General features: G+C 38.0%; 5 protein-coding genes across 33 annotated transcripts in view; 3 read left to right on the top strand and 2 right to left on the bottom strand.

The window, feature by feature from the left end:
• RAPGEF6 (Rap guanine nucleotide exchange factor 6) overlaps positions 1 to 74947 on the top strand; it is a 179758-nt gene extending 104811 nt beyond the window's left edge. For 4 of the 11 annotated variants that reach the window (XM_081035325.1, XM_081035331.1, XM_081035327.1 and 1 more), the window contains 23 exons: positions 190 to 367; positions 6881 to 7017; positions 9637 to 9795; positions 10362 to 10514; positions 13180 to 13344; positions 15894 to 16001; positions 18095 to 18298; positions 20971 to 21079; positions 25729 to 25969; positions 32600 to 32757; positions 34722 to 34736; positions 37403 to 37643; positions 39372 to 39755; positions 47230 to 47441; positions 49732 to 49855; positions 52171 to 52194; positions 55492 to 55712; positions 61124 to 61315; positions 62893 to 63027; positions 68393 to 68621; positions 70200 to 70702; positions 72638 to 72952; positions 73601 to 74947. In XM_081035325.1, the coding sequence (XP_080891451.1) occupies positions 190 to 367; positions 6881 to 7017; positions 9637 to 9795; positions 10362 to 10514; positions 13180 to 13344; positions 15894 to 16001; positions 18095 to 18298; positions 20971 to 21079; positions 25729 to 25969; positions 32600 to 32757; positions 34722 to 34736; positions 37403 to 37643; positions 39372 to 39755; positions 47230 to 47441; positions 49732 to 49855; positions 52171 to 52194; positions 55492 to 55712; positions 61124 to 61315; positions 62893 to 63027; positions 68393 to 68621; positions 70200 to 70702; positions 72638 to 72952; positions 73601 to 73626 (4233 nt within the window). In that variant the 3' untranslated portion in view covers positions 73627 to 74947. The remainder of the gene's footprint in view (positions 1 to 189; positions 368 to 6880; positions 7018 to 9636; positions 9796 to 10361; positions 10515 to 13179; positions 13345 to 15893; positions 16002 to 18094; positions 18299 to 20970; positions 21080 to 25728; positions 25970 to 32599; positions 32758 to 34721; positions 34737 to 37402; positions 37644 to 39371; positions 39756 to 47229; positions 47442 to 49731; positions 49856 to 52170; positions 52195 to 55491; positions 55713 to 61123; positions 61316 to 62892; positions 63028 to 68392; positions 68622 to 70199; positions 70703 to 72637; positions 72953 to 73600) is intronic. The other 7 variants (XM_081035328.1, XM_081035326.1, XR_013992373.1 and 4 more) reach the window with 6 other exon arrangements.
• Positions 74948 to 96199: 21252 nt separating this feature from the next.
• Positions 96200 to 198468, bottom strand: CDC42SE2 (CDC42 small effector 2). Of its 6 annotated transcripts, none has more exons than XM_081035458.1 (6): positions 198370 to 198468; positions 157515 to 157598; positions 130669 to 131000; positions 102352 to 102453; positions 99205 to 99308; positions 96200 to 98589 (listed from the first exon to the last, which is right to left on the bottom strand). In XM_081035458.1, exons 3-5 carry the CDS (start codon positions 130720 to 130722, stop codon positions 99216 to 99218), a joined length of 249 nt encoding a protein of 82 aa, XP_080891584.1. In that variant the 5' UTR covers positions 130723 to 131000; positions 157515 to 157598; positions 198370 to 198468; the 3' UTR covers positions 96200 to 98589; positions 99205 to 99215. The 6 variants fall into 6 exon arrangements, with proteins under 6 accessions (XP_080891584.1, XP_080891582.1, XP_080891583.1 ...); XM_081035456.1 differs by lacking the exon at positions 198370 to 198468 and adding an exon at positions 186205 to 186341; XM_081035457.1 differs by lacking the exon at positions 198370 to 198468 and adding an exon at positions 185873 to 186260.
• On the top strand, positions 132942 to 133451 carry LOC308491612 (large ribosomal subunit protein eL21-like). The gene has a single exon (XM_081035455.1). The coding sequence runs from the start codon at positions 132966 to 132968 to the stop codon at positions 133446 to 133448; it is 483 nt and encodes a 160-aa protein (XP_080891581.1). The 5' UTR covers positions 132942 to 132965; the 3' UTR covers positions 133449 to 133451.
• LYRM7 (LYR motif containing 7) lies at positions 157515 to 246475 on the bottom strand. Of its 14 annotated transcripts, none has more exons than XR_013992379.1 (7): positions 246297 to 246400; positions 241770 to 241842; positions 240156 to 240226; positions 236288 to 236369; positions 218815 to 218973; positions 210755 to 210854; positions 157515 to 157598 (listed from the first exon to the last, which is right to left on the bottom strand). XR_013992379.1 is itself a non-coding variant. In XM_081035451.1 (6 exons), exons 1-6 carry the CDS (start codon positions 246312 to 246314, stop codon positions 210841 to 210843), a joined length of 417 nt encoding a protein of 138 aa, XP_080891577.1. In that variant the 5' UTR covers positions 246315 to 246400; the 3' UTR covers positions 206929 to 210840. The 14 variants fall into 14 exon arrangements, 9 of the variants coding, with proteins under 9 accessions (XP_080891577.1, XP_080891573.1, XP_080891574.1 ...); XR_013992381.1 differs by lacking the exon at positions 157515 to 157598 and adding an exon at positions 223326 to 223578 and having other exon boundaries at positions 206929 to 210854; XR_013992382.1 differs by lacking the exon at positions 157515 to 157598 and adding an exon at positions 223326 to 223578 and having other exon boundaries at positions 206934 to 210854; positions 218743 to 218973.
• Positions 246476 to 251237: 4762 nt separating this feature from the next.
• On the top strand, positions 251238 to 255058 carry HINT1 (histidine triad nucleotide binding protein 1). The gene is made up of 3 exons (XM_081035454.1): positions 251238 to 251477; positions 253461 to 253565; positions 254737 to 255058. Exons 1-3 carry the CDS (start codon positions 251367 to 251369, stop codon positions 254899 to 254901), a joined length of 381 nt encoding a protein of 126 aa, XP_080891580.1. The 5' UTR covers positions 251238 to 251366; the 3' UTR covers positions 254902 to 255058.
• Positions 255059 to 288358: the final 33300 nt, after the last annotated feature.

Here is a 288358-nt window from a genome sequence, read left to right as displayed (position 1 = left end):
TGGAATAATGAGTTTGTATTTTGGGCAGGGAGAAACCCTTTTTATAAATAAGTATCATTTTGCTTTTGATACAGTATACAGTATTGCCTGATTCTTTATAATGTTTGGTAGGGAGGGATGGTTTTGATTAGACTGTGAATATAATTTTTATAACATGAAATGATGAGTGACCAAGATTTCTTTTTGTAGGCCACAGAAAGCGAGGTAGGAGATGTAGATTTAACACGTCTTCCAGAAGGACCTGTTGATTCTGAAGATGAAGAAGAGGAAGACGAAGAGATTGATCGGACAGATCCACTGCAGGGGCGAGATCTTGTTCGAGAATGTCTTGAAAAGGAACCTGCAGACAAAACTGATGATGACATTGGTAAGAAATACCTCTGTTCACAGTAAAAAAAAAGTTTTTTTTTAATTTATTGGGGTGACAATTGTTAATGAAATTACATAATTTCAGGTGTACAATTCTGTATTACATCATCTATAAATCCCATTGTGTGTTCACCAGCCAGAGTCAGTTCTCCTTCCATCACCATATATTTGATCCCCTTTACCCTCATCTACCACCCCCATCCCCCGTCTACCTCCCCTTTTTTGGGTAGATACCCAGGAGAGGGATTGCTGGGTCATATGGTAATTCTATTCGTAATTTCTTGAGGAACCTCCACACTGCCTTCCATAGCGGCTGCACCAGTCTGCATTCCCACCAACGGTGTATGAGGGTTCCTTTTTCTCCACAGCCTCTCCAACACTTGTTACTATTTGTCTTGTTGATGATAGCCATTCTGACTGGGGTGAGGTGATATCTCATTGTGGTTTTTATTTGCATTTCTCTGATGATTAGTGATGTTGAGCATTTTTTCATATGTCTATTTGCCATTTGTATGTCCTCTTTGGAGAAATGTCTCTTCAGGTCCTCTGCCCATTTTTCAATTTGGGTTGTTTGTTTTTTGTTGTTGAGTTTCATGAGTTCCTTGTATATTTTGGATATTAGACCCTTATCGGAGGCACTGTTTGCAAAAGTCTTCTCCCATTCAGTGGTTGCCTCATTATTTTGTCGATGGTTTCTTTTGCTGTGCAGAAACTTTTAAGTTTCATATAGTCCCATTTGTTTATTTTAGCTTTTACTTCCATTGCCTTTGGAGTCAAATTCATAAAATGCTCTTTGAACCCAAAGTCCATAAGTTTGGTACCTATGTTTTCTTCTGTGCAGTTTATTGTGTCAGGTCTTATGCTTAAGTCTTTGATCCATTTTGAATTAATTTTGGTACATGGTGACAGATAACAGTCCAGTTTCATTCTTTTGCACGTGGCTATCCAATTCTCCCAGCACCATTTATTGAAGAGGCTGTCTATCCTCCATTGTATGTTTTTAGCTTCTTTGTCAAAAATTACCTGTCCATATTTATGTGGTTTTATTTCTGGGTTCTCAATTCTATTCCATTGGTCTATGTGTCTGTTTTTCTGCCAATACCATGCTGTTTTGATTATTGTAACCCTGTAGTACAAGCTAAAGTCAGGCAGTGTGATACCTCCAGCATTGTTCTTTTTTCTTAAGATTGCTTTGGCTATTCGGGGTCTTTTGTGATTCCAAACAAATCTGATGATTTTTTTGTTCTATTTCTTTAAAAAATGCCATTGGGATTTTGATGGGAATTGCATTAAATCTGTATATTGCTTTGGGTAATATGGCCATTTTAACTCTGTTGCTTCTTCCAATCCATGAGCATGGAATGTCTTTCCATTTCTTTGTGTCTTCTTCAGTTTCTTTCAAAAATGTCTTATAGTTTTCAGCATATAAATCCTTCACATCCTCGGTTAAGTTTATTCCTAGGTATTTTATTCTTTTTGCTGCAATTGCAAAGGGAATTGTATTTTGTATTTCTTTTTCTGAGATTTCATTATTAGTATATAGGAATGCAATGGACTTTTGTACATTGATTTTGTAGCCAGCAACTTTACTGTATTGGTTGATTGTTTCTAACAGCTTTTTGGTGGAGTCTTTAGGGTTTTCTACATATAGCATCATGGCATCTGCAAAGAGTGATATTTTAACTTCTTCATTCCCAATTTGGATGCCTTTTATTTCTTTCTCTTGCCTGATGGCTCTGGCAAGGACTTCTAACACTATGTTGAAAAGCAGAGGTGATAGGGGACAGCCCTGTCATGTTCCTGAAAGTAGAGCAAAGGGCTTCAGTTTTTCACCATTAATTATGAGATTAGCTGAGGGCTTGTCATAGATGGCCTTTATTATGTTAAGGTATTTTCCTTTTATACCTATTTTATTAAGTGTTTTAATCATAAATGGATGTTGTATCTTGTCAAATGCTTTTTCTGCATCAATTGATATAGTCATATGATTTTTGTCCTTTATTTTGTTTATGTGATGTATCACATCGATGGATTTGCAGATGTTGAAGCATCCTTGTGCCCCAGGGATGAACCCCACTTGGTCATGATGAATAAACTTTTTAATGCATTGTTGTATTCGATTTACTAAAATTTTGTTTTTGATTTTTGCATCAGTATTCATCAGAGATATAGGTCTGTAGTTTTCTTTTTTTGTGTTGTCCTTACCTGGTTTTGGTATCAGGGTAATGTTGGCCTCATAAAATGAGTTAGGGAGTACTGACTCTTCTTCAATTTTTTAGAAGAGTTTGAGCAGGATTGGTATTAGATCCTGTTTGAAGGTTTGGTAGAATTCACCAGTGAAGCCATCTGGTCCCGGACTTTTGCTTTTGGGAAGATTTTGGATTATTGATTCAATTTCTTTACTGGTGATCGATCTGTTTAGATTTTCCAGTTCTTCATGGTTCAGCCTTGGAAGGCTATATGTTTCTAAGAACTTGTCCATTTCTTCTAGGTTATTGAATTTGGTGGCATATATTCCTTCATAGTATTCTTGGATGATCCTTTGTATTTCTGTGGTGTCTGTGATAACTTCCCCTTTTTCATTTCTGATTTTGTTAATTAGTGTCTTCTCTCTTTTTATCATAGTGAGTCTAGCCAAGGGTTTGTCGATTTTATTAATTTTTTCAAAGAACCAGCTCTTTGTCACATTAATTTTTTCTATTGTCTTTTTGTTCTCTATTTCATTGAGCTCTGCTCTGATTTTTGTTATTTCCTTTCTTCTGCTGACCTTGGGTTTCACTTGTTTTTCTTTCTCTAGTTCTTTAAGGTGTAACATGAGGTTATTTATTTGGGATTTTTCTTGTTTCTTGAGATAGGCCTGTAATGATATAAATTTCCCTCTTAAAACTGCTTTGGCTACATCCCAAAAATTTTGGTAGGATGTATTTTCATCATTTGTCATTTGTTTCTATGTATCTTTTGATCTTTTCTCTAATTTCTTCTTTGACCCAGTTGTTCTTTAAAAGTATGTTGTTTAATCTCCATGTATTTGTGTTTTTTCCTGCTTTCTTTTTGCAGTTGATACCCAATTTCAAAGCCTTATGATCAGAGTATATGCTTGATATGATTTCAGTCTTCTTAAATTTGCTGAGACTGGTTTTATGTCCCAATATATGGTCTATCCTTGAGAATGTTCCATGTACACTCGAAAAGAATGTATATATAGTCTGATGTTTTAGGATGAAATGCTCTATATATGTCAGTGATGTCCATTTCATCTAATGTGTCATTTAGGGCTGCTATTTCGTTATTTATTTTCTGTTTGGATGATCTATCCATAGCTGTCAATGATGTATTTAAGTCCCCTAATATAATTGTGTTTTGGTCAATTTCTCCCTTTAGTTCTGTTAGTAGTTGCTTGGTATATTTCGGTGCTCCCTGATTGGGGGTATAAATATTGATGACTGTTGTGTCTTCTTGTTGTATAGTCCCCTTTACCATGATGAAATGTCCATCTTTGTCTCTTGTTATCTTTTTCACCCTGAAGTCTGTTTCATCTGATTTCATTATGGCTACACCTGATTTTCTCTGGGTACCATTTGGTTGGAGTGTCAATTTCCACCCTTTCACTTTCCAGCTTCTCACACAATGTGGGGGTTTCCCTGGGAGACAGGCCTCTCCTCTGTTAACAGTTCACCTGGGTCATAGGGCTCCACATCCCTGTCGGGGTGCCGAGAGCTTCTAAAGTTCCAAAGCTCTTTCTGCACCAGATTCAGAGCCCGTATGTTTCAGCAGTTCTGTTTACTCCTGCAGGGATCCGCCCAGATAGGTAGGGCCAGGGGCGGGGTGAGTTGTGAGAGGTGGCCCAGAGCAATGGCGGTGACCACCACCACATCTGGTGCTGCTTCCACAGCTCCCTCCCCTTTGCCGGAACTAGTTGGGCTGTGAATCTCTGTCTGCGGTCTAGAGTTCTCAGAACAGCAAATATCCTGTCCTTTTGATCTGACACTGCTACTTTATCGCTTCTAGCACCGGCCAGTTGGGGGTGGGGGACGGGGCGAGCTCTGGGAGGGTAGAGAGGGCGCGGCTAGTCTCAGTGCCTAAGGCTTCCGTTCTCTGCTCGGCAGTGAGGGCTTAAACCACCGTTTTCAGCTTTCTTCCCTCAGTCTTTGCTCCGAGGTCTCTGCCGTGAGCGTTGGGTTCAGCCGTGTTATATGCTGCCCCCTCAGCCCTGTGGGCCGTAAGCGGAGCCCTAGCAGTCCGAGTTCTTCCCTCTCCCGCAGCTGCGGTAGTTCTGGGATGCAGCGAGCTCGGAGCACTGAGCTAGGTCTGCGTCCTGTGCCCGCGCAGCTCCGTCCCCACACTTCTCCCTTCCCTCCTCCCCCGCTCGTGCGATTCACCCACCTTTAGGTGAATCCAGTAGTGGGCCTCTTGGTCTTGCCTGTCTGCTGTGCAGGGATTCCTTTGTGGAGTTATTGTTGTCCGATTACTTGTAAATTCCAGGGGAGCTTTACAGAGACTCACCTCACCCCGCCATTTTGATGACGTCTGTCACAGTAAAAATTTTATAGTTTAATTTATACATAGTTACTTGTTGAGGCATAATAAATTGTCCCCAATCATAGTGACTTTAAACAACACACATTTATTTTCTCCTACTTTTTGTGAGTCAGGAATTCAGGAGTTGCGTAGCTGAGTGGTTCTAGCTCAGTGTCCAGCTGAGTGGTTGTAGCTCAGTGTCTAGCTCAGAGGTTGTAATCAGAATTTTGGCAGCTGTGGAGGCTTCGCTGGGCTGAGCTGAAGACCTCCTTCCAAGGGGTCTCCTGACATGGCTTTTGGCACAAGGCCTCCGTTCCTCACCATGTGTGCCTCACCAGAGGCTGCTGACATGCCCTCACAGAGTGGCAGTGGTTTCCCCCAAAGCAGGTAGTGCGAGGGAGGACAAGGCAGACAGATGCCACAGTGTCATTTACCATCTGGTTTCATCGCTTCTTCCAAGTTCTGTTTGTCATGCGGAGCAACCCTCTTATGGTATAGGAGTAGACTGCACGAGGACGGAGACATCATGAGGCAGGGATCATTGGGGCCATCTTTGAGGCTGGCTGCCCCAGTTTGAGAGCTAGTTTGGAGGGTCTAGCCAGGGGCACAGCTCCTTGTATGTCCTTGACTGAGAACCGTCCTCCCCTGTCAGGGAAGATCGTCCTCCATAACCCAGCGCACAGCTTGGCGAGGGGATGCTCTTGGAGCTGAGGGGGCGGAGGGGGCACCCACCTCACCAGCCAGCTCAACTGAATCAACCCTGACAGTAAGGGGACAAGTGTCACAGCCGGATCACCCTCACATCCTGGCTGCACAAATTTATGAAACAAAAGCTTTGGTTCAGTTAAAGTGATTTTCCACTCCATGTCCATACGACATTTAAAACATAGTGTATCAGTGGCCAGTGGCCATGAATTAGCTTTTTAAAAAATTTTTGTTATCGAAAATTGTTATCTTTACTTCTCTAGCTTGAAAAAATATGTATATATATAATTTTTGGTTAAAACTGAATTTTCTTTTATGTAATTTCTTACAGAAGTAGTTACTGTACTTTGGGAGGCTGACTAATACTAAAGATCTAATGTTATCTTTAAGGACAAAGAATACTTAGTATTATATTGTTGCGATTCAATTAAGATTTTATCCTAGATTTTCCTTTTATAATAGTCATAATGCTGCTACTAATAATAATGATAATCTGCGTGAGTAAAGATCAATACATTTGAACATTTCTTGCCTCTCAAATCATCTATAATATAGTTAAGTAACCTTCAATTTAGATTTATGTTGTGAACCTTATCTGGACAGAAACTGAAAGTCCATTTTTAATAATAAAGAATTGTATACTGTATTATTTTCACAAAGCTTTTAAAAAATTGAAATATAATTAACTCACAGTTATCTGGGTAGATAGCACCATATAGTTGTTTCTGTTTCAGCCCTTTATTACTCGTGTATATATACCAGGGAATGGCCTAAGGCAGGCACTCAAACATTTGTTGGTTAAAGAGAGTTACTTTGTGATATTTTGACAAATCTTGAATTAGAATTCACATTTGTTATCTCTAATTAATTATTGACATTTGTTAATAACAATTTTTCATAAAAACTCTAGCCCAGTAAGAACTAGACGAAAGGATTTTTCCCTGATCTATTAGATCCTGGGACATCATTATACTCGAACCACTATGGAGTGGCATCTCAGGCCAGCAAGTCAGATAAACTGAATCTGTGCGGTTCCTGATTCTGTGTGGGTGGTTGTGAGTTCTGGTCTCTTCCAATATGCCTATATTTTCGTGTGAGTCTGAATATATCTGTTAACCAGATAACTGATTTTTTTAGCCAGCAGTCATCTTGTGCCTTGGTTTCTCCACTTCAGCAGGATAAATCCACAAGTTGATTAGGAAATTGGGCATTGGATTATAGATTTGTACTGTAGCTTTAAAGTGTAGTTCTTGATGGTCTCTGTACTACAATTTCTGTTTTTATATAGAACAATTACTGGAGTTTATGCACCAGCTCCCTGCTTTTGCAAACATGACCATGTCTGTAAGGAGAGAACTCTGCTCAGTGATGGTTTTTGAAGTGGTAGAGCAGGCAGGAGCTACTATTCTTGAAGACGGACAAGAGGTAAGTTAGCAAGTAAATGTTAAATAGTACTTAGTATGGGAGTGAGCTAATGTTTAGAATAATTTAATTTCCATGAAATTGTGTAAATCCTGGCTTAAAATGTGTACAGTTTTTTTTTAATAAGTGCCAAGTTTAGAATAGTTACAATTTCTTAAGGGTAAGTTTTTATTTTTGTTTTATGTACTTTGTCTTAATTTTGGTTTCCTAGCACACCTTGCACAGAATAAATGTTTAACAGATAATCATTGAACCGTATTTATTTTTACTTCTCAAATTAGTAAGACTTTTTTAAAAAAAAGTTGTAACTACTATTCTGGTGTTTTTGTCATTGTTATGTTTAAAATGTTTACCAAGTATTTACTCAGCTCTCCTTATCCCTTTTGTATATTATATATTTTTTAAAAAGAATGAGAGAAATGTGTTGATACCTGTGCCTCATAGCGGGCTATTGTCAGGCGAGGCATTTATGTAGCAAGTCTGTGTGCAGAAATGCTTGATGGCAACTTGTGACTCAGTAAAGGGCGAATGCAGAGGAATTGAAAGGTATTATTGCTGTTTGGAAGTACTTTGCTATTTTCTTATCAAACTGATAAAAAATAATGCTGGAATATCAGTGAGCATTGTTGTACCCTGCTGGTATTTGTGGAAAGTCATTTAGAAAATTTTAACATAGGCCTCGAAGTATTAATAGTTTCTAACTTATTCCACTTGTGAGGGTCTTTCCTCAGGACATGATATAAAACACAAAGAGTTATGCCAAAAGTTGTTGATTGCACCATATTTATAACAGTAAAAATTGGAAATGACCAAAATATAGTTCAGTTATAAGCAGTGGTTAACTTAATTATAACACAGCCACAGTATATAATATTAAGTAAATATTGAAGTTTTTAAAAAGTTTGACAGAAATTCTTTGAGGGCAAGGGTCTTATCTCTAGCTTTGTTTACATGCTTTCCCCCCATATCCTAGAAAATATCTGACACATAGGACATGCTCAAAAAACTAAAACTGGATGAACACATGAATACAGCATTAAGTTGTTTAAAGGCAGGATAGTCTAAATATTTCAACAATATAAAATGATATAAACACAGGTGAAAAATAATCTAAACTTTTAACACCAAGTGTGTAAACAGTGGGATTTTGAGGAACTTTCACTTTCTTTTCCACAAACTTTTGTAATCTTTTAATTTTCCATAGTTCTGTCAACAAAAATTTGTTTAGCTTTCATGTACATACCTACAATATGCCATTCATTTTATTGGGGGAGAAATTCCATCCAAAATTGTTGCCAGTGGCTATGAGTTAAGAGTGTACAGTGTGTAGCTTTTATTTTCTAAAATCACAGGTAGGGCATCTGTACGAATTTTAAATATATAAATAACAGTTTTGTATTAGAAGTTTTGTAGTTTATGGCAAAATCTGGTTCTGTTTTAGGCTAATAAGTACAGTCTGTCCCTGTGAAGGAATGTTTGTGGCTCATGTCAGTGTGTGAATGCATAGACAACTCGAAGTTTCTGGTATATATGTGATGTTTATCTTGAGCACTGCAGTCTCACCCCCAAGGGAATTCAGTGGGAGTGTTTATCGTGACTTTGTCCTCTGTTGGATTTTAAAGTTTTTTCCTGTAATTTATTTTCAGTACATAATTAAAAACTTGATGTATATATACATAGGTATATACATATATATATATTTTTAAATGCTATACTATAAATATTAGTACCTGTGCCAGGTACTAATGTAGACACAAGAGAGTATAATGGTGAAAAACCAGACACAGTCTCTGTCTCAAGTAATTTATATAATCCACAGATTCCACAATGAGTGTGTTTTATATTTGTAATAGCCAACAAAAGCACACTTCTGAACAAATATTTCTTATTTTTTGATTCTCCTTCAGAACTGATAATTCAGATTTCCCTTAAGTCACATGAAAACTATTGGAAGTTTACACGAATAGGAGAGATAGATGCTAAATTAGAATAAGTGGTCTTTCAGGGATACACAGTAGACCTTTAGATTATCTCTCTTTAGAGCATTAAATGCCTCTATATAAATAAAGGCAGTGTTTTCTTAGGATAAATTTTGGATGGTATTTATTAGATCTGCCTTACCATTCATGCTTTTCATAGTCTCTCCTAATTGACCACTAGCTGCCTTATCTTGAGCGCTTGCTATGTGCAAGGCACTGTTCTAAGCACGTAGTCTGTATTAACTCATTTACTTACCACAAAAGTTCTGCGGGAGGTGCTGTTACGCCCATTTTAGCGATAGAGAAAATGAAGCCCAGAGAGATTAAACAACTTGCCCAAAGACACTGGTCAATGTCAGGGTCTGGATTCAAATTCCAAGAGCTTGTGGTCTTAACCATTACATTATTTGTTCAATTTTGAAAGTCCCTGAATTCATTTGGTGACTAAAAGAAGAAAGAGAAAAATAAAATAGCCTTCATTGGTTTGCACAGACAGGCATGGGGTGTTACTGACAAGAGCATTTAGTAATGTAATCAGGTCTTTCTTTTTAAAATTATACAGATTCTATAAGTTGATTATTTTTCACAATTAACATAACTATCTTTTTTAAAAGATGCTTAAAACCTGTCTTTTTCTTTATAGCTTGACTCATGGTATGTAATTTTAAACGGCACTGTAGAAATCAGTCATTCAGATGGAAAAGTTGAAAATCTCTTCATGGGAAATAGTTTTGGAATTACTCCCACTCTGGATAAGCAGTACATGCATGGCGTTGTTAGGACTAAAGTAGATGATTGTCAGGTAAGTTTATCTCTTTGGTCACGTACTCTTGTTTGTTGATTTAAGGTGGCTGAGCCTGTTCTTCCTTCCTTAAAATAAAATAGTGTCATTTGAAAATTATGCGTTTCAAAAGTTCAGTCAATAAAGGAAACTAGATTTTATATCTGACTCTGTGAAATTGAACAAATTATAAACTCTTAAAAGAGAATATACCAAATAAATGTTGGTTTGTTAAATTTCTGTCTATTAGCCAGTTCATTCCCTATTTTTTTAAAATAAAGGAAAGAAATAGGAACTTCTGAGTTGTTTGTTTCTAACTTACTCCCGCTTCATGTTTCTTTGTGTAGTGTCAGTTTTGCGAGAAGCAGATTTTCACTTCTCTTTTTAGAGCAGAGTTCAAATTCAGAAACTTCTTAGGTCTCTTTGTGCGTGAATTTATTTCTCCTTGACTTTTGTTAAGGGTTAAAAAGATTGAATAAAAAGAACCGATGCCACTTGATTTCTTACCTTTCTGCTCTGCCTTGGTGCATGGTGATATATTTATGTACTATAGGTTTATTAATTGTCCCCATGTTGTTCTCGGACAGTTTGTTTGCATAGCCCAGCAGGATTACTGGAGAATTTTAAATCATGTGGAAAAAAATACCCATAAAGTTGAGGAAGAGGGAGAAATTGTTATGGTGCATGAGCACCGTGAACTAGATCGGAGCGGAACCAGGAAAGGACACATTGTAATCAAGGTGGGTGTTTTTACTTATTATTCTCCTCCCTAGTAGAATGAAGCTTTCATCTTGATTATCAGGCTTTGAATCACTTTTTCGGTAGTGCAAGATAATTCACTAACTTTGAAATATAAATAAATGTATTGGTTCTTTTGTCTTTTTCTAAGTTGGATTTTACACATTTTACTGATAAAGGTTGACTGTGCCATACCAGTATGGATAGGATATTATTTTAGAATATACTGGTCAAAGTTTTCCTTCATAAATTATTTTATAATCCATTGATAATGGGAATTAATTTCATCAGATAGCAATATTTAGAAACAAAACAGAAAATGAAAGACATAAGGAGTCCTAGATGAAAATGCAGAATGAGTGTTTACTGGATTTCTGTGACATGGAAATAGACATTAACTTCTCTGAACCACAGTTGTCTTATCTGAAGACAGGGATGATATGCCAAGGTTTTATTAGGGCTAAAAAGGGTAAATCAAAAGCATCAGCATGGTTTAGTCTGAATATCGATGATGTCCATATTGTTTTCCCTTCTCTCTAACTCCCCCTCTCCCCCACCCCTTGCCAACCACCCCTTGCCGACCACCCCTTTATACTTCTTTCTCTTTAAAGACCTCTAGTTGTAAATAGGGCAATTGTAGTTGTTAAGACAGGAAATGAACGATGACTGTTTCTCCTTTCAAGCTAGACTTGGTTGCAAAAATAAGTAAATTTTACTGTAAGGATGAGCATTCTCTTGTCACGCATTAATTTAATTATATTGGTGTGGGCTCGTGTATTATATTCCCTGATTACCATCAGTGTTTTTTCAATGGTCACTTTGTCCCAGATTTGGCCAGTGGGACCCTCTTAAGGCTGATTCCTGTATCCTTTTAACATGTCCCCATCCTTTTTTGAGAGCTTCCTTATCATCTGGCAAAAAAAAGGTGTTCCAGATTTGTCTTGTACTTTTCCTGTTCCAGCTTTGGAATCAGCCGTTTCTGCAGTGATCCTAGGATCCTTCTAGTGGAGAATAGCATTTGGAAACCAAGATCTGGGCACTCACTCTGTTCATTGCTACTGAGGTGTCAGTGCTCCTCGAGCATCCCCTCAGACAGATCGGGAAATATATGTGTGTATTAACAATAAATACATGCACACCTGTAACTGTGCATAGCTGTCCATTTATCTGTAACACTCGTGACTTCATACCAATACTCCCAATTCCAGTACTGTTCCAGAGTTTATTCTAACCTTTCCGTACTATATTTGTACCACTTTCTCCAATTCTTTTTATGCTCTGCATAGTTAGTTACTTGCCCATTGTAAACAAGTCTGTACCATGCCAGTGTAACCATGCCAGCTATCTCCTTCGCTAGCCAACTCTTCACACCGTATCTCCCAGCATCCCAGCTGTTGCATGCTGATGAACACCCTAGTGACACGCCTCTGCATGACTCATCTTTAAATAAAGTGTTAAATACATGGCCTAGTCTCCACAGCTTTCCTCAATATTTAGCCAACCTAGTCTCCACAGCTGTCCTGCCTTGGTGATTTCGCCAATCAGAATCATGCCCTTTCTTTAACATGCTGATGAGTTCTACCCTGACTTAGTTATACATGATCTAAGAACCAGATTTAAGTTCTGGCCTAAATGATACACCCAGTTTGGTACTTTTAGAATGTTTTGGAGGGCGGGAGCACATTAGGAATGATGTGTTCTATAAAGAGCCTTACTTCTGACTCCCTTCTGGAGAAATGATTTACATTACATTGTCAGAAGTGGGTACCTTTTTAAAAAAATAAATTTTTAGATAAGAACATTGCTAGTATTAGCAAATGTTTATTTACCATACAGTTATTCAGACCAATGAAATTGTTTGGATGAATGCAGCAAATTGGAATTTGAGGTTATGGGCAGCAGTTGGTTTTTATGTTTGGCACAACACCTGGTTTATTTCTATATTCTTTGTACCCTCTTTTGAAAAGGCTGCAAAGGTAATACATTTTAACACTGATTTTGAAGCTCAAAGATTAGCAGTAGGTAAAAGCTGTTTATATTCCTTTTTATAAATTTGGAGACAGGCAAGCCGTTAAAAATGAATTAAATGTAAAAACTATTTATAGAACTTCTGGTTCCTCTCAAAATGATGAACCAGCATGGAGAAACTATAGAAGAGGAAACTTCTATTCTGGAAAGTGACAACAATAAAACATGTTATCTTTGAACTGGTGTGTTCCTTATAGCCTGAGGCAGAAGAGAATTTGGAGTGATTAAATTTGAAGGAAAGTTTTTTTTGTATGTGTTTTTTTTTTTAAGTGTTACCTCTCCTTTCTGTTTTCTTGAGACAGTCATCATAACATCCCCCCATTGCAGTAGATTTGGAAGTAACAGTCCACACCAGGGGTAAATCAGTGAAGTTTAAAAGCCCTGCTCAGATGAAATACGAATGAAAACTGCTTTGGCTGAATAAATTTTTATTCCTCTGCTTTTTCTCTCTAAACCTCTGGGCGCTGATTGATTACAACCTATAGAGACTACCTACTCCCAGTGCTAAGGGTTTTCAAGGTAAAATTCTTCTCCTAGGATTTGTCTAAGGCATGGCTACACAGGAAAGTAATTAATAGGAATTCTTTGCTTTTGAGCTATTTGTTTATTTTCTAATCTTTTCTGTCCTTGTATTTTTAGGCGACACCTGAGCGTCTCATCATGCATTTAATAGAGGAGCATTCCATTGTGGACCCAACCTACATAGAAGATTTTCTGTTAACTTACAGGACGTTTCTTGAAAGTCCTTTGGATGTTGGCATCAAACTATTGGAATGGTTTAAAATTGACAGCTTAAGGGATAAGGTTGGTTTCATAAATGTAGAGGCATGAAAGTGATTTTAACCTTTAAATTTTATTCATAAAACCTTTTGCAATTGATAAATGTTTATTTTGTTAAGATTTAATTCACCTAAAAAATTAATGAGTCAGTATTGATGTATCTCAGTTACTTTTATGACAAAATAGCATATTAAAGGTAGATATGAGCCCTAAAAGACAAAAACTGAAATAAGCCTGTGGTGTAGCTATAAATTCAGAAATGATAGCAGCATGAGAGTATTTTTAACTTTATCAAAATACTTAGTTGTTTCTGGAGATCTATAAAACATTTATAAGTTAATAGTTTAGAAAGAATATTCGCCAAGTAAATTTTTTTCAAGAGGGTTTCTATTGTTTGTAAGTCCCCAAATAGAATATATTTTTCTTAATTTACAGACTTTATAGTCATTTGAAAACAATGGTTTTTTTAACCTGAATTTATATCTGCTGTGACTTACTTAAATCTACTTTTGAGTATTTTTTGCATTCAACATTATTTGCTATTTTGAATAAATTATTTTACTCTATTTCATGGGGTGTTTGTACATTTAATGGAAAGACTAGTGATACCTTGCAAATTGGTAGGATGTCAGTTTTTTTAAGAAAAATAAAAGTAGGGCCATAACTGCATAGTGTGTCTGAGTTGTATTTTAAAGGAAATGCGTTAGATGTAGCTGGACTGTGGATTTCTATTGTTTAGGAAACTCAAGTGTCCAAAACTACAAGCTTGTCTCCCTCCCCCACTCTCCCTGCTTTGCAATTATATACAGTTATTTTGGTGCTAAGGAAGTCAACGATGCTAAGAATGAACAGAAATGATTTAAAGACAACTAGCTGTTCATATGCAAAAGAATAAAGTTGGATCCTTACCTTACACCATATATAAAAAATTAACTCCAAATGGATCACAGACCTAAATATAAAATTCTTAGAATAAAAGAAGGGGTAAAAAAATCATGACCTTGGATTTGGCAGTGGTTTCTTAAATGTGATACCCTAAGCACAAGCATCAACTTCATCAATATTAAAACCTTTTCTACATCAAAGGACATTACCAAAACAGACAGGGCAACACATGGAATAGGAGAATATATTTCCAAATTCTATCCCTGATAAGGGTCTATCTAGAATATAAAAAGAACTCTTAGAACTCAGCAACAAAAAGATAACTATTTAAAAATGGACAGGGGACTTGAATAGACATTTTTCCAAAGAAGATACATAAATGGCTAGCAAACACGAAAAAGATTTAAATCATCATTAGTCACAGGGAAACGCAAACCAAAAACACAGTGAGATTCTGCTTCACACTCTCTAGGGTGGCTTTAAAAAAAAGGAAAGGAAATAAATGTTGTCAAGGATGTGGATGTGGAAAAAATGGAATTCCCGTACATTGCTGGTAGTAATGTAAAATGGTATAGCTGCTGTGGAAAATAGTTTGGTGGTTCTTCAAAAAGTTAAGCATAGATTTACTATATAACCCAGTAATTCTCCTAGGTATGTATATACCCAAAAGAACTTAATAAAGGTGTGCAAACAGACTGGTATACAAATAAATGTTCATAGTAGCACTGTTGACAATAGCCAAAAGGTTTTCAGAAATAATCCAAATGTTCATCAACTGTTGAATTGGTGAACAAAACGTGGTACGGCCATATTATTCAGCCATAAAAAGGAATGAAATACTGAATGAATGAAATCCTACATGCTGCAATTGTAGGAACCTTGAAAATGTTATACTAAGTGAAAGAAGCCAGACACAAAACGTCACATATTGTATGAAATAATCCAAAATAGGCAAATACCTACAGAAAAGCAAATTAGCGGCTGCTAGAGCCTGGAGAGAAGGCAAATGGGAGGTCGCTGCTTAAAGGGGATGGGCCGATGAAATGTTCTGGAACTAGTGTTAGTGGTGGTTGCACACCACTGTGAATGTGCTAAATGCCATTGAATTGTGCATTTAAAGTGATTTAAATGGTGGATTTTATGTGTATTCCACCACAGTTTTAAAAACATGACTTAAATACTTACATTTTAGCTAGACACATTATTCAAGGTAACTTTCATTTGTTAGTTTTTAATTTTCTGTTTATGGCACAAAGGAAACAAGTCATAACTTTGAAAATTAACGGTATTTATAAACAAAGGAAGTTTCAGATTTGTTTTTGTTATGATTTTGGTTAAACAAGTTTTGGACTGTAGACACACCTTTGACACGTTTGCCTGCCCTTTGGAGCTGGCATTTTAAGGTACTGTCTGAAATATACATCCCATGTACTTACTTAGCATACAGGCTTGTGTTTTCTCATTGAGGGCCCAGAGTCTTGGCTGCTTCTGTTACTTGTGTACGCAGGGAAACAAAAGCTCAAACGAAACCGTGTCTTTCTGTTAGAATGAACTTTCTGGGTGCCAGAAAGGGGGTAAGGGACTAGCTGTAAAATGCAATTCCCCCTCAGTTTTGGACATGCTTGGGAATCTATTTTGTGAAAGAATGCCTCTAATCACAATGTGCTGCCTCCTCCATGTTTCCACAGGTAACACGGATTGTATTATTGTGGGTAAATAATCATTTTAATGATTTTGAAGGCGATCCTGCTATGACTCGATTTCTGGAGGAATTTGAAAAAAATCTGGAAGATACAGTAAGGCTCAAAAGTATTTATCTTCTTTAGACTTTAGGGATTCCGCCTCGCCACCCCCAAGAGTAGCAATTCAGAACAGCTTTCTTCTGTATTTTGAATGTCTGTTCTGAGAACTTCCAAATCCGTATTTAATCTTCTGCTCATCCTCTGCCACTCCAACCCAAACAAATCATGCTTTTCCCTGACTCTTCTGTTTCTGTTTTAAGACTAATGATCATGTTACCTCCTAGTCCCCCAGGCTCATAAACTCTGGTGCACATGTGGGCCCCTCGCTTTGACTTCGCTGGCCAAGATGTCCAGTTGGTTGCTCAGTCAGCCAGGTCACTGATTTAGGCATCCACATATTTCCTATGCTTCTTTGAGCCATTTCTTCCTCACTCCCCAGTATGGGGCCTCATTTCCTTATGCCTGATCTGTTACAATAGCTGGCTGATTTTTGTTCTAGCCTCTTTTCCTTCTAGTCCATTCTCTGTGGCCAGAAGATTGTTTTTAAACCAGAAATGAGATCCATATTGCTCTCTTTTGTCAATAAACCAAAGTATTTCCTACCAAAGTAGTTCCTCACCCATACATTCAGGTCCCTCATGTACATTTTCAGCCTTTTTTCTGTGCATCCTGGATTATAGCCAACCAGGTGATTTTCTGTTGTTTGCCAGTTCTCTCAAGCTGGAATTCTCTTTTTCCAATCTGGCTGTTTGAAACTATGTAACCTTTAAGGCCTATTTTATATATCAGATCTGGATTAGACTTTGTAATTCTCCTTTCTGCCTATGATTTCATTTGTTCTACAACACCTAAGGTAATCCCCACAAGGTCCTCTTAACTTTCACAGTAGCTATTTAGGAATCCATTTTATTCTCCTTTTAGATATAAAACTGGACTGCAACTGGGTTGTCGCTTCAAGCAACTTGAAATTTTAGGAAATAAATAATGCAGCTCAAGAGTCAGATTTCCTAAATTAACATTCATACTCCACCACTTGGTAGATATGTGACCTTGGACAAGTTGCCCAACATTCTGTGCCTCATTTGTCTTACTTTATAGTTAGTCGTCACTAGTTTATTGGTGTTGTTAGGAAAATTTAATGAGCTAGTGAATGTAACAATCTGAGAACAAAACCTGGCATATAGCAAATCCTCAAGAATTACTGTTTTTACGCATAGAGTATAGGGATTGAGTTGCATAGAAGGAGGAAATTGGCAGATTTTTGTCCCCTTTCCTATTCCTTGGTTGCTGTAGCCAGTCTGCTCTGAGAAAGAACGGAATTGGGGAACTTGATTAAGAAGCCATAGAGACTCACCACCATCATGTGCTCTCCCAGTGCTGACTGCGTAGATAGATATTCAGAGGCTAATGGAAAATTGAAGCTGCCTTACAGTCATGGATGGTTTTCTCCCCAGTAAATCTGTCAGTCATCAAGTACTTATTGAATTATGTCTTATACTCCAACGTGTTACATAGGATCAGAACAGGTATCACTTTTGGTCCCTACCCTGAAATTACTTTAGACTCTTGTTAAGGACATGAGATTTGTACGTATTACACTATTTGAGAATTATTGAATATTAAACTGGCATTAGGATCTGGAAGTTACAGAGTATTACTAAGTTTAAGGAAGATCTAAAATAACACAGGAGTAACATTCCTGCAACAGGTGGAGACTTGAATGTGTCTTTGAATATTAGACAGTATTTGAAAAGATGGTTCAAGTCATTTAAGGTTTTAAATGAAAGTTTTAAAAGATTCTGGTTTTATATAAAAGCCAGGAGATAAGCAGTAGAGTATGTATTAGGGAAGGTTCAGGAAATGAGAAGTAATTTTTTTGTCATCCCTCTCTAAATGAGGCATCACTTTGAAATCTTTTCTAACCTGTGATTATCTGGAGGTTTTTAAAAGTCATACTAAGAGATACTCTTGAGAGTGCACTGGGGTGGAAGTTTTCCCTCTTCAGTGTTATTTACCCCTGCTAACGTGTTCTTCACTCTGTGTTTCAAATGTAGCTCAAATTCTAATAATTTTAGGTGATTTTTTTTTTAAGCCTGTAGGAATAGACACCTACATTTGTATACGTTTTACCCTTTTCTACTTCCTAGAAAATGAATGGTCACCTCCGGTTGCTGAATATTGCGTGTGCTGCAAAGGCAAAGTGGAGACAGGTGGTGCTGCAGAAGGCCTCCCGGGAGTCCCCGCTGCATTTCAGCCTTAATGGAGGGAGTGAGAAGGGATTTGGTATTTTTGTCGAAGGAGTAGAACCTGGTAGCAAAGCTGCTGATGCCGGACTGAAACGAGGTGATCAGGTAGGTAACTAACCAACTCCTTAAATGAAAGCCTTCTAAGTATTATGCCTGCTATTTTTTTCTCATCTGGTATTTCTTCAAGCAAGCGTGATCAATTTAAGGAAATACTGTTTTGAGCTTCTTTGTTAGACGTGGTATTTTAAAAATAGTTTATTTTAAAAATACATTTGTCTCATATCTATTACTTTTAATGCAAACTTTGGCCAGAAACAGCATGGTCGTCTGGGCACTATCAGTATGACCTTCTTTGAATGGTCCTGCCCATCGTCCAAGGATTAAGAAGCTGTTTACCTGGCAACTTCAGAACAATCCAGAAAGATCAATATGTAAGTTAGCACCCTTGCAAGCTTTGAAGGAGCAAACACTCACACCATAGCGCTCTAAAATGTGAATGGCCTACGATTACCATAAATAATGTTTTCAGCTTAGATAATGTTCGTGTGATAACAGAACCAGATCCCTAAGCAGAGTGGGCCAGGTTAAGGGACTAGAAAAAGGAGATACTGAGAGGAAGTTGGTAGGGATTTCGTCTCTCCTTACTGTCTTTAGGTAACTAGGGCATCGTATTACAAAATGTGATTACTGACAACCTTATTATTAAAAACTGCAACTCCTAGGCTCACATCAGTCCTATTACCACATTCTCCAGAGATGAAGTCTGCGTATCTGTATTTCTAACAACTTTCTCTAGATGATTCTCATGTACGCCAGAGTGTTTCCCAAGTCTAGCTGAATCACTTGGGAAGCTTACTTTTTCCCATTTAAAAATTGTTCACTCATTCATTTAGATTGTGACTTTATTTTATTTTTAACTGAACCATACTATTATTTTTTAAAATACTGAGGCATTCACATTAGAAAAAGTTCCACACTACAGAACAGTAGTTCTCAACCAGGGGTGATATTGCCCCCACCCCCACCCCCAGGAGACATTACGCAATGTCTGAAGATATTTTTAATTGTCATGCCTTGGAGATTAACTGGCATCCAGTAGATAGAGGCCAGGGATGCTGCTAATCAGCCTGCGCCCCCACCACAGCAGCACTCAGAGCAAGGAGCTCTCCGGCCCAAATACCGACAGTGAGAGGAGTTACAAAACTCAAATACAAAGTGGTAACAATCCCCATCTTGCCCTAAGGGAGCTTTTTAAAAATAGAGATTTCTGGGCCTTACCCCAGACTTATTAAGAATATCTAGTAGCTGAGATCCTGGAGTCAGTATTTTATTGTTCCCATATTTTATTGTAAGCACATTTAAGAATCTCATTCTTCACAGGAAAAAAAATTTCCAATGATTTTATTCCTGACAGGGGATAGAAATTTATCCTGCTTTTACTTCTTCAGTCCTCCCAGGCGTCATTGAAATTATCTTAGATTTTTAGATCTAGATTATTAAGTCATTTTTAACATTATATATCTTTTAAGATTACTTTTGACATTTGTGTTAAGTTTTACTAGTTTATTACTAACAATTATTGAGACATTTACACCTCCCTTGCTGATTTCATTGATCAGCTTCATTTCATCTGTGCCATATGTCCCCATTATTTTGATTCATCTCCGGTAGTCTTCTAGTACTTCTTTCAGAAAGGGCAAATGGATACGGTAGTTTTATGTGTTCCTGCATGTCTGATGCTTTTGTTCAGTGGAGTAGAAAATCCTTTGGGCACAGTTATTTTTCCCTCAGAACTTCAGAGTCACAGAAGAGTATCGCATCATCTTAGTGCTGTCCAAACCAACCTTGTTTTTTCTTTTTTTAGGGACCGTTGATCTCTAGCCCCACTTCCTGACCCCTACAGTGATGCTTGTATTTCTTGTTTTCTGTCCTTAGAATTGACAGTTCTCATCGGGATATATTTTAAATAATCTCTATTCTCTTTGCATGGTATTAGATGATACATTTCATATGTAAACTCAAGACTTTTTTCAACTCTGGGAATTTTACTTCTGTGATTTTTTTTTTTTCCCCTTCTGTTTTCCTGAAGTTTTGTTTCTCACTGTTTTTTATTTTCATCCTTCTGGAATCTTTGTGTCAGTCCCTGAGATCTGTCGTCTGTTTTGCTCATTATATTTCTCTCTCTATCCTTTTTCCTTGGAATTGGTATTTTTTAAATAAGCTTCCTGTGTGATCTGAGGTACTGCAAATTGGGAAGCCCTGCTGTAAAGGATCAGCAGTGTCACACGTAAGGGGAACCCATTGCAGTCAGCCTGTTGCTTTTAGACTGCCTGACTCAGTCAGTGGCTGGAAATGATAGTAGATATATTTAGAGTACCACTTTTAAATGAATTACTCTCTTTTAAATGCAATAAATTTGCATTTAGAATATTTCACTTAAAATATTTCACTATGCCTGTACATACACAGGCAATTATTTTTACAACCTGATCTGACATGATTAAAATTTTCCTTCATATATAAACCACCCTGTGTTATTTTTTAAATTTAATATGATTCCCAGAGGGAATGAACTTTGAAAAAAAATGTTTATAGTAGAGATATGGGGAAATAATAATTCAGGAAAAAAAGTGAAACAGTAATCCCACTTCTCTGACAGATAACCATTGTTCACATATGGGTGCATTTTTTTCAAGTTTTTACTATTAAACTTAAAGTTTCAGAAGTAACTAATATTGTTCATGTCTTAATTTGTATTTTCATGTACTTTTCTGAAGATAATGGAAGTAAATGGACAAAACTTTGAGAATATTACATTTGTGAAGGCCCTTGAAATTCTGAGGAATAACACTCATCTTGCACTTACTGTAAAGACCAACATTTTTGGTGAGTTTTGTTGTAAAAACAGCATTTTTTTTTATAATAGAAAAGAGAAAAGTCATTATAATGAAGGAGGATAGTAAAAACATAAACGTGTTTCTATCTTTGGTGTTGAGATATAGTTTTTTGCATTTAGTTACATACATTTTAAAAATCTTCTACAACTACATTCAGTTGTTTATAAAATGTCTACTGAGTTTTATGTACTGTATTTCGTTGGCAGATACTGAGTGAGACTTGGAATGACCTGAATGAAATTTAGAAGTCGCAATCAGGCTCTTTTCCCCCCTGCTAATGTGCAAATCAGCCTACTTCTCTTTTACTGTGTTTTCCCGAAAATAAGACCTAGCCAGGCAATCAGCTCTAATGCGTCTTTTGGAGCAAAAATTAATATAAGACCCAGTCTTATTTTACTATAAGACCGGGTCTAATATAATAATATAATATATAATAATATAATGTAATACTGGGTCTTATATTATTAATTTTTGCTCCAAAAGACGCATTAGAGCTGATTGTCTGGCTAGGTGTTATTTTCGGGGAAACACGGTAGCTAGCTAGCTTTTCGAAATAATAGTATGAATGCTAGATTAGCTGCTTCATGGAAATAAATTGAGTAAAACATTGAATTAAGCAGTAAATTACAGATTTTTAATAACAGCATGCTCTACCTTTTTGTAAAAATGTTGATTACTGTACCTACAGTATGTTTTGATCGTGTTTGTGTTTGAAAGAAGCAAGGACTGAGCTTATACTTTTAACTTCGTTTCCTATTTGTTTTTTTAAACATTTAGGAAAGACTGTAATTCGGTTTTATTAAATACCATAGGATTTTCTCTGAAATTCTGAGAACAATATAGCAATTGAAAACTATCAAAGAAGATTTGAGTCCCTAAGAAGTAGGGAGGGAAAAAAATCCTGTAGGTCATTTAGGTTACAATTTAAGAAAAGAGTTGAATTTAAAAGCTATACCCATGGAAAAGGAAGTATGCTCTATTTTTTTCTTCTTTGGCTCCTCCTTATACTGCACTTAGTCATAATGAAAAATGAAACATTTGGTATTTTTCCTCATTTTCACTTGAGTTCCTTTTACTGAATTACATTGTGTTTAATCCGGTAAATAACTGTCTATTGGCAGTTTTCTAATATTGTGTTAATTTAGTAGCAAATAAGTAAGCCTTCCCCGTTTTTCAGTTTCCTGGAATTTGGACTATTATCTAGAAACAGCGACTTTTGGATTAAACTAATAGGATTCTGATTTTGAAAAACACGAAGGCAAAGCTTGCTCTGTCACCTAGAGCAAATTAAGTCTCTCCAAGCGTCAGTGTCTCCAACTGTATTTCATAGGGTTCTTAGAAGGATCAAATACCTTTAGCTTTCTGTACCTGGACATAATAGTTACTAACTGGTATCAGATATGATGTATAAAAACACAGAACTAGCTTAACATGGACCTTGGGAGACAGAAAAGTTCTAGCTGAAGGATGCAGCATTACTAATGGATACATCTCATGGGAAACAGCAGCACTGCTTTTGGTCTTTGCTTTATTCCAGTTTTTATGCCAGTATTTGCAGCCATCAAAAGTTCTCTTTCCTCTAGTGGAGTCCTTCTACCTGATCCACACCTCATGTTTAGACTCAGCAAATGCCCCCAAAGAAAAAAACAGTTGGCACTATCTCCATTTATTCTCTTCCTGCTGTGAAATTTTAGTTCATCTATTTCTCTTGGCTTTCACAACTTTCTAACATCTTTTAAAATACCACCACTCAGATAATTTATTATTAGCATCTAAATTTTTTAATAAAAGTAATACCATGCATATGGTTTGAAAATTAAAACACTAAAGAAAGATGCATGATAGAACCATGCTGTGCACAGCATTCTGTACCTTTCCACATCAGTTCATACAGCTTTACTTGTATAATTGTTATTACATAGAATTCCATTGCGTTATTCTCATAATCTATTGAGCTGATGTGATACTGATGGATGTTGTAGGTTATTATCAGTTTTTGCTATTTACAAGGATGTAATAAAAATTCTTTGTACTTATGTTTTATGCTTATATAGACACACCTGTAAGATAAATTTCTCAAGATGGAGTTACTTATGACAATTACCAGAGTTTTACTTTCTAAAAGTTTTCCGCAGTCTGCGTTCTGCATTCATCAGTATATGAAAATGCCTCTCCAATGGGCATAATCGACTTTATAGTTACTCTTATACATTCTTTAATAATGAGGGAGGTTGAGCACCTTTTTTATGTGTTAATATTTTTTTTATAAACAATCTTTTTATTTGTCCATATTTATACTGAGTTACTCATTTTTTGATTTGAATGACCTATAAAAGACAGTATCTTTTTGTCTTAAGGGGGTTGTAAATATTTTCCCCCAATTTTTTGTCCTTTGACTTTCCTTCTTTGCGTTTTTTTGTTTGTGTGTGTGTAAACATACATACATATATGAGTGAGAAATTTTTAATCAAATGTGTTAAATTTTTATTGATTTTTGGGCACCTTCATTTCTGATCGATGTGTCTGATCTTGGCTGTTTAATGGTATTGTAATTACATTGGCCCACCATGCGTTCATTTTTGTCCTTGACTAATTTTTCTAAAGTTAACACAATCATTTTTATTAATCTATAAATCACAAGCTCCACAGATTTTTCCTTATAATTATATAAGAAAGTCCATCGAAGATACTTTGTACCCTGTCGCCTTACATACACACCACAGCCAGAGATATCTTCTGCCCATTCAGAGAACTGTTCTTCACAGAAAATTCAAACACCTTACCATAGCATTGTCAGACCGCTTCTCTCTCATCGTCTTCATTTTCTTGAACATTTACCGCAGAAACTTTGAACTTGACATTTCCTCTACCTGGAATCATTCCTCCTTCCCCTCCCTTTGCCTAGTTAAAATCTACTCACCTTACGTGGTGACTTAATTAAAGATTGCCTGCCATCTTAGTTTCTCTTGTTATGTTCTCTTTCTGACACGTATTTTTAGACTGACTGTATGTTCTCCAACAGGAAGACTCGTCAGACCTCTAGTATAGTGCCTGACATGTGTTCATAGGTCAGAAAATATTTTCTGAATGGATGTATATCTTGACTTTAGCTCAAAAAAGCATTTTACCTTTACAGCATGGCTTAAAATCAGGTGTAATTTTGAAAATAGATGCTGAAAGCAGTTTATTGTATTTTAATCCAACAGTGTTTTTGAAAGGTGACTTCTAAAGGTTTCCATTATTTTGAAGGCAGAAAATGTACAAGCTTTTCATAAGCTTGCGATATACTTTGGTGTAATGTGACATCATTCTGGTTGAAACTTTCAAAGGGGTTCAGTTTTCCAACTGAAAACCAAATTATTATGTTGCAACGTGTCAATTCTTAAGGCTTTGTCCATCTGAATCTTGTTAGTCCTTTGATGCTGTGGGAAACTATTGATTTATCCAAAAAAATAACTGGAAAAGATCACAGTTCTCTGTGGTTGGGGTTTCATTGGGCACATTTATATAATTTACAGCTTTTTTTCTATAAAGGTACAGATATAAAGGTAATACTGCTCACAGCTGCACCTACTGATTAACTGAAAGTCTACATCTCACGTGGCTGAAGACCTTCATGTTCAAGAATATACAGTCACCATTTTTCTTTCATTCAAACCCCCCGCAGGCACCATAGGTTTTTAGGAAAGTTACCTTCTACGTTAGCATTTATCTTTTTAGTGTTTTTTTTTTAGCTCTAGCAGTTGATCTGTCTTATTTTAGAACACACATTTAATATAACCAAAAAACTTTTTCATGACAATACTTAATGAAAAATAGGTGATACAGATTTTTCTAACTGGAAAATGAGCCTCTAATAGCTTCTAGATAGATAGTCTTACACCGATACATCTTTCTTTCACCTGATCTCAGGGGAAGTATAGCCCCTCTCACATGGTGAAAAATCAGATCTAGGTGAAGAGATTGCTAGACGGGCCCCCCACTGCACTTTCCCCCTCTTTAAGTATGAAGTAACTCACCAGGCTTAAAAAGGTGATAGAAAGCTATCTAACACTGATTGGTTGTTTACATAAGACCACTCTAATTAAGTGTTTAGTCCTTTACTTTACTGAGTGACAGTCTTGTGAATGTGACCTTAAGGAAATTGTCTTGTATTACCAAAGTTGGTACTGTTTACTTCTGGTAAAAACAGGTTGAACAGAGCTCTTCGCATTTTTTTAGTGGCTAAATTTTGCAAAACTTAGCCTGACTATAACATTTATATCTCATCTCAACTGATATGTATTATCATAAGGAATAACAAATAATAGAATCCAAATATCTGTCTCAACAAAATCTGAGTTGACTAGCAATTATATTGCTTATTACCTAAATAGGAACCCCTAGACTTTTCAGACATGCTGGCAGCCTGCCCACCTCCTTTCCATTTTCCCCAGTGATTTCTTTTTTTCAAATCACTCTTGGACAGCATCAGAAGTATAGTCATGTATAAAGGATGTGTATAAATTTCATAATGGTTAATGAATAAAACTGTGAAAGGCCAAGTGATAGTGAGTGACTGTGTTTACCCTCAAAATTTGTTGATATAAAAACTTGCTAATGTGAAGAAATAACAAGTTTGTTTATTTATTTCTGCAGTGTTCAAAGAGTTACTTAGTAGGACCGAACAAGAGAAATCTGGTGTTCCTCATATTCCCAAAATTGCTGAAAAAAAAAGTAATCGCCATTCAATCCAGGATGTACCAGGAGATATTGAACAGACGTCACAGGAAAAAGGAAATAAGAAAGTAAAAGCAAATACTGTTTCAGGTGGAAGAAACAAAATCAGGAAAATTTTGGATAAAACACGATTTAGTATTTTGCCTCCAAAACTATTTAGGTATGTAATGCCAGTCTCAGTCATGTGGACGTTTTCCTATTGACTGTAAAATGTTTATTTTGGGGAGGGGAAGTTGGGTCAGTTTTGTTTTTTATACAACTAACAAATCATAAAATCTACAAGCAATCCATAAATAAGAAAATAAATTCTGAATGTCTTCCCATCTTTTCCATTGACATTAACACTGTTAGATTGTGTATTCTTCCATTAGCCTTGTCTTGAATTTTAGAAAATACTGTCCATTTTATTCTTTTTTTTTTTTTTTTTTTGGTATGTTTTTGGTATAATTTCAATCCCTTGATCTACATATTGGGACACATTCACTGATCCTAGTTTTTTGTGTTTTAAATCATCTTGCTCTTATTGCACTGTTTAATTCCCTCTTGAATTCTAAAGCTGACTTTTTAAATCAGTTTCTATTTCCAAAATGAGATGTCACCAAAACTGAGTAATCTTTCAAGATTTTAAATATAAATTAAGGTCTATAAAATATGAAATCAATCCACTGAAGTGTCATTACTGGAAATGACTCTAGTATATGTTATATCTGTATATTTTACATTATTTACTTCCGTAAGCAATCACAAAAGTTCTAATCAAATACAATACCTAGCACATAGTAGGTTGGCATAATTAATCAGTGAAAGAAAGCATATTCAAACAAAACATATTCAAAGAAAATACTTATTTGGCTTCTGACAGTTCCTGGCACTGTGCCAGGTGATAATTTTAGCCCTGAAAAGTGACAGTCCCTACCTCTAAGGAATTTATATCAGGAGCCCTTTATTCTCCACACACTTATTATACATTAGGCACAATATCCAGAAATAGAAATATGGAAAGATAAGTCGAGTGTTTCTTGTCCTTCAAAAGTTGATTATCTAAAGGGGAAGGCAGGCAATTGGCGCAGTAGAGGGTGGTAAGTGTTTTGATAAATACAAAGGCAGGAACAAGCTTGGTAGGTTCGAGTAGACTATGTGTGCACACCAAAAGCTGAAAGGAGAGACAGGTTAGGGCTAGGTTATGAAGGACTTAGAATATTACGCCAAAGATACGGACTTCATCGTGTCAGAAAGGGGAGCAGGAAGGCATGTGACGTGATAGGGTTTGTTCTTTTAGGAACACCTCTCTCATTCACGTGTTAGTAGTTGGTGTTGAAGGTGGGACACGTGTGGCAGTATCAGCAAGGAGACTTACTAGGAGGCAGCTTAGAAATCGGCAAACGTCAGCTCTCATCTTTTGCATAAAGATCTTAAAAGATCTCCTGATTAGAAAACATTATTTTTGAGATCTATTTCCAGTCAGGGAAACAGATTTGCTCTTCACGTAATTGGGGGTTCACAGAGGATTGAAACATCCTGAGCTCTGTTTTTCATGTTACTCGTTTCTAGAAAGCTTATTATTTATTCCTTTCTAAGTGACTGCTCTTCTTGAGGGGAGTGGTTTATAAAAATTGTAACTTTAAAATAGCCAAATTCTTAAAATACTGTAGCAGCACAGAAGACACTCTGAGAAAAGGCTTGTTCTCACATGAGCATTGAGTAAGAAGAATATACACTGAAGAGATTGGGGACAGTTTTGGATGACCACCAGTCTGCATGGAGGGAAGGAAAAAGAATGGAGGATCAGAAGAGGAGTTCCTCAGTAAAGTCCTGAGTTATGTTTCCAGAATCCCTGGTGGGTTTGGGCTGGAATGTATTTATCTCCTTTAACTGCTTCTCATCTTGAACAGTGGCATAGTTATGACATGTGTCAGCAAAAAAGAGAGAACACTGGGATGGTAACTGGCTTTAGCTTGTTTGTTAGTGTCCCATTCCCGCCAGCTGTGGTCATGTTTCAGGTAGCTGAAGCAGTATGTCTTCTCCACAGCATCTCCTTCAGGAGTAGAAATTCTTCCTCTCCCGGGGTTCCTGGCAGAACATTTAGTCCTGTCCAAAATGTCCACACTTAGAAACGTCCCTGAGTTCAAATAGCCCATAACATTTATTTATACTTTTGGTTTACAGGATTAATATATAAAAAGGGCTGTCATGTTTTGTTACTCCAGTGACTTGTGGCTGTATAGCCGGTGCTAACACTTCTTGCTTCTGTAGCCTAGATAGGTTGGGGTTCAAATCTTACAGAAGATTGGGATTTGAATACCAAGGACCATTTGGCATGGGCCAGATACGCTCGTGGAAGTTTTTGACAGGACCAAATTTCAAGACCTTCTTGCGTGGACCAGAAGTCTCCGTGGATGTTTTGGGCAGGACCAAATGTCCGCTAATCCTTGGGTTCTATCCTTGGTCAGAGCAGAAGGCGTGGAACTTGAAGTGTCCAGGCGCAATCATTTGAATATTTACAGGCATTATTTGGTACCCAAAAAATGAAAGACATAGTGGAAACAGTTTTACTTAAATTCAGAATGGATTTTTTTTCCTGTTTATTAATCAACAAGCATTTATTAAGTCTTGTTTTGTGCCATCAGGAAGCTGTTGGCTCTGAATACAAACATGAATAAAATGCTGCCCTTCAGGAGTTCTTGTTAAGCTAGCTATCTCTTCTCAGCATGTTTGGACTAAGTAAAATGCTAATAATTTCAGCTATATAAATACCAAAAAAAATAGATTATTTTAGTAGAAATAGTGAAGTTTTTCTACTGGAGTCTGTTTTGCAGAGGGAACTGACTTGTCATTTTGTCTTTCAGAGTGGCCATTTTGCATTTTTGAGAATGCATGTCATATTTCTTGGTATTTAATGCTCACAAATGAATTCAGACAACCCCTTTTGCTACACACACACACACACAAAATCGCTGAGACTTCCATAGAAAAATAGGCAGAGAACATGAATCAGATGTTCTGTATCAATAATAATCAAAGATAGACAATTTAAAACAGGAAACTTTCATTAAAAATTGCCAAAGAGAATAGTTAGGGCCAAAATTAATAACGTAAGAGATATTAAGCTGAGATTGCTGTGGGAATGTAAAATGATGCAGCCTTCTAGAAAGCATTTGGACAGTTTTTTAGTAACAGCTTAAAAAATGTCCATAACTTTGATTCAGTAATTCCATTTCTAATAATAATTAAATGAAGATTTATGTACAGATGTTCTTAGGGACATTACCTATAATAAAAAAAAATTGGAAATCCCCTAAATGTTCAACTACAAGGGATTGTTTAAATAAGTTGTGCTATATATACTGCAAAAAAGACTAAAAAAAAATGTTTATTGTGGTTTTCTCTAAGGTGTGGTTTTATAGTTAATTTTTCTTTTCTTTCTTGCTTTTTTTGTGTAGCTTTTAAGTTCTTTACTTTGAATATGTTTTAATGAAAAACATTTTGATTAGTTTAATTCCACAGTTTCTGCACATCCCTTATGTGCCAGGACTCTTTGGAAGAGACTCTTGGTCTCTGCCCTTTGCAGCACTCACTTCTCTAAGAGTAGGGGATGAGTTGTAGAAATACTGTAAGAGTGTCTCCATCTGTGAGAGGAATAAGGAAAGTGAATGTAAGGAAGGAACAAACAGTTGAGATAAGAACAGATAACTCAAGGAAATTTGGTTCCTTGGATTCAGTTACCTGACATAATTTTAAAATGAAGGAATGCTCCTGAAAATTTAGAGTGAAAAACAAGTTACTGATTTTGAATAACATCTGTAAATAAAGACCCAGCAATGTGGTTTTTCTTGACCTGAGACTTTCACAATTCAGGAAATCTATTTTTTTAATCACTCAACATTTATTTTGTTTAATCACAGATTGCCTAAGTAATATTTTTATATTATTATAACAGTACCAGAAGCAGACTGCCTTATTTGCTTGTCAGAAATTATATTTTCTCCCCATTTCTTGTCAGCATACATTTTTTGTTTGCTTTTGATATTGGTGTTATTTTTTATTTGCATATTGATGATATTTACTCAGATATACTTTAAGTAAATTTAGTGTTGGGGAATTATTGAGGAATTTTTCAAAACTGTCTTGTTTCTGTTACTGCATCACCTTCTCAGGAGACTATTTTGGTAAGAAACGGCATAACTGTTTGCAAATAGGCTTTATCAGTTCAGCTTCCAAACAAGCATGGATATTTTGCCAATTAGATACTATTTCATTCATGTCATGGCATGGGTTGTACGTAACATTAGTATAGTTTTCATTTATACATGCTCACCTTGATTACCATGAGTTTGTAACCAGCTTTACATTATTATAACTGTATAGTGTCATATCTGTTACCTATTAAAAAGCAGAAGTAATATTAAATAAGATCAGTAAGAGAAGTAAGGACTTCAATATTTCATGTGCTTCTCTTAGTCTCTAAATTCTGACTTACTGCAGCTAATGCAGCCAATTTCTTTTCATAGAAAATTAAAACATTTTAACATTGTTAAAGTTGCTTCTACTTTGATTATTAATAGGATTTGACTACTCGTTCTAACAGTTTGTTTCCTTGGATTCAGCTACCTGACCCTCTGTGTCCAAAAATTGGCAGGTTTGTTTTAAAAAAAAAAACAACCATGAAAGATTGCCATATATACGTGTATATATACGTGTATATATATATATATACACGTATATATATATGTATATACGTATATACATGTATATACGTATATACATATATATATGTATGTTCCTACATAATTTAAATGGTCGCCAAATTACTTAAAGCTATAAATAATAGTGTCTGTGAAAGCCCCCTTCCTTTTTTATCTCTTATCTAATCTTAAAACATTTAGCTCTTATCTTTAGGAATACACATCTAATTATAAGGAGCCAATTTAGCATAAGCACAAAATTACTTATTAAATAAGGTAATTCCTTTGCCTCATCTGTCAGATCAGACTGTTTTCTCTCCCCAGGAAAGCATTTCTTATTTCTATAGTGCCTTTAAGTGTTGTACCACCCCGCCCATCTCTGTTTTTCAATATGAATTGCTTAAAATCCTTTCTAGGTTTATACCGTTTTATTTTAATTTTGGTAAAAATACTTCACTAATATTAAAAATAGTAATCCTATTTTCCTCTGTGCCAAAATGTTCACCTACATTACCTAATTTAATCTTAACAGTGGTCCTGGGGGGATAGATAGCATTATTCATATTTTTTTATGAGGAAAGAAAGGCGCCGAAATAAAGAAATTTCCCTGAGGTCACACAGCTAATAACAACCCAGGTCTATCTGACATAGCTTGCTCTTGAAACACTTACCTTCCATGTCTCTTCCATGTCTTCATGCTTTTTCCTGACTCCTCTGCTCTCTCTCTTGTCCTGGCTCCCTCTTGTCTGGCTGTTAACAGACCTTTAGCTGTTTATTGAACCATCCTCTACACTTCATCTTGCATAGTTTCCTAATCTGCCTAAATCCTATTTTTCACTCCCAACATATTCTAGATGTATCGCATATCACTCATTTTTAAGACAGACTTTAATCCATTCCATGATAATCCGTAAGTATTCTGTTCTACCTCTGTTTGTATATGGTATGTAGTAAGTACTGAGTAGAATGCTCCATTGAATAACATTTAGATGGGAATTAAGATTAACCTAAAGCATTGATTTTAATGTAAACGTAACCCTTAGAAATAAGTTGTAATATGATTTTGATGCTGATGGGAGGTGGTTTTTTTCCCCCATTGCTATTCTGTGTATGTATAGGACTGTTTTGCTTTTCCTATGTTTCATTGGACTTTTGGGGTTATCTAAAAGTATGTGACATTAAGTTTTTTTGTTTCTATTTTTTCTCTTAGATGGATTTAGAGTTACCTATGTAACACTTCTAACTATTTTAAAGGAAAAATATTTTATTTGCTTATATATGGCCATTTAATTGATACTTGTTTTTGAAACCTTTAAAGGGAATTAACGTTAGATGACTTGCTTTCTAACTCTGGTTTTGATGTTCTCATCTAGGAAATAGCCAAATAACTAGACTTGAGAGCTCACACAAGAAATCATGTGCCCTTATAATAAGCTTTAGAGACTGTCAGATTCTCTTTCTTCCATTTTTGTTTCTGGTCCTCCTTTTTCTTCTCATATTTGTCACGTTTTCGTTGTTTGTTGCTGTTCTCTGTGCCATCATCTTCCTGTTACCTTTTCTCTACACAGTTGATGGTTTGGGCAGTCTCAGATTGCTCACGTTTAAAGACCTTTCTTATTTTGTCACTTGAACCTGGCCCCATTGTTTTCTACAACCTGCCATATTTTGGTTTGGGTTTAGACCCAACTCCATCCTTTGCCTAGAAGGTAGCAGAGCTTTTCTGTTGAGAGAGAGAACCTTGCGGTGATATTGGCTGTGCATTGTTGGATACATGCATCACTGTCTACTGAAACTGCCTGATCTCGAGGGCTCCCTAAACATTCAGGTCCAATTTCTCTGTCAAACCCAGCAAAAACTAAATATGACTATTTCTCCGTGATGTAGTAGAATTACTTAAATGTACAAGTTAAGTTTTATTTGAGTGTAATTAGTAAAAAACATTTATTGCCATTATCATTATTACAGTTCCCTTTTTTAAAAAATTGCTATATTTTAATTTTTTAAATCACCACTTTGAATTCTGTTATGCCTTAGTGCTCAGAGAACAGAAGTGTTTCCTATTAAGAACCCTCAAGTACTTTAAAGTAATATCTGGCATTCTTTTGAAGTGATGGAGGCCTGAGCCAATCACAAGATGACAGCATTGTGGGAACAAGACACTGTAGGCATAGTTTGGCTATCATGCCGATTCCTGGGACACTGTCATCCAGCAGCCCGGATCTCCTGCAGCCTACCACCAGCATGTTGGATTTTTCCAATCCTTCAGGTGATTTGTTTGTGATTTTTACTGTTTTTCTGTTTGCTTGTTTGTTTTTATGTATGTAGCCATTTTGGTACCCAGTGGACAAGTAGATGATTAGGCCTTGTGCAACAAATACTAAATTTTCTTGCTGCTCTCTTTTCTAACCTCTAGATTATGACTTAATGTAAAAAGCTAAAGAGAAGATTGTCTTTGTCTAAACTGGAGTGGTACTTCCTCCAGTATGAAATAGAAGTACACAGAAAAGAGATTGCATTCAGGTGTCTTTTGGTAACCCCAGTCTGAGCAGTGGAATGAGAGCAGAGCTACTTTTTGGCCAAGAAACATGTTATCCAGGGTGTGGAAAAGAATAAGGTAGATTGTTCAAATCTAAGTGGCGTCACTTATTTTCCTCTGTGACGTATAGAAATGGGTTTAGTAATTTTCTAGCAACACTAATATTCCCCCCAACACCTGAAGCTAAAGTTGTTTTTTGTCATGCATTAATTAAAATACTATAACATCTTTTTCAAAGGTGTTCAAACTTTCAGTTCAGACATGAAGTTAATTTTTCTGCATCTATTGATACAGAGAGGCAGAAATTGTCATTTACCACTATAATCTAAAATTTCATTATGAGGAAGAAACATACTGACTTTGAAGAATTATTTATATACCCATCACTTGAAAAGATTTTAGCTGGCTTTCAATAGAAGACACAGTTGAAAACTGAAATATGTAATTGGGTCCAAGGAGAAGAGGGGAAAAATACCTCCACAAAGGTCGGTGTAGTTGTGATTCAGCTTCAGTTTTGATGCTGAGGTTCCTAGCAGCTAGTGTAAAGAGGGAAGAAAATTACATAAATCTCAGTATTAGAAAGGAGGAAATAGAAGTGTAGTAGTAAAATTTATGTTTTAGTACAGCAATGTAAATATAAAAATTGTAGGACATAACAGAAAAATACAGGTTAGTGAAAGTCGTTCTACACATTGTTTCTTCGTTTTTATTTTACTTGTCTCTTAACCACTCGAGAGAATACTAAACCCATTAATCTGTCCTTGACACACCTACTCTCTAGGTGACCACCAGTGTTCTTTCTAGAACAAAGATTTTAATGAATTGTTAGCTTAGAGATTTCTAGTGATTTCTGTATTAGTCAAGGTTCGGTCATGAGATAGAAACCACTCTAGATATTTGATCAGAAGTTAACAAAGCATTGTTACCTAGATATAAAGGAAACTACCTGAAAGGGTGAAGAAAGCAGGCAGTAAGGTATTACAGAGATGTAGGAAGACTACAAATTGGATGCAGCTTCTGGTACGTGAAAGAAATGCCACCACCAGGGTGAAGATGTGTTGCTGGGGTGATACAGGAGCAAAAGCCCACAAAGCAGCAAGTCTCTTCTTCCTCTAACCTTGCAGTCAGCCCCTGGTGCCCCTTTGTGGCAGAACCTAAGGCAAAGAAGAAATGTGGTTTGCAGAATCGCAGGCCATCACGACAGGCAGGGTGGATGTAGAGCCTAAAAACAACTTAATAACTGTTGGGGTCCAATTTTCACAGTATGATTATAAACCTGTTTTCTAGTTAGAGAACGTCAGTCTGCAAAACTTAGTATGCAGCCTGTGTCTGCAGCAGTATAAATGAACACATATAAAACACGTATTTAACTTACAAATTACATTTTTAATCCCCCAAATGTGCAACTTTATGGAAGGCCTTTTATGGTGCTACTTATATTTATGTTAAATAAAATATTCATTACCAATTAATTTTAAATTCAGCTCTTTATATACAACAGCACTGAATTTTAGATCAGCTGTGTACATCACATACATGTTGCAGTCCATGTGTGTCATCAACCGAGTTAGATTAGTAACTTGTTTAAAGTTCTTATTGTAATAGAAAATGGGTACAAAGCTACAGAACTGTTGAATAGTTTGCTTTTGATTGCTGACTTTTTTATGGTTTTGCTTTGTTTTTGCTGCCTACAGCTGTTGGTTTTTACTGTAAGTATCTTGAAGGCCTCTGGTTTCTATTACTTATGTTTGTGTGTAGTATTTTATTTTTTAAAAGTCAAATGATAAAGAAGTGAATGAAGTAGGAGGCAGAACTTTTCTATCCACCTAAAAGGTTGCCAGTGTAAACTGGCATGTATTCTTTCAGTCATTTTCTTTGAATATATATGTTTTTATACTTATAGCATCGTGCTATACTATAACTTGTGAAAAGTTTTTGGGAATTTTTGACCTAATATAAAATGAGGCATCAAAGAATTCAGTGTGTGTCTAAAAGGATTTTGAAATTTCGTATTTTTTTTTGTCCTGAGTCTGCATATGGAACTTTCACTAACTTTTTTATTTAATAGCACAAACCATGAAAAAAATATGTATTCTTTAGTATTCTTTAGTATTTAGTAAACTTCATATTCTTTCTACGCTGCAAGTCTGAGTTATTTTAACTGATTTTTAATTATAAAGAAGCATATAATTATAGTTTTAAAAAAATCAAACTGCAGAGAAAGGATAGAATATCAAAGTCTTCACTCCCCAGAATTAACAGTTGTTCATTTACTTGTATATCCTTCCAGAAATTTTAGTGCACATAAACTGTGTGTATCATTCCCTTCACCCCAAATGATATGCTATAGTTTTCTTCCACTTAGCCCATTTCACTTAGCAGTAAACTTTGAATATTTTTCTGTATCAGGATGTATCATTCTACCAAAATATTTTAAACAGCTGGTAGTATTCCATTTAACCAGTCTTCTTTTGGTGGACATTTACAGTGTTACCTAAACCTCCGTGTTTACATATCTTTACATATTTTATGATTCCATTATTATGTTTTGAATTCTGTTAAAAATCTGTGGAAATTTGTTTTTTCTCTTGTTATGTAAGAACCTATGAAATATTTATTTTGCCTCTTGGCTTGCAGACAAAATATTTATTATCTAGTTGTTCTTAATAAGATAGGTTTGCCAATCCTTGATCATGTATACCATTGTACCACTACCGTGTTTTCTTTGTGGTACTTTTCACTCTGTGGATTATATTATTTACTTGATCATTATCTGTCTTTCCTTGAACCACCACTTCCTTGAATACTACAGATCCCTGAGAACAGAGGTTTTGTTCATCTCATTTATTACTGTGTCTTCATCACTTGAACACTGTTGATACAAAGAGACACTCTATAAATATTTGTTCAGCAATTAACAATTTAAAGCAGAATGAATACTTTCAGTTGTTTTTGGTTTTTCACAGTCATCTTAAATACATAAAAATTCTCTCATTTGTAGTGTATCCTCAGCATCAATACATGCATCCTTCACATATCTCATTTTCAAACTTTACTCATGCAAGATTATAGTTAACATTCCAGAAATTTTGCCTTTGGGTTGAAAGTCCGCTATCTACCATGTTTCCCCCAAAATAAGACCTCGCCAGACAATCAGCTCTAATGCATCTTTTGGAGCAAAAATTAATATGTTGAAGATCTGGTCTTATATTAATTTTTGCTCCAAAAGACACATTAGAGCTGATTGTCCGGCTAGGTCTTATTTTCAGGGAAACATGGTAAGACTCTTTTTCTTGAACTCATTTACCTAGTATATAAAAATTTCATTAATGAAATAGGAATCATAAAACTAACCAGTGCTATACTCCTCAACGATTCTTTTTAAATGTCTGTTTTGCCCTTCCAGGATGATAATTTTATGTGTATTCTAGCTTCGTGCCTAAAATTTGAACTGATTAGATCATTTTCTTCCTGCTTCAACTTTATTCTAACCTCCTATTTACCGTTCACCTGATTAATTAATATTTGAGGATCTGCCACATGCCAAATATTATGTTTGGCATATGTGATTTTCTCCTACTAACATATTTGTAAAGAATATATATATATATATATATGTATGTATGTATGTATGTGTGTATATATATGTATGTATATATATATATATATGTATATAATACATGTAACAATTCTGAAATAGAAAAAGCGGTTTACACTGACACTGATATTAGTACAGAGAATTTTTTTCTCTGTCTCTCAAATGTTTTCCAAGGTGGCATTTTTATTACCTTGGCAAATTCATCAGGGTTTGGGTTATGGGATGCCTTTTGGATAACCTCATTTGTGGGTCTGACCTAGGTGCCCATTTATGATGCCTGAATCCCTCTTGTGTGACTATATGACAGTTGTCCGTCGCATGGGGAAAAATGACTTTACTAGAGTCTGATTTTTTTTAAACTCTGTTAGCAAGATACACAACTTTGTGTTCCTTCTCAGAAGATGGTACAGTATGTTATCAGCAAGACAATAGAAAGTGAATGTGTGCCTAGCATTAGTTAAGGGTTTGGATAATTTAAAATATTTAAAATGACATCAAAATGTTTAGAAATAAAAAAAATTGTGGCTTCCAGATTGTAAGTGTAGTATGACCCTAATTTTTACCTTTTTCTTTGTGTTTTTCTGTGAGCACCAGTTAGTGTTTTGTCATTTGAAAAGGTAGATACACTTATTTATCAATAAAGGCAGCAGTGATTTCTGTAAACCTCCTGAAACAGAAATGTGTAGTTCACTGTTTAGAGGGATCATTGTGTTTCACATTGCTTTTTGAAGAGAGTAATTTTCTTGAAAATAACAACACATTTTTATATTTATATAGATATTCCTGATCAAGTTATAAGAGTTTTCAAAGCTGATCAACAAAGTTGCTACATTATCATCAGTAAAGACACTACAGCTAAAGAAGTTGTCTGTCATGCTGTTCATGAATTTGGTTTGGCCGGCGCGTCCGACACATATTCTCTCTGTGAAGTTTCTGTTACTCCTGAGGGTGTCATAAAACAGAGACGACTTCCGGACCAATTCTCCAAATTAGCTGATAGAATTCAACTTAATGGAAGGTGAACATGCTTATTAGTGAATGTACTTATTTCTAGATGTGTGTTTATTTTCCCCTTCCGCCTCCCCCCTCCACTCTGTTAGACGTGTTTTTGAAGATTCCTTGTTAAAACAGATATTTTAAGTAGAAACATCATGTGTTAGGGCCTCTGAGTTTTCTCTAAAATTAAAGTAGGATTTCTCTTTTTTCAGCTTTTCTTATCCCCATTAGGGCTACCCAAAAGTCGGAAAAGGAATGGGAAAACAACTTTGTAAAACATTTTATCGCTCTGGCTAAAATAAGGTCTTAGAACCACTGATGTAGTCCAATTCCTGTTTTTTTACAGAGGAGGAAACTAAATGATACACATCTTTACACGTATCTGAGTATATATGTATTAATTTGTCAATTTGTTTTTAATATGACCAATATGTACTTTGGGCAAAATAATCCATAGTTTTCACAATTCTTTCTAAGTAGTTTTCTTTTTATGAATATGCGTGAAATTTTTTTTAATTTTTAAAAATGTGCTCTGAAAATTATTTGATCCACTAAAATGTTGGTGCAGTTGTACATTTGTTCTCTACTCTGTCCATCATGGTTGCTGTTAACAGAGAGAGGGTTAACTCTGCTTTGCTGAGTGTACGTAATGGTTAAGAGCATGAGACCCTGGAGCCAGACTGTCCAAGTTCTAATCCTAGCTCTGGCTGTGTGACCTTGGACAAGTTATTTAGTTTCTCTGTGCCTGAACTTACTCATAACTAGAATTGGATATTAGTAATAGAACATCCCTCATAGGAGTGTTAAAAGAATTAGATGAGTTAATAAACATAGCATACTCTATACATATTAGGTATAATTTTATTATCTATAGTATAAAGAGTCTCAACACTGATTTGTGGTATTCTCTTAGGCATGTGAGCAGTATAAAGGCAGAAGAAAAAGAGGTATATTTCCTTAACTGTAGAAAGTAGATGGACACAAATTTAGACTTAGATAAGTTATAATTAGAAAAGAATGAAGTAAAAGCTACGTGTGGTATATACTGTTACCTCTTTTCCCTGGCACGGACTCTATACAAGATACAAGTGCCATAGAATTGTTGATCTGAAAGGAAGAAAGGAAAACGAAGGTCTTTTTTATGGTTGCCGATCAAAGCCATTTGCTGGAATGAGGTTTTGTCTTTAACAAGGAAGAAATCATTAGTGGGAGCGTATCCCCTTCCTTAGGGGTTTTATTACTCTTCTCTTGGAAATTTAGAAATAAAGAAGGAAATGAGCACAGCAGCAACATCTGAATAGAGATATAAGCAGTCTGGGTTCAGGTGTTTATTCATGCTGCCCCTGAACACATACTTACATAGCCCCCCACCCCACCCCCATGTATCAGATGCCCTCAGCCCTCATCTGCAAGAGTGTACACACTATTGTTCACACAGCGTGAGTGGTTTCATAAAGTGACTGAGTTCAAAGCATGATCAGTGTTGCTTTTACTCTTTAACATATTGGATAACAACTGGCACAATAACAGAACAACTTCTTTAAAGTTTTCTCCTTTAAAATGTTAATTTTCAAAAAATAAATAAATATAAATAAATAAATGTTAATTTTTCCATTTCACCAGTAAGTGAATAGTTTGCTAACATTTTTGGCAAAGAGTTCTTAACAGTATAATGACATTTTGACAATAATAAAGAGGGAAAATGCTCTTACAAAATATGAAATCACTTATACAGTGTTTTTCCTCTCAGGTATTATTTAAAAAATAACATGGAAACAGAAACTTTATGTTCAGATGAAGATGCCCAGGAACTGGTTAAGGAAAGCCAGCTCTCCATGCTGCAGCTCAGCACCATTGAGCTGGCCACCCAGCTGTCCATGCGGGACTTTGATCTGTTTCGTAATATCGAGCCTACTGAATACATTGATGACCTTTTTAAGTTAGAGTCCAAAACAGGAAATACTCACTTGAAAGAGTTTGAGGACATTGTAAACCAAGAGACATTCTGGGTTGCCTCAGAGATTTTAACGGAATCAAATCAGCTTAAACGAATGAAGATTGTTAAGCATTTTATTAAAATTGCACTTCATTGTCGAGAATGTAAGAACTTCAATTCCATGTTTGCAATAATCAGGTAAGTTTGTACAAATATTTGTATATGGCTTTGTCATGATATTAGACATGAGACTGATTTTCTGCTAAGGTATTAAATGGCTAAGAGAAGAAAAATTCAATTAATATATTTTTATTAAAGTATTGTTAGATTTAATATATTTTCCACTCTGGTGAAACTAGCTTTTTCTCTCTTTGTTTCTTCCACCTTTCTGTTACTTAAACTTTGTTTTTGGTAAATATGAGTGATTGCCTTCCCATTTTCCTCCTTTCTCCCCTTTGATGGATTGTGCCCTTTGGATGTGTCCCCAGCAGCTGATCTTTGTCATCAGACTTCCGTACTGTGCATCTTGCAGTACCTTCCTCACTGTTATTTGACACTGAAAAATCACAGCATGGTGTCGATGCTTTAAAAATTGCTCTTTTGAAACAACAACAGTAATAGTTATGGCAGCCACTTGGTGAGCTCTTCCTGTTTCCTAGGCACTGTATGAGGTATCACTGGATGTGTTGTCCCTCAAGCGAGGTAGGTCATTAGAACCATACAAGTCCTTCAGAATTCCTAAGCCCAGGAATTGTGGATGGTTACGTGAGTTCCTAGGAATCTTTCTCCTTATCCCCTCTCATTGTGAGAAGCCTGTCCAGGTAATATATTTTCTGACCCTCCTCCAGGACATTGCTGATTAACAGGTTCCTCTTAAAGCAAGGGTCATTTTAAGGCCATTTGCATATATATAATATATATTTTATATATAATATATATAGTATGTATATATTATGTATATATATATATATATATACACACACACATATATGTATATACATATCTGCATAATTCCACCTTAACCAATTCTGTCTCCATACACTCCTCACAGAATTTAATTGTAATTGTTCCTAGTATTCACATGAAATAAAATTTGACGCTTTATAGGCACTGTTTAAATCATAAATCTGTCATGGTAGTAGGAAACTATGAAGTTAACCAGGGGCTGTAATTGAACTAGACGCTGTAAAAAGAGTATTGAATAGAGATGAACGGAGTGTTTAGAATCAACTGCACCTGCATTTGAATCTTGATTCTCTCATGTAGTAGCAGTGTGTCAATGGGAAATGAAGACCAGTTTTCTCACCTATAGAATGCAGGAATTATACCATCTACCTCTCAGTTTTTAACAGCTAAGTCTAAAAATGGGAACAGAGATGCCATGGTAAACACTTGGAAGGCTAGAAATGTAAACTATTTGTATGGGAAACATGGAGTAAAAATTTGAGAGTTGCAGATTCCATTTTGGAGTACTACATGAAGAAAATGGATTGACACCAAGAGAGATCTGTGGGAAAAGTGTGTAGAAAGAACATTGTAGAGAATTAAAAACCATACCCCAGTAACCATTCTTAATTTGGGGGTAAAGAAGAGAGTCCAGGCAAAGAGATAGGGTTTGATGCAAGAAATAGTAGAACAGCGCAATTATGAAGTGTCATTGAAGCTCAGAAAAGACAGGAGCCCCAAGATGCGTATAAATAAGAAAGGCCTAGGATTTGCTTAAAAGGCTTGGCTTTCATTCATTTTGTTATAAAGAACATTTTATTATACATATTTTCAATACTTCATGTAAAGTTAATTGCTTTGTATTCTTATATTTAATTAAAGAATATCAAAGAGCATAAAGGACATGTTAAATTTTCAGCAGAGATGACACAGGTCAGTCAGTCAGTTCTGCTCGGTATTAAATAGTGTATTTTAAGTTCTCTCTGTTTTTTCTTTAGCTAAACATATGTCAATTTTATCATTTCACAAAACCAGTTTTTAGTTTCATTGCTCTTTTCTGTTGTTTTTCTGCCCACTGTTTTATTTCTGCTCTGCTGTTTGTTACTTCCTTCTCCTAACTTTGGGCTAAGTTTCTTTTTCTAGTTCTTTGATGTGTAACGTTAGGTAATTTATTTGAGATATTTCTGTTTTGTCATACAGGTATTTATCACTATAAACTTCAGTCTTGGAGCTGTTTTTACAGCATCCCATAGTTTTTGTTATGTTGTATATCCATATTCCTTTGTTTAGAATTTTTTTTTTTTAATTATCTTTTGTTTGCTTTTTCGACATTGGTTGTTCAGGGTATGTTGTTTAATTTCCACATATTTATAGATTTTCCAGTTTTCCTCTTGTTGTTAAATCCTAGTTTCACAACATTGTAATTGGGGAAGATATTTGGTATGATTTCACACTTCTTAAATTTGTTGAGACTGGTTTTGTGGCTTATCTTATGATCTGACTTAGAGAATGTTCCGTGCATGCTTGAGAAGTGTTTTCTGCTGATAGTATGTCCTATATGTATTCATTTGGTCTAAAGTATGGTTGCAGTCCAAGGTTTTCTTGTTGATTTTCTGTCTGGATGATTGTTCATTGCTGAAAGTGGGGTATTGAAATCCCCTACTATTTTTGTATTGGCTGTTTCTTCCTTCAGATCTGTTAGTATTTGCTTAATATATTTAGACGCTCCACTGCTGGGTGCATATATATTTACAATTTTTGTGTCTTCATGATGGGTTGACATCTTTATTATTATATGACCTTTTTGTCTCTTGTTTCCATTGTTTGGCTTAAAGTCTGTTGTGTCTGATATAAGTATAGATACTCCAGCTCTCTTTTGGTTTCCCCTTGTGTTGAATATTTTTTCCCATCCCTTCACTTTGAGCCTATGTGTGTCCTTTAATCTGAAGTCAGTCTCTTAAGCAGCATATAGTTGGGTCTCGTTTTTTAATCTATCCAGTCATTCTTTACCTTTTGATTGGAGAACTCATTCATTTACATTTAGAGTAATTATCAACATGTAACGACTTACTCCTTCCATGTTATTTATTTATTTGTTTATTTTTCTGGCTGTTTTGTAATCCCTTTGTTCCTTTTTTACTTTTCTTGCTGTGTTCCTTTGTGGACTGGTGATATTTCGTGGTGGTATACTTCATCATGAAAAGACAGGGTTCTTTGGAAAAGACAATAATGCAGGGAAAATAGAAAGCAGCAGGAAAAGAGGAAGACCAAACATGAGATAGGTTGACTCCATAAAAGAAGCCGTAGGTTAAGTCTACAGGAGCTGAGCAGGGCTGTTGAGGACAGAATACTGTGGACGTCATTCATTCATAGGGTTGCCAGGGGTTAGAGCTCAACAACATGTAACACACATATGCTCTGATTCCCTTTTTCTTTTGTGAGCCTACTATAGGTTTTTGCTTTGTGGTTACCATGAGACTTATATACAACATTTTATAACAGTCTATTTTATGCTGATAACAATTCAATCACATACAAAACTCTACCCTTTTACTCCACCCTTTCATGTTTTTAATATCACAATTTGCCTTTTTATATTGTGTATCCATTAACAAATTACAGGAGCTATCATTGTTTTCTATACTCTTGTCTTTTGACCTTGATGCTCAAGTGGTTAACACACCATCATATTACAGTGTTGAGATTTTTCTGAATTTATGTATCTACCTTTATCAGAGTGTTGTATGTTTTCATGCAGGTCTAGTGCTGATTAATTCCCCCACCTTTTGTTTTTCAGGAAAGTCCACTTTCATTTCTCTAGGATAACTTTGCCAGATAGAGTATTCTTGATTGGCAATTTTTTTCTTTCAGCCCTTTGAATATATCATCCCACTCTCTCCCGGCCTATATGATTTCTGCTGAGAAATCTGCTGATAGCTTAGTGAGGGGTTCCTTTGTAGGTTACAGTCTTTTTTTCTCTTGGTGCCTTTAGAAATCTCTCTCTCTCTCTCTCTCTCTCTCTCTCTCTCTCTCTCTCTCTCTCTCTCTTTCTCGTTGATTTTTGAAAGCTTTATTATACTGTGTCTTGGAGAAAGTTGTTTTGGATTGAAATAATAGGGTGCTTTGTAAGCTTCATAAACTTGGATGTCCAGATCTCTTCTGGTTTGGGAAGTTCTTTGCCATATTTCTTTAAATAGGCTTTCTGCCCTCTTCTCCCTTTCTTCTCCTTCTGGAACTCTAGTGATTCAGATATTGGGTTTTGGTTTTTTTTTGTTTGTTTGTTTGTTTGTTTGGTAGTTTCTTATAGATTATGTAGGCTTTCTTTACTCTTTTTTATTCGTTTTTCTCTTCCTGTCCTCTGCCTTACTGATTCTTTCTTCTCTTTGTTGATGCTCTCTTATTACATTTTTCATTTCATTCATTGAATTTTTCAGCTCCACAATATTGGTTTGGTTCTTTTTGTGTGATTTCTGTATCTTTGTTAAATTTCTCATTTTGATTATGTATTATTTTCCTGATTTCATTAAATTGTCTTTCTGTGTTTTGTAGCTTATTGAGTTTCCTTAAAACAGTTATTTTGAAGTATTTGTCAGGTAAATCATAGATTTCCATGTCTTTGGGTTTGGTTACTAAAAAATTATTGTGAACTTATGGTGAAGTCATGTTTTCTTGATTTTTCATGTTGAGTTCTGCATTGCTTTTTTTTTTTTTCTGCATTTGAGGTAGCAGTCATTACCTCCAATTTCTGCTGTCTTCAGGATGAAAAAAAACACACCCTTTCATCAGCCTTGCTATGGATTCTGAAACTGAGCTGTTGTATGAGTACACTTCTTCCATGCTTTCTGCTCCTTCTTTTGGCAGAATTGTGAAGCTTGTATGTCTTCTCTAGATCCTACAATGCATCATATCAGTTGTTGATAGCTTCTCTTTTGTTTTTGTGAGGGTGGCCTACAGTTCAAGTTTGTGGTTTCTCCTTTGCCTGTGGACTCTGGCCTGTTTGCTGTGTGTGCTCCCTCTCTACCAGAGCTTGCTGTCAGGGAGCCAACAGCAGAGGTGGGGGGAGGTATGGGTTTGGTCCACAGTGCACTGCAGGTGCCCATGGGTCAGTTGGGGGAATCGATGGGTGAAGCTTTCCCCTTGTCTTCTGAGCAGGCTTTCTGTTGGAGTCTAGAGGCATTCAGGAGGGACTGTATCCCTCTAATGTCCTCCAGGAATCTTATATCTCACTCTCCTTATCTGATGCCTCCTACAAGTCATGGAGCTTTCACTTGAATGCTCTGGATGCTACAAGAGAGAAAAATGAGTGTCTTTGGCAGCACTCCACACAGCTAGGAAAACCAAGCATTCACTGCCCCTTCCCCTTGTGGGAGAAATCACAGGCCATCAAGTTTAGCCCTAAGCTGTGCCACCTTGCAGGGGGGCGATGATGCCAGTAAAGTCAAGCTATTCCTTTTACTCACTCCAGTGCATCCAAACGCTTATTTTGCTTTGTTTTGTTTTACTTCAACGGAATGCTTGAACTTCTCTGCAAACCTCGACTTCCACAGAGGCTCTCTTGTCTGTAAGTGACTGACCAAACTAGTGTTCTGAGGTGTTCCCAGCACAGCTGAGGAGCTGGAACCACGTCACAATCTCCTGTAGATTCCATAATCAATACCAAAGTCTGTCTGCCTGTTACCCGGTGCACCTGTGGGCGAGGCTCTTCCCAGCTCTCTTGGAGTATGGTGCTGCCCCACAGTGCCCACAGAGGCACTTCTGTTCGTAGATTAATGCCAACAAGAGATGTTGTGTACTGCCATGATGCTGACATTACTCTCTCCAGTCATCTCTTGGTTGAAGTTTGTCTTTTAGTCATTTTTTGAAGAAGGGCTTGTGGGAATTACATTTCCTGAGTATATTGTGTCTTTCTGTTGCCTTTGAACTTCAGTGACAGTTTGTCTGGCTTTAAAATTCTTGTCTCACATTTTATTTCTTGGAAACTTCATAGACATTGGCTCCACAACATTTTACATAATGGTTCAAGTTTCTGAGATTACTCCCAGATTCTTTCCTTATCTCTGAAGTCATTTATCTTTTACATGGGTGTTTCTCCATCTTTTTTAGTTTTACATCAGATTCTCTGGAAATATGGTACCTATTCAGTCTGTAGATTCAGTTCTTTTGTTTCTGGAAAGTTTACTTAAATTTTACCTTTGAATATTTTTTAGTTCCATTATTTTTGTTTCCTTCAAGGATACCAATTATACAGATTTTAGATCTCCTTTGTCTTCCATAGCATTTTCTTTCTCGTGATTTTCAACTCTGTCCATTTCCATTGAATTGCTTTTATTAATCCTTTCCTTCATGTCATTTCCACAACATTTTAGCAGTGTCCTTTTTTGTTTATGTAGGTTCTAATGTGGCCTTCACTTCTCCGTTGGTTTTATTTTGTCTTCCATTGTTTTCCCTGAACCTTCATAATCTTTTAAATCAACTTCTCTTATATTTTCCCTAAGCTCTTATCTCACTACATTAAGCTCATTATTTACTTTACTAACTCATTTGAAATCATGGGTGTGTCGTTGATTAGTCCTAGGTTTTTTTTAATTGTTGGCAACATTTTTCTGCTTTAGTTCCTTAATTAATTGTTTTTCCTTATAGCAGCTTATTATACAGATCCTGTGTTCATTCTTTGTTTTAAATGAAATGAGTTTTCTGTACCAACTGTCTGCAGGAGATCCACAGGGAGGGGAGCCAGGACAATGTTCCAGGCTAGCAGGAGTTGAGCTTTGTGGGAACTGTTTTACCCTGTACTTCTTTCCATAAAATGGAGATGGCAGGTTTAGGCTGCTTACAACCCAGAGTTTCTCCCTTCTCTCCTGTTTCACTGTTAAATGGCTCCTCACCAAGATGTTCTATCACTGTGTGTACTGTTTTCATCTTCCTTTCCCTGCCACTCTAAAGAACAGAGTCCAGCCCCACCTAATTCTATCAGCCTATAGACTCTGTTGTATTGTTCCAAACAGGGGATTGCTGTTCTGCCTTCAGGGTGAGTTACCTGCTTTGGAGAACTATGGATGGTAGTTTGGATGGTAGTACAGAGGTAAAGGGGTGGGGAGGAGTTGCAGCCTAATTGGCACGAATTATTTTTCAAGTTAGGACTTCTGAGCATGTTTAAAATCCTGTAAAAAAGAGGAGACGTTGATACATGGAGGCCCAGAGGACATGGTTAGAACCTAAGGATACAGAAGGTATCATAATCAGAGATGTGAGTGGACAGCATCTCAGAGAAGCGAGGCTGCCTCAGCCCCAGAACCTGCCTCGATTATTATGTAGCATTTATGTTCAGCATTACTTAAGCCACTCACAAACAGATAATGTCTCCATCAAGTTATTTTTAAGTAAAATAAACGAAAAACATTATGATACCCGAAGTTTGTTTGTTTTTTTTAGTTAAATGTCTATTTTATGGAATTATTATTTGTCACTTACATGCAAACTATAAAGTAAAGGCTGTAGGTATACAACTATAGGCCCAGTAATATAGTTCCTCTGAAAGAAGGTTTCCTCCTTTTTAAGATCAAGGAGTGCTTTTTATTTATTATTCCTTGGTTCTCCTCTATTTGAACACATTGCAATATGTCCCTGCTTCTTTTAGCTTTATTAGAGAAACCTGATGTATGCATGTTACTAATCCGAGTCCTCTCTTTCAAGGGTCCCTTTTTAATGTTTTTCTTATCTTTGGCAGTGGCTTGAACCTGGCATCTGTAGCCCGACTCAGAGGTACTTGGGAAAAGTTACCAAGCAAGTATGAGAAACACCTGCAAGATCTACAAGACCTCTTTGATCCATCTAGAAACATGGCAAAGTATAGAAATATTCTTAGTAGTCAAAGTATGCAGCCTCCAATTATCCCCCTCTTCCCCGTTGTCAAGAAAGATATGACATTTCTACATGAAGGTATTTAAAAGTTATTTGAAAATTAGCACGTTTAGCTTTAGCTAATTCTACAAAATTGTGATTCATTATATTTAATACATATTTTCACCCTAATGATTATATATCACTAAAATGATTATATATTACTAAAGCTGTACCCAGTTAAGTGCAGGAAGTGTGAAAATAGATTAAGGTAATTTGGGATTGGTTGCACCCCTAGCTGTCTGGCAGAAGCAAGTTTTAATTCTCTCTGGTTGAATGGAACATCATCTGAAACCTCAAATTATTTCTGTAATTTTTTATACACCACATCCATTTGGTCGGAAATAACCAGGGCCATCAGGAGAAAAGATAACATGATTAAAACGCAAAGGGAAAAAAAGACAACAGACAGGGACCCACAAAGGATCCTGATTGTGGAGTTACAGAGACTGAGAGCCACATGGGCCTGGGAACAAGCGAATTTGTGTTAAAAGACTTTAAAATAACTATTTTGAATATGTGCCAAGATAGAAGAAAAACAACACTGAGAACTTTGGCAGAGAACATGAAGATTAAAAAAATAAATGTAAATTGTGGAACTGAAAAAACACAATAACTGGATTAAGAACTCACTGATAAATTTAACGGTAAATTAGACATAGTTGAGAGAATTAATAAATTGGACAGTAGGTTGAAAATATCCAGAATGGTGAGACAAAAAGATGAGAAATACAGAAAAGAGTACGAGACAGTAGCGAACTGGTATCCCAGTCTACATTCCGTTCATTCTTCGTCCCAGGATATAGCCCTTCAGGATCCCAACCCAAAGTGTTGGAGGTTCACCTGAACTTAAGTTGTTTCCTCTACCCTCAGAAGTCAGGGTGCTGCTAGGTTTTTCAGCTCAGCATCCCCCTTTTCTGAAATTAGCAGATGTCCCGAGTCAGGCACTGGGAAATGCTAAACCTGCCCCAGATCTTCTTTCTTCTTTCAGAGCTTCACTGCCTTGATACATTTTTGATGCCCCCAAACATTTATTTTTTTCTATTTTTGTCCAAATTTTCTAGTATTTCTCAGCAGAAGGGTTTTCCAGATTACCTAGTCTTCAACTGTTCCCTCTTGCGCCCCCCCATTATCACTCCTTTTTCACATGGAGATACTATGATGCTCTGACGTACTCCCTCAAAATATGTTCATGTGACTTGAAAGTGTTTTTCATGATTATTTCGTTACTGGCTCGTGCTGGGACTCTGAACAATTCATATATCCCGTGTATAGGTGCTGTGAACTCTGACAAGGGGCCACCATGTGTGCCAGGCCCATGTGGCTCTCAGACTTGGCTTCAGGGACTTGGGGTTCCGCAGAGGCACCTCAGGGGCTGCCATGGGAGCTGAATGGGGTCATGCTGTTAAAGACAGGTGTGGAAGAAACCACACTGCACTAGACACATGGCCCTTTGAACATAAATTGTTTTGCCTTGTGGTTTGAACTGAGTAAGCCAGCAAATAGGCTAAGTCTGGTCTCCTACCTTCTCCTTAAAAGAAGACCATTTTGAAAGTCGTGTGAATGTTTTCTCAGAGAACTAAACAGAAACAAAAATTATGAAACCTTATGAACAAGAGAATTTGTGTGAAATGGTTATAGTCATGATTATAAACTCACATTCTGGGAGAGGGAAGGTGAGTGGCAGACTTGGAAACTGTTTACCCCTCTGAGACAGCCGCCTCGTAATTCTAATTAATTATTGCCATTTGGGAAAATATACCTACTATTTAATCACCCAGCTAACCCCTCCTTTTTTTCTTCAAGAGAAGTCAGAAATTCTTGTTTTCTTGGAATACATTCTACTTCCTAAATGTTGACAAGTCATTTACCAATTTTTTTAAGTATTGTAAATTAAAGAAAACATACCGGTTTAATTAAGCTCAAAGGTCATGCTTTGTGACCTCTGGCTAAAACCTAAGTTTTCGAGTGCTATACCCTGCTGCTCAAAAGAACAGATGCAGGTACCTGCCTGAGAGTGGCTGAGCACCTGGAGAATTGCATTTGAGGAGTGGCACATTTTACAGGTGTGCCTGTAGCATAATGAAATTGGTTTTAGATGCTATGCTGTTTTATCACTTTCCAGTATTCCTAAATCGTTACTTTCTAGGAATACAACTCCTCCCAATAGCTAATTCCCTGGGAGCCAGGTGGGACCATCAATGGGTTTATCTTAAAAGCTGAAGTGGCAGTTTGAGAAAGATGGGTCTTAATTTATAACCCCAAGAATAATAACTTGACTTCTGCTACCTTTATCCAATTTTGAAAATTAAAAACTTTTATTCCATAGGAAATGACTCCAAAGTAGATGGTTTAGTAAATTTTGAGAAGCTAAGAATGATTGCCAAGGAAATCCGTCAAGTTATTCGAATGACTTCTGCTAACATGGACCCAGCTATGATGTTCCGACAGAGGTATGGCCTCGAAGTGTGTGGAAGTGTTATAGAACGGCATCAGGAATGATGCAGTTAATTCCTGATTTCCTTTTATTGACCATCTGCCATTTGTCGCATGCTGTACAAAGTGCTTTAAACAGCCTCAGGGTAATCATTTATCACAGGAACCCTTAAAGATGGGTGATATTGGCCTTCCTTTTACATGAGGAAACTAGAAGCTCAGAGCAGTTAGGTGATATGGCCAGGATTACATAATTGGCTGAGATAAGAGCCCTAGTTCTGCATTGCTTTTGAGTACATAGATAGTTCTATATTGTTAGTTACTTAAAATATCAGCTAACTTACATGGAAGAAAATTGCTGATCTTCACTAAAGTTATCAGAGAGGACAAATGCTTTAATCTGGTTTCTAACCTAATTTCTATAGTATTAGGGTGTATATGTCTTTTATTTTTACTAGATATTTTTAAGTTCTATTTCAATTTAAGTCATACTTCTAAAATGTATTCTTTTTCTCAAGTCATAATACTGCTATTTATTTGTAAGTTCTTTAACAGAACTTAGTGCAAATTTTAACATGTTGCATCTTTAATAAAAAATGGTAAATATTATTATTCTATATTAACCTGATTTTCTAAGAATGCTTTTTAAAATTCATTTTTAATTATAATAATAAAGCCTGCCTCAAATTATATGAAACTTACAGAAAGTACGTTGGTAAATAAATATTAGGGATTTAATTTTTGGTCTGATTTTCTTCTGGGCCTATGTGTATAGCTTCAGTACATAAGAGCTTTAAAAATGAAATATTTACAGAGGCGGACACAATTCCTGTGGCTTAAAAAAATGTAGTCTACTAAGGAAACAGAAATACTGGTTCTTTAAAAATCGGTGATGGAATTTTTGTAACCAAACAGGATCTGTGTGTGTCAGAGTTGGTTTTTTGTTTTTTTATTTTGTTTAAATCACTGTTCAGGAGTCTTTGTTTTGTAAGTAGTTGATCTGATAGTTGCTCTAGTTTAGAGAGCCTCAAAGTATGGAGGAAGGGGTGTGTCAGACTTCCTGTTCTCTACCCATCCCCCTTCTTCCCCTGAGAAGCACCACATGTACAATGAGATAGATCGTTGCTGAACAGTGTGGAGGCAGAAAACAGTAAGAACCAGGGACCAAAGCAAACCCAGAGGAGGGTTTGTTTTCTTTGTTTTTTAAGTTTGTGTTCTTGTTGCATGTCCCTGTACAGGGGCCCTGCCACTCCCTGGCATCTCACATGGACCTTCATTTTCTCATGTGTATTAGCATGAAGGCATGAATTTGTGACCTGCTAGACCAGCAGGTCTAGTGCCAGCTATGCTTCAGAAATGAGCGAAGAATGGAAATACTGAGGAAGAAATTAATAAACTTGGCTGTTTTCTTGTGAATGAATGGCCTGGGCTAAGTAGAATACAGTATGGAAGAAAATAAAACATTTAGAGTTAGATTGGATTGAACTTTTTCTGAATCAGTTTTGTCAGCCAGTGTGCTAAAATGTGCCATCTTTCATTAAGAACATAATTGTTTTGTGGTGCACTTTATGTAGTGTGGACAAAGTAACCCCTTTAATTTTAACAGTAGTCAATTTGCTGGCTGAAAAACAATCTTGGGCCACCTGCACTGGAGCGCAGTGGGTGCGGGCCTGGGGTGCGCTGAGGCTGGGGGGGGAGGAGGTGGCAAAAATATGAATAAGTTAATAAGAATAAAAATAAAAAACAATATTTAGTCCAGTTGTACTATAAGGATATGTAGTATTGTAAAAATTTTTACATATCTTTAGTTACTTTTTAAGTTGAATTTGTTGGTCAAAATTTCTAGTAAAACACATTGTCAGAGAAATTTCTGCACTTAAAAATGAAATTATAAATCGTTCCTTGTAACTTCATCCTGTCACTTAAATAAGAAGTTCAAATATCCTTTCCAAAAAATGTTTAAAAGTTGTACTCCTTAATTTAAGGTTTCTTTCCCTAAACACTTTGAATTCACAATTTATAGTAAATAAATGTTTTTCCTTAAGCTTTTATTAACATAAGCCTCCAGATGAATTAGGCATTAAAAATATAATTTGTCTAAAGACATATTTTTAAAATATTGTAGGGTTTCTGGCCTTCAATGCCTATCATAATTCATTTTATTCCTCTACAGTCCACTAAAGTCATTTTACTATTAAGCTACCGTTTTTTTTCTAGTGAAATTTTTCTGTTCTATTCTGTCTCCATAGTTTTTCTGGCTCTCAACTGTTGTCTTTTTTCTGTGCTTTTCTATTCAAACACATGCTTCAATGTTTGTGGCTCTTGCTTACAGGAAGAAGAGGTGGCGGAGTCTGGGGTAAGTGTAGAGGTGAATGCAACTGGAATGGAGGTTGTGCAACTCTTAACATAGACTGCATCCTTTTCATTAATGCACGCACATAAAATAGCATGCGTTCTATTAACCCTGTCAGCCTACATTCCTGACAAATGCCTTTTGCTAACAAGGTGAAAGTAGTGATAGAACCAGCTTTTTTTTTCTTTGTGTTTTCCATTATTGATGTCCCATTAAGTCTGTTTTAGATTTAATGTAGCAGGGTCAGTTAAATGATGGTGGTGATAGAAAATACTTATTGTGTGCTTGCTATGTGCCATACACTGTTCTAAGCACTTTGTATGAATTATTTAACCTCCAAACCACCCTATAAAATAAACCCTGTTACTCCCGTGTTGTAGGTGGGGGAAGACAGAGTTGTCTAAATTCTTACATCTGACCGATGGTGGATCCAAACCTAGGTAGTTTGATTCCAGATCCCACACCATTTTCTTTTATTCAAATGCCATGTTTTATAAAAATATAAGTATGAAAATGGGTAAGAGGTTTGTTTATAAAGGTTACACTTTTCCATCAGTTTTCCAAAAAGAGGCAACCCTTATCTGAACTATATGATAAAATTGAGTTAGTAAATAATTGAAATAGGTGATTTCAATTCCTCAGATCCACTAATAAACGAAACTCTCAAAGCATTGATTGAATTTTAAATTTCTATTTTTAATTAAAGACTCCCATCTCTCTCTTAAAATTGTAATAAAATCAGAGACTGCCACCTTTTGTTGTCCAAATAGGTTCGTTCTATGCTTATACATCACTAGATATCTATGTAGAATCATAGAATGTTTAGGATCTTATAAATTATCTATATAATCCTTTGATTTTTTCTTTGATGAAGAAAGAGATGGTTTTTGTGACTGAAGGGATTGCCTAAGAAGAATTTTATTGCTTTAAAACTCTAGTGAATAATGGAGTTAGATACTTTTATTACATGTAAGGATTTTTTGTGAGCCACTTAATTTTAACTTGAGTCCTGTCTTATTTTTGGTCTTGTTTTCTACTGAAGCTTGGTGAACTTGAATTTCCTTTTTCCTCCCTTCTTGTTTGTGTCTCATGTGTTTTCTTCTATATTACACATTTATGTCTTGGTCTCTTCTGGTCCTTCTCACTGAAAATAGAAATTGATTCCTGGCATTACTATTACGAAGAAAAATACTTGGTCACTATATCTTAGTGGGAATTTGGGGTGTTTGAGTGACTTATAGAACACATTCTCCAATTATCAGCTTTAGGGTTGCACTGTACGATGCTAGAAGACATGAAGTATTTTCATTTTTACATCAAAGCGTTTTCTGTTTTAAAGTAGAAGACATTTTGTTGTCATTTATCACAGTGTTTTCATTTATTAGAAATTTTATATGTCTTAGATTTGTGGTGTGTCACTCTCTTTGAATATAAACTAAGATAAATTTATTAAATGTTTGTATTAATATTTGCTCCTAAATTTTGGGACTTGATTTTGCTGCATTTCTTTGAATCGAAGACATCAGTTATTGGACACACAATTATTTTAGGTACCACTAAATTATTTTAGGTATACTTGATGAAAGAGCTGTTAATGTAAACTTAGGTATACATTTTTATCAGATAACACCCTTTTGCATTCATAAAAAGGAAAACAAAAGCAAATTAAATTGGTTAGGTCTTTTAAAACTTCATATTCAGAATATGGATCTTCTAAATCACTTTTAGTTATTAGTTTCTGGGTTTCTCTTTTCCCAGACAGTATTGCCTGTGTGTCATCAAATGTGTTTGTAATGCAACACCTCTTAAAATTAGTAGTAAAAGTAGTAAAAGCTACTGATGCTGGGCTCTGAAGCTGGCTTTGCAAATACAGCTAGCGTCCTTTTCACTCCTGCTTTGGGACTGTTGTTGAGCTTGTCAGATTCACTGCCACCTTTATAACCATTTGGTTCCTGGAAGTTAAAAAGGTAATTCGTTGGATTTTCTTCCAAACTGTTCTGCAAGCTTTGAAGTTTCTGCATGTATAAGCAGTGACGACCACGTCATAATTTCTGCTTTACCAGTAGCAATTGAAAGTTGCCAGCAAATGTAAGACACTATTTCAGAGATCTTAAAGTTCTTTCTGAAAGGAAAAAAAATACCATAATACTTTTACAGCTTTGTTTCACTTAATTTACAATGAAAACATTAAGATTTTAGTATCTTTTAAACTGGGTATATGAGCACCTAAGAACAGATTGTTGTATGGCTGTGGTCAATATATTTAGAATGTTTTTGTGTAAGTATTAGGCTAACTTAGGAAATCCAAAGATACCTTTATTTTGAAGTGGCAACTGCCTTTAAAATAAAGATCATCTTAGAACCTTGTGTTTGGTAGCCTTGTTAGAAAGGACAAATAGCATTGCATTTCCTGTTTTCCTAGATGTAGTCACTGTAGAAGGGGGTTACCAAAAAGTAGAGTTGAGTGAAGCTCTAGCTTGTTTGAATTGTGGTTATTTCTGCCCAGCTTGCAGTTCCATCACATCAGAGACATTGCAGAAGGAAGGTCCAGGTCCCAGCTCCCCAGTCATAGCACCCACATATTACCTAACCATTCCATATGTGAGTGAAGCATTGAGTAGCTTTGTATTTCATTTCTGACTACATTGGGTTGAGTATAAATCCTGTTGTTTTTTTTTATTGGTGTTCTCTCTGAATTTTGGCCAAAATCTGGTTACTGGCAATGTTGGTCAGCATGCTGAGAGACTGGGCCTACTGTAGACAGGAACCGGTGATGGCCGTAGTGTGTCCAGTGGCCCAGGCAAGCAGAGATGCTCTAGAAATTTCCGTGCAGAAGAGCCTGGTGCAGAGGTCTGCTGAGGATGGACCTGGTCTGACTCGGGCTGTGACCATTTATTCAGAGTGGGGGTGGACCAGGGCCAGAGGAATGGTTTTACTTGTCACTATATCTTAGTAGGAATTTGGGGTGTTTGACTCCTGTAATATATTCATTGATTATCCACTTTAGGTCACACTAGATGATGCTAGCAGACATGGATTAACCTAGGCACAAACACAAGTCTGGTGGAATTTGTTGCTCAGGGGAGAATTCTTCTTTTGAATTCTGCACTGTGCCAAATCTTAAAACTTAGAACATTGCCATATGTGCCATATTACTTTGCATTAATGCTCTTCATCTTTTAACTCATTTACATCAGCATGCATTAGCATTAACAGAACAACATTCTTTTAATCTCCAACCTGCCACGCATACGTAATTCTCATCTTTACAGCCCCTTATTCTGATCTCCCATCTTACAGGTCATTGAGTCAAGGCAGCACCAACTCAAACATGCTGGATGTTCAGGGCGGTGCTCACAAAAAAAGGGCACGACGCAGCTCTCTGCTTAATGCTAAGAAGCTGTATGAGGATGCCCAGATGGCAAGGAAGGTGAAGCAGTATCTCTCCAGTCTGGACGTCGAGACAGATGAGGAGAAGTTCCAGATTATGTCATTGCAGTTGGAGCCTGCGTACGGGACCTGTGAGTACAGCTTTTCTTTTATGTGACACTAAGTAGCACAATAAAATAGAAATTGATTTTTCTAGTATTAGACTGAAGTTCCAAGAAAATTGTCACTCACCAAAGATTCTGACATAGCCCATGCACCATGTTCTATTAAGCAGATACTGAATCCCATCCATTCTTGAGGATTACTGATGCAAGAAATGGAGGGATAAGTAGTTCTTCTGTAAAAAGCATTATAAAGTCTTGTAAAACCTGGAGCTTTATACTGGAGCCCTTGTACTGGAGAACATTTTTACTTCCATCCCTAAATTAAGGGTTTGGAATTTGTTTTATCCCTGTGATCTTTCTACATTAAACCTGTCAAATTAGGAGAAACAGATAAAATAATGAAAGCTAATGAGAGCTTTCTGTATGTCGCAACCATGCTAAGCACTTTATAACAGTGTCATTTACTCCTCACAGTAACCTGTCTGTGAGGTTACAATACTGGGGTTGTATTCCAATGAGATAATGCACCAAAAAACTGCTAACACAAAGATGTTGTTACAGTGAAAAGAAATCCTACAGATACTGAAATACTAGAGAATACCTAGGCACACTCTTTCCTTCTCAATTTGAGGAATGGTATATGGCCATTAAAAATAATCAATGTATATAGACTTGGAAGGTGTCTGGGAAGTTTCCCCACCACATGTGGGCTATGAAGGATAGTGTCAGCCTCGGTGTGGGTGCCTGACAACTGCAGTGTACACCTGAAGCAGAAGCTGAATAATAATGAATGTCAACTATAATTTTATATATACAGATAGATACATATATATGTAGATGTATGTAGATATAGATATATGTATCTAGATATATATGTAGTCACAGGATGTGGAGTACAGCATAGGGAATAGAGTCAATGGAATTGTAAGCTATATACAATGTCAGAGGGGCAATAGATGGGAGGGGTTATCACTTTGTGAGGGGTATAAATGTCTATTACATTGTTTTGTACACCTGAAACTAATTTAAATAAAAGGATAGTGTCTGTCATGTAAAAATGGTACATCGAAACTAAAGACTGAAAAGGTGTGTAGAATCTTTAAAATTTATTCATGTTTTAAAGTTCAAAGCCGTATATATATTTAATTTATTAAAGTACTCTACTCTGCCTTAATGATCATCAAAATTATTTTTTCCTAAGTAAATCAACATTGTTTATCATCTTATGTTTATGGAACGCAGTTTATTATTCATGCTTTCATCTGATAAAAGGGTATTTGTCTGTTTTCTCTATCTGCTTTCCTTTGTTCGCTAAATCTGATTGGGGATATTCAAGAGCGTCGCAAACTCTTTTATGCTTTGCTCACTGTTAAAATTTTGAGGCCCCGAAAGATCCCATATGCCTGCCTTGCGTCCTCCCCTCCCCTACACACTCTTGCATAACCTTTGTTTTCTCACACCCACCTGAGACTTATTTTTTTCCTCATGACACTAAGTGGTGTCCTTCACTACATATTTAATATTCATTTAAAATGAAAAGACCTATGGGTCTTTTCTTTCTTAAACTGAGTTTTGCAAAAATTTAATCAGTGTATATTTCTTTAAATTGTTTCGAGAGTCTATTTGATTTCCATTGCATAATTGATTTTTAAATGTTTGAATAATGACTATCCCAAACCCAAATAATAGTTGATTGCTGAGCATTGTAGAATTTGGTTCTTCCTAGTAAGTCAGTATATATGTGGGCTTTGGCACTCATCTATGAACTCTTTCTTATATTTAAGGTAGTCTATTGATATTTTTCTTTATACTGTAGCAATAAGATGTCAGAGAATTGATTAGTATTGAAAGAAGGGGGAAATGTGTTTCATAGCTCTAACCAAAAGATGATGATATCTTGGATTCAGTTAGTTGGTGGGATACTACATTATTATTCCCCAGGAGTCTCTCTGTATTGACTTTCTGAAATGTTCTGTAATTCTTACCACTCAAAATGCTCTCATAATAAAAGCATAGGAGCGAACTATTGTAGCTGTGCTGGAGAAGGGTAAGTTTGCTAATTTTGCTTTTATCTTGGTGTTTTAAACATACACTGTGGAGTTCTGAGGTTGGACCTGCATTGAAACCATTCTGAAAAACTGAAGATTAAAAGTGCTACCTGAAGGAAGCAGGGTTTTTTGTTTGGACTACAGTATTGATTTTATGCAAAGGAGGCAGCGTCTTGTTTCTTAAATTAGAGTTCTCAGTTTTTAATTCTGACATTCATTTTCAAATATTCTAACCTGTCGCGCCCAGCCCAACATGGGCAGTGAGAGAACGAGAAGGGGCGGTGAAGGGTTAAGAAAGAAACAGAAATCAAGAAAGTTAGGAAACGGGGCCAAGGGTCTCACAGCCTCAAAGGACTGAGAGCCCCGAATCGGGCCGCTTGTGGCTTTTATGGATGCACACACGAGGAAGTAGCATTGTTGTCTCCACGGGCTGTGAATTTCAGAATTTCAAAGTGCAGAATACGTTATACTAGGCAACTGATTCGAACTAATCATCCTTGCCTGCAAGCAGCGGAACTGTAAGTCTTAGGATGTACCTCCCCAAGGGACAAAACCTTTATGCTGAAACGTACTGATATGAATAGACGGAGAACTGATGTTAACACATCACTGAATCTCTTCCCAAGCAGGTTGTGAGAAGGAATGCAGCCACAAAGGCAGAAGCTCTCCTTAGCTGGGGGCAGGTGGGGGTCTATGCCCACCTCTATCAACCCCTTGGTTTCTCCTGTTGGTCCTCACGCTGCTGCGCCTGGCTTAGGTCTCCCCCACCACCCCCCGTGGGGAATCTTACCTGTCATTGGCTGACCAGCCATCCCCTGGGGCCAAACAGGGCGACATAAGGTGTAAGCACAAAGGTGAAGCAAAGTCCCTGAAGGGATCCGTCTCACAGACTCTCCTTTCTTTAGGGGCGGGTACGAGGGGACAGACGGGGAGGCTGCTGCGTGACAACACTGACTATATCTCTGGTGTTCCTGTGTATGGCTGTTGAAATAATCATTCATTCAACAAATCCCTATGAAGCATCTGTTTTCTATGAGTCCCTGGACAAATAGGGAGATAGTAGTGAACATGAGTCTTTACTCTCGTGTTAGTCAGTCTGGTGGGGGAGCGACGTTAACTGATTAATCACACAGATAATTGTATTCTTACAAACAATTATCAGTTCTGTGAAGGAAAGCTAGAGGATGCCTTGGGAACGTAAAACACAAGGTCTGTGGGGTGTAAGGGAAGCTAACATCAGGCCACTGCTACATCATGCAGGACCTGTTAGGCCTTGTTTTAGGGATTTGGATCTTCATCCTGAGCGCAGTGGCAACTCATCTAAAGGTTTGCGTAGGGCACTTGGAGAAGGAAAGTGATACCAGGTTTTCACATATGAGAAGTCACGCAGATGTTGTATGAGAATGGTTTGAAGGTGCACTGGAAGTAATACAGTGAGGGGAGTATTTCAGTATAGAGAGAGGACATTAGTTCTGCCAGTCCCAGGTGCTTTGGGAGCTGTGGGCTTTGGTGCAGACATGGCCAAAGTCCAAGAAACATGCCACATACAGTCAGTCCCCAAAAATGGCATCAAGCAACCCTGATCACAAAGCTCCAAATCTCTTAAGGGGCTGGACCCTAGGTTCCTGAGGAACACGCAGCTTGTCAAGGAGCACACAGGAAGGGCCTGAAGAAGATGCAGGCGCACTCTACGTGGCCATTAGTGCACGGGCCGTGGCTGTCAAGGCCCGCGTAAGTCCAGGGAGGTCAAGCCCAAGATGCCAAAGGCCAGCCACCACAAGCTCAGTGCACTTACCCACGCTGCCCACCCCAAGCTCAGAAAACATGCTCTTGCCTGCATCACCAAGGGTCTCCGGCTCTGGCGGCCCAAGGCCGAGGCTGAAACCAACCCCCAGCTGCAGCTCAGCTCCCAAGGTTCCCAGGCCCACCGAAGTCCCGATTAGAAGTCTGTCTGCAGATGTGAAGACAGAAGGACTGCTGTGACCCCTGGCGGCCGTCTTTGTGGAGCTGGTGTCCTCCTGTGCTGTTCGTACAAATCTGAGCCAGGCTCTGTCCCACAAGAAAATAACAGTAATATAGATGAGAGGCTGTGAAATTGGCCTCGGGTGATGGTGGAGATGGAGCTAATGAAGTTAATGGATTCTAAAAGTATTCAGGAAGTAAAATCAACTTCTCCAAATATTTTAGAGCATTTTATGATACTATGTGAAGTTATTTTTTGGAAAATTAATCTTTTTTTAAAGGGTGGTTTTAATGCAACCATTTATTTGGAATTATTTTTTAAATTACAGTTGACAACAATATATTAGTTTCAGGTGTACAACATAGTGATAAGACATTTGTATACCTTATGAAGTGATCACCCCAATAAGTCCAGTACCCATTTGACACCATATGTAGTTATTGCAGTGTTACTGACTATATTCTCTATGCCATACTTTGCATCCCTGTGATTTTATGACTACCATTTTGTACTTCTTAATCCCTTCTCCTTTTTTACCTAGCCTCCCAACCCCCATCCCATCTGACAACTATCAAAATGTTCTCTGTATCTATGAGTTTGTTACTGTTGTGCTTATTTTGTTTTCTAGATTCACATATAAGCGAAATCACATGGTATTTGTCTTTCTCTGACTTATTTCACTTATCACAGTACCTTCTAGGTCCATCCGTGTTGTCGCAAATGGCAAGATTTGGTTCTTTTTTATAGCTGAGTAATATTCCATTGTATATATGTACCACATCTTCTTTACACATTTGTCTATCGATGGACACTTAGGTTGCTGCCATATCTTGGCTGTTGTAAATAATACTGCAGTGAAGATAGGGGTGCATATGTCTTTGTGAATTAGTTTTTGGTTTCTTCGAATAAAAACCCAGAAGTGGAATTGCTGGGTCATTCTTTGTCTCTTGTTATAGCCTTTGTTTTAAAATCTGTTTTGTCTGATACAAATATTGCTACCCCAGCCTTTTTGTTTGTTTACATTTTCATGAAATATCTTTTCTGTCCCTTTACTTTCAGTCCGTGTGTATCTTTCAATATGAAGTGGGTCTTCTATAGGCAGTACATATAAGGGTCTTGTTTTCTTATCCATTCAGCCACCCTTTGTCTTGTGATTGGAGCATTTAATCTGTTTATACTTAAGGAGCATTTAATCTATTAACATTTAAAGTAATTGTTGATGAGTATGTAGTTACTGCCATTTTGTTAATCATATATATTTTCTTCTTAAAAATGTCCCTTTAACATTTCTTGTGATATTGATTTGATGGTGATGAATTCCCGTAGCTTTTTCTTGTCTGGGATAATGCAACCATTTATCATTGTCAGTGGTGATAACTTTGCCTAACAAAGTGCAGAATTACTTGTTTCTTACTCTCTTCTTTTAGTGACCAAGAATATAACTGAGAAAAGATCAGCCAAGTTATCAGAAATGTCTCCAGTGCCTATGAGGTCAGCTGGCCAAACAGCTAAAGCCCATTTGCATCAGCCTCACAGAGTAAGCCAGGTGCTTCAAGTGCCAGCTGTTAATTTGCACCCCATCAGGAAGAAGGGACAAGCAAAAGACCCTGCCACATTGAGTGAGTATTTTCAGTTAATGTCACATTCATGTCATTGAAATTGCCAGGGCAGTTAGAATGAAAAATAATTACAAATGTAAATGCTTAGGAGATCAGCTACTGTAGTTTGTATGATATAATCATCACTCATGAATCAGAAAATGTTTCATTTTGCCTATAGATATTTGATAGCAGCATACATGTTTCAAACTGACATTGGAATATCCGTATCAACTGAAAACCAACAGCAGTACACATGAGTTCCAGTGGCATGCTGCAGTCAGAGGTGCATTGAATGCAACCTGTGCGGATGAAGTTATTTATTCTAAAAGGGAATAAATAATTCCCTGATAATTTCTCTATCACACAGAGAAATTATAAAATAGCAGGCTAAAGGAAAGTTGTCATGGGAGCTGTCGAGGAGATTTAAGCAAGGAAAGATTTTAGTCGGTTTATGTTGGAGAAGGACGATAGTAGGGAGGGCAGTGAGTCTGGAGAAAGATCCCGAATGGAAGGCTGATGGGGCAATTAACTGAAGTTGCTCAGAACCTGAACTAGTTTGGTGGCTGTGAGAATGAAAAGAGAATTGGATGTAAAGTTGGTGAAGCTGATAAATTTGCTAGTAGGAATGAGAAATGGGATGAGTCTAGCTCTGGTTTCTTACTTGAGGTGTCATCACCTGAGATGCAGTATTCCTTGTACCAGGTAGCCCTTCCCTCTTGTTGTAATATAGCTGTTATATCTATGCCAAATATATTTTATTAAAATAACTCTTAACTAAAAGTAGTGTGAGTATGCTGTGACTTAAATTTCTTTCAATATCAAAGGGCTGCTTATTACTATGCAGAATCCTTGTCAAGGTAGGGCTTACTTTACTGGTTGAGAACAGTGGCACTAGCTCTTTGACATTTCTGAGACAAGATGTGTATAAAAATGTCAGGATTGCTAAGTTTGATCTATGCTAAACAGAACCGGCCGTTGGGCAAGAGTAATAATGATAGAGCTTTGCAGGAATGTTTCCAGTGGACTCCATACTATTTTTCTCTGAATTCATGATTCTTTCTGTTGTCTACTTCTCTCCTGTAGTGTGAATTTAGTGCTCTTGAAAAGGGCTGGACTGGCAGCCCTGCAGCCTCTTCTGTGTACCCACAGCACAGATGCACCGCAGGTAGTGGCAGTGCCAGCGTCCCTACACTGCCGCTGCCACGTGCCTCGCCCTGACTTGGAGAGGCCACCTAGAGGGGAGGGAAGAGTTTGAATCCACACCTTCTCTGTTAAGACTTCCTACAAGTGTGTCAGTTGTGGGGGGCGCGACCCTCCTCAGACTGTTCAATCGGTTTCCCTTATGCCACAAAACAAACAAACAGAAAAGAACTGTTATAATCTGGTCTGTGCTGACTGGCTGGATTTGAACAGATAACCTAGAGGTGAGAATCTCTGTATGCCATCACCCAGTCATTTAGTCCCCGTTTGTCATCTACACATTTCAATTGACCACACTAGCCATTGTGCATCATGGCTTCAGTTATGTAGTAATTTAGGCAGCTACAGACATTTTAATTGTGAAGTGATGCTTATTTCTTTGATTTTATTTTTAGGTACAAGTTTACCTCAGAAAGTTTTAGGAACAAGTGAAGAAATAAGTGGTAAGAAACATGCAGAAGACACTATTTCTGTGGCATCATCCTTACATTCTAGTCCTCCTGCATCTCCTCAAGGTTCCCCTCGCAAAGGTAAGACCGAGCAGTTTCAGCCGGTTCTTGTTTTACCAAACAACTTTGTGACACATATTTTGTTTTTCAATCTGTAGTAATAATAGAAAGTGTGACGAAAAGCCTAACTCCTAATACTTTTTGAACTGTCATGTTTTGGATTGCATTATCCAGATGCCTTCCGGGTATCCTGCATCATGTAGCTAGGACACTGTTTTGAAAGTGTGGTCCTTCTTTACAGGACAAGCAGAGATAAGAATGAAGGCAGAAGTTGCAGTTGTTTGGTTCTGTGTAAATTCTTCATGCTACTCAAATTTCCAGTTGTTGAACATTTTTGTAAACTATTTGAAAATAAGAATTTCTACAAGAAATTGTTTTTAACCAACGACAAGATTTAAGAAAAGAAACAAATATTTAGATTGATGCATTCCTTTCTTTAATAATGGAGTGTTACCTTTTTATTAATCAAAATTTAAAATAACCTATACCCTTATGATTTTCACATTTATACTTACATAGAACCTCTTGAGGTAAAAAATCTGAAATCACTCTTGTTCGTTTACATTTACATGCTTTTGTAATTTAGCCTGAAGCTTTTCTTTTCACGTGGATGGCACGTGGTCAGAGGGAAGACAAGCTTATGAATTCCAGCAGGAAGGGAGCTGTCCTCAGCCCCCGTGTCCTAACTGTCCTCTCACTTTGGAGGGCGCTTGCTTATTTTTGCCACCGATGTGGCAGCAGTGAGGTACTGTGATGTCAGACCTGATTTGGATCCTGACTCTGTCCCATCCTGTAGCTGTGTTACTACAAGCAATTGATTTACAAGGTCAGGTTTCCTGTCTGTAAAGGGGGAGGGGGCAGGGGACACCCATTTTAGGGGCCTTATGAATTAAATGAAATCATATACATATATATGATTTCATAAAGCCTGATGCATGGTAAGTGTTTAGTAAATTACTGACCTGATCCTCGACCCCCTTCCCCCACATAGCTGAGACTGGGTAGAATTTTCATTCAGATTTTAGTAAGAAAGCTTTATAAAAATCAAATGAATAGTATACACAGCAGGTGTGTTTGTAAAGCACAAGTTTCTGATCCGTTGTACATGCTCATCATACGTGACTCTGTGAGGCACACAGATCCCTTCCATCTCCACTGCCTCATGGTCCTGTCCAGGGTATTCCTTATCACATTCTGAGGTGCGGGGTGGGGACTGGGAACAGTGCCCAGTCACACAGATTGTCCCGGGGAACCGTGCCTATATGCTCATGACGCGCTTCAGAAAACCATTGCGCCTCCCACCCCTTTGGGGACAGTTCAGAGGCCCCATTACAGACAAGGAAACCAACTGATTCAGATTTGGTGTTTTATGCCTGAGTGACTTGTGGGAAGAGGTATTAGGAACAGGAATTTCCCTGTTGCTCTTATTCCCAACAGAAAATCCATTCTCAGCCCTGGAACAGAGAAGCCTTTTCTCCCGTATGTCTGTGGCGTGTAGCCGACAACTGACCATGATGCTTATAGATTTGTGAGCCTGTCGTAGTCATATTGAGAAGTCTTAGAAATCTCTAGAAATTCTTTTCTTTAAAACTATTTCCAGTTGTTCTTACATATATTCTTTCAAAACCCCAACCGAATATTATATTTATTTCCATAAACATTTTTTCCAGTAGTCTGATTGAACAAAAATGTCACTAAACTAAGAGTGCGTTGTTAGGGGTCAGCCCGGTGGCTCGGGCAGTTAGAGCTCCATGCTCCTAACTCCGAAGGCTGCCCGGTCGATTCCCACATGGGCCAGTGGGCTCTCAACCACAAGGTTGCCAGTTCAGTTCCTCGAGTCCCGCAAGGGTTAGTGGGCTGTGCCCCCTGCAACTAGCAACGGCAACTGGACCTGGAGCTGAGCTGCGCCCTCCACAACTAAGATTGAAAGGACAACAACTTTACTTGGAAAAAAGTCCTGGAAGTACACACTGTTCCCCAGTAAAATCCTGTTCCCCTTCCCCAATAAAATCTTTTTTTTTTTTTTTTTTTTGAAAAGAGTGTGTTGTTAGGATCTTTTCCTAGTTCTTGCTAAACTTTGGAATTAGCTCTTTGTTTTCTAACAATTAAGAATATAAGCCTATTTTCATGTTTTTCACAAGGAGAATTTAAACAAGTAAGAACTTTTTTCTTTATATGTCATTTAAGTATAGTTGGTATACAAAGTGTATTACTTTTAGGTGTACAATATAGTGATCTGATGTTTATATACCTTAGAATGTGATCACCTAAGTCTAGTAGCCATTCGTCTCCATGCAAACTTATCACAATATTATTGACTGTGTTCCCCTTTACCTTTTCACCCATCCCCACACCCTAAACAAGTAAGTAAGAACTTTTAAGAAGTGAGAAGTCAAGAGGCCTTAATCTTTATCTTCCCCTGTGTGTGATGGAGGCAACCTCTCCACCTTGAAGATACAAGGGGATCAGAAATTGTGCTTTATAAATACATTTATTGTATATACTATTTATATGTCCTATCTGATTTTTACTAAGCTTTTTCTAAGTAGAACCTGCCTGAAAATTCACAGATACTTTTGAGAACTACTCTTGTTGTATTTTTTTGCTTATGATTTTACCAGCTTGGCTTCCTTTCAGCAGTTTTTTTTATTACCAGCTTGTTCTGATTGAGGTAATATTTCTCCTGTGTTCTGTCTCACAATGATTGCTATGTTTATGCTGCATCGTAGACTCTCCATGCATTCAAGTATATGTTGCTAGATTTCAGTTTTTCATATAATGTTAAGATATTAGAGTTTTTTCATAGTGAAATGTTATATAAACTAGGCTGATTGTGATTAATTGGACAGAAGTAATTGAGCATGACAGGGTTTTTGCATCTCTCCCTCCAGTTGGAAGTATCATATCTGATCACAGCATCCCGCTGCACCTCACAGGGTCTACCTCAGCCCCTCCCCGTGAGCCCAGCACCAACATCAGTGGCCACAGCTGCCCCAGCATAGGTGGGGTTTACTTGCAAAAGAAAATCCTTCAAATTACCAGGAGCACAGCCAACAGACCAGACAGAACCGAGAAGGCCACTGAGGAGAATAGAGACAGGACAAGTTCTGAGAACACAGCCAGAAAAAGAATGACATCCCCGTTTAGAAGATTTAGGGAAAGAACTCTTTCAAGGGAGAGACTAGTCAACAGCAAAAAAGAGGACTCAGATCACCGTCAAGCCACAGAAAGCTGTGAGAAAGTGAAGGGTGTTGGAAGCAACATCAAAGATGAGAAAGGGAGTGACATCTTCAATTCAAATAGCCGAGGCAACAGTAACACTTTAAACTGCTTCTATACGCGATTCAAGTCTAAAAGGAGGAAGACACTCTGATGAAGTTCCTTACTTAACTGTAGTGTTAATTTGTTTTTATTTATTCATGTAAATGTAGCTTAAGTTACTTGTCAAAGCTGAGGCAGAGAACTTCGTAAAATGCTGTTTATAAGTATTTTATGATTAGTGTTACGGGTCCTCCAGCAACAAAGTCCTATTGATTTATTAAAGTGCCTTGTTTTTATATCTGTTATTTTACTAATTAATGTTAGTAAAAGTTATATTCTTGTTTTGTAGTTGGCTTTATTTCCTACTGCTAGCAGCCGGGTCTGTGAATGAAATAAGTGGAAGAGGCTTTTTAGGAACCGGTATTTACGTTCACATTAAAACCCCCAGTAACGATCTGATCAGAACCTTTGCCTCAGAGAATTTTATCGCTACCTTATTACTGCACCTGCTTTACAAGCTGAAGGAAAAAGAAGTGTTTGGGAGGCAAGAAATTACATCTTGTCCACTTTTTAAATCATCTGCTTTTCATATATCTCTGATCAGAAGAGGAGGTAGTCTAACATAGCAGGTTTAAAATCATCTGGGAAACTTGTTAAAAAATACAACTACTGTGTCCCACCACAGACCTTGTAAATTTGAATTACCAGAAATGGGCCCAAGAATGTGTATTTTAATCAGCTTTCCAGCTGAGTGTTAGAATTGGTTGTATTTACAAAATATTGATCTAACAGACATAAGGATGAAATTATTTTTAAAACAGTAAGCAAGTCTGTCCTCTAAGATAAAAGAGCAATGGTATTTTTTCTGTTGAGAATTTTCAGATTTAATTCATTTTTAATTTATTTGCCACATCCATTTTCTTGGTTCTTTTGAAATTGACCAGTTAATTCCAGAAGGGCACTGAGAAATAGTAGTGACCCCAAGATCAGAGTACTGGGTTAGGAGTCAAGAGACGGACTTGTCTTGCACCTGGTCCCTTAGCTACATAGAAATCACACATTTTCTGGGTCTTAATTTGTCTCTCTGAAATAGTTCAACTACTTAATAAGGTTATTGTCCAACAAATTTTTTTCTTTAATGACTTGAGTTACATGTGAGTATAAGTCCTATATAGTTCTTTAGGTTTCTAGGGACTGAACCAAAAGGCATGTACCTATTGAACCACATTCTCCCAGTGAACAAGAAGATAATTGCTTCTATGTGGTCTCCTCCTTGTTGGGATTACTATGGCATTTTCTTTCATTTCTAGGCAAAAGAAGTTTGGTTACTTTTCTAACAATTACCAGTATCAGCTCACGTGCATTTAACTATTATGCTGCAGATTTGTTTTTGGATCCTTCCACATCACTCCACCTCCACCCCGTTATTCCAAAGATGCAAAAATCTCTCTGTAGCTATATCTCCTGTGCAGTACGTCATAGAACAATTTAAAACAGCTAACTGCTGGGTTGTTTTATGACACATTCTTATGTCAGTTCAGCTGTTTAATATTCTGCAAAGTTGGTGAAGAAAAACACTAGGTATAAGAGTAAATTCAAATTTAAAACCATTTATTTAAAAACACTAAAATAGTGGCTTTGAACTGGGGGCAAAACTTCTTAGGTGACATAAGCAGAATATCTGGGGTAAGTATATGTAGTTTAAAAAAGCAAAAGTATAATTCTTTCCCTTGAGTCCAACTCCCCTCTCCCACCCCTACCTTTACGTGGTATTTTGGACAATCAGGTCAGGCCATGAAATACTTAATGTTAATCAAAGTAGGAGAAATAGAGATAAAAAGAAGTTGAGAAATTCAAGATGTCTACTTTTTAATGTTTTGTAATATTCCTAATGCCTTCTTGTTTTATTAAATGGTTGTAGCTGTGTGAGAACCTGGGGCAGATAGACCTCAGATAGAATTTTGGGCTAGTTTTCTCAGTAATACTGGACTCTGACTTTTCTGGCTCTTAAATTTGGAGTTGAACTGGTGTGGGTGGTAAGTGAAAGGGAATGTCCTCTCCCTGATCGCAGACCCCCACCTGAGTCCTCGTGTCGTATGTTGATCACTTGTCTTCTCTCCCTCAGGTTACACACTGATACCATCAGCTAAATCTGACAACTTATCTGACTCCAGCCACAGTGAGATTTCTTCACGGTCCAGCATTGTGAGCAATTGTTCTGTGGACTCCATGTCTGCAGCTCTGCAGGACGACCGGTGTTCCTCCCAGGCTGTCACGGTCCCTGAACCCACCGGGGTACTGGAAAAGACAGAGCACTCCTCAGGGGCAGGAGACCAGAGTCAACTTGGCCCGGGGTAAACACCCTTAACTGTGTGCATACCACAAACCCCAGCTGAGTGGCTGCTGCAAGCATTGCTCCCCTGCTTGACCCTACACCCTATGGGGTAGTTGCAAGGGGATCTTTAAACAAACGTGAAGGCCAAGCATATATTCTCTACACTGAATATGCAAACACGTACTATTTTGAGAGATGTATGGCTGCTCATTTTTTAAGTTACTGAACTGATGAAACTATCACATGTTGTTTCGATGAGTAAGAACTGAAAGAGAAGTTGTTACTGATATGGGGGAGGTGGTTCTTGGTTCTGGCTGTTAGGTGAGAGATTGTTCAGAAAGATTGTGTAATGAGAAGTAGCTCCAGTGCTGTACACGTGTAGACAGGTGGGAGGGGAGGGCCACTCTTTGATCCAGTCTCTGAAAATACGATTTGGGGAGTAAGAATTACCAGCTAGCAAAATCAATTTTTTAAAAAATGTTAACTCTAAATTTCTTTGTAGAGTCGAGCAAAATGGAAATCTTTGAGAAAGCATTGAGAAAGTTGATTCCAAACTGATAAATATTGGCAAATCTGGTATACTTTTATATGAAAAGTGTAAGATACAGTAAAGTATTATCATATTTGTAAAATCTTCTAAACTAGGATTCTCTAGACCGGGGGCAGCAAACTTTTTCTATGGAACTTAGATAGAAAATATTTTAGGTCTTGCAGATCATGAGGTCTCGGTTGCAACTGCTCAACCTTGTTGTTTTGCCACAACAGCCTTAGGGAATATATAAACAAATGGACAAGTTGTGTCCCAATAAAACTTTATTTACAAAAACTGGCAGGGAGCTGGATTTGGCCACGGACTCTAGTTTGCTGATCCCTGCTTTATACTATAAATCAAGGGTTCGCAAACTTCTTTTTTAGGGGGCCAGAGTGCTGAAGGACTGGATAGTAAATTTTAGGCTTTTCAAGCTGCATATGATCTCTGTCTCAAATTATTGGGAGTATTTTGTTTTGTTTAAAACCTTTATAATGTGAAAACCATGCTTTGCTCCAGACCATACAAAATGAGGCTGTTGGCTAGAATTGGCCCTTGAGCCTTAGTCTGGGGACCCCTGCTATAAATGATAGAATTCATTTACTGGTAGGTAGTTGGGAAAGTTGATATTTAATTGGCATTGTACTAGGTACACTGAAAACTAGGCTAACCTCAGAGGTACATTCTAGTAATTGAGAATTCATAATTCTGCATGAATGGAGAGAATCTAGCATTATGTTTTACCAAGAATGAATATGTATACTTAATTTTATTCATTTCAAACCTGATCTTTCATTCTCGTTTAAAATCAATTCAGGAAAAATTCTGAAGAAACCTTGCTAAGTATTTGAGTTTCTTCAGTGTATGCTTTTAGCTAAGTATTAACATTAATGCCAATAGAAGTTTAGTCGTCATTGCTTATAGGGTCATTTTTTTTCCGACAAGGTTATTTTGGCATGAACACTTGTGATGCATGTTCTGTAGTCTCTTGCAGTACTTGCAGTGGACAGAAGAAAGTTTTTCCAGTGAATCAGTAAATGACTTTTAATTGTGTATCTTCAATTTTAGGTGGACATTCTCAAAGCCATCTCTAATCAAGAGTTTAGCTGTCGCATCATCTGTGAGCAATGAGGAGATTTCTCATGAGCACGTCATTATAGAAGCAGCTGATAGTGGTCGTGGAAGTTGGACTTCCTGTTCAAGCAGCTCCCATGACAACTTCCAAAGCCTTCCAAACCCAAAAGGCTGGGATTTTTTGAACTCGTACCGACATACCCATTTGGACGGCCCCATTGCCGAAGTCGAGCCCCCTGACTGTGAGCCCTACTCCTGCCCTAAAGGCTGCTCTAGAACTTGTGGTCCGTGCAAAGGCAGCCTGGAGACTGATCCGATGAGACAGAGTTGGGCCTCCTCCAGTTCTCTGTCTGACTCGTACGAACCAAACTACGGGACAGTTAAGCGGAGAGTGTTGGAGAGCGGCCCAGCCGAGTCATCCGAAGGTTCGGACGCCAAGGATGGAACTGACCCAGTTTACAAAACTGTTACTTCCAGTACAGAGGAGGGCTTGATTGGTAAGTTCTGGGGTCTTTGTTGTGTCTGTGGCATTTAGAGATTAAGTGGTAAAAAGTGGCATTGGGACATCGTAGTCTAGAATTTTATTCTTGAAAAAAATCCCTTCTCTCCAACTTTTTCCCTCTGCAAACAACCTATTTTCAAAAATTTCATGATTTCTCAAGGGCTTTGGGACAAGTATTTAAGCCCATTAAAATGAAAATACTGGTGTGAAGATACTAAGGGGACAGTTTGTTCGTTTTGTTTTGTTTTTGAGATCTTTTTGTTTTCATGGGGGCATGTTGCAGTAGTGATAAAGGGATTATTCTCTTTGTCACCTCATAAATTGTTTGGACCACAATTTCTGTGCACACATGGTAGAAACTTTGATGTTACTTTTAGGTAGTAAAGTAAGAAGAAATGGGTAAGGAAGGGCAAAGTATTTTTCCATATACTCTCCTGCAGCACATATTGGGTATGGATTCCACTCTAACCACACTCAGCTTTCTTGGTTATTCTTTTAGTATTTAAGCCATCAAAAACATTTTTCATTTCTTCCTTGAATTACATAAATACTTGGATTTTATAGCCCTTGCTTTTCTATTTATGTGGAATGACTACTTTATATCAGTGTTATCCTAATCAACTTTATAGAATATTCATGATGTCAGTTAAAATTACTAAAAATGTGAAAGACAGATGTGCTGATTTTTATAGCACGTCTATGGCACATTTGGTTTTTACTTGTCAGATTGCATTATGGAGTGGGTTTTTGGCTCATTCGGTTTTTCCAAGGATTTTTTATTAAAGATAACCACTGTATGGATTTATGAGCACGTGTGTGCAAGGATATAACTTTTTCTTGTTCATTTGGGAAAGTAGATTTTTTAAAAATCTTTTATTTCATTTCTAGATGACTGGGCAAATCACTTACATTCTTGATTCTTGTCTTACTTTTCTTGACAACCTGTCCATCCTCTCCTCATCCCATCTCCACAGATGGGATTGGAAATCCTTTCTGACCTTAATGCAAATTTTTCTGGTACAGTTCTAGAAATTTCAGTATGGACAAGCTTGATTCTCTAAATGGAGAATTAATAGAATTACTTAATGGTCCCTTTTAATTTATTCTCCTTGTATATAGGTAGTGTTGTGTTTAAAAGTCACATGATCAAGATATTCAGGGCCATTGTTCTGTAGGTCCTATAATTTGGTCTTAATCTCCTGGAACTTCCCTCTTTATCTAACCTATTTCTGATGCTTTTTGAAGCTTTACCTTAGTCCAGGGTTTACAGCCTCAGGGAAAAGAATTTAAGTCACCATTATTTTTAATGTCCACTGAAAATCAAAGAAACTTAATATGGATTTCCTAAAATCATTTCTTTCCTCTTCACTTAGTCACTGAGCAGAGGTTCTTAAAGGAGTTTTAAGAACTAACGTTCTTAAAGGAGTTAGCTCCTCTCTAGCAGGAAAGTTATGAACTGACAACTTAGTCCACCGAGGAGTGTCATACAGCAGGGGGTCATGTCTCAGGGAGAGGTCCTGTCAGGCCCAGAAGTTGTGTCCGTGAAAAATCCAGTCAATAGAGGATAGATCTTACGTGTTTCTGCCTCAGTCGTCCGGGGCAGATGTTCCTTGGGAGTTTCCCAGACGCTTGTGTGACGTGAGGGCTGAACTGCAGAATGAGGCTTTTCATCAGTGTCATCTCCTTTAACTCTGTCACATTCTGTTTAATGTTTATAAAACCTAGCGTAATTTATATATTTTAAAAACAAGTTTAAATATTAAGTTTATTAAGATTTTTTAATGTTATAAATCTACTGTCATTATATTCGAATATATTCATTTTGTCTGTTTTTACGTTCTATTTTGTCACTGTAATAAGTTTCAGTATGTTTTCTTTTTCATTTCTTATATTTTCCATTAACATTTGCACTGCTTATTTTCCATGCCAGTGTACTGTGTCACCTCACCCAAGAAGGAGGATAGGTATAGGGAACCACCGCCCACTCCTCCAGGATACATGGGGATTTCTTTAGCAGACCTAAAGGAAGGACCCCACCTCCACCTAAAACCTCCAGATTACAGTGTGGCAGTACAGAGGTCAAAGTTCATGCCTCATGGCCTCTCTAGACCGCCGCCAGCTTCTCTCGGGAACAGCCCCGTGGCCTGTGTTCCATCGAAGACTGTAACTCAGCCTCAGAGGCACCATTTGCAGCCGTCCCATCCCAAACTAGCAGATGTGACAGACGCAGATAGCGAAGCAGATGGTATGTTGACAAACTACTTTAATGGCTCTGAAATGAATTGCTGAACATGTTAAATGGTCTTTACGCTGGTATTTTACCTAATCAGTAATGTTTTCTTTAAATGCCTCCGAAATCTCTGTTTTAAAAAAATCCCTCAGTAAAATCCCTCAGTATGGTGGTGGAGAGAGCAGAGTGCTTGTTTCTGTGTGCAGTCCCCTTCTCCACCCCACCTGGGCTACTCCTGTACTTAATTGATAGCAGCTCAGTTTGATAGGATAATTTTGAGAGGAGGCATGTGACGTTAGTGGGGTCGTGTCTTCCATTAATGCATGGAAACTTGAAACTGCAGGCATCAAAATGCAAAATTATCTGAAATCATGCTATTAATATAGTTCCTCTTAGTAGCAAAACTCTTCATTGACTTCGCAGCTGTAGTTTGCTTTATTAAAAATAAATGGAATTTTGTTCTTTTATGAAATTCCAATTTACCGTCAGCTTTCAGTGTGATCAGAACTCATAAATGTCATAACAAGAAAACCTGGAACTGAATGGGATATTTGGGAGGGTATCTGTTGAAACTGACTAATTTTGTAAACAGATGACTAGATTGTTAGTTGATCTTCATTAATATGTTGATCTGCCACGTAATTGTGTGTTTATTATTCTCAGAAAATGAGCAGGTTTCAGCAGTTTAGCCTGTGGAGGACCACCTGACGTCTGTGGGAAGTCACACAGGACGAAGTGGGCAGGACCCCGCGTGACTGTGGGCCATCACCAGCCACCAGCCTGCCGCTGCTGCTGCCCCCGAGGTCTCGCTCTCGGTACTCAGCGCTGCGGTAGCCCTGCTCTGCTTCCTCTCACTCGTCCCTGCAGAGGCCTCGCTTTCTCCGCTGTGAATGTTGTACCTGGATACCAGTCTTCACTTTGCACACCATACCTGCCTTTGGACCACAGTTACTGGAACAAATCCAAACTCAGAGTCCTCCCGTGTATATCACTATAGATTTTCCTTTAACAAGTTATTTTTGAGGTAGTAGTGGCAGTAGTCTTTCCAAGCCGTTGCTTGGGCTAACGGACAAATTCAAAATGCCTGCCGTACCAAGGATATCCTTCTGTATTTGAGGAGTAACTTATTGGAAGTTGTGTGGTTTTGTTTGTATGTGGGAGCTCTTGTTTAGCCGGTGGTTATATTTGAGGCCGTAAAACTGTCTCTAGTCACACCAAACAGAAGTCATCTCTGCAGGACGACACACTTCATCTCTGCAAAAACATAACCACCTGGAGCACCTGTGCAGTAGAGGCCTTGGTAGGAGTGGATCGGAAGCCCTCTGCAGTCGAGGTGTTGGGAGGGAAATGTTTCCATCTGCTGGTCCCGACTTGGAAGGCCAGTGAAGCTGCCACAGGGGTTCTCAGTCCTTTGGGAAAGGAGGGGGCTATGGTGGGGTGGGGTTGGTAGCAACCCTAATTTCCAAAGAATGAAATTTTTAATGTTAAGTAACACGTGCGCCAATTCTTTCTGAAGTGAAGGTCGTACTACATCTAACTGTAACTAAAAGTATAAATCTAGTAAAGAATGGGTTCTAGAGAATAGAAACCCAAAAACGAAGATTTTTCTCGGTTCAAATATAGAGTTGTTTTTTTAAAGGAAATGTAATCATTGGTGGTGTAATCCTGAAGATGAATTTAGCTTTATGCAGTGTTCTGCTACCTCCCCTCCCCATCTAACAAGAATCAGACTGATCTTGATAAACCCTGCAGCTCCCAGCTGCCTGCAGTAAAGCTCATGAGCTCACCAAGGTATGTATTTGGTTAAAGATTTTGTGGGGGAAAGAGAGCAAGAATTATGAAAATGATTATCGCTTGGTTCTCAGTCTAGTCCTTGAGAGGAAGGAGATATATTTTGTAACAGCCTGTTAGGCATGGAACTCTTAGGTATTTAATTAAAGTCTCAGTGACTGTTGAGTGGACAAGCTAGACTTTTCACATTTTTACAAATTAAATATAATGTTTTCTATATCTTAAGTTTCAATTTTTTAATTTGTTTTTAGTGTAAAGGCAAGTGAGAGCTTAATAGACTTCTGTGATAACCAAAAAACAAAGCCGAAGCCATTAACGTGCACTACCCAGGTCCGCGTGGAGCCCAGATGGGTTTACTTCTGAGTCATTGGCCGTATGTAAATGTGTAGCATTTAGTTGATTCATGATGTACTTTTCAAGAATTGTCATTTTTTTACCAGCTATGTCGTCCTTCTCTCTGTCTTCCTGCCTATCCCCTTCATTTTAAAATCGTAAATGAGTTCCAAGAGGTAAATGGCAGTAATACATGTTTTCCATCAATGTGATTGCCTCTTCATTGGAGGAAAAATAGCATATCTGAAAAATTCCCCTGGGCAAAAAAAAAACAAAACACGTTAACCTGGAACTTAAGCCTTAGAAATGAGCCCCCTGTGTATTAGAATGAGACTAGTTGGCTCCATAGTTTCGTTGGTCCATTGGAATGGAAAATAGCCCGGATCAAAAATCCTGGTTTGAAAGTCACACTGTAGTGATTTGACCTATAAACAACGGTCCTCTGATCAGAAATTTTTCCTTTACTGATTTACACAATTTTGTTCTCATGTCCAAAGCCAAACAAAGTGAAAGAGATTATTGCTATAACCCATCTATTTATCAAGTTTGGGGTTTTATTTTCACCATTTTATATCCATTACCCCAGAAAAATGCTGTTTGCATAGTGTCTGTTTATTTAGTAGGTCTTTCAAACCAAATGGGAGCCTTACCCCCCTTTATCCTTAGTGGCATCAGTAATACCTTGCACAGAGAGTTGGAGGCTTGTGGTTTTGAACTTGCCACCTTGTAGCTGCCTTTGTTTCATCTAGCTTGAACTGTGAGTATTTGGATCAGCTGATCACATTGATCAGGAACTAAAGCCAAGTGCTTTGTAGTTTGATATGTACGTATCCCTTCGAAAATCATGGAGTTTTAATTTTTATATTAATTTTTATATTTTAATTTTTATATTTAGGGTGCATTCCTGCGTTCTCTGCCACATGACTAGAATAAGAGCAGCCTTAACCTTGATCCAATTCTAAATCCCCATTTGTTTTTGTTTGTATTTTATAAACGTATAACTTTAATGAAGAGACTGGTGCCCTCATCCCACCACAGCTCTCAATCTGTAGGACCATTGAAACAGTAAATGCTCGGTGCAAACTTTTGCTACATGAGTTTCAACAAAACTCTTCATAATGAAAGATTTGCAGAAATAGTAAATCTGATGTATATGTCCATAAAAGTTTATTGTAATTCATAGATCCTTACTTCCTCCAAGTGATTACTTTCGATACGATCTTTGGGGAGAAAAAGCCTTAAGTGGTTTTTCCTGAGGCTGATAAGTCACATTATGTGTCATCATCTGTATAACTTCCTCGAGAATCTCTGCAGGCTGGGACCCAGACAGTGATCATGGGGATTTCCAAAACTTAATTTCCATAAAGTGTTCTCTCCCCCACAGAAACAGAGGGAGAAAGAGTTTCCATGTATATTTAGAACTATGATTGTTATTCTGATATATTTTAAGTTTCCAAAAAATGTGATACTAAAGTAGATGTAACCCTTTAGAATTACCTTACAGGCTCGAACAAAGGGCGAAGTCTTCAGAAAGTGTCACGGGACATTTTCAAATTTAAACTGGAACCCCAGTTCATCTTTAGCTTTTGTTGTGCTTTTTTTAAGGCTTTTTTATTTTTGATACACAGAATGCAGCTGTACTCAGTCTTTTAAAATTGAAACGTGAGGTTATCAGCAAAAGACAAAAACAAAGCTGCAGAGTCGTAATAATCAAATAGCAATTATACTGCACAATTCAGTGATTGTAAAGTCTCCTGTAACAAGCAATGTTTGTCTCCTGTTTTTTGATACCTCTGAAACTTATGTCTTTTAGAAAGACAGTGCCTCTGTATGCTTTTTGTATTTTTACTGAGTGTAAATATTTGTTATATTTTTGGTTAAGAGAATGTAAAAGTACCGTTTATTGTTATCATATCTACTAATACATTGGTGAAATCAATAAAGAATCTACATTAACCTTCTCTGCACTTTATTGCAAATGTATGGCAGCAGATAATTATACCCTGCCACTCGAGAGGGACAGTGTGGGACTCACGTTGGTGTGTAGGCCTCACTTTGTAAATCTCCAGAGAAACTGGAATGGTCCAGTTTACGGTGCACTTTATAATGTCTGTAAAACACCTAGATATTGTGTGTTTGATTACAAACGCGGTGACAGTGCCTTAAACCCCACAGGGGCTGTTCTGAGTCTCAGACTGTCCCGGGCCGACTCATACGGGGACTCTGCAACACAGTGGGTGTCTCAGGCACCTGACCCACCTTGGGGCATCAGCGGAAGGGAACACAGAGGAGAAGATCCTGTGAAGACAGGCTGCAGTCACCAGTGAAGGATGCTCACAGCCACGCGACCTGAGGAGACGGGATCCTCCCCTAGGACCTCCCTCCAGAGGAGCCGAAGTGCCGCCTGCGAGCAGCCAGGTGTTGGGCTTCTGGCCTGTTCTGTCAAGTCCCCCAGTGGTTGGGAGTTGGTTACTGCAGCCCTAGGAACCAAATATGCGTTACTGTATTTGTTTGACGCTGAGGACTCAGAACCGGCAATTAAAGGATGTGGTGGTTGCGGGCACCCCACCTCTCACTACCTGCAGAAACATTTGATAAACAGAGGGAGAGACTGGCCCTTGCAGAGGCCCGCTCCAGCAGCTCAGCCGCCTGTCGGTTTTCCAGGTACGCACAGGAGGCGCGCCTGGCACCTGTCCGACTTGATGTTTTTCATTTTCTTCATTTCAGTCTGGTATGTCCTGGTATTTGATTTTAATTTGAATTTCCATAATGACTAATAACACGAAGCATCTTTTCAAATACATATCGGCCATTTGGATGCTGTTTTGTGAAACGTCTTTTTAGGTCTTTTATTGCTGGAATATTGAAATACAATTGTTTTATAGTCACCTGGTATTTAGCAATCTTGTCAATTTATTCTCAGTTTGTAGATTCTTTTGGATTTTTCTATATACTCTCCTCAGCTGCTCAAAATGACTTTTTTTTTTTTTTATTGCTAGTCATTCTGCATTTCATTTCCTGACTTACTGCACAGAAGAAAATATCGGAGAGTGCTGAATAGAATGGGCAGGGTGCAATTCTTTCTTTGTTCCTGATCTCGGGGAAGCTTTCAGATTTCACCAGTGAGCGTCATGATTGCTGTAGGATTTTTGTAGGTATTCTTTATGAATTTAAGGACGTTCCTCTTTACTTGTAGTTTGCTCAATGGACTTATGGTGTTGAATTTTGTCAAATGTGTTTCTTGAATCTATTGAGATGATAGAACTATTTTTCTTTTGTGATGTATAGGAGTTTTACATCTGTGTTTGAGAGATATAGTCTATAATTTCCCTTTCTTGTAACACCTTTGTTAGGTTTTGGTATTAATGTTAAACTGGATTCGTGGAATGAGCTGGAAATTGTTCCCTCTTTGCTCTCTGGAAGTTCATGAAAGATTGAACCCTAGCCACTTCCACCTCCCTGGGCTCCCACTTCTGTCTCTTCAGCTCTGGACCACTGCTGAGCTCTGCTTGGGTTTCCCCTCCTTCCCATCACGGCCTGGAAGTTTCCTCCAGGCAGAAGCGAGAGCAGTGGTAGGGCTCACCTCTTTGTTTCTTGTGCTCTCAAAGATTACTGTCCTTCAACGGGTGATGTCCAGTGACTGAAGTGGCCTTGTTTTATATATTTTGTCTAGTTTTTTAGTTCAGGCAGGAGGGTAAAGTACCAGTTGCTCCATCTTGACCAGAAACGGAAGTCCACGTATTAAATTGTAATACAACTCTTGTTAGTAAATAACAGAAGCAGACACACGCACTCTCCACCCCCCCAGAAAAAAAATCAGTAAGTATATAGAAAGTTGGAACGACGCAATTAACAAACTTAATGTAATGGCCCTGGATAGAACACTGAATCAACAACTGCAAAATTACATTAATTCCGGGCGGCCGGATTGCTCAGCTGGTTGGAGCGCAAGCTCTCAACAAGGTTGCCGGTTCAGTTCCCGCATGGGATGGTGGGCCCTGGAGAAACACTGTTCCCCAATATTCTCCAGTTAAAAAAATTACATTATTTCTAGGTGAACTTGGAGTATTTATCAAAGTTGACTATGAAGTTAAGCCATAAAGAAATTATTAGTAAATGACAGAGTTGAACTCTTACAGTAAGAGAAGGGTCTCTGCAGTAGAATTAAACTAGAAATTGGTAACAAAATTACAAAATTTGGAAGTTAAATGTACCTCCCAGTAACCCAGTGGAAAGTAGAAATTATTTTAAACTGAATGAAAATGAAAATATGAATATAAAAATCTTTTAGATGTGATTAAAACCATACTTAAAGAGAAGTTTATAGCCTTAAATGCATATATTAGAAAAGTAGAAAGGCTCAAAAGGAACTAGTTATACAATAAAGCAATTAGAATAACAGCAAATTCAGACAAATGGAATAGTAGAAATTAATGAAATACAACGTAAAAAAGGATTAACAAAGCAGTTAATGTTAAAAGACAAATTTGCTAAACTGATCAAGAAAAAAGAAAAATGGCAAAACTAACCAATGTTTGGAATGAAAAAGAATCATTATGATTATAGTCATTAAAGAGATAAGATACTTTGAATAACTAAAATGTAAGTGAAATAAATTCGTGGGAAAAACACAACTTAACCAAAGCTATACCAAGAAGTCTGTAGTCCTGTAATTGCTAAAAAAAGTTATATTGAATCTGTCATTTAAAAGCCTTCCCACAAAAAAATTAAAAGTCCTAAATGTCTTTACCTACAAGTTGTACCAAATACAGAAGAAATAATGTTGATCTTAACATAAAATCTAAGATCTTTAAAACAGTAAATGAAATGATTAATATATTTGACTATCTTAAAGACATGTTCATCAAAAAATACCATTTAAGAGACTAAAAGGCCATAGAGTTGGAAAATGTAATTTGTATACCCTTCAAAAGACAGGTAGCCAGAACATACAAAGTACTTGTATGCCAAAAGTAAAAGAACACCCAATAGAAAAATAGGTAAAAGACTTACAGAAGCACTTCATGAAAGGGGGAAATTATCCGGTAATGAAAAGGTGCTAATCTCATGAAAAACTGCACAGGTTAGGAATTGAAGATGGGGAAGTGTTAGGGGTGGTGGCAGATGATCATAGACAGAAAACGCGCTCCTTTGGAAGAAAAGAATAATGGGCTAAAAAGAAGTTGTAAAAGTCACAGTGCGGCCGCCAGATGGCGCCGTGCTACAATGTAACTTCCTGGGGTCTGTGTAAAAAGGTGAGAGCAAGGTACTTTCTTAGCCATCTTTCCAGACAAGTCTGCAGCCCACAGAACTATTTCAGGAGACTCCTCCTTCGCAGAGGTAATGAAACAAGCATTTCCAACCGGAAAATAGAGAATTTTAGAAAGATTCTATTTGGGTAATCTTTGAACATTAATGAATTGTCAATATAGATGCAACTATTTCCTAATACAGTGTTTGTACATTTGGACTTAGGATTTGGAATACTTAATCAGTTAGTCTTTTCCAGGCCTCCTAAGAGAAATCATCTGGAAAATACAAATCGCCCGACTTTGAACAATGAAAAGCAGGTATTAATGTAAGAACCAGTGAAACTTCTAATAGTCTACGCTGAACAAGAACACACTCCAAAGTCTCCTGGCAGCTGCTCATCTGTTTGACTACTGGTATTTTGGGTCTTTTTAACATTGGTAATTTTGGTGGGAATGTGTTGGTATTTTACTATGGTTTTAGTTTTCATTTCCCTGATTATTAGGGGGATCGAGCTCCTTTTAAACTAGAGAAATGTATTATTATTTTCCTTTAATGGTTAGTGCTTTTTTTCTGTGATGTTAAGTCTTTCCCTGTTCCAAGTTAATTAATATCTTTTATATACTTCAGTGTTTTGCTTTTCAAATTTAGCTCTAAAATATCTCTGAAATAGATTTCTGTGTATAGTGTGCAGAAGAGATCAGGTTTCATTCTCCCACCTACACATTGTTCCTGCACCATTTATTGAAAAGGTAAGTGCTTTGTTCTACTGCACTTCAGTACCATCTTTCCTGTCAGTCAACTATCCAGATATGTTTGAGTTTATTCTGGGTCTCTTGTTTTATTGGCCTATTTGTTCTCCCGTTCCCCAATACCATGTTGCCTCAGTTACTCTAGTATTATAACACACGTTGATATCTGGTAGAGAAAGTTCTCTGACCCTGTTCTTTTTCAAGAATATGTTTGTTATTCTTGTATTACTGCATTGCCAAGTAAATTTTACAACCAACTTACATATGCATACGTACACCACAATTACAATTTTGAATGGGATTTTCTTGAAATCATATAACAATTTGAAGGAAATTAACATCATCATAAAATTCAGTCTTCTGATCTTTGAATCCAGTATATTTCTCCACTTATTTAGCTTTCCTGTTGGTCTCACTGTTTTATTGTTTTGGTCTAACGGCTTTCATATTTTTCATATAAGGTTTATTCTTAAGTGTTTGATAGTTTTTTTATTTTTTCCCCCTGCTTTATTGAGGAAAATAAAATTGCATGTATTTGTGGTGTATATCTTAGTCCATTTGGGCTGCTTTAACAAAATAGTATGGAATGGGTGTTTATTGTAAACAACAGAAACTTATTTCTCACAGCTCTGAGTCCAAGATCAAGATGGCCACAGGGATTCAGTATCTGGTGAGGACCTGTTTCCTGGTTCATAGATGGTACCTTCGTTCTGTGAAGTGACGGGTCTCGGGGACCTCTCTTATAAGGGCACTAATCCCATTCCTGGGGCTCTACCCTCATGACCTCATCACCTCCCACGCACCCAACCTCCTAACTCTATCACCTACAAGGATTAGGATTTCAACGTGACATGAGGGGCGGGTAAGGGGGGCACACGACACAAACATTCAGTGTAAAACTATACAACTATACAGTGTGATAATTTAGTATATGTATACACAGTAAGATGGTTACCGTAATTAAGATAATTAACATTCATCACCTCACATAGTTAATATTTGTGTGTGTGGTGAGAACACTTAATACGAACTTGCAACAAATTTAAAGTACACAATACAGTATTATTAACCATAGTCACCACTCCAGAATTTATTCATCCCACATAACTGAATCTTTGTGCCTTTTGACCAACATCTCTCCATTTCCCCCACCCCTCACCCCTGACAACCACCAGATTCCACATATAAGTGACATTATGCAGTATTTGGCTTTCTGTGTCTGGCTTATTTCACTTAGCATAATGTCCTCCACATTCACCCATGTGGCCACAAATGGCTGCATTCCTTCATTGTTAAGACTGAGTCAATCATATTCCTCTGCACGCACATGTGTGTGCGTGCGCGTGCACCACATTTTCTTTCTCTGTTCATCTGTTAACACAGTTTGTCTCCAAATCCTGGCAATTAGGAATAATGCTGCGGTGAACATGTTACGTACAGATACTTCTTCAGCCAACAGTCAACGAGAAGCTGGAGCCTCATTCTACAAGGAAATGAATTCTGCCAACAACCTGAATGAGCTGCTTCCTAGTTAAGCCTCCAGGTTAAGCGCAGCCCAGCTGACACCTTGACGACAGCCTGTGAGACCCTCAGCAGAAGACCAGCCAAGCTGGGTCCAGACTCCGACCCACTAAATGGTGCTGTTTTAAGCTGTGGTTTGTGGTCATTTATATAGCGGTAGGTAACTAATAATCATTTATTAGCTGTATGACCTTGGGGAGGTTGTATATATTTCCTGTGCTTTAGGTCTCTGATCCCCAAAACAGGTTCCAACAACAACCTAGCTTATCTTTGTTGTTGCTGTGAGGATGAAGTGAGTTCACACACGATAATCCTTTGGCAGGGCCCAGCCACCTAGAAAGTGCTCGGTCACTGTGCTGTCCCTGCCTGAGTGGTTACACACGTTTTCTTTCTCACCCTCCCTCCCTCCCTCTTCACTCCTGTGTGGTTTCCTGCCTTAATTCTCCGTCACACCTCCTTTTCTAGAATTTCATTTCTTTGCCCCAGATAGTCTTCGCTAAAATCTTACCTTTACCTAATGATCATTTATCAGACACCCTCAACTATTTGAATAATCAAGATGCTCCAAAAACTAAAATAGATTCCATGTAGAAAATGTACTAAAGCTATATGCTTGATTTGTTGATGAAACTCAGAGCTTTCTTATTCCCTAAGTTAGAACACACCAGAAGTCAAAATTTAAAATGGTGAGTGGAAAACTAGAAGGAAGCATGTAGCCCTCATGTGATTAAGATCACCCGAGATGGAAGGGATCTGAAGACTGTCAAGGCAAAGAACTCAGGTGGGTTTGAGGCAGAGACAGGCTGCACTTGGGTCTCTGAAGGGATTGCTGAATAAATACAAGCATGTGTCCTCTAGAATTTCAGCTTCCGAAGTTGTTTATAATGACAGCATTGTCAACAACAGGGACTCAAGTCCCATCTCCTCCAGGAGAGCAGAGTGTGTATTTCATATTTTCATACTTGAAATATAGAATCTTAGAAATATATAATACTTCAAAAAAATTTAAGTTATATAATCTCTTGTTCAACAACAAAAAAACAGCCCACAATTTAAAAGTGGGCAAAGGACTTGAATGGACATTTCACCAAAGAAGATTCACGAATGACCAGTAAGCACAGGAAGAGGTTCTCAGTGTCACTAATCATGAGGGAAATGTGAATCAAAACCACGGTGAAATATAAGCTCACCCTCATTAGGATGGGTACTATAAAACAAAATTGCAAATGTTGGCAAGAATGTGAAGAAATTGGAATTCTGTGCACTGTTGATGGGAATGTAAAATGGTGCGACTGCCATGGAAAATAATATGGAGATTCCTCAGAAAACTAAAGGCACTGCCGTATGATCCAGCAATCCACCTTCTGGGTGTGCTTCCAAAAGAATGAGAGCAGAGTCTCAAAGACATACTTGTACACCCACATTCATGGCGGCATAGTCTCAACAGCCACGAGGTGGAAGCAACCCAGGGTCCATCAGTGGATGACTAGCTAAATAAAAGGTGGTCTGTCCATTCATGGAAATCAATTCAGCCTTAAAAAGGAAAGAAATTCTGACACAGGCTACAACATGGATGAACCTTGAGAACAGACATTATGCTCAATGAAATAAGTCAGTAAAGAAAGACAAGCACTGCATGATTCTGCTCACGTGCGGTGTCTGGAGAAGTCGCCTTCATAGCCACAAAAAGAACAGTAGTTTGCCAGGGGCTGGGGGCAGGGGAACGGGGCTCTGTTTAATGACACGAGAGTTTCAGTTTTGCCAGATGAAAGAGTTCTGGATATTGGTTGCACAACAGTGTGATTTTAACAGTGCTGAACTGTACACTTAAAAATGGTTAATGGTACATTTTATGTGCATTTTACCACAATCTTTTTTAATGTCAAAAACAACTCCAACCCAAGAAAGACTAACAAATGAAATATCTGTGGTGGGCTGCCACTGGAGAGGGGGGATAACCAATGGGCAGTGATGGAAGATGTCAAACGTTCAGGGCAGCTGTACATACCTAATAAAAACCCAAACGGTCTCTCCTGTGTCTCATCCCCGAAGTCCGCTGGGGACTAGATATCAAATTGCTCGTCAGCACTGAGCTTGCACCAAGGGCAGCACCTCACAGGGGGACTTGACCGAGGGTTTTAACTCCAGCTTGTCAAGCACTTCATTTCACTAAAGCCCTGAATCATGCTAAGGAGCTTTTAAAAAGCTTTAAAGCAGTTGTTTCTCTGTCATCACCAACGTTAGACATTTAAATCCTTTTGGAGCTCCTGGCTTCGAGAGGCACAGTAATACATGAGATGGGCCAACGAGCTCGTTCTGTTTCCAGAAGCACATGCAGGGGACAGGTGGTGGTGGGTTGTGATCTGGAGGTGTGCTGGGGACACAGGTGCTCAGGGTGGCAGGAGTTCTAGACTCACCTGGAACAGAACAGAAGCTCCTTTCTGGCTTCTGACCCCCAAAGCCAGCAAGCCCACTGTGGCCTTAACCTCAGGGTAGGTACTGCTGCTAGGTTGTTACAGGCATTTTGGGTTACTGCTTATTGGCCATGTTTTTTATTTCCCAATTAAAAAATATGTTTTGTACTAGTTTATCCCGAACCCTGTCCTGCCTACACCTTTTGGTTTGAAGAGTAGAGTGTCCTCCCAGGTCTCCAGGGCCTGGAATGCAGTGTTGGGTCTGGGCTCCTGGTGAGTGAAAGGTTGGTGGTTTCAGAGCCATCCAGGTGACAGGGAAGGAAAGCCGCGAGTCTGGCAGAGTGGCTGACAATCCTCTCTTCCACCCTGTTGTCTTCTCGTCTGTAAAGCTTGTCTCCTTTGCGATGAGTGCTGGTGGGCAGCTGACCAGTGTGGACTTAGCCCACTGTTCCTAACCCTGCCCTGCATTCTGCCCTACAAGCTTTCCTGCCTTTCCTCAGCTTAGAGCAACTTCCCCGGCCCCTTTTTTAAGGCAACAATTGTCCTTCCTCAATCATAGGGCTCCGGTGGGATTGTGAGTTACCGTAACCCGTCTCGTGTTTGTGTGCACATGACTGCAGCAGGGCCCTATGAGGCCTTCCTGGAACTCCTAGCATGTAGGTCAAGGCCAGTTCCTATATTTCCCCAGGACATTGCTTGTAAACTACAAGATTAGTATACCCAGTTATTAGCTGTTTGACCTTGAGCAAGTTACCGTCTGTAACCATCGGTTCCGTCATCTAGGAAATCGGGACAGTAAAAGACAGTAAGATGGTTGAGAGAGTGAGCAAAGCCCGTGAGTAAGACAACTGGTGTTTACTGTCTCCTGGTCCCCTGCCTCCAGGGCCCATCCCGCATGTAACCCCACAGCCAGGCCTTTCCCTCCGTTAGGCCAGGTCTGTAAAGTGCCTTTGGTGATCTGGAACTAACAAAGTCTAATGAATAAACCAATACTTGAACCTATACTGGAAGTTCTACCTTCTGTGTTTATTAAGATTGGAAAGCACCCCAATAAACTTTATTTATAAAAAAAAAAGATTGGAAAGAAAGTCGAGATGATCAATTTTGTTAGCATTTTTCCCACCTATTTCACCAAAAGCCTATGCTGCTGGTTTTACTGGTCCTTGTAAACCCTTCCTTTTATGAAACACCAAGGGTCAAACTTCTCCACTGAGTTCACACACTCCTGAGCAGAGAAAGGAGGGCACCAACATCGGGAAGGAAAAAGAACTGCCCTGCCTTCTAAAACCCAGGTCAAGAGAAGCTCCTTAGGAGCTCGTTTGATCCTCGTAGGACACGTGGAGTTTGCCACTCGCTGATTTCCTGGAATAACCAGCTGGGCTGCACTGGGTTTCCCCTTCCTGCGTGCCTGGCATGCTAGGAAAGCCCCATGTGCACATCATGGTTTTGTACATGGTTTTCACGTGAGATGCTATGTCAAGGTCTGTGACATTCTGTGTCTGAGGCATCCATTGAAAACATGAAATGGTTTTTCCCATAGCCATTCATGATTGATTTACCCCGTAATTTCTGAGGATGCTTGGGAAGCACTGCGCATTGTCTCCTGTGCGCCGCCTGGCAAACGAGGACCTTGTGTGGACCGCGGCCTGGGGGTCAGACACACTTCAGTCCCCAGGCGCCGGCAGCTGCTCAACAACCTGAGCTGCTCACACGACCTTTGTGCGTCTGGTTCTTGGGACAGCCATGTGCCCACCGTGGTACCTTTTGTTACAAGGTCATTTCAGCTGGCATTGCATGTTGGGCCCAGGTGGTCTCAGAGTTTCTCTCCATGTGCATTGAGAGAGGAATTCTAGAGAAAAGGATGCCAGTGATTGAGGCCTGAGTTGAGTTCTCAGCTGTATATCCGAGATCTCTGAGGAACAGTGCAGGGGTTAGTCTGGGACTGTCATACTCTTACTGTCTCCATTCCCTTTAGTTTTCCACTCTACTGTTGCCTTTGAATGAGTTCATCTGGCCTGTTCTTTAGCTGTGTCTCTATGAATTTGAATCTTTTAGATACATCATATAAGTGGGATCGTACAGTGTTTATGTTTTTGTGACTGGCTTGATTCACTCAGTATCTGTCCTCAAGGTCCATCTTTATTGTGGCATGTATCAGAATTCCTTTTTAAAGGATGACTAATCTATTGTATGTTTATGTGTCATTTTATGTTTCCATTTAGCTGCTGATGGACTCTGGGTTGCTTCCACCTCGTGGCTGCTGTGACTATGCCGCCATGTATGTGGGTGTACAAATCCGTCAGAAACTCTGCTCTCAAGTCGTTTGGAGACACACCCAGAAGTGGGATTGCTGGATCATATGGTAGTATTGTTTTTAATATTTTAAGGAGCCTTTATACTGTTTTGCACGGTAGTTACACCGTTTTTACGTCTCCACCAACAGTGCACAGAGTTCCAATTTCTCCACATCTTCACCAACACTTGTTTTTTCTGGTGTGTGTGGTTCTTTTTTGTCAGTATCCATCCTAATGGGTGAGAGGTGGTATCTCACTGTGGTTTGATTTGCATTTCCCTTGGGATTAGTGATATTGAGCATCTCTTCATGAGCTTATTTGTATCTTTGAAGAAATATCTATTCTAGTCCTTTGTCCATATTTTAATTGGGTTGTTTTTTGTTGTTAAGTTGTAGTTCGTTATATATTATGGATATAATCCCTTATCAGTTACATAATTTGCAAATGTATTCTCCCGTTCTGTAGGTTGTCCTTTCACTCTGTTGATTATTTTTTGATGCACAGAAGTTTTTAATTTTAATGTAGTCCATTTTATCTGTTTTTGCTTTTGTTGCCTGTGCTTTGGAGTGATCTACAAGAAATCAATGACAGATGAAATGTTTCCCCAATGTCTTCTTCTAAAAATTTTATGGTTTTAGGTCTTATACTTGTGTCTTTTGACTCATTTTATTTTTTGTATGTCACATCAGGTAAAGGTCTGCTATGGTCTGAATGTTTGTGTTCCCTCCCCATAACTGATATGTTACAATTCTAATGCCTTATGTGATGTTTTTAGTACATGGGGCTTAAGTCCTGAGTACAGATCCCTCGTGAATGGCGATGGTGCTCTTATCGAAGAGGTTTCATAGAGCCCTTGCCTCTCTCACCCTGTGAGGACACAGCAAGAAGGCACCAGCTTATGAACTAGGAAGAGGGCTCTCACCAGATGGCAGTCATGCTGGTACCTTGATCTTGGACTTTCCAGCCTCCAGAACTGTGAGAAATACACTTCTGTTACTTAAAAGTTGCCCAGTCTGTGGTATTTTGTTATAGCAGCACAAACAGACAAAGACAAGGTCCATCTTTTTGCTTTTGCATTTGGATATTCAATTTTCCTAGAACCATTTTTTGAAAAGACTGGCCTTAACCTTGGCATCTTTGTTGAAAATCATTTGACCATGCATGCGTAGAATTAATTTCCGGGTGCTCTCTTCTATTGCACTGGTCTGTATTTCTGTCTTTATGCCAGTACCACACTGTTCTAATTACTGTAGATTTATAGTAAGTTCTGAAATCAAGCATGATACTTCCAACTTTGTTCTTTTTCAAGAGTATTTTGGCCCTTCAGGGCCCCTGCGAGTCCAAATGAATGTTAGGATGGCTGTTTCTATTTCTGCAAAAAATGCCATTGGGATTTTGATAGAGATTGCGTTAAATCTGTAGATCACCGTGGATGATACTGACATCATAACAATGTCTATCAATTCACAAACAGAATGTCCTTCCATTTACTTGTCCTTAATTTCATTAACGTTTTGTAGTTTTCAGTGTACAAACAAGTCTTTTGCCTCCTTGGTTATATTTATTCCTATGTATTGTACTATTTTTGATGCTACTGTAAATGGAATTTTTAAATTTACTTTTCATATTGTTTTTAGTGTCTAGAAACACCTGATTTTTGTGTTGATTTTGTATCTTGCAGCCTTGCTGAATTCATTAGTTTCTGTGTATGTGTGTGTGTGCACGCGCATATGTAAAATCATTAAGGCTTTCACATATCAGATCATGTCTGTGAACAGATAACTTTACTTTTCCCCGTTCCATTTGGATGCATTCTTTTCTTGCCTAACTGTTATGGCCAGGATTCCCAGTGTTTTGTTAAATACACAGATGTGGTGAAAACAGGCATCATGTCTTATTCCTGATCTTAGAGGAAAAGCTTTTAGTCTTTCACCACTGAGTATGATGTTAGTTCTGGGCTTTTTATCGTTTTGTTGAGGTAGTTCCCTTGTATTCCTAGTTTGTTGAATGTGTTTATTGTGAAAGGGTGTTGAGTTTTGTCAGGTGCATTTTCTGTATCAATTGAGTTGATCATACAGCTTTTTTCCTCCCATCATACTGCAAATGTGGGGCATTATTAGGTTGGTGCAAAAGTAATTTCGGTTTTTGCAATTATTTCTAACTTTTAAACTGCAGTTACTCTTGCACCAACCTAATACATTGATTGATTTTCTTATGGTGAGCTATTCTTGCATTCCAGGAATAAATCCCAGTTGGTCACTACATATAATCCTCTATAATATGCAGTTGAATTGTTTGCTGAAATTTTGTTGAGGCTCCGCTCTTGCTGCTTTTACGATTCTCTCTGTCTTTGACTTTGAACAGTTTGATTATGTCTTGGTGTGGGTCTCTATCCTACTTGTTTTTTGAGCCTTTTGTATTTATAATTTCCATTTCTTTCCTTAAATTTGGTATGTTTACAGCCATTTAAAAAAAAAAAAGCTCTCTGCCCGCTTTCTCTACTACTTTTTGGTGCATATATTGGCCACTTAATGGCCTCTCGGCTCTGTTCACTTCATTGTTTTTCCTTCCTGCTCCTCTGACTCCGTAATTTCAAATGATCTGTCATCAAGTTCACTAACGCTCTCTCCTGCCTGATCAGGTCTGATGTTGAACCCCTGTAGTGAATTTTTCAATTCAGTTATTGTGTCTTTCAGCTCCAGAATCTGTTTGGTTCTCTTTAATAATGTCTACCTCTGTTGATATTCTCATTTTTTAAAAGTCATTTTCCTTGATTTTGTTGTCTCTCCATGATTTCATTTAGCTCACTAAGCATATTTAATACTATTGCATATTTAATACTGTTTTAAATTCTTTGTCAAGTCAGAGGTCTTTTGTTGAGATTGGTTTTTGGAGATTTTTTTGTTCTTTTAAGGAACCATAGCTTGTTTTTCCTTTGTATGTCTTGTGGTCTTTTGTTGAGATCTGGGCATTTGAAACAACGGTCCCCTCCCCCGGCCTTTACTGAGAGGCTTCCTGCAGGGGAAGCCCTTCACTAATCAGCCCCGCTTAAAGGCTCATTCATGATCCTCTCTGGGTCTGAACCTTTCCCGGCTCTGCATGTTCCCTGGGACTGCATGTGTGCAGTTCCCCACAAAGGGCAACTGCTTCGAAATGTCTTTATTTCCATAAGGTTCCCATTCCTGCATGTCCTCAGAAGACTTGAATCTGTGCTGTCCCTCTGCCTGTCATTTCTTACCTCCAGCATCCACACGTCTGCAGACCACCTGCACTTTCAACAAGCTGGGCACCCACGTGAGTCTTCAGTAGCCTCCAGCCTGGCTTCCAGATGATGCCAACATTCTCATCACCGCTCCGAGTCAGGCAAGACAAACCCACCAGCCATTTTGTGTGGCTTTTTCTTGTTTAGGCATTTGCTTGGTTGGTGCAGCTTATTAACTTGATTTCTGGAATTCTCACAAAGCTCTTTTGCTTGTTGTTGTTGATGATGGTGGTGGTATTATTATTAATTTGATGTTTCTGTCGGGGAATAAAGGCCTGGAGCTTCCTAGTCAGCTATATTGCTGAGGTCATCTCTAATATTTCTTGTTTAAAATGTTATTTTGTTTTATATTACCATTATGAAATTAGTAGTATAAAGAAAATGAAACCCAAGTAAGGTAGACTGGCATCATAAGAAAAATAAGTCTATATAGCTATTTGATTTTGAATTCTCTGAGAATTACCTCCTTAATTCTAAATGTACGCATTACTTTCATTGCTTGAATTGTACAAATCATTTTATACAGCAGAAGATGGGGCTTGTAATAGAGTTGTCTTTCCTTCCAGTTATGGTTATATTTTTACATTTAAGTTTCCACTTGTTATTTTTATAACTTTAAAGAATATATTTTTAACACACACATATATAGAGTACTTTGAATTCCCAGCATGTACATAGATTAGAAATTGATGTTCCTCCATTTCTTTTCTGTTATTACACTATTTTCTGAATTTTGTCAAGTTTTCAAATTTTACATTCTGTTCTGTGACTATAGTTCTTTAATGCTTTGATTTTTAAAAACTTGAATATGGTAATTTTGTACCTGTAATTCACTATACAACCAAAATGTTATTAACTCTTAAAGAAATACAATTATTCATCACTAAAACTGCCTGTCAAACAATTTTTTTCTTAAATTTCATTCAAATCATGTTATTTGTATGGCTGACCCTATTCTAGGAGCTGAAGGTACGTCCATCAGTCACCCAAAACCGGGTTGCGTCTTTGGACATGTTTTATGTTAATACCAGAACATCTAGAATTTTCTTTCCTTTTTGCTTGTTGACATTTAAAGCATTTAAATGTTTTGTCAGCAAAGTACTAAGATCTTCTCAGTTTCGATATCACCATTTCAGCATGGCTTTTTGTTTTTTCGGTTTTAAGATTTTACTGGGGAAGGGGTACAGGACTTTATTGGGGAACAATGTGTACTTCCAGGACTTTTTTCCAAGTCAAGTTGTTGTCTTTTCAATCCTAGTTGTGGAGGGTGCCGTTCAGGTTCAAGTTGTCCTTTCAGTCTTAGTTGTGGAGGGCGCAGCTCAGCTCCAGGTCCAGTTGTCATTGCTAGTTGCAGGGGGTGCAGCCCACCATCCCTTGCAGGAGTCGAGGAGTCGAACCGGCAACCTTGTGGTTGAGAGGATGCGCTCCAACCAACTGAGCCATCTGGCCACCTGGGCGGGACCTGAGCAGCAGCTCATTGACTTCATTCTAGTTGCGGAGGGCGCAGGTCGCTGGCCCACATGGGAATCAAACCGGCAGCCCCATTGCCCAGAGCTCACGCTCTAACCAACTGAGCCACCCGTCTGTCCCTCAGCGTGGTATTTTCAACTGCAGTTCCTCTTCCATGTCCCTGCCTGTTTGTCCAGAGCACTCATCATTTTCTAATCTTTTCTCAATTTACTCATTTGGCTTCCTGTCTGTGTCTGCATGCCCCACCACTAGGATGAAAGCTCCATGGAGGGCAGAGGAATTGTTCACTAAAAGTGGGCACATGGTGCTCAATAAAAAGTTTTTGAATGCATGAATCTTCTAGCTATTAAATGCTATCCATTTAATTATGCTTCTTGTAACCAATTTTCCTAAAATCTCATTGTTCTAATTTGGATACATTGCTTTCTAGGTTTGCTTCAGATCTAGAAATCCTGAGATTTAATTATATGACTAGATTTGTTCTACTTGTTCCTGCAAAGCATAATCTCAAGGTGTTTTCAGGAGGGTGTGTGGAAGTTTGTGATTCCCTGCCGGTCTGATCAGCTTCGTTTTGCAGTCTCACTGCATTGAGACTTCAGCTGTACATAGAATACTCGTTCAAAATGATTTCTCTGAGAAGTTTGAGGCAAGTGCTGTATTACATTCTACATCTCACTGTTGCTGCTGAGAAATCTGATAATCCTCAGAAGGAGGAGAAATAGTTGGAGAAATAATGTAATTTCCCAAAGCTGAATACGTGAGTCTTCAGAACAAAAGACTGAGGACTGTGAAGTGTGAGTATAAATGCAAAAGCAAGTTTTTGAAATTTCAAAACACAAATGACAGGTCATTCCTTTTTTATATTCTTTTCTCTCCAGAGCATCTCCCTTGCTTTCTTTAACAGCAAATTCCTGTTAATGACAGGTTGGCCCACAGGAATCCTCCATTTCCTTGAACTTCTCATCTCACGTGACTTAGTGATTTTTTTCCCCTAGTGTTTACCTGCCACATTAGTTTGCTTCCGGAACGTCCGGCTGGAAAGAGGGAGAACGGGCCGCTTGTGAGTGTCTGCGTTGCACTATAGCTGATCCTGATACGCTAGTGGCCTGCGCGCGTTGTACACAAGTAGGCGGTGGCTGCACGTACAGGGGACGATCCACGCGCTCGTCCCCATACCTCTGTGGTCTGAAAGTCTCACGCCCCCCAGAATCCCTGCTGAGATCCTAACGCCAAAGGTGACGGTATGAGGGGAGGCCTTCAGGTGTAGCTCTCACGAGTGGGATGAGTGCCTCATGAGGGTCTGGGAAGCTCCAGCCACCCCTACCACGTGAAGGTACGAGGTCTGTAACCCAGAAGGGGGCCCTCATCCCCCCATGCCAGAGCCCTGATCTTTGACTGCAGCCTCCAAAACTGTGAGAAATCTCTTTTTCTGTTGTTTATAAGCTACCCAGTCTGGGGTATTTTGTTATAACAGCCAGAATGGACTAAAACACTTTTTCCAAGATTAAGCATTATCTACAGACATTTGTGAAAAAATTTTAGGGGACAAAACTGATATTCTAGAAAACTGGGAAGAAGTTCAACTCAGAAATCATTCCATTTTGAAATTCTTAATCTGGGTGGCTCTGCCAAAAGCAGTCAGTAGTGAGTTTCACCTCTTCTTTGGGCTATTTCTGATAAAGCAACCCAGAAACAGCAACTGAAGTGTTTTCTGACACTGCCCAAGCACGCAGGTGCAGAGTGCCCCGTGCACACGGGCAGGTGGGCGGCCTGTGGGAGCTCACCGTCCAGAACTACCCTAGGGGTTGAGTGAAGGAGTCAGTCATGTTGAGAGGCAGACACACAGGCTGACTGTGTGTAGGTGACTGAAATTAAGAATAGTACAAAAAAGGTAAAGCTCTGAAGATTTTAAAGAAGTTACTGCATTTGCTACTCCTTTAGAGGAGCAAAACAAAACTAAAAACCTGTGCCTAGGAATCCTTTCTGGGCCCCCAAGGCAGGCTATCAGTGCATTTATCTGTCTGAAGCTACTGAACATGTGTGTGTGTTTCACTGAGTTGTAACGCTCTAGTGAACTCTGGAGCTTGGATTTACAAGAGAAAATTGGGGGTTAGAACCAGACATTGTCTTTACTGCCCTGCTCTTACCTTCCAATGAGACTAAAATCATCCTTTCTTCAAATACCAAGGTCATCAGTCTTTTAGCAACTGCTAAAAGGACCCAGATCAAACATTTGGATCCCCTTATTCAGGAAGTAGCTTTTCTAGTAAACCTTTATTTTTTCTTCTATGCATCAAAGACAGGCCAGATAAAAAACTTTTTAAGATGAGATTAAGAGGATAAGGGTAAAGGGTAAAGATCAAAAGGAGCCCAGAGGTTGCATGTATCTGGTTGAAAGCACTTAAACAAAACAAAACAAAACAAAAACATAGTCTTGGAAACAGAAAAACTAAAAGTTAAGGTGCCAAAATATAAAAAGACAGATTAACATGAGTCATTTATTAAGTTCCCTTGCTGGACCACTCTGGATGGAGACAATACATTGAAGGTAAAATTTCAACTGTTTTCTTTCCAGTCTGCTAAAAGCATATTTTAACAAGAGGCTATAGGGAGGTGGGGGGAGGGAGATGAGGGTAAAGGGGATCAAATATATGGTGATGGAAGGAGAACTGACTCTGGGTGGTGAACACACAATGGGATTTGTAGATGATGTAATACAGAATTGTACACCTGAAATTATGTAATTTGTCACCCCAATAAATTAAAAAAAAAAAGAGGCTATAATTCCTCCTTGTCTATACCATTTGTACGTTTTTGCATTTTCACAAGTTTTAACAAATTCCAGACCGTCCCTGACACTATAGATTTGTCCTACTTTTTGTGCTCATGAATAAGCCCTCCCTCATCCATTTTATGCATGTCCTTTAAAAACGTGCTCAAAATAGAGCTCCTGATATACAAACATCAGTTTCTTCAGGTACTTTGCTTCTTAACTGGGATGTCTTACTGGATTGTCAGTATTTTAGCCCAACAAAAAATTTCACATCTTGTTTGTTTTTTCAGTCAAGGAACTTCATCTTAACCCAATTTCTTTTTAGAGTCTTTGAACATAAGATGAGGACAAAAATTACCAAAACTTTGTGAAATATTCTTTGGTGATACTTTTCTCATTGATTTTTCTGTTTTAGAATGTTGTATAGCAGTTCTCATGATTCAGCCAAGCCTACCGGACCTCATCTCAGCATTTGACCCATCTAACAGGATGTATTGCGTGAGTACATACCATGTTTCCCCCAAAATAAGACCGGATTTTATATTTTTGCTCCAAAAGACACATTAGAATGTATTTTCAGGGGATGGCTTATTTTTCATGTACAATCTACATTTATTCAAATACAGTCATGTCATCTGGAACATTGTCATAACGTACTAAATGTGTCCATCTGGCTGACCATCCTAACTGGGGCTTATTTTCAGGGAAACACAGTAGATATTCTTTGCTCTGAACCAGGGTGTCTCATCGTAGCTCTGTGACACTGGGGGGCTGGCCTGTGTTGAGCCGCCTCCCTGGTTTCTACTCCCACCCGGTGTTAGCAGCCTGTTCCACACCATTCCTCAGGTTGTGACTGCCAGATATTGCTAAGTGGTCCCTGAGGAACAAAACTGCCCCAATGGGGAACAAGCGTCCTAAACTTTCAGTGATGTTGGAAATGCTCTATACTGTCTATTATGATAGCTGGTCACTACATGAAGCTATTAAGCACTTGACCTGTGACTAGTATGGGTGAGGAACAGAATTCTTTAATTTTATTTAAATCCTGCATATACTGTGAGCTCAAAATGCTTCAGCCTGAAAAACTGAACAAGTATTTGATTTCTTTGTTAGAAATCATTTGTGATGTTGACAGACAATGAAAATTTGGAGAAAGGGGTTATTTAAATAAAAAGTCCTATTTCCAAACATTTAATGTTCATTCTGACTAGACATTTGTTAAATTATAAGGTGAAGTCAAAGATTATAGCTTAGAAATTGAAATTCCCCTTTTAGAGAGAAAAGTGATAAATTATTTCTGCATGACAGCCTTAAATGAAAATATAATGCTAAAAAGGTGCCCTAAGTGAATTCTGGCAAGTGATTTCTAGAAAGGTTAAAAAAAAAAATTGAAAGGCAAAGTCAAACAAGGATTGAAAGAAAACATTTATTGAATCAATAATTTCTTTTTAATATCTACAAGCCAACACTGAACTCTATTTAAGAATGAACACAATGTACAAAAAAAGTATGCTTATATTATAAAAATATGTCAATTTTTATCTTTTGGGTGCTGAGCAGAAGTCATTTTAAACAAAATCAAGGCAAACTTGCTCTCTAGACCTGCTATAATTTAATCCCGAGTGGAAGCTGACACGTCCCTGTGGAGGCAGGTGCTGGGCCCACTCGCCCAGCAGCACAAGGACCCAGAGAAGAACCTGTGTCATTAGACCTTCATTCACTTTCCCTTGCTTAACAGTTACAAGCATGTATTTCAGTAAAGTTATTAACAGTCAATCCTACTTAATTAGCTTCAATTTTAAAATGAGATACATTGCTCTGGGGACCAACTGACCTCCTAAGAGTTACAATCCCACTTAGGAATGTGGGAAAGCTGCCTCCATACTCAGATATCTTCAAGCTGTCCTAGAAAATTTGTGCCCAAAGTTCTAAGAATTTCTGGTACTCTTGAATGTACGGCACCTTCCTTGGCATGTCCTTGTACAGAGTGTGGCCACTGTGCCCGGAAGTCAGTGGTGGCCCTGTGGCCCTTACCATGGGGACATGCCCACGGGAGTAGTTGGTCCTTGAAGAAGCAGAAAAGATAGCGATTGGAAAAAAGTAAAATCAAATTATGTGCTGGGGAAAAGGGACCCTGGCTTCCCTGTATTGTATCTCCCCAGGAGATAGATGACAACTATAAAAACTGTACGAATTTTAAAAGTCAAAATAGAAGTCGGCTACATGGCACCCGAGCTGCCATGAGCAGGAAATCGAGTCCGTCTTTTCTGGAACTGGTGTCCAGCAGTGCCCCCACAGGACAGCTGCACACGGATGACTGACACCAGGTGAACAGAAGTTACTATACGAACTGCAAGATGCCTGTTGTGATTACTAGGCATACATGTTTCCCTTGACACTGACACCTACAAAGGCTCCAAGTACAAGGACTGAGTAATCAATATCGTGCCCCCTGTCCCGGGTACATTGAAAGAATTGGGGGAGCAATGCTTTCATGTTTTGCCTACACACACCCAGTATTTATTCAGTTACCTATTTCATAAAAACCTGGGACTAAGGTGAGGGGAAAGGGATAGAAAAAGAAAACAATCACTTTCAATTGCTTAATTCCTTAACGCTAAGTTTTCAATTAATTAAGCCCCATTTGCTGCAGGAAATGTTAATTCTACCAAATGTCATTAGACAAGGCTGGATGGGACAGAGGTTTGCGTTCTTGTTAAAATGTAAATCCTAACTGGCTTAATGCTACACCCTTATGGGAAGGAAAAGCATTTATAGAAATTTGTAAGAATAAACATATTTTGGAACCTAAGAAACATCCCATACAGGTGGGACGATTCAGCCAGGGCAGTATGTTCCACTGCCCCCAAATATGCAAAGTATGGAAAGGCCACTGCGTCTGCAGGTAGGAGGACAGGCCAGAAGCTCACCAACTGCTCCTGGAAACTGGGCACCATAATATGAGACATAAAATGAAAACAAGTAAAAACGAAGGAATACAAAAGATATGAACAGCTACTAAGACTCCCAGAGCCAGACGGGAGAAGGGTGTTACCACAACACTCAGACACAGCCACACCTGCTTACAATCACAGGTCCTTGCTCTCAAAATAAATATATTGAACATTTACAACAGGAGGAATGCAAACTTTTCTTTTTATTGTAATTCTAACTAAATAGACCAAAAAGTCATACTTCTAAAATAAGCTACAAGTTACCTTTTTTGTGAAACTGATGTGACCTGGTGCCACAGCTAACCTTTCTCTAATAGCAGCAGTATCATCAGCCCGTGGGCTCCCATACAAAGCAACTTCTTAAAGCATGCAGATACCTATTCTGCTGAAGTTTCAAATGATCATTGTGCTTATGGGTCTCATACCTTCCAAAATATACATAAATGGTGACGAAATAACAAATGATAGCAGATCCTTACCAATAAAATCATAAGGCAGAGGGTTGGCGGTGAAGAGATGTTTAAAATGGAAAAGAAAATGCAAAACAGTGCTAGCATTCACAAAAAAGATCATGCTAAGACCAGATCCATATTGATAAAAACTGGGATTTCAGCCACAATCTACAGCACTGCCGTGATCCACAGCCACGTGTGTCAGCTGGAGGAAACGCAGGAGTCACCTGACAGCAGCTGCTTCGGAGCAGGACAGTGATGTCACAACAGGATGAACGCGATGCCATCACACTTCTTTGTTGTAATTGAAAAGAAAAGAAAAGCAGTCACGACAAAAAAAAAATTAAAGACTAGTGGAAAGAGAAAACACAGAAATTCACAATGACCTACAAAACCAAAAGAAAAACCAAATTAGTTTTACACTTTAGGAGTTCATCTTTCTAAAAGGTGATAATTAAAACTTTATCAATAAATATAAAATTACTTCACTAAACATGGGCTCCCGCACAGTATCAATAATCAATAGTAACTACACTGTTTGAAGGGCACACCCCGACTCTCAGGCCTCCCCCACAACCAGATGTCTTAAAGTATTTCAGGTTTTCGTAAGAGTCACCTAAAACTAATATTCAAGCTGCAGTAATACTGGGACTATCACTTAAAATACCCAGCCAAGGAAAATATTTTTGCTTTTTGTTCACAATTTTTAAAAACCAGAAGAAAACCCAGGCGGTCGACCCCTAAACAACATGGGGGCACTGACCCCCGTAAGCTAACAGCGTACTGTTGACCTGACAATAGCAATTACCTCATATTTTGTATATTATATGTATTACTGTACATTGTCTTCTTATAAGTAGACAAAAAGGCTATATTAAGACAGTCGGAAGGAAAAAAAAATCCACGTGTAAGTAGATCCGTACAGGCCAAACCCATGTTGTTCCAGGGTCTCCTTATCTAGCTCTTAGCCCCCAACTGTGCGGCCCAATCCAGGTACTCACGGGAGGGGGGGCTATCCTGCCTTCGTATCCACGAGCTGCACGCTGGCCGGCATCCCGCCCCCGTAGCCTCCCTTGGACTGCATTTGGTTCTGAATGGAGCTAACCTAAAACAAGACAGAACCAGCAAATGGTGAGGTGAGTAATTAAAACTTTTGTTGGCCACAATTCCCTCATCCCCAAATACAAAAAAAAAAAAATCATTTTTTGTACTTCACAAGGTACTTGGTAACATTATCAAAAGCAGTCAAAAGTATACCAATCATACTCAACTTTCAGTTCCTCAATCTCAAGTATTTTCTTAATTTATAGACATTTCACATGTATGATCACCTCAATTACTTAAATAGAATCAGAAAAATAAGTGTAAGTACACCAGCAAAAAACACATTTTTAAAGGCCATGTGGTAAAATTTACATACTTGATACAGTCTGATAAACTAAGAGTCTGAGAATCCAAGGACCTGGACTGTAGTCCAGATTTATGAGTGTCGTAACTCTGGGTAAACTATCTTCTTTCAATATCTGGCTTCTTATCTGTAAAATGGTTAAAATGATGATCTCTTCTAACTACATTACTGGGCTATTTTCTTTCTTTGCTGAAACAAAGGCATATAAAGTTGTTTGCAGACTATGACGTGCTTTCTGTGTCGTCATTATTCCAATCTTACTCATGTCCATTGGAAGCAGAGAATAAGATAATCAGGAGAGGTTGCTAGAAAAAGGAACAATGAGGCAGCTTTGGGGGGCAGAGCTAACAGCAAAGAATCAGCACAGCAGTGGTGTCTCACACATGGAATCCGCTCAGAGGGCCCTTTATGATTGGGGTGTGGGGGACACCATCCATCCACATGAAATACAGCAGAAAACATGACACGCAACGTGCTTTGATGACCCTGAGTCAATATGTTTACAGAAGGCAGTAAGACTTGTCTAAGTTATTGTTGGAGTAAGCCAGGTTTCAATACATTCTAATAGAAGAGAATAGATCCAAAAGGGTTTAAGAGAGAAAATACGACTGGCTCTTAAAATGGGTACACGTTTACCCATTTACTGAAAAACTTACTGATGTGGAACCTCTTAGGCCTATGATTTTACATAATGTGTTGCTGTAGTCAAGTGACTACCTCAGAAGAGTGGGAGGTAATACGACAGTGAAATCTACCAGCCAGCCCCTTTATAAGGACACCTGCTCAGTCTGAGGTGACCTGTGCCATCAGCCCAAATTCATTTGCTGCTCCTTTCTGGTAAATTGCATCATGTTTTGTACCACAAAGTTGATTTCACCCTGGTACCAAATAATTCCCCACCTAATGCGATGTGTTAGCTCTTATAGATATTTCAGGCCTGTTTAAAAATGACATCTTTGTATCTGTACATGAGCCCATGCAGATTCTTTTTCCTCCACAAATCAGTTCTTCAATTTGAAACTAAAAGACTTGGATTTTCTAATGGTAACCCTTCAGTGTTGAGCTGGAATGTACGGTGGTAACTATGGACATACAATAGTTTAACACAATCGGGCTCTATTATAAAAAGGGCCGCAGAAACCTTTTCTATTGAGAAGTTCGTGTGAAAGGTAGTGTTGGGAAGAACCATGTGTGTGGGGAACTCCGAGTCATCGGACCACCGTGTAGCCTGGCTATTTCATGTGCATCCAGTCACGGCCTCATCCCAGCTGCTCAGCTCTTGGGATGGACAAACTTCAAGTATTGCTTTGGATAAACAGCATGTCTACTTGTGGTTTTGTCTTCTGTGCACTGCACCACACAGAACAATTCTCTCTCGGAGTCAGGCTTCCACAAGTGAGAACTATCACTGCATCGCGCAGGAAACCGGGATTTCACAATCCTCGGCCTAACAACTTGGAGTTCTGGGGGGAGGGGCTGTGAGAGCTTCTACGACAACAACTAATACAGGCCGTGTCTATGAAGAGCCCTTATTTGGTTCTAAACAGCTAAACTACTTCATGAAAAGTCCACATCGCTATGCAGAGAAAGCTGCGTGGAGACTGCAGGGTAGAACCTCCACTGAGGGCCGTGTGGCTCCTGCTCTCAGCAGAAGAGCTCGGAGACATGGAAGCACTGTAAGCAAGGACCAGTCCTAAGTTCTACCTATGTCGATGGAAGAGCCACGCACATGAATGCCAGTGGGAATCTGAAAGGAAATTCTGAGATGTGTATAAACAAGATTTTAAAAGTTAAATACCATGAACTAAAATGTTCATTTGTCCTATATAGATATTCCTAAAACGTAAAGACACTTGTTGATGAGAAAGAATAAAATTCAACTTATGTAACAAATTTGAAACCATTCACTCTATTTATATTAACTGTAGTAACAGGTCATAGGGTCCCATTTAGTCTTTTCACCAAACTACTGAATTACATTTTGACAGCAACCTGACAACCTCTTACATTTCCACAAAAAGAAGTTGAATAAAACAAAGTATTTTTCCTACAGATTTAAAACAAACAAACCATTTCCTTTCACAGAAAGTAGAAATGTCCTTCCTTTGCTTAGCTAGTAACTGAAGTTTGCCGTATCCAGGATACCCACCTACCTATTTTAGTCTTTTCTCTTGTTAAGTCTTTTGTTAACGCCATCCAGTGAGTATACAAGGGATCATAATTTTGTGTTTATAAAAAGCCTTGTGATTTTTTGGTTCTAAACACTTTTGGCTCATTTAGACACATCGGTTTACTACAGCTGTAGGGCGGAGCCGTAACAAAAACCCTCATTTGGTGGGGCTTCTATTTGGTGGCACTCCGTTTTTCTCTTAGACGAAAAATTAAGAAATAAAAGAGTTCAGCTAAATCAAGTCTATTCTGAAATTCACTGAAACCACTACAAAAGACAGCAGATAACATCTCTTTTTTCTTATTTCTCGTCCTACATATCTTACTGCTAAATCCTTTAAAGTATTTATTGAGAAGAAAGGTAGCTGTGAAGAGTTTAGTACCAGAAATACAAACAAATGCATTACTTGGCAAATTAGATGAGAAATTAATTTTTCATTATTCATTTTATCTCTTCTATGTCACATTATTTATATCCGATGTCTACAAATTCACTTAGCACAGTGTAATCACTAAAAACGTGTCCCTGTCACACAGAGGCCTCGTGCACATGTCCCACCGACATACTTACTGAATTCATCCCACTGAACAGGTCTCCTGATCCCACGTGGGCCGTGTGCACAAAGTTTGTGGGCTCGCCGATCATGCTTCGGTCAATCCGCCGGCGCCTTTTCTAAAATACAAGCACAACATGTTGAGAAAATTGTCTTAACAGGAAACTTACTCTGATGTATACACTATGGATGAATGACTTTGTTTAATAATATAATAAATTTGCCCATGACACAGAAATACCTAGAATTTTATGGTAAAATCTCTAAGAGAATATATGCACACACAAAAAATGATTGGTAAAGGTTATTATTCAGAACTTAAAACATTATTTGGTCTAGCTTTGGCCATCAACATATTAGTATAATAACCATTTGTTTTATTCTTTTTAAAAAATGAGACATGTAAATTTATCATCAGTAATCATTCTTGTTAGCAAAGAATACATACATTGTGATTTGAGTAGAACACTCTGATTTGTAACATCAGTTCTCAGTGATGTTAAAACAGTCACAGGTTTTCGATGATTAGGTACTGTGAACTAACTGGGAGAGGGGGCGCTGGCACCGCCACCTAACAGCAGCTCAGCATATCCCCGTTTGCTTCCCTCTCCACCGTATGCTTCTGAAATTGCAGGTTGCCTCGAAACTAAGACAAGTTATGTATGAACTTGTTGGATTAGGCTGCCTTTGAACATAATATTTTGTTTGCGTCTCCTGAAATGTTGGCATGATCCTGATAAATCCTCAAACCTTAACAAGACAGACCCAGGGGACAGCTCCGTAGGATTAGAACATGATTTTCTACACAATCACAAAAGCAGAGAGTTCACGTGTTAACTTTAGAAGCCAGCAGACATTATTTTATTGTCATCTAGCTTTTGTTGCTGCAGATTGGAATCCCAAAATGGTGTCTGCAGGACGGCAGGCTTTGCAAAGCCTGATGTGCAGAGGGGCCCGCCTGGCTCAGCGAGAGGCCCCCCAAGCGGGCCAGGGTGTATTTCAAAGAATAAGATCCACTCTCAGGCCACTAGGAGTCCAGACCACCCTTCACCATGGGAACACACAGAGCGACTTCTAAGCGTTCTGAATCTGCACAGTTTCCTTGGGAGGGAGTGTTTGGGGCTTAGCAGAAGGCTCCACGAGGCCCACCTCTCCACGTCACTGATTATTCTAATCTCTGAGTTACTGAAGGAAGATGCTGGGAGAGAAGAGTCACCATGGTGCTCTCGGGCCACCACCCATCTCACCCCAAAATGTTTCTTGAAAGAATTAATGGAGAGGACTGTGAATCAATATGCTTGTGAAAGGGGTACTCTACACATTCATAACAATATTACAAACATCCTCAGTACTGAAGGAGGAGGTTCAAATGCGGATAACTGATTTAAAATACTCTCACACTGAAAAGCAAGAGACAGGAAGAATTCAACTTACATCATAATGATTATGTTTGGTAATTTATAAATCTGAAAATAGTGAATATTTTTAAACTTGAACTTTACTGAGTTTTGAGTCAAACTTTCCCTTTAATATTAGGTTTCTTCATACCCTCTGATTTCACTTTGATTTTACGAAATAAAAGTGGGAGCTTTCAGCCCTTCCTTCCCTAAGGCTTGAAGGAGCACAGCTCTTAAAGGGGAATGATCAAATTGGTTTGAAAAGGCCACTCCATGTTAGCTACCAGAGGAAAGTGGGCTGGAGGGGGCCAAAAGAAGTTGTTGTAATGCTGGCGAGGAAATTACTCAGATGCAACTAACAACAGCAAAGACGGAAAGAGGAGGATAGATTCAAGAGGTGTTCAGTGGATAAAATCAACAGCATCTGGTTGTTGACTGGGTTTGGGAACTGAGGGGGAGAGGTAGAACTTGAGAGATGCACAGATTTCAGATCTGAAAAGCTCGTGCCCAGTCCACTGGGGGAGCTAATCCTTGAGGAGGGAAGGAGATGAAAGATGCAGTCTAAGACAATCAGAGGTGCCAGCGAGACGTCCAAGTGAATGTATCAAGAGGGCAAGTGGGATATATGGAAATAGGATTCTGAAAGAGGCTACAGTGAAGGGTCACCACCATAATAAAGCTGTTTATAATAAAGTTAATGAGACTTCCTCAGGGAAAAAGTGCACAGACGAACCTAACTAAGGTTGGGTGGAAGGAAATAAACAAAGGAGGCCAAAAAGAAACATCCTGAAGTTACAGAAAAACTCAGGGATATCTCTTGAAAGTATCAAGGAGGGAGCAGGCACCACAGCTGAAACTGGCGAGGGTCAGTGGGACCCAGACGTGTGCCCTGGACGCAGCAGGCCCTCCGGGGGCAGTGCCCGTGCAGCACTAGGAGCGACGACACTAAAGGGGTTTAGGGGTGTCCAGGTGGGAAACGGGGCCTCAGACCCGGGCAGGGAGAAAGGGAAATACGGACAGCCTGAATTTGTTCCTGTGAAGATGAGAAAGACTTGATTATGCTTAATTTCTGATGAGAAAGATCCAGTAAGAGAGAGACTGAAGGTAAAAAACTAGAGAATTAGCAGCATGATACGGTTACAGAGAAGGTAGGAAGGTCGGGACCCAGAAAAGCCAAGGTGTCTCTTCTAAGCTTCAGTTTTAACATCCTTAACGAATCAAGCCTAGATGCCAAGTATAATTAAATATTTTAAAATATAAAAATGTACTATTTCTCAGGCACATGTAGACATTTGCAGAATGCTGCTTTTATGGTGTGCTGTATTAAGACTACAAGAGAGACAAGATTTAAAACTTGAGCAAACAAGGGGAATTCCAGAGGCGCCTCTGCAAAGAAAAACAGGAAGTAGCGCTCACGGCTCTGACGTGCGCTGTTGTCAGGAGCAGAGTCACTGCTTGTCCTGGAAACACACTATTTTTCACAGGGAGCTCTATTAAGACTCAACCATCTGAACAATTCTTGCCATCCTTGCATCTGACTCTGCATAAGAGCAAGAACTAGAGGTTCAAAATGAGTAGCTGTGTTAGGGTGGAGGGTTACGTCACATTTCTACATAAGTACTTGCCATCACAGTAAAATCATTATGAAAGATAATGAGCTAATAACCTGGAGTAGATGCAAGTAGGAGAAGAAATAAAGTGCCACTGTGTGAACACATTTGCGTCTCAATACGAAAAGACCAACTATAAAAGCACACTTAGGGACAATGGGGAAATTTAAAAACTGTAGATTATACTTTGAGGAGTGGTAATAATACTATAGTTACCTTTTTTTAAAAAGGCTCTCGCTCAGCAATGAAAAGAAATGAACTATGGATATATACACTACAACATGAAGGAGTCTCAAAATAATTATGCTGCGATGGCACAAAATAGGTACATACTATATATACTTCCATTTATATAAGGTTATAGAAAATGCAAACTAATGCATTGTCATAGAAAGCAGATCAGTGGTTGCTTAGGGAAGTAGATAAGGGGTGAGCAAGAGGGATTACAGAGATACCTGAGAACTTTTGGGGGTAGATGGATATAGTCACTATCTTGGTTGTGGTAGTGGCTTCGGGAACATATGTCCAAACTTATCAAATTGTACACTTTAAATATGGGCTATTTAATGCATGTCAATGTCTACCCAGTAGGTTGTACACCTGAAACTAATATAATATTGAATGTCAACTGTAATTTAAAACAAAAAAGGGCTGTTTAAACCTTAGAGATACATACTGAAGTATTTTTGGGTAAAACGTGATGTCTAGAACGTGCTTTAAATTCTCCAGTGGGCGTGGGTGTAGTGAAACAAGACAGCCCTCCACTGATAACTGCTGCAGTAGGCGCTACATACATGGGATGGGGGGGGGGTTCTCTTCCCTCTAATTGTGTATATTTGATAAATTTCTTAATACGTTTTTTAACAGATTTGTTCATTTAGTTTCCTCCTACTCTTACAACTTTACAAAAAAATTTAGGTATTGTGTACTAGTAAAAATGATGTAATACAAGTATGAATAATGTTTAATTTCATATCTGTTTTCCATCAGAACTTAATGTTGTCCTCATTCTTTATTGCTTTACAATTCTAAAACTGTTTCCTACCCACTTCCTGTCTTCCTCCCAAAACTATTAGAAGATATATATATTCTAAAGTTTTAAAAAATGTACTACATAGCTACCAAGTAACATATCTAACTATAATATCAATTTAGTTTAACATTGTTATTCATATGTATCATTCATGCATTCATGTTACATGTTCTTTCTTTAAAAATAAAACAAAAATGGATTAAATCATAAGATCCAGTGCAAGGTCAGCATATTCAGATGTCCTACTCCATCTCTCCTGATTTCCCAGCTCCGCCCTCCTCGGGTCAGCTTTAGTCTCAGGCTGGTGGCAACAGAGTTGCCGCAAGCCTAGCCCTTCCATCTGTGTGCAGTGATATACAGAGGAATAGCCCTTTATTAAAAATAAGGCAAATTTCCCATGAGGTCTCCACAGAACTTCCTCTGGCATCTGAGTTCTGTGCCCTTAACTAACCCTCTCACACACAGGATGTCTCTCTTGGGCCAAACTCTTGAACCCACTCACTGCTCAGCGAGAGGAGACTCCCATGAAAGGCACAGAGCCGCCTCAGGGATCCCCACGGCACGCGGGGCCGCTGCTCAAACAGCGTGTCCTACACAGCAGGAGGTGCAGAGTGCATGCTGTGGTGACAGGGATGACGTCCATCGAGGCAACTACGAGGGAATGTAAAGATTATTTATTTTTTAAGGAGGGCGCAGCTCCCAGTGGCCCATGCGGGGATCAAACTAACAGCCTTGCTGTTAAACTAGCACCATGCTCTAACCAACTGAGATAACCGGCCACCCCCTAGGCATCTATTTTTAAAACTTGGAATATAAAATTCATAGAAAGGATTATTCTATGATTATTCTTCTGACAGACACTTCTCTGGTTTCCCACTAATCTCTCTGCTTTTGTTTACCTTGTATAAGCTGGTGTTTTCCAGGATATTCTAGGTTTCTTTTCTTCCCTCGTGTCTTCACTTTATTAAACTCGATGCTGATGACTATTTTGATAATCTATTTTCTCTTTTCTGTGCTTTAGACTATACGTTCAGCTGCTTACCAGACACCTCCATGGGAATGCTCAGAAAATACTTAAATTTCTAATGTCCAAAACTGAACACACAACCTTACTTCTGTAACCCTTCCTCCTCTTCATTTCCTTTTAGTAAACGCTTCCCCCTGTTCTTCAAGCCAGATCTGAGGGCTCTCCCTCACTCCTCCCCCCTCAGCTGTCACATGGAATCAGCATCAGTCATGTCCTGTGGGTTCTGCCCTTCATCCTTCCATCGCCCTGTCACCGCCACAGCCTTATTTCAAGTCCCTCCCACCGTCACCCAGGTCACTGTAGTAGCCCCCCAACTTTTACAACCTTTTACCTCCTCCCTACATTCTTCACCTTCTATCTAGATACACCTTTCTGAAGCAAAACTGATCACGTCACTCACCCATTTAAAAACTCTCAATGGCTCCCCAAAACTTTGGTGATAAGTTTAAAACTCCACAGCCTGTGAAGTCCTGTTTCTCTCTCCCACCTCGTCTTGAACTTCCTTCCCTGCATTCTGAGCTTTCATGTGCTACTTGCAGTTCCCTAAATACACTCTCACTTCTGTGCCCTCTGCCTGGAAGAGTCTTTTGCTGCTGCTCCTGCTTACGGCAGGCCGTCCTTTACACCTCCCGTCTGGGGTTAGGTCCCTCTGTGCTCCCAGAGTGCCCGTGTTCACCTCCACCACAGTAAAATTGCCCACTGGATGGAAGATATGCTTCTATACAGAGAGGACATGTAAAATGTGAGTCCACAAGGACCCGTGCCATACCTGGCACAGAGCAACTCACCAACAAACTTTTTTTGAATGAATAAATTTATGAATGTATAAACATGCCACTCACATAGTTTTTAAGGTGGAATATTTCAAACATTTTTTGGAGCAATATAAATACTTCCCCTTCCTCACATTTCTAGAATAGTGACCAAGTAAAACTTCTAGAAAAACAGTGATTGCCTGATCACTTAGAAGTTAGAACTTCCTCTAATACTAGTCTCTGGAAAGCTCAGTGTGCAAATACTTGCCACTGAGGAGCAAATTCAGGCCAGGTCCCAAGGGTACCGGGAAGCCTGAGGTAAGAGCACAGGTGGTTCAGCCTGAAGTAGGTCTAGAAAGGACAGAGCAAATGAAGAAGGAAAGGCCTGCCATCCAGGGAGGGCCCCCAAGATGGTACTTTCGGGCTGTAAAACAGCAATCTCATATACCAGTGTGGCTTAAGTTAATGAAAGGCTGAAATAGAAAGACATGCTACTGGCTTAACTATGTGAGCTGGAGAAAGTCCGTTACTTGTAAACACTGCATCTCCCCACTGTGAATTACATCAATAAACCCACAATTTCCAGGTTGTGTCGAGCGTCCAGCAAACGCCCAGGCGCTCCTCAGGACAGTTTCAATTTGAGGGAAACAGAATGACACGGCATACGCACGGTAACGTGTGAACTACTAACTTGAGATAACTCCAGATTTCAACATTACAGTGAAATGTAATGTCTTCAACGGTGTATCTTTGCAAAGCAGGTTTCAGTGGTTGTTCTAAAAAAAAGCCCAGGAACTATACAGAAGTCCATAAGGAATTGGAGAAGAGGGTGGTGGTATTCATTCTGTGTAATGCCTACCAGGCACTCACATGTTGTGAGTATTCATAATTCTTTAAGAATGAAGTAAAAAAAAAACTTTCTTTTCATTTATGTGTATTATTTTTTTAATGGTGACTAAGTTGTTAGGGCATATAAATATAATAGGTCGCTTATACCAAACTAGTTATATAAATCAGTAAAGTATTTCTCTTGGCCAAGGGGTACCATGAAAAAAATTACTGAAGTGTTTAGGGCACCAAAACCAGAAAGCTTGGGAGTCTCTGAAATAAACTAAGTTAATTTTTTGAAATACTGACATTGTAACTACTATGTACGAGGTATTTCTAAAACAAAGTAATTTTTTCTGTGATGCACTGACAGTGAGTCCATGAGTATACAAGCTGCTTTCACGTTGCTTCCTATTATCCATCCAGTTCATGTGACTGAATAAAAGACTAACGAAAGCTCTGATAATACAGAGCTTTGAACAATGAGGGGGTTAGAGGCGCTGACTGCCGGAGTACTCGAAAATCCTCATACAACTTAAGTCGACCCTCGGTTTCCCAACCACCAGTTGACCCTTAAACAACACAGGTTTGAACTGCGCCAGTCGACCGAAATAACCCGGCATTTAAGTGGACCCCACAGTTCAAACCTGTGTTGTTCAAGGCTCAACTGTACAAACATGAATTTGATCTTCTTTGCAGTAAGGAAAACTGGGTCTTCACTCACACAAGAAAATGAAAGCAATACTTTCCATGGCAGTAATGTCAACAAACTACATGAAATGTCCTTACCCTAAACCTCTTCCCACTTGGCAATTGCCGGTTCATTCCTTAAGACCCAACTCAAACATAACCTCCTGCATTCAGAGAACAAGGCTTATCTTTCAGTGGCAGAATTAAAGCTCCTCATTGTAACTATCTACTTAGTTTGAGTTTCCTATCACACCAGGAGTTCTTCTCTGACCATAGCTGTGCCTGACACGTTAGACAATAAACGGCTGCTGAATGAATAAAAGGCTTTTAAAGGAACAATGTCAGCTCAGTTCTCTAAAAACTGTCGTATTGAATATTATGACCAAATTCAAGAACCTATTATGTCAAATATGTAAAAAAAAAAAAAAAAAAAAAAGCAATTCTAGTGAAGGTTATATTTCTGCACAAGCTTAAATAAACAGATGCTAATTACCCACCGTGTTTTGCCATGTATAATGCATACTTTTTTGCCCAAATTTGTGAGGAAAAAATACGGGTGCGCATTATACATGGGTAATACTAATTCCGTAGCTATGTAAATGTTTTTAATTCTTTCATTTATGCTTATGAAGTAAAAGTGTAACTCTAATAGTCAATAACAATATCCATATGCAAAATGATACCCTGAAATAAAACCATCGGTTTTGTTGAACTTATGACGAACTTGCAACAATGAAGAGTTCTTGGTGTTGTAAACAGAGTAAATTTGTTACCGGTACATAAAATTTCTTGCATCTTGTATCTGTCCTTATGTTTTGTAATTATTTGTTACATGAAATTTCTTGTATCATATGTTAAAAAATAAATGCTAAAATTCCTTTATAATACAAAAAACAAGTACCTAAATGTAAACAAATAAAAATTTGAATTAAAAAAATAAAATGAAAGATTTTTTTTACCTGAAAGTTTGGGCCAGAAACATGGGTGCACATTATACACGGAAGCACATTATACACTGCAAAATACAGTAGTAACAGGAAAACACGAACATATAAATCTCACTGGTAAAGGTACATATATGTATAGATAATTTCTGAATAATATAATGGTGGTGGGTAAATCAATAAATTTATACTTATAAGTTTATAAATCTATTATGAAGGCTAAAAAACAAAAGTAGTAAAAGTAATTATAACTACAATAACTTGTTAATGGATATAAAGACATCAAAAACAAAAAATGGAAGAGTAAAAATATAGCTTTAGTATGCTATCAAAGTTGTCAGCAGCTTAAAATAGATTGTTATGTTAATATGTTTTATATAAGTCTCATGGTAACCAAAGAAAACACCTATACAGACACACAAAGGATAAAGAGAAGGAATGCAAACATACTACCATAGAAAATTGTCAAATCACAAAGGAAAAAACAAACAAAGAACAAAGGGATTACAAAACAAAAAGTAAAAAATAAAATGGCAATAGTAAGTCCATACCTATCAATAATTATTTTAAATGTAAATGGACTAAATTGTCCAATCAAAGACATATAGAGTCGCTAAATGGATAAAGAAAATAAGACCCAACTATATGCTGCCTGCAGAGATTCACTTCAATTTTAAGGACACACACAGATTGAAGGTGAAAGAATGGAAGAAGATACTCCATGCAAACGGAAACCAAAAGAAAGTGGAGGAAGCTATACTCATAACAGACAAAATAAACTTGAAGACAAAGACTGTAATGACAGAGGTCATTATATAATAATAAAGGGCTCAACCCAACAAGAGGATATAACATTTGTAAATATTTATCCACCCATCAAGGAGCACTTAAATATAAAAGCAACTATTAACAGGACTAAAGGGAGAAATAGACTACAATAATAGCAGGGAACTTCAATACCCCACTTTCAAGAACAGATAGATCATCCAGGCAGAAAATCAATAAGAAAACTTTGGGCTTAAATGATATGTTAGATCAGATAACCTTAACAAACATTTACGGAACATTCCATCCAATAGCAGCAGAACACACATTGTTCTCTAGCGCAAATGGAATATTTTCCAGGACAGACCACACATTAGGCCACAACTCAAATCTTAAATTTAAGAAGAATGAAATCACATCAAATATCTTTTCTGACCACAGTGGTATGAAAATAGAAATCAGTTACAAGAAGAAATGTGGAACAGTCACAAACATGTGAAGCTTAAACAACATTCTACTGAACCAATGGATCAAAAAGAAAAATGAAAAAAACACCTGGAGACAAATGAAAATGGATATAAAACATACTGAAACTTACAGGATGCAGCAAAAGCAGTTTTAAGAAAAGTTTATAGTGATAAATGCCTACATTAACAACAACAAAAATAGCTAAAGAAAAAAAACCTGTAGCGTTATACCACAAGAACTAAAAAAGAAGAAACTAAGCCCAAAGTTAGTAGAAGGAAGAAATAACAAAGATCAGAGGAAAAAATAAATATAATAGGACTAAAAAGTCAAAGGAAAAGATCAATGAAACTAAGAGCTATTTTTGAAATAAACAAAATAGATAAACCCGAGCTAGACTAAGAAAATTAGAAAGAGAAATTACAACTGATACCATAGAAATACAAAGGATCGTAAGAGACTACTATGAACAATTATATACCAAAAATTGGACAACCCAAAAGAAATGGACAAATTCCTAGAAACATACAGCCTACCAAGACTAAATGATGAAGAAACAGAAAATCTGAACAGACCAATAATGAGTAAGATTTAATCAGTAATCAAAAACCTCCCAACAAACAAAAACACAAGACCAGTTGGCTTCACTGGTGAATTCTGTTATAACAAACATTTTAAAAAGAATTAACATCAATCCTTCTCAAACTCTCCAAAAAACTAAAAGAGAACACTCCCAAACTCAATTTTACAACATTATCCTGATACCAAAAGCAGACAAGGACCCCACAAGAAAAGAATATTAGAGGCCAAGAACCCTGTTAAACATAGGTGCAAAAATTTTCAACAAAATACTAGGAAACTGAATTCAACAATACATTAAAAGGCGCATACAGGGATGTAACAATGGTTCAACATTTACAAATCACAAAATGTGGTATATCACACATAACAAAATGAAGGACAAAAAAATCATATGATCAATTCAAGTGAAGAAAAATCTTTGACAAAATTCAACATCCATTCATGACAAAAATGCTCAACAAACTGGGTACAGAGGGACCTCACCTCAACATAACAAAGGCCATAAGTGACAAAACCACGGGAAACATGCTCAATAGTGGGAAGTTGAAAGCTTTTCCTCTGCCATCAGGAACAAGACTAGGATGCCCACTCTCACCACTTTCATTCAACGCATTACTGAAGTCCTAGCCAGGCAATTAGGCAAGAAAAATACAAAGTGTCCAATGGAAAAGGGAAAACTATTTGCATTTCACAAGATCTTATACACATAAAACTATAAAGACTCCATCACAAAAAATGTTAGAATAAATGAACTGAAATTGAAGTATAAAACTGAAGAACACAAACATAAATGGAAAGGTATCAACTTGTTCATGGATTGGAATAATATTGTTAAAATGTCCATACTACCCAAAGCAAAGCAATCTACAGATTCTATGCAAGCCTTCTCAAAATTCCAGTAATTTTTTTTCAGAAGTAAACAATCAACAATCATAAAGTTTCTATGGAATCACAAAAGACCCCAAATAGCCAAAACAATCATGAGAAAGAAGAACCAAGCTGGAAGCATCACACTTCCTGATTTCACACTATCTCAAAGCTACAGTAAGCAAAACAATGTGGTATTGACATAAAAATAGACACATAAATCAATGGAACAAAATAGCACAGAAATACTCCCATGCATATGTTTGCTCAATTAATTTATGACAAAGGAGCCAAGAATATACAATGGGGAAAGGATAGTCTCTTCAGTAAACAGTTTTGGGAAAACTAGACAACCACATACAAAAGAATGAAACTATCTTATAACATATCCCAAAATCAATTCAAAATAGATTAAAGAAATGAATGTAAGACCTGACACCATGAAACTCTTAGAAGAAAACAAAGGCGGTAAGCTCCTTGATGTCAATCTTGGCAATAATTTTTTGTGTATTTGACACCAAAAGCAAAGGTAACAAAAGCAAAAATCAGTAAGTGGGATGACATGAAATTGAAAAACTTTTGCACAGCACAGCAAATTATCAACAAAATGAAAAGGCAACCTATGGAATCGGAGAAAATATTTGCAAATCATATATCTGATAAGGGGTTGATATCCAAAATATATTAAGAACTCATACAACTCAATGGCAAACAAACAAACAAACAATCCAATTATAAAATGTATAGAGGAAGTGAATAGACAGTTTACCAAAGAAGCACATAAATGACCAACAGGTACATGAAAAGGTGCTCACCATCACTGATTATTTTCAGGGAAATGCAAATTAAAACCACAGTGAGATATTACCTCACACCTGTCAGAATGCCCTTCATCAAAAAGGGGTAGCAAATATTGTCAAGGATGTGGAGAAAGTGAACGCTCGTGCACTGTAGGTGGGAATGTAAAATGGTGCAGCCACTATGGAAAACAGTATGGAGGTTCCTCAAAAAATTAAAAATAGAACTACCACATGATTCAGCAATTCCACTCCTGGGTATTTATCTGAAGGAAATTAAATTGCTGTCTCAAAGAGATATTCACCCGCATGTCTACTGCGGCACTTTTACAACAGCCAAGATATGGAAACAACCTAAATGTCCATCGATAGATAAACCGATAACAAAAATGTGCCATATATAATGGAATATTAGTCAGCCATTAAAAAGGAATATTATTCAGCCATTTTAAGAAAAGAGGGAAATCCTGCCATTCATGACAATGTGGATGAATATGGATGGCATTATGCTAAGTGAATTAAGTTACAAAGAAAAAGACAAACACCTATGATCTCACTTATGTGTAGAATCGAAAAAATCTGAGCCCATAGAAACAGAGGGTGATGGTGGTCAAAATGCACCACCCTCTAGTTAGAAGATGAAGTTACAGGAACGTAAGTGCTGCGTTGTGACCAGGGTAACAATACAGTATTGTATATTTAAAAGCTAAGAGAGTAAATCTTAAAAGTTCTCATCACAAAGGAGAATGTAACTATGTGAAGTGATGGATGTTAACTAAACTTACTGTGGTGATCGTTTTGCAATATATACATATGTCAAATCATTATGTTGTACACCTGAAATTAAACAATGTTCTAGTCAATTGTATCTCAACAAAACTGGTGACGGGTGGCAAGGGAGAAGAGCCTATTCCTACCTCACAGACTAGAGACAGTGAAGTAAACTTAGGCTCCATCATTCTCTCTTATGATCTAGTTCTCATCATTTTTATTCCTTTCCTCTGGGCCCTAACCAAGTTTTCTACAATGTACCTTAAGTGTGAGTCATGGTTTTATTCCAATGATGACTTGATAAATCCTAAGCATACCAGGATGATTATACAGACGTTATATATCTATTTACAGGTATCAGTAATCATTTGAGCTACTAAATCAACTGTCTCCCATCTGTGTCCATGAACTCCTTTACTGCTGAGTCAGACCAACTTTGAAGATAATATACAAATTTTAACATTTAAAGCTATTATATAAACCTATTATAAATTATAACAACTTTATAACATTTTAGAATTACAAATAGTAAGCAAAACATATTAAAATAGAGCAAGAAGAGGTTTCAAAAAATCATTAGATATAAAAAAGTAACCTTGGGAAAAAGGCATTACAATGACTAAAACATACAAAAATAAATGATTCATTAGAGGCTTTTATTATCGATTAATTAATCAACATGCATCCAATGAGTTCCGATCTAGTGCTTAAAATGATACAGCCCTTATAATTTTGGGGGGAGAGGAACCATATTGACAAACTCTGTAAGATACTACAGGAAACCTCTACCATTTGCTTGTTCTCTTTCATACCAAATTTACTTCATATTGCACAAAAGCCAAAACAGGGGCTAAGGGCTGGTGGACCCTAGCTTCAGGGGAACCCTGAGGAAGGCATACACTAGTATTAGAGGTCTTCAGCCTTCTTTTGCTTTTTTCATTTCGGTTATTCAATCATTGGGGTGTGAAATAGCCTCAAAGTTTATTTCAGTATTTGGTAAAGAGATTCAAGTTCTTGACATTCAAAACTATCATTCACCAAAAGATAAAGAGTTGTTTGTGCAATTCAAATATCCTTTAGTTTTTGTTTTACTGATTTGGGTTAACTTTTCTGTTTTTTTTTTTTGTTGTTGTTCTTTAATAGTTTAAACGGTAGCGTAGGGTATTCCAGACCTACAACAAGTAATACATTTTTTATTTTCTTAAAGAATTTGAGGCAGCTTTATAACATTTTTACCAGAGTATTAATAGACACTCAAACTGACCAAGTGAGATTTATCCTTCCGTATAAACTGGCATAAATCTTCATACTGGATATACGCCATTTCTTTCTGTATTCTTTGTTCTGAAAACAGCAGCCTCCTTCCTTTCCTTTGAGGAAATCACCTCTTCCCAAACCCAACCACATGATTTTGATAGGCTGCCAACCCTAGTGGTCCCCAGCCCCCATCACAGGGGTATGCACGTGACTCAACCTGGGTTTCAGTCCTTCCTCCCTGGGAAGGACTAAAGCACGGAGCAGCACTTTCTTCCTCATGGTTAAACTCACAATGAATCTAGAGCTGAGGGCGACCATGTTTCCTACGAAGGAAAAAACACCCACCTCTAGTCAGAAAGCAAAGCAAAGAATCAAGAAAAAGATGAGAGGAGAGTCTTAACAGTGTCCCTGGTTCTGGTTACAGATGTTTAAAAATCCAGATCCAGCCATCCCAGATAGTCATATGGGCAATAAAAGCACCTGAGAGGTCTGGTTTCTAAGATCATAACCAAAAAAATCTGATTCATAGGTTAAGGGACACGTGAAAGAGAAACAAGGAATTAGATACTGTAGAGACCGAATAAAAATCTGCTCTTCAATAACTGAATAGCCCACTTTGGATTCTAAATTCACATATTTAGGTCAAAACTTCAAAAACCAGTACATCTTTTTAGTATACCTACTTGTACCCTACCTTCCACTCCGGGAACAGTAATGGTCACTCCAGATCTTGGTGCACTCACTGGAATGCCACCTGTGGCCCCAAGTAAGAGGATTCATGTAAGGCGCCATTTCTATATAAGATGAGCGCGGCACCACAGATCCCCACAGAGAAATCACACCACCAAACTAGAGTCACAAGCAGGGAGTTACTAAGCACAGAAAGGTAAGATACTGCAGGCTGGCGATATTCACAAATAGGTGAGTTGCTGGTAATGTATTTAAAATTCAATTCTTTCACATGGTAAGCTATAAAAATGTCTATTCACTACGCTGTACACCTGAAACTAATATAATATTGAATGTCAACTGTAATTGAAAAATTAAAAAAATAAAATTTAATTCTAAGTGCAGAGCTGTCTATATTTTACCCTTTAGTGTTTAGTAGGTAACTCACCTTTTCCCAGTTGGTATAAATTTTGCAGCTGGTGACAGATGAGAAGTTTGCAGGAGACCCCAAAATTTGTTTTTAAAAGGAATAGCTAAGCAAGTTTACAGTTACCTTTTCAAGGGCAAAACTGCTAAAAGCAAAACTGAAGAAACTAGCTGTTCTCCTCTCAGTAAGAAACCTGAAGCAAACACAGGGTGTTTCTTTTTCTCCTTCTACTTCAAAATTAATACCTGGTTTAAGTCACATATTACAAGAATGAAAACTGAAGTACAAAATAGGATTTAAAAAAACTAATCTGAAAATAGGTTTTAAAAAAACTAATAACTAATGATACAGTTTTCAATGCTTTTGGGTGTTAAAGCTGGTACACCTGACACCGCGGGGCCACCTGAGATTGTTTCTGTCACTTCTGTGTACGCACACACACATATGTACACACACACACATGTACGCACACGCCAGCTGCCTTCGGTAAGGGATGAACACCCTGCATACTGCACAGAGAAAACCTGATGTCATACCATGGCCTACATTTACTTTAGTACAGTAAGGCCTATATTGGACTTCTGACCTCTAGTATTGTAAGGTAATTAATCTGTGTTGTTTTAAGCCACTAACCTTGTGACCATCTGCAACGGGAGCAATAGGAAACTAATGTCCTATGGGAGGTCATATTACTTGCCAAGGTCCCACTGCTACTAAGGCAGGTCTCCCAGACTTTCCTTGTCCACTGTTCTTTGCCTCACACCACTGTATTGACAGTTACTCTAAAATAAACATCTTTGTAGTTCAAAAATAAGTCATAATTCCCCCAAACATTTACTATGTAAAATAGAGAAAGAAAAATCAAATGTTTACACTAACTTTTTGTATTGTTCTCAATTGAGCCTAGTAGAATTCTATAATTAATTTCCTTCTTTTACTATGTTTGGTGTTGAATTGCTTCTCTCTGTTTGCTTAACTTAATATAAAACATTAACTGTTCCAACACCATCCACAAATAGCTTGCAGTACAACTGGTTAAATAGCTAAATGACTTGTGCATATAGTCTGCGATTTCACTAACTTGTATGCATTTGTTTGAATTCAACAAGCCTTTAATAAGAAACTCCTGTGGATTTTTGTTTTGTTTTTAGTTCAGGAAAATGTTCTTTGATAAAAATTTTGAAACATTAATATTTTATTATTCTCCAATGCCTCTGTTCTTCCTTTTGTGGAACTCTAATTAGATAGATGCTGAACTCCTGTGGTTGGTCATCTAATTTTCTTAACTTTTCCCCTCTCCTTTCTGTATCTCTATTTCTTTGTTTTACTTTCTGGAAGATTTTTAAAAATTATTTTTACAGTTGTAGTTGACATTCAATATTCTTTTATATTAGTTTCAGGTGTACAGCATAGTGGTTAGACATTTGTATAATTGAAGTGATACCTCCGGTAAGTCTATACACTTACTTAGTAAGTGCAGGCACTATACATAGTTAGGCACTATACATAGTTATTACAACATTATTCACTCATTATTGACTATATCTCTATGCTGTACTTTATATTCCCAGGACTATTCTGTAACTACCAATCTGTATTTCTTAATCCCTTCACCTTTTTCACCCAACTCCCCAAGCCCCCTCCCCTCTGGCAACTATCAGTTTGTTTTCTGTATTTATGAGTTTCTGTTTCTATTTTGTTCACTTATTTTGTTCTTTAGATTCCACATATAAGTGAGACCACATGGTATTTGTCTTTCCCTGCCTGACTAGAAGATTTCTTTATCTTCCAGCCCTTCTACCAGACTTCACTGTTTCAGCCATTTTACCATTTCCAAACACTGTGTCTTCTTGACTGTTTCTCTCTCTCCTTTCCTTTGTTCCATTTGTTTCCATTGTCCTTGTTTAATGAGTCCAGCATCTTAATCATATGAAGAATATTCATGTTGTTTTGTTTCAATTCTTTCCCATTCCCTGTTTCATCTATTTCCTCTGAGTTCTTTTATTCAGTTAATTTCTTTTAACTTTTCTTATGTCTGGTGATCGTGGACTGTCAAAATGAGGCTTACATGCATGCATGCTGAATAGTCGGCTCAATGAAATGTGATGAGATGGTGAGCTGACTGCCCTTGGGGAGCCCAAAACTGCAGGTCTCACCAGGTAGATCCAGTCCTTTCTCTAGAGATGTATCTGCTGAAGGCCAGTCTGAGGGATTCGAGCCTAGTTGCAGGCATTCCAAGAGCAAGGAAGGCAGTGAAAGAATGCTGGCTTTCTTGTCAGTATCCCCCTCTTTAGACAATTAGGTTGTGGCTGCATTCAGCAAATTCCTTCTCTACCATCCATTTTTTAATTAACTCTCACCAGGATTATCTCTTTGCCCCATTGTCTTTTTTTTGTGGGTTTTATATCTTTTCATACCTTTTGTTTTCTTAAACTCCTTTAATGTCAGGTAAAGTGGGGCTTCTGGAGGCAGGAGGTTGTGTGTGTGCTCAGTCAGTCCCACGTCCTCTCTTATATTAGATGACTGGATCTCTCTTCCTGGTAACTGAAAACCAAACCACCTCTGGTGACAGACTAACCCTTCAAGCTCTGAAGGGTCTATCATTTCAAATAGAATGTACTTGATAATAACCAATGAAGATCAAAACAAAACAAAGCAAAAAAACAAACAAACCCAACATTATTTAAAATGAGAGGAAAATGTAATTTATCAGCTCAACATCCATCCATAATAAGAGCATTTACCGTATGCCAGGTACTAAGCTAAGCACTTTACATAAATCATCGTATTTAATATACTTCATCTATTATTTACTTTAATATAGTGAATCCTATGAAGTAGGATTATTTCTATTTTTCCTATCATTCTTCCTATTTGCAAAGGTTTAATTAATCTGCTCAAGGTCAAACAGTAAGTAAGTACTGGCACTGAAATTCAAACCCATATCTGAATCACTCTAAAGCCCACAGAAATTCAGATCTCGTATGAAAAGGGGGAAAAACTTGTTTGGTTTTTCATAACTACCCTTACAACATTGGGACTCCTAAAAATGAGATCAATTTCCCATAGCTAAACTCTACTGAAAGCACAGCTGTCTGACGTTTCTTATTAATTTTATCTGCTCTTACAGTAGGCAAGGAGATGGCATCTAACAACAGCCTCTTAGAGGTTCTGTTTACTGTATGTGCAGGACTCACAGACAGCTAATGCTGTTCCCAGTATCTTCATAAATTTTAAATATGTGCATATGTACATAACAGAGGCATGCAGACCTATCTGTGGATTACCCACCCTCTCCACAGGGAGATACTGCAAGAATAAAACCAAAATCAAAACCACACAACATAAATAGTGATGGGGGGAAAGGCAAAACAGGGAATTAGAATGGAAGGCATGAATATCATTAAGTTAATATATATGAAAAGCATTTGGGCTCAGAAGGTCTATAAAAATAGCAGATAATAATCAACAGGTGGCAAGGAGAGCCTTTGAAATGTTAATACTGCTGATTTCACTGTAGCTTATCAAAATTAGTCTCATGATTCAATTTCATATCCCATAGGTGTATTCGTTTTCCTTTGGGTAAAATTTACCGAAACACATAGTATAAAGAAAACCAGTCTTGGGGGCCAGCCAGGTAGCTCAGGTGATTGGAGCTCCGTGCTCCTAACGCTGAAGGCTGCCAGTTCAATTCCCACATGGGCCAGTGCCAGATGGCTCAGTTGGTTGGAGTGCGGGCTCTCAACCACAAGGTTGCTGGTTCGACTCCCGCAAGGGATGGTGGGCTGCACCCCCTGCAACTAACAATGGCAACTGGACCTGGAGTTGAGTTGAGCCCTCCACAACTAAGACTGAAAGGACAACTTGACTTGGAAAAAGTCCTGGAAGTGCACACTGTTCCCAAAGGAAAAAAGGAAAAGAAAAAGAAAACCAGTCTTAAAATGCAAAGGCTCTGCCATTAATTCATTACTTTAACTTATTTTACTAGTTAATTTCTTAATATAGTTTCCAAATATGTATGTATACACATATATTTGACTAGACAGATGTCTGCTTAGATGCCTTTCAGAGCTAAAATTTTGAAAATTGTATGAAAATAGAAAATAAATCACAAATAAAAACAAATAATGTCCCAACTGCAAAAATGGAGCTAAAATTTTGAAAATTGTATGAAAATAGAAATCACAAATAAAAACAAATAATGCCCCAACTGCAAAAATGGAGAAATGTAAGATAAGCATTAGAAATTGTTTTTCAAGAAACTAAAAGTTCAATCTACAAAAATAAATGGAGCATAAGCACCTGAAATAGGTTATGTAAAAAAAAAAAAAAAAAATCAGAATATTTATTATGTATAAAGGTGACAAGAAAGCAGCCCAACCTTTATAGCACAAGGTACTTAAAGGAGATACAGGTGCAATCTTAGAATTTGTCTTGCAGATGAGGGTTGCTAATAAAATTGAACTGTAATATCATCCACCCATTGTATGAGTTTAAGGCAAAGAAGGATAAAAAACAATGGTTTTTAACGTGTGTCTACATCACAGATGAACAGATTCTTAAGAAGTGTTTCTGAAAAAGTTCAATATACTATAGACATCATAAATATCAGTCCCAGATACTTATTAAAATACCACTATACCGTAAGTTCCCAGAAATTATTTAAATTCTAATTTCTCTTTAGTCTCAGATTACATAAAATTTGCATAAATATTTTATTCTTCTACAACAATAAATAGTTTATTACCTAGACTTTACAGGTCCAGTACTGATTTTTTTCTCTTTCTGATTTTTTTAAGTAATAAAATTGGAATTCTTTAACAGTATCACTTTCTTTCCTATTTGTATGCACCAGGCCACGTGAGAATCAGAACACAATCCACACTAACTCTAGGCAAATAAAGGCTTAATCCTCTTCATTCTTGCTGTTTCTAGGTTTATAAAACCCAGGAATCAGTAAACAAAACTTAATGCTGTTGGTGTTTTAGAAGTGCCTTTATTTTAGCCATTTTAAGAATTCACCACCTTATTTTGAAAAGATGCAGACTTTCATGCCATTTACACAAATGACAGAACTTGTAAAGACTGTTTTCTAAATAAACATAATCTCCCAGATGTGATCACATGACTTGCAAACAATAGACCTTTTAAGAAATGTTTCTATATTCACATAAGCGGCAGTTCCTAGGAGTCACACTGACTATTAACATGATCTCGATGAGGAAGATTTTCTTCATGAATATAAGGATAGATAATATATTTTAAGGATCATATGGATCCTACGTGAAAAAAATTTAATTGGAGCCTATTTTATACATATACATATATATACATATACATGTGTGTATGTATATATATATATATATATATATATGTATATATATATTAAATTATTTAGCCACAATGGTTTTTTTTTTCCCTTCTGTTCATCAAAAAAAATTTTTTCCTGGGTTTCTTTTCCTTTTAGTGATAATTATTTTAATCACAATAAAGATAATATAATCTTGCTTTTGAACTCCAGAGCTTCCTCTGTATTCAATGGTCTGCAATGTGGGATCTATTCCCCCAAGGGGTGCTCAAAACGGTCTGCTGGGATCTGAGTGGAAATTTTTCTATTTTTGTTTTTCATCTTTTTTTTAAATTAAGTTCTACTATATTTAGTATACGCTGACATGAATGTCTGGTGGCTACTGACTGCATCTATTTCTACAACAGTTACTAGAAACAGCAAGTTGAAAACTTCTCCAGTATAATGCCCTAACTTAATTTGACACAATTTATCTAAATGTGTCTTTCTCTGTACTCTGAAAAAACTAATCTCATGCTATTATTAATATATGAATGGAATATGCAGGTGAACAAAAGTGTGGCACTTGAATTGGGGAATTTTATTTCAAGAAATCTCTAACTTGTGCATAATTCAAGACTCACAATCCAAAAAGTCAGGTTACTTTTCACTTTCATTATATTAAAATGCAAGGTTAAACCTCAAAGGGATGCCACATTTTCCTCCCAAACTGATAAAAATCTCAAAGTCTGAAAATACTACGCGTTGAGGAGGATGTGAAACAATGGTTGGGACACTCACTGGTGGGAATGTAAACTGGTAGCACCACATTTAAAACAATGTGCTCCAGCATAGTAAAGTGAATGTCCTTAGACTTTCACCAGTAATTTCACTCCTAGGTACAGACCCTGAAGAAACGCAGGCCTTGTATTCACTAGGCAACACATACACACACAGACACAAAGAACATTGTTCTTAATAGTCCCATAATGTCAGCAACCCAGATTTTCAAAAGAACTGTTAATAGATAAATATATCATGGTATAGTTTTATACAACAAAATGTTCAAGAAAAATGAAGTTCAGATACCTGGAACAATCTTATATACTTAATATTGAATTCAAGAAGAAACCACAAAATATTACATTGATTAGAACTCCATTCATTTAAAGTTAAAATGGGCAAACTAAGGCATCCTGTTTAGGGATACATTGATAGATGATAAAACCCTGAAACAGAAGGAGGTGATTACCGTAAGAACCGGGAGAGCTGCTGGCTCCCCCAGGTGCTGGAGAAGGGGTACGACTGAAAAGCACACGAGGAGGCCTCTGGGGCATAGCAATGCCCCATTTCTTGAGTAACATATACCGTGTTTCCCCGAAAATAAGATCTAGTGGAACCACCAGCTCTAATACATCTTTTGGAACAAAAATTAATATAAGACCCATTCTTATTTTACTATACTATAAAACCTGGTCTTATATTACTTTTTGCTCCAAAAGATGCATTAGAGCTTATGGTCTGGCTAGGTCTTATTTTTGGGGAAACACGGTTATAACATACCAATCCAAACTGAATAAAGATCAATTTAAGAAAAGCATTAAAGTATTTTACCTGACATTTACAAACTTATAAAAGCATTCTAGTGTCTGAAAATAAATGACTTTCTGCTACTTTCTTATCCCCTTCCCCAACTGGAACTCATCAGCAATGCTATGGACACAAACTTACCAGCTCTTCCTGACTGGCTAAGGGCACAAAACAACAAGACAGGAATGCTAAAACCCTTCCATCCCACCCTTATGCCAAGAGCCTTTCCAGTTTGTCTTCAAACACCTATAGACAAGTTCCACCTTTCTCCACAAGATATTAAATGTATGGGAGTACCGTGCACCACACTGTCTATGAGGAAATACGGTGGCCACTCCTGAGGCAGGGCAGGCAGTTCCAGTGTATAAAACAGAAATTTCTAGGTTTAGCAATACAGGTAAAACATTTCAATTGGTTCTCTGTGATGCCTTTCTAAAAAGTAGGAATATTTTTCATTTCTCAACTGATAAGGATAATTTTCTATTTTTATTAAGTACATTAATCTGTTAAAAGTGTTTTGAGATGACTGTGGTTATAAATGTGATTTTGTGTGAAATTAGACAAATCAAGAGCGTGCACTTTATTTTCAGGAAAAAGGAAAAAAGATGCCATTTCTACTATCTTCTCACCTCATTTAGGGTGTATGGAATGTGATTCCTGGAAATGGAAGTTCTAAATAAAATCTGTGCTATGTGAGGCCATTACAGCACAGTACGTACAGAGATGGACCACACAGCAGAGCGAGCACACTTCCATTTTCTATAACTCCCCTAAGATCATAGAATGCCCTCAGCTAGCCACCTTTCAGAGGAGTGCCGGTTCAGCCTCTCAGACTACAGTAGTGGCTTCAAGGCTCAAGGCTTTTCGGGACACCTACGATGAATAGCAACCCCTGTCTACCAAACACACTACATGCCGAGCAGGACTTGCTGGCGAGCGCACAGAAGGGGACAAGGCCACTCACTGGCCTGGAATGTGCCATATGGTCAGTCAGTGCGAGCTCTCAGTGGGCTCTTACATTCAAACCACATGGAAAAAAGCTATTTTCTTCAACTTGGGATTTTGCTCAAAACCATTCAATGATTGCCCTTCCATTTCACAAAGAATAAAACCCAAAGTTCTTTCCTGGCCCGGGAGGTCATACACGACCTGACCCTTAGCTACCTCTCTGACCTCACATCTGACCACTGTCCCCTTGGCTCAGGCCACTCTATCTTAAGGTTCCTCTCACACATACAAGTACAACTTTGCACTCCAGGACCTCTGCACACTCTAGTCCCTCTGACTAAAATAAAACGCTCTTCCCTAGGTGCCTGTGTGCCCCCTTCCCTTAAATCCTTGCTTAAATGTCACTTCATCAGAGAAGCCTTCCCTGTACACCCTCAATACCACCCTTTTTCCTTCTCTATCTTCTTTTCCTGTTTTCTTTTTCCACAAAGCAGTTATCATCACCTGACAAATAGCATTATAAATTATCGGTACCATGTGGCAAAACAATAAATAGAGAAGGCATATAATATGAACAGAAAGTGGGTCGAGATTCACTACAGTCCTGTACACAGCTTACAAATCTTTTCATTTTTATAAATTAAGCTGCAAGACACCACCCAACTTTACATTTACAGCCTTAGCTGTATCTAGCAACAGCAACTATAGCATTCACACTACAGTCAATTAAAAAGATGTGGATTACCAAGGCACAAAAAAACTGGAACTCTATTATACTCTGCATTGTACTGCATTAAAATGAAGTAGGAAGAAAAAGTATGATTCTTACGCTACTACACAGAAAAATGCATTCTATGTTCTTCCCGATATTGGGTTGCTCCTTTTTCACACATGGAATGTGCGAGAGCAGGGGTGGTAAAGAACGAGTGGGAAAGATGGCATGCAGCACTTAATTTCAATAAACACTTCAGAAAACTTTAGAGATGACCAAGCAGTTTTCAAATAAGGCACTCTTCATACTAACAGAACTGCGAGGGTATGGTTTTGATGACTGTAAACATATATAAATTATTAGTGCGTCCTTGAAATGTTTTCCTGATGCCAACAAACGTTCTCCCACTGCAGTAACCACATTGTCCTGTTGAGCTTGTGTCATTTTTCTGAGCAAGTCCAAACGATTAAGAAATCAGATGCCCATGGAATTCTTTTGGAATATTTCACACAAACAGTAACACAATACTGACATGTGATATGTGCACAAAACACTCAACTTGCATATCCTTTCTGTAGCAGAAAATGTATTTCTAAACATGTTTCTCAATGGGATCAGAATTTTAAAGATGTCAATTCTCACCCAATTACAGTCTAAATTTAATGCAATCTTGAAGTAAACACTTATAGAATTAAAATTATGATTATGAAATATCTCAAAGAAAAGATATAAAGAAAAACATATTAAGGATCATATTTATAATTCTAAGGCCGTATGCTCCTGGTATTTAAATTCCTAATCTATGTCTCTGTTTTAGCTATTGATGAGTACATTTATATCACATATTGGAGCAGAGTACATTATAAATACCAGCAATAAATAAACCAATCTTTAAAAATATGGCAGTATGACTTCTGGTTTGCAATCTGGCATGTAAGAGCTTAGACAATGTCACTCCCATCCATACAAGAAAAAGTTGAACACAGTGAAAACCAACAACTCTTCTTAGATCCATTAGAGAATTGGGATCATAGAGAGAACCACTGTCCTCAGAATTACAGAGAGGGGCAGATACAGAAAATCATACTTTCCCAGGGCAGAAACACGTAAGTAGAAACCTCCAGAGTGTCTAGGACCAGTGGAGTAAAACCTAAACAGTACCTGATGAATTGCCGGAAGATCGGTGTAGACAAGTTTTAGTTAAAAACTCCAGGGGGACCAGTCTTATGAGGGCCCACACACTTGCTTGAGTTTTGCCTCTAGAAGTCTACCATGTTCTCAACGTCCAGATAAGAGAACCAACTCCTTGTGCTTCGGCAAAGAGAGGGGAAACGTGGGAATCCCCTTCGGCAAACGAGGGGAAACTTATAGAATTATGATTATGAAATATCTCAAAGATATGAAGAAAAACATAATAAGGACCCATATAACAACACTTCAGCTTAATACAGTTGAAAAAGAAGATCTATGACAGAGAATTCTTCCATGACACAGCAAAATATACTACGTAACTGCAGCAATTAAAACAGTATGGTAGAGCTCTGAACAACAGGGTCGCCAGTTCAATTCTCACATGGTCCAGTGAGCTGCACCCTACACAACTAGATTGAAGGCAACAAACTGCTGCTAAATTGCTAGAGGGGCAGCCGGATGGCTCAGCTGGTTGTGCGCAAGCTCTTTAACAAGGTTGCCGGGGGCCGGCCCGGTGGCTCAGGTGGTTAGAGCTTCATGCTCCTAACTCTGAAGGCTGCCGGTTCAATTCCCACATGGGCCAGTAGGCTCTCAACCACAAGGTTGCCAGTTCAATTCCTCGAGTCCCACAGGGATGGTGGGCTCTGGCCTCTGCAGCTAAGATTGAACACCGCACCTTGAGCTGAGATGCCTCCCAGATAGCTCAGTTAGTTGGAGCGAGGGCTCTCAACCACAAGGTTGACAGTTCAATTCCTCAAGTCCTGCAAGGGATGGTGGGCAGCGCCCCCTGCAACTACGATTGAACAGGGCACCTTGAGCTGAGCTGCCGCTGAGCTCCCAGATGGCTCAATTGGTTGGATCGCATCTCCCGAAAGGGATGGTGGGCTCTGACCCCTGCAACGAGCAATGCAACTGGACCTGGAGCTGAGCTGCGCCCTCCACAACTAAGACTGAAAGGACAACAACTTGAAGCTGAACGGCACCCTCCACAACTAAGATTGAAAGGACAACAACTTGACTTGGAAAAAAAAATCTTGGAAGTACACACTGTTCCCTAATAAAGTCCTGTTCCCTTTCCCCCAATAAAATCTTTAAAAAAAAAAAAAAAAAAAAAAAACAAGGTTGCCGGTTCAAGTCCCGCATGGGATGGTGGGCTGCGCCCCCTGCAACCCCCTGCAACTAAGATTGAAGACAGTAACTGGACTTGGAGCTGATGGGCCCTGGAGAAACACGTTGTTCCCCAATATTACCCCCCCCAAAAAAATTAAAATACATCAGTATGGTAGTATATCAACTATAAGAAAGAAAAAAAGTGTATGTGTGTATGTATATATATATATATATATATATATACACACACACACACACACACACACACACACATACATACATATAGTCACGGGAGGTGGGAGTACAGCATAAGGAAGATAGTCAATGGTATTGTAACAGTTATATAAGATGTCAGAGGGGTAGTAGCTTGGGGGAGGGAGGTTATCATTTTGTGAGGGGTATACAAACTATTATGTTGCTTTGTACACCTAAAACTAATCAAAAGTAAATAAATAAATAAATAATGAGTACATTTGTTACTAGACAAAAAAAACCCCGGGGAGGAAGGAGAACTGACTCTGGGTGGTGAACACACAATGGGATTTATAGACGATGTAATACAGAATTGTACACCTGAAATCTATGTAAATTTACTAACAATTGTCACCCCAATAAATTTAATTAAAAAAAATAAAAAACCCCGGGGATCTCACTTATATGTGGAATCTAAAGAAAAGAATAAGTGAATGCAGACAATAATTTTGTGGTTACCAGAGGGTAAGGGGATGGGGGGTGGGTGATGAGGGTAAGGGGGATCAAATATATGGTGATGGAAGGAGAACTGACTCTGGGTGGTGAACACACAATGGGATTTATAGATGATGTAATACAGAATTGTACACCTGAAATCTATGTAAATTTACTAACAATTGTCACCCCAATAAATTTAATAATAAAAAAAAAGAATAAGTGAATGAACTAATCAGAAACAGTTTTGTAGACAAAGAGGAAATACTGAGGGTTGCTATATGGGCGGGGGGGTGGGGATAAGGGGTAAGGTGAGGGGATTAGAAAACAATCAGTAACCACAAGATGGCCACAGGGTTTTGAAAATTAATTTGGGGAACATAATCAATAATGTTGTAAAGATTTTGTAGGGTATCCGATGGACACGTGTCCCATTTGGGAGACCACCTCAGGGATGATGTAGATGCCTGATCACTGCACTGTACACCTGAAGCTGAACAATAATGAATGCCAATATATATGTGTGTGTGTGTATGTGTGTGTATATATATATATGTATATATATATATGTATATATATATATAAGTATATATATATGTATATACTTACAAGAAGCAGAGTACAGCATTAGAAATAGAGACAGTGGAAATGTAATGGCTCGGTGCCATGTCAAAGGGATAGTGGATGTGGGGAGGGAGGTCCACACAGTGTGAGGCATATAAATAATAAACGTCTAAGTATTATTTTGTCTTGTGCACCTGAAACTAATAAAAAAATAAATAAAAAGCAGGGGGGAAAAAACAAAAAAAACCCACAAAACCCGGGGTAGTGGCACAGGTACACGTGTACCAAAAGAACAGATCTCAGAAATGGACTCCAAGCCCAGCCGCCATTTTCAATCTTTAGTTGCAGGGGGTACAGCCCAAAATCCCATGAGGGAATTGAACCGGCAACCTTGTTGAGAGCCCGCACGCTCCAACCAACTGAGCCATCTGGCCGCCCCTCTGGAAGCTCAGCAGCAGCTTTTTGTCTTCAATCTAATGTCTTCAGTCTAGTTGTGGAGGGCGCAACCCACTGGCCCATGTGGGAATCGAACGGCACCCCTGTTTTTCAGAGCTCACGCTCTAACCAACTGAGCCATCCGGCCCCGCCCCAGGTTAGCGCCCTTTAAAGAATTACAAATGTAGTGGAAGAGACTGTAGAACAGTTATTCACTGTGCGAGAAGTTCCATGCTGTAACAGAAAAGTGAACTAAAGATTTGGTGAGAATACAGATGAGGTATTAGCTCAGTTAGGAGCTAGCTGGGGAATATTTTATAAATGTGACATTTGATCTAGGTATTTAAAAGACAACAAACAGAAAAAAAACAACAACAAAAAAGACAACAGAAAACTGGAAGTTGGAGGGCAGGATTTTGGTAGAGGTAACAACATATGCATAGTTTAGAAGGCACAAAAAAGTGAGGCATGTATCAAAAAGAAGTCAGCTAAGACTACTTACTATTTACGTGACTTTGGGCAAAAAACAATCTATTTCAAACTGAAAGATAATGGTATCTTCCTCAAAGGGAAGATGCTGTGAGGAAAATGAGACGGTAAATCACATAGGATGTGAGGGCGATCTGGCTGTCCCATCTTCCACCCCCATCGCCTTCTCCTTTCACTGTTCCTCCAGAAGTCACCTACTTGGTAGAAGAGCGCCACCTTCTCTGTCATGTACAAAGGTCTAGCACAGTTCTTGACATATAGTATTTGTTCAAAAAACATTCATTTCTTTTTCTCTTTTTTTTCAAACCAGATGTTTTGAGTTCCACTGAACTACTCTCTGTGACACCTCTTAGAACTGCCCTCGACCTGAGAACCAGTGGTATGTTTCATAAGCACCCCACCCAATCTGTATGCATGTGAAGTTACGTCATACTTACAGGCTGAGGCTGCTCAGCAATACAGCAGTTGAAACAGAGCCAGAATTCGCTCATGCTGGTCGTCCAAAGGATACGTGAGCGCCAAGCGAGTTTCCAAATCTTCACTCAGGAAGCTTCACAAACGCTCCTCAACAGGGTGTATGTCCAATGATGTCAAACTGTATTACTTCTCTGTGTTTTGTTCCTGGAAGTCAAGTATCTTATACAGTCAATTTAAGGAAGAAAAAGTCAGACTATTTCCTTTCTTTGCTTGTGGTCCTATGGAGACTCGTTTTGGAACCACCGGGAAGGTGTATAAAAATCGTCTTGACTCAGGGCCTATGTCAGGTAGTCTAGAAAAAAAAGGAAAAGGAAAAGAAAAGTTACTTTACTTAACCTTGGAAGCTTTTATTTCTTAAATTTGTGATAAAATTAAGACAATTTCTCCAAAAAGTAAACACTTGAAAAAAAATCAAGATTTTAATAAACTGATATTCATTCAACAGATTTTAAGCACTTTTTGAGTATTAGTTGTTAGGGATACAGCGGCAAAGAAAGAAATCCTTGTCTTCATAGAACATTCTATTTTATGACTATAAAGTATAAGTTATTCTAATACATTTTTTTTAAATCATTAGTTAGAATACCTTGATTGCCATACAAAAGTTTCTAATTCCAAAAAGAAATTTCATACAGCTTTCTTCAGATGAGTCCTTTGTTCTCAGAGACAACCCAGATAGTAATGGCCATAGCAATCAACTCTTTCTATATAATCAGTCAGCTATAACTCATCAATAATTAGAAACAAAATTATTGCCTCCTCGTTTGAAATTAGAATTGTACATGAAAGATGAATGGGGGTTGAATCGACACGTTAGATCCCTGCCCCCACCACCACTGGAATGATTGTCAGTGAGGATACTTTCTATTCTCAGGTGGCCAACCAAGCCGAGTCCGTTAGAATCCATGTCAGGCAATTTTCCATATGGAGCTGGACAGAGTGCACCTATCTTTTCTTCTTGATTGACAAGCTGTGGACTTTAAGGTCGACCCTAGCCAACCATGTTCCAAACTTCCTGCAGAAGATGGTTCTGAGATTATAATACTGACAAGCAGAGACGACAGGAGGAAGGCGGGTTCCAGTCATCCCTAAGACCCGTTTGACCTGTGCAACTGAAGTTTTGTGAGGCAACAGTTTTCCCTCTTTAGCCTGAAGCTACATTGATGTAGGTTCATATCACCTGCAGCCTTCTACAACCGTCAAGTGACGACAGCCAGTTCAGCTAGCTCTGAAGCCAAGAAGAAGTCCTGGAACCATCAGCAGATTATAACTGAAGCAATGAATGCCAAAGTCTAGGGAAAGCATTATCATGAGAAGCAACAAGAACTCTAAAGAATAGCAGCATTTAAAAGATGGGTAGAGAAAGAGAAGTCTACAGAGAAGCTTTGGGTGTTCTCAGAAAGAAAGAGGAGGAAAAACCAATTAATGTGGTGTCATTGGAGCCTGTTTCAACAAAGAAGTGGGCAACAGTATTAACTGCCACTGAGACAGCAGACTGAGAACCTCCCATTAGAATGTGCTGCTGATACTTGGTGGCCCTGGCTACAGCAGTTTTAGGGCAGAAATCAGATTACAGTGGGCTGAGAAGTGAGTGAAGGGAGAGAGAGAAGCAGACTCACCACATGTAGAAAATGTTTGCAAGAGACTGGATATAAAATTTTAAAAGATAGGGTGGTAGGTAGAACAAAGAGAAAATGCCATCCTTGAAATAAAGAGATCAAAGACGAAAGACATATTAATTTGATTATTCAGAGATGTTAACATTTTTGTTCCAAGTGATAAAATATAAATCACATATTTGTAAATTCTGCTTTCCCCGAAGCCATGACTCTGAACTTGGTAAGGCAGGAATGTTACTTATTTGTATAGATGAAGATCCTCAGTGAAGATAATACATGCATGCTCAATGTATGAATGTGGGTAGTAATAAAGTATGAATCTGGGACCCTGTTCTACAAAGTCCAGAGCACAAGTCTTCTAACAAACTACAGGAAAATGACATGTTAAGTTTTTGCATATGTTCAAGGAGGAAGATCAGAAGGAAGAAAATTTACATTATTGCCATAGTTAAAATTTGGAACCTGGGATGCTTATTTTCAAGCAGGGATGAGCATTCTATTCTTCATCTCGCCCAAAACCAGGAAGTGGCAGTATTGAATGAAATCCGCTTTGTCCACTGAATTGGGTAAATACTGTGGAAGTTTATATGCTCAAAAGAATAGTATAGGGGACCGCCATCTTCCAGTAATTCGTCAAAATGACCAACACAAAGGGAAAGAGGAGAGGCACCCGCTATATGTTCTCTAGGCCTTTTAGAAAACATGGAGTTGTTCCTTTGGCCACATACATGCGAATCTACAAGAAAGGTGATATTGTAGACATCAAGGGAATGGGCACTGTTCAAAAAGGAATGCCCCACAAATGTTACCATGGCAAAACGGGAAGGGTCTACAATGTTACTCAGCATGCGGTTGGCATTGTTGTAAACAAACAAGTCAAGGGCAAGATTCTTGCCAAGAGAATTAATGTTCGTATTGAGCATATTAAGCACTCTAAGAGCCGAGATAGCTTCCTGAAACGGGTAAAGGAAAATGATCAGAAAAAGAAGGAAGCCAAAGAGAAAGGTATCTGGGTTCAACTGAAACGCCAGCCTGCCCCACCCAGAGAAGCACACTTTGTGAGAACCAATGGAAAGGAGCCTGAGCTGCTGGAACCCATTCCCTATGAATTCATGGCATAAGTGTAAAAAAAAAAAAAAAAAAAAGAATAGTATATTTCACATATGTCCTTCTTCGTAAGAATATAACAGCAAAGGGCTAAATTCACAATATCATGATTATTTCAGTGTTGCTGTTTAACAAGTTTAATTCCACCCTGAATCAAAGACCTTGCCATTAAGAAGTCATTATAAAATGAAATCTCTTAACCGATTCTATAGAAACAAATACGCCTTTGTGTGAAACAGAAAATTCTTTATGCTCATGAATGTTGCACTACATACAGATATGGACCTACTCTGGTGTTTCAAAATATACTCGATTTTGAAACCTGATGCTTTAAAATGTATTGTTTGATTTATTGATTGATTTATTATATTTTCTCATTCACATATAAAGCTAGGCAATTTCCTTTTTATTTCTAAATTATCTTTGCCAGAAACCACCTTCAAATATTAATTTTACTTTGGAAGGTGTTATATTTTTTAAATACATATTCCTTCTGTTTAATACTTAAAATTAATACCCTGTTTCCCCAAAAATAAGACCTTGCCGGACAATCAGCTCTAATGCGTCTTTTGGAGCAAAAATTAATAAGACCGGGTCTTATTTATTAATTTTTGCTCCAAAAGACGCATTAGAGCTGATTGCCCGGCAAGGTCTTATTTTCAGGGAAACACAGTAAATAGCTTCCTAATTCATAATACTTTTTATCAGCCCACATTTTCTCAAATTCAAATTTCCTTCCCATTTAGAGTAAAGCTACTCCTCACTTTGAGAATTTAAAAATATGTATTTCCTATTCCCATGTACTATGAAAATGACATTACAATATTTCCTCTTTTTTAATGTCTAGTGGAAGAATGTTTTAAATACAGTAATTTGAGCTTCTATTTTTATAGATGAAACAGAAAGGATATACAGTTTTACTTAAATATTTCCACCTAGACAATAGACCTGCTGAAATGTATATTCAAACCAAGGAGATGTTTACAACTCCACAGGTTTTTATTTATTAAGTAAATATATAAATCTTAAAAACATGCCTTGGAATGTCATACCATTTTTCCATCTTCTTCCTTTTCTAAACAAACTTCTTTTCCAGAATTTTTTTCAAAAGTGTATATAAATACACTTAAAACACATTTATAAACACCTTTAGAGAAGAACTGAATTTGTCACAAAAAATTCCAACTAATAATATACTAACAATTACTTTCACTTCTTGAACTGAAAGTTCCTTAAAACATGTCCATTTAGAAAACTTTCTACTTTTTTAAATCTTAGTATAACAAAAGGAGTGTCACTTTCCAACAGCATCAACATCCGAGCTTGGCTTTAAACACAGCTCAGCACACCCTGCACACAAATGGGGTCAGACTGGTCTGCAGCACCAGAGAGCAATTCACAGACTCACAGATTTTAGGCCTGAGACTGGGAAAGCCTGAAGTGAGCTATCAGGCCATTTAGTGACTGGCAGAGCTGCCTTGAATGAAAAGCTCAGCCTAGACTTTTAAAGAGACTGATATGAGTGAAAAAGTGTAACTGTAGGATCTCTGGTCAAAAGTCATAACCACCATCAGCTTCCTCTCCTCACTTTCCACACCGAAATCAAATGCTGAGGACACTAGCTTTACACCTGTACGAACTGTTTTTTTGCTAACAAAGACTTTATGTTCTAACATCCTACCTACAAGATAATAAAATTTCTTTTGAGGCCAACTGCCTAAGAAACAATAAGAAAGCCTTGATTTCAAAAACAGGACGAGGAGGCATCCCTTTAGCCTAACTGTTTTTTAAAAATCTGAAATACTTTAACTCAGTTGAGGTATGAAGCATGCTCAGTTAGTGTGAAACAAAGTGAGAAGTTCAGAATTCATACTTTGAAATAAAAGATCTGTGGCAGTTAGTTGTTAGTACCTCACTAATTTTCAGGCGTGTTAGCTTGGGCACATGACCGGCTCTATCACCAGTTATAAAATGCAACGCCGCACTGCCAACGGCATGTACTTTATACAGAGTGATGCCGATATAAGATGCTCGTCGTGTTTATCAGAATTCAAATAGCAAGCAGCAGAATTAAGTAGCAAGATCAAGTAATTCATAACAGCTGCAAACTTTTAGGAAACAACCCAAAAGTCTATCCAGAAAAAAAATGAATAAAATGAAAAATGAATTGTGGTATATTCATACAAAAAGTCCTACACAGAATGAAAATGAATGAAATTTTTTTTTTAAATGAATGGTAGCTTCATGCAACACTTGATAATACTCAGTGACATGTTATTGAGGGAAAGACTCAAGGCACAAAATAATATATGCATACATGGAATGATTTTATTTATATAAATTTGAAAAACAAGTTAAAACTATTTTGTTTGAGATGCATACATAGGTAAAGCAAGGAAATTATTATCATAATAAAAGTCAGGAAAGTAGTGACCTCTAGGGCTATTTATTTATGGTCTTTGCAATTTTCCATATATATTTTTCAGTGATGATTTAAATGAAATACTATAAGTAAAAGAAGCAAATACTAACAATTTCCGGTTGATCACAGTAGAGTAATGAAGATCAAGGATAGAAATACAAAACACAGAATCAAGTAAAAGTGAACATCCTTTGAAGGACTTGGTAAAATTACTGCAGTTGGGTTGGGAGAGAGGGGTGAGATCTTAAGTTCTATTGGACGCCAAAGAGATTTCTGCCAAAAATGCAAAAATTATTAAACAACCATGTTTGAATTACCAATAAAGCTTATTCATAGCTGTACCAGCACTTAATGTGCCCCAATCTTGTTAAAACGGTTCTTTGATATTGATTTGTACAAGATCCTTTTGAAAAACATAACCCATTTTAAGAAGAGCTTTCAAACTATGTGCTTATCACAAACGTATCTTTCTGTGGCTAATCAAAGTTTAAATGCACCACTGTTCCCTGAACAATTACAAAAGGCACAGATAGAGAGGTACATGTAACTATTGAAATAAAAGGGGTAAGTTTTTTCTTCTATTTGAAATGACCAATAAATAGGTTAGTCTTACCTATAATTTCATGTAAATGTGATCACACAGTACACTTTTTTTAATAGCTGACTTCTTTTCATTCAACATGTTTTTGAGATTTATCCATATTGCCTGTATTTTTTTATTAAGTAGACTTTCATTGTATAGATATGAGTACAGTACAATTTGTTTAACCATTCATCTGTGGATCGCTATTGACTGTTTTCCCAGCTTTGGGGCTATTAAAAATAAAGTTGCTACAAATTTGTGTGCACAAGTGTTTGTGTAAAGAGAAGTTTTTATTTCTCCTGAGAAAATATTTAGGAATAGAATTGTTAGGTCATATTGTTAAGTATACTTTTAACTTTATAAGAAACTGTGCCAGTTTTCAAAAAAAGTTGTACTATTTTGCACATGTGCAATGTATGAGAGTTCCAGCTATTCCACATCCTACCAACACTCTGTATCACCAGTCTTTTTAATTTTAGTCATTACAGTGGTAATGAAGTATTACCTCGTTCTGGTTTTAATTTGCACTGTTGTTATAACTAATGATATATTAATCTTTTCATGCTTGTTGACCATTCATCTATTTCCTTTGGTTAGGTACATTCAGGTCTTTTGTCCATTTTTTAACTTTTTTTTCAGCTGTATTCTTTAAATATTTCACATATATGCATTGTGAATATTTTTTTCCTGGTCTTTATCGCTCCTTTTCTCTTGTTTTTTAAACAGCATCTTTCAAGAGTTTGGGTTTTTTTAATTTAATGAAGTCTAGTTTAACAATTTTATCTTTTATGATCTGTGCTTTCTCTGTTCTAAGAAATTTTATTTTTGCAGGTGTTTCCAAAATTTAAAGATTTTTCTATTTCCTTTTCTAGAACTTTCAGTTTTTACTTTTAGGTCTACAATCCATTTTTAGTTACTTTAATATTTTTAGTGGTATAAAAGTAAAGGTCAAAGATTACTTAAGTGACATGAATATCCAGTCGTCCCAGCTCATTTGTTGAAGGATATCCTTCGCCTATTGGATTGATTTGCATTTTTATTGAAAATCAAATGACTGCAAGTTTGGGTCCATCTCTGGGCTGTTACACTTGTATTTCATTGGTCTATTTGTTGAGCCTATGCCTATGCCAGTACCACACTGTCCTGACTGCTGTAGTTTTATAGTAAGACTTCAAGTCAGGTAGTGGTTAAGTCTTCCAAATTATTCTTTAAGATTATTTTGGATTGTCTGGGTCCTTTGCATTTTCATATACATTTGGAAATCATTCTGCCAATTTCTACCAAAAAAAAAAAAAGTCTCCTGTGATTCTGAATGGGATAGCATTTATTCTAATAATTATTTGGAGGATAATTACATTTTACAATATTGAGTGTTCTAATCCATTACCATGGCATATCCAGTGTTTTGTAGTTCAGTGTACAAGTTTTGCATGTACTCTGTTGCATCACTTTTGTTTTCTAACTTTGTTTATAGGTTTCACATGGAAGCTTTAGTCTTATGTATTAGCTTGGTGCAAAAGTAATTGCTGTTTGAAAGTTTAAAAATAATAGCAAAAAACATAATTACTTTTGCACTAACCTAATAGTTAAATGTCAATTTTCATCTCGGGTTAGGGGTGCATCTCGCTTAAGAAGGTTTTCCTTATCCCAGGTTATAAACCTATCATCCCATATAGTTTTGTTTAGGTTTACTTTTATAAATTGACTTGAACATTAATAGTTTCTAAGTGCAGTTAGGAAATGTTTTCACAGACTTCTCAGGCTTTTCCTGACATCTTCCTGTCCCTTTTTAATTAAAACTCAAATATTTTTTTAAAAAACTCAAGTATTTAACACAAAACATATACATACAAATCATTATGGTAGGGGATATTAGAGAGAACATTATGCTGGCTTAAACCCGAGTTTGCAATACAAGCACAGAGGAAAAGTAATATATATAAAAACTACTCTCCCATTTTCTACTACCACATTTCTTCCCCCCTTGTATGAGAATGACTGCCATGTTTATCTTTCCCTCTAATAATCTTCCTCCTTTTCCTTTCCTGCTACTTTCCTTCTTTCTTTTGGTTTCTCTTTTCCTTTCTCCCTTTCCCATCTTTTTATCAATTCTCCTCCTTAAACCTTTCTTCAGCTACCCAGTTAGAAATAATGCTTATCGTGACACATAGTAAGTTCTCAATGTTTTAGTTGATGGATTGAAATCTATATATCCATCTGTTAATGAACATCTCATGTAGTTTCCTAGTTACCTTAAACACAGTATTTGTAAAACTGAATTCACTATCTGTTTCCCCACGTTTCTATGTTACCTTTCTTGGTGGTGGCAACACCATGCACTGTTTACCAAGAAATATGTATTCAAATTCTATCCTACTATCTGCGGTTCTCAGAATAAAACCACCATGTAAAATGCTTTTTTACATTTAAACAAATCTTTACTGTTATTCAAAATAATACAAGCACATAGATTTTTAAAAATCAGTGAGTAATAAAAAGCTATTAACAATGGCAAATCTTTGACCTATCCCTCTCCATGATGGTGGTGGCCATTTTTAACTTACCAAAATGTTTCTTCTGAAATTTATAATCATAAATAAGATGCCTATTGCTATTTATTTTATTCTCTTTTTATGACCCAGTTATTGGGGTAACACTGGTTCATAACATTCTATAAATTTCAGGTGTACAACTTTATAATACAACATCTGTATATTATGTGCTTGCCACCCGAAGTCTAGTCTCTTGTATTGGACCCCCTTTACCCTCTTCATCCTCCCTCTACTCCCCTTCCCCATTGGTGACCACTAATTTGTTGTCTGTATCTATGAGTTTGATTTTTTTGTTTTGTCTGTTCATTGGCTTTTTGTTTATATCCACGTATGAGTGAAATCATACAGTTCTTGTTCTTTTCTGTCTGACTTATTTCACTTAGCATAGTACTCTCAAGATCCATCCATGTTGTGATAAACGGCAGTATTTCATCCTTATGACTGAGTAGTATTCCATTTTATATACTCATATGTATCACATCTTCTTTAATCATCTATCAAAGGACACATTATTTCCATGTGTTGGCTACTGTAAATAATGGTTATTGCTTTTTTTTTAATTAAAGTTTATTGGGATGACAATGATTAGTAAAGTTACATGGGTTTCAAGTGTACAATTCTGTAATACACCATCTATTAGGTTGGTGTAAAAGTAACTGCAGTTTAAAAGGTTAAAAATTGCAAAAACCGCAATTACTTTTGCACCAGACATATATATATCACATTGTGTGATATATTAGCACTTACTGCTAATTATTGACTTTCAGATGATTTAAACTGACTTCTTATTAAAATAGATTAGGCTATGTTTCCAAGTCATCATTACCCGTCCTCATCATCATCACTACTAATTATAATTTTTGACTGAATCAATATTCAATGTTTATGTCATAATTGTCACTATTGAAACAAGTAACATACTAGAATTAGCTATCCTTTTTGAATAATCTTCTGTTTTCTTGGAGGTTAATAACTGTTGAGCTTTTTCATTTGCTTAGTTTTTCTATATACCTATATTAGAACTGTAAAACACTTTAATTAGCTCTGTAAAAGACTCATAATGTACAAATACTTGAACATATACCTAGAGGTACTGCATCAAATTTTCTTTTCGTTTCTTCACAGAACAACCCAGCCTCTTGTTTCAGTCCTGATTAGCTGCCCTCTTAGGCTTGTTCTCTCAGTTCCTTTCGTAGGTTGATGTCCTGTTTCTGAGAACTGTCTTCCCCCTTATTTTCATCATCTTCAGCTTATTTTGTAAAGTCACATACTCCAGTAGCTTTTTAAGAAAGGGTAGATGGAAGAAAAAAAATTTTAACTCCTTGCATTTGACATCTGACTGATCATTTGGTTGAATATAGCGTACCAAGTTAAAGATCTTTTCCTCAGGATTTTAAAGGCATTGTTCTCTGTCTACTATGTTCCAGAGTTGCTGCTAACAAGCCTGGTGACATTCTAATTTTCTTTCCTTTGTAGGTGATATATTTCTCCCTTCTCTGGAAGGTTTAAAGGTTTACTCTTTACTCCTAGAGTTCTCAAATTTCACAAAATGTAACTTGATTTGGTCCTTTTTCATCCATTGTGTTGGGACTGGATGAGCTCTTTCAAACTGGAGAATGGTGGTATCCTTTAGTACAGAAAAAGACTAGTACCCATAGCATAGTGTTGTTGTGAGAATTAAACAAAATACTTATACTCAATACATATAAGTGTGCAATGATGTTGATTATTAATATTTATCCACATTTACCAATTTCTTTGATCAACATTGTTTCTTGTCTCTCAACCCTTCCTTTAAAGTTCAACTTCCTTCTTTACAGTATATACTTTAAGAGATTTTCCAATAGTACACACTTTTTAATAGTCTTCCGCAAGTAGTTTGCTTCTCAGACGTTTTTCTAAATTTTGGGGGATTTTATTTTAATTTTGAAATAACTTACTTATAGAATGAGTTGCGAAAATAGAGCAGAAATCTCCCATGTATCCTTCATTCAGATATACCAACTGTTAACACAATGTCTATATTTTGCCATTATTCTTGCATGACAGTTGAGCTAAGTACAGAATTCCTGGTTGACAACGCTTCTCCTCCAGTCCTTTGCAGATACTATTCTGACCTCTACTGCTGCTGCTGAGAAGTCAACTGTCAATCTAATTTTTGGTTCTTTGAATGTAAACTTTGTTCTCTATGGATGCTTTGAAGATGGTCTTTGAATTTGACTCTAATTTCATAGAATCTCTGGTTTCAGATTCACTTCTATTTACTTAGAATTCTTTCACCTGTTTCTACTCTATTTAACTTTTGCTATTAATATTCCCAACTGTTGACTTTTATTTCAATAATCACAATCTTTATTTTAATAAATTATATTTGATTCTTTTGAAAATTCACTTACTTCAGTATCTTAAATGTTTCATTTAGAAACTTTAAGAAGACTTATTTTATAGTATTTTCCTGATTATTCTGCTAAATCAATTCTTAGTCTTCTAATTAGCCTTATGGATTATCTCTAACTCTCCCTGCTTGGACTGCTTTCTTGTAATCACCTTATGACTTCACCTTGATTGGGAGGTTGCTGCTTCTGTGAAAGTCCAGTGTTCCCTGATGAGGAAGACTCCCCAAAGAGCAGTTTGCATTTGCTAGTGTCAGATGCCCACAAGATGAAGTTCACAAATCCCAGTCTAAGATTTAATATAATTCCTTTGTTTAGATTCTCATACCACATGTATAGAACACATTCATTTTGCGCACTGGTATGTACGTACAAGCTTGCAAAGACTGTCTGGTATAGAAGTTTAGAACGTAGACTCTGAAACTAGACAAGCTAAGTTCGAATCCTGGACTCCTCCACTCACTCATTAGCTATATCATGGACCAGTTACTTAACTTCTGTGTCTCATTTTGCTGTGCGGTAAAGTGGAGTTTATAATTGTATCTACCTCAATCATATATGTGAGGATTAAATGAGCAATTCTGAATTGCTTAGAATAGTGCTTGGCACACATTTAAATAATTGTTGTTGCTGCTACTTTGTTACCGTGATCATTATCATCATCATTATTAAGTCATATATTTTCCTCTCTGCCCAGAGAACTAAGCAGAGACAAGCTCCCTTGATGCTTATCTGGGCAGGTGGAGAAAGATTTTTATAGTCAGTCTTCCTTTCTTAGATGGAGTCCCACACATACAAAAATATGAGTCTGTTTATTGTAATTTATGTTTAAAAGGGAGAGTGAAATAGGCGGTACTAAGGTAAAGAAAAACAAAAGTTATTTAAGCCAATTAAATCAATCCCTTTAATAGCAATGGCATATTTTTCTCAAAAGCAAATTTAAATGTACATATAATTTATACATCTACGGCATACAATAAGATTAACAATACAGAGGATTTTCAGCAGATAATTCTAACTTTGTCCATCTATCAGTTTTTAATTGTAAAAAAAATACATTCATATAATAAATTGCATTAGTCAGGTTTTCTCTTAGTCCAGCACACCTTGGATATCACAGGATTAAACTTTTAGAAGGAAATGCTTGCTCAGTACCTAGCTACTGTCTGAACTGGCTGCCAAGTCTGTTGGGCAAAAGAAAGGATGAGGGGAGGTAATTAAAACGTTTAAAGAATGAGAAGTATGTGCAATTCATGCTTCTCGGTCAGAACTGAAATCCCCTATCAATCCCTTGGGGATATGAAAGCCAACTGAACACAAACTGCAATCATTTATCTGGGTGTGGAACCAGGTAAGGTGGAGACCTGGCTTTGATACAGTGTTTCAGGTTCATCCCCAGAGAGGAAAAAGATCACTGTGACTTACATTTGATTCTCACCTTCTTTGTGACAATTGCTTTAGGACTTTTTCTTAACTTGGTATTTTCCCCCAAATAAATGAAGTATTTTTAGCTCCCACTGATTTTTTTTGGCTGGGAAAAACTTTTACAAGATTAATTTATATGACAACTGAACTATGTCATGTTCTTTAAAGAGTTCTCTTAGTTGTTTTAAATTTCTCCACCCCAACACTGCCACAAAAATTAACATCAAACTTATTATTAACATCAAACATCGTATTATCAACGAACTTAACGTCCCATTTCGAAGAAAGTAAGGCATGATTTGTTACTGGGTTATCAAGTTTCCTGTCAAGTCAAACATCAAACAGTATCAACCAAGTGTCTAGCACTTACACAAAATGTCCTCTAAATTTAAAATGGTTCAAAGATTTTGTGAAAGCAACTAATAACTAGAGAAAAAGCTTCTCTAAGAAGTACATACATAGATAGTATATTTTAAGTTCCAGATGGAGGTGATGAGCACAAACAAAAAAGTTTAAATTTTACGTAAATAGCATTTCTCACCATTAGTAACTTAAAAACAAACAATGACAATACCTGTGACAAATGTATGCCCATTGTGAAAGACTAACCAGACTATACAATTTATGTACAGCTTTTGAACTACCAATCTTATAAATTGTTTTTTCAACAGTTCTTTAGGTCTCTGTATGGTTGAATCCAAAGCTTAATATGATTTTCTGTTCTTAACGTATACAGTGAGGAGAAAAAGAAACTAATGTAGAAAAAAAGGCCTATGTAAAATTATATGAGGGTAGAGTGGGAAGTGGGGAAAAATCTTTCTGAAAGATTTCAACAAATACAGTGCTATATACCTAATTACAAATAAAAACAATCAAAATAAATTTATTACAAATAAAAACCACTGGAACCCTTATAAAATAAATAATGTGTAACTGAACTTCTAGTACTAAGAAGATAAAACTTACATTTTAAGCTTTGGACAAAAAAATTGATCTTCCTCACCCCCCAAAATTTTTATTTTTTTAATCTACAAATGTACAGAACTGTTTCTGGTTTAAAAAAAAAAAAAGAAGAAGAAGAAGAAGAAAGAAAAAAGAAAACAATCCTACAAGATATCATACTGAAACCTTCTAGGAATTTTACTCACAAGCTGCCTTTAGTCAGGATGAGTTTGTATTTCTCAAAAGAAAAATCACTAAACTCTTTAGTAAAACATACTATAGGCAAATTAAACTCATGGGCTCTCTTAAAACTTAATGTCTGCATGCTAAATAAAGTAATACAAAAATATAAGCAAAGGGCAAAACTTGCTGTTACCTGTATCTGTAAAAAAAGTTTTCTTATCAACACAATAAGTACATTTATATAATTTTTAAAAAACATGGTAAAATGACACTCTTAAAAGTTATTTGCACAGTTTAAATAATCTTCAAAATGTCTTGAAAACAATATTCAAATAAATCTGCTATTCTCCTTGTTTAGTTCATATATGAACTTTGTAAGAATAAGACGTAAGTTTCACTAAAATTAGAAAAATTAATTTGGAATTTGTATAAAATGACAAAGTTCTATTCTGCATTCTCAATCAACAAAGTATCCAGACAATGTGAAAGAGTTGAAAGGCCTTGAAAGCAGTAATAGACTTGACTATGAACCAGTTAGAATGGTAACAGGGCTGTGACAACTGTTAAAATGTTAAAAATAAATCTATATGGGATTCCAGTCAGTAGTTAAAAGCTACTGCCTTTTTTGGTTACTTAGAGAAAATAACTTAAGGAAAAAATACTTTTCTATCACCTTTTATCTTCCAGCCTCAGAATGAAATTTAATATATTTCTACAAATAGTGTTGGTTGTTTATATGTAAACATAAAAATAGGAATGATGTTTTAACATAGACTGTTTTATAGTATGATAATCTCAAAGATAATAATCGAATAAGTTCAATTAGAGGACAACACAAAAAACACAAAGTAAACAAATAGCTGTAGTGTTACATTATCAACTGAAGAATCTTCCATTGTTACATTAAACGTAAATGCAGTGCATCAGTGAGGAAATTGAAAGAACACACATATTTAGCTTCCTTTTTTTGTATTTCTTTTCTCAAATTATACCAGGTAATAAATAACATTCTCTGACACCACCTCGTAATTGGATAACAGAAACAAACTTCAGCATATATTTTCAATGCGAGAATTTACCACACATCTATGCATGTATACAAGTACATATTTGACAGATACTGTTCAGCAATTACTATGTACTAGGCCCTGGGAATAAGACAATGATCAAGAGGCAGTGATTCAAATAGAACCGAACAGTTTAAACATGTACTTATATTACTCGCTAACTAGGTGAAATATAAATTAGGGTCACCTGCTATCTCATTTGTCTACTGAAGAGGTAGGTAATTCGCTTTTGGGTTCCATTCAGTCAAGATCCAGGACTGACAAGGAGGGCTCAGCACCCAAGCAAGCCGATCTATGGTATATTCATAAACTACAGAAGAGGAAATCTTAGTATCTGTACCTGCTTCAGGCCCTGATGAAGGCAGATAAGACAAAAATTTCAATTATATAGATGATAACTGTAGGTTGCTTAAGACTCAATGAGAAGGTTAAGTTTCAGTTAAGGGGGGAAATGAATCACCAGAATATCCGCATATGTGGCAATGAAAACTGATACACTGCAATTGAACATATAAGGAATTCAACAAGTTAATGCTTCTGTGCCGTATCATATTTTCATTCTTTTTTGCAGAGAAAAATACAGTGACAAGAATCTCTTATTTGGACGTGCTGATGGAATGGTTTTTCCTACAACTATGGAAATCTCCACAACTCCATTTTCCAACAGGATGGGGCTGCCTCACTTCTCTCTCACATGGTCCAGGGGTACTGCAGTGAATCCCATCATGGTGCTAGACAAGGCATTCTGTTCAAAAATCTGAACTGCCACTGAAACAGTAACCACCCAAATTCCCAGCTATCACACCATACTATTTTAAGGTGGGATACCTAAAAAAGAAAACTACAGTTGGGACCACCTATTCCTGGAGGAACTGAAAGGCATTCAACCTGGCTGCCATTTCAACCATCAGCAATAACATGCTACAAAGGGTCTGGGACAAATTAGACTCCAGGACTGCCATGTGCTGTAACACACTGGAGGTGCCTACTGAGTGCGACAGAAGTTACTGTAGTTGTTTCTTTACAAATTATTCTACTTGTCCAATTTTGTGCAAATATGACTACTTGTTCAGGTATAATATAGATACTAAATAGGTTTTTTAAATGATTAAATCTTTGTGAATTACCTTGTAAAGTCAGAATCTTGAACAATATTGAGGGGAAAATGTTTTTAATGCAGTTTAAAACAGGATCTGCACTTACACATTTAAAGAAAAGCTTATAATATCAGAAAGCTTTGATAATGTTATGATCACTTCAGAAAAAGAAAATACTAATCAGTTATCAAAGAACATGGACTATTTCTGATCCATAAACAAATCATAGTGGGTCAAATGAGAAACTGAATATTCTTGGATTCTTTATTCTGTTTTGTATGAGATATACATACAGAGGGTGCCAAAAAACTGTGTATAGATTTTAAGAAAGGAAAAAACTATTAAAATTGTAATAATATATACCAATAACAAAAGATGAATGAATACAAATCATGTGTGTACATTTTTTTGGCACCCCAGTGCATGTGTGTGCATGTGTATATATACATATATATATATACAATACGTATGTATCTGTATACACACACACACACACACACACACACACACACACATAAATCAGTGACAGAAAATTTCCCTCGATTATAAAGAAAGGTCCAACTAAATTGTAAACCCCTGACAGGGGGGGAAAAAACATTAGTGTGCTAGTCACACATTACACTATGTACTTTGACAAATACTATCTCATTTAATTTTTACAATCCTAGGAGGTAAGATTTACCCTTTGGAAATGAGGAAACCATGACTCAGACACATTAAGTAACTTGAAGTCAGACCATTTTCTCTACATTGTTTTTTAAAGTCTAGTGTAATGCTACCTTAAATTACAATTATTTATGACATATTGATTCCTATAAACTCCATCAAGAAAGACTGAATTATTATTATCTTTTATAGCACTTGACATGGTGGCTTGTCCCAGTATTTGCAAAACCACAAACAAAAAACTTGATGAATTAAAATATACATAGTACTATGGAATACATGGAATTTGGCACTGGAAGACCTGTGTTCAAAACTAGATAATATCACTTTGAACTAAGTGGCATTAGTCTCTAATGTCTATAAAAAGTCTTCTCTTATGAGGATTATACCAACTTCGCAGGGTCAGTTTCTCTACCTCTGCGCTACTTTTTGGGCCAGGAAGTTCTTCTTACAGGGAGACTGTCCTGTTTGTTGTAGGGTAGTTAGCAGCATCCTTGGCTCCTAGCTAGTAAATGCCAGTAGCACCCCTCCCCACCAGTGGTGACAACTAAAAATGTCTCCAGTCATTTGTCAAATGGCCTCAGCAGAGTGGTTCCCCCCAACTGAGACCCATTGCTGAAGGGAAAGGTATTCTAAAAATGAACTGAAAAAGAACATGATTTCCCTCGATTCTAGAGAACCTCCTTTAGATGGGAGGAAATAAGGAAAAGATGCCCTGAGCCAAGCCTCGAACAACATTCTCCTAAAAGCAACAACCAGCAACACAAAATTCTAATAACCTTAAGTGGTATGTTAACGGTGGTCACAAGTTCTTGGTTATCCCTCCAAAGGAGAGACAAATTCCGACACTGAATTCAAGTGACCGTGGTGGCTCCCTTGACCAACAGAATAAAGCTGAAGTCATGTTTTGGAACTGGTGACATAAAAGAAAGCCTGTATCTTCTGCTCAGAAGTCCAATTATCCTAAGACTGCCACACTGGAAAGACCACACACACGGGCACACAGGTGAACCGTCCAGCCGAGCCTGGCCTTCCCTCCTGCTTAGCCAGAGCACCAGACGGGAATCAAGCTGCCAAGGATTCTCCAGTCCCGTCCACCCGCCAGCTGAATGCTACCCAGTGACCTTTGTTGCTGCCACACGTAAGAGAAGCACTGCCAAGACGTGCTCAAATTCCTGACCCTCAAAATTGAGAGATATAATAAACCACTAGTTGTTTTATACCACTAAGGTTTGAGGTAGTTTGTTTTTATCCCCTTTGTATATGTTTTGTATGAATATACTTTTCAATTAAAGATGTCATGTGCTTTAAAGGAAATCTTTGTACTGACACAAATGAGGTCATCCAGTTCCCAATCAAGATGACGAACTATCACAGGCTTCTGGTCCCTTCCTCCAAAATAAAGCCCTGGGGGAAAATGAAGTAAATCTGGATTCCAGGAACAGTACCAGCAAGAACAACAAAAAGAAACAAAAACTGATGAGGTTAAAGAAAACTGCACTGAACTTGGTTGAGAAGAAACTGGTGACCTACAGCCAGGGACAAAGGGCAGCAGAGGTAGGAGTTAAAAGACAGATTAGCTACAAGCTTCTGTGGTGGCCCCTGCCTTCCCCTCAACTGCCCTTTCACCACAGAAATGATCAGGAACAGCCTAGATGTCGTCAGCAGGACACAATCAGGACGGGTGCGGGGTGGACGGGGAAGCTCAGGAAAACAGGTAGACTAACTACCTACCCTGCTGGCATTCACTCTTCCCAGCCCTTCCCCCTAAAAAAAACAAAAACCTACAGGGTTGGTAGTGAATTACAACCTTGGGAAACGATCTCTTAGAGTAAGTATTACTTATATCTAAGAGTTTCAAACACAAACCCTGATCCGAAGCTGCCTGATGCAGGAGCAGCCAACAGAACTCAGCAGCAGGTCAGTGATGCCAAGTGGCTACCTGGCCTGAAACTCAGTCAAGCCTTCCCTCTCCCTAAAACCCACCTGGACTGACACAATCTGAGGTCTGGCTGTTGGCCATTCTTTAATATATATTATTAGATTAAGGGATAATGCCCCCTCCCCCAGGGGATCATTAGCTTACTAGTCAAAATAAGGAGCCATCTGGAGCATAAAACTACAGTAAAATAGAACCCACTAAACAGCTTACACCATCTGAAGCAGAATTACTGGATTGGACTATCCAGAAATGTACACCTGGAGTCCAAGGGGAGAGATTAGTACCATGAAGTCACAACAAGAAACCATGAGAAAGAATCAAGTGAAAATACTGAGTATGAAAAACAGACATCCAGATAATAGGAGTTCCAAAAGGAGGGAAAGAATAAAATATTTCAAGAGAAAAATTAACATTTCAAAAAAACAATGAGAATAATTTCCCCAGAACTATAGATAAAAGCCAAGATTTAAGGGTCCAAAGAGCTAAATAAAGTATAAGAATAAAACTCACTCAAGAAAATTTAAGAATACCGTGTAAATTGGTAGTACTTTCAGAAAGTGTTCAAAATTTTCAGACATGATGCATTAGTTTCACTTCTGGAAATACAAAAGTAATCCTATTAACCTAGAAGCAAAATACCTATATGCACAAAAATGTTTTATTGTAATACTTGTGATAGGAGGGAAAACCCAGGCACCACCTAAATAGCCAACAATGAGGGAATCATTAAATTATGTTCTGATCATGGATTACAGAACCACTGTCAGTGTTGGAAAAAGAGAATGTGTTTAACAAATTTTATTATTTGAGGGCATCTACAGAGGCCAACAACCATGAGAAATTTACATTAAAACTATAAGAAACATTTCATTTTTAAAATTAAAACTTAAAAACTTGTTTTTAAAAATCTGATAAACTTGGTACAAGCTGTGTTTTGTAAACATCTAGGTTTCACCAAGAACAGGCCAACAATAATTATATTTTAGATATAATTCATAGAAATATTAGCTTCAAGAGTATTTACATGATTTTTATACTGAAGGAGAATATAATGCTACTATTCTTATTGAGTGAGCAGCTTATGACAGCTTTTAGACTTTTTAAATAATAAAATATGGTGTGGAAATTTCAACATCCACTCTGCCAACGTAAGTACTGGTCCTATTTCTACTAAGTGCTTTATATTTTTATCAGTTTCATTAGCTCAGCTCCACATGAGACCACTGCCTGCCCTGATTTCTGGAATGTTGCCCCAATTCTTTTCTCCCAGGCCTTGTTGCCAGGGTTGCAGCTGCACAACCAATTCTTATTAAAATGTAAGTCTTTGAAATGAAGGTCTATGGAAAGGGCCATAAAGGATTTCATTATCTTTTCTCAAAACTCACAGTGAGGATTATACCCCCATCCTTCCCAAGCCAAACCACCACGTGCACCCTTTTTTACTTTATCTTGGGAATCAGGCAATATCAATAACTTGAAAAACTTCCTCAATTTTTAAAGGCTGTATTTGATTACATGGGTATAACTAGTTGATGGGAAGTTGTTTCTAATCTTTTACTGCTACAAACATGCTGCAAAAAATAATCTTGTATGTTCACACACGTGGAACATAAATCCAAACCTATAGGATTTATCTGTAGGATAAATTCCAAAAAGTGAAACTGATAGATCAAAGGGTTTGTACATTTAAAATTTTGATAGACATTTTAAATTCTGACAGACATTTTCCAAATCTCCTTCTAAGATAATATACCAACAGAAAGGAATGAGCTCAAAGGCCTGGTGACAGGCAAACTTGCACCTCAGAAAAGCACCCACCTAACAGCAGCCAGCTGATCCAGGCAGGCACATTTTAATCCCAGGCCTCCATCAGTCTCAAGGCTCTATGCCCAGAAATCCATTCTTATTCTATAGTTTTGGACTCAAACAGCTTTACTCATATCAGCATCACAGTTATGATTTTTTAACCAAATTACCTCAGCTGGCCTAAGACAATAATTGGGTGGATAAATCTCTAACTCTGGGAAAATACAGAAATCAATACAGAAATGATGAAGCAAATCAAAACCTACAGTATTAATACTTTTGTGCTATTAAATATATTTGCAGTAACTTATTATTATGGTATTTTATACTTTACTTATTAAGACATTTGAAAGCCATTGCTATGCTAAATTTATAAGTTTAATTTTTGGACTTCTAAGAATTATTTAAATTTTAGGAAGATTTGTTTGCTTTCCCAGTAAATCTGCCTTGTTAACTGTTTGAAATATTTGACAGAATTTGAGAAATGTAACTATAGCTTAGACTGTCTAAGAACATCAGTAATTAGGCATGAAAGTATTGGTCAATATTTAACAAGTAATATTTACTCTTTCCTATCTGGCATTAAAACCCATTGACAACATAGATAGCACAGAACTTTTAGTGAGTTTTATGGGTCAACCATTTTTTTTTCCCAAGTCAAGTTGTTGTCCTTTCAATCTTAGTTGTGGAGGGCGCAGCTCAGCTCCAGGTCCAGTTGCCATTGCTAATTGCAGGGGGCACAGCCCACCATCCCTTGCGGGAGTCAAACGGCAACCTTGTCGCTGAGAGGACGCCCTCCAACCAACTGAGCCATCCTGGAGCTCAGCGGCAGCTCAGTTCAAGGTGCCGTGTTCAATTTTAGTTGCAGGGGACGCTGCCCACCATCCCTTGTGGGACTCGAGGAATTGAACTGGCAACCTTGTGGTTGAGAGCCCACTGGCCCATGTGGGAATCCAACCGGCAGCCTTCGGAGTTAGGAGCATGGAGCTCTAACCTCCTGAGCCACCGGGCCGGCCAGGGTCAATCATTTTTAAAGAGAACTTCAGAAATAGAGAGATAACCACAGGAATATGGTCTTGGGTAGAAAATTTCTATCTCCACCTAAGGTCAACACATTTCATTTAATAATATTCCCTATAAGCATTTTTCAGTGAACATGTACAGCAGGTCTTCAAATAACATGGTTTATAGTTCAACATCATTTTGTTATATTGTTGATGAGGAAGAATAAAACAATTTCCAGCTGGGGCCACTGTGTGGAGTTTCTCTGAGTCCTCAGGTTTTCTCGCATATCCCAAGAATGTGCAAGGGGGGAGAATTAGCATGTCTACATCATGGGGGGTAAGGGGGAGAGGAGAGAGGGAGGGAGGGGGAGAGAGGGAGAGGGAGGGGGAGAGGGGGGGGGGCACCTGCGATGGAAGGGTGTCCTGTCCAGGGTGGGTTCCTGCCTTGCGCCCTGAGCTGCCAGGACAGGCTCCATCCATGACCATCCATGACCCTGAACTGGAAGAAGTGGGTTAGAAAATAATGATCTTGTGTTTTTGTTTTTGTGTGTGTTTTTTTGGGGGGGTGGAATATTGGGGAACAGAGTGTTTCTCCAGGGCCCATCAGCTCTAAGTCATTGTCCTTCAGTCTAGTTGTGGAGGGCGCAGCTCACTGGCCCATGTGGGAATCGAACCGGCAACCCTGTTGTTCAGAGCTCGCACTCTAACCAACTGAGACATCCAGCCACCCTGATCTTGTTTTTATTATTCTTTCTTAAATGTATGTATAGCTCACATTTATTTCAATGTTTACTATTTAAAGTATTTTGGGTCTTTATTTAGAAGTTTGGTGATGTTTGTGTGACCACAATTATGCCACAGGAACGTAGCCCTTGTTCATATCAATTAGCTTGTGGTAAAACTGGTTTGTTATACATCATGTCGCTTAAAGTCACAGTTTCCAAGTACCAATCGACAACATTAAGTGAGGACTTACTGTATATTAAAGGCATTCACATTACTTGATGGTAATAAATGAAAATAGGTATCTTGACTGTGACTACTTCTTTTCAAAGAAGATGTAGCTCCTTCTTATAAAAGCACGTCTTCTGTCCATACAGCACAGAACAGGCAGACAATTTTCTCATGCTGCCCAGAAAACACTCCTTAATCAAAACAACAAAAGGGCCGTTCTTACGGTTTTTTTCATGGAAATCATGGACTTTACAGTGAGGACATACAGCAGCAGCTACAATAAGTCCCAGCTGCTGTGGGAGAGATGCTTACACGCCCTCCGATCATGGCTGAGAGGGCCCAACATTAAAGCCACCAAGTCTGCTCACATAAGCACAGCACAGCTCCTCACATGGTGATTATTTCCCGATATTTCTACCCTGAACTATTAACCAAATTAGTTTCCATTCCCTTAAACTGTAAGACTTTCAAAAATATTTTCTAGCTAGAAAGACAGATGTTTTGGATCATATTGCGAAAATTAAAAAGCTAATGCCAATTATTCTATTCCCTGCAAACCTCCCAAGCTCCTTCTTTATAGATATTTACAAGTTAGGGTGAAACTCAGAGCCATTCAGAGGCAATGTTTAAATGAATATCCCATTCTACCTGTGCATTTTAATAATTTTCTATAATGGGCACATTTCCTCATTCTCTCACATTTGGTAAAATTATTCCGCGCGCGCGCGTGTGTGTGTGTGTGTGTGTGTGTGTGTGTGTGTGTGTGTAATACCTAAACCCACTAGGTAGTAGCTGGCTGGTTGGTACCTACAGCAAGATGTTATCAAATCAGAATGGAAAACCGGTAGGATCAGAAATCAGCCACATGACCACGAAACTGGGAAAGTGTAACTTTTGATACTAAATGTTTTTTCTGGGTGTTTTCCATCTCTAAACTTTATATATAATATTTTCCTATCTCTAGCCAAGATGCCCCACTAATCAGATAATTTTAAAAATTAACTTTTGCAACATATACTCACTGAGTTCCTACTACATGCTAGGCCCATAAATATTTTGAAAATAATATATAAGTAATATATAAAATAAATAAATACTGTGTTTCCCCCAAAATAAGGCCAGGTCTTATATTAATTTTTGCTCCTAAAGACGTCTTAGGGCATATGTTCAGGGGATGTCATCCTGAAAAATCATGCTAGGACTTATTTTCCGGTTAGGTCTTATTTTGGGGGAAACACAATATAAGTAAACAAATTATGAAGTATAATAAACATCTTTTAAATGCATAAAAATGATTTCACCAGAGGTAAGAAGTTTACAGGCTAACAAAGATTAAAATTGAAGTGCAATATAAGTAGGTAGAAATAACTGAACAATTTTTAGTTTGTAGCAATTATGACACTGCAACAATTAACACTTTAATATCTGTCCTATGTAGATGTCAAAATAGAATTTTTAAAACTCTTAATAAAACAGAAGTAAATTGATCTCTTTTACATTTTATTTATAAAGAATACTAAAAGTCTGGCTTCATGCTCAATGGTTAAACATTATAAACGTTCTAATTAAGGAACTCATTCAGTGAACTATTAGATGCATTAAATAATGGACAAGACAAGATGCCCCCTGTCATTACAATGTCCTAGAAGTTCTGGCCAACACGAGCTATGAAATCTGGACAGGATAAAGCAAATCACGCGTAGTTACCGGGAAGGACAGCATTCATAGAGAAGCCAAGTGACTCGAATGTAGGACTAGTGGAAACATCAGTGAAGGCGTTAAGGTAGCTGACTAAACTTAGAGAAATTATCTCCCTAAATTAACAGTGAACAGACGAGCTGAAGTGGTACAATTAGTGCAGCACAATGAAGAGGCACTGCAGCAGGCTCAAGGGTACAGACAGCCATAGAGACACGGCAAGAATAACCTCTACTGCTTCCCAGCTGCATAAACCTTGATAAAGTCTCCTAATGTCTCTAAATTTTCCCAAGTATAAAAATGAATACAATTTATTAAACAGTTAAGATAAATGCTGAAAAGTATACAGCCTGGCACTTAGCAGTTCAACTAATGTAAGGCATTATTATTTGCACTAAGAAGAGAAAGCCACACTTGTCCCTTCCTTAAGTAAAAAGAGGTGCTATATTAAATATACGGTAAATGTACATTAGCCTTCCTAAAATCCAAAGAATACTGAAATTCCAAAACATATCTGGCCCCAAGATTTTGAATAAGGAATTGTGGTCCTGTACCTTTGTAATGCCTCCTTAGGGAAAAAAAAAAGATTAATAATAACTTACATTATTAAGTCAGCCAGATTCCAGGTTCCCCACAATTGTTTTATACTAGAGATATCAAGGGTTCAAGGAGTCTCCACCAAAGAGCTAATCACTACAGATGGTAGGTAGTCCTTTCCTCAGTAAGAACCTACATTCACTAGTAGGATTATCCACACGTCAGCCTCTTCCAATTAATAATAAACTCCATTAGCAATAGCATGGAGTATGTATTTGCTTACCAGCTTAACTCTTGTACTTTATACTCAAATTCTTGAATAAGTTGACGAACGAACTATTACTAATACATCATCTGACACCTCGCAAACTTGCCCAATTCTCAATTCAAGTTTCAGTAAGTCCCTTGAGTTATCACTATGTAGAGTTGAATGGTGATAGCAAGAATGTATCAGTTTGGCTGTTTTCATGTACATGCAACATAGAATCCAAAGCCAACTGGATTAAATAAGAAATTTACTGGCTCATGTAACTAAAAGTCTAGAGAGGTATAGTATCCTCGGGAAGGCTTGACAGAGCAGCTCAACTGACCTGACCGGGGTGTGGCTTTTCTCTGCTCTCTTCCTCCAGTGTTGGCTTCTTAGCCAAATGGCTTTTCTTTTACGGTCAGATCAATGCCAGGAATTTAATGAATGTACATTTTCAGGCTGAAATTCAGCAAAAAAAAAAAAAAAAGTGCCTTCATCCTAGAATTTCTAGCAAATGGCCCAAGACAATTCTGATTCATCTGGCTTAGATAGCCTGCCTGCCAGGGCTGCCTTAGGTTAGGTTAAGACACATGTGCCATTCCTACACACTCCTCATAAGACATCTTAAAGCACACTGAAGCTGACCGTAGTGATTCAAACCTCATATTACTAAATAATGGTATTACTGAATTAAAACTGATGAGTCAAACATATCATACAGCTTTCTTCTTAAAAAGACATTCCCCCAGGTTTTAATCACAACCTATCAAGGAAAAAGAAAGTACATTCTTCCCTGAATTGAAATCACTTTTAGAAAGATTCAGAATATGTTACCAGATTACAACACAGGTTTATGATTTTCCTTAACATAACCGAAAGCAACACCATAGATTTCCAGGAAGAAAAGGAGGTTCTTATCCCACTTTTTGAAGAGTATAATAGCAGAATTTAAAGAAAAGATAGAAGAGTACAGGATATCCTGAGTTAGGCAAAAAGAAAAAAAGATTTTGTTTCATAGAGCTTTAAAATAGAAGTAAATAATCCATCCTGTGACTCAAGGCTCCTCTTAGATACTAGACTCACCCCACTTTCATGCCTCCCCTTCCCACACACACACAATTAGGTCCAAACAGAGCACAGATGCACTTTTGGGAGTTTTTGTGAATGTACATTCCAAAGCCAAACAAATTATTCCTGACTATGTTTCTCACTATCCATGTCCCTCATTTCTATAATTAGCACCGAAAATAGAAAGTAAACTATTCTGTTTTTTATAACCAAGAAAGTAAAATTTATTAGCTGGAAAGCCAATACTCAAATATGTAGGACTGAGGCTGATTTTCATGTTAAAGTTGAACAAAAACAAAAGGCAAAATCTAAGCAGCATTTTAAGAGTACATCTAACCACTTGAAAATGTGTCACACACCAGTCATCTTAAGTCAAAAGCCAAACTTCATAATCCTAGAGGGAAGCAGTGTGGTTAAAGAAAAACATGTGAATTAAAGAAAAATCTCTATAATTACTCAATTCTGTGGGTTGGTTTTCCAAATACTCTGCTGTTCAAATAATTCAATTCAGTAAAGAGGCACTGATGGCTTCATTAACGAGACAGTGCTAGCATTCGACACAGTAAGGATATACACGTAGCCCATGACTTTGCAATAACCACAAACATACATTACCGGACAGCACAGAACACAATCAAGTAGAAGTGCTTGGGACACTGAGCGACAGTGGGTAATCAGAAAGGGGAGAAAGCAAAAGAATCAGGATGATTTCCACAGCAAGTACCAGAATATGTGGGGCAAAACTGCTTAAACAATAAGGAAATTTGTTATCCCCCATAAGGAATCCACAGTTCGGGTGGTTCTAGGCATAGCATACGAGGCTCCAGGTCTCTGTCTCCACAATTCTCTTGCCTCTGTCCTTTAAGTAAGGACATCACCTACAGACCAGTGGCCAAGGATGGCTACAGCAGTTACAGGTGCCACATCCGATAAGACAAGCTCTAGGGAGAAGAGGGACCATCTCTTTTCTTCTTACTCGAAAGCAAGAAAACCTTTCCCTTTTATTTCTCATTGGCCAAAACTGGATCTCATACCCATTCCTAAAACAATCACTTCCAAAGGCAATGATACCTAACATAACCAAGATCAGAACAGATGCTGGTAACTCTCACAGCCATCACTTCAGTGTTGGCGGACTATTCCAAGGACAAGCCATGGAGGATAGGATAATTTGGACTGGAGAAGAAATAAAAAATAAAAATAGAAGCAAAGAAGGGATGTGCCTGACCAAACAAGAAAGTGAAACTGCAACCATACATGAAATACTCTGTTAGGGACAAAGAATTCTCTTAAACTGGACAGTCGTCATTCTCATACAAAAATTAACTTGCTATTCAACAACAGTCAGTAAGTGCTAAGAATGTAGAAACAGTCCTCTGTAAGGAAAGGATGAAGGTTGTCAGCGGGGATGTGCAGAATCACCACTCCTGTCAATAGAGCCACCCATTCAGCTATCTTTGGGTTGAAAACATTCCATATTAACAGCAGACTCACTGTCAGTAGTTGTTCCTTGAAGGTTTCTTCTCACTTGGGTCTGAGGTTTCACTCAAAACTCCACACACTTACAATTGGTCCTATCTGCAAATGAAAGCATACAATTAGGAGGCAAAAAGCTGGAGGGAGCAATTCCCCCCCTCGCCTGTATGTAATTAACTGATTCATCTGAAAACTGAATTTAAAAACACCAGATTCACTAAGCACCATGTTCCAACTGAGTGACGTGAATGCCAAAGGTTGTCTGTCATGTGCTAATCACATAGTCTCCACCCTTTCCCCATCATATAAATTTATGGTACCGTCCACAGTCTACCAGGTGTAACTCTTACCAAAGGTTGCCTACTGGGCAGAATCCAACGCAAACATTTGTTTAGTGGATGCACAGGCCGGCCTCCACAGTATATTAAAGGATAGCTGCCTAGATTTACACATCAGAAGATTTAACATAAAAATCAGGATTTCTGGTGTCTTTTGAAAAAAATCAGAAGACTGGGCAATAGTGGACCCACATGCCCACGATAACAATCTGAGGGAGTTGATTGGCAGCTGATCCTTCGGAAGGTGGTGGGCTTTGCAGTTCTCCACAGATGTCATCACTCTCTTTTATAACCCAGCTCACAGTCATCTGTCTGGATGGACCCTGTTGGCATCTGAGCTTGCAAACTCTTCTATTTATTGATAACAGGTCACAGGGAACATTTATTACTATCAAAGCCAAGCATGTTTTTGTCTTGAGCATACAAAAGAGCATATGATAATGCAGTGGCTTTGGAGTCAGAGAGCCCTAGGTTTGAGCTCTAATTTTGCATATGACCAGGTGTGGGACCTGAGGCCTGTTTTTAAACTAAGATATATTTCTTCACTTACAAGCCTCCAAACAAACATTTAAGTACTTAACACAGTTAATAAACAACAGGCCTAAAATCTATCATGTCCAAACTGAATTGATAATCCCAAATTCACTGCTTCCTCAGACTTCCTCATGTCAGTAAATCACACTACAGTCCACACCAAAGCCTCAAACCCCGGAGTCCTTACCATACACTCTCCCTCATCCTCCCCAAACCATCACCAAGGCATCTGATTTTCTCTCTAAAATATATAATTTGCATGGACTCTTAGAATCCCATAAAACCATAAAAACAAACAGCAATTCTTCCCTCAGAGTTAATTACTTTCCCAAAATTGCTACACATTCCCACTTACAAGGTACTGATCCATTACATTTTTGTAAGCTTACACATTTCGTCAAATCTAAACTGAAAATGAACTTGGGCACTATGATCAATCTGAAAGTGAAATTAAGACAAAGACAACTAGAACTAATAAGTGAGTATAGAGAAGTTGTAGGATTTACAAGATCAATATCCAAAAACAATTTCATTGTTCAGAGAATAATCAAAACTGAAATTTAAAATAATGTTATTTACAGTGTCATCAGTAAATATGAAATAATCAGGAATAAATTATCAATTGACGTACAAACACTACATTCAAAAATCAGTGGATTCAATAATAGGTCAATTCTCCTCAATTTGACCAATAGATTCATTGCATTTCTAACCAAAATCCCAGCAGTTTTTGTAGAGTTGAAAAGTTGATTCTAAAATTCATATGGAAATGCCTGAGTTAAAATAGCCAAAACTTCGAAGAATACTATTGTCAGTCTCATACTACTTCACTTCAAGATTTGTTTTAAAGTTAGGACAATCAAGACATGTGATGCTGGTATAAAGAGAGACAAACAGATTAACAAAACAAAACTGAGAGTCCAGAACTAGCCCTGTACATACCGTGTTTCCCCGAAAATAAGACGTAGCCGGACAATCAGCTCTAATGCGTCTTTTGGAGCAAAAATTAATATAAGACTGGGTCTTATACAATATAAAAATATAATATAATGCAATATAATATAATACCAGGTCTTATATTAATTTTTGCTCCAAAAGACGCATTAGAGCTGATTGTCCGGCTAGGTCTTATTTTCAGGGAAACATGGCAGTTGGTCAACTGATTTTCCACAAAGGTGCAAAGGCAATTCAGTGGGAAAAGGATAGCCTTTTTTATATTACTTTTTTATTATTAATTTCTAATATTGAACAAAACAATATTAGACATTTACACCCCTCAGAAAGTGATAGCCAACAAGTCTGCTACCCCTCTGACACCATACATAGCTGTTACAATACCATTGACTATATTCCTTATGCTGAACTTACTTCACATCCCGTGAGTATATATTTATTTTTAATTATTATTGACATTTAAAATACTATTTTATATTAGTTTTAGGTGTACAGCGCAGTGGCCAGGCATCTATACAACTTAAGAAATAATTCCATCAAGTCCAGCACCATCAGACACCAGACACAGTTTTATAACATTATTGACTATATACCCCATACTGTACTTTACATCCCTGTGACTATTTTGTAACTACCAATTTGTGCTTCCTATTTCCTTCACCTTTCTCACTCAGTCCCCAACGCCCCCTCCCATCTAGCAACCATCAGTTTGTTCTGTGTCTATGAGTCTATTTTTGATTTTTCTGTTTGTTTATTCTGTTCTTTAGATTCCACATATAAGTGAGATCATATAGTATTTATCTTTCTCAGCAAATGCAGCTGGAATGATTGGATATCCATACCTCATACCATATACAAAAATTAACTCAAAATGGATCATCGACCTCAAGTTAAAACCTAAAGCTAGACAACTTCGGGAAGAAAACTTTAGGGGAAAATTTTCGTGTCCTTGCCTCTAAGATTACTTAGATACAACACAAAAACCTAATACATAAAGGACAAAAGTGATAAATAGGACTTCATTAAAATTACTAATTTCTACTATTTGCAAGACACTGTTAATAGAATGAAAGCCATATATTGGAAGAAAATATTTGCAAATCACGTTATCTGAAAATGGATTTGTATCCAGAATACAGAAAGAACTCTCAAAACTCAAAAATGGAAAACCCAATTTAAAACAGAGGCAAATAATCTGAACACACTCTTCACCAATGATATGTACACAGCAAATAAGCACATGAAAATATGCACAGCATCACTATTCATTAGGAAAATGCAAGTGTTAGCAAGGGTCTGGAGCAACTGGAATTCTCTTATGTTACTGGTGGTGAAAACGTGAAATGGTAAAACCACGTTAGAATACAGTTTGGCAGTTTCTTTAAAAATTAAACACATACCTACATACAACCCAGCCATTCCATTTCTAGATATGAATCTAAGAGACATGAAAGTGTATGTTCACAAAAGACTGTTTATAGCAGCTTTATTTGTAATTGCCAACTGGAAACAACCCAATATCCATCATCAGGTGGTGAATACAGCAATCTCCCCCTTATCCATGGGGGCTACCTTCCAAGCCCCCCAGTGGATACCTGAAACCACAGACAGGACCGAACACTATATGTCCTGTTCTTTCCAATACATATATACCTATGATAAAGTTTAATTTGTACATCAGGCACAGTTAAGAGATTAACAACAGTAACTAATAATAGAATACAATTATAACAATATACATAATAAAAGTTACGTAAATGTGGCATTAAGTAAAATAAGAGTCACTTGAACACAGCACTGCAATACTGCAACAGTCAATCTGACAACCAGATGGCTACTAAGTGACTAACAGGAGAGTAGCATATACTGGGTGAATACTGTGGACAAAGGGATGATTCATTTCCCGGGCGGGATGGGGGTGGGGGAGGCGGCATGAGATTTCATACTACTCAGCATAGAGCCCAACTGAAAAGTTATAAATTGTTTATTGCTAAAATTTTGCATTTAAGATTTCTGGACCATGTTTGACCGACCGCAGGTAACAGAAACCACAGAAAGCGAAACCACAATAAAGGGCACTACAGTACAACCAGCCATTCAGTATATTCTACTTGCAATAAAAAATAATACACTCATCAACACGGATGAATCTCAAAATTATGCTCATAAGCCACACCAAGAGCATACACTGTAGAACCCATTTATATAAATTTCTACAATCTCTAGTGATAGAAAGCAGTTCAGCTGATTGCCTGGGGATACAGGTGGATGGGCAAAAGGCCTACAATGGTTGAAACTTTTGGAGGAGAGAAATATTATATTTTCATTATCTTGAGTGTGGTGATATATATGACAAAATTTATCAAACTGAACACTTTAAATAGGTGTGGTTAATTTTAAATTTAAATTTAAATAGGCAAAGTAATTAATTGCATGTTAATATTTGGTAACAAGACTGATTAATATGAAAAGCAGGACCCTTTCAATATACTGAGTTTGAAAATCACGGCTACAATCTTCCTCTTCAGAAAACAACTCTTTCGTAAGTGTAATATCTCAATGCAAAGGACTAAAAACTTAATTACTGATCACAAAGAAAACATACGTATGCCAAAAATAGCACTCTAACCTAGTATCATTTGGCATGGGCACAAAAGGAAATTTGGTGTATTTCTACATTTACTCATTCAATTATAGTTCACAAAGTATTTCAGTCTTTCATTACACTTGATAAGAATTAGATAAAAAGTACTAAGCTGATGAAAAGACATTTTAATGTAATCACTCAATTAGCATTCATCTGGGTATCACTATTCTGTGATAATGTACTTGAAATTCTGTACTTCAAATTCTGCTTAGAATTAATGAGAAGTCATAAAATTAGATGCAGTTAAATACTGGCATGGCTTTTTGTACCATATTAAATGCCACCTCTATTCCCATCTGCTAAACCTCATGAGAGGTTTAGCAAACTGTATTATTTCCTTAGCTGAATTTAACCATTAAATTTTATTTTATATAATATCAAGTGTGTACTCCCATTTCTACCCAGAGACTTCTACTCTACAAGTTAATCAGTCTCAGTCCACCATATTAAAAACAAACAAACAAACAAACAAACAAAGCTGCATCTTTAAAGAAATGAGATAACAGTGCTACCTTTGAATACTTTTAGGGCAGTCAGAGGGTAATTGCACTAGTTCTGCACCACCCCAAAGGGCAAAATGAGAGTGAATTACTGGAGGCTATATTATAATATGTTCCACATATTAGAACATCTTTCTGAGCCACTGTTGCCTAAAGGTGCAATGTCCCATCAGGGGGTTCCTATCACCAGCGGTCACGATATTAGGACAGTATTTCAAAAGTTCCAGAAATTGTTGATTTTGACCAACTTTATGATTCCTTCCAATGTTCACGTCCTCTTATGAATTTAAGAATGAAATCCATGTTTAAGTACCCAAATCCATTGCAATTTAAAAGTGTTAAATTTAAGCTGACCAAACTATAAAAAGCTAAACTCCTAAGTCTTACACTAATATTTTGTTTAGATTCCATTTTTCCCCAATAGACGGTAACTTAAATGATCAGACCTTGACCCTATTACTCTGATGTTGAATGAAAAATATGTGCTAAATACATGTCCCATTTCCTTACTCACTTAATGTCAAACACCAATTCTTTTTATTCATCCAAAGAAATAGAGATCTGGTGGGGACAAACAAAGATCTATAAGAAATTTAGTCCAATTTCCTCATTTTACAGACTCAAAAAGGTAAAGAAATTTACCCCAAATCTCGTAACTAATCACTATGTCAGCACTACAATAAACCACTGCCATTTATTTCCTCCATAAGTACACTGTAAAGAAATGCATATAACCATTCACTTACACAGTTAAAGTGAAAAGTTATCTGGGTAATAATGCCAAAGGCAGTGGTGACACTGTTACATTCAAAACATTTTGTTTTGCCTTTTGCTATTGTTTGCTGGTGCTGTTAACGTCCCTAGACCCTAAAATGTGCAGGATGTAACAGGATTATAGAAATGGATACAGGTGAGAGTGTACTGCTAGAGTTTCAGAATCTGGTGGGAAGGGCTGATATGCCTTAATAAGAAATAGAAAAGGGAATAAAGGTAATAAAGACGGTGGGAATGCAACACGGCACAACCACTTTGGAAACAGTGTGGCAATTTTCTTATGAAGGCATGTACACACTTTCCAGGAAGAGTGAAATGGTTGGCCTCTCTACCTTGTTCAAGCCTTCGTTCTCTCCAGAGCCTACAGGCTAATAGCTTACAAAAACAGCCCCTTCCATTTTCCCCTTTCCCCCGACCTAAAAGAAGCCTGAACTCTACTTTCTTAAGATGGATTTGAGGAGCTACTAGGTCTCCCATCTCCTCGGCTGGTGCCTTCTCAATCAATAAATCTGTCCTTACCCCAAACTCTGACATTTTGAGTTTTGGCTTTTTGAAGCATCAAGCACATGGGCTTCAGGCTGCCAGCAGAAATCCAAACAAACCCAATCCCAAGAGCAATGAAAACATACGAGTCTGTCCACACAAGGAACCTGGGCTGGAGCAGGCGGTTCAGAAAACAGGCTCCTGAGTACAACTGTCAGAGTCTGAATTCTTGTTCTGCTACTTACTAGATATGTTGACTTTGGGAGAGTTACTCACCGTGCCTCACCTTCCTAAACTGTAAAACAGAAATAATTCATAAAGTTATCGTGAGGTTAAAGTTATCGTGAGGTTTACATTAAGTTAATACATGTAAAAGGCCTAGAACATGGTCTGGCACAAAGTAAGCCGTCGGAAGTATGGAGATCAGAAGGGGAACTCAGTTTGATATACGATAGATTATGCTACTAATTTCTTAATAACATTCAGAGAACATTTTAAAATACATATACATACCCAGAACAATTGCAGTACAATGTAGTGTTTAAGAGTTTCCCTGGATTTGGTTCATGATCAGTAGTAGGCTATTCTGCTTCCAATTCAGACTGCCATGGAGAATTGCACACAAGATATTTTACCATCCTGAGATTTGGTTTCATCAACTCTAAATGAAAACTATGTCACTTAGCTCAAAGGGTTATTTTGAGAATGTAATAAGATGTATAAAGTGTTTACTTAATACAATGCTTGGCACATGGTAGTTAAAAATCAGTACTATTTTATTATACTCTTAGTTAAATAAGTACATTATAACTAGAGTGACTATTCATCCTTATTTGCTTGTGATAGTCCCAGTTTATGCATATGTTCACAATGTAATTATTAATAATAGCCATTCCCCTTCCTACCGTGTTTCCCTGAAAATAAGACCTAGCCGGACCATCGGCAAAATGCTTTTGGAGCAAAATGCTCCAAAAGACTCGTTAGAGCTGATGGTCCAGCTAGGTCTTATTTTCAGGGAAATATGGTGTCTCAATATGTCCTAGGTTGGATGACAAATGATACGGTCACCCTAATTTACAACTGAAATACTTTCAAATTTTGTATTTAGTTTTTAACCATTTAAATATTCTCTTCTTCCCTTTTTAGTAACATTACGTCTTTGCTACAACTCACCATCCTCCTTTTCCAAACACACACACACACACACACTCTCTCCTTATCTCCTTTATCCATGTGTGTGGTGACGTTGATGCTTCAAATCCAGGTTCCTCCAGTGGTCCCATAATCCTCAGCAATGTCATGTTTTCCAAACCAATTCTTTCTTAAATTCTTATCTGTTCCTTTACTCTGAATTCCACAATAAAACCTAGTGACCTAAAAACACTAACACCAATAATGGATTAAAATTTTAGGTCTCTTCAGGAATATATACACTTTAACAGGGAACTCCTAGAAAGATAACGAATGCCTTAACTCAAAAGTAGAGAGTCTCTAATAACATGAGTGCCGGACACTGTGACAGTTGAGTAGGAAAGATCATTACAGAGCCATTTTCACTCCACCAATCAATTCAGGTGGGTTTCTACTAAATGAATATATCAGAACAGACTTGATTTCCTCCCTTTTTGAAGGTTCCCAAATAATCCAGTCAAAAAGAGTACCAAAGGCTCTCAGCTCAAATATCAGATAATAGTTTAGGGGAGTTGTCCTAGCCTTCCTCTTTCACTCTACAAATCCTGCACCAGGTTATTTCCACCACTTCCCACATGCGTACTGATGTCAGCCAAATCTGCATTTCCAGCCAACGCTCCAGCTCCATCCCACAGCTCTCCAGCGAGGTGGATTCAGCTTCATCTCACACCTCCAGCTGCACACAGCACATCTCCGCGTGGATGGCTACCTACATCTCAAGCTTAACTCAACTCCACTTCTTACCCACAGCTCCTCTACTCCAATCCCATTCAATTTATTTACATTAAACTCTCATCTATACAGTTCCCCAAACCAACAAAGGTATTATCCTTGACTTCTACCTTTCCACCCCCACCCCACCCCCGGCCAAGTAACAATCAAATCCTATCAACTATTTTTCTTATCCGTCTGTTTCTTCCCAATCCCGGAGCCACTAGTCCAGGTCTGGTCCAGCACACCATCAGATTTAAGCGTTACCCCAACAGCTGCTCGCTCATCTGCTCGCCAATCTCAGCCTCTCCCATTCATTCCCATTTGAGCTAAAATGATCCTCCTAAAATGTCTCGTTGCGTTTTTTGTTTTTCTTTCCTAACTTAAAACTCCCTTTAATAACTGCTGTCCTCAGGAACAGTTCTGTTCTTTAACATAACTTCTAAGGGCCTTTATGATTTCAACCTCACTTACTGCTTCTTCCACTCAATGCCAAGTAATTGTGTCAACCATTCTTAATCTGTTTCTCAAAAACAAGAATGGGGGGGCTCTTGCTCCCCCCTTCCCATACCTTCCCCCCGCCACCCCCCCTCTCCCTCTCTCCTGCAGGGCATCACACTTGCTTTTGCCCTCTGCCTGCCACACTCTTCAGAACTCCACAGGGCCATCATCCCTCAGGAAGCCTTCCCGACCTCCCCAGTCCCTCCCCAGTCCGTGAGGCACTCTTCAAAAGGATCAGGTACCTTCCCCTCAGGGCACTTACATTGCCAAAGGTTATCGATCCTGGACACACCTCCAAATCATGTGGGGAACCCTAGGCCCAGAATTTCAGATTCAAAAGTTCAGGAATAGGGCATCGTTTTGAGTGCTGTATCTTAAGAGATATTAATAAGCCAGAATGTATCCAGAGAAGAGAAAGGAGGATGATGAGGAGTCTGAAAATTACGTCACATAAGATTTAAGGAAAGTAGAGATGGAGCCTAGCAAAAAGTACAGGAGGAAGATATGACAACTTTCAAATACCTGTAGGTCTCAGCATATCACACATGAAAGAGGAAACAGACTTATTGCCGGTTGTCAGAGGGTGGAATCCAAGTCACGAGGTAGAAGTTTCAGGAAGGTAATTTTTGGTTTAAATAAAGGAAGAACTGTCTAAAAGTATAACTGCCCAAAAGATGATGGGTTATCTAGAAAAGTGAACTCATAGTCACTAGAGGTTTTAAAGACCAAGAACACTAAAAAGATTCTTACATATGGGAGAATGTCAGACTAGAAAATAACTTGTCCAAATCAGTTCTAAGATTTTATGACACATAAATTCATAAAATATTTTAAACACGACTAGGTAGCAGCACGATTAAAGTAGCACAAATAAAACTTTTTAAAGCACCCTAATAAAAAGTATAACTTCATAAAATGTGAGATTTAACTGCTTGTTTTACAAAGAAATCAGAGGAATTATAAAAATCGCTAAATACATTACTTTTCCTATATTAATGAACTTTCCAAAGAAAAAATAATGTTTTCAATAAGATTAAAAGTAGGGAGACTCTCCTAATTTTTTACTTGACCTTGTATGAAAGCCAAAAAGAAACCTAAGAGCTAATTTGTCAATTTATTCAGATAGAATACTGATTTCTCAATGGGTAAAAATTATGTCAAAAAGGCTTATTGAAGATGTAATAACCTTTAAAGACTTTGTAGACCAACAAATATTTGGTTTCTGATTTATACATAAGGAAGAGAAAAAGGCTCAAGGGAGAATTTTAAAAGGTTCCCTAATGTTTTACAGAATTATAATGGCAATGGGTACAAAAAGAAAAATTACTGGGAAGAATATGTGGCAAAATATAAAAACTGTCCTCTCTGCTGCCATATTTGATTGTTTCTTGAGACTACATTAATCTGGAAAGAAGTCATTTTGCATGAGTGAGAACCATACTATATTTAACCCATCCCCTATAGGTGGATACTTAGGTTGCTGCCAATATTTATCTTTATCACAAATGATGCTGTAATGGCTATCTTTTCAGTCTTTTCATTGAGATCTTTCTTTGCCATCCCATCTGTAACTGCAATCTCCTGTCCTCTACCCTGGCAGTCCCATCTTGCGCCTATAATTTTTTTCTTCTCACAGCACTTTAAGTCATCTGGCATTCGATACTTCAGTCATTTATTGCTTGTCTTCACCAACTAGAATGTAGGGTCTATGAAAACACAGATTTTTGTCCCTTTAGTTTGCAGCTAAACATCTACCCTAGTACCTGAGTACTTGACACATATGCTAGTTCTCAGTATTTACTGAATAACTTGTTTTTATTTAATACTACAAAAGAAAAACATACGTACATGGTAATTAAGGGGTACAACGTATCTTCCCTCCAAGGCAAAATAAGTCATAGTTCTGAAACTGATCAGTCATTTATCCTCTTTGTCATGTATTAATTTTCTATATTATGTCAAATAAGATTGTTGCATTTTAATTTGGTCCAGATTTGATATAATCTGTGAACCCAGAAGTGTCTCAATTTAATCCAGCCTATTTGACCAAGGATAATGTTTCCCAGTCTCTCTGAATATTAACCCAAACAGTCAGCACCTAATGGAGTCTCGAAACCCTTGTATGCAGCGGCCCTCCTGCACTGACAGTGTCATTACCATGCAAGTTCTCCTACCAGCTGTGCAGGTTCAATCAGCACAAGAGTGACTCAGTGTGGTAGGATTTCTAGTAAACACAGAGGGCACTGAAATCTCAACTTCTTTTGAGAAAGTTGATACATGTTTAATTCGTCCCAATTGCTCTCATAAAGAGCTAAGATGTGGTTAGTTGGGTTGTTCTCTTGCAGAGGGGTCAGTCTGCATTTAAAGTGAAGTGGTCACTGACTAACTATTCCCTGGGAAGGAGAGGGGCTAATACGTTCTAGAAAAATAAAGAACAAAAGAGAAATAAATTCTTACTCATTTTCAGATTACTAAAATCTGACAAATTTGCAAATTGTACTATAAAAATATCTCTATGTTCAACTGCTCAAAATTCAAATTAACAAATATACATATACGGTGCCAAAAAAAAGTATACATGTTTTAAGAAAGGAAAAAAACTATTAAAATTGCAATACTCAATATATAGATAACAAAAGATGAATACAAGTCACGTTTGACTTCTGCAATTACAAGAGGTGCTCAAAGTGGTTACTATCAGCGTAATTTTAATAGTTTTTCTTTTCTTAAAATGTGTATACGTGTTTTTGGCAGTGTGTGTGTGTGTGTGTGTGTGTGTGTGTGTTATTCAGTATGAAGATCTCAATTTTAAAGATTAGTAATCAATGGTTTATTCCATGAGAACACAACACAATGGTGCCCTAACAACTTTAATCCCACCCACTTCTACATGTATACAACCTGGTCTGTTACCAGAGCCAAATAATCCCTAAATTTAGCAAAGGAATCATTAGGAAGGTTCATGGGTACTAGGTCAGGTTTGTTACAAAAACAGCACTTTGAAGGGTTCTTTGTGCTTACGAGCTGAATGGAAAAGATAAATGTATGAAATTTGCAAGGTAACTTAGATGTAAATGATGATCTTACATGTATTTTGAAATTGTATTTCTAAAAAAACGATAAGAATTTCTATTTTAAGACAGTTATGACCACAAAACAATAATTAGATATGAGAAAAATGGGTATGCTTGGACCACTTGTGAAGGCTTTCCCCACACCCAAGAGATTTTATACTGACCCATGTTTTCTTCTAATATTTCTAAGGTTTTCTTTTTTTATACTCAACTCTGGAGAATTGAGAATTTATCTTAGTATATATAGAGTGTGAAGTAGAGTTCAGTTTTCTTTTTCTCTAATTTTTGTATTTTGGCAGTCACTTTCATGGAGTTCTGATTGCTATGTTCATTGGTCTGTAGAGTACTATAAAAAAACCACACTGGTTTCATCGTAAAGGTCAGTTATATAGTTTGCCAAAACAAAGCTTTGAAGGCAAAATAAAAAGGTAAATCAGATAATTTACTTAAAACGATAAACATACAATACCAATTAAAGCAGAAGATAAGCAATTCCCCTAAACTCAAGGGTCTTCAACCCAGTGCAAGGTCTGATACTTTCCAGAAGGTACAGGTGTGGGAGGTTTTAAAGAAATCAATTTCCATAACTCCAACTTCCTCTTTTCTAAACTTGATGTGCCCAGGCATCATTCTTTTTCTACTTTCTTTCACAATAGTTCTTCTACGTTATAGAAGAAAGTCATACATCTTACTCATCACAAACCTTAATACGGTACTGCTTCCAGAAAACTCCAGTGCACCCAATGGAGAACCAGGAGAGATGAGGAAGAGTCTCCCTCCATCAAAACAAGAAATAATGAAAGAAACTGATGGCAAGACTCCTTGCCCAATCAATCAATCAATCAATCAACATCATTAGATTTAGAATTCAGAAGTGAAAGTAGCTGCCCAGTGATTGTTCAGTGCAGGTGTTGCCGCGTTTATTAGAACTGAAAATGTCAGACCGTTTCTGACAACATACCCAATTTGACTAGTGTGACAATGAGACCAATAAGTTTTACAGTAATATTTACCATTAAAGTGAATGAGCAGAACACAAGACAGGGTCAAGATTTTTGGCAGTATATTCTTTAAAAACATATCAATACATAATACTCCACAAATTAGATGTCTGCAACTTTTTAAATTTAAGATGAAAATTTTTAGGTGTCAGTTCTAAAATGTACAAGGAAGGACAAAGCTGCTCAAAAATATTTTAGAGGATACATGTATAAAAAAGTTTAAAGATTACATTAACTTGCTGATACAGAATAGCAGTGCTCTGGAACTAACTAGAATATCAACAGAATATTATCAGCGCTTTAAAAAGAATCATTTTGGAAAGTAGCGGGAGGTGGGAAAAAGGAGACCAACCCTTCACTTTCCGTGCTCTAAAATGCTTAGACCAAAACCTAATTCCTTGCTCCATGTAGTCCACATGCGTCTCTAAAGCAGAGTTAAGCTTCCAAGTCAACGTAACACTCACCAACTGAACACAAACAGTTGCCAGCTGAAGCTATACCCCCAACTCCCTCTCAAACATTTACCAGTGAAAAACCTAATTTATAGTATCTGGAAGTTATTTAGAAGACTTTTTAATGAGATGCTCACCATACTGAATCTACTCAACAGTTTGACATCTCATGAAATATGGGAGGTATATTTTCTGATAGAAAAGCACACTAGCTTACAGCACTCACTCAAAATTTTCAGGCAATAAAAAATTTTTTTTAGAAAGCTTACTATCAAAAAAGCATACATCTTTTTATTCTGGATTATAAGGGGAAAAGCTACAATTACCAGCTCATACACTCTTTTTAAAGATTAACACAGCTTCTCCTATGTTGACAAAACAATAAACTGAGGAAGCATTATTGAATAAAAAGAGACATTTAAATTATGTATTAATTCTATTCTATTAAAAAAAGCCAGCAATTAGAGAAAAAAGTAAGAAGATTTTATAGTTATATCCTTTGGCAACATTTTACCTATTCAACCCAGAGAAAAATACACTATTAGTTTGAGTTTATTTCCAATTGAAAAATATTAGAATTGACATGCTGCTATATGGAAATAACAGAAATTAACTCACATTAAAGGAAAAGAAAAATTTCTGAACAAATCAAGTCTAAGTAGGGTTTTTTAATTTTATCCCCTTCAAAACATAGTGCACATAAAGCCTCATCACCTAGCACACAGACGGCTTCTGCTGAATGGTGGACGCGTGGAGTTAGTCAAGGAGCACTGGGCATCCATTCTTTCCCACCACTCCCTATACATGCTTTCCTGTACTTCAGGGGCAGGAAAGCTAAAACAAAACAAAACCCAAACAAACAAAAAACTACATTTCCCAGACTTTCCCTTAGAGTTAGCATTAGGAATGTAAGGCAGGTTCTTTCAGAAAGAAGGCCTATGAGATTTGGAAAGCAAAAGTGAGCTAGAGGCTCTTTCTACTGCTCATTTAACTGGTAATCAATGACAAAAACCCACGAATGATTAGAAGCAGCTACAGTAGCTAAACTCTCTAGTCACCAGATTTAAGGATCCCCACAAGCGGTCGGAGCACCACATTCAGCATTCCTATGACTGGTTCCCAGTGTCAGCTTCCTGCTCTCTCAGCCATGGTCTTAACGTTCGTGAATCTGTTAGTCCAGTGATAGGCCTTTACTCCAGCTCTTCCAGACTCATCCAATGAGTTTGTACGTACCAAATTCCCTGTATAAAATATCTTTCTGCCTGAAAATCCTGGTGTTTTTTTCTTACAACAAATTCTGACAGACACACTACTGTTCATTAAGTTTAGAATACATATTACCAAAAAAAAAAAAAAAAGAATACATATTACCTACATTTATCCCCCCTCCCCAGTACAAGTCCAATACAGAAGAATTAGTGTTATTCTACACCATCATTATAAACTGAAAATCTAAGGTCCATATGAAGAACTACAAGTTCTCTTACCTGTTGTCTGAAATGATTTTATTTATAATATATAATTATTGGATTGACATAAAATAACATTCCTAATAATGAATAATCCTGCTTTTCTTGGCTGAATAAATTTATGTCAGTAATATACAAAGCTACAACTGTGGTCATTTTAAAAAATTATTTTACTCGTTATAAAAGAAATATATGCTTGTTGTGAAAAGTATGGAAAAATATAAAACTGTTTCAAAAATTTGATAATCACTATCCCCCCAAACCTAAACTACATACACTAAATTACAGTTGTATATGTAGAATTTTGTATCCTACTTTAGGACTCTGACAATCATTTCCACTGGAAACTCTCCATAATAAATTACTAATGGATGGTAAATGCTTTAGTACCTCTTTACTGAAAATTTAAGTAATTTTATATTGTCCTTGAATACAAATAATCCTTCACAGAACATTTCTAGATAGAAAGCTTTTTTCTTTTTTAAACCAATAAATGGGGTTTTTAAAAATTTTTTTTATTGGGGAACAGTGCGTTTCTCCAGGGCCCATCAGCTCCAAGTCTCTGTCTTTCAACCAAGTTGTGGAGGGCGCAGCTCACTGGCCCATGTGGGAATCAAACCACTGAGCCATCCACTCTAACCAACTGAGCCATCCAGCAGCCCTAGAAAGCTTTTTTTAAGGATAAACAAAACACGGTATATTCATAAAACAAAACATTCAGCTATAAAAAGGAATGAGTACTGACACATATTACAACATGGATGAACCTTGGAAAACATATGATAAGTGAAAGCCAGTTACAAAAGGCCACGCATTTCCTGTACTGCTGGTGGAAAATAACATAGTACAACCACTTTGGAAAACAGTCTAGCAGTTCCACTTCTAGGTATATATTAATACTTAAGACAAATTAAAACAACCACACTAAGTTGTACATAAACGTTCATAGCAGTACTATTCATAATAGCCAAATTATGAAAACCACCCAAATATCCACTAACTGATGAATTAGGATAAATAAAACTGTGGTACGTTCATACAAGTGAATAACATTCAGCCTTGATAACAAGAGAATGAAGTGTTGATACACGCTACAACAAAGATGGACCTTGAAACATTACGCTAAGTGAAAAAAGCCACTCACAAAAGGCCACATATTGTATCACCCCATTTATATAAAATGTCCAAAAGAGGCAAACCCAGACAGACGGAATACAGATTGGTGGTTGCCTGGGGCAGAGGGGAAGGGAGGAATGGGGAATGACTACTCATTTTTGGTGGGTGATGAAAATATTCTAAAATTAGATAATGGTGATGATGGTTGCACAACACTGACTTATATACTTTAAAAAGATGAATTATGATGTCAATCACTAATTTTTTAAAGGTGGTGAGTGTTGTTTATTAAAGGAATCTGTGAATTACGATTGACCTCAATTCCGATGTGGGTGGAACTGACACACCAATACTAAGCAATTCTCCAATACCAGCTGGTGTCCTACACTTCATCTCAATTCTGACACTGCCTACCTAGAGACAGCATCAGATCCCACAGGCTAAGGGCTCAGTCCCCAAGACTGCCCCCTCCCCCTACAGAGGCCAATCATAAATCCAGGTTATCACCTGTGTTTCTTGAGTTCCCACGAACCCCTTCTCAAGTTCGCTTAATTTGCTAGAGCGGCCCAGAAAATGCTAAGAAATATTTTATTAACTAGATTATTGGCTTATTATAAAATAATGTAATTCAGGTACAGCCAGGTGGAAGAGTTGCATTCGGCAAGGAATGGAGGAAAGGGACACGAAGATTCCATGCTCTCTTATCATCTCCCATCATCTCCACGCATTCACAACCCAGCTCTCCAAACCCCGTCCTTTTGGGGTTTTTTGGAGGCTTCATTGCCCAGGCATGATTGATTAAAGCATTGGCCACTGTCAAGTCAATCTCCAACTTCTCTCGCCCCCCCCATCCCGAGGTCAGAGGGGGGAGACTAAAAGTTCCAACCCTCTAATCACAAGGTTGGTTCCCCGAGGCAACCTGCCCTCATCCACAAGTGCTTTCCCCCCAAAAAAATCACCTCATTAACACAACAAAAGATACTTTAATGACTCTCAACACTTAGGAAATCCCAGGGGTTTTAAACAGCTCTGCCAGAAATGGGGATGAAAACCAAATATATATTTCTTAATTATAAATCACAATATCACATGAATTATCTCTCTAAAGTCGTCATTAAATAAGAAAATAACCTCCCTCAAAAACAAAAAGGAGGGGAGGAAATGGGTTATTTCCTTAGGGTATACTCGGGAAGGCAGAAATACTCCTCTTTGATCTGCGCCAAAATGCTTTTGAAAAGTGTTCTACAGATTCATAGTCCCTCCAGCAATTTATTTATTAATACTACATACAGCACCGTACTCAGGTGAATTAGCACCATTTATTAAATCTTAAATCTGATGAGAAACTTGTTACTATTATTAATGTCGAACACTTTTTCCATATTTTAGTCTCATTTTTCTTTTGCAAAGGGTCAGTTCTTAGCCTTTCAAATAGACATCTTCATGCATACAATTGTTATACTATACACAGTGCTTCAATTTCTCAGGAAACAGAAATTAGTTACTTTCTTACCATTTCTGTCAGCAATAATTAATTCATCCTAACTCAGTTCTACTTCAGTTTTTATCTTTAAGACTTTACTGGAAGTCAAAATACTTTTCTAAATAGTCCCAAGAACCACTCTCCTCCTCAGACAGTAAAAGGACACTACACATGAGTCCACCTGAGTTTACATGTATTTCCACTTTCCTGACAGCATTCACTTTCAAGTGAAAAGTCCAAGTGACTCCCAAGATATTTTAAAACAATATGGAGTAGAAAGAAAATGAGACATTTATTAACACTTTCTACAGCCACGTACTTCATGTGCACCTTATTTGACCCTAACAAGCCTATTACCCTCACTTAACGGATAAAGAAAATAAAAATCACCAAGGATAAGAGCTTGACACTCAGCAAATATGTGGCAAAGTTAGGGACCAAAACTAATGTGTGCCTGATTCCAAACTCCACATCCTTTCTGTCACTTCCCAAGCACCTAAACTCTGAAAAATCAGAGAATGCTTTGAATACTAGTTCTGTCACTTACTGTGAGACTAATTTCTAAGCTTCTTTAGAGTGTATGTACCATTTGCAAAAACAAGGTCATTATTAACAAAATAAATACAAAAACTGGAGACTAAAAATTCACTGTGAAATGAAAATTTAAAAATACCAATTTTTTTAAAATAGCAAAATGCATGCAAAAATTCTAAACACTTTTCTTGAATTTATATCAAAATTCACTTTACCTTCCAACAAGCAGAGGCACTTGCATACCCACTTACAAACATGGGATGGATTACTAACCAGGTGAAAAACATTTGTTTTAAGGACTGACCGTCTCCACTTATCTATAACTGCATCATTTCTCAGTAGAAAACCCCAGATAAACTACACTGCTTTTTACTTTTTACCACATGAGAAATGTGTTCAGCAATATATGGACCATACAGGAAGCAGTAGCAATGGCTATGTTAGGTACTTAAAAAGAGAAAAACTGCAGGAGCTGTGAGCAAGCAGCAATACAACACAGAACAAGACAAGGTCAAAAACAATGAAAACAAGGCAAGAAATCAGTGGTCTACTCCACCCTAGATAATGGATACCACTGTGGTAAAGGAAAAGTCATTTAAATTATACAACGCTTAAAGAACCCTTGATTAGCTTAGAAAACTACTACTGTAAGGCCCAAACATCTACTTGACAAGATTGGGACTGACTTCCAAAAGATGCAATACAGCAATATTTATTGCCGATTCTTTGGCAAGAATTTTCACATTCATGAAACAAAAACCAACTATTAATACACGAATTCTTATACTAAATTTTTTCCCCAAGAACTCCCTCACTCCTCATTCTGACATACCTAATAAAATTGTCATAATTTGGATAGAGAAAAGCCTTCAATAAAACACATAAAACAATAAAACACATTTTTCTTCTGAAATTATTTTAACATTAAGGCATCAATAGGACTTGTGGCAGACAAAAATAAGAACGTATCTACAGCCCCATACTTTACCCTAATTATACTGTACATAGAATCATGTACTGTTTTCCCTAGCTGGTATAATACAATCAGGCTATTGTGCAATGGTAAGAGGGCGCTTAAGAAAAAAATTACTGCTGAAGTAATTCTTGTCTCGAGGTGACTTACCACATTCTACTCTCCATAAACACCATTGTTTTTAATCACAACTGTACTTATAGCTTTACCCTCTGTCAAACAAAAATTTCACTTTCCAATAGGATCATTTCAAACTGAATAAAAAGTAATGCTTTTATGATCGCAATATTTGCTAAAGTGAGATGTTATAGAACAGTATGTGTACAAAGATCTTACTTTTGTGAAATTGCCACCAGTGATTATCTCAGGGTGGTAGGATTATGGATATACTTTTTTTCTTCAGTGTGTATGTATTTTCTGCATTAAACACAAGGGTTTTTTGTGTTTTTTAAGTGCTTGTGCATAAGAGACAGAACAATTTGAGTTAAAGTATAAGAAATCTAGGTGCCATATTTTAATTCAGTATCACTAGTTGAAATCCACTTATTCAGAGTAAATGTAATGCAAATATTGCTCAAAAAATGTTAGTGAAATCGCCTAAGCCAACAAAGTTCAATTTTTAAACAATAAATTTCCTCAGATAAGAAAATGGTGCTTATAAGAAAGAAGTAACTTCATGTGTCTTTATAGAACTGAAAGGGGTTTGGAAATGGCCTGGAATGTCCAGGCAATCATAGGAAAGACAACAAGGAAAAATTACTAACTTGAGAAACAGGACAATATCATTTCACTGAGTTAGATACACTGATTATAGAAGATATCACAGAGCAGCAGAAAGTAAATGATCAGAGAGGGTAGGTCAACACTTAGAGAATAATGAGCAAAAGAAGAGAGAAAAAAGCCAGAAAGAAAAATAACTGAACTCAGGCGTATTTATGTAAATCATTCTGAAAAGCAAATGAAAAAAGTTATCTAATAATACCGGGAATGTCAAAAAAAAGTATACAAATGGACACTGTGGTCAGTGTTGTTCAGCAGTAGTTTGCTGTAATCAGAAGTGTCTGGACACTGATCGTAACCACTTTGAGCACCTCCTGTAATTGCAGAAGTCAAATGTGACTTGTATTCATCTTTTGTCATTGGTATTGAGTATTACAATTTTAATAGTTTTTTCCTTTCTTAAAATGTATATACATATTTTTGGCATCCTCTGTATATAACTCAAATTGAATCATCTCTACTTTCTTCACTAGAAAAAGAACACCTTTCAATGGGCTTAGTTCTCATTAGCAAACTCAAGAACCGACCCCCCCCCCACCCACCCCCCCCACCCCCCCCCCCCGCCCCAGGCATCTCAAGGTCTTCTTTGCCTGCTTTGGAATGAACTAGTTCAACAATTAGGTATACAGTTAAGCAATTAATGTACAAACATATAAATAGCCAATTTTTACAAATTAAATGAATCTAGAAGTAATCATCAGATGTGAAATGAATGCAACTTTGAAAAACAAATAAGGTAAAGAAAGCTCTGAGGTAATTTCACCGAAGAAATTGTCATTAAACCAAATTAAGTGACTCTACTAGGTTAAACTACAAGAAACTACCAATATTCAAGCATTATTTTGTCTATAAAATCAATTTCAGATGGCCCCACCCAGTGATCTGCTGGTAAATACTTAAGAACCACCACTCTGGAATAAAGGCCCTGATTGGTAGCTTTTGCTGATTCCCATGTTGCAAATAGTCCCAGCATAGCCAGTTTCAAGCTGCCAACATGATGTAACTGAAGAGTTGGAGAGACGCACATGCACCATCAGCTCACCACCTCCTGCACCACCTATACTCTGACTGAAGGATCAGCAGTTCCCCAATTTTCTCATCCTTTTCCAAAACAGACTTTTGTCAGAATAATCCAGTTTCCTACTTTCTTAGAATACACTTTTGACATTTTAAAATGTCAGCACATTAAAATTCATTCACAAAAAAGAACAGATGAGATTGGTACCTTGTTTCATTCACTCAATACTTTTTCCCACCAATTTGGTGACAGGTATGTATTGTTCTGGGCATTGTGGACAGCAAGGAACAAGACAAAGGAGTCCCTGCTCTCATAAAACTTATAACCTATTTGGGGCCACAATAAAAAAATTTGAAATACATAATTTCAAGGACTGACAAATGCTATAAAGAAAGTAAAACAGTGATGGAGGGCTATTTTAAACTGGTGAGGAAATGAGGTGATATTTAAACTGAGATCTTAAAGGGGTCAACCTTGCAAAGATCTGGGGGAGACCATTTCAGACAGAGAAAACTAGTGTCAATGCCCTAATTCAAGAACAAGCATGGCGTGTTTGAGAAACTGAACAGTTAATGTGGCCAGGAGCAGCAAGCAAAGGTGAGAACGCTGAGAAATTGTCAGAGCCTCATCCTATACAGTGTGAGTTTGTATTTTGGGGGTGACTTTGGTTTATATTTTATTCTGAGTGGATTGGGGATAGTTTGATAAATGTGTTGAATGAATGGATGAATGAATGCATACTTTAATGTATTATTTTAATGACTCTATATGGGACTTAGGTCACAGCCTACTAAATGCATTCACTTTCCTCCATATGATCATTTTGGTTACTGCACAATCTATCCAGAACACGATGAAGTTAAAGCAGTATGGCATGGTAGGCCTCAAACTATGAAAATAGCTGAAATAAACGTAGTGGTAGGACTACACATCCATTCAGAAGTATTTTATTAATCCAAAATGGGTATTTCGCATGTGAAATGCTAATATGAGTTCAGGTAGGTCAATGTCAAATTCAAATGCATATGACCTTATTACTCTACAAAATAGAAAGACTAATTCAAAACCGTAAGCAAACACCATATGTCACCCAAAATATCTTTACCTGGTATGTAAATAAACTTTTTAAATATTGTAATAGTTGTGTTTTAATATGAAAATTTTTATATTTTAATTTCATACTCTAATATGAAAAATACCAAATGTGATTTATAAATATTACTTAGGAGTTAAAGTAAAATATCAAACATATACAAGTTTAAATTATATTTGCATATCACAAAAACTGTAAAGATACATATAAATACATGTCCACACCTCTGCGCCATGAAAATTAAGTCCACATTATGGCCATGTAAAAGTCCATAAAACAAGTCAATCAAGACATAAATTACTGCATATTACACAAAAATAGGGAAGTGTTTGGATGATTTATGGAGCATAATTTATGCTTACACATGAACAATTATCTATCCATTCTGGAACTTTTACTAAGTTATTTATTTCAACAATCTATTTAAAGAACTTTCTTTTTAAATCAACCAACAGGAAATGAGACCTATAGCTTAGGGAAAAAAGTTTAAAAAACCTTGTCATAGCAGAATGAAATACTGAAAGTTTACATAATTAATATCCCTTGCACTGTCATTTCCCACCTAAATATCAGTTAAATTGCAGTTTTAAAAAATTCATTTAAACATATTCAAGCATTTTTCACTTAAGAGCACAAATATTTATATTTATATGCATATAATAGTATTCTCAATAGAGTTGTGTACATTAATGTAGCTAGCTACTAGCTTACCACAGAAATACATTAAATGTATTTAAATGCCCCCCATTTTTTGAGGGGGGAGTAAATAGGCAGTACAGTACTGATAGAACAAGGCATATTAATAAATTTTTGTGCAATGAACATCCCTCCCTAAAACTATGAGACTTCTTTCTATTTCAGCTTTCCACAAAAAAACAAAAAATGCTAAAAATATTATCAGGTAACTTACTTTCTTAGTAGTAGCAACTGATTGTTTTTAACAAAAGTTTTGCAATAGGAAAGCAACAAAGTTGTGGCTCCCAATATCATTTGAGCCCATACCCCTAATAAAAGAAAGGTATAATATAATCTAACTTATGAAATGCCCAAGTCCATGTAAATCACCAATACTCAGAATTCAAGAAACATAGCCTAAAATAAATATGGAGCAAGCCCAAAATAGATTTAAGTGTTGTCACCCTACTTCCAAATCAGGCTTTTTTTTTTTAATTATTCCATTTATCTTATCTCTGTTCCTTTCCTACCTTCTCTGTCCCTTACCATTTTCCCGTGTATTTTCACAGAACACTGCCCTGTGCTTTAGAAGTTGGGGCAACTTAAAGGAACCAGCGAAAGGAACTCGTAGTGTCCCAGAAGCAAAGCAAAGAAAGGTTTCAAAAAAAATTATCACCCACATCAAACGCCACTGCTACTTCCAGTGAGATTAGGAACAAGGACCGACTAGGGAATTTATCACCAAGGACGTCACTCGTAATCTCAACAAGAGCAGTTACAACAGTGGAAGAGAAAAAACCTGATGGCAGCGGATCCAAAAGGGACGGTGAGTACTGCCGCCCACAAAAACTCTCTCGGAGAGTAACTGAAGAAAGATGCGGTGTTGGGAGGTGTTTGGTTTCTGTTATTTTTAAAGAAGAGCAGTATTTCAGCGTATCCATATGCTGATAGGAATAACCCAGCTGTAATGGGAAACACTAACGATGCAGCTCACGAGCGGGCAGAAGAATGGGTTGAGCACTGAAGCCATGCAATGCTCTTGAGGAGAACGGAGTAAGAACCAAAGGCAAGAAGGAGGTGACAGTCACAGAACAATAGGAAATGCAGAGGATAGACACAGATGCAAAGAGACATGCAAAGTTTTCTTCTGCTTGCTTTCATTTTTAATATACAGGAAACAAGGTCATCAGCTGAAAAAGAAGAGCAGAAATGAGGTGCTAAAGGTCTGAGAAGTGTAAAGCAGTCAGTCATTTAGGGGAGTGAGAGAGTAACTGGGCAGCACGAGGGCCTTCCTGAGGTCAACACAGGAATTTAAAAGAACATGCCATCATGAGTGCACTTTCCTTAAGACACATTCAACTGCCAGGAACAGGCTAGAGGGCGGGGGACATAGTAGGTGAGTACAATGAAACAAGTGCTACGAGGGAACTGAGGGGGTATAAATGGGAGAAATTATAATAGTGAACCATGGATTCAAAGCAGAGTAAATATTCAATGAGGACATGGGGGAAGGGGAGCCTGGGATAGTAAAAATATGGTAGCAGCAATGGATTGTAGGTCCCAGACACGAAGTACTGTTCAAGTGGGGGTACTTGACAGAAGGAGCCGGAAAACTGGATGATGAGGCCCTGGTGGAATGCTTGAAACTGTGTCATACGAAATAACCTTCATAAAGTACAGGTGGGTATGGATAAAATGTTACAGAACTACCTTAAAGACTAAAGCAAAAAGTGCTGCAAATGAGAGAAACTAGAAGACTGAGAGACTGGAGTAGAAGAATTGTATCACAGAAATTGCAACTGGAGGATTGCAGACAGAGTCCCAGGAAAACCATTTCCAGCACTCCTGGAGAAAGAGTAAGCTTTGAACAACCTGACCAACTCGGAAGGCGACAATGGCAGATGACTCTCGCATGAGCCACATTAAAACCTACCTTTTCCCCCAACCCCCTTTCCCCACTGAACTGAACCCTGGCACACTGAAGAGAAGCTGGCAAAGCACAAAGAGAAGGCTACTAGGATTCTTCCTCTAAGCAGGCTTCCAGGCATGAAGCAGTTCTGAGCTAGGAAGAAAAGTTCCAATTTGTGTAAGAGGTTGAACACTGATTATTATACTGAACTGTACCTTCCAATAACTGAAATAAGACTATGATTGACAAGTGAGCAGAAGACTTTTTACTGCCTAAAAAGTCGCTAGAAAAACTAATTTTCCTAAAAACTCATGGAGAGGCAGAAAAAGACTTACCCTAAATATAAGGAGGGTTCAAAGGTTCATTCAGTGAGAGAACGTCATTTTCTGCTTAAACTTTATCAAGTCCCACCCACTGAACATACATACCAGTTCCACAAATATCCATGGGTTCCCACTATGTACCAGGTGCAAAATATACACAATGCTGAATACACGAAAATTTCATTTTTGCTTTAGTAAGCAAAAAGTGAAAGTAGATTAAGTCAAATGAAACAAAATGATATATATGTTTAAGGACAAGATGCTTACAAAAATCCTCAAATATATGGTGATGGAAGGAGAACTGACTCTGGGTGGTGAACACACAATGGGATTTATAGACGATGTAATACAGAATTGTACACCTGAAATCTATGTAAATTTACTAACAATTGTCACCCCAATAAAATTAATTTAAAAAAAAAAAGATGCTTACAAAAATCCAATCATTAAGGTTTAATAAGAAATCTTAGCATGAATTTCTAAGTGGGTAAGCTACCAAGTGGAAATAAAAGTTTTTATCATTTAGTTGTTTCAAAGACACCTAAATTTAACATGGACTTATCTAATGCTTTCTAGGAAAAAAGGGGTTTGTTTTACCATAATCCATTTTGACTAAAATATATTTATAAATATTTTACAGTGTCAGGATAAAAACAATTACCAAATCTTTGGCTTTCAGTTCAGAAACTCCCTGAATGATGTGGATGGGGCCTCACAGCACTTTCCACTAAATGCTGCTCTGTTCATTCTTTGCTATATTATACAAAGGTTCAAGTATACCTAATCTTTGAACTAAGGTAGCAGGATGCATAAAGTTAATTATTAGTAAGCTAAATTCCAAGTTTTTCCAGGTAGTACGAAAAAAATCAGAATGCCCTCACCTCACTAGTAAGTATTAAGGATAAGCGCAGGTTTCACTCAGTTCCTCTCAAGAATGCACGGGGAACCCATAATGTCTCCCTCTGAGACAGATCTAAAACATTACTAACATTTAACCTTCAATAAAATGTTAAAATATTTCTTTCATGAGAACTGAGATTAAGAACACTAACAGATCAAAATATTCATTTGAGATCGTGAGAAAAATCTTATAAAGTCTCAAGAAAATATCTCAGACTCATCCTAAAGCAGATGAGAAACCTATTCATGATAAAATAACAACCGGGACATAAAAACATAATAGCAACCTATCCTAGAGAATAAGTGTGAGAAATTAGTTATAAAGCACTTTGGAAATGTTTTATACAAATGCTAATTGATCCTCTCTCACAATCTATATGGGCAAATATTGGCAAATATGGGCACAGCTGCAATATGCTTTAACAGCATCATTCTTAATCACTTTATTAATTATACCTGATAAACACTTTCTAAATAATCCTAAAGGATCTTACAAAAAAATGAACCCTCAGCCCCAAACATACACACACTCCAACTGAAGAAAGGATCAACATTTCAAATATTCCAAAAGTTATAAAATAGGATGATCCTAGAATTTATTTAGACTCAGAACATTATGAACTAATACTCCAAGTAGGAATAATGCTTTGAAAACATTTATAGTATTATTTTAAGGTACAAAAAAAATAGCCATTATGGGTTCTAATTTCTTGGAAAAATTAATTTAACGTGTCAAGGCTGTCTATTGTCAACAACTCTGCTGAAGTTCTTATCCAAATAAAATATGCTAAGCATTTTTTTATTCGACATATCACACCCCACTAACATTGTTCTTCATCACTATAATCATTTACTATCGTTTCTCATCAACACCAGACTATGTATCAACAGTATATTATCAAATAACTCTTCCTATAAAAAATATACATTTAAAGAAAACCTATCATAACTCTCTACCTCTAAAATTTAAGGAATTACTTCCCTCATTCCTAGGAACAACAATAAAAAGCAAACAGCCAATAAGTCTAAAATTCTGAAAATTCTATTTAAATGTATACATTATCTTCAACAATGTATAAGGCCTTACAAACACTGGTGAGTCAAAAGCGTCCACCCTAAATTCAAAGGCTATCTGTAAAAAAATTATTCATCTATATTGTTTTGTTAACAATCAAGATTGACTTTGGAGCACATTAATTTGGACTTCTGAAAAGGCTAAGTAAGTACTATATCATATGTAAAAAAAAGACAAAAATAGGCAATGCAACCTTATGTTCAGAATTAATAAATGCAATACTACAAATCCCATCCTCTTTTTAGAAAGCAATTTTATTGCTTTAGAAAGCAATCTATCAGTTGTAACACTAGAGGGAAAATCCAAGTATGGAACCACAAATTATTACTACATCCTTCCCTTTTCAGTACTATCAACTCAGTATTATTTGTAAATGGTGAATAAAAGGTCAAAGTAAAATTTCTGAAAAGGTTATTTATTTAAAAATATGTCTTATGCAAAAGGAATCCACTGTTTCTCCTTGGCGATTTTTATAAATAGGTAATGTTCCATAGCAAAGATTATTTACAGAAAACAAAACCAAAAGTACATTACTCTTCAATCAATACACTGTACCAAAATCACCTAATATGGGAGAGGGTGAGAATAAAAATGTTAGAACTCTTCCACCCTTCATTTTACAATGTAGACATTTTATTAAACTGACAATATGAAAATATAACCCAATAATCTTAGCCCTAGAGTTACTTTTTACCCTTTAAACAGACTGTTATGGATCTACACTTCCTGCAGCTTCACCTGTCATCCTTCCTAACTGTAAGACATTCCTCATTTGCAACATCGATAATGAGGAAAGAACTCCATACTCAAGTTTAAAAAAAGAATAACTGGGTTTTGTTTGCCCCTAAACACTCGGTATGCAAGTACATAATAGGCGCTTAATGAGTACCTGCTGAGTAAATGGTGAGGTTTAATTATTATATATTAATGCAACATTAGTTTTCTTTCCCCCCAAGTTGAGAGTTCTCCCTTGCTCAAAGAGCAACTCAAGACCATGTCACGGTCCTTTTAAAAGCACATAAACTTCTTTATTCATAATGAAATTGAAAGCTGGGTCTCAAAAGAACAAAGTACAATTCAAGCACCTCTGATCTTCTCCATTCTGTTGAAAGAAAATCAGAAATGAGGCTTATTTTTAAGAAACAGAAAATGTCTACCAACTTTCAAGATGAAAAATTCCACATTTCAAACATTTTCTATGCTTGTAATATGGGTAATAACTGATCATTCATCAACAGTATGTATAGATGGGGTAAAAACACAAGCATATACACGAACTACATGTCGTTTCCCAATTTTTTTCCTTAATTTGAATCAAGTGGGTATGTGCCTAAATTTCACTAGACGTTGAGATCAGCTCTGTATGTTTCAAGATTCATTCATTCATTTACATATTTTACTGAGCATCTACTATATGCCAGGCCCTTTAACAAAACGTGTAAACTTTGTAAACTGACCATCAGCACCGAATTCCCCTACAAAAGGTTGTTGTTTAAAATTGGAGCTAAAGAGGAATTGCAATGTTGTTTCATGTACACAAGAAGTCAGCCTACTGGAGCTTCTTTTCAGCTATTACTGCGGCATCAGCGAGCCGCTACCTACCACACCCGTTACCAAAAATCGCAACTAAAGCACAAGCTCTTGGGTAAAACAACCTGTAAGAGTAGCACGAGCTCCTCCGGGGAGGGGGTCGGGGCTTTCTCTCCGGGGCCCAAATGGAGCCGCGGCGCGACCCGCGGCAGGAACGCACTGGACGCCTCAGGCTCGTCCCGGAGCCGGAGCAGCGGGTCCCCGCCCCTCACAAGCCCTCACCTGGAGGACCCGGGCCCTCTCCGCCCGCCCCCTGCGAACCCTCCCGACTTCCAGACCTGCAAAGTTGGGGGAAGGGGGGTCTTCATATCCATTTTACATCGGGCGGGCGGCTAGCTTCCTCAGCCGCCCGGCTGCCGTGAATTCTGAGCAGGTAACCATTTCTCGGAGGGAATGGAAGACAAACCAAAGGAAGGGTCCGCAGGAGGACCTCGCCCAGACCTGAAAATGGAGCCGCAGGCTCAGCCCACTGCCCGCAGCGGGCAGGGCCGGGCCGCGCTCGCCCCGGAGCCCTCGGCGCCAGGGGTTCGGGGCTTCGGGCCCCCGCCCACGGGGCCGCGACGGCTAGGAGTGTGGGCCGGCGCGCAACCGGGACCGGCGCCGCACTCACCGTCGCCTTTGTCTCGGCCGCCCGCTCCGGCCGCAGCCGCTCTCGGGGCCGGCTCCGCGGCTCCTGCCTCCCCCACGCCCGCAGCTGCGCTTCCCGGCGCACTCGCCGCTTCCTGGCCCCGCCCTCCCCGCCCAGGCTCGCGTGCAGGCGGGGCGAGGGGCGGGGCGCGCTCCGAGAGTCACGAGCGGGGAGGGGGGGGTGCCGCGCCGCCGAGCAGCCAGCGCCGCGCAGGCCCCGCCCCCTGGCCGCGCGGGGCATGGACTCTGGCCCGGACCTCCGCGCCGCGCCGCGCGCTTCGGCTGCGCGGACTAGGAAGTCCCCTCCGACGCGAGCGGAGGGCCGAGAGCCGGGCTGAAACCCGCGCGGGAAAGGACGCGCCGGAAAATGGCGACCAGGGCTGGGTGGGAGCGCGCGGGAGCCCCCCCCCCCCACCCTCGGGCAGGCGGCGACGGCTCGCGCCCCTTCCCCATACAGCGCGGAGGGGCGGCGCCTACGCTCCAAGGGGAGCCGCGGACGCTCCCAGGCAAGCGAGTTTGGTGCTGAGCCTGTGGATTAATTAATTGTCGTTTGGTTGTGGCAGTTGGGAGAGAGGGGCCCTGAAATCATGGGACCACTTTTTGTTGTTGTTGTTAATATAAATATCTGAATTGATGAATCCGTCATTAATTGGCTTACAGCCGAGAACTACACCTGGCATTTGAAATGTGTGAAATTAGTCGTCTACTGGAGCAGACTCCTTTCACTGTACATTTTATATATCCCAGAATTCAGAAACAGAAGAGTGCCCCTATCTAGCAGACAACACTCCACTGAAACGTCTACAAGTTTAAAAACCTACAGTACTTGGAATATAATACAGAAATGTACATCTTCCTCATCTCGAGTGATTACCTTAGTGCAACATTAGTTTTCTACACCCCCCCCCCCACACCCAAGTTTATAGTTCTCCCTTGCACAAAAAGCAACTCAAGACCATGCCACAGTCCTACTCAGTCCTTGCTACTCAGTCCTTGCTCAGGCCAAACTCTTTGGAGTCATCCTTGGCTTCTCATTCTCTCACCTTCACCTCCAATCTTTCAAGCAAGCCTGTTGGTTGTACCTTCAGAATAAATCAGAATCAAGCCACTTCTCACCTGCATTACTTCTGTCTTCTCTGGATGGCCTACTGAATCGTCTGCCTGCCCACAATTAACTGAGTCTATTGTCAAAACAACAATGAGAATATCGTCTTACAAGAAAAGTCAGCTCCTATCTCATCAGGTCAAAATTCTCCAGTGGCTCCCTATTTCATTCGTTATAAAAACTAGTATTTTTACAGTGACCTACAAAGCCGTTGGATTTGCGTTTTCACTTTACCTCTGACTCCAGCTCTGACCACTCATTATTGCTTTAATATTGCTTATTAAACAATATTAAACAGCTATTGCGGGAGCTGTTTCCTCTGCCCTTCCCTCTGCCCCGAATATTATTCCCCAATGTCCACCTTCACCTCTTTTAACTCCTTACTCATATCTCACCTTAGCAATGATGCTTAGCCTTACTGCCCTACCTAAAATTGTAACTGTACCAACCCGAAACTCTCAATCCTTCCTCACTTTTTCTTTTCTTCCCATGACTCTTCAAATCTTGCAACAATCTTTATAATTTATTTTGTATGTTTATCTTTTAGTATCTGTCTTCCCCAATAGAAGATGGGATTTTTGTCTGTTTTGTTCATCTTCTGCTATGAAACTCAAAGGCATGTTAATTCTAAAAATTTCCTAGGACAAACAATACAGAAAATTTTGAACTTAATATATAATTTGTAATCCTTCCTTTGAATTACAGATGTAGTCTCTTGAGTGAATGCCTTAAGTACTAACATTTCTTGTCATTTATTCATAAAGGTTAATATTCATTATGTAAACATTTATTTTCAGACTTTTTATATTTTTTTTGTAACACATTATATGTGATTAAATACTTTAATAATGTCTAATTTCAGTTGCTATTCATACATCCTTTTTTCATACATCCTTTTCTACTCAGTTGCTATTCATACTAGTAGAAAAAAAGTCAATTAAGAAGACCTTCCATTCGATGGAAGGATATCTTTTATATGAAAGGCTATATGTATAATTATTTGCTCAGTATTATATTTATAGCATAGTCTCTTTATACTATATTTAATTTATCCTTTACGATTTAAAATAAAGGTTACAGGTTATCCTTTACAATGTGGATTTTAAAAAATAAAATTAAATAGACAACTTTTGTTTTAAAAAACCATTGACAATGTGTTAAATCAATGTCAAAATATGGTTTGTAATTACAATAATACCAAATAATTTTTGGAGTCAATATTTTGATATGTCTGTACTAGCCTTAGAATTGCTACCAAATAAAATCTTATTCCAAAAGGCCAGGGTTGAAAATAGACACAGTTCACAAAATCTACATTGAAAATACTGCCAAAAGTAAATGCAACTGTTATATTACAAAAGACACTGTTTTGCAAAATTACTAGTCCATAAACAAGAACTCAATAAAACTAATATGGTATACTTGTACCATAACAAATAGTGGGAAAGTTAACACCAAAGACAAAAGCAAGCAATGTGTTGGTCTAACCAACTGCTATCACTTATTCATGAGCTTACATTGCTGCCACAGTGGCCTGATTCTGTGATCTTTTACTTAAATAAATTTTACTTCAAAACTTTTAAAGCAAATGGATTTTTTTCCCCTAAAACCATGCTATAAACATTTTTTTAAAAACTACTTTCTAAAATTTGATACCAGCCATTTCTCACATACAGGAGTGATGATGTATGGAGTCAGAGTCTGGAGTGCAAACTCTAATTAGCTGAGTGACGCTGACCAAAGTCCTTAATCTTTCTAAATGTGTCTTTTCTTCTAACTTAATGGGAGCATAAGAGTATTCACCTCCAAGAACTATTGTGAGAAATCAAAAAGTTCTTAGTCCTGGGCCTGGCACATGCTAAGTGCTAGTAAATGCTAGTTATTATCATTACACAAGCATACAATTAAGCTCATTGCCCTATATTTGTAATACTGAGAAAATGGCTCATAATAGGCCCCAAATGGGATGGTTAGAGTTCTACACCAAGATAGTATAATATGCAATTAAGTGAATATTTTTGAAGCAGCACCACTAACATTTCTTCTACCATCACTATGTGCTAGGCACAATGCTCAGCAACAAAGGAAGCTATGAGAAATAGGACCCAGATTTAGGCTACCTTCACAGTTGAATGACAAGAGACATACTGTTAGTAAATAACTACTTTCAAAGTAGTACAACCATACTTCCTGGTTTGTCAGGGATACCTCTTGTCCTGGCTTAATGGTTATTTGTGTCCCCTTTCATTTTCAATGTGTCCAAGTTTGCATGATAAATTATGTGGTCACCCTAAGTAGAAGTAAGTGTAAATTGCTTTGGGTACAGAGAAAGAACCATCAGTTCTGTGTCATGCTAAACAGACTTAAATTGCTCCTTGAGGTGAACGTCTAAATTGGCCAACTGCCATTCTACCAAAACCAGGAGACATAGCAGCCCTACACAGAAACAATCACAGGGAAGCAGCCAAAATGGGGACACAAAGAAACATGTCCCAAGTGAAAGAACAGAACAAAATTCCAGAAATAGAACTAAACAAAATAGAGGCGAGCAATCTACCAGATGCAGAGTTCAAAACACTAGTTATAAAGATGCTCAATGAACTTAGGGAAAGAATAGATAAACTCAGTGAAACTTTAACAAAGAGATAGGAAACATAAAGAACCAGTCAGAAATAAAGAATACATTAGAGGGAATCAACAGTTGATTAGATGAAGCAGAGGATCAAATCAGTGATTTGGAAGACAAGGTAACAGAAAACACCCAATTCAAACTAAAAAAACAAAAAAAAAATCCAAAAAAATGAGGATAGCTTAAGGGGCCTCTAGGACAACATCAAGCATACCAACATTTGTGGGGGTACCAGAAGGAGGAGAGAGAGAGCAAGGAATTAAAAAACTATTTGAAGAAATAATGACTGAAAACTTCCCTAACCTGGTGAAGGAACTAGACATACAAGTCCAGGAAACACAGAGAGTCCCAAATAAGATGAACCCAAAGAGGCCCACACCAAGACACATCATAATTAAAATGCCAAAGTTTAAAGACAAAGAGAGAATCTTAAAAGCAGCAAGAGAAAAGCAGTCAGTTACTGATTTCTCAACAGAAACTTTGCAGACCAGAAAGGATTGGTAGGAAATACTCAAAGTGATGAGAAGGAAGGATCTACAGCTAAGATTCCTCAACCCAGCAAAGCTATCATTTAGAATCAAAGGACAGATAAAGAGCTTCCTAGACAAGAAAAAGCTAAAGGAGTTCATCAACATCAAACCAGTATTACAAGAAATATTAAAGGGATTTATTTAAAAAGAAAAAGGGAAAAAAACAACAAAAATATGAATAATAAAATGGCAATAACTACAAACCTATCAATAATTACTTTAAATATAAATGGATTAAATGCTCCAATGAAAAGACATAGGGAAGCTGAATGGGTAAGAAAACAAGACCCATACATATGCTGCCTACAAGAGACCCACTTCAGATTGAAAGACACAGACAGACTGAAAGTAAAGGGATGGAAAAAGATATTTCATGAAAATGGAAACAAACAAAGAAGCTGGGGTAGCAAAACTTATATCAGACAAAACAGACTTTACAACAAAGGCTATAACAAGAGACAAAGAAGGACCCAGTAATTCCACTTCTGGGTATTTATCTGAAGACACCCAAAATACTAATTCAAAAATACATATTCATCTTTATGTTCACTGAAGAACTATTTACAATAGTCATGATATGGAAGCAACCTAAGTGTCTCCTGATAGATGACTGGATAAAGAAGTTGTACATATATACAATGGCCATAAAAATAATCAAATCTTACCATTTGCAACAACATGGATGGATCTAGAAGGTGGACTTATTTCACTTATGCTAAGTGAAATGAGTCAGACAGAGAAAGACAAATACCGTATGATTTCACTTACATGTATAATCTAAAAAACAAAACAAACAAACAAGACAAATTCGTAGACACAGAGAACAAACTGATGTTTGCCAGATGGGAGGGGGGTTGAGGGAATAGGTGAAAAAGGGGAAAGGATTAAGAAGTACAAATCGTCAGTTACAAAACATTCACAGGGATGTAAAGTACAGCATAGAGAATATTGTCGATAATACTATAACTATGTATGGTGTCAGATGGGTAGACTTAGGTGATCACTTCATAAGTTATATGAATGTCTAATCACTAAGTTGTACACCTGAACTAATATTGTGTTCAACTGTAATTGAAAAATAAAAAAATATTTAAAAATAAATAATAAATAAAAAAATTGGCCAAGTGGACCAAAAGAAGGAAGAAAGGCAGAAGATTTCATTTTTATTATTCTGAGTCAAAACCAAAGCTTTCCTGTACTTTACAAACTTAGTAAATCCCCTTGACCAATGTTATATGAATAGCTTGGGGATTTCATATTTTTTCCTGAATAACAGGGACACTCCAAGACACAAATGTATTCATTTATTTCTACAACAAATATCTAATGAGCATCTATTATGTATACACGTCAGTGTGATAGAAGATACAAAAAAAGATTTACAAGACACAGTGAAGCACCATAAAATCTAGTGGCAAACATCAGCCATCTTAGCTAATTAGTCAATGAGATAATGAGACACATAGCACATGAAGTGTGATTTGGGGACGGAGAAAAATGAGGAAACACATGGACTTATTGAAAAAGGAGAAAACGATCAATTCAGAGGTGAATCATAGTCCATGGTCCTTTCCGTGACTGAAGCAGCCAAAGGCAGGAGGGGAACCGAAGTAAAACTTTGCTTTACACTTTTACCCAGAGCTGACCCTTGCTGCTCATCAAACCACAAATATTCACTGAATGCCTGCTGTTTGCCAGGTAGCATACCAACTGCTGTGGGAAAACTTAGTATAAAGCATGGCCTTTGTCCTTAATGAAATGTCACACAGCAACATTTGAATAATGAGACACAGTAGCCTTATGAATGCAGTTGAGGGGATCACGGAGGTCTATATTGGTCAGAAAAGGTTTCTTAGAGGGAGGGGAATATGAGGTGGGTCTCCAGGAAGAAGGGAGTCAGGTCAGTGTTTTCTAAACTAGATTGCACACTTCTGGTGGTGTGAGAGATGAATTTTGGGTAATAGGTAATAGTGCACTTAAGAGAAGCAGGGGGCAAGAATGGGGAGAAGTAGTTTGGGTTACATGCAGCTTGCCTAGCTTCAACACATAGTCTATGATGTAATTGCATTTTAGCCCCTCAGGCAAAAAGAAAAAAAAGAAAAGAAAAAGTTAGAAATTGTAGTACAAATACATCTGGGACAACCAGGAACCTGTTGAGAATCACTCTTTGTCAGGTTAGAGACCAGTGACGATGAATTTCTTTTTTTTTCTTCCTTTCTTCCTTTCTTTTTTCCTTCCTTCCTTCCTTCCTTCCTTCCTTCCTTCCTTCCTTCCTTCCTTCCTTCCTTCTTCCTTTCTTCCTTCCTTCCTTCCTTCCTTCCTTCCTTCCTTCCTTCCTTCCTTCCTTCCTTTCTTTCTTTCTTTCTTTCTTTCTTTCTTTCTTTCTTTCTTTCTTTTTTAGCAGTTAACACCTATATATGGCAGGTAATACAGATTTTCCACATGACAGCAGTAAAAGTTTCCTTTGCACACTAAAGTTAAAAACATCAGTCAGCTATATTAACAATGAAATCTCAGAAAAAGGAATTAAAAAAAACAAACAATTCCTTTTGCAATTGCAACAAAAAGAATAAAATACCTAGGAATAAACTTAACCAAGCATGTGAAAGACCTATATGCAGAAAACTATAAGATATTTTTAAAAGAAAATGAAGAAGACACAAAGAAATGGGAAGACATTCCGTGTTCATGGATTGGAAGAATCAACATAGTTAAAATGGTCATATTACCCAAAGCAATATACAGACTTAATGCAATCCCCATCAAAATCCCAATGACATTTTTTTTAAAGAAATAGAATAAAAAAATCATCAGATTTGTGTGGAAACACAAAAGATCCCAAATAGCCAAAACAATCCTAAGAAAAAAAAAAACAATGCTGGAGGTATCATACTCCGCGACTTTAGCTTGTACTACAGGGCAACAATAATCAAAACAGCATGGCAATGGCAGAAGCATGGTATTGGCAGAAAAATAGATACACAGATCAATGGAATAGAATTGAGAACCCAGAAATAAACCCACATAAATATGGACAGATAATTTTTGAAAAAGAAGCAAAAAACATACAATGCAGAAAAGACAGCTTCTTCAATAAATGGTGCTGGGAAAATTGGAAAGCCACATGCAAAAGAATGAAACTGGACTGCTGTCACCATGTACCAAAATTAATTCAAAATGGATCAAAGACTTAAGCATAAGACCTGAAACAATAAACTGCACAGAAGACAACATAGGTACTAAACTTACGGACCTTGAGTTATAAGAGCATTTTATGAATTTGACCCCAAAGTCAAGGGAAGTAAAAGCTGAAATAAATGAATGGGACTATATCAAACTTAAAAGTTTCTGCACAGCAAAAGAAACCATCAACAAAATAAAGAGGCAAACAACTGAATGGGAGAAGATTTTTGCAAACAATGCCTCTGATAAGGGGCTAATATCCAAAATATACAAGGAACTCATGAAATTCAACAATAGAAAAACAAACAATCCAATTGAAAAATGGGCAGAGGACCTGAAGAGACATTTCTCCAAAGAGGACATACAAATGGCAAATAGACATATGAAAAAATGCTCAACATCACTAATCATCAGAGAAATGCAAATAAAAACCACAATGAGATATCACCTCACCCCAGTTAGAATGGCTATCATCAACAAGACAAATAGTAACAAGTGTTGGAGAGGCTGTGGAGAAAAAGGAACCCTCAGACACTGATGGTGGGAATGCAGGTTCGTGCAGTCGCTATGGAAGGCAGTGTGGAGGTTCCTCCAAAAATTACGAATAGAATTACCATATGACCCAGCAATCCCTCTCCTGGGTATCTACCAAAAAATCTGAAAACTTTTATCCATAAAGACACGTGTGCTCCAATGTTCATTGCAGCTTTGTTTACAGTGGGCAAGACATGGAAACAACCAAAATGTCCTTCGATAGACGAATGGATAAAGAAGTTGTGGTATATATACACAATGGAATACTATTCGGTGGTAAGAAAAGATGAAATAGTACCACTTGTGACAACATGGAAGGATCTTGAGATTATAATGCTAAGAGAAATAAGTCAGACAGAAATAAGTCAGACAGAAAAAGCAGAGAATCATATGATTTCACTGATATGTGGTATATAAACCCAAACAACAAAAGAACAAGACAAACAAATGAAGAAACAAAAACTCATAGACATAGACAATAATTTAGGGGTTACCAGAGGGTAAGGGGGTCTCTAGAAGAGGGTAAGTGGAGTCTAATATATGGTGATGGAAAGAAAACTGACTCTGGATGGTAAACACAAAATATGAGCTATAGATAATGTATTACAGAATTGTATGCCTGAAATCTATGTAACTTTACTAACAATTGTCACCCCAATAAACTTTAATTAAAATATATGTGAGTCAGCCACAAGAAACCTCTCAAGGAAACAATAGTGGCAATACAAAGAAAGGGGATGTGGCATTTGAGAGAGCACAGAGCTGGCAAGCAAAGGTCCAGTAACTGGCACATTAAATGTATGTTCCCAGGGAGAACAAGAACCACACAGATTTTGAGTTGAGCACTGGCAGACTGGCATACAGGAGTGGGCAAAGGAGGAGTCCAAAAGGCAGGTACCCCTGAGGGAGTGGAGGCTGCACTGGGCCACATGCAAGGGGAGGGGGCTCCGCCCTGCATCCAAGGAAGCTCCTGGGCCCAGAGGAACTGGCAGAAGTGACCTGAGTCTCCTGTTAGGAAGCCATCAGCAGGCATCAGCAGGGCATCAGCAGGACTCCCAGCTCCATGGTTTACCAGGGTTCTAGCAAGAAGAAACACAGAGGCTCGAAATGCCCGGACATTGATGCCCTTAAAACGGGAGGGACAGAAACATCACACTTCCTCCTAGCACAGAGAGCTACATGTTGCTTTCACAAAGAAAGTTTTATGATGAGTAAAATTTGGGGGTAAAGTTGGAAGAAAGGGTAGGTGGCAAACCAGGGTTCTTCACATCCCATCCTCCACTCCTTGCCCAGTACATGTTACTGCCTGACAGTGAGTCAGCTCTTGTTTTTATCCGCAGGACGAGCCAGCTAAGTAGCTGGGAGGATTCTGATACCTTGCCCCCTGCTACTGCCTCTGTACATATGTACATGCCCCATATGCTCCCCAGGACTGTAGTGGGCAGTCTACTGAAATGCACCACCCACTGCCCCAGTATCTCAAGCCCTAATCCCTGGAATCTGTGAACGGGATAAGATACCATACCCATGATTACGTTCTGTTGTATGTCACAGTTGACCTTAACATAAGATTATCTGGGTGGGCCTAATCTCATTATGTGAGCCCCTTGTTAAAAGCAGAGAGTTTTCTAAGGCTGGTGGCAGAAGAAGTCAGAGAGATTCAAAGCGGGAAAAAGATTTGATGTGCCATTGATGGCTTGGAGATGGGGGATGGGACACATAACAAGGAATACAGCTGGCCTCCAGACGCAAAGAGTGGCCCCTGGCTGACAGCCAGCAGAGAATCAGGAACCCAAGTTCTATATCCACAAAGAACTGAATTCTGTCAACAACAAGAATGCACTTGGAAGCATATTTTCCCCCCAGTCTCAGGTTCCTCAGACTTGCAGGAACTGTGATTTTAGCCATGTGATACTGTGAGCAGAGAATTCAGTAACACCATACTGGACTTCTGACCTACAGATCATATGAGCTAACTAATGGATGTTGTTTTAAGCCACTAGTGGTCATGTGTTACACAGCAATAGAAAACTAACACAACCACTGTCACTAAATGAACCCTTCTCTAGACAGGATATGAGGTGGCCCTCCAGCCTCACGAGTATATCTTTAGTTTCCTCTCTATCATCAACCCACAAAGATAAACAGATCAATTCTCAGGCATTAGTAAACAACCTTCGGTCATTTATGATTATATGGCAAAGGGAAAAGATGGGAATTCCTAATATTTGGCATGTGAGGGATATATGTTATCTTCTTTTGGGTGAAAAAGGAAATATGACCTTATTTTGAAGTAACAAGCTGATGAGACCTCACAATTGTGGATGGTAGAATTTCTGGTAGCATATGGTGCCAGCCTCTGAAAAGGAAAGGCATTCTAATAAAAAGGGAATGATCTCTAGGGTCAGGTGGCTATGAGTATGCTTTGCAGGTTGCTAGCTGTCTGATCATGGGTTTGTGGAAAAAATTTTAACCTCTTGGAGCCCCAGTTTATTATCTTAAAACAGGAATAATACCTATCTAATAAGATTGGGGAAAATTAAATGAAATAGTTTATATAAGGTCTCAGTGCCTGCAGCACAGTAAACTGTCAATATTTGTCTATCAAAAGTTTGTCTCCATTATTAGAGTGGAATTTTTTTACAACTTCCTTGCAGTGTTTTTAAAGCAAAAATAACTATAGCATACACAGACTAATACTGTCCTACAGAAATATAATACAGGCCACATATGTAGTTTAAATTTTTCTAGTAGCCCCATGAAAAAAAAGTAAAAATAAACATATGAAACTCATTTTAATAATATATTTTAACCCAGTATCAAAATATTGTCATTTCACCATGCAATCAATATAAAAGTATATTAATGATATATTTACTAAGCCTTTGAAATTTAGTTATATTTTTTTCTACTTATAGCATATTTCAATCCAATATAGCTGTGTTTCAAGAGCTCAGTACAACATATAGCTAGTGGGTATGGTATTGGACAGCTTAGCACTAGACCTCTAAATTAATATTTCAATAAATTCTCCATTATTTGTTAATTCTAAAATAACATATTTGTTAATTCTAAAATAAACATAAATAGATGATAAGTAGATAATTATAGACGTATGAGAACATATATGCACACACACTACACCTTGGTACATACCAAACCCCGATGGTTTTCTTTTGCTTTGTCTTGTTTTGTTTTGTTTACTTTCATTTAGTTACAATGAGTCACACTTCAGTTAGAAGATCAGGGTATAAGTGGTACATGGGGTTCTGATTTCAAATTCCACAACATACCACAAATCAGAGCTACAAAGCCAAAGTAAAGTAATACTAGGAACCATGATAGCTAGGTTAAAACAAAAAGATATCTTGCACACACAAAAAATAACACATTAGTTTTTAAAGTAACTTTAGTAGAGGATTATATATTTATTTCCTTTGCTTTTCCTATGAAAACATTGGACTAGATTTCTGAATTCTACATAAGCTTGTTTTCACTTTCTAAGTCGAAATCTCCCTTATGTGAAAATGAGGACTAAAGCAAAGTAGAACTGGTGAAGAATAGGAGCAGTACACAGCAGCCCCAGAAAGACTCCCACACAATCTGTGACACTCGTATGGGGATATTCAAAGATGGTTCAGACAGTGATCTTGCCCCTAGGGTGGGTATATTCAGATAGAAAAAAAATAGGACACATCCAAATATGTACAATACAAGGTGGAACACTGAAAGGGATTGAGAAATACCACACACACACAAAAAAGCTACCATGAGTTATCTGTAAGAACAGAATCCTTTTTAGTGGGGATGAGAGAGGGTTTCCTAGAAAATTATTTTTTGTGAGAGGTTTTAAAAAATAGTCTTTAGAGGATAGTTAATAGGTCTCAGTTCAACTCAACAGATACTTGCTGTCTACCTACTATGTGGCAGGCCCCATAGGAGGCAGTGGGGATTTACTGACGGGACTCTGTAGGCTGTTGGATGGGATGGAGAATGGTGAGATGAGTAAAACCAGCAATGCAGCACTGCTCTGCATCCCAGCAGCTCTTTGCACCTCTGACATCCCTCTGCCTCTCAAGTCTTCCTGGGCTCTGCCTCTCATACCCACAACTTCTTGTCTCTTCTCTGTTTCTGATCCTTCACTTAGAACAGAACTCTTAGTCTTACCTTATTCTCAGGCCAGCCTGGCCTCGGGATGAATGTCTCATTCTCTGGCCCCTGCTCTGCAGCCACATGCAGTGTCTGCAGAGCACCTGCTCTGGCTCTAGCTCTACTCAGGAAGCTGCTGAATCAAGAAGCTGCCACCACAGCTTCCGGCACCAGCAGTACTCTGGTGTGAAGAGGAAGTTGGGCAGTTTGCTCAGTGTTATCTTAGAGATAGTTCTAGTGGAGGACATTTGAGTCAGCCTCTGGGGATCCAGAAAGGATTCCTAAAAGAGCAGGTACTTGAGGAATTATCTAAGAAAGAAAGGAAAGATGCGATTTATGGGCATTGAAGAATGACATGTATGACATCAGGAAGAGATGAGAGTGTGATGTCCTTAGGGAACTAGAGTATGAGTGCAGGGTTGGAGGAAGGTACCTGTGGGTGTACAGAGGAAACGATGCTGGGCCAGCAGAACGGGACGAGGTCATGCTAAGGAGTTTGACTTTATGTAGCAGATGGTAATAAGTAGGCAGAAAGACAAAATGCACGACTGATGTTACTTTAAGAATAAAGTTTATATATATGGACATATCATTAATGTATCATACATACTCTCTGAACTTCAAAATATTCTCATTTCAATTACTTCCTTGAGAAGCTCCATGTAGCATTCATTCACAAAGGGCTGTATGCAAAAACTTGAAATGGAATTATAGCACCTACATGATTATTTTGTGCTCATGTATTTCCTTTGAAGAAGTCATCAGCACTGTGGAGGTTGGTTTCTTCCTGGTTTATTCTTCATTAATCTGAAGAGCTTTTTAAAAATTAACTAGGATTATCTCCTTATGAACAATAATCGCACACACATGAGATTCAATGGGCAACTGTCAATTCCATGACTTATTCTGCTCTTCATGTATTCTCTCCAGGACAATATTTTTCACTTTGTCTTCTCTCACAGTATAGAACTGCATATTCTACTCTACTGAAAAGTAGGTTAAGTGCAAAGAGAAAAATAATGAGAATGTCTTAGAAGAGGTTATGTCTTTAAAGAGAAAGAAATTAACTTATTTGGGGGGGCATTAACATTTTGACCATTTGATAAATTCATGGGAATTTCTTAAATGGAGAAGAGATAAAAGGTCTTTTTTTAAAAAAAAAATAATAATAATTACCTTTAGTAAAAAGAATGATCTCTACAGGAATTTATTAGTTTAGGAAATTGAAAAGGACTAAAGGGGCTTATTAGAGTTTCTTGCTTCAGCAAGGCCTTCCCAACATATTCTTTTGCCCACCAAGAAATAATTTCAGTTCTACTTTCATATTCCACTAACTGATAATTGTAAAGCAATGAGGCAGATATAAAAAATATTAATATAAGAATTATTTGTTAAGAATTCTGATAAGTAGCTGTAGTGTTATGCATTACAGTTATAGTACCGTGTTTTCCCAACAACAAGAGCGGGTCTTATACCTTATTTCCCCCAAAATAAGACTGGGTCTTATATTAATTTTTGCTCCAAAAAACTCATTAGGGCATATTTTCAAGGGATATCTTATTTTTTCATGTACAACAATCTACATTTATTCAAATACAGTCATGTCATCTTCTTCTGGAACACATCGTCATAGTAACGTACTAAATGCGTCTGTCTGGCTGACCATCTTAACTGGGGCTTATTTTCAGGGAAACACGGTATTATATCTTCATTTTGTTTTTAGTTTTATTACATCTATATACATTTTTTAAAGAACATTTTTTAAATTAATGGACTTTTTTTTTTAGTTTTAGGTTTACAGAAAAATTGGGTGGAAAGTACACGAATTCCCATATAACCCTCATCTACCAACCCTAAGCTTCCCATTATTCGTGGCATATTTATTATAATTGATAATTTTAAACAAAGTTTTAAACTCTCTTCTAAAAAGGTTTTGAATATCTTATGTTAGATTTATTCTTAGAGACTTAATATTCTCTAATATTACTGTAAATAGTTTCTTTTTTACTATGTTTTCTAGTTGTTTGGTGCTAGTATATAGGAATGCAACTGACTTTTGTCTGACATTGGACATTTTGTGAATTTGTAGATTACTTTGGGTTTTCTATGTAAACAATATCAACTGCAAATATTGATCATTTTATTTCCTTCTTTGCCAAACCTTATGTCTCGTATATACTGGTTAGGACCTCCAATGTAAGATTTAATAAAAAAGACAACAGAGGAATCTCTGTCTCATTCCAGTTTATAAAAGTAATGCTTCTAATATTTTCCCACTTAGAATGTTGTTTGCTTTAGTTTATCTACAGGTAACTCTTAATCACATTAAGGAAGATGAGAGGGTAGACCCAACATGTATACAATTGGTGTCCTCAAATATGAATCCTTCTCCTGCCCCAAAGGACCATATTAAATATTTAAAGACATAAATCAAGAAAACTTTTTCTCCAGATAAGAGGTGACTTGACTCCACTATGAACAAATCAACATGAAACATATCCTAGCAAGAAAAGTTATTGAGCATTAAAGATAAAGAAAGAAAACTGGTTTGCCAGACAAAAGTTTAACTCACAATAACTGTGTTTCAGGTTTCACCATGACCCTGATTAGAGGTCAGTAAAATAATGTCCTCAAAGAACTCAAAGTCCTCAAGGATAGAAAGTGTGACTCAAGAATTTCATGCCCAGTAAGTTGCTTTTCAGGTATAAAAGCAATATAAGTACAATTCTGAATATGGAAGAATTCAGAGAATATCATACCCATTAGTTCTTCTTGAAAAAACTACTTGAGGATTCACTTTCAACCAACTAAGATAAATGGAAAAACTATGGCAAAAGGACAAAGTATGCAATATTGAATTTTACTGTGAGAATAGAACAAAATAAAAGGTTTGTGGTTAAAATATAAATGTCACAAATTCTGATGTTAAACAAATGTTACTTTTAACAAAAGTTGGGACAGGAAGAAAATAGGTAAAGGGTCTAATAATATATATAAGAAAATTCATCTGGTAAAGGGGGAGAAGGGTGGAAGATGAGGGTAAAGGGGATCAGATGTATGGTGATGGATTAACTGACTCTGGGTGGTGAACAGACAATGTGATATATAGATGATGTATTACAGAATTGTACACCTGAAATCTATGTAATTTTACTAATAATTGTCACCCTGATAAACTTAAAAAAAATCCAGGTGATTCTCACACGTAGCAAAATTTAGAAACCACTGCACAATGGGAATGACGATAGTTACTCTGCTGTTTTAAGCCTCAGTTGTCTACAGTAAGTACATCAAACATTCCTGACTTGTACCAGTCTCAGGACTGTTGAGCAATGAAGACAGCAGTGTGTAACAATCAGTACATTAACGTACAATCTTGGCAAGAATAAGCTGTTCATGACTATGAATCTGGACAATTGTTATGGAACTTACCAACAAAGTTTACAGGGAATAAACGCAACCCGCATGCCCGGTACCCAGACATCCATATCAACCTTGGAGACTGACAAAAGAACAGTAAACACAGGGCAGAACAAAAATAAATAAATTAACAAACAAACCACCCCAGAAATAACTACTGTAAGCTCTGGTATTCAGCAAATTCAAGAATGGGGTCTCCTCATTGGGAAAAGAGGAGTTGGGAACCGATATAATCCTTGTCCTTTCTTTCCTGTTCCCATAACTTTCTTAGTCCCATTCTGGGTTTTCCTATCAGTTGTTTGCTTGTCTGTGGTTTAGTTCCACAGAAACAGCAAAATACATTCCAGGTTATCTGGCTGGCTGCAATTCTGAGCCATTGGTAGCCAATATTTGGGCTTTTCTTTTATATTTTCTCTGTATACTGTAGGAACAGTTCCTGCTGTCACTTATCATGGTCCCCCCACCCCATAATTTTGAGTCCCTAACTTTAGCCATCAAAAAACACACATTTACTTTGTTTGTTTTCCTGGTAGGAAAACTACCCTGAGCTTCCTTCCTACAGTGAATCCCCTTTCTTCAGAGTGATCCCCATATTTTCAGGTTTTGAGGACGAGTAGATCATGCTGCTATAAGGTCTCATCTCAAGGGTTGAAGCAGATTCCTCATCAGCGTCTCTTGCTCCTGAGATCACAGAAATCTGTGGCCGCCTCACGCACTCCAGGGTTAGCAGACATTGTGGCCTCACCCCGCTGGGACTTTAGACACCTGGCCCAGCCCATTTTTGATTTTTGAAAATGTTCTTTGTGTGCTTGAAACGAATGTGTTTTCTGCAAGTGTGTCCATTAAGTCAAGCTTGCTAATCATATTGTTTGAATCTTGTCTTTGTCTGGTTTTTCTTGAGTCTTTATGATATCAATATTGAAAAAGGTGAATTCATATCACCCACTATAATTACGATTTTGTCTAATTCTACTGGTACTTATGTCGATTTTTGTCTTCTAAATGTGGGGCCCATGTTAAGTCCATCCAAATCTGAAATGTTACATCTCCCTGGTGAATTGGACCTGGACCTTTTATCATGATGTAGTATTTATCTCTAGTCATATTTTTTTGTTTTAAAGCCTGAGATTAGTAAAGCTCCATCAGCTTTCTTTTTGTTAGTTTTTGTACAGTCTAACTTTTCCCATTCTTTTGCTTTCAAGATCTCCACTCAAAACAATGGGAGTTTATTGAATTCTAATGCAAAAGTCATTTCAGTCATCCCATTGTTTTCTAGCTTCCACTGCTGTTGTTGGATGTGGCTCCTTTACAGGCATACACTGCAGACGTGAGTCCGGGCAGCACAAACTCCAGCTAAGACAATTCAGAATGACCATTCCTAGGTCAAAGTTCTCTTTCTCATGTGCCGAGATTGTGAGCCTCCTGTGCAAAACCCGAAACACAAACTTAATTTATAAGGAGCTTTAACTTTTGATCGATATCAGAACCTCTTCATTTCACTGAGAATCTTTGCTTTAGAAATGACCAAGTTCTGACATCAGGATTGGCTACATAATTTGTGCTGCTCTGTGCACAACGAAAATGTGGGGCTTTTTGTTAAAAAAAAAGTATATATTAAGAATATCAAGACAGCAATAGCAGAACATTAAGCCAAGTTCAGGGTCCTTCTGAGTTTGGGACCCTGTGCCACTGCTGAGGTTGCACATCTGTGAAACTGGCCCCATGTGAGACAGACTCTGCTTGCTGATCTGATCTATTACTTTTCTGCACAAATGGAACCATTTGTTCCAGTAGGACTTCAGTGAAATTCAAAGAAGAAAGCTGATCCCAAGAGATGAGTCAAAAAACTTTAGAAAGAAATTGATAACCTACATACTTTTTCTAGAAGGAACATATAAACAATAAATTCTTACAATTTTTTTAAAATGATACTATTCAGTTTATTCACCTTCTCTCTCTCTCTCTCTCTCTCTCTCTCTCTCTCTCTCTCTCTCTCTCTCTCTTTTATTTTTTTTAAATTGGGGAAGGGGAACAGGACTTTATTGGGGAACAGTGTGTACTTCCAGGCCTTTTTTCCAAGTCAAGTTGTTGTCCTTTCAATCTTAGTTGTGGAGGGCGCAGCTCAGCTCCAGGTCCAGTTGCCTTTTCTAGTTGCAGGAGGCGCAGCCCACCATCCTTTGCGGGAGCCGAGGAATCAAACTGGCAACCTTGTGGTTGAGAGGACGCGCTCCAACCAACTGAGCCATCGGGAGGCAGCTCAGCTTAAGGTGCCCACATCAATCTTAGTTGCAGGGGGCGGAGCCCACCATACTTTGCAGGACTCGAGGAGTTGAACTGGCAGCCTTGTGGTTGAGAGGCCACTGGCCCATGTGGGAATCAAACCGGCAGCTTTCGGAGTGAGGAGCACGGAGCTCCAACTGCCTGAGCCACCGGGCCAGCCCAACTCTTACAATTCTTGGCTATTAATTTCAGAATACACTTTACCTTAATTATAATAAGCCAGAACAAGTATCAAAGAGGTGAAGGGACTCATTTCTGAAGGTGGAAAAAGAAATAAAAAATTCAATTCTGTTTTCTGAATATTTTCCCGCAGCTACCAATACTTCAGATTTTACTGTGGAAATAATAACTTAGATGAAATAAATGCATACCACCAAATAAATAATCATTCTGTGATATATGAATGCAAGGGAATCAAGGCAAATTAAAATTTGGATATCTAATACGATATCATGCTTTCAACACATTGGACAAATAAAAAGCAATAATATTCATTCACTCAACAAATGTTTATTGAGTGCCTACTCTATGTCAAGTAGAGAGATAGTAAAAAAATAAGATTGTGTATGTATACATATATGTGTGTGTATGTAAATATAGATGAGTATGTACGTATATGTATCAGAGATTAGTGTTAAAGAGAAAAAAGCAGGTAATGGGAATAGGAAGCAGAGAAGAGTGAAAATTTTAAAGAGGTGGTCAAGGAGATTTCACTGAGAAGATGACATCTGAGGAAATGCTTGAAGAAGATGCAGGTATTATGAGAATATTGAGTCTGTTTGTGGATATGAAGAAATTGAAGATGGAGAAGAGATAAATGATGGAGGATGGTTTGGGAGGTGATAAGGGGGTGGATAAAGGGACATAGACAAAGGAGTTGATCCTCTAAAGGGAAAAGACAATTCATTTTTGAGATCAGAGAAAATGACTTTAAAATGAATTCAGAGTAAAGTGGCATTGCAAATTGTTGACTTTTATACAAAGTTAAGATGATATTCGCAACCTTCAATATGTGTGGCATGTGACAAAATCTAAAGAAACAATGGTGATATTAGTAGAGAAAAGAAAGTACATAGGATAGAAAAGTAAGAATATATAATTTGAGAGCTGAAGAATAGAATAAGGAAAAACAAACTTACTTAGCATAATACGTGAAAAGACAGTGTGTAATGAATTATTACTATCACAGCTTATAAAGGAAGCATCATGCAAAATAAAACCATAATTTTGTAATCTTGAGAAAAACGTAAAATATATGAAGGAAATTCAGAGGGTAGAAATTAACCAGCATGAGCCAGAAATTTTTTTATCATCAATAAACACCGGTTTGGATTTTATGTTTCCTGGCAATAAAGGCAAAAGTGAATACATCATGGCATTTATTATTCATTTCTGACATAAGAATGCATACAAAATCAATGATATGGGCATACACTTTTCCAGAACTAACTTTAGGACAAATTTACTGTAAACCCTTTGATGTTTAAGGGGAATCTGATAACAAAATAGGTAACATTTTTATGGTGATTTCATTAAAACCAGGGAATTGCTAGTCACAATTCTATAAACCAGAAAGCACAGCATGAGATCACAGGTAAACAAAGGTCTAGGTCACTTGTTTGTGGTGACCTCACAATACAAGGATGTTTACTCTTAGAGAATCTCACGGAAGTTCTGAATGTCTGCCTAGGCTTCATAGCAGAAGGTTAAGCGTTAATGCTTGACTGCACCTCAATATACCAATGCACTTTCCTGATAGCTTTTACAAAGTTCTGAAACAAATGGTCAGTAGAAATTAGATGTGCAGTTTGAGAGTTAACCAGGCAAAAGTAAATACACAAAGGAATGTTAGAAGTAGAGAAACCTGATACTGCTATGTTTATGAATGAAAGAATAGAATGGAAAAGTAGTTTAGCTTCTGAACTAAGGCAGAACATAATAAAAATCCATAACATGAATTTTGAAATTCAGAAAAATGTTGCATAAATATAGAGAAATGTATAAAATCTGTAACTAAGCCCATAAGAAAGAAAAATTCCCAGATCCCAGAAATGAAAGAAAACACTATTCTAAAGTGGAAATGGTAAACAAGGATCCAGGTCACTTGCTCTGTGACGATCTCAACTGGCCCTGAGGCAGATTACTGGATACAAATCTTCGCCCTAAAGAGCTGGAGTCTGGAGTTTGATAATCATAGGAAAACTTAACATTCAGTTTTGACCCTTTCAAAACAGAGATATGGAACCGATACTTCCTATAAAAAGCAACTACCCGTGGAAGGATCTCCCCTCAGTAGAAAAACATCCTCAAATCAGAGAAGAGTCAAGGAAGTTTGCTCTGAGCAGGACTCTGGCATAGAGAGACCCACTTCCCCACTGAGAAACAAAACCTAAAGCTAAGCCTCTCTAGGATGTGGAATTTAAAATTATTCTACCCCTATGGTGAGGAAACTCCCAGCTGAGACATTAATATTAAAACTGGTGCTGGACCCCAGTGAAAACACCCAGGGGGCCTGGCAGTAGCAAACCCAAAACTGCTCTATAGGGATGCTTCTTTAACAATGGTCATATGAATTCTACACTCAAGGTTCACAAGAAAAAAACGACAAAACATGAAATTACAGTCCACAAAAACTCAATAAGGAGGATAAGTAACCTGAAAAACTTAGTTACAGAAAAATATTTCTGCAAGATAATTTTCTTTCAAATTATTTTTAAATTAAAGAAAATTAATTTTAAAAGAATTAATAAAAATAAACAAATTTTAAAGAAAAAAATAAAGAAAAAACAGGAACCAAAATTACAGAATAATACATATGAAGAACAGGCAATTTTGATTTAAAAATATATATAACTTCAAGAAATAAAAAAGCCATTTGATTTGAAAAGTTCAATGAATTTATTGTTGTAATTAATGTACAGCTTATATACAGCCAAAGGAAAAATAGTGAAGTGGGTGATGCAGAGAAAATTACTCAGAATATATCATAAAGTCATAAAAGAAGGAAAATAACATTGAGACGTTAAGAGACTTGAAAGATAGACTGAAAAGCCCTTGGAGAGAATAAAGAATACAGGAGGGGAAACATAATAGCTGACAATTTTCCAGAATGAATGAAATAAATTCCCAAATCAGAGGAGACAGAAGAAAGATTGAAGAATACAAATTAATAAACATCCAGACACATCACAGCAATACTACAAAAATACATAAAAGGAAACTCTTATGACAACTTTGAGAAAAGATGGATAGTACAAAATACCTCAGACAAAAAGAAAAGTCTGAAATGCAACTTGCAAGTAAAATTTCATCGACTATAGATATATCAATAGCAACTATAGAAACCAGAAAGCAAAAAATAATACTTTCAAAGTGCTGAATAAAAAGAACTGTCAAAATAGAATTCTATATCAAGTGAAACTATTACTCACAAGTGAAAGAAATAAAGACATTTCAGACAGACCAATTAAGGGAGTCTGCCTCACACAGATCCTCATGGAACTTTCTTAACAAAAAGAAAATTGAACTACGGAGGGGTGAGATGCAAAAAACAATGGTGATCAAAGGACTGGAAAATATTGACCTAATAAAACAATGACAAAAATGACTAAGCTGGGTGCTTAAAATAAGGTGATTCCCTCTCCTTCCCAAGCTCCCTCCCCCCAAAAAACAGGTTTTATTCTTTTTGAGGAACTAGATAAGCTTATTTTAAAGTTTATATGGAAAAATAAGCCAGAATAGTTGGGAAAATTATGAAATAGAACAGTAATGAATGTTACTTTACAAGGCATTCAAACATTTTTTTAAAAAGATAATAATTAGAATAATGTGATACTGGCATCTGAAGACAGAGACAAATCAGTGGAAGAGAACAGAAAGCGAAGACATCATTGCAACATATGTTGGAATTTAGTGTATGACAAAGGTAGCCCTTCAAGGCTTATAGAAAAGATTAAGCAATTAGTGTGTTATAATAACTGGCAGCTATCAGGTGGAGAAAATAAATTTAATCTCTATCTACCCTAAACCCCCCAGCAAATAAAATCTAAGTGGATGGAAGACTTAACTGCAAGTAGAGGAGAGTTTGTGGTGACTTCCATTTGGCCTTTCCTGCTATAATAACCTTTATGCCAAGAGTCAGAAAACCAATGTAGGGCTACTGCCAGCTGCTGAGTATATCTATTCCAACTATGCATGCCAGAGCTGGAGAAACAACCCTAGAGTGAATTCAGGATTCTACAGAGCTTGCTGTGAAGTGGACTGGAGCCCAAACTCCAATAAACACCTGACCTTCCTAAGCTCCTACTCTGACCTGGTGGACCTGGTGATGCTTTGGTTCTCTAGGAATTAGAACCAGTTTAGAGCCAGTGTCCTATACTCTCCACAAAGTTTGGCATTCCACCTTCCCAAAGGCACATCCCCCTGCATGTCCCTTAGGGGAAGTTAGGAGGAAGAGTTACAGAATATATTTTGGGCTGTGTGTCAGGGTTGTTCCTAAGGGAAACCTGGTCTCCTTTTATTCCAGGGGCTCTGGGTCTGGAATTGGCTCAAGTCTGGGAATTGTTTCAGGGGCCAAGCCTTTCTGTTGTGTGATTCAAGTCATACGTCTGCTCATCAGACATAAGAGTTTTGGACTTATTCAAATCATACTAAGTACAATGACACTAAATCACTAAAGTAAGACTTCAGCAGACTGCTTATCTGATTCTGATTCTAGGAATACCATGAGCAATTAGCCAACAGCAAAGATCTCCAGGGGACAACTTGTTCTGGTTACTAGTTGGGCTCTGCTGTCTGTCCATTATGTAACCACACCCATGTCGTCTTTGGCAATTATGCACTGCCACTTGGTCTTGCCACCCCAGGAGCTTATCCTCTTCTGGTTCCAGATTTCAGTGAACCAAGGAAACTGTTAAAGTCACTCTTGGTTTCTTGACTTAACATACGGGATCCAGAATTTCTGTTTTGTGTCCCCATATCAATAAATTTGGCCTGATTCTACTTTATACACTTCTTCCAACCTGATCCAACACTCTTAGGATCCCAAATATATTCCAATGTTATTAATTAAAACTCGCAAAATCTTGCTATTCTTTTGGTGCATTTGGTTCCTTCTCATAGGTTATTTTGTAACTGACCTCATGAGGTCTGCAAGGATTTAAGTCTGGTTATAATCGTAGGTCAAGAAACAATGAGAGATGGTAAGGATGGGTCCTGGGAAGCCCTCTCTCCTGTTCTTCAGGCAAGGAGAGACACTGACCTTCTCAAGCAGGGAAGAAAGGCTGCTTCTACTGACAAGGAGGCTTGGCAAAATTTAAAGGTCAAGGACCAAACTTCATTCAAATTTGCCCATAGAGTGAGGCCCCAATACCAACTTTCAAAGTCTCTCTTCTTCCCAATCAATGCCCTAAGGTGAACAAAAGAGAACTTCTGGAATTGTAAATTCAATTTGCCTTGTAATCCAATCACCCACAGAATTAGCCTCTCTTTTTCCAGAGGGTGAAGAAGCTTTCATGGACTACTGCTATTACAGGATAGAGAAGCTTCTTGCTGAACAGAATATCCTCTGACTTCGACAAACAATTTCTAAAGGCAAGAGGAGAATGTTTCAATTTACTTGCAAAAATGAATTCTTTTTTCTCATTTTTTCTCTATTTGTAGACCTCTTTTTTCCTACTTCCTCGTCAGCTCTTTTAAATAGGTGAATTGTGTAATTAATATTTTACTAATTATTAAGAACACAGCAAGTCTCCATTAATTCATATGTATAGTCAGAAATGATTTTAATAACTGAACTCTACCTGAAGAATATTTCCAATAAACATTGTGTAGTTATAATTTGAGTGATAAGACAATTAGCCATATGCATATCACACACCAAACCCTTCAAACAGCTCTGACTCATCATTACATAATGCTCACATGGATGGAGAATGCTCCTGGAAATTGTCTGAATTCATATGAAAGAGTAGCTAAGTTTTTCTATTTTAATATCTCCGTGTAGACCAGAAATTTTTACTTAATCAAATTTCAGTATTGACTCGAAAAGTCCCTGAGTCCAGAGGTAGAGGATTCCAGAACGGGTAAGAACATAGGCTTTTGCCACTAGATGGCTTGGGCTGTCTCCCAGCTTTCCCACCAGCTCTGTGTGCAGGGTCAGGCCTCCTACCTCTGTGTGCTCCCGCTTCCTCACCCTTAGAGGAAGAATAATTGTCCCTACTTGAAATTAATGGATATATTTTAATTCCTTACAACAGTACCTGGCGCATTGTAAGTTTTTACTATGTTCTTATTTGCATTATTTGATACTGACACTGAATTTGTTTTAAATTTGATACATTTAAAACAAATGAATGGAGGCGAGGACTCACCCATCACTGCACTTGTCTCTTTACATTTCTAGTTCGTGTCTATTGCAGCGGAATACTCCGCAATCCTGTTTGGCTTCAGATGGCACACATTCTGCTTCTTTTCCAGATGTTTTATCTCAGCAAGCTGTTTTTCTTTCTTTCATCCTTTCTCTCACCCTACCTTCCTTCCTTTCTCCCTCGCTCCCTCCTTTTTCTTTTTTTTTTTTAAATCAGACTTTAACAGAGTGACGTGTGCATTAGCATGGACACAGAGGAGAACATGAGCGGGGAAACGGCACCCTTAACTTCTCAACACCATTTCCAGTGATTCATTCCCTCAGAAAGACACGTACAGACAATACCATTTTCTGCCTTCATCCAACCATTTATCCAGTCTTTGCTTCTTTGTTTGCTGCCAAGCTTCCAGAGATTCACGTCTTCAGGTCTCTCCTCCTGGAAGGTACAATATGCACTTAGTTTCCTAACTAATGCAATTAAATCATTGTCACCCCATCCATTTTCTTAAAATAGCAGTTTATTTTCTCGCCTTCCTAGCACTGTTTCTTAGCTAACTTAATTGACTGTCACCCTATCCATTTACTTAAAATAGGAAATTTTCTTTCTTCCTCCTCCCTAGTCCTAAATGGAACTCTACTGACTGTAAAACATGCTTCTTTCTTTCCTCTATTCTCATCTGACATTTTAATCTAATCTGGAGCATCTTCAAGCCAGAATTGAATGTCGATGACCATCAGAAAGACCCGGCCTTCTTTGGCCTTCCTAAATATACCTGGAGCATGGACCTCCCCTCTTGGAGTTGGGAACATGTCTACAGGAGGTCTGAGGGAGCTTATCTGAGGGTACAGCTGCCAACTTGGAAGGCTGACTTTCCAGTGATCTGACGTACACTCTGCTTTCTTATGATCAACATTACAATCAGATCAAAGATGCAATTTTCTACATAAAACAAAAACTCCCCACAAATGGCTATGGATCACAGATGAACTATTCGCAATCATCTCCCTTACCAACGTAATCAGGCATCATCCAACCCCCTGAGGCCCTGAACAGAATAAAAAGGTGGAGTAAAAGGTGAATTTGTTGTCTGAGCTGAGGCATCCATCTTCTGCCCTCAGACATTGGCGCTTTTGGTCCTCGGGCTTTCAGACACTGACAAGGACTGATACCCTCATGCTCCCCCACCCTCAGTCCCATTCCCATGCCTTCTGAATGGGACTGAATCACACCACTGGCTTTCCTTGTTCTCTAGTGTGGAGATGGCAGATTGGGGGACTCCTTGGCCTCCATAAACAGTGTGAGCCAATTGCTATAATAAATATAAATATTTATATCTATTGGTTCTGTTTCTCTGGAAAACCCTAATGCCTTGAGTGACAGAATGGACTAGCAGAACATTTAGTCTCAGGTAAGATATTCCTGGAAACATTCTGGTCTTGGAGACACACAAATAAGTGTGTGTAATTTGAAGATTAGAGTCAAATAAACACAGGCACCAATAATGTAGAGCTACTGTGTTTCCCTGAAAATAAGACTAGCCGGACCATCAGCTCTAATGCATCTTTTGAAGCAAAATTTAATATAAGACCCAGTTTTATTTTACTGTAAGATCCGGTATTATATTATGTTATATTATTATACAGGATCTTATATTAATTTTTGCTCCAAAAGATGCATCAGAGCTGATTGTCCAGCTCTGTCTTAGTTTTTGGGAAACACGGTATGCTCTAGTAAGAAGGCCATAGCAAACGGTTCACGAAAATACCCGTTGGTGAATGGCTCATCCTGAGTAAAATTCCAGTAAGCAGTTCTGCCCTGATTTGCTTTGTGATCTTAAATAATTTATTATCTTCTAACATTCTACCTCATTTTCTACATCTATTAATAGGATATTCTATCAAGGTGCCAGAGAGTCACATTAGCTAAATGTGCTGTTGTAGATGGAAATAAGCATTATATGCTGCTTGCCAGGAAACATTTTCTGAGAAAAAAGTCAAAAGTATTTCTAAAACAGGGTTATTCCTAAAACAAATGACATACTTAAATGCAAATGTATGACTAGAGCATTATGTGCTGACAACTTACATTTATAGAAATTCAATAGTTCTAAGTAATTCCTGTATCAACCATTATTCAGCCATATTGATATAAAATAGGAATTAGAGTGATGATAAGCAGAAATAATCAAAACGTTATTCCAATAGACACCTACATTACAGTTATGGCAACTCACTTTTCTTTTCCTGCATCAAAAGTGTGTGTATCAAAGCTGTAACATGATGTTTTTGCAAATGATGTTATTGCAGCCCCAGTTCTTAGTGCAATAGTTAATAACCCATCTCACTGAATTGTATTTTTCAGTCTTACTTGTTCACTATTGTGGAGGGAAGTAATAAAGTGCTACAGTCCCTGGGAAAAACGGCCAGACTTTATTTTTAATGTAGAGGGTCAGAATTGTATTCTTCTGAAAAGGATACTCAGGCAAGTTCAGAACAAGCAACAAATGTGGGCTTATACATATACATGAGGGGTGATCAAGGGGCTTCCTAGTGCCAAACTTAAATAAACGGTAATTGATGATTTTTAAATCTTGAAACAGAACAGGATTGTAGGCTTACCACTTACTGGTGCAATCTACACCATTATAATAACAAAAAAAATTTTTTTTTCCAAAAATATGCTGAGATCACACATAAGAGTTAACAATCTAGGGCGGACAGGTGGCTCCGTTGGTTAGAGTGCAAGCTCTGGGCAACAGGGCTGCCGGTTCAATTCCCACATGGGCCACTGAGCTGTGCCCTCTGCAACTAGAATGAAGTCAATGAGCTGCCGCTGAGCTCCCGGATGGCCAGATGGCACAGTTGGTTGGAGCGCAGGCTCTCAACCACAAGGTTGTCAGTTCGACTCCCGCAAGGGATCATGAGCTGCGCCCCCTGCAACTAACAATGGCAACTGGACTTGGACCTGAGTTGCGCCCTCCACAACTAAGATTGAAAGGACAACTTGATTTGGATGGAGCTGATAAGTCCTGGGAAAAACACACTACTGTTCCCCAATAAAAAGTCCTGGAAATACACACTGTTCCCCAGTAAAGTCCTGTTCCCCTTCTTCCCCCCAAAAAGTTAACAATCTAACATAAATCATACTCTCTTTAAATAAAAATTTTTATTGTAGCATAATATATAAACCGGGGGGTGCCAAAAAAATGTATACACATGACTTACATTCATCTTTTGTTATCGGTTTACACTGAGTGTTACAATTTTAATAGTTTTTTCCTTTCTGAAAATGTATATGCATTTTTTGGCACCTTCTGTATATACAGAAAGACACACAAATCGCAAGTGTATAAGCTCAATAAAGTTGCACAAAGTGAACACTGTGAAATCCCCACTTGGATGAAAATATAGAACTGTCCTAATACCCTAGTAGCTTGTTTCCAGTTTGGGCTACTACAAACAGTAATGCCAGGATCATTTTTGTACCTGTCTTTTGGTAAACACAGTTCCATACCTCAGAGTACAAATGCTAGGCCATAGCACATGCATCTGTCCAGCTGCAGTAGACACTGCCAAACAGGTTTCCAAAGTTGTACCAATTTGCATTCCTGTCAACAATATAGGAAAGTTCCTGATGCTCTGTGCACTTGCCAACTTGTGGTATTATCTGTCATTTACCTGTGGAGTCATCCTGGACGGCGTGTAGTGGTTCTGCCTTGCACCTGTTTTCCATTTCCATGGTGAGTAATACAGTTGAACACGTTTTTCATAGGTTTATTGGCTAATTAGATATCCCCTTTTAACATGTATATTCAAGTGATATGTTCATTTTTCTAATGTTGTCTTGTGTTAATTTGGATGACATCTTTACATATTCTGGATATGAATCAGATATATGTATTGCAAATCCTTCTTCTACTCTGTAGCTTCCTATTCACTTCTTAATGTGTCTTTGGCAATGAGCTTAAGTTTAATGGAGCCCAATTAGTTATTTTTTTCTGATTAATGCTTTTTTTGTGTCCTAATTAAGAAATGTTTGCCTACCCCAAAGTCATGAATATGTTCTTCTATGTTTTCCTTTAGAGGCTTTGTTGTTTTTTTGTTTTATGTTTAGATATACATGACACTTGAAATGGATTTTTTAGTATGGTGTGAGATATGGTCTAAGATTTTTTTCATATTGATATCCTATTCACCTGCTCCATTTACTGAAAAAACATCTTTTCTAAATGATGCTTTTGAAACAAGGCACCATCAGAAACATAAGCCTTTAAAAATAGAATTACACATAATTATGTGCCAAATTCGGAATGCTCTAGATTGCCAATACAGATAGTGTAAGAAATTTGTCTCTAGACTAGGGGTTGGCCAACTTTTTAGGTAAAGAATAAGCAGTAAATATTTTAGGCTCTGTGGGTCATACAGCTTCTGTTGGAACTACTTGCTATTGCCAGAGTGTGCTGAATAGCCATAGACAACATATAAATGAGTGGGCATAGTTGTATTCCAATCAAACTTTATTTACAAAAACAGGTGGAAAGCTGGATTTGGCTTGATGGCCATAGTTTGCCAGCTCCTGCTCTAGATTGTCACCAAATTACTAAATATTATGCATTTCTCTATTTCCTTGAATCAGTGAAAACCCAATACACAAATAGGCCGTAGGCAGACCCGTGGCCGGACACTGCTTGGGGGATTGTTCACAGGGGTTTATATAGATTCACCCAGTCTAAGCCACCTTACCTCTGTCCTGAGTATCTGCCGCAAGACCAACTGAATCAGTATCAACTTCTCCAGTGAATCATCCCTGGGCAGTCATGTAGTAAGAGTCTCCAGAATGGTTGGGAAGGACTAATGAGGTAGAAAGTTCCCTGATGAGATGGAATGTGTTTCTGGGAGGACTTGACTGGCTAATAACCCAGTCAGGTCATTTCATTGGTGACTGGACATCTTTGTGAGGACCTGAAGATCAGGGAAGTCTGCATGGAGGACTGGAAACACTGCTGTTTCCCCTGTTCTGGTGCAGATGAGCTGTGTCCTCCACCTAAATTTAAAAAGACTATATCCTCAGCCACTGCCCATGGCCGGTCTCTGTCAATCACTCTACAAATCCTTATGGCAGCTACACTTCTAGTTACAGAATATAACCTTCATTGTAAGTGGACATCAGAAATTGATCTCAGCCACACACTAATCGCTAATAAGGAAAAACCATCTGTAATCCAAGTGGTTAAACATTCAACATCTTCCCCTGCTGAAAACATTCTTTGTGCACTCCTTAATGATATCACCAAGTAAGCAGTCAGGCTTGTTATGGATCTAAACAGAAAAGTGAAGCTGTCAATGCATTTTGCTGAAGGTTTTAGACTTCAGCCTCCCTCATGTAACTGTCAAATTTCCATTTGCAATTTATGTATTTTAATTAACTATCATTTTTAAATGACAGTTTAAAGCATCATTTAAGGATCGGTGAGAAGTGAATCAAAGTTTACTTCGGTAGTTGCTTAATGAAATCATAGGATTTTAGAGATAACAGCAGTGGACATATTGGCTGCCTCTGAGAATGTTCCCAAATCTTTTCTGAAACGTCTCCTCCCTTAACTGAGTGGCTCCCCTACACACAGCTGTTTGAATCAGAGGTTGCTCCCTTCATCCAAACAAGGCCAATAAACTCTCCTAAGACAATCTGGAATTGGGACCAAGGGATTTTAGCCTAAGTGTGAATGCTCTCTTGAATAGGAGATAAAAACTCAGGAGCTGCCGTCTAGAGTTATTTTCCTCATGTGAACTGAAAAACAGAGTGAACAGGGCTGCAGAATAGTGAAGAAAGAAGCAGCACAGAGGCAGTGGCCTCTGGCACTCCCGTCTGGCCCTGAAGCCCAGAGTCTGTGAGACACAAATTTATTCTTTAAACCAATTCCTTTTCTCTTTCTCTTCCTCTCCAGCTAGCTAAAGGAGATTTCTACTACCTATAATTACACGATTTCTAACTAATACATCATCTAGTCCACACTGCTCATTATATAGGACAAGTACAGGGATGATAAATGATTTGCTCAAAGACTCTGATTTCAGTGACAGAGCTGTGATTAGAACCCAGTCTCCTGCCCCCTCTCTAGTGGATCTTTCTCCAGGTGATGCTATATAGACATTGAATGAATGAATGAATGAATGAATGAGCCCATTCATTAACTTACTTTGAATCTCAACTCTTAATTAGCTATTTTCTAATGGGCCTACCTTCTTCTTTTGGTTGGAATGTAACAAACTGTGGCTGGGGTTCTAATCCCACCTCCCATCAGAGAAAACCCCGCTTTAGAGCTGTGCTTCTGCCCAAGCAGTTAGAGCTAATCAGGAAAAGCCCATTTGGTTTAGTGGATCCCCTTCAGGTGTTTGTTTCCCTCGCTCCTGGGACTGTTGGCTGCTGGGGGTCTGCAGCTACTGCTCTTTCTAGTTGTCCCACTGGAAGGAGCTGCCCGATGTTATGCCTCTTCCCTGGGCTAGGCCTGCCCTCCACCACTGCTGATGCCAGGAACTGAAGCCGGGTTCCCTTTGCAGCGCGGCACAATTGGACGCCATTTCAGCCCCAGGCCTCCTGGGCAGCCATATCACAGTTCAACAGCTCCCTCTGCTCCATCTTGCTTCTCTCTCTCCTTCCCAGGGCTTATTCCGAAGCACATTCCCTAATTTAAACCATTCTTCAGAAAAATCCTACTGCAATTTGAACTGTAGTTGGAAAATCACCAAAGTTACCTCCATTTTTCTAAATCCTACTGTAATTTTAACTGTAATTACAATGTAATCACTCCCTTTTCAATGAAACACTTCTTTTGACTTGGCTTCCAGGACTCTACACACCAGTGGTCAACAAACTTTTTCTGTAAGGAAGCTAGGTAGCAATGTTAGGTTTTGTAGCTTCGTTTCTGCTGCACTTACTTGACTAGGCCATTGCAGGATGAAAGCAGCCATAGACAAGAAGTAGATGAATTAAGTGTGGCAGTGTTCCAATAAAAATGTATTTACACAAAAAAGCAGTGGGTCAGATTTGGCCCCAGAGCCATAGTTTGTCAGCTTCTGCTCTACATTCTACCTATTTTCATTCTACCTTACCAGGAACTGTCTCTTGATTTTGTTGTTCCTTATCTCCTTAGTCTCTTAACACTGGCGTATCCCAGGACTCAACCATTTTCCTTCTTTATGTATAACCAATTTCTTGGTGATTTCATCCAATGTCATGATTTTAAGTACTTTATATATATTAATGGCTCCCAAATTTATATCTCCATCCCAGACCACTTTCTGAACTACAGATGTTACACCTAATGTCTTATTAACATCTCCACTTGAATACCTAATAGGCCTTTCAACACATGTCCCATACTAAACTCATGTTTTTCACACACCTAGTGTGTTTTCACCATCACAACTGATGGCAACAATATCTTCCCAGTTGCTTAGGCAAAAACCCTTGGGAATCATCCCTGACTCCTTTCTTTTTGTCTCACCTGATGTTTAATCCATAAGGAAACCATGAGCTCTATCAAAATATATCCAGAAACTTGCCATTTCTCACCATCATCACCACCACTCTGGTCTAAGCCACTATCATCTCTTACCCAGAATAATGCAAGAGACTTCTAGTTGGTATCTGCATTCATACTTGCCACCATGGTCTATACTTAGCACAACAGTTGTCTCTAAAACCTAATATAAGATCATATCACTCCTCTTCTCAAAATCATTTAATGGCTCTGCATTTCATTTAGCGTGAAAACCGCAGACCTTGTACTCTCCTACATGACCTGGCACCCACTACCTCGTCCCTCCACCACATCATTACTATGACTCCGTCTCCTACTCCTCTCCCTGTAAATCACTTTGCTCCTGTCACGGCTCTCCTCAAACACAGCAGGCATGAACCTGTCTCAGAAACACTGTACCAGTTTGCTCTACTTAGAAAGCTCTTCCTTTAGAGGTCTGCAGGGCTGGATCCCACCCATTCCTTCATGTTTGCTCAGCTATCACTTAGTGAGACCTTCCCTGATCACAGTATTTACTTTTTAATTACATTTATTGTCTGTCTCTCATTTCTAGAAAGTAAGTTCCCCCAGGGTAGTGAATCAGTGAGTATACGAAAAGGAAACCGATGATGCATTTAAAATACAGTAGTTTGAGAAAGATTTATTTATAAAGGGACTATTTACAAAACTGTGGGTGTGGGGGGACTCACTTGGATAGTAACAAACAAGTTGTTGCTACCTCAACCTGAGAAGGAGAGAAAAGCTCTTCCCCAAACTGGAAAGAAAGAACTGTATAGAGGTTACCTTGAGAGAAAATTTGAGGGACACTGCCAGCCTGATGTGACCTCTCAGGGATAGAGCCAGGAAAATAAATACCTGCTTTCACTCTTCTCCCTCCTTTTTCTCTCTGGCCAGTGTCCCCCATTGGCTGAACTGACCAAAAATCAGAGAGTACAGGAGGCACATAAGCTGGTTCGCACAGGCCAGTCTTTCCAGAGAAGGCTGAGAGCAGGGTCCAGAGGTCTGAGAGTGGATCTAAAATGACAAACAGAAGATGAGGCACACATTTTTGTTACTTTGGTTGATGGTTGCATCTACTTACGTAGGGTTACAATAAACGAGTGTCTAGGTCTCCGTTCGAAAGGGAACAATCATTTATGCCAACAGCTACTGTGAGGATTAGTAAAACAAGAACTGAGACTTGACCTCTGGACTTACCAAGTGGAGGTCACTAGTAACTGGGACAAGAAGGTTTTCAGTGGAGTGGTTTGGGTTAAATCTTGATTGGGGTCTGTACATGAAAGAATGGGGAGAGAAGTGGAGGCACTAAGTATAGAAACCTCTTAGAACAAAGAAGAGCAGAGAAATGGTGCTGAAACTGGAGGGTGGAGGGGGGCGGTGGTTTCAAGAAAGCTGTTTTTTAAGATGGGAAATATTTCAGAATATTAAATGCTATTGAAAACAATCTAGTAGAGAGAGGGGGAAAAATATTTGGCAGAGGAGAGGGATAACTGTAGAAGCAAAGTCCTTGAATAGCTACAAGGGTGCCAACCCTTCACACAAAAATCTGTGTATAACTTTTGACTCCCCCCAAAATTAAGGTGTTCCTCAAAATCCAAAGGGTATTGGTTGTAGGACCTCCCCCGTAGATACCAAAACCTGGATGCTCAAGTCCCCTGCATACAATGGCACAGATCAATGCATACTGTTGCTCTCCACATCCACAGATTCCCAACTTTGGGCCAAAAACAATAAAGGCATGTTTTGAAAAAGTCATGTGTAAGTGGATCTACAGAGTTAGAACCTGTGTTGTTCAAGAGTCAGCTGTGTAGTAACTTGGGGTATGATCAGAATCACTTTACATGTAATCAGGGAAAGGATGGGCTATTCAATAAATAATGCTGAGGCCAATTGTTTTCCCATTTAAAAAAAAGATAAAATTAGATCCCTCCCTTATATCGTAAACAAAAATAAATTCTAGATGGCATAAAGGCCCCAACATAAAAAACAAAACTTCACTGTTCAGAAGAAAATGTGTTAGAACATCTTTATGACTTTGGAGTAGAAAAGAATTTCTTAAGATAAAAAAGCAAAATCAATAAAGGGAAAGATTTTAAAATACGGATATATTAAACTCCCATACTACAGGTTTACCATAAACAGAGTTGAAAGATGAGTCACGTATTAGAAGAAGGCACTTGCATCACAGATATCTAACACAGGATTAGTACCAGAATATGTGTATATATTTCAATTTTTATGTAGATATAGTTTCCATATACATAAGAAATATACATGGGAGGTGAAAAATTATGTTGAAGCTCTTGACATATATAATTCATTTCACATACTAACTAATCTCCTCAAAAGTATTAGGAGACATTAAGGGTAATCTCTGGTTTAATGTTAAGTGTACTATGTGTAAATAATTTTGATAATGTGTTGATCTCCTAAAATTAAATTAATTTTAAGTGTGAAATTTTATATTCTGTATAGGTATACCAATATGTTTTGCCAACACACAAAGATTGCATTGAGAATCTTGTAAAAATTAAAAACCCTGTGTCATCACTGACTAGGAGAAAATACACTCTTCACTGGGAAAAACAGAATGGTAAAGATACACAGAAAAAAGAGAAACAAGAAGAATATTAAATATAATTTTATAGTTTCTACCAAGGTGGTAGAATGGTAGATTCTACCATTGGTAGATTCTACCAATGGTAGATGGTAGAATGCCAAGGTGTTATATAATACTGCCAGTCTTGTCAGGGATGGGACATGCGGAGGAACAAAAGTTATTTAAGTTTTATTGATGAAAATGAGGAGGATGCAGTCATAGATTACATTTTTACAAAGAAGTTTAGCTGTGGTCTAAGTACAGCTAATTCTACCAAGGTTAGATTATACAGTTTGACCATGGGCTACTATTTCTTTTTTTAAAAAACTAGGATTCTTTATTTCATAGTGATCTTAGGTGATTTTAATATTTTATTCATCTATCTTCAGAAAACTGATTTAAAAATGTCTTTATAGGAACACAGAGATACTCTCTATCTCTAAAAAGAAACTATTATTTGTTAGTTACAGTAATTTCAGTGCTTTAGAAAACAAAGGCCACCTTCTGTGGAGAGTTAGCATACACTGTGATATTTTGACCAATTTAATGTTTTGGGAACTAAACATCAATTCAATCTAATAATTTTAATCTAATAGTTTCATTTCACATGGGAGGAAAACCCTCCAACTTGTCAAAACACTGTATTCTCAAGTACCGTATTTTGCTGTGTATAATGCACACCCTGGTTTTTGGCCCAAACTTTCAGGGGGAAAATCTTTTTTAACTTTTTAATTCAAATTTTTATTTGTTTATATTTAGGTACTTGTTTTTTGTCTTATAAAGGAATTTTAGCATTTATTTTTTAACATATTATGGTACAAGAAATTTTATGTAACAAATAATTACAAAATACAAGAACAGATACAAGGTACAAGAAATTTTATGTACCAGTAACAAATTTACAGTATTTATGCATCATAGAAGGCCAAGAACTCTTCCTCACTGTCAATATCAGAAGTATTGTCTTTAATTTTTACATTACCGGTGTCTTCTGAAGAGTCACTTTCCTCATCCTGGTAAATTTCATCATCCTCAGTTCCATCCATTGCATTGCTGATGCCACATTTTTTAAATGATTTCACAACCACTTCCTTCTTGACACCGTTCCAAGATCTTAGGATCCAATCACAAACCTGGGTGATGGACGCTTTCTTGATTCTGCCTGTAGGTGTTAAATCATTACCAACTGACTGCATCCACGACATCCACTCTTTCTTCATTAAGGCCTTAAAAGGCTTGTTTACTGACACATCAAGAGGTTGCAGTTGGCCAGCTAGGCCACCAGGTACCACAGCAAGTTGGGTTTTCAAGTCCGCTGCAATTGCTTTTACACTTTGTGTAACATGGGCTTTGAAGTGATCGAAAACAAGCAAAGCTGTTTTTTTAAGTAATCCTCCAGGCCTTCGTGACCAGACTTTGTTAAACCAGATTTTCATGCCTTCTTCATTCATCCATCCTTTTTCATGCATGTGAACGATAACTCCACTTGGAATCTTTTCTTTCAGAAATGTTTTTCTTTTGAAGATAATCATAGGTGGTAGCTTTGTCCCATCTGCACAGCAGGCTAGAACAACAGTGAAATGTGTTTTCTCATGTCCACTAGTTTTAACAGCCATAGTATTTACTCCTTTGACGCTCACAGTAGTTCTGTTGGATGGCACATCAAATGTGAGTGGGACCTCATCCATACTGGCTATTTGGGACAGCTCAAAATTGTAAGTCTTTCGAAGATTGATAACATAAGAATGAAATTCCAAAACTTGATTCTCATAGGTTGCTGGAAGTTTTGGGGCAAGTTTCGTTCGTGTCCTCAAGCTCAAACCTTCTCTCTTCATAAAGTTAAAGCACCATTTAGGTGTCCCTGAGAAATCGTCAATGTTTTTTTCTCGTGCAATCCTCTTACCCTCTTCTTGTATCATCTTGGTCGAAACAGAGATCCCAGTTTGACGCTGCTCCAGAATCCAGGTCTTCACCTCCTGCTCCACTTCCGGCCACTTTGGAGGTTTCCCTCGCATTGCTTTCTTCTGTCTTGGCATCTGAAGAAGCTTTTCTTCCTGTTGCCTCCACAATCTGATGACACTCTCTGTGGGAGGAGGTCCAAAGTGTCTCTCGGCAGCTCTGTTGCCATGCTCTTTTGCAAATTTAATAACTGTTAGCTTAAAGCTTGCAGTGTATGAAAACCGTTTTGACATTTTCCAATAATTTTCGTAAAAATACTAGCTAGATTGCTAGCTCCTGCCTAATGTGTCTGAAGAAAAATGTCGGCCTTTGGTAATAAAGTTGGCATCACCTATCTAATCAAGTCAGAGTTACCTACTCTATGGACAACAATACATTGCTCTTTGTTTCATTTCAGTGAATCGTTGGCCGAAATTGCTTTTGTTGCAAGTTCAATGATTATTTTCGTTGCAAGTTCAACGATTATTATTTCGTTTGCAAGTTCAAACCGATTATTTTGGATATGGATATTGTTATTGATTTCTAGACTTACACTTTTAACTCATAAGCATAAATAAAAGAATCAAAAACATCTATATAGATATAGATTTAGTACTACCCATGTATAATGTGCAGCCTTATTTTTCCCTCACAAATTTGGGCAAAAAGGTGAGCATTGTACACAGCAAAATACAGTAGTTATGGCAAGACCAAAATATCCATCAAGGTCAAAGAGAAGTGAATATGATATACCACCCTAAGCATTTATTTCATATTATAAAGTTTGATTTTCAATGAAAATGAAATATCTTATGTTCTTTAGAAATACTTAACTATGGTCTGTAGTTTCAGCAATGTCCTTTCAAAGTGAAATTTAATTATAAAACAATACTTTAATTCACTCATTTTCAATATGCCAGTTCAGAGAAAAATATCTGCATTTCCAGGAGTTTTGCCAGCTATATATTTTAAGATTAAAAATTACAAAGACTTGATTTTATCCTAGAAAATTCACTGCTTCTGAGTTGGAGTATCACAATATGGCACATTTTCTATAAGAAGGTCTTTCCTAGGGACCAATTCTGAAAGAAAAACAAAAAGAGAATCATTAAGTCTAAAATTCAATACAAATGCTCATTTGCCCCTAAAATTTATAACAGTAAAATATGGAGTTTTAAGGTAAATCTTCCAGGGATATTTTATTTCAGTTCAATCATAAGGTGGAGTCCTTGATTTTAAATGGGGACTGCAGGATCCTTATTTCATATATAAAAAAATGTATGACCAACTTAACCCTTTATCATTTATTTATTAAATATAACTAACTAAATAACTGAACAGAATTAGACTAAAGCACATTATTAGCCATCTGATTATAAATTACTAACAATTAAAACCATCAATAAGAAAATGTTTTTATACTACTTCCTATACAAAAACCAAGAATGCTATCCCAATTTAAAGCTACCAAATTTTACATAGCAGTGGTTCTCAACTGGGGGTGTTTTGGGTGGTCACACCAACTGAACAATGCTACTGGACTTCAGTGGGCGGAAGCCAGGGCCTTGTGGGACAGTCTGATGCAGTGAAGAACTAACTATCCTGTTCAAAATGCCAATAGTGCCCCATTGAGAAACATAGTTAAACAACAAAAATAAATGTTGATTCCTAATTAAGACATCTTGCCAAAGTCAATTGAAGTAAAGCTCTTAGGATACAAAATTTTGAGGAGGTGCATGATTCCTCCTTTGTGTTTCTCCACAAAAGCTGAATCCCGGTGAACTGTCAAGATCAAAAAATGCTCACACCACGGTATTCAGCATTCTATGAAATAACTTGCCTACAATCTTCAAAAACATCATGGCCCTGAAAGATGAAAAAGGACTCAAGAACTGCTCCAGGTTAAGAAAGACTAAGACAACATAATGACTAAACGCCATTTGAGTGATCCTCAGTTGGATCCTAGACCAGATGGAAATGCTTTTTTCTGAGGTTATAAAAGGACATTGTCAGGACAAATGGGAAAATTTGAATAACAGAATTGTATCAATGGTAATATCCTAATTTTGATAATTATACTGTGGTTACATAAGAGAATATCCTTGTAAATTAAGGAAACATACACTGGCGTATTTTTAAGAAATACACTCTAAAGTATTTCTCCAGATCTAAACTCAAGTGGGCTGTCATGATTCTTAAAAACACTCATTTGGGGGGAAAGAGACATTATGCCTTTATTCTCAGAAAGTTTAGAAAAAAATGAGAGAGGATGATAAAGTAAATGTGGTAAAACGTTAGCGTTTGTGGAATCTGGATAAAGGAAACTGCCATATCCTTTAACTTTTCTTAAATCTTTTCTATAAATTTGAATCATTAAAATTTTTTTTAAAAAGACATCATAAAAACAAATTCAATTCAGAAAGAAAATGGAAATTCTCCTTCCATGATCTGACTAAAAATAATGCTGTTATGAGCCAGAAGGTAAATCTGGTTTACTGCAATGAAAACCAGTTAAATAAGTATTATCTAACTATTGTTTATATCTCACCTGCTTTTATCAAATCTTTGGAGGCTTCCCCAGATTATAGTTGAGGTTTTAACTTATTACAAAGGCAGTAAATTGTTCCATTTATCAAACGTGTGTGTCTAGTTTATGCTGGGCATTATACCAAGAAGTGAAGATATAGAGGTGAATGCAACAGTCTCTTCAGCAGATCATGGTGACTATAGTTCATAATATTGTATTGCGCATTTGAAAGTTGCTAAGAGAATAGATCTTAAAAGTCCTCATCACAAGAAAAAAACAATGTTGTAACTATGTACGGGGACAGATATTAACTAGACTTTTTGTGGTGAGCAATTCATAATATATACAAGCACTGAATCACTATATTGTAGACATGAAACTAGTATGTTGTATGTCAATTTTGCCTCAATAAAAAAATATCTCTCTCTTTAGCTTCATTGACTTCACAATCTACTTGGGAAAGACAAATAGATTAACCCAAATTCCACCAAACAGTGGTTTAAATGAGTAGGAGATTTAATTTTCTCATATATCAAGAAATGCAGGTTAAGGCAATCCCGGGCTACTGAAGATCCTTGGCACCATTAAGGACCCAGGCTCTTTTTCTCCTGTTCTGCTACCCTTCACGTGTGGTTTTAGTCTTCATTGTTGCTGTCACAATACATCTGCACCCCAGGAAGGAAGAGAGAAGGAAAAAGGGCAAAAGGAGAATGCTAGCTTGGCCTATACCTTTTAACAGGAAAACAATAGCCTTCTTGGAGACAACATCCAATAGATAGCTGCTTACATTGGCCAGAAAGGTGTCACGTGATCTGAGAAATCACTTTATTTGGAGTGTGTGTGTGTGTGTGTGTGTGTGTGTGTGTCTGTGTGTGGCACACTGCACCCTGAACACAGTTTTTCAGTTCGTAAGAAAGAATGGATACTGGAGAAGCAACAAGCAGCCCACCCTTTTAGCTACACAAAATGAATATGCCCCCTTCTTCCCATTTACAGAATATGTGCATTTACTACCTGAGCCCTAAGGTCTCACTCAGATTCAAATCAAGGCTCTCTAGCGATGTACTAGCCTTTCCATTAGGTCCAGTGGTGGCTCACATGGTAGATACCTATTAGGCCATAGTACAGAATAAACAGGATCCAGCAATAGAAAACATGGCAGTCGCTACTCTACAGCAAATCCTAAATCCCAGTGGACAGGAAGAGCAAGGTCTCCTTGCTTTTGGCAAAACAATAAATTTCCTAGTCAGCCAATCTGGCAACACCTAATCCTGGTTTCTGAGAGACCCAAAGACTCTCTCTGTCCACTGCTCTTCAAGGCTCCCGGTTCTGTCCTCTGGGGGATCCTGCTTGTCTGGAGATGGGGATATTGGGGAAGAAGCCCTTCTTTGAGGCTCTGAAGCTTTCATAGTCCACTTCCTGTTGATAGGAGTTCAGGGGCCCAAGGATGGCCTTAAGAATTGGACATAGCCAAGTTTCTTAGCAATACAATTCATTCAAAAACTTTATAAGCTTCGAATCTGTCCCTCCCCCGCCCCCCGCCGCCGTCATTTCTATGTACAAGTAACCAAAGGCAAACATGCTGACACAATTTTTAAGCATGAAGATTTTCATCCTTTGGCAATGGCCTCTATGTTCTGCTGAATCCCCTAAACTTTAGCTTAATGGATACTTAAGTGAGTAAATGCACCCTATATCTAATCTTTGTTTGGCAAATGAGAAGGCTTAGGGCACTGATCTTATTTCATGTTAGAGCTCAGAAGCCCCTTTCTTGTACTGGCTTTAGTGTTAGTGGATAGCAAGGAGCAAGTGGCATGTTCAACCTGCAAAGTTCTAAATTATAGGACTCTCACTCAATTAGACTTCAGAATGTGGAAAGAGTGCTGCTAGCAAAGCGGTATTTCCTTCCATCTTTGCTTTGCCGACCGATTAGCTTAGACTGCATTTATCCTCTTTTTCAATATTTTGCTGAAAGAGGTAGAAATAACCAGCACACATTGATATTCTGATTATTTCCCCTATTACTACAGTCTCAGCTGGTACTTGGTCTGTGTGCCATGAAACAGGAGGAGGCATTGACCTTCCATTTCCCCACTATAGAGCAAGATCATCAGCTTAAAGCCTGTCATGGTCAGGTCCATGGTAATCACACCTATCCCCTCATCCCTGCCTTCAATTCAACCAAATTCTCATTTTAGGTTGTGTAATTTTCAGTACCTCACTCCTGGTAACAACTCCTGTTCTTAGTTACAAGCAACAGAAGCTGACTGGCTCATTAGGCAGAATAGGCATTTTTTGTTTGTTTGTTTTTTTTTGGGACTCGAACTGGCGGCCTTCGGAGTTAGGAACATGGAGCTCTAACTGCTTGAGCCACCAGGCCGGCCCCAGAATAGGCATTTTTTAAAACAGGTTATTGGTCTAACTCACGGAATTGTTTCGAGGGCTTAAAAATGAGGCAGGCTTGCAGCTAAGCTTCCAGGAACAATGTTCAAAGCCATGCCACAGAACTGGCCTGATGATGACAACTATTGCTTATGGGGCACTAGAAGAAACTGCCACCCTTCCTACCCCCATGGAGCACAAGGTGCTACACTTCAAATGCTCCTTACGACATCAGCTCCTGCCATCACTCAAATGCCACTCTGGATCGGTACCTTAACTTTCAACCACTGACGCTGTTCCTGCCAGCAAACAGACTGTGTGCCAAGCTCATTTCTGGATGTGGATGAGTGTGCTACGCCCACATCAAATGTCTGTGCCCAGCTGCACAGGAAACTGAGGAACTGAATTTTCTACATTCTCTTTTAGGGATTTAGAACTCATTCCTGAAACAAAACAAGGACATTCAAAGGACATAACCAGAAAACCTGCCAAATTTCACTACTCCCTCCCTTCACATAACTCACCTTATTATTAGGTAATCTTTGGAATCAAAAGGCACCCTACAATTGAATTTTTCTGTATTCATTAACTGCTAACATTTTAATTAGGCCAAACATGTTACAAGTATATTTACATGTAGGATACTATTTTCACTGTAATTTTGTTTTATAGATTACAAAACCCCTGACTTTGCTCTATATAATAGATATCAAAGTACCATAACAACATTAGTTTATTGAAGTTGCCAGATCTCGACAAGGAACTACACTAAGATCATGGTTTATTTCCCACACTTTAGGCCCTGAGAAGTTTTATCTACTATGGCAATATTAAATGTATTTTTAAAGAGTAATTTCTTAAAATAAAAATCCTTAAACTCAATTATAGCTCCAAATCAAAAATTAAGATTGAAAAAAACGAAATAAATAAAAATAGAAAAGCACGAAACACTTTCAAATTCATTTTACGAGGCCAGCGTAACCCTGATACCGAAACCAGACAGGTACACTACCAAAAAAGAAAATTACAGGCCAATATCCCTGATGAACATAGATGAAAAAATCCTCAACAAAATATTAGTAAACCAAATTCAACAATACATTAAAAAAACCATACACCAGGATCAAGTGGGATTTATTCCAGGGATGCAAGAATGTTTCAACATCTACAAATCAATCATTGTGATACACTATATTAACAAAATTCGGCATAAAAATCATAGGATCAACTCAATAGATGCAAAAAAAATTTGGTAAAATTTAAATCCATTCATGATAAAAACCCAACAAAGTGGCTATTATCAAAAAGGGGGAACGTACCACATCATACAGGCCATAGATGAGAAGCCCACAGCTAACATTATACCAAGGGTGAGAAACTGAAAGTTTTCCTTTAAGATCCAAAACAAGACAAGATGCCTACTCTCACCACTTGTATTCAACATACTGGAAGTCCTAGCCAGGGCAATTAGTCAAGAAAAAGAAATAGAAGACATCCAAAGCAGAACAAAAGTAGTAAAACTGTCCCTATTTGATGACATTATATCATACACAGAAAGCCCTAAAGACTCCACCAAAAAACTGCTAGAATAAATTCCGTTGCAGGATAAAAATATCAATATATAAAAATCAACTGTGTTTCTACAATAACCAACCAGAGAAATTAAGACAACAATCCTATTTATAACTACATCAAAGAGAATAATATACCTAGGAATAAATTTAATCAGCACATTGACAACTGTAAGACATTGATGAAAAAAACTGAAGAAGAGACAAATAAATAGAAAGATATTCTGTGCTCATGGATTTGAAGAATTAATATTGTTAAAATGCTCATACTACCCAAAGCAATCTACAGATTCAGGGCAATCCTTATCAAAATTTCAATGGCATTTTTTTCAGAAATAGAACAAATAATCTCAAAATTTGTATGGAAGCACAAAAGACCCCGAATAGCCACAGCAATCTGGAGAAAGAAGAACAAAGCTAGAGTCATCACACTTCCTCCTTTTATACTACACTACAAAACTCTAGAAATCCAAACAATATGATACTGGCATAAAAACAGACACATAGATCAAAGGAATAGAGAACACAGGGCCTAGCAACAAACCCACATACATATGGTCAATTAATTTATGACAAAGGAGCCAAGAATATACAGTGGGGGAAAAAGACAGTCTCTTCAATAAATAATGTTGGAAAAACTGGACAGCCACATGCAGAAAAATGAAAATAGACGCCTATCTTACACCACATACAAAAATTAACTAAAAATGGATTAAAGATTTGAACAAAAGACCTGAAAACATAAAATTCCTAGAAGAAAACATAGGCAGTAAGCTCCCTGATGTCAGTCTTGGCAATGATTTTTTGAATTTGACATCAAAAGCAAAGGCAACAAAAAACAAACAACTGGGACTACATCAAACTAAAACGCCCCTATACAGCAAAGGAAATTATCAACAAAATGAAAAGGCAACATGTGGAACAAGAGAAAATATTTGCAAATCATTTATCTGATAGGGGCTAATATCAGAAATCTATAAAGAATTCATAAAACTCAACAACAAAGACACCAAAAGAACAACCAAATGATCCTATTAAAAAAATGGGCAGAGGGGCCGCCGGCCTGGTGGCTCAGGCGGTTAGAGCTCCGTGCTCCTAACTCCGAAGGCTGCCGGTTGGATTCCCACATGGGCCAGGGGGCTCTCAACCACAAGGTTGCCAATTCAATTCCTCGAGTCCCGCAAGGGATGGTGGGCAGCGCCCCCTGCAACTAAGATTGAACACGGCACCTTGAGCTGAGCTGCCGCTGAGCTCCCGGATGGCCCAGTTGGTTGGAGCACATCCTCTCAACCACAAAGTTGCGGGTTCGACTCCCACAAGGGATGGTGGGCTGTGCCCCCTGCAACTAGCAACGGCAACTGGACCTGGAGCTGAGCTGCGCCCCCCACAACTAAGACTGAAAGGACAACAACTTGAAGCTGAACGGCACCCTCCACAACTAAGATTGAAAGGACAACCACTTGACTTGGAAAAAAGTACACACTGTTCCCCAATAAAGTCCTGTTCCCCTTCCCCAATTAAAAAAAAAATGAGCAGAGGATCTGAATAGACATTTTTCCAAGGAAGACATTACAGATGGCCTGAACAATACATGAAAAGGTGCTCAGCATCACTATTCATCAGGGAAATGCAAATCAAAACTATGAGATATCACCTCATACCTGTCAGAATGCCCATCATCAAAAAGGGGCAGCAAATATTGGCAGAGATATGGAGGAAAAAGAACCCTTGTGTACCATTGGTAGGAAAATAAATTGGTGCAACCATTTTGGAAAACAGTATGGAGGTTACTCAAAAAATTAAAAATAGAACTACCATATGATCCAGCCATTTCTCTTCTGGATATTTATCCAAAGAAAACAAAACCACTATCTTGAAAAGATATCTGCACCCCTATGTTCACTATAGCATCTTTACTTATAATAGCCAACACACAGAAACAAACTAAGTGTCCACGACGAATGAATGAAGATGGTGTGTGTGTGTATGAGTTTATATACCATGTATATATATATATATATATATATATATATATATACATGGTATATAAACTCATACACACACACACCATCTTCATTCATATATATATGAACATATGTGTATATATATATATATATATATATATTCATATATATATATATACACATATGTATATTTGGCCACAAAAATTAGGAAATCTGCCATTGTGACAACATAGATGGACTTTGAGTACATTATGCTAAGTGAAATAAGTCAGAAATACAAATACTGTATTATCTCACTTATATGTAGAATCTTAAAAGCAAACCAATAAAAAACAACCCATAGATCCAGAGACCAGATTGGTGGTTGTCAGAGACAGGGGATGGAGGTGGGTGGGTGAAATGGACCGGGGTGGGCAAAAGGTATAAACTTCCAGTTATAAGATAAATAAGTCTGGGGGATGAAATGTACAGCATGGTGACTACAGTTGACAACACTGTATTGCATATTTGAAAGATGCTAAGAGAGTAAATATTAAAAGTTCTCATCACAAGAAAAAAAGTAACTTAGTATGGTCATGGATATTAACTAAAAACTTACTGTGGTAATCATTTTGCCACATATACATATATAAAATCATTGTGTTGTACACCTACAACTAATACAGCGCTATATGTCAATTATATCTCAATCTGAAAAATAATCTATCAATGGCATGGTTTATAAAAGTATGGTGACCAAAGAGACATTTAGGATATAACTAATTTATAGGCCATTCAACTAGTTAACTCTGCAGTTACAGAAGACATCTCTAAATATATCAAGCACACAAATATAAGTAAGTTGCAATTAAAGAGCTTGAACACAAAATTGTTTTCTTCTGAGAACCTATTCCTGACCTACCAAGTTTTGGATTTAGAGCTCTGCCTTATGCCTCAACAACACTTCTGCCTCTCTCACGGCACCAGAAGCACTGTGATGGAACATTCAATTGTCCATCTTCTACATGGTACTCTAAATTGCATAAGGACAGAAACCAGATCTGTCCAGTCCAATGTTGTATTCTCACTGTCTAGCACAACAGGCATTCAATAATGTTTGCTGAACCACATTCACTTTTCTTAGAATACAAACCGGAAGAGAGCTTCAGGCAAAGACAAGTATAAAAACCAAAGGATAGAAGTTTAAAAACACAACTGAAATAAAGAATAGCTTCCTAGAGCTTTCATTTTTTAAAAACGTATCACACATTCCAGAAGTATGTCCCTATTTTGTCTGTCTTAGATACATGTCAGCAGGGAAGTAAAAAATATAGATAATGCTATTCGAAAACTAAATACTATTAACATATAGCCACCAGAAGTCCTGAGTTTTCCTGGTACTGTCTTTAATCATAAACTTGGTTATTATCCATAGAATATATGTTGGATAAAGGGCAACATATAAACCACCTGGCCATTTCCATATTAGAAAGATGGCTTAAGCAAATGTCAATAATCAATGAGAAAACAAGTATAGAACAATGAGTTAATTTCAGTATTTTTCTAAGTCATAGTTATTTTTCTACAGAATACCCAGGAAGATTAGGCTGTACCAATGATAAGAATGGTATGAATAAAAAAATATGATTAACCCAAATTCATGCACCTGAGATCATACCAAAAAAATACAGAGAAGTAGAGAATATTTAGAAAGAAAATGTTTCCCCACTATTTTTTTTTTTTTTTTTAGATTTTATTGGGGAAGGGGAACAGGACTTTATTGGGGAACAGTTTGTACTTCCAGGACTTTTTTTCCAAGTCAAGTTGTTGACTGTCAATCTTAGTTGTAAAGCGTGCTGTTCAGCTTCAAGTTGTTGTCCTTTCAGTCTTAGTTGTGGAGGGCGCAGCACAGCTCCAGGTCCAGTTGCCGTTTTCCAGTTGCAGGGGGCGCTGCCCACCGTCCCTTGCGGGAGTCCAACCGGCAACCTTGTGGTTGAGAGGACACACTCCAACCAACTGAGCCATCTGGGAGCTCAGCGGCAGCTCAGCTCAAGGTGCCGTGTTCAATCGTAGTTGCAGGGGGCACAGGTCACCATCCCTTGTGGGACTCGAGGAATTGAACTGACAACCTTGTGGTTGAGAGCCCAGTGGCCAATGTGGGAATCGAACCAGCAGACTTAGGAGTTAGGAGCACGGAGCTCTAACTGCCTGAGCCACCAGGCCGGCACCTCCCCAATATTTTTTAAAGATTTTAGAAAAGAAGGAGTTTTTCTCAAATGATGAAATTATTATTGTCTCTCTAATAAATAATGTTGAAAGTATCTGCAAGGATAAGGGAAGCTTTTTTTTTTTTCGTGAAGCGATTTTTTTTTAAAAGAAAATATAAGAAATTTTGGATAAAAAAGTTCTTGAGTCAATAATTTCCACTGTAAATATTATTTGGAAGAAAAGGAAAAAAAGAGATGGATTTAGAATTCATGCATACAAGGTGATTACTCTTGCAGATGGAATATCATTTTTGATTATTTTTCAAGTTGGGACATTATGTAGTATTTTTTAGAAACACACAATCACAACTCTTTATTTGATAGCGAAGAAGGAGAATTTTAATTCTCATTTCTATATGCCAGTATAGACACTACTAAAGTATATGTAGGAATTATGCTTAAAGTACCTTTTAAAATCACAAATTAAAGGATCAAATTTGTTATATCTTGGACCCATGGGCATAAAGTAGGAAAAAGAGACCCATTTACATCTTAATAGAAAAAAATAAGGCCATTATTAAGGCAATATAGCATTATATACAAATAGTCATGGAAGAGTAAAATTTTTCAATCCTGTGGGAAAATTATACATAAAACCAAAAGATAAAAAAAAATTTAAATCAATACTGTCATTTCTAAAACCAGGCATTTGAAATGTAGATATCAAATTTAGTTATTTGAAATACCTAAATTTTTGATCATATAATACATTTACTTGTGATTACCTGTATAAAATGTCGGCTATGCTACACAAAAGCTCTAAATATCATTAAAATTAAAGTTAATGACTACAAATTTTCAATTTAGGATTGACTATGTTTATTGCCCTTATAAATGTAACTCAGATCTAATAATTTCTGATAAATCCTCATGAACTAAAAGTAACTTTAAAAGTACACTTATACTACTAGATATCACGATTTATTACAAGACTGTAGTAACCAAGACATTATGGTATATGATGCAGGGACAGAAAAACAAACTAACTGAAGAGATTATGAAATCCAGAAACAGATGCACACATATACATATACAGTTATTTGACATTAAGACAAAGGTGACCCTGCAGTATAGTAGGGAGAGAGAAATCTTTTCAATAAATGCTGGCTCAATTGAATATTCTCATGTAAAAAGTAAATTCTGACTGTGATTTCATACCACATATAAAAATCAACTCTAGTTGATATAAACAACCAAATGGAAAAGACCAAACAATAAAGCTTTCGAAAGAAAACATCTCTTCATAAACTTGCTTTAAAATGTTTTAAACAGGATTTAAAAGTATAGCAGGTTCTCGAATAATGCTGTTTTGTTCAACCTTGTTTTGTTGTAAGTTGATGAGATGCCTAGGAACTTAACTCTTGTTTATATCAATTAGCCTGTGGTAAAAGTGTTGCTTATATGTTACTTATATGTTAAAGTCATTTATATGTTGCTTCACTTAAAGTCGCAGAACCTACTGGTGACGTTAAGGACTTACTATACTAGCCATAAAGGAAAAAAAGGATAAACTGGACTGCATGAAAATTAAGAACTTCTCATCAAAAGACAACATTGCCAAAACGAAAAAGCAAGCCAGAGAGTAGAAGATGCTCATAATATATTTATCCAACAAAAGATCTGTGTTCAGAACATATAAAGAATTCCCTCAAACCAATAATGAAAAGGCAGATAACCACTTAGAAAAATGGGCAAAAGACTTGACGAGCCACATCATAAAAAAACTGACCATAAAACAACTGAAAAGGTGCTAGTACTTCATTAGTTACCAGAGAAATGCGAATTAAAATCACCAGGTGATGCCATTATAGAAGCACCAGAAAGGCTAACAGTTAAGAGACGCACAGTACCAAATGCTGGTGAGGATATACAGTAACTGGAGCTCCGACAGCGCTTCTGGAGTGTACACTAGTCTAACCACTCTGGAAAACTGGTCAGCAGTATCTACTAAAGATGCATGAACATGGAATCCGTATGACCCGGAAATTTCACAGCTAGATAGACATACACTGAAGAAAATACATTACATATGTATGTGTGTGTGTGCATGCGCGCACACATGCATTTTTTTAAACCAAAGGCACACAGAAGAATGTTCACAGCCTCATTATTCATTACAGTCCAAAATTAGGAACAACCCAAATGAACAATAGAAGGGATAAATTGTGGTATAGTCAAACAATCTTCATAGAAATGTTGCTACACAAAAATATAGATGGATCTCACAAATACATAATGTTCAGAGAAAGAAGCAGACAAAACAGCAATTCTATATGATTCCATTTATATGCAGTTCAAACACTTTATTAAATTAAAACTCAATAGTGTTAAAATTTAGGACACTGGTGATCCTTGTGGGGAAGGGGTGACTGGGAGGGACACAGGGCAGGAGGGGGCTTTGGGGATACTGGTAATATTACGCAACTTGATGTAGATGTTGGTTAAGTGAATATGTCACTATGAATATGAAAACTCACTGGGCTATATAGTTATAAATTGGGCACTTTTCTGTTTCTGTTATACTTCAACAGTTTAAAGAAAAAAAGCCTTTCAAAAATTTTTAATGTCATCTGTTGTTGTTGTTGTTACCATCCCCAAAGACATTTTATGGACTAAAAACACCATATAATGTGAAATGAGATTCTGCTGAAGCCCCATCAGGAATCTGGAGGTAGAATGGAGGGTTCCCTACTATATTTCCATTTCCTGTAATCCCAATTCTTCTGAATTTAAATAACTCTAATCACAGAATAAAAGGTAAAGAAACAGACTTAGTCTAGGTAGGTGATAAATGATACTAGAAATATTAAGAACCCAAAATAAATATGATAACAAAATCATACTGTCTTTATAACTGTAGTTTTGTAATATAACCATCAGTTCCAATTAAAAAGAAAAAAATTCAAAAGAAAAAGAAAAAAATCTGGTAAAACAACGTTTCATAATTCAGCATTTTTAAATGGTATCCTTACAAATGTATACAATATATATAACATTAGGAAAAATAAGCTGTTTTACTAATCAGTATTAAAAGCACTGCAAATATTCAATATTTTAAACCACACTGCTATCAGAAAACATTGTTCTTCAATTTTACTTACTCAGTGTATTGTGGTCTGTGTGAATACCTTGTATAACAGATGTTCTGAGTAACAATTCAACATCGGAGCCTATTTTTATTAGCTGTAAAGAAAACCAAACAAATAGAATAAATCCTTCAGGTGTTTTTTTCATTGGTTCCTATGAAAGGATTGTTTTTGAAAACTATAGGTTTACTATAATTTCCTTTTAGGTAATACTGCCTTTAAGTTTTTGTAACCATTCCAAATGCACAGAAAGCTCAGACATAGGTGCAAACTTTCACCCATCCATTCCACATTTTGTTCCAGAACAGATTTAGAGTATTTTTTGTTTTATATATACTACAATGTATATAAAATGCACAGCTTTTTGGGGAGATTGAATCTTTCTTTTCTAGAGTTGGATGTTCTGAACACTACAGAGTATTGGATTAGGAGAACACTTGGACTCCAACTCTGGCTCTGTCCTTAAATCTACGGCCTTGGGTTAATAATCTACGGAGTTTAAAACCTCATCAAATGCAAAATGAAGAACTGGACTAGAACAGTAATTCTCAAAGCTCCCGAGGGACCTTGAGACCCTTTATAGGGACCTATGAAGTCAAAATAATTTTTATAATATTAGAGCCTTCTTCACTGTTTGAGTGCTGAGCAGAAGCAGTAGAGCTTTTTCTATGAAATGTCAGTTTTTAATGAACCACTGACAGATAAACTATGATTATTTAGACTTGGGTATTTGGCAGACTTTTTTCTTGAAAATGAGTGAAGTGAGTTGGTCACTTCAAGAAAACAACTGACAGGGCCGGCCTGATGGCTCAGGAGGCTAGAGCTCCATGCTCCTAATTCCGAAGGCTGCAGGTTCGATTCCTACGTGGGCCAGTGGGCTCTCAACCACAAGGTTGCCGGTTTAACTCCTTGAGTCCTGCAAGGGATGGTGGGCAGCGCCCCCTGCAACTAGCAACTGGCCACTGGACCTGGAGCTGAGCTGCACCCTCCACAACTAAGACTGAAAGGACAACAACTTGAAGCTGAACGGCACTCTCCACAACTAAGATTGAAAGGACAACAACTTGACTTGGAAAAAAGGCCTGGAAGTACACACTGTTCCCCAATAAAGTCCTGTTCCCCTTCCCCAATTAATAAAAAAAAAAGAAAAAGAAGAAGACAACTGATAGTTTTTGCTGACAATGTTAAAATTCAAGCTTTCAAGCAAAAATTGGAATTCTGGAGAACATATCTACTACCATGAGGTTGACAGCTTCCCAATACTTTTTTTGTACTGGTGTTTCTGATGAGATGAATATTGATGTTAATAGATGTAATTTTAAAATGTTACATATTGAATCACATCAACATTTGGAAGCTTTGCATTGCTTAGTGAACCTGTATTTTCCAAACCATCAGTGCCTGTTACAAAATGATGCATGGGTACAACATCCGTTCAAAGGGAAAGATATATTAAAATCTATTGGTCCACTAAGTGTAGACTTGAGGGCATGTGGGAGAAGAATGTCCTGGGAAGAAGCAACAGCACAGATGTCCTAAGACAAGAAAGTCCTTGGTAAATTCCAGCACCCTCAAAGAAGGCTCTGAGACGGGAAGAGTGTGCGGGGTGTGGTAAGTTGAGGCAGGGAGTTCACAGGGGTCAGATGATAAAGTCTTAGAGGTCATCAGATAGGGACTTCAGATACTGCTCCGAATGGGATGAGGAGTCATGGTGGCTGTGAGTAGGAGACTGATAGAATATGCCTTTTTTAAAAAGGCTTACCCTGCCTTTAAAAGTATTGCAAATAGGCTGTAGGAAGTTAGGGCAAAAGCAAAAGGTTCACTAGGAGACTGTTGTAACAATTCAGTGAGAGATGATTGAACCAGGAGATAATGATGGGGAGGATAAGAAATGGAAATACCAGGGGTACCAAAAAATATATACAAGTGGACACTTCGGTCAACAATGGTCAAGCAGTAGTTCACCGTAATCAGAAGTGTTTGGACGCTGATGGCAACCACTTTGAGCACCTCTTGTAACTGCAGAAGTCAAACGTGACTTGTTTTCACCTTTTGTTATCGGTATATATTATTACAATTTTAATACAGTTTTTCCCTTTCTTAAAATGTGTATACATGTTTTTGGCACCCTCTGTATTTTGAGGGTAAGCCCATAGTATTTACTGCCAGATTGGATCTAAGTGTGAGAGAAGAAAAGCAATCAAGAAAGAGAGCACCAAGGTTTTTGGTGTGAACATCAAAAGGAGGGAACTGCCATTAACTGACATGGAGAAGGAAGAACAAAGCTTCACATCCTGACAGACCTGAGAAGGGGCCCAATAGAATAGACATAGGAAAAAACATGGGCCTCCTCATCCACTGGAGGTGCATAAACCGAGTGGAGTCCTAGGTCTAAGGCTGGGAACAAGGCTAGATGAGGAACAAGGGATTAGGGGAGATCAGAGGGAATGAGCAGGAGATGGTGTGTATGCATCCTGGAGCCAAAAACAAAAGCAAAAATGGGTATATGTCTCCATTGGTCTAATAGGTAACAGAGTTCCACAATGCAACCAACCTTTAAGGAAATTTACCACTTGATGTAAAGTATCAAAGGATATTCACAACTATTTGAAAAGGCTATCATATACTCCTACGCTTTTCCAACTACTTATCAGTGTGAGGCTAAATTTTCTTCATAAAATACATAACATATTGTACATAACAATATACCTAATTTCCAGATTGCTTAATGTTAAATTAGTGCTCTAAAAGTAAAATGAATTTGGGGGAGAGTAATTCATTTTCCCAGTTTAGTTCATATAGACAGACAACTTTAAAAATTTTAAATCATGACTTCAAAGTTTAAAAATAATTACCATATTGTTATTATTAAACAGTCTACTGAATAGCAAACAGTACAAACTTTTGTATATAACTTTTAACTTTGATACAAGTCATTAGTTGATTATAACATCATCTTAACTTCTGGATGAATAACAATTACGTAGACCCTGCTTGTCCTTTTATATGCTTAAGTGAAATCGTTCTTTTTTTTTTCTTTATATTGTAGGGACAGAAATACTTAGGCTATCTCATTTTGTCTCATTAGCTTGATTATAACAGACATTTACTATTTCAAAAATAGCATTTTTCTAAACATAAATGCATTTTTATAAAAAAATTCTCTAATATGTATCTTCCTCTTTACCAAACCAATTCTTGGAGTCATAACTACCCATGCAAATAATTTTCCATTTTTCATTTTCTTCCTATGGGTCCTTTCCCTACATTTATACAATGTTAGATACAGGAACACTCAAGATGGAGACAATGTACATAAGCTGCATGATTTTATATGGGAAACAAATAACTGTGCATTTTTTTCAATGAACTGGGAGTGCTAGGGCGCTCAGAGACTTGTGTCAGTAGACTGTCTTCAACTACAGCAGTCTACTGACTAAAATGCAAATACAGAAGGCAAATCAAGAATAGTATACAAACTGGCTGGTAACTTCCACTGCGAAGATAGGAATTAAAGAAAAAAAATCTGTCTAGTTGAGTAGAAGTTCCCTCTGCAGTTGTAAGTTACAACACTCATTCTCCTTAGTTTCAGTCACTTGCCTTGGGTGAAGATAGCATTTCTGTGGGTGTCTGGATTGGTTCAGCTACTCTTGGCTTTGACCATGGCTGTATTCATGTTCTTTCACCAGGCAACTTGCTGTCTTGGGGTTAGGCAGATGACCCAGAGGGGAATCACACCAAACCAGTGAGAGTTGTCTATAGTTATGATGGCTTTAACTATCAGGATTTATAGTTTTACATAACCCCTCTATTTTCATTATTTCCTCATTGTTAAGAAAATTTACAAGAGTTTTATTATAATTGAAAAACTGAATTACTGTACCTGTTCTATTTTCTTAGGAGAAGTTTCACTTTTATTACTTTTGAATTCTTCATTTATCTTTATTCTGGCAGCTAGAGAAAGAAAAATATATATGGTTATTTGCTTTTCTAATTTAAAATTCCTGTCCCAATAATTTACATGTTATTTATTATGCATGATTACTTCTCTAGTAGAGGAATAGTTTTTCCTCATGTAAAACAAAATATAAAAATAAGAAATTTATTAAAGAAGTCTCTTGGAGAGCTTTTAACAGGCTGGCAAATTTGTAATTAAACAAATATAAATCTTTAGGACTCTAATTCTTTTGTTTCTTGCTTTTTACTTTCAATTTCATTTGTGTACCTTTAGCTATTAGGTTCTAATAAGTCCAATGTAACGCCTTGTTTCTATAAATCTAAAGATTTAAATTAAACTGCTATTTTTAAGATGGCAAAACTCAGTACATACAAGCATGTTTATACACATACACACACACACACACACACATGCACGCACACTAAAATAAAGATACAGCAGCCTAGAGTACCTTGGCTGACATGTAGAGTGAGTGATAAATAAACCTTTTGTTCACATACACCACTGAGACTTTGGCATCATTACAACTGCATAGTTTAGTTTAATTGACAAACTGCCTTATTGTGTTGCTGTGAACATTTAATGGAATAATCCATGTAAAGTGCTTAGTAAATATTCAGTGTTAGCTACTCTTATACTTATTTCACTTAAAAAACATTGAAAGCAACAAAACTGTTATTTTGATGGAAAATAGCCATAAAACCTTCCCTTCTATGCTTTATACATTTCAATATGTAAGGTAGTTAAGAGTTTGGGCTTTGGAGCCAGACTGCTTAGGCTGAATCTCAGCTCTATCTCTTACTAAGTATGGGGGCAAATCCTTTCACATTTTGTCAGTTTCTCATCTGAAAAAAACCCAGAAATTATTAGAGTAACTAACTCACAGGGCTGTTATAAATGAAGAATTTGTATAAAGTACATACAATATGAGGCATATACTTTAACAGTCAAGAAATTATTTTCAGTGAATTACAAAAACTTGAATTCCTAGAGACAGTGGGAACACTAAATAGGTGCCCCTTAAAGGTTTAGAAATGTATGAGGATTGGAACTGAACACGACCAACACAGAACTGAAGCTTTAGAGCTCTTACTGTCAGATAACAGACACTACCTAAAACAGTGAAATACTGAATTGGGAATTGTTTGGGATTGATTCTCTTTCATAGCTGCTGTCACTTCTAGAATGGCACCAGGCATTAACAATATGGTAGTATCTTGTCCTACAGAGTGTGAAAATTTGATTATATAATAGAGAAATAAGTTTAATAGATTGAACATAAGGTAAGCAGTGAAGCACATTGAAATTCTTATCTTTTTTTCCTGATTCTTATAAAAACTTGATCTTTTTAACATTTATTTAAGTATATACTCCTCAAAGAACTGTAACATAAACTAATCTCTATAAAACATAACCACATTAGGGAAGAGAAGTGAAGATCATTCCCTGAAGTGAGTCTTTATTATACAGGGTCCCTTGGAACCAGTAGCAGCCATCTGAAGAATGGACTTCCTCCAAAGGGGCAAAAAGTAAACTTACCTTCTAATGCTCTGGCATCATTTTTAAAAACTTGTTGTCTGGTCCTGTGCAATGTTTTAAAGAGCTGCAGAACCTATCAAGAAAATCAGAATTCAGACCTCAAAAGAAAAAAATTCACATTTTACATAATTATAAGTGTTAAATAGTGTATCTTTTGTTGTTTTTTAGACTTATTTTTCAAAATAGCTGATGAAAACCTGGGTTTGCCAAAAATAACTTTACCTTGTTTATTTATCTTTAAATTAAAAAAAAAAAACTTTACTTAAAAACAATACAAAGTTTTTTGAAATGAAACAATGTAAGGATGGTTAAAAGTTAAAAATCCCCCTGCTAAGGTAAACGACTTTACCAGTCTAGTATATTTTGTTATCATTTTGCTTAACATATTGAGCCCTTCATTTGCTCTGAAAGTCATACACACATACACAAACTCATGAATCTATTACATCTTAAGAGAGCCCAGAAGGAAGACGCTTCAGCTAATTAAGTTTAATTGTGATTTCTCAAAAGGTAAGTAGAATACTGAGATTTTGAATATTCTAAGACTGTGTTAAAAAAAAACAAAGGGAAAAGAGCCTGGCATTTTGGTAGAAGAGTTAGTGATAGGCTGAGGCCACCTCACCCTTCTGAAGTACACAAAGCTACTGAATATTATTCCCCCCAATATTGTTCTTTCTCCTGTCTTCTTAGTTTCAATTATGGAAGGCACTGAATTTCTCAAGCCAGAAATCTCTAGGTCATTCTTTAAATCTACCTTACTCCTCATATGGAAACTTTAGGATGTCTAATCTTTTGTATGTTCTCCATACCCCAAAGCTATCTCTTGCTCAGATACTTACAAAGATTTTTCACTCTACAACCATTCCCTCCCTTCCTCCAGTCCATTCACCAGATAATATCATCTAATATTTATCGAGTATATCCTGTGTGCTAGGGACTGTTTTAAGTATTTTATATATTTTAGAAAACCTACAACATCAAAGGCAGACACCAAAACAGAAACAAGGAGCACAAAATAAAAATAAAACAAAACAAAAAACAAACAACTACAATGAACTCCTCAGAAACACAAGTTTTGAAATGGAATAACAACAAAAAGAAGTTAAATTTTGAAAGGAGCATTCAGAACACACCCAAAAGCTCTTGGATCTCAAATGAGTGACAGCAAAGATTAAGTTGAAAAAAACTGCCCACAAAATAGAATAAAAATTCAGAGATAGAAATTGAGGAGAGAAAAGATAAGAAAATTAAGAGGTAGTCTAGATGGCCCAGCAGTTAAATTAACAAGTTCTGCAACAAGAGAGAACAGAGAAAACAGAAATTGAAAAGGGAATAAAGCAAGAAAATTTCAGGCAGTTACTAGATTGAAAGGGCGCCACCAAGTGCCCAACACAAAATCCGTACCACAGCACATCATGATGTCAGTTCAGCACAATGCTCATAAAAAGAAATGTTACAGAGAAAACCAGTTCACATATATACAGGATAGAAAAATCAGAACGGCACCTGACTTCTAAATAGCATCACTGTGAGAAGACAATGGTATGATATCTTCAAGTTTTTAAGAAATTATTTTTTATTTTTCAATTACAGTTGACATTCAGTATATTCGCTTTAGGTGTGCAGCACAGTGTTTAGACATTTATATAACTTACAAAGTGATCCCCCCATAAATCTAGTACCCACCTGACACCATACAGTTACTACAATATTATTGACTATATTCCCTATGCTTTACTTTACATCCCTGTGACTATTCCGTAACTGCCAATTTGTACTTTTTAATCCCTTTACCTTTTTCACCCAGCCTTCCCCCAAATATGGCAACCATCAGTTTGTTCTTTGTATCTGAGTCTGTTTCTGTTTTATTTGTTCATTTATTTTGTTTTTTAGATTGCACCATAAGTGAAATCAGATGGTATTTGTCTTTCTCTGTCTGACTTATTTCACTTAACATAATACTTTCTAGGTCCATCTATGTTGTTGCAAATGGTAAGATTTCACGCTTTTATGGCTGAGTAATTATCTGAAAGTTCTGGGGAAAAAATGTCCAGCTTAGAACACCATACATAGCCAAACTATCACCTAACTACAAGGGCAAACAGACATTTTCAGAAATGCAAAGTCTCTCATATGCCATGTACCCTTTCTTGGAATGCTACAAAAGAATGTGCTCCATAAAAACAAGGACGAACCACACAAGAAAAAAGCACAGGAACCAGGAAGACGGGTGATCTATCATAGGAGAGGCAGATAGTAAAGGACAAATATAGGTCAGCATTTATGCAACTAGCCAACAAAGAAACCAGTCTGAACTCTAAGAAAAGGCTGAACTGCTCCTGAAAAGATCTTACTAGGTAAAAAATAAAACTGGTGGACTTCAGTTTTGTTCAGAGTTTGGAAATAGATATGTAGGGAAACTAACCAATGATAAAAACAAGGCAGTTATTAATGTCAAGAAAAACTAAGAATTAGAACATAAAAGCAACGTAATCATATATTTATATTAGAGGGCTCAGCTGTAGGTGAGCTTTATATAGTCAAATAATATCAGAGATAAAAACTGATTCAACAAAACTTGTGTATTTAGAGGAATAAAATAAAAGGGGAAGCTTAGTCCTCAACCTCCATAGTTAAAAGTTAACAAACAAAATCTCCAAAGAGAAAATAAGTAAATAGCAGTTTAAACATGGAGGTAAATATCAGAAGAAATAGCTAAAATGATTAAAAGCTCTTATCTCTGGGTAGCAGGAATTATGAGTATGTAGAAGGAGACACCTACTGGTTTCTGTGCAACACTATTTCTTAAACTTTACACATTTATCACCTTTATAAAAATTAAAAATTTTATTTTAAAAAGAGAAAGGGAAAGGACGCTATCAAAAAAGAGAAAAGACATTCCACAGGTGGGAGAAAATATTTGCAAATCATGTCTCTAGAACATATAAAAAAAACGGTTACAATTCAACAATAAAAAAATTTCCCCCAAAAAGATAGACAAATAGCTATTAAGGCCATGGATCGATGCTCAACATAATTTGCCATTTGAGAAATACAAATTTAAATCTCAGTAATACTACTTCACTCCAGTGAGATGGCTAGAGTCAAAAAGATAGTCCCTCACAAATGTTGGCAAGGAGGTGGAAATACTGGAACTTATACGTTGTTAGTGGGAATGTAAACTGGTGCAGCTGCTTTGGAAAATAGTTTGGCAGTTGCTCAACAGTTAAGCGTAGAGTTATCATAAGACTGAGCAATTCCATGACTAGGTGCATACCCAAGGAAAATGAAAACATGTATTCACACAAAAACTTATCCATGGAGGTCCCTAGTGGTATGATTCATAACAGTCGTCGTCGAAAAGTAGAAAACAACCCAAATGTCCATCAACGCACGAGTGGGTAGAATGTGGTACAGTCACATTGTTACGGCTGGAATGGTGTCTGCCTAAGACATGTCCAAGTCCTAATCTCCAGTGCCTGTAAAAGTGACTTTATTTGGAAATAGGGCCTTTGCAGATGAAATCAACTTACAATGAGGTCATCGTTGCTGCCTTGGAGCTAGTAGAGCTAATTTGACCTTGGAGTTAACAAACTTTTATTGAAAAGCAAAAAGGAAGTCATACACTGTCTTCTCTTCCTCCTTTCCTAGGTATTACTCATAGCTATTACGGCCATTAGATACATGTTTTGAATGAATAACCCTTTACAATTCCGTTTCTATGGGTGCTGTGCCGTATGTTCAAAGGCACCGAGAACACCACGTTCGGCACCTTGGTGGCTCCCTATCACTGACCAACTGTACCCGCTGCTTTTCCTCACCATATGGCAGCTGGCCATTTCTCCCTTTCCAAGCCTGTGTGTCAGCCAGCGACACAGACAGGTCCCAAGCGGCCATGCTGCTGGAGGTTAACGTTAGGGATGGCCGTTCGCTGCGAGTCGTGCGCCAGCCAGTAACGCGCATCGGTCTGACGATAAACGAATCTGACATCGGATTCTCCGGCTGTGGCTCCGGCGGGGCTGTCGCTTCCCAAGCTCATTGGGGGCACTCAGGTCTCTGCTCTGTGTCGCTGGGTGTCACTGTAGCCATGTGAACTTGCCGGCACTCGGTTTCCCTAGTCCCTAGGCTTCTGTGTTCCCTCTGGCTCCCTGACTACACCTTTCACCTCCTCGGCCGGGTGACGCGCAGGGCTGCCCTTGGCGTCCCGCACACGCCAAGGATGACACACGGGTCGCTCAAAGACTAGGCCGGGAGATGAAACGCAAGTCGCGGGCTTGCATCGCGGAACACCCTCGGTATCCCGGGAGACTAAGCAGCAGGAACCAATGGTGCCTCCATGTCTCCTCCGCACCTGCACAAACCCTCGGTAGTCCTTTGGGGTTGATCGCCCGGGTCCTCAAGGGCAACAGCCATATCCTGCGTGGAGGGCCTGAACCCCCTCTACAGGGCGTCCACACCACCTTCGCCAGGCCGCGCTCTCACCCTCCCCGGCCGCATCGCACCCAACCCCTCCCCGGGCCCTGTCACCTTGGCCGCCTGACCCATGGCTCTCCTCACCGCGGTGGATACCTCTCAAGCGGTCGAGTCCCTTCTCCTCTCGGCAACCAATCGCTGCTTGGCGTGCGCAGTCCAACTCCAGTGTCCACGTTCCCCACGCGCCGCAACCAATCATCACGCAATAGCTCCTTCGTAGCCCCGCCTTCCGCGGAGGGACTAGGGAGTTGCTTGAAGCGGAGCCTTCCGGTAAAACCTCCAGAAGCCGCCGCGCCCAATTACTGGAGAGGAGAGCGGAAATCACACAGACGCCATGTTGGTTAGGGGCAAAGTCACTTCCGGTCCTTTCTGCGGCAACCTCTTGTGGCAGAGTGGATTGACGTTTAAGGGATAGCTTTGGCATCTATATGTGCCTTTCATTACCTCCTGTTTGGGGGTTGGGCTTATTTACTAAAGAAACCTTATTTTAACATTTCTCAGTTGCGACTGTCTCCTTGCAAACGTGCATAAATAAGAACCAAGTCCTAACTACAGCGGACATTCATTGATTCAAACGCTGATTTTCCCAGAAGGTGAGGTTGAGTTACCTGCTCAAGACCACAGGGCTAGTGAATGGAAGTCTGGGATACAAATCCTTATTCCTAACTTCAAAGCCAAGTCTTACTCTCTGCACATCCTGCCTGCTCAACTTGACCTACTGCTTGGTTTTGCTGGTCAAAAGATCAGAAATGGACAGTTTATTAGCAGCATCACGATCATAAACAATCATAAAACATTTAAGTACATTTTAACTTACGACCTTGCAAACATCAAGAAAAATCTCAACCTTGTACCCATTGCATAACTGTTGTTTGCCTTCCCTACTCCCACAGCCTTTCAGGTTAACATTTAGGTAAAGTTAACTTTTTATTAGGAATGAGATTTGGACCAATGGATCTCCAAGACACTTTTCCTTCTGTGATTTATGCCACTTTAAAGAACATTACAAGTTATGAGCAGGATAATAGTTGACTTTGCTTTTTTTAATTAAAATTCATTAGATTTGCAGAAGAGTGTTTAAGAATCAAGCAATTAAAGCAGATTTACTGGGTACTGTCTTATCTAGGAAACAATAAATTAGTTGATCTTGTGACATTGCATTGTAATGCCTTCTGACTGCTAATGGATAATTAAAAGATGCTTATTTTTATTTCTAGTTTAGAATCATAGCCCAATTTCCTGAAAATTCATAATTTATTGTTATAATTTCTGATTAACTAGGGTCCTTATTCAGTTAACCAAAACCCCTCTTCTGGCAATATTTGAAAACACAGTTCCCATAGTGCCCAATCATTTCAGTCCTAAAGCTTTCCTTCTCTTAAACAAATCTGTATGATTCCTTCAGCTGTTCCATAAATGAGGTGACTAGTCTGGTTGTTCTGGGAACATGTCCTGGTTTGTTCACATCTCAAAGTGTGGGACCCAGAACTGAACAGGAAATTCCACCATGTTCATCATGAAAGTTCACGGAGCTATGTGGTAGGCAGAATAATGGCCTCCAAAAATCCTAGGCACTTCTGAATATGTTACCTTAAATGACAAAGGGACTTTGTAGATGTGATTAAATTAAGGATTCTGAAACGGGATGATTATCCTGGATGGTCGAGTAGGGCCATGGTAATCATAAGGATCCTTATAAGTGAAAGTAGGATGCCAAGGCAGGGAGAGGTTTGAATATGCTCTGCTGCTGGCTTTGAAGATGGAGGAAGGGGCCACAAGCCAAGGAATGCAGGAGGCCTCTAGAAGCTGGAAAAGGTAGGGGAACCATTCTCCCCAAGAATCTCTGGAAAGGATGCAGCCCTGTTGACACCATAATTTTAGCCCCGTGAAGCCTAATTTGGAACTCTGACTTCCATAAAGCTATCTGCTGTGGCCTCTACCACCTTCAAAGCCAGTGGTAAAGGGCCGACCTGGTGACTCAGGCGGTTGGAGCTCCATGCTCCTAATGCCGAAGGCTGCCGGTTCGATTCCCACATGGGCCAGTGGGCTCTCAACCACAGGTTGCCGGGATTCCCGCAAGGGATGGTGGGCTCTGCCCCCTGTAACTAAGATTGAACACAGCACCTTGAGCTGAGCTGCCGCTGAGCTTCCAGATGGCTCAGCTGGTTGGAGCACTGGCTCTCAACCACAAGGTAGCCAGTTCAACTCCCGCAAGGAATGGTGGGCTGTGCCCCCTGCAACTAACAATGGCAACTGGACCTGGAGCTGAGCTGCACCCTCCACAACTACGATTCAAAGAACAACAACTTGACTTGGAAACAATCCTGGAAGTACACACTGTTCCCCAATCAAGTCTTGTTCCCCACCCCCCAAAAAAAAAGAACTTAAAAAAAGCCAGTAGAGCATCTTCAATCTTTGGCTCTCACCCTTGCTTCCATCATATCTCCTTCTCTGACTCACTTTCCCGTGTCCCTCTTTCACTTACAAGGGCCCCTGTGATAATATTGGGCCCACGTGGATAATCCAGGAATATCCCTACCTCAAGGCCCTTAATTTAATTACATTTGTAAATCCCCTTTACCATGTAAAGTAACAACTAAAGTAACAACTCACAGCCTCCAGATATTAGGACATGGGCCTCTTCTGCTTACCACACCCAGTTAGAGTGAAGCTGGTCATTAAGGTTGAAATGGAAGGAAATGAAGTAGGAGAAACAGCCATGGGTCCAATCACATAAGAACCCTATACATCAAGGTAAGAATTTTGGATTTAAATCTGTGATGAAATGCTTACCAGGAGAGTGACGTCATGATTTATATTTTATAAAAATCATTTTGGTTGCTGTATGGCAAATTGACTACAGTGGAAGCAGGTCAACCAAAAGGCCCTGTAAGTGCTCCAGTCAAGATAGAGACACTCGCTTGGATTAGAGTGGTGTAGAGGAGGTGAGAAATGATTAGATTCATGAAATGTGCTGAAAATACAGAAAGAATTAAGGATGATTTTAAGGCTTTTGGCTTGAGCAATTCAATGAATGGTATTACATCATGTTTCCCCAAAAATAAGACCTAACCGGACAATCAGCTCTAATGCGTCTTTTGGAGCAAACACGAATATAAGACACAGTCTTATTTTACCATAACATAAAACTGGGCCTTTAATATAAAATAAAATAAAATGTAATATGATATAATATAATAAAATAATATAATACTGGGTTTTATATTAATTTTTGCTCCAAAAGATGCATTAGAGCTGATGATCCAGCTAGGTCTTATTTTTGGGGAAACAGGGTAGTAGACATAGAATGCTGCAGGAGGTTGTTTGTTTGTTGTGGAGAAAATAAAAATAAATTTGATGTGCCTAGTAGACATCCAAATAGAGGTGGTGAGTGAGCAGTAATATATACCATAGACCAATCTGGAATTAAGGGGAGAGGTAGATCAGGAGATAAATACTAGCAAGTCATTGCTCTGTGGATGATAAAGCCTCAGGCTTAGTGAAAGGTGACCATATTATTTGTTATCCAAACCAGTACATATTTTTAACTTTTTGACAATTTCAGTCTTACAGGAAAGTTGTAAATATAATAGAATTTGCACATATCTTTCACTCAGATTCTCCAAATGTTAACATTTTACTACAATTGCTTTCTCCTTTTCTATTGCTCTACTTACCTATGTATGGACGTATGTTTTGGTATGTATTTACTGTTTGAGAGTGAGTTGCAGACATGATACCCCTATTACTCCTAAAAACTTTAGCGGGTTATTTCCTATAAAAAAAGACATTCTCTTACATTAGTGGTTCTCAAAGTATGTGTCCAGGATCAGCAGCAACTGCATCAGCTGGAATGTTAGAAACCCAAGTTATGGGACTTCACCATTGATCAACTGATTTTGATAATTCTGCTGTGGATATGTGAGGAAATTAACATGACTTTCAAAACTATGATCTAATTTATAGGCATTATCTAGATTTCACCAATTATCCCAGTGATGTCTTTCATAGCAAAAGTACCAAAGGGGACACTTTTGATATGAATGGCGATCACTATCAGTAATTTTGCCAAGACAACGTGGTAAAATATAATCATATAGGGTAGTCCAGGAAGTATAGTTAAATTTTCTTAATAAGGACACTTGGAGATTGTTAGCTAGAGAACAGGACCAGGAACAGAATCCATTGAGCGGCCTCCAGCAGGAGGGTCACTGTGGAGGAATAGCACCCAGAGAAGTAGGAGAGTGAAGATTATTGCTATAAAGAGAGAATGAATGGTCAACAGTGACCAATGATGCCAAGAGGTCTATCATGACGAGAACTGGAATTGCCTACACCGTTTTGTAAATAGAGCTCCTTAGTGACTTTGACAAGATGAAAACGGGCTCAAAAAAGAAAGATGAGTAGGTGGACACAATATATAGAAAACTAAAAAGGAGGAAAGGTGTGGAGAGGGATGTGGAGTTGAGGAAGGTTTTGTTCCTTTAAGGTGGAGCATGTTAATGATGTTGATTACTGCTGAGAAAAAGTAATTGTAGAAAAGTCTTGGAAGGTTTACAAATTACTGATGCCTGGTTCTCACCCCCAGAGATTCTGATATAATTGACCTGGCGTGCGACTAGGGTCACCAGGATTTTAAAAATGCTCTCCAGGTGTTTTAATGTGCAGTCGAGGCTGAGAAACACTGCTAGAGGTTGAAAACAAATGCTAGGAGGCCTTACATGCTGGAGCCAGCAAACATGGCCAGCTCTGCTTGGCTTATCAAATCTTTTCACTTCCAGTATCCAGTTTTTCCTACAACGGTCCATACGGCAAGTGAATAACGGCTTATACCAGAAACTCCCCTCGCCGAGAAAGAAGAAAGGAAGAACGACCTCGGTGCGGCTCCTTGAATCCGAGGATCAAGGCCCCCTCTCCCGCCGGGGCTCGCGGCGCCGTTTCCCTCGGGCTCCTACGCGTCCGCCGCACCCGAAGCTCAGGGCGCCAATGCGCACGCGCCGGGCCGCTCCGCCGCGAGCAGCGGTCCCAGCGCAGGCTTGGCGGCGCGCTCCCGCCCTCGGCCCGCTCCCCCGGCTCCTCCCTCCTCCCGAGCTTCTCGGGAGGCCGCGCGGGAGGGAGGCAGCGATGGCAGATGAAATCGCTAAGGCTCAGGCCGCCCGGCCTGGTGGCGACACCATCTTCGGCAAGATCATTCGCAAGGAAATCCCAGCCAAAATCATTTTTGAGGATGACCAGGTAGGCAGCGGGCGCCACTTCCCTCGTGGGCCGAGACCGGGCGGCCGCCCGTGGAAAGGCGGGTTTCCCGCGGAGGGAAGGGAAGGGCCGGGAGCCGGCCGCCCCGCATGGCCTCTGCCGCGGGCCCCCAGCCAGCGGGCAGGGCCGCGGCCGCTCCGAGGCGGCCTGCCGGCGCGTGCCGGCGCTCCGGTTACGCGTTATCAGCCCCGGGCGCGGGCCAGGCCGCCGGGCGCCCGCGGGGCCCTCACTGCGGGTCTGGGCGCTGGTGGGGGGCGGCGCCAGGTCCTCGGCGTGGGCGCCCGCCGGCTCCCCGGCTGCCCGGGACCTCGCCTGTGTCAGGAATCTCCCAATCTCGCCAGCGCTCTGCCTGACAGCGAGAAACCCGATCGCGCCCTGACTCGGGCCCAATCTCCGCGATCTCCCGCGCACGGCCGGCCTGCCGGGCGATCCCGGAGCCGCTCCACGCGGGGTGCGCTAGCAGACAGACCCGGGGGACGCTGCTCGCAGCGGCGGGGGACGGGGGGCGTGCGGACGCGCGGGGCCCGCTTGTCACCAGTTCGTCACCCCCATCCCCACCCCCACCCGCTCTGGCCGGGGACTCCACCGGAGTGGGCGCGCTTCGGCGATTTGCTTTCCACGGGCCCCGCCCGGGAAGAAGGGTTCCTTTTATAATATTTGACAGGAAGCAGTTTTATGCCAAGGGACTAAGAATGTACCTTTTGTTCACCTCTGTGGGTGAAATTCTGTTTTAGAAAGGCCCCGTCGGTGTGACTTTCAGATGTCCTGTGTAAAATATTTAGTGGGCCGTTGCATTTATGGGTTGGGATCTCAGATAAAGCTGGGCAGGAGATTTACGTAAAAAAAGTTCTGTAAACGTTTTGTTATGTTAACATTGAGATGTATGGAATTTAAGCGAAACATTCATTTTATGCTACGAGGAGCATTAGTAGAGTCAAAACTTGATCTAAGATTTAATTAAGTTCCTCGAGATGAATTTTATTTAAATACTTTCGTTTGTTTAGTTAAGGAAGTTCTTTTGTTTTAGAAAACGAATTTTTTTTTTTTTTTTGGAAACATTTTCAGTTGCTTTTTATAAATGATCGTTGAAATACTGACTTTTGAACCAGGGAAATCCCCACAGTATAACATTATGATTCAATCTAAATGATACAGCATTTTGTGTAGAGTACCAAGTAGAATTACTTCTGGGACAGGTAAGCTGGAATGGGGTCCAAGCAGCGTCCACATTCAGTAGAGAAGAGAAGATAAACACTTTGGTAGTGTGTCATTTGTCTACATGTTACTTATCCTCTTCACTTCTACATAGAAGTAAAATAGGGAAAAATAAACAGGTGTTAGTCAAATACCAGGTAAATATATAACTACAAAACTGATCACTGCAGTAAAGGAAAAAACTGGAAATTGCACAACCAGGGCTCCTGACCTAGGAAAGGTGGGGAAGAGAATCAGAGAAGAAGAGATCTTCAAAAAGGTTATATGTGCTGGTGGCTGTGGTATGAATGGCAGGTTAAATTAGACAAAAGTTGGGGCGGAGTGGGGAGAGGACCATTGCGGTAAGAGGAAACTGCAGTTGAAAAAACCCTGAAGGTAGAGACAGATGGCCACTGTGACTAGAGCAGGAAGAGTTGTGTGAGATCAGACTGGAAAGGTGGACAAAGATTAACATGCCTAATTTCTACCCAATCTATGTCAGGTTTTTCTCTGATAATCATTTATTTCACCCTTTACTTTTCCTTTATAACATGTAGGATCTTTGGTTAATTATACTTTTATTTGTCCATCTTCCCATCAGACTGTAAGTTCCATGAACAGGACCGGGGGACCACATGTATGGTGTACATTACTAATTTCCTAGCATTTACCCTAGTGTTTCCCATGGGGAATAAATAAATAAATAAATAGTGTAAAGGAATAAGATGTATATACTAAACTTTGATTTCTTTTTTTTCCCCTTTTCCCTAGTGTCTTGCTTTTCATGACATTTCCCCTCAAGCACCAACACATTTTCTGGTAATACCCAAGAAGCATATATCCCAGATTTCTGTAGCGGAAGATGATGATGAAAGTGTGAGTAAATTTACTAGCACAATTTATTTTCTTTTTAAATTGGGAGACTAAATTTTGACCTTAAACTGATGTTATGTTTTCATTTTCCTAAGGGCATTACTAAGGAAAACAAAATCATTACGGCTACAATGCATTGTAAAATTGTTGTGATTTTTTAAAATGAAATATAATTGACATATACCATTATATTAGTTTTAGGTATATGACACAATGATTCGATACATGTATCTATTATGAAATGATCACCACAGTAATTCTGGTTAATGTCTATCACCACAGATTCTTAAGCAGAAAGGGTTCCACATAAGGATTAGTTGGTGAGACTAATTTTTCCTCAACAAAGAAATAGTACATCAAACAGGAGAGCGTTCATGAATTCTTCTATTAATACTATTAAAGGAAAGAAAAATAATTTGGTTTTGCCAGGAGGCTTCAATTAAAATTTTTCCTAATGCTCTTTGTGGTAGACTGTATAATCGTATAATATTTCATAATATTCATAAATATTCACTATTCTTTAGGGGTGCATTATACTTCCTGCCTCATTGATATCAGGCCTAGTTATATGACTCTATTTGGCCGATGAATGAATGCAAGCAGCAGTGATACATATCTTTTGAGTGGAAACTTCTAAGAGTTAGCACCTGGTTTGCCATGTTCTCTCTTCCCTCTGCCACTATGATCACACAGAGATTGGTCCATCGGCCTGTTTCAAAGTGAAAAAGATATAGAAATAGAGTCTGGTCAACTTCTGATGAACATGTAGTAAGTCCAAGAAATGTTTATTTGTTGTAAACCAGACTTTGGGGTGGTTCGTTACCACAGCATAACCAAACCTATCCTGATTGATATACTCCCCCATAACAAGAAAGCAAGATGTCTTGCTTTATTAAAAGAACTTAAATACCACTTGGTATATGATTTAAAAATTGTTTTATTTGAGCAGATTTATGTCTCATTTTTTATTGAAATTAGTAATGAATAAATACCTAATCTTACTGGGATTTTAATTGTAAATTATGTTGTATTAGGAGTAAAAGAGTTTCCAGATATTTGCCCAAAGGAGTATGTTGGCAGTTTTTTAATTTAATATTTCACCTTGGTAGTTTGTTAGTTAATGGCAAGAAATTGTAAATTCCCTGTGCCTAAGAAACTTTTCTTTCTTTTGCAGCTTCTTGGACATTTAATGATTGTTGGCAAGAAATGTGCTGCTGATCTGGGCCTGAAGAAGGGTTATCGAATGGTGGTAAATGAAGGCTCAGATGGGGGACAGTCTGTCTATCATGTCCATCTCCATGTTCTTGGCGGTCGGCAGATGAACTGGCCTCCGGGTTAAGCATGTTTTAGGGATAATTTTTCCTTGTTAGGCAATGATCAGTTTCGCAAGTTCTAATATGTTAAACAGTACACTTATTTTTCCCTGTGTATGGACAGATTGAGGAAATCATTTGAAAAATCCATACATAATAAACGACATTGTTGCATGGTTTGAATTCTGCATTTGATTTATTATGAAAAAATATATACGTTGGGATGTATTAAGGTAGAGTTCATAATTTGGGAGGTATCTTGTTTTTTTCTCCCCAAGGAAGATGCAACCTATATACATTATTACAATGGTGTGACAGGTCTTTGAAGACAAGTTACAAGAGTTCATAAATTTAGCTTTAGCTTAGAAATATCCTTGTAGTCTAAGAAAATTAAAATTTAAAATTTAAATTTAAAATTAAAATTTTCTAATCCAATTCTCTTATTTCCTAAGAACAAAAGAGTATGTGATGTGACTGGTCAAGACAGTGACAGTTTTGGGTTTAGAAACAATGTTTTTTGTCCAGCCCACATGTTTCCCCTGGACCGTTGGGATAACCTGGAAGGAATGAAAATACATTTGTTACAGAATCTTTGATGACCATATGAAGCCATAGATTGATAAGTTATAAAGACTTGAAAACATTAGTTAGAATTAATTTTCCAAATTGAAAACACACTGTTTTGAATGTGTATGTGCACACTAGCAAAAATATTGTAAGTTGTATATGAATCTGGCGGTGTGGAGTTGGGCGGGGAATATCAGGGTCTGAGTTCTTATTTAGACTGACAACGAAACTTTCTGTTTTTAGTCTTGCCATACACCCTAGCCTTCCTAAGGTTGTGCACGGCAAACTGTTTTGCTTCTTGACTTTCCTTCATGTAGGCACTTTCATAGCTTCCAAATTTTGATACTTCTTGTCTGCTTTTGTCTCTTCTCATTGTTTTTGTGCTTATGGGTTCCTTCCATTTTTAATCTCTCAGAAGACCACTTTAGTAGGGTTTGACACATTTAATTGAAAATTCTTTTTCTAAATTTTTAATTTTGTTTGAGATTTTAAAATATTTTAGGGGTGGGAATTAGGGAAATTAGCCATGTATGTCTTTCAAATAATTTTTCCCAATTTTCATTTTTTACTTTGTTTATAGTGTTTAAAATATTTGTATAACGTCAATTTTTATTCCATATTTTAAAAAGCCTTTTCCACAACAGGAGGATTTAAAAAAATTATTTCTTTCCTTAATACTTTTATGGCTTTATGTACTTTATGGCTTTTTTTAAATAGGGAAAGTTCTGGGGAAGTTTTGGAGGGATTTGTGCCACTATAAAGAATGTAATAATGAGATAACATCTGTATTATGTATAAGAAGGTCGAATCTGCTTGCTTTAGGCATATTATCTTTCCTACTAATTTCGTCAAACCAGTGCTAATAAATCAGGTAGACAAACTGCAGATTTGTCTTGCTGGTTGTGTTTGTGATTTTTCTGCCTAAATGGTTCTGAGATTCAATTTTCAATTTGTAAAGGGGGTGGGGTTCCCACGTAGCACCAAGTTGATCTCTGGACACCAGCTGGGTGTCTTATAGTTCAACTCAATTCTGACATTACCGAGATATAGCATCAGATTCCATGGGTTGAGAGTTCAGTCCTACAAGACTCTGCCCGCGCCCCTGACCCAGATGCAAGTCCAGGCTGTTACCTGTGTTTCTGACGAACTAGCTATAAATCAGAGGTTCCCAGGATCCCCTCCTCAGGTTTGATTAATTTGCTAGAGTGGATCACAGAACAGGGAAACATTTCACTTACTAGGTCACTAATGGTTTATTATAAAAGGATTTAACTCAGTAACAGCCAGGTGGAAGAGATGCATAGGACAAGGTGTGGGGAAAGGGCTCAGAGCTTCCTTGCTCTCTGATCACGCCACTCTCCCCAAATCAGGTGTTCACCCTGTAAGCTCTCCCAACCCTGTCCTTAGGGGTTTTATGGAGGCTTTATTACATTGCCATGATTGATTAAATCACTGGCCATTGATGACTGATTCAACCTCCAGTCCCCTCTCCCCTTCCTGGAGATGGGGCATCGGGACTGAAAGTTCCAACCCTTTAATCACCTGGTTGTTTCTCCTAGCAACTAGCCCCTATCCTTAGGTTACCTAAGGGCTTTCCAAAAGACTCCATTAAATAAGACATCTGCATCACTCATCAGTTAGGATAATTCCAAGGGTTTTTGGAGCTCAACCAGAAAGGGGGACAAAGACCAGATAATATATGTATATACCACAATATCACACTGTCTTAAACAGACTTGTGGCAGATATTCACTATACCTTATATGGTAGCCAGTCTCCAAGACAGCCCACAGATATCCTTGCCTTTGGTAGTCATGCCTTTGTATAGTCAGTTTCTTCATACTGAATCAGGGCTGTTCTGTGTGACCAAGGGTATGACACAAGTGATTTCTGAGGCTAGGACACAAAGGGCATTCTGGCTTACACCTTGGTCTCTTGGTCACGGGGAAGCGAGCTGCTATGGCTGAGGACACTCAAGCAGCCCCCTGGGAAGGCCAGTGTTGGGAGGAACTGAGGCCTCCCACCAGCAGCCAATAAAGTCAGCTATGAATAAACCATCTTGGAAGTAGATCCTCCAGCCCTACTCAGGCCTTCGGATGACTGCAGTCCTGGTCACCATGTGACCTCATGAGAAACCCCAAGCCTGAACCACAGGGTGAATCTCCCAAATTCCTGACCCACAGAAAGGGAAAGAGAAGAAATAATTATTGTTTTAAGCCACTAAGGTTTGGGAGAATTTGTTACATAGCGATAAATAACTACAACATGCTGTTTTCATTTTTCTTTAGCACATAGCTGCATTTCCCTGCATGCCTTCACCTACATGGGGGCTTGTAGTCTGATCAATGAGATGTGTGAGGAACTGAGGAATGCCATCTCAAGGCCCTGAGAAATCTCCCATGGTATCTCCCATTGCTTGCTCTTTTCCTTTTTCTATTGGCGAGATGCAGAAAGGATCCCGCATAGGACACTGAGCTGTTTGATGGAAGGAGCTTAAGTCCCCAAATGAATGACTGAATGGAGCAGAGTTCTCCTTACTCGGGGCCCACATCAGAATTTGTGTTAAGCCACTGAGATTTCAGGGTTTCGGTAACAGCAGCTAAGAGCATTTACTGTAATTAATACAAGGTCTATGATTCAGGAGTGGTGGTGCTTATTTTTCCACATAAGGTGGCTTGGGAGTCTAACAATGACACCATCTTATTTGATTGTTCTTCTAGCCTTTGAATTAGCAAGGAGGGTGAGAGTGCAGGGTAAGCAGGGTTAGAACTTGCAGGCAGCAACTGGGCTTCTAAGCAGAGAGTAAGCCAGTTTCTGTGAGGACCATGGTACCTCAGCTTGATTGAATAGACTGAGAGGGAGGTGGAATGAGAAATGACTCCTATAAAGACAGGAACATTAAATGTTCCAGTTTAGATGTCAAGTGACAGGTTCAGGCCATTCAAGGGACTTAGTTTATCACTGAGATAATTTCCTTGAGCAAGCCACTGAGAAAAATCAAAGTGATTTTATCTTTTATTTTTTTAAATGTGTATTTTTTATTTGTGTAGGTTACAATTAGCCTACATAATAGATAAAACAGGTTTAAATGGGAGAGAGGCTTATTTTTCTCTCAAGCCCTGTTAAGGTAGCAGTCCAGGGCTCTTTTGGCAGCTTCATAATATCAGCAAGAATCCAGACTCCTATCTTTCTGCTCTGCTATCCTTAGTACATGATTTCTACCCTTAAAGCCACTTTATGGTCCAGTTGACTGATGCAGCTCTAGCTATCAGATCCTCCCATCAAAAAGAAAGAGGAACAGAAAACACCAAAAAAGTTACATGCCAGAATTGTATCCCTTTTTAAACGAGCTTTTCCAAAGGTCTGTGACACCTTCTAACATATCATTGTCCATCTCAAGTTATAAGAGAAGCTGAGTACTTTGCAGCCCAGAATAAAACCAGAAGGGAATAAAAGTAGAGTAGATATGGAGGGACAAGTTTCGGTCTCTGCTCCATCATTGTTAGCCAGGTTCAAAAGTCTGGAAAAGCAGCCAGGCATTCTCTAACTTGGCCCAGCTGCTGAAAGACTGCTCCAAGTAGCCACAGTTTGGCTGTATTCACTCTTCTCCAACACTGACGCAAGACCAGGAGGCATTTTGTTGACCACTCTCAATTTTCTGTGAATAGTCATAGTGGGGACAACTTTAACTCCAAGAAGAGCTCCTTTCTTACTGCACCCATCTCTCGTGCTCTATCATACTGATTACAATATATTTTTTTCTACTCATGACTTACAAAATAGTAAGTGGCTACATTTTATTTTGTATTTTTTCTTAGTTGCAAGCAGCGGAGCCCACCATCCCAGTTGTTGAACTGGCAACCTTGTAATTGAGAGCCCACTGGCCCATGTGGGAATCCAACCAGCAGCCTTCGGAGTGAGGAACACGGAGCTCCAACTGCCTGAGCCACCGGGCTTGCCCCAAAGTGGCTACCTTTTAAAAAGCCCTTCTCTTACAGCATGGGTTTTAGTTAAAGAGAAAAAAAAGTGGTTAAGCCTTTCTCAAATATGTACTGTAATTATGTGAGTTGATATCAGTCCCTTCACTCACCTGTAAAGCAAACTATATGAGAGCACCAGCTGATGATAGTACTTGCTTGTGTGTGTGTGTGTGTGTGTGTGTGTGTGTGTGTATGTGTGTTTCCAGGACCCATCAGCTACAAGTCAAGTAGTTGTTTCAATCTAGGTGTAGAGGGCACAGCTCACAGTGGCCCTTGCGGGGATCAAACCCGCAACCTTGTTAGGAGCACCGCGCTCTAACCAATTGAGCTAACTGGCCGCCCCAGTAATTGCTTCTTGAATTGATTTCTATAATATACAGGATCATTTAATAAAGAGATTTTTGCCTATAATAGCTCATTAAGTTTTCTCCCTGGGTATATTTATTATAACTATAGCCAGTCCTACAAGCTTTTTCAAGAGAAATAGTGTGACTTGTACATGCATTTGTTTGTGTAGAGTAAATACTGATGTTTCTATAGCTAGTTTCTACTCTTTGTTTCATACTGAAGATTATTTTGCACTTTTCCTAGAAAAAAATGCAGTTGGTTTAATATGGATTCATTGTACTTTGAAAACAATCTGAAAGCTTGGCTGGCTTTTTCAAAAGTCAAGATTATGGATTTATAATTTAGAGTAAAACCTACCCTTGTCAATTGTGCAGTGCAATGAGTTTTGACAAATGTACATAGTCATGTATCCATCACAATCAAGATATAGAATATTTTAGTCACCCCAAAAAGACTTGGTAGGAGGCCAGTTTATAATCCATGCAAGAGGTGATGATGGGAGTTTGGACCAGGGTGATAGTGATGAAGCTGATGAGAAGTGATCAAATACAGCCATGTGTTTGAAAGTAGAGCCAGCAGGACTTGCCAATGGGTAAAAAAAATATGGAAGTAAGAGAAAGAGAGGAGTCAAGGATTTATTATTTCTCAAGCTTTGTGGATGGACTGGGCAGTCTGCAGCTTTCGCCTGAGCTTACTCATGTTGCTGTGTTCTGTTGAAGGTTGGAGGGTCCAAGAGAACCCCACTCAGATGGCTCACAGTTGGTACTGGCTGTCACCTGGGATCCTTTGAGTCTTCTCTGTGTGACTCCTTATTCTCCTTTAGGCTAGACCAGCTTACATGGTGGTCACACAGTAGTAAACAATCCCAAACTGAGTTTAAAACAATTACAGTTTGTTATTTCTCATGATTTTGTGTGTTGGGTGGGCAGTGCTGTTTATGTTATCTTGACTCACTCACGTACATCAGATAGAGTGGACTTAACTGGCACAACTGGGATGGCTTGGCCTCTTCCCAAGTGGTCTTTAACCTCAAGCTTCTTCAAGCTTAATGTTCTCAGGGCAGCATTTCAAAAGGGCAAAACAGATACTGCAAAAGCCCCTCTAGGCCTAGGCTTCAGAACTCAAATAACATCACTTCCACCACAACCTGTTGGTCAAAGCAAGTTAAAAAGCTGGCCTGGATCCAAGGGTTTTGAGGAACAGACTTCCTTTATGCATAGGAGAAGCAGAAAAGTCGCATTGTAAATGGGCGTGCATACTAGGATTGGGGTGGCGGTGGTAAGATACAGCCATTATACGGTTCACCCCAGCACCATTATGCTGGCCCAGCTACTTTCTTTCTCTACTCCTGCCATTAAGACTAGTTGTTTCTGGAGCTCTGTATGATTTTTACTTCCTAAGAGAAGACAAGAACTCCTAAGGCATAAACTTGGGGCCAGATTACCTCATTGGCTGCAGAATAGCCCATAAATGGCTGATCAGCGGTCACTGTGGTGAGGCAACCCGGTATCCATGGCAACCAATGTGTGAAAAACTCATAGACGCTTATAGAAAGGACAGTGGGTGTGACAGGTCCTTTGAACCTTGCTTGACTGATACAGTGCACCTGAAAACAAGTTATAATGTATACAAATATTAGCCTATAATTAAGTAGGCAAGAAACATGAAGTGTGATACAAAAATACGGTGAATGTTTAAAAAAATTTATTACTGCAAAAGTCACATTGCCATTAATCTCCCTCAAAACATTACCCCTCCCTTGGAACACACTTATCCCATCATTCTTGCCACTTTCTGAAGCAGTTCTGGAAGTCCTGTTTCGTGAGTGGCAATACTCCATGTCACACATCGCTTCTGGTATACAGCAGTTTCTGTCAAATAAAAACATCACCATGTGTCCTCATCTGCCAATTAATGATTCACCAGATTTGGCACCGTGTGACTTCTGGCTCTTCCCCAGAGTCAAAATGATTCAGGACATGGAGTCAGCCATGACAGCCCAACTAAAGACACTCATGAAAGAAGACTTCCAGAACTGCTTTCAGAAAGTGGCAAGAATGATGGGATAAGTGTGTTTGAAGCAAGGGGGAGTATTTTGAGGGGGATTAATGGCAATGTGTCTTTTACTGTAATAAATTGTCTTTATTTAAACATTCACTGTATTTTTTTTTTTTATCACACCTCATATACCTCTTTTGGATTTTCTACCACTTATTTTCTATCTTTTTTTAAAAAATTTATTGGGGTGAAAATTGTTAATGAAATTACGTAATTTCAGGTGTACAATTCTGTATTACATCATCTATAAATCCCATTGTGTGTTCACCACCCAGAGTCAGTTCTCCTTCCATCACCATATATTTGATCCCCCTTACCCTCATCTCCCTCCCTCCACCCCCCTTACCCTCTGGTAACCACTAAACTATTGTCTGATCTACCACTTATTTTCTGTTTTGAGTCTCTGTGATCCATCAAGGTGAAGATTCTTAATTTTCGTCAGTTTGGAGTTTCCTGTTCCCATCCCTGGGGTTGTACATAATTTCTGGAGGGTCTTATATGGTGTCATGGCATCAGGAGGGGCCATCTAGGCTTCTTCGTTGTTGGTCTCTATAGTCTACCTGAGACTTTTGTTCTCTCTTTTAATTCTTATTCATTGATCCATATAGGTTGACATTTTGTGATACTGATTATGACCATGAGTATGATAGTAATTATGATAGTTTTATGATAGTATTAATAGCAATTAAATTGTCTGTCTGTATTAAAATAGTATTGCTAAAAACCAAACAACTCCGTGTACATGTATTACAACTCATGACATTTGCTCAGAGCATTGTAAGTGTAACGGACACTTGTAATTATTAATGTTCGGCATTTGAACCCTCTTCGTATTTGAGGGATTCCTTGCCTCCCAAAAGAGAAGTTGAAATGAACAGACACCTAATATTCTAGCTCCTCTGCCAGCTGGGATGTAGGCCCTTGACTTGGGCTCTGCCAATCAGATGCACTCATCTGGGATTTTGAATTTGAAACTAATGACACAAAGAAACAAGGACAGTAGAGATTTCTTTCTGGTGTCAGTGGCAGCAGCATCCAGTTGGCAGGCACAACAGTGTCTGTGTTGCCAACGGTCGGATCCAGTATTGAATACCAGGGATGACAACAGTGCCAGCCGCGGCTCCGGTGTTTCATGGCAGCGGTAGCAGTGCCCCAGCAGACAGGCTCCCTGGTTCTATTTTTGGCTGTGGTATTATTTGCATAGCTTCTCTTTATTCTTGCCTACTTTCTCAGTTAATCTGTGAGCTACTCATTAAGTAATGTTTCAAGAAATTAACCGCTGGAGAAATTTTTACCAGCAATGGCTGTAGGCAGTAGACCCTCACGGAGAGGTGGTAGGGGTGGGGATGGCTGGAAAGCTGAGATTAGTGTTATTTGGCCTGGTTTGCGATGAAGGCAAGGAGAACCCAGCTAACATTTAGGAGCTGGATTTTCACAGCCCACGGTAAATAGTAGCAAAATAGCTAATTAAATCATTCTGTGGATCACGTGTACTGTTAGGTCAACTGAAGGCAAGATTCTGGGCTTCCAGTGCTACTGCCATAGGTGGGATGAAGAGCTGGCAGGATTCAAGGGGTGTGGAGGTACTGTGAGTGCTTATAATATCGCTGAACATCTCAAGGAAAGAACAAGCTGAGATTTTCTAATTATTAGTTCAAGCTGTCAATTGAAATCCAAAGGCGAGATTCTTTTTCAAGACATAAGCTCTTGCAGCCGAAGAACTCAGACAGTTGTAAGCTGAATAAACATTTGATTCTCAGTGTTGCCAAGCTTTTGTAGTTCAGTTCATAGCCTTTCTAGTCTCTTATGAGGAGGTGAGGATATTGATGACGAAAGAGTGGTATCTGAATACTTGGGTTGGGCTATATTGAAGAATTTGGCTGACTCAGACCCTGCAAATTCTCCACCTGCTGCGCCTCCCTTCTCCTCTGAAGCAGCCTCCCCTCTGGACTGTTTGCAGGCCCTTTCTCAATTACTTCTCATATATACTACAGCTATTCCTGTGCCTCACTCTTTAAAAAGAAAAGGGAACTGGCTCAGGCCTACTCCCCTCCCTTCGATGCACCTCTTACATTTCTTTCTCTGCAATAATATATCAGAATATCCCAACAGATCCTAAATAGTATATTGGGACTATATTCAGAACCATAGAAAGAGAAGCTGCCAGGCAAAGCTAGCACTTTTTACTATTGACAGGGAGGGAGAAAGCTAAAAAGTAAACAAAAAAAAAGATTAAAAAGTAGAGCCTAAAATCAAATGCAAAGAGAACCAAATGAAATCAACAATGTATAAATATTAAAAACAAACACAAAGAAAATATAATTCAAGTTACTTCTGAACACAGCACACTGACTCTACATCCTTATGAGGATAAATTCTAAGGACAAGGACATCTGCAAAGCAGCCTTGAACATTATCCCATGGGGTTGTTGTTGGTCTTCTAATTGTGTAACTGGTTTTGTGTGTTATTGTAGGACAGAGCAAATGAGTAAAGATATTGATGTGAATGGGAATCAGTAGGGAAAAGGGAGATAAAGACATGGGACAGAGAAAGGTGAGAAAGAACTTCATGAAGTTGAGAATTCTTGGAATACACTGATGATTTTAAAAAGTCCTTGCTTTTTCCACTGTAAAAGGCCTAGGACCAGTAAACACTACAGAACACCCAGCTCTTGGTTCTCTGTATTGTTTATACCATTCCAACTAAATGGTTCCTTGAGGAAATGGCTGATTCCAGGCAGCAGGAGTGCTCGAAGACTGATGAGGTCATGTCAAAAGGACATAAGAATTGGACTAAGGGGTACCAGGTGGATATATTGGGGACAATTTGAGCATAAGAATAATTAATAATGGTCATAACACATGGACAAATAAAACTGTTGTGTAACTAATGCCCAGAATTTTTTCCTTGCAAAACTGAAACTCTATACATATTAAATGACTCCCCATTCCTCCTACCACCAACCCCTGGTAACCACCATTCTACTTTCTGTGTCTATGAATTTGACTAGGTACGTCATATAAGTGGGATTATACAGTATTTGTCTTTTTTGTGTCTGGCTGATTTCACTTGGCATAATTGCCTCAAGGTTTAGTGACGTGGTAGCATGTATCAGAATTTCCTTCCTTTAAAAAATGTTTAAGGCTGAATATCCCATTATGTGTACGTATACACATTTTGTTTATCCACTCATCTGTTGATGGACACTTACTGGGTTGCCTCTACCTTTTGGCTATTGTGCATAATACTGCTATAAACATGTGTTGGCTTTTGTTTTTAACATAACTTAAATTCTAAGTTTGTACAATTATAATTTTATTTATGGCTACATTTAAAAACTGGCTTACAAAGTTCCTGCCAATTTAACACTTGGCTACCAAACCAGCTCCAGCACACCAGTGGTCTGAGTCACTTCAGGCATGGGAATGGGCACTATTTGTTCCACGGCAGAGGCAGAGGACAAGCAAAACCTGAACTCCAACATTTCCCCTTCGTTTTGTCCTCTTCTGCTGGGCTGCCTCCGGTTCCAGGCCAAAGCTACCACACCCTACACAAACCCATTCAAAACACTTCCCCCATCTAGGACTTCTCAGCTCTCCTTCTCTACCGACTTGGGGTCAATCTTGGGAGGAGCCAGCATTCCTGCTGGGTCTGCATCTCTTGTCCTCCAGTGTTATCTCTGCTTTTTGCAATGATGCTTTCAATAGTGACACGTACAACAGAATGCCCGCCCCCTTTTATAGGAGTATGACTTGCTAATGCTGTGCTCCCAGCTCTTATCTTGAGGCGGAGGGTGTGTCTGCTCCCTGAGAGCACAGCTTTCTTGTTATCTCAGGGGCCTTTCCACGATAGGCGTCCTTTACACTGTCCCCAGGGATTTCCCCTTCTAGGCTAGCCAATCTCTGGACAGAGGGAACCAACCCCTGGCTTTGTGGGCTGCTTTAGTTTCCCTGAATGCCTAAATAGGTGAGAGAATTTCTGCTCCCACTGCAAATTGGAAGAATGGCCCTTGGGAAACAATATTCTACTCAAATAGAGCAAAGCAGGCCTTATTTTATTCATGATTTGTAGTGGAGTGTTCATTTTCCAGAGGTGAATTTTTTTTTTTTAAGTGCAGCATACAATTAGAAGTTCTAGTAGGCAACTTACACTGTACAATCATATTTTGGAGTGCTATTCACAAACATTAGCCATCCACTTTGGGGACTCATTAAATTTCATTTAGGTGATACATTTAAAAATTCATAGAACTGATAAGATGTTGTAATTAATCTCTATTTTTCTGCAGGGAAGAAGCTGAGAAGTGTAGCATTTTATGAGGTGTAAGTGAGAAACTAAATAGAGGGGAAAACCTCAGGAAGACAGGTGTGCAGGGCCAGCTGGCCAGCTTGTGTGACCCGGACATTGGGGAGATACGCAGGGCAGCCCAAGCTCACTTCCTTCTCCTTTTCTCTAGGGGCTATGTGGCAGTTTGGGGACAAGAGACCTTCTCTCTCTCCCTAGGTATTGCTTATGACTGGGTACCTTTGCCAATCATTTCAGTGAATTTACAAGTGTGTGAGTTCCTGTGCTGCTTCTGCTGATTACACAAGTGCACCCCCCCAGTGACACTTGACCATTTATTTAACGAATAAATTTGTCTCGAGATCCCTATCACTTAGTCTATCAATGTGTTGTTTCTCCATAGGGAATAGACATTGCTTCCTGTTCCATAAGCATTGATCAGGTCTTGGCAGGAACTCCTATATTCAAGAATATTATGTAGGTATTAGAAAAAAATCTCAGAGATGAATTTCAGCAAAAACTAAAGGATTTTTTTTTTCCTTTGCGTTGTGCGCTGACTCACTAAATTGAGTGAACAAACTCTTGGTAGCTCAATACATGGCAGTCATCAATTCTAATTAGTTGCATTTAGGTCAATTTTGATTTAAAAAAAAGATGTTCCTGTGTTTTGGTAAAGGAAAACAGGAAGTTCCTATTATTCATGGTGTACCTCAGAATGCAAGGCTTTTAGGAAACTTAGTCTTTTCTCAGACTAAGAGTCCCTCCTTGACCACATTTCAGTCAGACTCATTGGAACTCTCTTCTCAACTAGGTCCCGACGTTTGGACTTCCATGTCCTTCTTGCATTGCCTAATTTCAGCAAGAGTCCTGTCAAGTTGGTTTAGTCACAAGTAACTTGTACCTTCAAAGTTAAGCTTTGATTAAAATAAGAATAAAATAAAACATGGTTTCCAAGTCTCAATGGTATTTAATAAGAAATCTTGAGGAAAAAAAAGAGGATGAAGCCATTTACAAGGTTAACTCCAAAAGAAGATAAAGTATGCTTAGAGTTGATAATCTTAAAAACACAACAGACAAAACTTGCAGCCAAGACAAAGTTTGCTTTGTTTTGTTTTTAAATTTAAAGATTGGCTTTCTTGAATGATTTGTGAATTGGATAGCATCCCATCTACTAAAGAGAGAGGTGCTCAGAGACAAGACAAAGATTTTAAGCTTAATTTTATAGATATTCTCTTTCAAGCATGATTATACTGTCTTTTAAATTTAGATAAGTGTGATAGTCAGCAACTAAAGGTTACAACCTGTAAACTTAAGTAAATACAGGATAGACTGTAATATGCCTTAGGCAATTATACTTGTTTGGGAAATTAAAAATTCTCACTGACCTGGCCATCCCGGTGGCTCAGGCAGTTGGAGCTCCGTGCTCCTAACTCTGAAGGTTGCCGGTTCGATTCCCACATGGGCCAGTGGGCTCTCAACCACAAGGTTGCTGGTTCAACTCCCGCAAGGGATGGTGGGCTGCGCCCCCTGCAACTAGTAACGGCAAACTGGACGTGGAGCTGAACTGCGCCCTCCACAACTAAGACTGAAAGGAAAACAACTTGACTCGGAAAAAGTCCTGGAAGCACACACTGTTCCCAAATAAAGTCCTATTCCCCTTCCCAAATTTAAAAAAAAAAAAAATTCTCACTGACCTTGTAATAATTAACCATTAATATGATCTCACTCATTTTCTTAAAATGAATACATCAATATATAAATTATGTAAATTATCTTGCCAGGTAACAGAAAATGCTGGACTCAAAATCATAGATAGGCTTTTGTTCTTGTTAATCGAACAAATTTTTAAAATTGGCATCTATAGTTGATTTAGTTTCTAAAACAAAATACAAAATTTCACTCTTTAACAGTAGTATGAAAGTACCATAATATTATATAGTATTATTACTCTCCTATTGATGAGTATTTAGGTTGGTTTCTACATTTAACTATTACAAGATCTTGTGACAAACACCTTTGTATACATTTTTTGGTAAATATGTGCAAATAGAAGAAATATCTAGAATTGGAATTTCTATGTAAAAACATACAAAAATTTTACATATTGAAAGAGAAATTGGGTGGGAGATGAGGGTAAGGGGGATCAAATATATGGTGATGGAAGGAGAACCGACTCTGGGTGGTGAACACACAATGGGATTTATAGATGATGTAATACAGAATTGTACACCTGAAATCTACTTAATTTCACTAACAATTTTCACCCCAATAAATTTAAAAAAAAAGAAAGAGAAATTGCCCTTTTTAAAAATTGTGCATTTATAGTAGTATATGAGGATATCTGTTACCCAGTGTGATCACCAACATTGCATTTAGAAAAAAATAGCTGATACAGGAGAGAAAGCCAAGATGGTGGAGTAGATAAACCCTGTGCCTGTGTCCTTCCGTGAACACGTTAAAATTACAACTAAATTATAGAACAGTCAACCTGGAGAACCATCTGAAGTCTAGCCAAACAGAAGTCCTATAACTAAAAACATAAAGAAGAAGCCCCATGGAGACTGTCACGCAGGGGACCCTGCTCGCTGCGCCATTTGTCGTGCAGGGTCTCAGCTCCCACTCCCCGCCCAAGAACGCAGGACATGGTAAGGCCAAAAAGGAACACCCACGGAGCCATAGATAGGGGAGTCAAACCAACATATTCTCGCTGGCGGCTGGGCTGGAGACACAGGAAGCAGGATCTACATAATCTGCCTAACAGCAGTCCGCACTTGCCAGCCACCATCTTTTTGCTAGCCCCCATTCCTCTTGCTAGCGTAGCCACAACCGTTATATTAGTGGCCAATGGCTTAAGGGTTACAGCTGACGGCCAACTAGCCACAGCTGCTGGCCATCTGATCACAGTTGATGGCCATTTACTACCCGAGCCAGTACCTTTCTATTGTGAGGCCGAGAGCCTGGAAACTGTTTTTTGGGGCTTTGTCTCCACAGAGACTGGTAAGAGGGGTGGAGACACGGAATGGGCCCCAAACCTCTCTGTTGCTATTGAGAATCAGGAGGGATACCTTGGCCTCAGAGGTTCGCCCCAAAAGAGCAAGGGACCCCAGAGCCCCACACCAGGCTCCCCAGCCCAGAGTACTGGTGCCAGGAAGAAGAACCCCATAAGATCTAGCTGTGAAAAACAGTGGATTCTGACCATTGTGGTGGGACAGAGGCTACAGGAAAACCAGACGTCCTCTTAAACGGCCTACACATAGACTCATTAGCTCACAGCCACTCACCTTGTGCTCCAGCGGTGGGATGATGACTCGGGGAGTGTCGGAGGCACACAGAGTGCAGACTGAGGAGTATCATGCAGGGACTCTAGTCCTGCTCCCTGCACAAGAACGCAGGATGTAGTGAGGCCAAAAAGGAACACCCACGGAGCGAAAGATAGGGGAGTCATACCACTATGGTCTCAGTGGCGGCTGGTTTGGAGACACAGGAAGCAGGAGCCACATGATCTGCAGCCTGCCGTCCGCTTCTCTGCCAACCAATCAATCCCACTTGCTAGCTGCAATCCGCCCTCCACTTCTCTGCCAACAAACAACCCCCTTGCTAACTGCAATCCGCGTTTGCAAGCTCAGCCACAACAGTTATATCAGTGGCCAATGGCTAACTCGTTACAGCTGATGGCCATCTACTACCTGAGACAGAACCTTTCCACAAGAGGTTGAGAGCCTGGAAACTACTCTCTGGGACTCCATCCCCATAAGGAGTGTGACTTTAGGAAGAGGACTAGAGGACAGTCGGCATTTTCTCGGTGAGGAGTCCTCTTTCCGTGCAGCCAGCAGGCGGAAGCCATCTTTCCTATGTTGAGCCCTCCCACAGGCCAAATCTGAATCTGATCAGCCTGGTGAGCTCTGCTGCTCCACCTTGTTGACTCAGCTGGGACCCTACCCCACCCAACTTGTGCTCTGTTGGGAGGTACTTTCTCCATGAGCAGCCAGCCTTGCCCCCCCTTGCACTCTCTCTAGGAAAACTATTGGAGTCTACCAGCCCCTGGCAGATGGTGACTGGCCTCGGTGTGCTCTGAGACTTTTGCTGAGTCTCTCCAGGCTCAGTACTGGCACCAAACCAGAGTCTACATTAACCTGGTGACCACAACTCTTCCCACTCTAGTGACTCCTGGAGACCCTGCCTCACTTAACTCATGTACTGCATGAGGCTTTATCAGTGGCTGCACCTTAAGTGAGCCAGCAGGTGGCAGCAGGCCTCTGGGTATCCTGGCTTTTGGCAGAGTTACCCCAGGCCTGGTACTAGTGGCAGCTGTCCTCAGTTCGCAGGGGGATCACTTCTTATATAAATGTCTAATCACTATGCTGTACACCTGAAATTAATATAAAATAATATTGAGTGTCAACAAGAAAGAAAAGAAGGAAGACTAGGAATAAATAAAACATTTAATCATTCTACTCAAGAGTCTAGAAAGTGAATAAAATAATACAAAGAAAGGAATTAAGAAATTTAAAAGCTGATTGTCCCATTAGAGAGACCACCTCAGGGATGATGTATATGCCTGACCACTGCACTGTACACCTGAAGCTGAAGCTGAACAATAATGAATGTCAACTACAATTTTATATATATATATATATATATATATATATATATATATATAAAATTATATATATATATACACACACACACATATATATATATAGTTACAAGAAGTGGAGTTCAACATTAGGAATAAAGACAGTGGAAATGAAATGGCTGTGTGCGATGTCAGAGGGGTAATAGATGGGGGAAGGGGGTTATCACTGTGTGAGGGATATAAATGATAAATGTCTTACATTTTTGTATACCTGAAACTAATTTAAAAAAAAAGAAATAAAAAAAAGAAATTTAAAAGCTGAAATTGAAGTTATAAAGAAACAAACCAGAAGAACAAATTTAATCAGTAAACTCAATAAAACTTTTCTTGAAAGGAATAATAAAACAGTTGGACTTTTGTCAAATAGGATCAAGAAAAAAGTCAAATAAAATTGTACATAAGTACAAGTATTAAAGATATTAATTTACAGGAGAAAATAATAGCTTTATTGAAACATAAATCACATACCAAAAAATTCATCCACTTAAGTATATAATTCAATGTCTTTTTAGTGTAGTCACAGAATTGCACCACCATCACCACAACCTAATTTTAGAACATGTTTTTCACTCCAAAAAGAAACCCTGTACCCATTAGTAGTCAACCCCCATTCGCCCCTCACTCCTGGTCTCCCAGCAGAGGCAGCCACTAATCTACTCTTTTCTCCATAGATTTGCCTATTCTGAACATTTTGCATTACTGGAATTATACAACATATAATCTTTTGTGTCTGAGTTTTTTCACTTAGCATAATGTTCATCCATGTTGTGTGAACAGATCAGCACTTCATTTCTTTTTATGGCTGAATAATGTTCCATTGAATGGATACACTATATTTGTTTATCTACTCATCGACTGATGGACATTTGCATTGTTTCCACTTTTGGGCTATTATGAATATAATGCTGCTATAAACATTTGTGGACAAGTTTGTCTGTTGTTTTTTAATTAAAGTTTATTGGGGTGACAACTGTTAGTAAAGAGTGGACAAGTTTTTTCTGAGGAAATATGTTTTTGTTTCTTTTAGGTATATACCTAGGAGTGGAATTGCTGGGTCATATGGTAACTACATGTTTAATTTTTTGAGAAACTGCCAAACTGTTTTCCACACTGGTTGCACCATTTTACATTCCCACCAGCAGTGTATGCGGGTTCCCATTTTCCCACATCCTCACCAACACTTGTTATTGTCTGTCTTTTTTATTCTAACTATCCTAGTGGGTATAAAGTGGCATTGCATTGTGATTTTGATTTGCATTTCCCTAATGAGTAATGAGGTTGAGCATTTTTTCACTGTGTGCTTTTAGGCCATTTGCATATCTTCTTTGGATAAATGTCTATTTAGATACTTTACTCGTTTTTAATTGGGTTGTCTTTTTACTATTGAGTTGTAAGAGTTCTGTATATTTTCGAATACAAGTCCCTTATCAGATATATGATATGCAAATACTTTTCCCCATTTTATGTGTGGTATTTTCACTCCAACATTGCCTTTTGTCAATCTTTTAATTACTGTCAATCTGACAGGCAGAAAAGTTGTCTCATTGACTGATTTATATTGTATTTTCCTCAGATTGGACACATTTTATATACTAGTAACTATTATTGGTACTTCTAATGTATGTTGCTTGGTTCTGTGTTTTGAAAAGTTTTGTTTGCTCCTTTTGTTTAAAAAAGTTTAGTTAACAAACATTTGAGTAAAATATTCTGTTCTGGCCTCCTTTTTGGATGATATACCTTCGTAAGAACCTGGAAGGCGAGGTTTGAACTTTTCAGGCTCTTACGGGATTTCTCTAGGATGTGGCACTGTAGGGAGGGTGGACCCAACCCAGCTCCAGGCCATGGGCCACCACCTTCTTTCCTTGTTTAACCTGAGGCAGTGCACAGGGTGCCCATACTCTGGCTCTCCCAACCACACTCCTTCCATTTCCCTAAAGAGGACTCTTCCACCCCCACCCCCACCCCCAGTGAACCAGGAAGCCCAGGTACCAGTAGAAGGGGGCAGACTCTCGGTGGGCACATCCCTGCTCCATGCAGAGGGATGAAACACGTGAAGGTTTATAACTAGCAGAGGTCCCTCTCACGGGGGTCTAATGATGAACAGTTTTGTGACAAAAATCGCTATATTAAAAACAAATGCTATTAGTATTATCGTTTAAATGGGAAAACCCATCACAATTTCCATACAGTTAACTTGCAAACAAACTTTTGTAACCCACTTATAAATTTGGAACCCTCGTGTGTCAAGTTCAGGATAATTTGATCCTAGTCATTGCATCTGTTAATCCTTGATTGTAGCTGTAAACTGTCAACTGAGCACAGGCTGAAGTTGGGAGTTTAAATTTTGAAAATATAAAATATATGTAAAATATCTTGATCTCGAGGAGCTTGCTGGAGAAAATAAGCTAAAATTAGGGTACAGTTTTCAGATATAATTCACAAGACTGAAGGTTACAAATCTAAATGATGGTCATTGTTAGCCCCAAAGCAACTCCAAAACAAAACAAACCAAAACAACAAAACAAAACAGACAGAAAATGGATAGCTTGTCAAGACCAAGCCATATTAGCCCGTGCGAAGTCTCATACAGATGTCTAGATTTTAGGAACAGGACTTAATTGAGTAGATCAGATCGATGGAGGAAACAAGAACTTTGGGAAAGTTAAGTTCATTTTGGGCCTTCAGATGGGACTTAATGCTAATTAACCTACCTTAAACCAAGCCTGTTAATATAAAATGGAATAAATACTTATGCTTTAGTGTTTTTGTAATTTAGTCATCATCCTTTTTCTTCCAATGTTAAAAACAGTAGAGAGAAAACGTAATTGTCAGATGCAGTCATAATCCAGTCTGCTTATTCAGTTTTGATAGGCATTTCTTCATCAAGATTAGGCTGGTAAATTGATTTTCTTTAGGGGTGTAAACCAAGCGTCTTTTTGTAGGTAAAATCAATGCTGCCTTGGGAGTTAGGTTATGTAGACTCAGATTCTGACTCTCACTGGAGGAGGGGTTTGGCTCCTCCCTAATGACTGCCAGGTCTTCCAGGTGTCCTGTGTACCACGAGGTTCCCTTTCTGCCTCAGAACACTGTGTAAGGAGCAACGGAAAACATTGTGTGCAAGCGCTTTAAAAAGCATAAAGAGCTAGTACTCACCTCATGGGTTTGTGGTGAACATTAAATGAATTAATATCTGCCTAGTGCCTGACATACAGTGCTTGCTCAATTAATGTTGATTATTATTACTGTTATCCCTGCTTTTCACATTTAAACCCATACTATGTCTTCTACACCAGCAAACAACCTTTCACCTTGGAAAAATTATTAATAGAAGTATGCAGAAACATTAAATTCAACCTTACAAGGGGACGACTTAAAAACCATCTGACATTCGCAAACCTCTTGCCCTCTACGTCATTTTTACCTTATGCTTTTGCATCTAGGAACACTATACTCAGAAAACATTCAGTATGGATTCAGCATGGATTTCCTATTAAAAGAGAAGCCTCTGTTTTTCATTTGTGCTCTATTTCTCTGAGTAAAGGCATTTATTGATCTGAGCTGATTCTTGGATCTGAGCGCTGTCTTCTCATGCACTGCCCAATGTGCCCACAGCAGGGCAGAGCAGCACCACAAAACGAACCTGAGTCCGGGTTGCTGCCCCACCGCCTTTGCCTTCCTGGATTCTGTGAGTGCTTTGCTTGAAGTTGTGCGTATTCATTTTACCGGTCCTTCCTGAAGAACTTCCAGGTCCTCCTTGTGTGTATGTTGGGTCAAAATAATCAAAAGGACAACAACTGAACGTTTTAAAACTGGCTGTCATTTTGTCTGATGCGTTCTTCCAGGGGAGGTAAGCGACACCTGGCCTCGTGCTTGAGACAACCAGAGGTTTTGCTGTTGTGACTGAGGACCCCTTTGAGAAACTACCAACTTGAAGCTACTGCTGTTTTTTTCCCTCCTGAAGTAGAGGAGCGAAATTACAAGTGGCTGCATCCAAGGCTTACACGTTATTGTCGCAGGCTCTGTTTGACACACAGGGACCTAGACATTTTGTTGGGGTTTTCCCTGCATCCTGACTAATCTGTACGTAGGGCTTGTATAGACACTGGTAAATTAAAAAATAAAAAATATAGTAAATAAACATATAAGGGCAAAATGTTCCAATGACTATTTAGTTGCAACCCTAATCACTGACTATTAATTTTCTTTTCAATCCTGGCAATGCTTTCAGATAAGTTCCCATGAAAGATAGCATTTACTTTGCTACCTTGCTCTCCATACTCTAGGATTTTCATGGACACCAATCTTTTTAATTAATACAAAAAAAAAGAGACTTTCTAACCCCTATTTTCAGCAAGTTATAGTATATGTAGTGTATATAGTGTGTGTGTGCGTGCGTGTGTGTGTATGTGTGTGTGTGTGTGTGTTTAGGGCTTGTTTGGCAGACTTGCATACAAGTCAACAAGTATTTGTTAAACACCATGTATTGAACACTCTGCAAACATGGGGGATTTCAAACAAATAAAGAATGTAGACCTTATGAATGCACCCTTTTGGGTTGAGAGATAAGACATAGGAGATAAGACCTATAGATGTTAAACAACTATTAGTATTTAAATTTTTACCATTGAAAATGGATAACCACTAATGTTTTTTCAGTTCTAAAATTTTGATTCTATGATTTAGAGGACAAAGAAAATGAATACATAACCAGATGCTAAATTTTATGGCATAGCTCTAAGTACTGCCTTAGAAAATTTACGATGACAATAATGGTTCAAGGGTGATTTTTTGGTTCCAAAAACGTTACTAATGATAAATTAAGGTACAAAAGGAAGAATTCTTACCTTTTTCATTTCTTTTGTTAAAAAAACATAACTAGATTGTTTTCCAATTTCTGTGGGCTTTTTACTATGTTTTCAAAACAAAAGGTACTTAGGATAAAAATTGAGCATTGTAAACTCTTCCCCATGTCTTTTAAAGATATATTAATCATCTTAAAAGCTAGCTTTCATTTTAATTCAATCAAAAAGTATTTGGGGGACAACCTACTGTGTGCAAGACACAGGAGATGCAAAGATAAATTATAATAGGCCTTATTCTACATTACGCATATTGACTTGATTATATTTATTGTGATCTAAGGAAAAGTACTAATTGTGGAATATATTCTGCCTACTCTTCTCTCTCGGGATAACAAAAACATAGGGAATGATTTTCTTGTGGGTCCACATAAAAGAGCCACAATATCTGTGGCTTCTCAGAAGTCAGTGGCTATTCTCAGACCGTAATTTCAATATTGGCAGAATCCTTTACACAAATGACTTCCAAATCCACATCCCTAGCTTTGAACACTTGTGAATTCCAGTCATAAAACTCAACCACTTTGTGGAAATGCATTTGTATATCCTGCTCCCCTCAGCTGAACTTAATTCTAAGTGTCCTCATTATCCACGTCCCTCTCCCCACAATAGAGTTCTCTAATGGTAAGTACTACCATTGTGTGTTCACTTAGGATTGCAATTTTTGAGTTATCTTATAATCCTTATTCTTCCTTATATCTCATGATCAGTCACTAAAGCCTGTCAATTCTTATTTCGTAATTTCTCTCATACGAGCCTCCTTCCTTTGACTTCTGAAGCCATTGCTCTAAGCTTAAGCCTTATCACCTGTGCCTTATCTCCTCACCTTCAGGCTCTCCATCTTCTCATCTAGCCAGCCACCATTTTCATCTTAATCTTAATCTTCTGAAAGCATGACTTAGATCTCTAAAGGCATTTCTAGTTCAAAGATATAATTTCATTACTCAAGAACATTGAGAACTTCCCTGTTATTTAGAAGATTAAGCCCAAGATGGCATTCAAGGATTTCCAGTCTGGTTCCAACACACATTTCCAATGATGTCCTCCGTTATGCCCTTATCAGGACCCTCTGCAGCAGGTCTGGCACTGCATTCATGCCTCAGCACTCTTCTACATCTTGTTTATCTGCTGTTTTTCTCTGTATTCAAGTGTTAATAATCTGTCCAAGCTGAGCCCTGGTATCATTTTTTTTTTCTTCAGTTAACTCTTCCTTGATTGCTCTACACACAGTGGTCCCTCCATTGGCTGAATCAGCAGCAATGTCTGTGCTCATATATGGCCTTGTTGTGTGTATGATGTTTATAATTCTCCCATTTAAATGGAGGCTGTCCATTAGTCTCTGTATCTCCTATTGCAGATAAAGCAGCTCTCTGTATGTATTTGTTGATTGGCCAAATGAATGAATGATTTAGTAAATGGAGAATGAATGAAAAGATAGGCAAAGCTGACTTGGACTCAAAGACTTGCATATAATTTTGACCACTGAAAACTTCAAGAATGGCATTATGTTCTTCCCAAATGCTTTGACTGGACTATAATCAAGTCAGAAAGAAGATATCATCTGTCCTTCTGAAGGAAATTACAGGCTTGGGAAATTAGTCAGGAAATTTCTCCTGGAGTGCCCAAAGGGCACTTGTAGTCCTATATCCTTCCGAGCCTCAAGTCTCTGAATATTTCATGAAGACTGTAGGACAGTCACAGAGAACTTAGAGTTCAAGATTTGCTTTTGCCCTGTCCAGAATAAATTGAAAACCAAAAGTCAAAATCCTTGATCTTCTTCCCAGACTTCTGGGAAATGCCTCTGCCATGAAGGCACCAAGCATTCCTCTGCATTCAGTGAACAGGTTTTGACAAATTTCCACCGACCTGTGTGAGATATTCCTTATTACTGCTGTCAGCTTCAGTAGGAGGCGCTCTATCCTTAGATAGTGTCCGAGGGCATAGCGTGATGAGAATTACCTCAGGATTCAAATTAGCACACATTCAAGTCCACACAGCATTTAGGGTCTCTTAAATAACTTCCTATGGGTAATGGGATTGAGAGGGAAACTGACTAACTCACACTGTATCCTCTTTACTGACAATAATATGTTTATATATTTGTATGGAGTAAGCACAATGAAATATATTTTTAAAAATAATTAAAAATTTTTTCAATTACAGTTGACATACATTATTATATTCATTTCACGTGTGCAGCACACCTGATTAGACATTTATATACCTTATGAAGTGATCACCCTGATAAATTTAGTACCCATCTACCACCACAATTATTATAAGATTATTGACTGTATTCCTTGCTGTACTTTACATCCCTGTGACTATTTTGTAACTATCAATTTAAGCATGAGGAAATGTGGAAAAGTTATTCTGTTTTATTGTGCTGTAGTTCAAAAAGTGACATGAAGAATTTGACTAAAGACCTTACTTTTATTACTAATCAGTTGTCTGAGTACATGGTTAAGATGTTTCTCCTTGGCTCAGTTTCTATGATCATTACTGCTTTGGATCTGTGAGGTTGTTGACCAAACAAGTTGACTTATAGAAGTTCTAATTATGCCACCTTTCTATGACTGGTTTCCTACGCAGCAGCCAAAGGAACGTCCTCTCCCCTTTCAGATGCTTGTTGTTGGGAAGGAAAGGAACCCTTTATTGTCACTGTGGTGATGGTTTAGTGTGAGGCTAGGATTTCATAATAATCAAAGAGTATGTACACAATTTCCTTGCTCTCAATAGCAAGAATTCTGAGTCTGCAAATACTACTCTGTTTCTCCTTTTCTTAGGAAGTTCACGGAAGAGCACTATGTCTGAGCCTCTATTTCTGCTTCTTTAAAGCCCAAGCCAAAGGATTGTGCTTGTTCAGTCTCTCCTTCCAAAACTACTCCCTCTAGAACTGTCCTACATTTCCTTGTCTTTGAGGATTCTAAGATGCTGTGATTTCTAGTGTGTCTTGGTCAGTTTTAAGCAGATGACTAACAGTACCACCATGGTGGCAGAAGCACATTGTTGAGAAATTAGTATGTTAATAAATGATTGACACACAGTATGGGATACTGAAGATGACTCTTTGACTAGGAACCATTCATTCATTCAACAAATTAATTCCTGAACACCTACTCTGTGTCAAGCACCATGCTAGTACTTGTCTATACAATGTGAACAAATAAGAAAATGTCTCATCTTCGTGGATCTTATGTTCTGGTAGGCAAGATAGATGAGTGAATAGATAATTGCACATTGTATTTTGTGTTATTAAGGAAATAATCAAGCATTGAAATTGGGTGGTCATGGAAGACCATCTCTGAGCAGATGACATTTATATTGAGATTTGATGAATGTAAAGAAGCTAGACACATGAAAAGTCAAGGAAGAGATGCCCCAAAAGATGGAACAGTAAGTATAAAGACCTTATGGGGAAAAGTGACACTATATGAGTTGGAGATATGTGTGGTATCCAAATTATGTTGAGAGAACCCTGAAGGACAAGGAGATTGTTTGAAGATAAACCTTGAAGTTCTCATTACCTGGGTTGGACAGATTCTTTCAGGCTAAATCACTCCCTGGGATTCCTTCTTTCACTTTGTTTTTGACTTTTGTAGATTCCTTCCTTTCTTGCCTTCTCAGCAACTCACTAAACATGGTGGTCATTATGTACAATTTAGCCTTTGTAGTCATTGTGTTGGGAGTATCCTTAGGATATCTAATCAACAAACTTGGCTTCTATTTATTCTCATAACAGACCCAGCATATCCTGACCATGGGTTAGACACATGACACATGCTGAGACAATCTGTCTCCAATCTCTCTGGGCCCATGACTAGACCAGGCTGAGCAGAGGGGCTGAGTGGGGGCAATCAGAGACCTTCCCAGGATTCTTCTAACCAGAGAAAATAGGGAAAGGAGATTTTTTTCCTCTCCTTGAGCTGTGAGGATGTGATACCAGAATTTCTGGCCCTCATTTCCTCACCCCCTGCCATGGAGCAAAAGCCTATTTGCTATTGGAGAGGTTTCAACCAAGCAGAGATCAGCAAAGATTAGAGATAGGATGAGAAAGAGTGACACAGAAAAAGAACACTTTTGAGGTATCTGGTTTCTAGTTCCAATTGCTGAGATTCTTGGAGCTGCATGAGTTCCTGCAGCTCTTCCTTTGAGTCTATGACAAATGCCAATATCCTTCCAATGAATTGCTTAAGGCAGTATGGGTGGGTATCCAACGGGACCTTGGGCCCCAGCACTATATAACCCTGTTGCAGACTGGAAGCTTGTGGTCATAACCATGGGTTATCCCCTCTAATCCCAAAGGAAGACTATCAAACCGCAGAGCTCTCTGGCTAAGGATTTACGATCAGAGAGACTGGTTATGAGGTCTGCACAGGGCGCCTAATTCATAAGCCATGTCAATGGTAGCTGAGATGAGGCAGTCTTTACACTGTTGTCAAAGACAAAATTAAATCAAGTTACTTATCTGACTCCTGACATCAGTGGTTTCCTGGTGCAGTTAGCTTCATCTGAAGTGGAGTCAACAGGTGACAGAGGTGAGCTCGTCTTTGTTCCCCCTGATCAACAAGCTCCATGTCCCAACAACTTCCTGAGAGTCTCAGTGAACTTTGAAGACTAGTCCAAACTCTAGCCCATTTACATTACCATTAGTGGAGTTCCTGAACCCTAAGGGGCAAAACACACCAAATGATCTACGAGCATATGAGGAAAGTGCTTCCACTCTCAATCACTCTTTCAAAGGCCAACAGGACCAAGTGAAATGACAAAGCCAGGGCTTTTGTTCTGGCACATCACCAAAGGGGCTAGATATGCAAACTACCTAATGGTGTCTCTCTCTCTGTGTCTCTCTTTGTCCTTCTCTTGCTCTCCCACTTATATCCTCTCCAGTCTGTATTAGTTTCCTATTACTGCTGGAACAAATTACCAGAAAGTCTGTGGCTTAATGCAAAACAAACATGTTATCTTACAGGTCAGAAGTTGGAAAATAGGTCTCCCTGGACTAAAATCAACACATTGGCACAGCTGCATTACCCCTGGAGGCTCTGGGAGAGTCTCTTGCTTTGTCCTTTCCAGCCTCTAGAGGTCACTTGCATTGCTTGGCTACTGGCCTCTCCAGCCATCTTCAAATCAACAATTGCAACATTCTGACCTCTGCCTCCATCACCGAATCTCCTTCTCTGGCTTTGACAAAGACTCTTCTATTCCCTCTTTCACTGGTAAGGACCTTTGTGATTACATTGGGCCCATGAATATAATCTGGGATAACCTCTCCATGTCAAATTCATTTGATTAGCAACCTTAATTCTACCTGCAATCTTAATTTGCCCTGTTCATGTAACCCAACATATTCACAGGCTCTGGAGATTAGCTTGTAGACATTGGTGGAGGTGGTTCTCATGATTCTGTCTACCATATTATCTCTCTCCCTTTTGAGCCATTAAAAAGCAAAAGCACTTTTTTAAGGTAAAAAATAAGTCTAGGATGATGAAAATGTTCTGGAATTAAATAGTGGTGATGGTTACACAACCGTGTGAATATTCTAGAAAACTAAATTGTACACTTTAAAATGGTGGATTATACAGCATATGGATTATATTGCAATAAAAATATACTTACATAAAAAAGCCCAAGTTGATTATATGGATTCTATCCACTCTGCTGGTTTATCTGTTGCTTTACTTATATATAAGCAGTAAATATCATTTGCAGTCACTCCTTGCCCACCTTCATCCAATTCAATTTTCTCCTGAGTGGGAACAAGGTTAATGAATCTGGACGTATCAATTTTAAGACTGATTAAAGAAGAGACAGATAAGCAATACAATAGAATGTATTGAAGTTTCAAGGATGCTTGAGATAACTGAGGCTTTCAGCCCCAAGACCAATCTCAGGCACAGTCTAGCAGACCTTCTTACTGGACTGTATATAATTTACAGTAATCCCCAAGTAAGTGAAGTATACACTTGAAAATATCCTGGGATGTATAGGCAGAAGTTTGAAAGGTACATGCTGGTAAATATTTTGAAGGAGAGAATAGAGACAATTATGAGCCAGCTGCAGCTGCATACCAAAATAAGCAAGTGAAAGTCCCATGAAGGCAGGGAGAATCCCAGGTGGATTTCAAAAATCCTAAGTCAGAAGACGATAAAAGAAGAGCTCCAGGGGTCCTTTCTGAGATCACAGGCTTAAGTTACACAGAATCAGCTAGAATCCCTATTCTACCTGACAACAGAGCCTCAGTAGAGATGGGTGTTGGTGCAAGGATCCCAGGGCACAGACATAAGCATTACATCAACCAGAGGTTCAAAAAACTTCCCTATGCTATATACCTCCAAATCTATGTGTAGAATACATGTGGATGCTTGCAGCAAGCTTGCCCAGCTTCACGTCTCAAGCATCAACTTGGTTAGAAGGGAGAAGATATTAGAACTAGGGAGCATGGAGCTGGAGAAGATACAATGTCTGTCAGAACTGAAAACGGAGCCCTTGAACTATGTTGGGATATGCTAAAATAAAACAACTGACTCGTTATCCTGGCTGTCTCCTGCATCTCGCAACTCACCTTAGGGGAAATTCAAAACTGATGGTGAAGAAAATGGTACTCTTATTCACTCTGAGAAATGCTTTTATTCTGCAGGAAATCTCATAACATTTATTAATTCTTCCACGCTGCTGTCATAAAAGACAAACCTGAGTTTTTGTTTGTTTGTTTTGAGTTTGCATTTAAAAGAATACGATGCTGGGGGAGAGGTTTTAAGGCTTTATAATGAACTCACAAAGATATTTACCACTGTACTTTTTCTTCCCTCTCACCATGGGAGTACATTCACTCCCTTTCTCCCCTTATGCATTTACATGTCTGAGAAGTCTCCAGAAAGGGAAGGGAGTGGGGACTCGGTAGACTTACTCTGCAGCCAGGAAGACTCTTCATCTTTAATAGCTCATGAAACCAATGGGATCGTTGGATCAAATATATTTCTTGGCTAGAGATTGTATCGGGCTAGCTTGATTTTTTCAAACTGTGATCGATCCATTCCTACAGCTGGATGTAGTTTCTATTTCAAAGTCTGAAAATACAAGTTACAAATTTTCTAGTTTTAGATGGGGTGAGAAAACCCTTTGATGTTTTTGAGGTGAAAATTACCCATCAAAGAAGTAGAATTAAGCATGTGCGCCAGAAAAAAATTATATCTTCGTTCCATACTTGGAAATAAAGAAGAAAAACAAAAAATAAAGACCCTGTAATTCCATGAATACATTTTATTAATTTTGGGCTTCCATAGTAATTTTATCCTAATCTCTCATGGGCTCTAGGAAATGTTAAGACAATCAAACCAAAATTATCAGTAGGTGTATCATACAAGCTTTGACTTATCCATAAAAATAGTGTGAAAACATCAAATTGCTTTTGCATGTAGTAGTTTTGCACTATTCCTCCTAAAACACTTGCTCTCGCTCTCTCCCCCCCCCTCTCTCCTCTCTCTCTCTCTCTCTCTCTCTCTCTCTCTCTCTCTCTCTCACACACACACACACACACACACACACACACACACACTTAATGCAGTAAACTCCTATTATGGGAAACCTCACTCTCCCACAGATTTGAAGGACACCATGAAATATATAATTCATATCTTTCCCAAGCTTACATAGTTGGCTTCCAATGAAATTAACCTACGCTGTAAAGTATCAGAAAGAGTAAGTAAATAATCACTTCCTTAAATAGGTTAGTTACCTAAAGCAGGGTTTCTTAACCTTGGCATATTGACATCTGGGTCCAGATAAGGCTCTGCTGACAGGGCTGTCCTACGCATTGTTCTATGCCTTCTGTTCTATTTAGCATGCTGCTCTACCGGCCTCTACCTACTAGATGCCAGTATCACTCCTCTTCCCGGCTGTAAAAACCCCAATGCCCCAGACATTGCCATAAGTTCCCAGAGGAGCAAAATCACCCCTAATTCAGAAGCACTGATGGATGATAATTGAGATTTTGTGTTCTTGTTGAGCATCATTAACTCTATTGCTTCTCTTTCTTACGCTACATGAATTGTTGTAGTTTATGTAAAACGTGGATGTTTGTGCAAAACGGGTTCCTAGACTTACACAAAGCTCTATTCCTCACCCAATAGCAATTATACGAGGCAAACAGCTTTTAGATTGATGGTCAAATTGCTTCACTCTCAAATTATTCAGTGATTCTCTCCTTTTTTCCTATAAGCCACCTTTTTCATCATAATGATTAAGCAAGCCTGTCTCCCTGTGGTGACCACTGAGGACCCCGGGCACCCATTGCAAATCACACCGGGCCTCATTCCTTGGCCCAACATTGTCTTGCTTGCTCTATTGTGTGGTCCTTCCAGTTTCTTCTCAATTCAGTAATACTCACATTTTCTTGAGAGATACTTTTTAGACACACACTATGTTGCAACTTAGAGTTTTATTATGGTTGGCTGGGTTTTTTAAGCATCTGTGTCTTTTCCATCCCTGACACATGTATATCCTGAGACTGCAATGTAGTCTCAAGCCTCCCTGAGCCTTTAAAAAAACTTTTTAACTATCCCCCCCCCACATTTTATTGCTATATAATCGACATATAACATTGTATTAGTTTCAGGTGTATAACATAATGACTATATATGTATATACATATATACATGTATATAGACGAGTATGTATATATAGGTATACATATATGTATATATGTACACACCTGAAACTAATACAATGTCATATAAATATATGTATATTTATCACAATAGGTTTAGTTAACACCACTCACTGCACATAACTACACATTTTTTCTTATGATGAGAACTTTTAAGATCTACTCTCTTAGCAACTTTTTTTTGAAATGATTATCACAGTAAGTTTGGTTAACATCCATTATCTCATATAGCTACAAAAAGAAGAATAAGAAAAACTTTTTTTTCCTTGAAATGAGAACTCTTAGCATTTACTCTGTTAACACTTTCATATATACCACATATACCACAGAGCAGTGTTAAGTATGTACATAGCATCCCTAGTGTTTATTTACCTTATAGCTGGAAGTTTGTTATCTTTTGACCACCTTCCCCCAATCCTCCTCTCCCCCTTGCCTCTGGTAACCGCAAATTTGATTGCTTTTTCTACGAGTTAATTTTTTTTCCCAGATTCCATATATAAGTGAGATCATAGTATTTGTCTTTTTCTGACTTATTTCACTTAGCATAATGCCCTCGAGGTCGTTTCATGTTGTCACAATAGCAGGATTCCTTCTTTCTTATATTCTAGTGTATATATATATATATATATATATATATATATATATATATGGGGTGTATATATATATATATGTGTATATATATATATGTATATATATATATATGTATGGGGAAACAAAATGGGGGGGAATATATATATATATATATATATATATATATATATTCCCCCCCATTTTGTTTCTCCATTGATGGACACTGAGGTTATTTCCATGTCTTGGCTATTGCAAATAATGCTGCAGTGAGCAGGGGACACAGACATCTCTTTGAGACAGTGATTTCATTCCTTTTAGATAAATATCCAGAAGTGGATTTGCTGGATCATATGATAGTTCTATATTTTAACTTTTTGAGGAACCTCCACACTGCCTTCCATAGTGGCTGCACCAATTTGCAATCCCACCAACAGTGCACGAGGGTTCCCTTTTCTCCACATCCTCACCAACACTTATTATCTCTTGTCTTTCTGATAATAGCCATTCTAATGGGTTTGAGGTGCTATCTCACTGTGGTTTTGATTTGCATTTCCCTAATGATTTTTGATGTTGGACACCTTTTCATGTACCTATTGGGACATTTGTATATCTTCTTGGTAAAAATGTCCATTCACATGTATCCTATTTGGGAGACCACCTCAGGGATACTGTGGACACCTGATCATGGCATTGTACACCAGAAGCTAAACATTAATGAATGCCAACTATAATTTTATATATATAATGTGATGGTTCAGTGTGAGGTCGGAGGGATAGTGGATGGGGGGAGGGGGGTTCACAGTGTGAGAGATATAAATGATGAACGTCTAAGTATTACCTTGTCTTGTACACCTGAAACTAATAATAAAAAAAAATGTCCATTCAGTTCCTCTGCACATTTTCAAGTCTGCCCATTGGATTGTTTGCTTTTTTTGCTATTGAGTTGTATGAGTTCTTTTTGCATTTTGGATATTAACGCCTTATCAGATATATGATTTGCAAATATTTTCTCCCATACTATAGGTTGCCTTTTCATTTTGTTGATGGTTTCCTTTGCTGTGCAGAAGCTTTTTAGTTTAACATAGTCCCCTGTGTTTTCTTCTGGGAATTTTATGGTTTCAGGTCTTATGTTTAAGTCTTTATCCATTTTGAGTTGATTTTTGTATATGGTGTAAGATACTGGCTGGTTTCATTCTTTTGCATGTGACTGTCCAGTTTTCTCATCTACTGAGGAGACTAACGTTTCTCCATTGTAAATTCTTGGCTCCTTTGTTGTAAGTTAATTGACCATCTATGCATGAGTTTATTTCTGGGCCCTCTATTCTGCTCCACTGATCAATGTATCTGTTTTTTTTATGCCAGTATCATACTGTTTTGATTACTGTAGTTTTCTAATACAGTTTGACATCAGGAAGTGTGATGTCTCCAATTTTGTTCTTCTTTCTCAAGATTGCTTTGGCTATTTGAGCTCAGAGAGATTGGAGACTAAGATTGTCTCAGTTTGTGTCATGGCCCATCCCATGATCAAGATATTCCGGGTCTGTTACAAGGAAAAATGGAAGGCAAGTTGTTGATTAGATATCCTAAGGATGCTCCCAATGCAATGAGTACAAATGCTAAATAATATATAACAACCACCATGTTAAGTAAGTTGCTGAGATGTCAGGAAAGGAAGGAACCTACAAAAGCCAAAAACAAAATGAAAAGGAATTTGGGAGAGTGCTTTAGCCTGAAAGAAACTGTCCAACCCTGGTGACTGAGAGATTCTACTTTGATTGCTTCATACAATATAAGAATATCATACGTTTTCCAAAAAAGGGTGATTTGAAAATATGAGCAATGAATAAGAGACCATAAAAATGATCTACTAGACTTGAACAGAGACAAATAGAAGGTCATGTCAGAGATCATTTGCCTAGATTTTGTTCCGGAAAGACATAATAAGGACAACCTTAAGCTATCATTTTGATGTGTCACTGATCATCTCCAGTGTCTCTAAACTGAGGCTTGGGCCTCAGTTTAGAAACTGCCTTTCTGTGTGCCTGCTTCACTTATTTACTCATTCTGCCCAAATGCCACATACCATCTATACCCTATGGAAGTCCAGTGTAGTAAGAACTCTAGTTCACAATCAGAGCATGATAATTCTGGGCAACAAGGGCTGTAGGGAAGAGTGAAAGGGGGTAAGAGGTGTTCAGCAAGAAACTCCTAAGTCTGGCGGGGAAACCAGGGGCAGTTTCAGGTTGTGACCTGAAGGCAGACAGAGGAGGTCGGGCATCTTGGGCAGTGGAAAGAGCATGTACAATAGCATGGAGCGTAGGAAGGAGCACGGTGTATTTGGAGAATTTCCAGAGGTTCAGTGTTACTGACTCCTTGGGGAAGTGTGTGTAGAAGAGGAAGGAGAAGATACAGGCATAGCCAGCAGGGACCAGGCCCAAACACCTTGTCTGCTATGCTTAAGAACTGAGATGTTACCCTGAAGCGCGTGTGGAAGGGGCATTCCAAGATTTAAATCTGGGCAGTGCCATGACTGAGGCCGAAGGAACGAGCACTCATTACGGTGTAGCCGCTATCCACACCAGAAGTGATGAAGGCCTACACCGAGGCAGGGGGATGAATACTTTGGAGGTTAAATCCCAGGACTAAAAAAGTCCTATAAAAGAGAGTGGCAAGACAAGGGGAACTCCCTGGTGCCTGGCTTGGGTGACTAAGGGTCGATTAAAGTGTGAATGAAGTTTGATTTATGAAAATGAAAGATAATGTGCATTAGAAGAATATAATTTTGAAACAATAGGAGGTTGGGTGCAAAAAAAATCCCAAAGAAGGGAAAATTGGCCTAAATTTGTCAGTTGAGTATAAAGAAGTGTTATTGGACAAAAGTAGAAAGGTCTGGCTTTCAGAAAGTCTCAGGGCTGTAAAATAAGCCAAAGAGAGAAGAAAGAGGATTATCTTATTTTCCTGGTGTCATTAACTGCAGCTGGGATGGAAGCCCAGGATCCTATTTTAGCTGTTTTAGCCTCCTCTAGAGACAGAATTTTTACTTCTTACTTCTCCATGAGACCAGGAAAAGTTTTTGGTATTTTACAGAGAGTGGTTATTTCTCTAAAGGAAGAACAAAATCTGACTTTATCCTGCCAGGCTTATAAACGCTTTAGTTAAAACATTTGATTTAGCAATCAAATATATGTAAATTAGTCTTCCCTACACTTGACCATGCCATTACCCATCCATTGTTCTACGTGTCTTTGCTTCCTGCTAACCTTGGACTGTCCCCATGTACTTGACACACACGCTCAAATATATGGTTTTCTAAACAGAAGGTGGGAATAAAAGAGTATCTGATTATTGCTGGGCTTATTTACTTGTTATTCTCCCTCCTTCTCTGTGCCTGGCCTGAGACATGAACCATGAAGTTAAGTCATATCTTTACCCTCTCTGCCTCTGCTACTGCTCATGCTTGCAAGCCTGACTGACTAATACCTCCTGACTTCTCCTCTCAACATCTCCTCATC

This window comes from Rhinolophus hipposideros, assembly GCF_964194185.1.
Source record: "Rhinolophus hipposideros genome assembly, chromosome: 23".
Classification (NCBI taxonomy): Eukaryota; Metazoa; Chordata; class Mammalia; order Chiroptera; family Rhinolophidae; genus Rhinolophus; species Rhinolophus hipposideros.
The sequence above is the reverse complement of the archived record's forward strand: the minus strand, read 5'-3'. Positions and strand labels throughout refer to the sequence as shown.

Excerpts from the sequence above, each read along its gene's own strand:
- CDC42SE2 (XM_081035458.1), bottom strand. The coding sequence starts at position 130,722 with ATGAGCGAATTCTGGCTCTGTTTCAACTGCTGTATTGCTGAGCAGCCT. Across the intron at positions 102,454-130,668 it reads TTGCTGAGCAGCCTCAGCCT|AAAAGGCGCCGGCGGATTGA; the intron begins GTAAGTATGACG and ends CTTGTATTTTAG. Across the intron at positions 99,309-102,351 it reads TGTTCAGTGGGATGAATTCA|GTTAGCTCCATTCAGAACCA; the intron begins GTAAGTATGTCG and ends GTCTTGTTTTAG.
- LOC308491612 (XM_081035455.1), top strand. The coding sequence starts at position 132,966 with ATGACCAACACAAAGGGAAAGAGGAGAGGCACCCGCTATATGTTCTCT.
- LYRM7 (XM_081035445.1), bottom strand. Across the intron at positions 240,227-241,769 it reads TGATGCCAGAGCATTAGAAG|CTGCCAGAATAAAGATAAAT; the intron begins GTAAGTTTACTT and ends TTCTTTCTCTAG. Across the intron at positions 236,370-240,155 it reads CTCCTAAGAAAATAGAACAG|CTAATAAAAATAGGCTCCGA; the intron begins GTACAGTAATTC and ends TTTTCTTTACAG.
- HINT1 (XM_081035454.1), top strand. The coding sequence starts at position 251,367 with ATGGCAGATGAAATCGCTAAGGCTCAGGCCGCCCGGCCTGGTGGCGAC. Across the intron at positions 251,478-253,460 it reads TCATTTTTGAGGATGACCAG|TGTCTTGCTTTTCATGACAT; the intron begins GTAGGCAGCGGG and ends CCTTTTCCCTAG. Across the intron at positions 253,566-254,736 it reads CGGAAGATGATGATGAAAGT|CTTCTTGGACATTTAATGAT; the intron begins GTGAGTAAATTT and ends TTTCTTTTGCAG.